Here is a 210,074-nt window from a genome sequence, read left to right as displayed (position 1 = left end):
GTGTTGGGTCGGAAGCTGATCACTGGGTTAGCCCATTTCAACTCTTTTTCTAAAGCACTTGTCCACATCAGCCAGCAGGTGGCGATGTTTCCTCATTAGTTCGAAGACCCTTCAGACAAAGGGAAGAGCTTTCCTTTGGTGACATGCCCCCATCCCCCCAACTCTCTCGCACTGTTTTCTCCTTACTCATCTCCCCCACACTCCTTTTTTTCCTCACTGCATCCCAGTGCATTCGACTGTAGGCACAGCTTTTTATCTACCAGAGAGGAGGGCAGGACCACCTAGGAACCCTGCTCTGGTGCCAGCAAGCATCTCCAGCTCCCCTGGCTGCCCACAGTGCTCAGAGACAAAACAGTCGTCAGCAGGCTCTGACAGCTCGCAAACTTCTCAGCCAGGGTAGTAGGGGACCGAAGAACTGGACCAGCGCTGTGAGTCCTGGTCCCATCTCGTCTGTTGAAACCAGCTGTGTGGCCTTGAGCTCCGTGGACCTCAGCATCTGTAACATCAAGTCCCTAAACTAATAGGCTTTGACTGACACTTTATGACTCAGAACTCCATCTGGGCTCTGAAATGATATCCTATCTTAGTATCCTGAGAGAAGATGTATCGACCTGAGAAAACACCAAGGTTTCAAGACCAGAGGTTAGAGGTTTGGGACCTAAAGACCTTCAGGAGTTTAGAACACCCATTTTCGAGCTGAAAGAATTAAGGGTCATGTGAACCAAGGTGATAACCACACAGGCAGCTGCTGTAAAAAAAAACCCACGAGGAGTCTCAATGCGTCCAGTGCTCAGGTCCCCCGCCCACCATAATCTCACCCAGCATCACTTACCTCTCAGCCTCTGTCCAGATGCTTCCTGAGTGGCAGGGGGCTCTTGCTGCCTGCCTGAGGCACTGCCCCTTTCCTGAGAAGGGAATGTGGGTTTTCTGCAGTATATTGTCCTGGAACAGAAAGTTATGGGCTCAGAGCCCCTTATGCTTACTTTAAACTCTTATTTCCAAAGGCTGTTCTGCCTCATGGAATAGATTTCTGAGACACTGGACCCTGGTGTTTTCTGCTCCCACCTTGTGCCACGGCAAAGGGCATTTGGCTCCCACAGTCCTTGGATCTGCAAGGTCCTGCTGTCCCGGGAGCCACTTGACAGACCAAGCAGCCTTGTTTAGGGGGAGCTCACAGGCTTCTCAGGGATTCAGACACCCCAGTGAGCCTGGGACAATCTACCCGGGGCCCAGCCTGCCCCCCAGTGCCTCACGTTACAGGGTTTGTGCGCTCAGAACTGCATGGAACTGCAGTCACACATGCTAGGGATTTGTTAGACGGTAAAAGGAGCCAGAGCCTGTCGCCTCTCACTGTGTGTGTAGGGTGTGTGTGTAGACCCATAGAATGAAGGGTGCTTATTTTTCAAAAGGGTTGGGGCACTTCTGTGAACCTGGGCTCCTCAGAGAACTTTGGGGCTCAAACTTGGCTTCTAGTGTCAAATGACTAGGGAGGCAGGAACAGACTTGACCTCCCTCAAAGAAAAAAGTAGCCCTTCTGGCCGCCCCATCATTGATGATTAACCTGGGAAGGGGTGGCTGGACTGCTGGTGGGTTCTGGCCTTCCGATCTCACTCAGCTCCCCTTCCCGCGGTTCCTGTCACCCAGGTCAGCCAGCGCTGAGCAAGCAGCTCACTTTGAGAAGCTTCAGGCCAAGTTCAGTTCTTCCCAGCTCTGTAAACAGTGGGTCAGGTGCCTGCAAACACACATGTAAAAGTGTACATTAAAGTAAAGCTAAGCCTTTAAAAGATGTACTTCTACAGATTTCCTCCAAAGAATTCTGTGCTACTAACAAAAGGACATTCCAGAGACCCATGAAGGTCTTCCACAGCGCTCTCTTGCAGAGAGAACCACCATGAGCCGTGACCCCTGGGGGCTTCCGCATGCTATCCTAACTCACACTGGCCCTAGAAGCTCCTCAGAAAGCAACCCAGGCCTTGGCCCCACTTTGCACTAACTCTTTGTGAGGTGCCAAGAGACCTGGGCACACAGTGTGTGGCATGACCCATGCTGGGCCTACATCTTCAGGTCATAGACAAGTAAGTGTTCTTTCTGTGCTCGACTGGGTCTCTGCGAGCCTCATCCTGCCACCTGGGGCTCCTTTAGGATGCCTCCTGGTTGACCGGGTGAGGCTAGCTGACCTGTCCAGAGACCCTGTGGGCTTGATCCGTGAGGATCAGGGCCTTTCCCCACATACATCCCCATTTCCACTGATAGCAGTGTCCCCAAGCTCTGGGCCCTGCAGTGGAGTCAGGAAACTTAGATTGAAACCTAGAGCAGAAATATAAAAATAGAATACCATCTACATCAATAATTTAAAATTTTCTAGCAGCCACATTTCTTTTAAAAAAAGTAATGTTTTATTTAACTCGATATATCCAAAATATTATTTCAGTGTGTAATGACTATTTTAAAATGCGTGAGATATTTTGCATTCTTATTGCGATGCTAACTCTTTGAAATACAGTGGGTGTTTTAGACAGCACATCTCAATCTGGACGCTTACATTTGCAACATTGAAAAACTGAGTCCTGCTTGGGTTACAGAAAAATGTACCCTGCTGGTTTTGAGATAGTTAATTACAATCAAATAAGATGAAAAATTCCGTTTCTCAGTCACCATCTAGCACGGGCTCAAGAGCCACAAGTGGCTGGTTGGCCGCCCACTGGACCGCGCAGCCCTGGACGGCTCGGGGTGGAGCAGGAATGTTTAGGACAAGAGAACAAATCATAGGAGAGACTTCACGGGGCGCAGAACCCAGACTCGCGGCGAGTGTTCTGGGATCGTGCGGACCCCGCAGCGGGATTGTGGGCGAATCACAGCAGCGGCCGGGGTCGAGGTCCGGCCCGCGGCCACGCGCTGCTGGCTGGAGCCCGCCACCCCAAGCTACACTCCGGGGGCTCGCAGGTGTCCCCTGCGGGGACGGAAGTGGCTCCTCCCTCCTCCTCGAGTCTGGGGACTCTGCCGCGGGCCAACTGGGGCGGGGGTCCGAGGCCGGCGCGGAGGGGCGCGGCCCACCCCTGGCCATTTTAGCGGGCCCCGCCTCCGGCGCTAGAGGGCGCGCGAGCCTTGCGCTGCGGCCTCGGCTCCGGACGGACCCGCCCTTCAGACCCTGCGCCCGCCTAGCCGCCCGGAGTGGGACCGGGAGACCCGCGGTGCCCTGCGATTGCCAGGAAGAAAAGCAGTGAGGTCACCAAATATGAGCTTGGGATATGGGCCTCCCCACCCCCCGGTGTCCCCGGTGTCCCCCGTTGGTGCCACAGAGGCCGCTCCCTGGCTCCCCTTCCCTGGCCTGGACCGTCCCTGCCCATCTCAGTAGGAGCCAGAGCCTCGCAGCCTGACTGTCGCCTTAGCCGTGGCTCCTGGTGGCCAGCGACAGATGAGACTGCTTAAGTAAGCAGCGGCTTGTCGGAAGGTCAAGGCAGGGCCCCAGAATTCTCTATCTGCGCGGGGTGGGGGGGTTGCTGTATGACCAGGCTTGGGATATGAAAGGAGCTGAGGGACTTTGGAGACCCGGCCTCAACAGCAGCGCGGCCAGAACAAGTCCACCCAAAAGGCCGGGCGCGCGACCTGAATCTAACCATCCCTCATCTCTGCAGCACCCGCTGAAAACAGAGAAGCCCCAGCGGAAGCCAGGACCCTGTGCTGTGGGTGGGGGCCCAGAGGTAGGGATATAAACCTCTTCAAACGTGGTCTCTTTAGGGAAAGAGCCCCCAGAGCAGCCTGGGAATTCAGCACAGAGGCGCCAAAGGCCAGGTACGTACACTACCACCGTGCCAGCCACTCTCCAAACCCTCTGCTGCTCCCGGCCTCCCCAGCTGGCCTTTGGGGCAGGGAGGAATAAAGCTGTCCAAAGAACCACAAACCACAAAGAGGGGACTTCCTGGAAGAGAGGATTTGATCCAGCCTGGCTGGATGGGGAGGGATTGTATAAAGAGAGAAAGGCCCAGGGCGGCCCAGCTAAGGAGTGACCAGGGGTGTCTAAGGAGATGGGAGTAGATTTGGGGGAAGATAGAGGAGGTGTCTCAGAGCTCTGGCTGGCCTTGCAGTATGGAGAGAAAGGAGACTGAATGGTGGCTTGGGGCCAAGTCAGCCATCAGAGGCACAAAACAAAAGTACAGAGGAGACAGAGAACAGTGGACAGGGGCCTGAAGAATTCCCCGGCAGCAAGAGGACTGGGCAAGGAGGGGCAGTGATGAAGGCTGCAGGGGCAGGTGGGGCTGGGAGCGCTGGGGGCTGGAGGATAAGACAGGCTTGAGGATGTTACTTCTGAGACTAAGTGGAAGACCACAGCCTCCACCTTGAGTGCCCTGTCTTGCTCCGTCTTTTCCATCTTGGCCCTCTTGCTCTGGAGGAGCGGGGAGTCCGCTCAGGTGTTTTGAGCTGTCCTATGGAGAGACTCACGTGGCTGGGAATTTAAGCCCTAAACCAGAGGCTCCTCCAGACCTGGTCAAGCTAGGAATGACTGCAGCCCAGGCCTCATGAATCCCAGATTCCTGACCCTCAGAATCTGAAACACAGACGCAGTGTTTGTAGTTTTAAACTTCTAAGTTTGGGGTGTAAGTAGCTACACAGCCATCCATACCTAATACTCTGGGTCCTTGTGGAACCACTGTGTTAGCCCTGGACTGCTTGTCTCAAGACTTACGTTACATAAGAGAGGAAAGTAATTTTTATCATATTTAACCCATTGCTTTAAAATTTTTTGTTTTGTTTCTATGTTTTACAGCTGAACCTAATGTTAATTACACAATAATAAAGGCTAGGAATAACAGTGAAGTGGGTTCCTCCTCTCTTCTCTGTCATCCTCACTTTGGCTTCTGCTTTTCAAATGTCACCTCATAGTCCAAGATAGCTGCTGGAGCTCCAGAAATCACATCCCAAGTTCTAGGCAGTAGGAAGGACGGAGAGAAGGAAAAAAGGTCTTTATCTCCCAGCTGACAACTCTTTGAACAATCTTAGGGACTTCCTTGGTGGTCCAGTGGTTAAGAATCCACCTTGCAAGGCAAGGGACACTGGCTTGATCCTTAGTCCAAGAAGATCCCGCATGCCTGAAGGCAACTAAGCCCAAGTGCCACAACTACTGAGCCCACGGGCTGCAACTAGAACGTGTACTCTGCAGCCAGAGAAGCCATTGCAGTGAGCAGCACGTGCATGAGGACGAAGAGAAGCCCCCGCCTGCTGCAACTAGAGAAAGCCTGCGCACAGCAACAGAGACCCACCGCAGCCAAAAATATATAAGTAAATCTTCTAAAGAAAAAAAAATTATGAGACAATTGGGGAAACTTGAACAATGCGTGATCATATTCAGTTCAGTTCAGCTGCTCAGTTGTATCTGACACTACGCAACCCCATGGACTGCAGCACGCCAGGCTTCCCTGTCCATGACCAACTCCCAGAGCTTGCTCAAACTCATGCCCATCGCATCAGTGATGCCATCCAACCGTCTCATCCTCTGTCATCCCCTTCTCCTCCTGCCTTCAATCTTTCCCAGCATCAGGGTCCTTTCAGATGAGTGGCCAAAGTATTGGAATTTCAGCTTCAGCATCAGTCCTTCCAATGAATATTCAGGACTAATTTCCTTTAGGATGGACTGATTGGGTCTCCTTGCAGTCCAAGGGACTCTCTAGAGTCTTCTCCGACACCACAGTTCAAAAGCATCAATTCTTCGGCACTTAGCTTTCTTTACGGTTCAACTCTCACATCCATACATGACTACTGGAAAAACCATAGCTTTGACTAAACGGACCTTTGTCAGCAAAATAATGTCTCTGCTTCTTAATATGCTATCTAGGTTGGTCATAGCTTTTCTTCCAAGGAGCAAGTGTCTTTTAATTTCATGGCTGCAGTCACCCTCTGCAGTGATTTTGGAGCCCCCCAAAATAGAGTCTGACACTGTTTCCCCATCTATTGTCTATGAAGTGATGGGACCAGATGCCATGATCTTCGTTTTCTGAATGTTGAGTTTTAAGCCAGCTTTTTCACTCTTCTCTTTCACTTTCTTCAAGAGGCTCTTTAGTTCTTTTTCACTTTCTGCCATAAGGGTGGTGTTGTTTCCACATCTGAGGTTATTGATATTTCTCTTGGCAATCTTGATTCTAGCTTGTGCTTCATCCAGACCAGCATTTCGCATGATGTACTCTGCATACAAGTTAAATAAGCAGAGTGGCAATATACAGCCTTGACGTACTCCTTTCCCAATTTGGAACCAGTCCGTTGTTCCATGTCTGGTTCTGTTGCTTCCTGACCTGCATACAGATTTCTCAGGAGGCAGATAAGGTGGTCTGGTATTCCCATCTCTTTAAGAATTTTCCACAGTTTGTTGGGATCCACACAAGTCAAAGGCTTTGGCATAGTCAATAAAGCAGAAGTAGATGTTTTTCTGGAACTCTCTTGCTTTTTCTATGATCCGGTGGTTGTTGGCAATTTGATCTCTGGTTCCTCTGCCTTTTCTAACTCCATCTTGAACATCTGCAAGTTCTCAGTTCACGTACTGTTGGAGCCTTGCCTGGAGAATTTTGAGCATTACTTTACTAGCATGAGATGAGTGCAATTGTGTGGTAGTTTGAGCATTTTTGGCATTGTCTTTCTTTGGGATTGGAATGAAAACTGACCTTTTCCAGTCCTGTGACCACTGCTGAGTTTTCCAAATTTGCTGGCATATTGAGTGCAGCACTTTCACAGCATCATCTTTTAGGATTTGAAATAGCTCAGCTGGAATCCCATCACCTCCACTAGCTTTGTGTTCATAGTGATGCTTCCTAAGGCCCACTTGACTTCACACTCCAGGATGTCTGACTCTAGGTGAGTGATCACACCATCATGATTATCTGGGTCATGAAGATCTTTTTTGTATAGTTCTTCTGTGTATTCTTGCCACCTCTTCTTAATATCTTTTGCTTCTCTTAGGTCCCTACCATTTCTGTCCTTTACTGAGCCCTTTACATGAAATGTTTCCTTGGTATCTCTAATTTTCTTGAAGAGATCTCTAGTCTTTCCCACTCTATTGTTTTCCTCTCTTTGTATTGGTCACTGAGGAAGACTTTCTTATCTCTCCTTGCTATTCTTTGGAACTCTGCATTCAGATGGGCATATCTTTCCTTTTTTTCCTTTGCCTTTAGCTTCTCTTCTTTTCTCAGGTATTTGTAAGGCCTACTCAGACAACCATTTTCCCTTTTTACATTTCTTTTTTCTTGGGGTTTGTCTTGATCACCGCCTCCTGTACAATGTTACAAACCTCCACCCGTAGTTCTTCAGGCACTTTGTCTATCAGATGTAATCCTTTGAATCTGTTTGTCACTTCCACTGTATAATCATAAGGGATTTGATTTAGGTTATATCTGAATGGTTTAGTGGTTTTCCCTACTTTCTTCAATTTAAGTCTGAATTTGGCAATAAGGAGTTCATGATCTGAGCCACAGTCAGCTCCTGGTCTTGTTTTTGCTGACTGTATAGAGCTCCTCCATCTTTGGCTGCAAAGAATATAATTAATCTGATTTCAGTATTGACCATGTCATATTAGGTGATGTCATATTAGGAAATTAGTATTATTTTTTATAGGTGAGAAATGTATTGTTTAATATTGTGTGTATATATTTGTTCAAAGACTACCTACCTTTTAAAAATATATATTGAATTTATGGGTGAAATAATATGATTTTTAAATTTGTTTTAAAATAACCCTGGGAGGGCATGTAGTAGATGAAACATAATTAGCCCTTTGCTAACAACTTCTGAAGCTAAGCTGAGTGATTGGTACATGGAAATTCATTAGACCATCCTCTCTACTTTTAGAAAGTCACTCAGTCATGCCCAACTCTTTGTGACCCCATAGATATACAGTCCATGGAATTCTCCAGGCCAGAATACTGGAGTAGGTAGTCATTCCGTTCTCCAAGGGATCTTCCCAACCCAGGGATTGAACCCAGGTCTCCCGCATTGCAGGCAGATTCTTTACCAGCTGAGCCACCAGGGAAACCCAAGAATACTGGAGTGTGTAGCCTATCCTTTCTCCAAGGGATCTTCCTGACCCAGGAATCAACTGGGTCTCCTACATTTCAGGTGGATTCTTTACCAGCTGAGCTACAAGGGAAGCCCTCTCTACTTTTAAGTAGGTTATAAATGTTTCATAACAGAAGTCCCTTTGAAGTTCTGGGACTTCCCTGCATGTCCAGTAGCTAAGACACCGAGCTCTCAATACAAGGCTTTGATCACGAGTTTGACCCCTGGTCAGGGATTTAGATGCCACATGCCACATCTGAAGATCCTGTGTGCCATAACTAAGGCCCGGACAGCCAAATAAATGAATAAATTTAAAAAAAAGAAATTTCTTTAAAGTTTTGCTATTAGGTAAAAGCACTGATATTAATATTTTAAAAATTTGGGTTCTAAAACTTTGGCGCTCTATTAGTAAGGAACAGGTCTGCGGACACACAGCTTAGCTCAGTTCCCAGAACGTCTTATGCTCTGATGTCCCTCCAGGCATGACACCTGCTAGGCACTTCCATTGCCTGGGGCTTACTGGATCTTTCTATGTGCCTAGATTTGTATTGTGGGTCAGGGAGGATAGGTGGGTCACTGAAGGCATATGAGACCTAGGAGGATATTGTGAGTCACTGAAGGCATATGAGACCTAGGCCCCGGTCTCAACAGTCTGTGATTCATTTGAGCACCCACACTGGACATAGTCACGCCAATATAGGAGATGGATATACAAACTGTCCCGTGTGTGTTCCTTTGGCAAGAAGCGTGAGGCTGAGGTGTGCGGGAGGGCTGAGTGGATGAGGAGAAGGGGATGAACTGGCCCTTGACTTGACTCGATAAGGAGAGGAGGCCCATCTGACAAGAGGAGCATGAGGTCTGGAAATGGATCATGGCAATGATTGCAGAGGAGGAGATGGCTGGATGGCATCACCGACTTGATGGATGTGAGTTTATGCAAACTCCAGGAGTTGGTGAAGGACAAGCAAGCCTGGTGTCGGACAAGACTGAGCGACTTGACTGAACCAAACTGATGGTTTCACAACTTTGTGAATGTACTTAATACTACTGCATAGAATGCTTCAAAATTGTTTAAATGGTATATTTTATATGTGTCCTAACCAGATAAACAAATAAAATATGTAAAAAGAAAGAAAGGAAAGATAGACACCTAATAAACACACAAGGAAAAGTATATATACAGGTGGTTCAGATGGCAAAGAATCCGCTTGCAATGCAGGAGACCCAAGTTTGATCCCTGGGTCAGGAAGATCCCCTGGAGGAGGGCATGGCAACCCACTCCAGTATTCTTGCCTGGAGAATTCCACGGACAGAGGAGCCTGATGAGCTACAGTCTGTAGGTTTGCAAAGAGTCAGACACGACTGAGCCGCTGACACTTTCACTTTTAACACTCTCATATACTCCATACCCTAGTGGAAAAGACAGACCCAGGACTGGACAGTTATAAACTCTGCAGAAGGGGCTGTGACAGAGACACAGCTAGGGTGGCCTGGGCCATGATAATCAGGGAGGACTCCTTGGAGGAGGAAGAGTTGAGCTACATCTTTTGAGCTGAGTGACAGCTGAGGAGGCCAAGGGTGGGGCGATGTTCCAGGCTGAGGAAGAGGCATTTATTTAGGCCTGGAGAGGCATTTATTGATCCTGCTGTGTGTGGCGGGGTGGGGGTGGGCAGGAGGGGGTTGGAGGAGGGGTGAAGGCCTAGGGTGGAGGTACAGGTGGGACCACTAGGGATGGGGCAAACCCAGGTAGGAAGCAGGATTTGATCCTAAAATGTGGGAGTGCAGAATTCGCCTGAAGCAGGGGAGGATATAAGGAATTGAGTGCAGAGCAAACAGTGCCATTCTGCAGGCCGGAGCCCAGCCAGGGGCTGTCAGAGGTTTCAGGGTGGTGTTGACTTGGACCAGAGTGGAGTCCAAGCAGATGGCTCTCATAAAAAGCGGTTCTGCAATGGGATTGGAAAGACTTGATGATGTGAGACAGAGGAGAGGGAGTGAGTGACTGAAAATCGTTCAGTCGTGTCCAGCTCTTCTCGACCCCATGGACTGTAGCAACTAGGCTCCTCTGTCCACGGAATTCTCCAGGCAAGAACACTGGAGTGGGTTGCCATTCACTTCTCCAGGGGATCGTCCCATCCCAGGGATCAAGCCCAGGCTTCCCACATTGCAGACAGAGTCTTTACCTGTCTGAGCCCCAGGGACAGAGGAAAGGGAGATAACAGAGGTGGCTCTGGCAGGGTCACAGCTGTGGGGAAAGCAGGGCTGGAGAAGCAGGTTTCAACCTGGTGAGGGGGCTGATGAGACCTCGGGGATGTGGAGGAGCTCTGGGAAGCCCAGGTGGAGGGCTGAGGGGCTGGCAGTTGGCCTCCCACGAGGAATCAAGATACCCGGCATTGCTGAATTATTCAGCAGCTGCCTCTCAGCCGTGACTGTGCCCCCTCCAGGGCCGTGGCTGGTGCTGCAGATCCAGGTTGCTCTGGGCTGCCTGGGAAGTTGGGGACAAGAGTGCCCCGAGTCTCCAGGGAGAGCCCACCTCCCCTGCTGCCAGGCCTCTGAGCCTGGCGAGGCTGGGGCATCATCTCTCTGACACCATCCCTCCTGCCCAGGTGCCTGGTGTCCTTGGTGGGCCAACGAGAGCCGAGCTCCGAGGGTGGGTTGTGTCCGCACCTTGGCCCAGGGCTTCAGGCCCCACCATCCGTCTGCTGATCACTCTAGTTCTGCCACCAGGACCCCCAGGCCCAGGGCGGTAGCATTTAGGTAAGCTCTAGGTAAGGTGGGGCACAGGGGCAAAGCCAGGCAGGTGCCGCAGCCTCTGACCCCCAGAGCCTGGTGTTGGGCAGCCGGTTGAAACTCTGGAATCTTGTAAAAGCTCCAACCAGGAGAGAACGCTCTGGTCATCCTGCCCTGACACCCCTGTCGATGCCCTCAGCCTCTGCCCTAGTGGACCCAGACACCAGCCTCCGCACGTGGAGGCAGCTCTGTTTGGAGCAGTCTCGAGATACACCCTGGGCCATGGGTGGGTGAGCAGAGGTGGACTGAGGAGGGTCATGGTGGCATTAAGGTCGCACAGCTGGTCCCCTACAGAGCCTGGGCTGGCCCCGCCTCCTGCTTCCCGCTTGCCTGCACTTTCTCAGTCTTTGGGCTGCCTGAGCCCCCACTTGCCCACCCCTCCCCCAAAGTTTCCCCTTCCTACGCAGGCCTACCCATCCCTCACTGATGGCTTCCTTCCTGGAGGTGTTCTTTCCCCCAGTGTGATGTGTTCAGGTAAGGTCAGACACGACCTAGCAACTGAACAGCAACAATAACAACAGCAATTCCTGTTCTCCCACGGGGGAACTACGGGACTCCTGAAAGAGGCATTTCAGAGTGGCCAGAACCTCCCCCCACCCAAGGACAGCTGTCAGAGCCAGGCCACGGGCCCGAGGACAGAGCTGGGGATCCTTGGGGACACCCCTGAGCAGCTGTAGGGGTGAAGGGTGGTGTGGGGGAAAGGCAGGGCAGAACTTCAGCCCTGGGAATGGAGGAGGCCCTTTCTGCAGGCCCAGGGTGAGAGGAGCGCCCCCAAAGCTTCCTTGCTCCCTCCTGGGCCAGAGGACAGTTGGGGTGTGAGCAGTGCCTCCTGGACCCCGCCACTCTACTTGAATCTTACCACCCTCCAGACCTACTTGGTCTAGGACACCCTCTCAGGAGCCCCCACAGCTGGGCTGCTGCTGCCCTTTGGCACACATACTTAGCCTGCTGTGGTCTGACGGTGGCCCTGCTGTGTCCCCACCACCCACTGCGACCCTCATTAGGGCAGGAACCAAGTCCCAGGGTCCCTGGAAGCCCAGCCTCAGAACCGAGATGAACACTGAACAGTCCACATGAGGACACTGAGGTCCAACCCCGGGAGGACTAGCATCTGAACCGAGGTGCCCCTAAGAGGCCTCCCAGGTCACCTCCTAACTCTTCCATCTTGGAGAAGCCTCTGAAAGAAGCAACGATGTGAATACGGAACGTTCAGGATGTCAGAGGAAACATAACTTGCTTTCCACTCTGATGCGGAGATCAAGGACCAGGAAAAGAAGAGGTGTCCGATAACCCCACCACAGGGAGGAGTCTGGAAAGCAGGGGGCACCTGGGCTCCAGTTACTGTCCCCTTCTGGAAACAGGGCGTGGGGCCAGCAGGATCAGTGGCCATTACTAATGCATGTGCTGGCGGCCAAGCGGCCGTCTCAGCCTCTCCAGCTGGGCCCGGGGAGCCTGCGGGGTGGGGGTTCAGGAGCCTGTGTTCACCTGGCTCTGGCCCCAGAGACAGCCTTGGGGAAATGCCAGACTGGTCTGTGAAAACAGCCAGCCCCCATGTCCTGAGAGCTCAGACAGGCCAAAAAGAGGGTAGAGTCCCTGAGCAGTGTGGTCATGTGACAGCGTGTCCACACCTGTCCCCACAGCCTCCCCGGACACATCTGTGCCCAGCTGTCTTCCCTAGACTGATACAACCTGAGATTTGAATTCCATTTTGCAAGGGAAATAACCTGCGATCCTGCCAGGGCCTCCACCCTGGACAGTCCTAGCTCTTCCCAGGGTGCCTGGCACCCCACAGGCCACTCTGTCCCACAGAGCACCCCCACACACTCCAGGGAGCTCTCTTCCCCTAGAGCCAGGGTCAAGATGTTGCCAGGGGGACTTCCCTGGTGGTCTAGCAGTTAAGGTGCCACACTTCCACTGCAGGGGCATGGGTTTGATCCCTGGTCCAGGAAATAAGATCACACATGGAATCCATGTGACCAAAATAAATAAACAAATAACAATTAAAAAAAGAAAGCTGCTCCTGGGATCCTTGGGCTGGGCCTCACTGTCCACCCTGCACCCCGATGCCTTGGGTTTTATTGGTCTGTTCGTTTATACTCTGCCTTGTTGCAGAAAGGATTTTAGGCACAGACACTTTGTACCTAGTAACCCACTCGGTCCTGAGAGATGCAGAGGGTGGATTCCTGCTCTGTGGGACGTGAGCAGCCACTGATGCTTCAGCTCAGAGTTTAAATGACTTGCTTAAGGCTAAGCAGAACCCATCCAGTGTCACACACCAGCCTCCTTGTAGATAGCCCAGTGTTCTTTCTGCTGGGCTCTATGCCTTCCCATGAATAATTCGTGCCAGGCTGGCAGGACAGTCACCAGCCACATCCCTCTTCTCACTTTTCTGGAACATCAACACTGGCCTCTCTGATCTCCCTCTGGCAGCTCCCCATCCACACCTGGGAGCTGGAGGACCTGTGTGTTCAAAATTCTTAACCAGTTCCTTCTCCTTCAAATACTGTCTCCTTCCTTCTCAGGCGAGCATCTCATCTCCTGAAGCTGCCTTGTGTCATCCTGATAAGAATCTCATTCATAAAATCATTCATTTGGTTCTGGCCCATGCAAATACGAGACATTCACACACACACACACACACACACACACTCTCCATCAATCACTTTGCAGGAGCACCTACCATAAAGCATTTCTAACTCATGATTTGACACTTGCGAAAACAAGAATTAAGAGGAAATGCACCTTTACACCCTACATGCAAAACAGCGTTGCGTAAATAAGTAGCATAATTGAAGGCAGGGGTGGGGGGCAAAGCCTTATTTAATATCTTACGAGAATTACACACACAAGATTCTTCAAGATTGCCTTTAGAGCTCAGGGCAGGGAGTCTGGCTGACTGGAGACCGTCTCCTCAGCTGATCCCTGGGTCCTGAGACTCCTCTGATGGAACAAATCCCAGGGCCATTTGGGTACAGCTGGAGCACTTGTGACCGTCCTTTGTATGCTAAAGAAATTCCTTCCTGAAACAGAGGCTCCGATTGGATCCTTGATCACCTTCAAAATGGAGAGCCCCAGCTGCGCCGCCAGGGAAGCCCAGTGTGTCTCCAGAACTCCTCAAGTGTTCTTGGCTTCCCTGAGGTCCAGACTGTGGTCCAATGGGTGGCTCAAGCCTCTATCCTTGGCCCTGGATGGGCTAGTGAGGGGGACTTCTCTGAAATCTGGGACATGTTCTGGAAAGAGCGCCTGGTGGCTTCTACAGAACAGGGCCAAGGGTACAGAACCTCTATAATGCCAGACTCGACTCTTCCCAGGTGCCTCAGAAACAGACCTGACAACTATTTGTAATGGCAAAACACTGGCCACCACAAAGGAGCAATGGAATAAACCATGATATATGTACATATTGCAATGGTTACAAAATAAAAGGCATGAAAAATGTCTCTATGTCCATAAATGGATATAGAGTGACCTCCCAGATATATTAAATAAAATTTAAAAAAAATTTAAGGTAAATCTCTTCTTCTTACTCTTACTTCTTTTCCTTCCCTTTCTGAACAATTCATTCCCAAAGCCATGAAGTGGGCTGAATGAGGTAAGCACACTGTGGTGCAGGTGGGCCCCTGAGTCAGGTAAGCCCAAACAGGGTGAGAGAGACATTCCCATGGAGGCCTGCCCATCGTGGAGTGTCAGAGGTCAAGGGGAATAGGAGGGTGGACGAGAGTGCTGTATCCAACTAGTAGATATCCCACTCTAGGGACAGAGCTTCTGTTCCACTAAGAGGACCTGTAGGGGAGAAGGGACTGCAGTTTGAGATCGGTTGCACAGAGGAACTGATCAAATAAGTCAACATTTTAAGAGATTAACAAGAACCAGATTTCTCACTTTTGGAGGAGAAGGTACAAATATGGAAAGAGGGAAAGCTAGGAGAAGCTACGGAGTTGGAGAACTTGTGTGGTGTTTTGTCGTGTGTACCTCAGTGTAGAAATATGGTTCTAGGTAAATATATGTTTGCATCTATAGATCCAAGAGTAAATATAAATGTAGACATATTTCCTAGCACTCCCCACTAAGAGGGCATGGGATCAGTGAGAACAGTGATAGCAAAGGTTATTTTGCACCTTTGATGTGCCTACGATATTCTTAGGATGAGCAGTGGCCATCCTCAGTGCCCAGACTGGTTCTAAGTAACATTTTCCACTAAAAGGAACTGGGACTCCTTGGAGCAATGGTTGATTTTAGTCCAAGGGCAAGTTATGAATGGGACTTCCCTGGTTGTAGTCAAGACTCCATGCTTCCAGTTCAGGGGGCACAGGTTTGATCCCTGGTCAGGAAAGTAAGATCCCACAAGCTGTGCAGTACAGCCAAAAAAAAAATTTTTTTTTAAGAAATGTACAAATGAGTCTGAGACATCTTGCACCAAAAAAAACCAAAGAAGTGCTCAAAGAAAATAGGGATGTGTCAAAAGGACCCAGAAGACCTCTTGAAAGGGCTCCCACCGGCCAAATCTAAGACAATGAGCATCAAAATAATGATAGTAAAGTAAAAGATTATAATCCATTGAATAAAATATCAATCTGTGACTCTACTGATATAAACACACAAATGGAAAGTTTGATGAGGGACAGGGTACTTACATGGTTTCCCAGTGGCTCAGCAGTAAAGAATCTGCTTGCAATGCAGGAGACCCAGGTTCGATTCCTGGGTCAGGAAGCTCCCCCGGAGAAGGGCATGGCAACCCACTCCAGTATTCTTGCCTGGAAAATTCAATGGCCGGAGGAGCCTGGCAGGCTACAATTCATAGTGTTGCAAAGAACAGCCACCACTGAACAACTTAACACGTGCACACACGTACACACACACAGGGTATTCACATAAGCTCAAAGCATTTCCTACAAAATACTTACTAATAACAAAGGGGATGAGAGTAAGTTCATGGGGTAGGAGAGGGAGCCCTGAAGACAAGAGCTAAGTGAACATCGTCAGTATCAGAGCAAAGAATATTGCTCCTCCTGATGCAAAGAAAATGACACAGAGCTACTTTTGAGATATTTAGGCAGAAGACACGTCACCTGAGGGATCCAATCATGAGGAACCGCCATCAGACAAACCCCAGCTGAGAGCCATTCTGCAAAGTCGTGGGCATGACATTTTCAAAACTGTCAAGGTCATGAAAGTCAAGGAAGGACCCAAGAACTCTTTTGGATTAAAGCAGACCAAAGAGATTTGAAAAGTAAATATGATGCAAGAGTATGAGCTGGAGCCTTTTGTAATGAATATAAGGGACTCCATTGAGACAACTGATAAACCTGAGTGGGGTTTGAGGATTTAGTGACTATCAACCATAGTTTCTCGATTTTGATGTTTGTATTCTGGCTATGTAGAAGAATGGTCTCTCTATAGAAAATACAAAAAAGTATTCAGAGGTGATGCGGTATTCACCATGAGAATATCCATTATTCTCAAATGGAAACAAATGTTCTTTTTACTGTACTGAAAACTTTTCTGTAAGTGTGTAATTATTTCACGTTTTAAAAAATTTAAATCAAGGTAGAGAAAAGTATGTGTTGTATGCTTCATTTATCTAACAAAGGGAAATATGAGTGCATATATGCACATGCTTCCATTTTTTAAAAAAATGAAAGAAAAACCTATACAAAATTTTTAAATGGTTATTTACAGGGGCAGAGTGGTTATATAGGGTGGAGAGAATGGACACCAGATTTAATGATTTTTTTTTTGTAGATTTGGCTATGGAACTGTGTAAATATTTTACAAAATTATAAATCAAAATTAAATGTAAACAATTTGCAATAGCTCAAAACAACTAAAATGTCAATCAGTAGTGAACGGGCTAAGACAGTTTTGCTACATTCCTAAAATGGATCCTATGCAGCTGTAAAAACAAACGAAGGTGACTTTCAGTTACTTTCTGGCATGACACTGTGCTGAACAATGTATAGATAAATCATAGTTATATAACAATGAATGTAATCATATTCATATTTGCCTACATTTCAACAAACTCTCAGAGGATACTCAAGATACCAATAAAAATGGTTGGAAAGGGGAAAATGAAAAAGAGGTCGGAAGATTTTTCGTGATCTTTTTTTGTTGTCTTGGGTTTGACTATATGAATGTATTCTCTCTTTAATCTTTATTTTTTAAATTTTTAATCATATATTTATTTACTTATTTTGGCCGTGCTGCAGAGCATGCATGTGGGATCTTAGTTCCCCAGCCAGGAATTGAACCTGAGACCCCTGCTGTGCTAAGTCTTAACCACTGAACCACCAGATAAGTTTTTTTTTTAATTGTGTGTGTCCTCTTAAAAAAAAATAGTTAAAATGCCATTTAAAAATGAAATGTTAAAAAAAAAAGAAATTCCTAAAAATCAAAAATGGACTAAAACAAAGGAATCTTTATATCTAGTTAAAGGGCATACCCACAATGAGCGACTTTAAATCACAATACATAATTTGACTTTATAGTCCTTGTAGAAAATACTCAACAGACTAAAGAACTGAAAACACTTAAATTTAGCAATCGTGCTGTTGGTGGTGGGGTTGGCTTTGTCGCTCTGAGCTGTGCTGTGTGTGGCCTGTAGAATAAAACACGAGCGATCATGTTGGTGTCACTGAGAACCGACATGGTGTTGGCACGGAAGGAAGCAGACAGATGATCGATAGGGTTCATTAAAATATGCTTGGGTCTTATATTTGAACAGACAATTTTTAAGAATTTATTTTTTTAAAAATTGTTCTTCAAAATGTGGGACTTTCCTGATGGTCCAGCGGCTAAGACTCCATGCTCCCAAATCAGGGGGCCTGGGTTCAATCCCTGGTTGGGGAACTAGATCCCACATGCCTCAACTACAGATTCTGCATGCTACAATGAAGATCAAAGATCCTGAGTGCGGCAACTAAGACCCAGCACAGCCAAATAAATATATTAAGAAAAAAACAAAACTGTTCGTTGAGCAAATAATATTTCCAAGTTCAGAGACTGGAAAGGACCGGAAATAATGACTAATCCAGTTGCAATGAGATACCTGACATCCAGATTCTAGGCTCTGAATATTATCTCCCACTGAAAAGAAACAGGTATCTGTGGAGGAAATTGATTGATTCCAGGTCTGGGGGTGGGGGGGTGCAGAAAATGTCCAAGGTGAATTCAGAACACATCATACCAGTAAGTAAAGATGCTCTCAAGAACAGGTCACTGAATCAAAACGACTCAAGAGCTAGCCTGAATAAGCTGTTTGGCATCATTAGTTACCAAGGAAATGCAAATTGAAACCACAGGTGAGACGATGTGAATGTCATTAAGGATGAGAGATACCTGAAGCTCACATGCCCTGGAGCCCTGCTCCATAATAAGAGAAGTCACAGGCAATGAGAAGCCTGCACTCCACAACTAGAGAGGAGCCCCCTCTCACTGCAACTAGAGAAAGCCCAAACAGCAATGAAGACCCAGCACAGCCAAAAAAAACAGCCAATAACATCATATTTTTAAAAAAGAAAATGAAGGGGAATCTGTCTTGGGATCGATTAGAAGAGATAAGAGACATACCAACCAAGAACTAGGAATGGACCACCTATGGATCCCAGTTCAAACAGAGGGAGTGTTATGGAGAGAATGCATGTGTCCCCCCACCCCTCCCAAACTCAAATACTGAAGCCTGAATCCTTAATGTGATGCATTTGGAGGTGGGGCATTTGGGAGGTAATTAGGTTTAGATGAATCTTAGATAAAGAATCTCCCTGCGATGTAGGAGACTGGGGTTCTATTCCTGGATCGGGAAGATTCCCCTGGAGAAGGAAATAGCAACCCACTCCAATATTCTTGCCTGAAGAATTCCATGAACAGAGAAGCCTGGTGGGCTACAGTCCATGGGATCTCAAAGAGTTGGACACGACTGAGCGACTGACATACTTTCTAGGTTTAGAGGAGAGCATGAAGTTGCAACTAGTGTCCTTAAAAGAAGAGGGAGGGACCAGAGCTCTCTCTCTTCCTGCCACGTGAGGACACAGAGAAGGTGATGGTCCATAAACCAGGCAGAGCGCGCTCACTAGACACCATATCTGCCAGCACCTTGATCCTGGACTTTCCAGCCTCTAGAACTGTGAGAAATAAGTGTCTGTTGTTTAAGCTACCTGGTCTATAGTATTTTGTAAAAGCAGCCCAAGCTAAGGCAAGGGGTCTTGAGACAGGGCAAATCAGGAAAAGCCTGCTAACAGAGACAATGCTTGCTCTGAGTTTGGAAAGATCAGCAGGAATTGTCCAGGCAAAGAGTTGGGAGCAAGTGTTCCAGAAGAGGTACATCCTCATTCAGGGAACTGCAGTAGTTTGGTGAAGCAGGTGGGTGGGGAGCACTGGGGACGGGCGAGGTGGGCAGGTGGGATAGGCAGGGCCAGGTCATGCAGATTGAGTGTCTCAGCGAGGAGAGAGATGAAGTCAGCTCTGTTCCAGGAAGCTCGCTCTGGCTGCAGAGGGGACGTGATTAAGAAGGGCTGGATGTTCCCTCCCACTGATACCTGGCCATGCAGGGGACAGCCAGATTCAAAGCTGGCCACAGTCACTGGTCACAGTGGGCTGTGCCCATGTGACATCTGGCCAGTGTTATGGAACCATCAGACATGGCATGAGGCCCTGGTAAAGTGAAAAAAAGCGAGTGTTAGTCGCTCAGTCATGTCCAAATCTTTGTAGCCTACCAGCCTCCTCTGAACACGGAATTCTCCAGGCAAGAATACTGGAATAGATACTAGCCATTCCCTTCTCCAAGGGATCTTCCCAACCCAGGGACCAAACCTGGGTCTCCTGCATTGCAGACAGATTCTTCACCATCTGAGCCACCAGAGAAGCCCAACACCCTGGTGACATGCTGACAATTGTGCCAAGAATCATAACTTTCAAGACAGGTGATAGTATGCTGATGGTAGTTTGGGGATCAATATAAACTAATTACGCTGGAGTTTCAAGGTGACATACTAGGGGGACAGAGGCTTGGTAAGCCCCTACTTGGGGCTTCCTCTAGAACCTCATTTGGGACAGGCTGACAGGTAGCCACCAAGTGGAACATGTCTGCCAAGAGCAAAGAAAGGAGCCTGGAGGAGTAGCATCCCACCAGCAGGTATCCTGGGAATTGAACCTGGATCCTTCACATGGGACATAGTAAGCTACATGAGAAAGAGGCGTCTGAGTGTCACCTTCCCCAGACCTCAGTACTGCAGGGCTAATTTAAAGTTGTGGAGTTGAGACTTCCTTAGTGGTCCTAAGCCTATGCACTCCCAATGCAGGGGGGCTGGGTTCCATCCCTGGTCAAGGTGCTACAACTAACAGTCTGCATACCAAGACTAAAGAACCCACATGCCGAAACTAAGAGCCGATGCAGCCAGATAAATAAGTAAATATTTTTAAATGAAGTGGTGGAGTGTAAATGAAGAGGTCAGTGAGGCAGTTACTCCCAGGGAAAACTGCTGGTGCCCTGCACGAGGGTGCCATCCTTGAGCTGGAAAGTTCTGGAAGGACTCAGAGCTCCTTGGCTGAATGTGGAGCAAGGCAGCTCTCCCATTCCTGGGGGGAAGTCTGGAGAAGAAACAGGTTACGGGTTTTTTTTTTTTTACATATTGGCTTTGGGGTTCCTGTGAGACAGGCAGGGGACGGTGTCCACAAGGCCACCGGGAGTAGAGACCTGGTAAAGTGAAAAAAAAGTGAGTGTTAGTCACTGAGTTGTATCCAAATCTTTGTAGCTCACCAGCCTCCTCTGTCCATGGAATTCTCCAGGCAAGAATACTGGAGTGGGATGGAGACCCGCAGAGAAAGACAGATTCAGCCCTCAGCAGCCTCCAGGGGCTGGTGGGGGTCTCTGGGTAAAATGTCCTAGGACACCCACTGTGTTTATTTCAGGAGGCTGCTATAAAAAATGACCACAACTAGAGGGTGGAGATCAACAGAAATTGGACTTGCCTGATGGTTCACTGGCTAAGACTCTGCTTCCAATGCAGGCGGCCTGGGTTCGATTCCTATTCAGGGAACTAAGATCCCACATGCTGTGCAAAGCAGCCAAAATATAAACAACAACAATAGAAACACATTCTCTCTCTCAGTTCTGGGGCCAGAAGTCCAAAATCAAGTTGGTAGGGTCCCTGCCTCCAGGAGGAAACCTGCTCTGCGCCTCTCTCCCAGTTTGTGGAGTGGCCGGCAGCCCTTGGCCTACTGTGGCCCATATCTGCGTCACTCCCATCTCTGCCTCTGTATCTCTCTGCCGCCTCCTCTGTCATTTCCGTCTCCTCTGTGTCTCCTGTAAGGACACTCATCATTGGATTTAAGGCCCACGAGGATAATCCATGATGATCCCCTTGTCTCAAAAGTCCTTAACTTGCTTCCATCAGCAAAGACCCTTTTTCCAAATAAGGTAGCATTCACAGGTTCTAGGGATTAGGCCGTGGATGGGCACATCTCTTTTTTTTTTTTTTTTGGCGGGGGGAGCACCATTCAACCCACCACACCATCCTTTAAGGAGAAGAAATATGCAAGAACCCTGCGAGCAAGAGCTTCCCTGCGGGGCTGGACCTCGGATGCAGCGGGACTGCAGAGGGACCCCTCGGGGAAGAGAGAAGGTGGGAGTAGATGGTTCTACCTTGTTTGCTGTGATGCTTACTTCTACTCCTTGGCTGCATTTCCTTTGGCGTTTAACAAAGTCCATTTGAAGGTTCTAGTCCATCTTGGCTGTGTTGCAAAGAACCTGGTTCCTGGACCAGAGTAACAGATGGGACTCAGCTTACCTGAGCCGAGGTGGTGTCAGCAGACATCGAAGTGAGGCCCTGGCGGGGAGGAAGTGAGGGCATCGTCGGCTAATCGAGGCACACGGGCTGCCCTCCTGGAAGCCTCCTCTCAGGGTTGAGCCTTGGAGAGTCAGGATTCTGTTCCACCAAGGAAGGTAGTGTCGTTTACACAGGCCTCCAGCCTGAGAAGCCTCTGAATACTGGTGATGCTGATACAGAAATAAAGAAGGTGGAAAGGGGCAAGGGTGGGGGTGGGATAGGGGAGGGAGGGACATGGTGTCCAGACCTTGCAAGTTCTGGGTGCCCCTCCTCTAGCCCAGGGAAGAGCCCCTCCAGACCAAGCCCCTCCAGAGCCCCAAGAAGGCTGGAAGAGCCCCTTACCCACACCCAACATCAGCCACACAGGCCGCTGCACCTCGGCCCTGAGCGAGATCTGCAGGGTGGTGCAGAGGGAGGAAGGGTGCCCAGGGCCAGCCCAGCCAAGGTTCTCTCTGAGCTGGAGGCTGGAGGCAGGTGGGGAAGGAGCTGGCAGCTGAGAAACACGGAGAGAACCAGGTAGCCCACCATCCAGATACCCGCCAGAGTCTCAGATCTCCAACAACAGGTACAACAACAGTGCGTGTCCTGAGGTCGATGTTGGGGGAGTAAAAAGGGCTGTTGCTGTGAAGTTTTTAACACACACATACAAAGTGGTCACTAGTGAGGCACTGGGGCAACAATATACTTCTCTGAGGTAACCTCCCCCAACCTAGAAAAGTGGGAGTTCATGTCCTAAAAGCAGAGAAGCCCCTTTAAGGAGGAATATCTGCATGACTCTCAACTCAGGTTACCTGGTAGGGTGGGGCATCACGCAGATTCATGGGTACCCTAGGGGAAGATCCCTTTGTTTAATTTTGATTCCCCAGGCCCAAGAGCCTTTCCAAAAGAACTTAGGGAGGAGATGCCACCCTCTTCCTTATGTTCCAGATGTCTGGCACCAGGAAGTTCTGCTTGGTGTCTCTCCTAAGGCCCTCATGCTGCACCCTGGCAGATACTCTGTGTTGGGCTGGCATACACAGACAGAGGGTCTTTGGAGGGGGAAAAAATACAACAGAACTTGAGGACTCTGCCCAGCTCCACAGTGACAACTATACTCCCCTTGACTTTGGGGGACAGGCAGGCAGTTGGGGAGGGATCCAGTTGCCCCCTGGAGGAGACAGCCTAAATAGAGTTCCATTCTGCTGCTCTGCTGCTCCATTCTCGATCTCTGCTGCTGCTGCTGCTGCTAACTCGCTTCAGTCGTGTCTGACTCTCTGCAACCCCATAGACAGCAGCCCACCAAGCTCCACCCATCCCTGGGATTCTCCAGGCAAGAATACTGGAGTGGGTTGCCATTGCCTTCTCCAATGCATAAAGGTGAAAAGTGAAAGTGAAGTCGCTCAGTCGTGTCTGACTCTGTGCGACCCCATGGACTGCAGCCCACCAGGCTCCTCCGTCCATGGGATTTTCCAGGCAAGAATACTGGAGTGGGTTGCCATTGCCTTCTCCGTCTCTATCAACTTCAAAAGCAATTTCCCTTATTACTGGCGCCATTGGCTGGAACCCTGGAAGAGCAAATTAATGTTGGAAGCAAGTGGGCACAGTTAATACCTGCGGATGGCTTTATGATTCTCTCAGAGGTAAACAAAGATAAGCTGAACGCTAAATAGCCACGTTCGGGCTGCCCCCCCAGTCCTTCCCACCCACGGCACCTTTGCTCAGCAGGGCTTGTTTGTTTAAAAGATCCCAGAGCCCATCCTTCACCCTGTCCAGGTTCAGGACGATGGAATTGCAGGATTCCACAAGGAGGGGCCAGCCTCACCCTGCCAGGGCTGCAGCTCTGTGAGGAGGCTCCCTCCTGCCACTTCCCAGCCCTTGCCTACCCCAGCCTCTCACTGCCCCGTGAAGCAGAAGTCCTGCTATACTGCAATTACTGCCGAAATCCTGTGACACCTGGAGCCTCCAGGGTAGGCTGGTAGAGGCACCTGGGCACCCCAGCCCTGGCAGCACCCCTACCATCCACTGAGCGTGGGCTGTTCTGCCTTCCTGCTGGGCTCCTACAGCCTGTGTTCAGGAATATATCTCAGTGAATCTCATGGCCCAGGTCTTGGGGAGCATCATGCCAATTAGTGGGTACCCTAGGAGAAGGCCTCATTGTCTGACTCTGATACAAGGATCCTTTCCAGAAGAGCTTAGGGAGGGGATGCCATGTCCTTTTCTGCTTTCAGGACCTGAACTCCCACCTTCCTACGTTGGGGGAAGGGGGGTATCTCAGGCTGCTCACCACCCCAACTTCCCTCTCCCAGATTCCATGGGTCTGAGGGCAGGATGTTGTCACAACTCAGCAGGTCCCTCCAGGGGCTGACAGTGCAGAGCCCCACTGTCAAGGGTGCCCTGTGGCACTTGAGGCTGACCACATGGGGGTCCCAGAGCAGAGCCCCCCACCACTGATGCCTGGAAGTAAGAATACTCATCACCAGCTTTTGCGCACTTATCATGTACATGCTGAATGCCTCACATCCTGGGGCTCACACAGCTTCTAAGGTGGGTCCTGAGGGAGAGGTGGGCTCAGGAAGCACTGAGGCAGGAGATTGACACGGGCACAGCTGAGGCAGGAATGCTGGGTCTGGAGGCCTCTGGCCAGGAAGCAGCCCCTCAGAACACATGAGTGGGCACTGCCCTCCCTAAAACCCTCAGGAGGGTCTTGGAAGCCCTGGAGTGGCAAGTGGGAAGTGGGGTGTACTAAGGGGCTGCAGTACTGACAGCCTTTCCTCTGGTGGAGGTTTCCAAACCCCTGAAGGGTGACTAGGGCGGGAGACTGGTTCCACACTGTTTCTAACCTGCTGTTAGCTTGACGTCATACCTGCCACTTAGTCTCCGTGTTCTCAAAGGTAATACGGGGGAATGGTTTGGGGCAAATGAAACCACTAGTCATTTTATCAAAATTTTTTTAGCATTAGAGCCTAGAAGCTTTTCCTTAAAGGAGGTTTTCCTTGGGAGCCTTTAGAACAATGGGTAAAAATGGAGCTGTGCAAACTGACGGCGGGCGGCGCGAGGGAGGACCCCGGGTCCTGATCAGCGTACAGTCTTGTGTCCGCCCTGGGAGGCTGTTTGGAGTCCCTGGGTTTGGTATCTGTCATGACAGCAGCTCCGAGCTCCTGACCCCGCCCCACGATCGTCCCTCGACCCCCACCGCGCATCCCCAGCTCAAGCAGGTGACCCCGTCTTGGCGCTGGCCCCTCCCGGGCTGTATCGCAGGTTTTGGACGGGGACAAACGCCCTAAGTCCCGGCCCTGGAAAAGGAGTCGCTCGGCTCCAAGTCCCCGGGGAATCAGACCTGAAGTGTCCGTTTTTTCCGTGAGCCCAGAACCCCTGCGGCTCGGAGCGGGGGAGGAGACGGCCCGGAGCGGGAACAGAGGACCGGCAGGATCCGCCCGGCCTCCGGAGCCGTCCTCAGCCCCGCCCTCCGCGGAGCCTGCCCAGGGAACGCTGTCGCATCGCCCACGGCTATGCCCGAACACCTGCTGCGGCTGCTGCTAAGTCGCTTCAATCGTGTCCGACTCTGTGCGACCCCATAGACGGCAGCCCATCAGGCTCTCCAGTCCCTGGGATTCTCAGGGCAAGAACACTGGATTGGGTTACCATTTCCTTCTGCAATGCATGAAAGTGAAAAGTGAAAGTGAAGTCGCTCAGTCGTGTCCGACTCTGTGCGACCCCATGGACTGCAGCCCACCAGGCTTCTCCGTCCATGGGGTACCCCTTAGCGTTTAGGACACTGTGTGGCCTCTGTGATATGAACCAGTAATGTTTTAAATTTGCACATTCTCTATTTATTTATCAAATGTAACTTTAAAAAAATACGGATTTTTTTTTTTTTTAACAGCAGGAAGTTGGAAACTGCCCATATGTCCTTAAACGAGCTTGGTAAATAAAGGAACAACCATAGGATGAAATACTGCAGTAATGAATTGTTATAGAATGTAATCTTCCCAAGAAGGAAAGGTTACTCTGTGAGAAAAGTGAGATACAAAACAGGATATACAAAATGGTCTCTCTCTCTTCTTAATTAAAATGCACTTTGGGGAAAGTTGGAGGAAGCCTGCATTGGGTGGTGGCCCACGGGTGGTGATATGTTGTTCTCTGCCTGCAGTTTAGGGGTTACTTCTATGATGGAAAGATATCGCACGTTAGTTTTAAAAACAAATTAGGGAAAAGGGGAAAATATAAAAACCCAAAGAACCAAACAAATCCTGCCAAGTGGCACACCCCTGGGCCTGGCACTTCCTTGGCTCTCCCTCCCCTTTCCTAGGCTTCTCTGTCACTCAGGTAATTCAATCTTCCTGGTGAGGAGGGTCTCCATCCCTGCCTCTGAGACCAGCTGTGTTTCCTGGGCTTAGGGCTCAGGGCTTAAGAGGGAGACCCTGGCTCAGGCTGTACAGCGAGCCCATGTTGAGAGGAAAGTCCTCTGCTCCAACACACACTGTGTCCAGAAGTTGAAGTGGGTCTGCAAGACCTGAGTTTGGGTGGATGGTCTTGTCTGCCAAGGGCTTCCTCCCCTTTGGCTAGTTATTCTGTAGGAAGACACTGGAGGTGGCTCCTGGTCTTCAGAGACAAAGAGGAGAAACTGGTATCAAGGGTCTCCCATTTCTATGTCCTGAACTCAAAGCTCTACATAGATCATTGAACTTAAGTCTAACATTCCTATGAGGTAGATGAGTTTTATTCCCATTTTGCAGATGAGGAAACTGAGGCTCACAGAGGTGAGGGAGCTTGTTTCAGGCAGCAGCAGCAGCCAAGAAAGCCAGAAGATGCTCCTAGCCGCTGGCAGGGCTCAGTCCTGGTCTCCCAGGCTTGTTCCAGTGGGGCCAGGTCTTAGCCCCTTTCCTGGGTCAGGAAGGCAGCAGGAGATCTCTTCTGCTACTCCTTAGCTGGGCCCCTGGATGGGACAGATCTGACAAGGCCCTCTGCTCCCAGGCTCAGCCAGCCCTGCTGTAGGCGGGTGGGGCCAGTGTGCCTGGCCACGGACAGGCTGTCCCTGCTACCTGCCCCTCACTGGGACAGAACGGACTGTGTTCACCCTTTCAGGGCAGCTGCCCAGCTGCCCTTGGGGGTTTTTTGTTTTGTTTTGTATTTTGGTGCTCTGCACCTCATGCAGGATCTTAGTTTCTGGACCAGGGATCAAACCTGTGTCCCTTGCAGTGGAAGCATGGAGTCTTAACTACTGCACCACCAGGGAAGTCTCCCAGCTGCCCTTTGGATGGGCTCCAGCCGGTAGCTGGGTGAAGAAGGGTCTCTGGAGAGACTGGGGTGGGGGGGTGTGGCCTGAAGGCCCAGGTTTATACTCCTCCCATGCGCCCTTCACCCCTCTGGGGTCTCACCCTCCCAGCTGTGGGGGCTGCCCTTTGGGATGTGTCTGTGCCCCAGGCTCTTAGTTGTGCTGATCAGAGTCACCTCGGAGGACAGAAGGTATATGGGACGGGGCCGAAGGGAGAACGTCTGAGACAGACAGCAGAGGACAGGAGAGCAAGAGTTGACCAGATGGAGACAGCAGTGAGAGATAGAAACAGAGCCAGCAAGAGCAGACATCAGAACGATTCAGAGAGGGACTTCCCTGGTGGTCCAGAGACTAAGATATGCCTGAGATGCAGGGGGCTCTGGATTCGATCCCTGGTCAGGGAACTAGATCCTACATGCCGCAACTGAGAGTTCCCATGTCGAAATTAAAAAGATCCTGCTTGCCACAACTTAAGGCAATGAAGACCTGGTGCAGCCAAATAAATAAATGAATATTTTTTTAAAAGAAAAAGAAGAAAAGAAAGATTCAGAGAGACTGGTGGAAAATGCAGGAGGACCCCCACTGGGCCAGCAGCTTCAGGGACTGAGTCTACAGTGGAGAATGGAACCCAGGCACAGTCGCCAGATTTAGCAAATAGAAATATGAGATTCCCAGCCCAATTTCAGTTTCCATTGTGTGCTCAGTCGTGTCTGACTCTTGGCGACCACATGGACAGGCTCCTCTGTCCATTGGATTTTTAAGGCAAGAATACTGGAGTGAGTTGCCATTTCCTTCTCCGGGGGATCTTCCTGACCCAGGGGTCAAACCTGCATCTCCTGTGTCTCCTACATTGCAAGCAGATTCTTAACCTGCTGAGCAATCAGAGAAGCCCAATTTCAAACAACAATGAATACTTTTTTTAAAAGTATAAGTGTGTCCTATGCGATACAGTTGACCCTTGAACAACACAGGTTTGAACTGCACAAGTCTACCTACATGCAGATTTTTTTCAACAGTGAATATGACAGTACCATATCATCTGAAGTAGGTTGAATATCTTCAGAGAACCTCGGATGTAGAGGGCCGACTCTAAGTTTCAATTGGGTGGAGCATCTGCTCCCCTAATCCTCACCTTGTTTAAAAGTCACTGATTTGGGGACATATTTACCAAAAAACTGATTCACTGTTATCAGAAATTCCAATGTGACTGGCCTTCTGGGTTTTAAATGGCAACTCTAAACCCAGGGTCTACATTTCCCTCAGCTGCTCAGGCCGGTCAGAAGGCATTTATTTGCCCCCTCTGGCCACTGACACCCATCCTCACACAGCCAGGAAGGGGCCCTCCCCATCCTGTGACAAGCTCAATCTTGTGGAGGAGCTCAGATGGGCTGAGGTGGGTTCCTCAAGGGATGAATGGCAGCAGATGGTCTGGTCCAAGCACCCAGAGGATGCACAGCTTCTGCTCAGGGGCCCAGGCAGAGGGGGTGAGACCAGGGAGATCACCCAGCCCATGCCGGGCAGTCTCTTGGAACCAGCATAAAACGCCTTAGCTGAAAGGGAGTTCCCACCCTGCTCAAGGGAGGAGCATCTGGAGGCCCGGAGAGGCAGGTCTGGGTGCAGAGCCCAGCCCCTTCGGGCCCCAGGGCTGTGCTTTCCACTGGCATGTCGAGCGCCGCTGCACCCCTGTGGCCTGTGGCCATGATATATTACTGTCCCTCGAGGGGACCTGTGGGTGCGCAGTCGCTTCAGTCGTGTCCGACTCTTTGCGACCCTAAGGACTATAGCCCACCAGGCTCCTCTGTCCATGGGATTCTCCGGGCAAGAATAATGGAGTGTTGCTATTTCCTCCTCCAGGGGATCTTCCTGACCCAGGGATCAAACCCATGTCTCTTTACGTCTCCTGCATTGCAGATGGATTCTTTACCACTGAGCCACCAGGAGAGCTCTCAAGGGGACTTAACATTTTCTATTTAACAAAACAAACTTCTCTTCCCACCTTTGTCTCATTTGAGGTGCACGGCCACCCTAGGGGCAGATGGAACCACCAGCACTGGACCTGTTTTTACAGATGAAGACACTGAAGTGCATATAAGAATTTGCCCACAGTCTTTTATTTTTCTTTTTCCCCTTAGAGATTCCTTTCTTTATGGCCGCGCTGGGTCTTCGTTTCTGTGAGGGCCTTGTCCAGTTGCAGCGAGCAGGGCCTAGTTTCGGTGTGCAGGCTTCTCACTGCGGCGGCTTCCTCTCGTTCAGAGCACGGGCTCTCAGCACACAGGCTTCATTAGCTGCAGTGCGTAGGCTCACTTGTCTCAGCACATGGGCTTGGCAGTCCTGAAGCGTGTGGGATATCCTGGGACCAGGGATTGAACCTATGTCCCCTGTATTAGCAGGTGGATTCTTTACCCCTGAGCCACCAGGGAAGCCCCAGAAACTAGCCCAAAATTCTTCCAGAGAGGTGGTGGTGGAGGTACAACCAGAACCAGAGCTGTCTTAGCTGGAGGCAAAGTGAGAAGCCCCAGGGCAACTTGTTACTAATTCTTCAGTCAGTCTGGGTAGGTACCCAGGGAAGTTACCTAGCTTCCACTGACAGAAAGTCAAGTTCATAGGCATGCCTAAATGATGAAATACTTTGTGTTATTTGCAAACAATCCCCCACCCCAAGAGCCTTGGAAGATGCCAGTTCATCCAAGAAGGGACTCTGCAAACTTGAGTAAGATAACAGAGGTGCCTCCAGCAGGAACCGCCCCCCCCACAGCCCTTTGCTGGCAAGCTGAGCCCCCACCCCGCCCTCTGCAAAGGTGGGGGCTGGCCTTGGAGCCCAGGGCTCTGAACTCCCCTGCCTGCTCCACTTGAATGCATGCCTTCTGGTCCTCCCCTGCACCTCAGCTTCCCCACCAGTGAAGTGGGTGGAGATACTCTGTCATCTCAGGCTCGCGGCGCCCAGAGAGATAGATGCCCCGTTTGATTACAAAGTGGATTAAGTCCTGGGTACTTGATATGGGTAATTCTAGCCTGTGCATGGATAGTCTCGTTGAAAAGCAGCCCCAGGTGGCCTTTCGCCAGCCTCCCTGCCCCTCCCTTCAAGCCCCCATGGAATGGGCTCTGAAGGAAAGCGAGAAGGCCGATGGGCTCCTCCTGGTGCTGAGGTATCACTGTGGCTGTTCTTTCTTGCAGAGGCTCCTAGGATGACCCTGGGGGCTGGTTGCGCCTAGGCCAGGCAGCCCCCTGTTTCTGCACCATTCCTCCCAAGCTGACAGCTGGTCTTTCCCAAACAGGGCCATCATGGCCAGACAGTGGGTTCAGACCAGAGGACCAGTGTTTCTGCAGAACACAGGGAGGTACTCAGGTGCCCAAGCTCAGGTGCATAACCCAAGCTCAGATCCGGCCTTTGGCCAAGACCCTCCTAATCCCCTGGGCATTCGGGTAAGAGGAAGAGTATGAGCTGCCCCAGGGGAAGCTGCCACCCTGTTGCAAGACCACCCTTAGCCATTTCCTCGCAATGCACGTGGGAAGGACTGACCGGGAGCCCTGGGGGCAGAGCAGAGCTAAGCTTCAGTCACCGCCATGGTTGCTGGTGGTCAGGTGTGCTTCCACCTGCCTCCTTGCGTGAGGGTTCCACTGTTCTTTTCCTGTGCAGAGCATTCCTGCAGACTGTCATTCATCATCTGCCCCTTTTAGAACAGGCCTCGAATAAACAAGTGCACACGTGACACGTGCCCAGCGGTTTTCAGGCAGCTGGACATTAATGGAGCAGCACTCCCGTCCCCACAACGGCTGCCATCTCCCCCTCCCATTAGCTGCTCCCCCGGCCTCTGGTGGCCGTGACCAGGCAAAGCCACAGACTGCAAATAGCTGCTGTGTGCAGACCAATGCCTGCACGGGCTGGAACAGTGGGGCTGGCCTCTCCGATTTCAAATGGATGGAAAGTCTCCTGGACTTTATACTTTGACGTGGGGTGACATTCTCCTCGGTTATGGTCAACGCCCAAAGTCAGAGACACAGCTCCAGAAGAAAGTTGGAAACTCATAATTTTTTAAATTGATTTTTATTGCGTATAGTTGCTTTACAGTGTTGTGTTAGTTTCTACTGTACAGCAAGAGAGTGACGCAGCCGTACATATACATGTGTGCATGCTAAGTTTCTTCAGTCATGTCCAGCTCTTTGCAAACCTATGGGCTGTAGCCCGCCAGGCTCCTCTGTCCGTGGAATTCTCCAGGCAAGAATACTGGAGTGGTTTACCATGCCCTCCTCCAGGGGATCTTCTCGATCCAGAGATTGAACCTGAGTCTCTTATGTCTCCTGCATTAGCGAATGGGTTCTTTACCACTAGCACCACCTGGGAAGCCCATACATATACACATATCCCCTTTTGGGGGGGGATTTCCGTCCCATTTATGTCGCCACAGTGCAGTAAGCAGTCTCTGTGCTTATATAATAAGTTATCGTTAGTTGTCCAGTTTATACACAGTATCAGCAGTGTGTATGTGTCAATCCCAGTCTCCCAGTCCCTCCCACCACCCACCCTTTCTCCCTTGGTATCCATACATCTGTTCTCTACCTTCGTGAAACTTCTTGTTTTGTGACCAGCATCTACCCTCACTGGCCAGACGGGGCCAAGGCCTGTAGGTCTGGAGCTCAGGATGTGGGGTTGCCTCCCTGCCTGCTGGAAGCCAGAGGTCTCTCCAGGAATATCCACACTCAGTCTCCCCATATACATGGACAGAGGGTCAGCGTGGCACTCAGACAGACTTGGCTGGAGTCCTGGCCGCACCCCATCCTGGCTGAGTGGCCAGAGTACTGAACCTCTCAAGCCACAGTTTTCTCATCCATAAAGTGGGCGTAATACCACTAACCTCACACAGATACAAGGAGAAGGGTAAAGCACATACCCAATAAATGTAATTTCCCATCTCCTAGGTTTTTTTAAAATAAATCACAGACCAGTAAAAGAAACCATGTTTGTTAACAAATGCCATTTATATATTCAACAAACACTTAACAAGTGCCTACTATGTGCCAGACAGGTACCATTAACACCTGAGCTCTGAGACAGTTGGCAGGGAACTGGGGGCAGGGGTGGTCCTGAGCTTACAGGTAGGAAGTACACACAGGGACACATAGCCTGTGTGGTCACGAGGCATTTTGTATTTGGAATTTCATGTGGAAAATAAAAGATTCACCAAATGTGACAAAAGTCTTCAGGAGGAATTTCTTGGTTTTCTAACCTTTAGATTGAAGGCAACCTGAAGCAAGGTGTCCAGGGGTCTTTGAGGCAAGGTCAAAGCCACCATGTTAAGAGAATAATTCTATGAATGTGACTCAGCCAGAGCTAGCTTGGGGCTGGCTGAAACCTAGGCAGATGGCCGGAGTAAGCTTCTACTGCAGCCTCCAGTAGACCTGAGTGGGGTGGAGTCAGTAGACCTGACTCCTGGGATCCCAACAGCCAAAAGTCTAGGGTTCAGGTCTCAGCGCTGCCGCTCACTACCTGTGGGATGTGAGCAAACCACCCAGTCTCCTAGAGCCTCAGTGTCCTCACCGGTGGAACAAGATTGTCCTGAGAATCCGATGAGATGAAGTGTGTGACAGCTCTTTGTAAACAGCCAAGTACCATTGTCGGGGCTGGGAGTGAGAAAACCCAGGGCTGAGCCTTCATTTGCCCTCTTAGTGAGCTTGGAAAATGCACACTGTCAGCAAACCTCAGATCTTCCCACTGAGATCTGAGGGGAGAATTTTATAAGCCATGATCTATCTGATCTCAGTCAATCACTGGCCCGGGTGCCCCAGGTTTCCCTGGGGGCTCCAAAGTGTTGGAGTCCTTCACTGTGGTACTTTATTCAGAGCATTTCCTCAGCATAGACAATAGACTTGTGGTCGCCAATGGAGACGGGGGCGGGGGGGTGGGGGGCGGCGGTGGAAGGGAGGGATGGATTGGGAGTTTGGGGTTGGCTGATGTGAACTAGTATACAGAGAATGGATAAGGAACAGGTCCTGCTATATAGCACTGGGGACTATATTCAATATCCTATGCTTAAGCCATAATGGAAAAGAATATGAAAAGGAACCTATACATATTTAGGTATTACTGAATCATTTGGCTGTATAGCAGGAATTAACACAACAGGGACTTCCCTGGCAGTCCAATGGTTCAGTTCAGTTCAGTTCAGTCGCTCAGTCGTGTCCAACTCTTTGCGACCCCGTGAATCACAGCACGCCAGGCCTCCCTGTCCATCACCATCTCCCGGAGTTCACTCAGACTCACGTCCATCGAGTCCGTGATGCCATCCAGCCATCTCATCCTGGGTTGTCCCCTTCTCCTCTTGCCCCTAATCTCTCCCAGCATCAGAGTCTTTTCCAATGAGTCAACTCTTCGCATGAGGTGGCCAAAGTACTGAAGCTTCAGCTTTAGCATCATTCTTTCCAAAGAAATCCCAGCGTTGATCTCCTTCAGAATGGACTGGTTGGATCTCCTTGCAGTCCAAGGGACCCTCAAGAGTCTTCTCCAACACCACAGTTCAAACTCATCAATTCTTCGGCGCTCAGCCTTCTTCACAGTCCAACTCTCACATCCTTACATGACCACAGGAAAAACCATAGCCTTGACTAGACGGACCTTAGTCGGCAAAGTAATGTCTCTGCTTTTGAATATACTATCTAGGTTGGTCAAACTTTTCTTCCAAGGAGTAAGCGTCTTTTAATTTCATGGCTGCAGTCACCATCTACAGTGATTTGGGAGCCCCCCAAAATAAAGTTTGACACTGTTTCTACTGTTAAGGTTCCACATTTCTAATGCCAGGGGCATGGTTCAATCCTTGGTCAGGGAAGAAAACCACAGAGCCAGACCCTTGTTCCCAGCCACCTCGAAACTTACTCATCCAGGCAAATAAGGGCATGAAAAAGATGCTTGACATCATTAGTTATCAAGGAAATGCAATTTGAAACCAAAAGGAGATATAACTTCACACCCTCTGGAAGGCTAAAATTAAAAAGACTGGCCAATCAAGGGTCGGCAAGGGTATGGAGCAACAGGAACCCTCAATCAGTGATAGCATGTTGATGGTTTCAAATTGCTATGATGAGAGCATGTATACCCCAGAAACCAGCAGAGGCTACAAATCAGGGATTCCCCCCATTTCAAAGAGCTGGCTGTTAAAACATTTTTAATATTTATATATTTATTTGGTTGCATCAGGTCTTAGTTATAGCATGTGGGGCTTCTCTCTAGCCGTGGCAGGCAGGCTTAGTCTCCCCATGCATGTGGAATCTTAGTTTCCTGACCAGTGATCGAACTTGCATTGGAAGGCAGATTCTCAACTATGGGACCACTAGGGAAGTCCCTAGTTGTTAAACACTTACCAGCACACTCTCTGATGGAAACATGCCCATAAAGAGACTTGGGCATGAATGTTCACAGTAACATAGTATTCTCGATAGCCTCAAATTGGAAATAACCCAAATATCGACCAGCAGGTGAATGGATGAACACACTGTGGTACGTCCAGACAATGGGATATGACTCAGCAATAAAGAGGAGTGAACTAGTAATGCAAATAACAACACGGATGAAACTCAGAGGCATTATGCTAAGTGAAACCGGCCAGATTCGAAAGATTACATATCATATAATAGAATTTAGGTGAAATTCTAGAAAAGACGAAACTACAGTGATAGACAGCAGATTAGTAGGAGTCAGGGGTTGGAGACAGGGTAGGTGGCGGGAGGTAGGGGAGGGAGGTTAACGTCAAAGAGGCCTGAGTGAACTTTTAGGAGTGATGGATGTCCTGGATCCTGACTGTGGGGGTGGTTATGTGGGCGAATATACTTGTCAAAGTTCATTGGATTGTTTGCTTCAATTGATTAATTTTGTTGTATGAAAACTGTACCTCAACAAAGTTGTCAAAAAAAACCCCAAATCAAAACCCCCAAACTTATCCACTCTGAGTCCCACTGCTTTAGGTCCTTGTCCTTGCAGACACATAGGTGATACTGATGGGTTCACAGGCTGCCTGCCCCGGGATCAATCTTATCAATTAGTGCTCCTCACCTGATGACTGTTTATAGGATAGGCTGATGGGGAAGTGATTTTTTTTTTAATTTATATTTATTTAGATATTTGGCTGCACACGATCTTCCCTCTTCATTGCAGGATGTGGGATCTAGTTCCCTGACCAGGGATGGAACCTGGACCCCCTGCATCAGGGAAGTCCTGGGCAAGTAATTTTAAAGCAGGAAGATGTATCGCACATTACATCTCCTCCAGGATAAGCCAGGGCCTGCTGGAGTCAAGGATGAAAAGAGTGGGCAGAGGTCTCTGTCCCATTCAGTGGCCATCCTTGCCACCTACCCTCTGCCTGAAGAAGTCGCTAACCTGTGGAGCTCACTGACTAAACTTGTGTCCTTTCCCCCAAAGCCTGGTGGAATGGAGAGAACTAGGGTCATTGAAGCTTAGAGGGAAAATGATAGGGGGTGGGATGAGGACAGGGAGGGACCAGGACCATGTCATTATTCACCATGTGTGCTTAAAGGGTTAGCATATGGCAGATAGTGACCAGATGTTCTCTGTTGGTTCCAGATGGAGTCGGAGAAAAATGGCCTTCGTTGGTAGCATGAAAGATTTAGGTGAGATACGGTGATGAACTTCCTGAGAGAGTTCTTGAGAAAGTGAACACATGTGTTCACTCATGCAGGTGCATGTGTATATGAAAGTTTGTGTGTGTGTGTCTTGTAAAACCAGGGTGGGAAGAGGGTACTGGGTATACATGATTCCTTTCTCTGAAACACTTCAGGAATTCGAAAGACAAACCTCATTCTTAAATGAGCCTGGGTCCCTCTGGGCTGGGGACAGAGCGATGGACTCAGACCCTTTCTCTAGGTACCTTGGAGGGCAATTAGCTGGCTGGTCCATCAGTAAGACCCCTCAAACCAGAAGTCTGTGGAGCCAGATGGGTACTTACTTCCACAGCCCGGCCCCCTCCCAGACGGCTCTGTGCACTCTCTTCCCCATTAGTGCAGAAAAGACCATCCATCACCAGCGGGATGGTGATGTCACAGCTGCAGGCCTCCGAGCACACAGGAAGATCGCTCCGGCCCCTCGGAGGTGCTAAATCATTCATGGGGTAGAGAGCCTGGGTGACAGGAGATTTAGTGCCGAGGAAACACTTCAGGGACGGGTGGAAATCAATTCTTTAAAGAGACCCCATCAGCTAGCAGGTGGCCTAAGGCTGAGGCTTGGCCACGTGATGGGGACCCAATGAAGTGAGTCCAGGCAGCCAGTGGGGCAGCTTCCCAATTCCAAAGCAGAGAATAGAAGAGAGCCCAAGGTTTGGGGTCCAGGGTGGGTCTAAAGGGAAAGCATATCCCCAACACTCTGGGGGTGTATAATAGGAGGCAGGCTCCCAGCTTTCCAGCTCTGGCTCACACACGCCTCTTGTCACCGCTACGGGCTTCGGAGCTCATACCCACAGGGCTCTGCAGGTCAATAAGAAAGAGGAACGTTGTTGGAAAGTGTTTGCTAAGCCTCTTGGCTCTTTGATCTTGGGCCACCTCACTCTGCCGTCTCTGCCAGAAGGAGAGTTCTAGGCTAACTTCAGTTTCTCTGAAGTGAAAGTTGGAGTATTACCGAGCATTCATCCTCTCGTCTCAAAGAGACTGTGAGCTCCTTGAATGCCCAAACAGTCTGTTTTATGATCTAGAATTCCAGGGCTTGATTCAGCTCCTGGGGTACCACGTGCTAACTTGTTTTAAACTAATGTATTTATTTGGGCTCTGCTGGGTCTTCACTGCTGCGCGGGCGTTTTCTCTAGCTGCGATGAGTGAGAGCTAGTTTCCAGCTGTGGTGCATGAGCTTCTTATTGCAGTGGCTTCTCCTGTTAGGAAACACAGGCTCTTGAGCCTGCGGGCTTCAGCAGTTCTGGCATGTGGGCTCAGTAGTTGTGGCTCCCAGGCTGTAGAGCACAGCATCGGTAGTTGTGGCTTAGTTGCCCCTCAGCATGTGGGATCTTCCCAGACCAGGGATTGAACCCGCATCTCCTGCATTGGCAGGCGGATTCTTTACCACTGAGCCACCAAGGAAGCCCACTGTGTGTTAATCTATGTGACATCCCGAACAGCCTGGGACTCCTGCTGCCCCACACCATGTAGCACACAGTGGGAGCTTCATAGCTAGCACAGTAGGGTTCTTCTGGTCCCAGCCCAGCTCATCTGCCTGTTTCTATGGCTACAGCATACTTCCTCCATGTGTCTAGTACAAGAAAAACCAGGGTTAAAGGAGTGAAGGCGCAGCATTTATAGATCACCTTTAGAAAAGCAGATATAACTCCAAGGTTTCCTTTACAGACGAGGAAACTGCAAACTAAAGGGGGAATAGACTTGTCCAAAGGCCATGACATGGGAAAACAGGAGGAGAAAAAGCCCCCGGAAGTCACACTGAGCAGTTTCCACCTCTCTGGAGATGACCCGGGCCATTGCTGCTAAAGGGGTGAAGGAGAGCAGGTGGCTGTGGTGTGGTGGAGAGGAAGCCTGAGACAGGCTGCGGTCCTTGTTCTGCTGCCTCGACTCAGGTCAAAGCCGCTTCCTACGGTAGGGACCACACAACTTACAGGACAGGGCTCCCAATTACTGTATAAGCTGCATCCCCACTGCTTTGGCCCATCCCTCCCTCAGCTGCCCTCAGTCTCAGGAGCATCCGTTTGAACTGGTTCCCACAGGGCAGGAGCCAATTCTGGACTCTGATTCTTGGAAGAGCTTTGTGAAGACCAGAATTCAGGAGAATCAGAGAGATTCAGGAATTCCTGATCTGTCAAGTCACAACCGCTCCCTCCCGCCACCCCCCACCCTGTATCACACTTTGCAGGAGGGGATCTTGGCTGGTAGCCAAACACATGGAGATCACCCTCCTGTAGGCATCCCAGCACTTGCTTCTCACTCACCCCTCAGGTTTGTCCTCAGGAAAATCTCAGCATATTCGAAGGTCTCCTCAAGTCCCCTCAGCCCCCCACTCTTGGCTAGATGCTCAAGCCCACCTAGGGAACCTGGGTGTTTCTGAGGCTGGGAGCTCCTGTGGAGGTGGGGCACCATAGGGGGTTCCTTGGTAATTTTTCTTTACCAAGCATTCTTCTCTAGGAGTTCTCTCTGGATGCGCCCAACTCAGCAGAGGAAAAAGCCCCAGGCTGGCATCCAGGGAACCGTGCTCTAGTCGCCGCTCTGGTCCGAACTGGGGGCCTAGCTGCATCTCCGATCCCTCCGTGAAAAAAGCTGAGGGATTGGGTCAGACAATCTCTGTAGCCCTGGGGAGGTTGGAGGGGACGCTCGGCAAGCCAGATGGACCCTAGTGCCACCAGCGAATGTCCGCGAAGATGCGGGGGCGGGTGGGCTGCAGGGAATCCAGGAAGCTTCTGCAGGGAAGCGCGCACCGCAGGCACAGGGCACCGGGGAAGGGGCTTGGGGGCGGGGGCGGTGCGCGACGGAGACGCTTCCCGCTAGGACGAGAGGAAGGGACACCACGCCCGGAACGGAAAGCCTCGCGCCCGCCACAGCTGCCAGCGCACCGGGAAAAGACCATTTGGAGGTGCGGGTTCTCAACCAAGAAAGGCGGACAACATAACCCCCTCGAATCTGGGAAGACTGAAAAGAAGTGTTCCCCGAAGAAATAGTTTGCAGCTTCCAAAGCGCTTGCAGAAACATTTCGTTATTCGATTTCTCCAATGGGGCGACAGAGGATGAGATGGTTGAATGGCATCACCGACTCAATGGACATGAGTTTGAGCAAACTCAAGGAGAGAGTGAAGCACATGGAAGCTTGGCGTGCTGCAGTCCATGTGGTCCTAAAGAGTCCCACACGACTTAGAGACCGAACGACAACAACAGTTCTCTGACTTTGGCAAGCTCCCAGTTGACCAACGAAGAAACTGAGGCTCAGAAATGTTAGGCAGGAGCCTAGTAAATACATACTTGTTAAGTGGTTAAAAATGGAGATTATTCTAATTTGAGACTATTAAATCCTCACTTTCTGAAGCATCCTAAACCAGAAATAAAAGTCTTTGCCTGATTTGGGGGCCAAGTTATTCAGCTAAATTCCGCTTTGGACATAGGAAGTGAAACATAGCCCTTGGCCAAAACTATATCTGGGTCACCAACCTTTGGATAATCTGAAGGCTTTGGGACCCCTCCCCCACCAACTGCAGATACAATCTCTGCTTAGAACCTCGGAGTTCCCAAGCCCTGGATCCCTGCAGCCATCCCCTAGCTTCAGGTTGGGGTGGGAAGCTAGGTTTCTAGACCCAGAGGAACCCTGGCCTAGCTCTGGCCCACAGGGCTGCTCTCCAGGGCCATGAACCAATTTTCTCCTTGTATCCTCCAAAACAACATGTGGCGGGTGTTCTCAGTTTATTTCAGGTAAGATGAAATGGAGGCTGTTCTCAGCCACAGGGGCTGAGCTCCCACCCAGAGATTGGTCCCCTATGCCCGCCAGCAGCTGCCTCAGCTGACTCCAGTCAAAGACAACTCTGGGGTGGGCACTCAAGCCTCAGCGCGGTGGGGGCCCAAGTCAGCCAGGTGCCAGCTGATGGGAAGGTAGGAGAAGGAATGCCGCAAAACTGCACAGGCCGTGCCCTCTAGCTTCCCTCTGCCCCTACTCTCAGCAGGAGTTCTGGACCTGTGTCTCCCCTGAGCAGAGAATCCCAAGGCGCCCCCTCCACCCAACCCCTGCGCTCTCCTAACCCAGCTCATCATCTCTGAGGCTCAGCTCTCTCACTCTGTGATTGACTACTCCAGGCTTCAACATCTCAAATCAGATTTTTATAAAACCGATTCCTGAAGTTGCTTTTTAAATGGAAAATGTAATACAAGCATGTGATAAACACATAGGCTTCAAATAATCCAGAAGGACATACAGCTGAAAGCCCCCTGCCCTCTGGCCCCCAGTTCTCCTACATGGAAACCACCCCTATTTGCTAGGTCTTGGGTCTCCCGGCAGAGAATTTCTGCGCATAAAATAAATGACACCTAGATACTCCCTCATTTGTATTTTTCCACAAACAGAAACCGATGTGTCCTTTGCGTTTTTCACTTAACATTCAGAATATTTTCCAGGCTATATAACCGCTGTATATTTTTTCCCCCTCACTTTTAAAAAAAGCTAGGCAGATTCCTAAGACAAGATCGCCTTTCATTTTGTTTTTCTCATTCTTTCTCCATCCTCTCATTCGCTCTCTGCCTCCGGCACCACACTCCAGCCGGAGCTGAACCTCCTGGGTTCGCTGCCCTTTGCGAACCTTACAGAGATGGCTGCACTGCCCGAAGGAAAAACGCAGAGACACAAACACACTGCTTTTCGAAAAATGTCGGGGGATTAACTGGGTTTCGAACATCCCTGCGCGAGTCGACGAAGCACATCACATCTAAGATTTTAGAACAAAGCCCCAAGGGCTGGGCCTGGGCCAAGATCGAAAGACAGCTCTGCGCCCCCGCCCCAGAGGACTGGAGCCCCCAGCAAGGTCCTGACAAGGAGTGGGCGATGGTGGCGAGAACTCCCGGAGAGGCACCGGGAGCTTGGGGTGCGGCTGCGGGGTGAGGCACCCGGAAGGCATCTCCCAGGCGGGGATGCTGGGTCCGCTACAGTGATAACACTGGGAGTCTGTAATTTGTAGAGATACACGGGTCACGAAATACCGGCGAGCCTACGCGAGCATTCTTTTAATCCTACGGAGAGGTGGACTCGACCCATTTTGCAAACGGGGAAACTGAGGCTCTAGGCAGTGAAATGAATCACCGAAAAACGCCCACCTGGTAACTAGAGCGCAGAAGGACTTGAAGCCGGGGCTGGGTCTCACTGGGGGATGCTAGCTACCCACGTCTTGGTGCTGAGAGCCAGGGTCCGTAACGGGCCGCGGCCAGTCGGAGCCAGGCCAGTCACAGTGACAGAACTGCCCCCGTCCGGGAGGGTCTAGGTGGGGTTCGGACGCCTGCCTCCCCCACCTCCCGTAGCCCTGCCTGGTAGAGTGGGAAGAGAGAGTGAGGCCAAGGCGGGATGGATGATCTCTTAGCCAGGCATCTTCATCACAACGGGGAACTGCCATGGAGAGGGCGAGGTTGGGGATTATTAGGGAAGCAGAGTGGGGCGAGGGTCAGGAAAGAACTGAGATGGCCGGAGACGAAAGTCGAGACTCTGAGAGAAGGGGGCCGTGTCCCGGGTCGGAGCTAAGGGAGCCGAGTCCTCCAAGGTGAAAGTAAGTAAAGCAGTCCTTCCTAAAGATTCTGGGGTCCTTCCCGAGCCTGACCCGAGGGTCGAGGAATTCAAAACTACACGTCGCGTATGCCCAGCTTCAGGCTGAGTAGGATGGTGTCTGCGGCAAAGACGAAAGGGTCTCTAGCTGGAGGACGTTGCCGCGGGCCGAACAAGACGGGGGAACCTGCTGAGGGAAGGCAAGAAGCAGGAATGGGGTGTGCGGGACAGGGCGACAAAGGGAGGACCTGAGGTCGCCCAGAGCCGAAAGGGATCCGGGGTATCTGGTCCCCAGGGGCCGCCCCCTCACCGTCGGGGTCCAGCTCGGGTTACCGGCCGGGCTTTACTCCCTAAAATATGTATGAGTCCTTGCGGGTGCAGTTTCGCTGCCCCTCCCGGAGTGGGGCTGGGGGCGTCGGGGTGCTCGAAGAGCCACGGGGGGGAGAAAGCAACGCTGGCTCCCGGGACTAGGGCCGTCTCGACTTTCAGCCGCGCATTTAAGAAAAGGGAAACTGGATCTGTCTCGGCTGCGCCCCCGCCCCGGCAGCCCCGACGGCGGGACCGCGCGGCCGGGTGGCTAGCTTTGCGCCGCGCGGTGTCCGGTTCTCAACAGCAGGTGAATGGGCCCGGGCGGGGCGCGCCGCGCACGGGGGGCGGGGCGCGCTCTATAAAGGGGGGCGCCGAAGGCCGCGGGGGCCACTCGAAGCCGGCGGGGTCTGCGCTACCTCTTCGCGGTCCCGGGCACACCGTGCGCTTACCACCAGTATCCTACAGTCCTTGGGGACCAGGTAGGGCGCAGATGGGGACTCAGGGAAGCTCAAGACTACCTGGCTGGGTGAGGGAATGTGTGCGGGCTGGGGAGGGCTTAATGTGGAGCCAGTCTCCTCCCCCGCTTTGGCTTGTTGGTCCCCGTGCCTTGCTCCCCAGGCCCGGCCCTGACTCACTGAAGCTCCATCTCTGGTTGTAGCGAAGCCCTGCGACTCGCCAAGCCAGCCTGCCTGGGGTTGAGGGTATTGCCTCCTCCTCTGGCGGCGACTCCCGGGGCCTGAGCAGGCCCCGCCCAGGAGTCGGACCTATTGATGGGTTGGTAACCTCACCCGCCTTCTCGGCCCCTCCCGGCTCCGCAGGGGCGGGGGTGCGGAGGACCGTAGACCTCCACCCCATCCCCGCCCCCCACCACTCCTTACGCCCTTCTTTCGAGCCTAGGGCCTGGTGCTATCTTCAATCTTAATACAAGAGACGTTTAGAATTGGTAGGGATTCGGCTAGGCACATCCTTTTGCGCGGGGGCGGGGAGGGTCGCTTCTCAGCCACCAGACAGACGGGGTTCGATCAGGAGAACTAGGGGCTAAAACGGAGGAAGACGGATTAACGTTTTATTTTAATCTGGTTTTGTCCTGCGGTTGCCGTCTGCGGCAGCCAGGAGGGGCTGAGGCAGGAAAGGGAGGCCAGAACAGCAAGGGTTGGGGGCGTTCGGGTGTTAGGATGCTGGGGAAGGAGGAAGAGGTCACCTCAAACGCTGACAGCCTGGGAGTCTCCTAGCCCCTGCCCCACCCCTCAAAATGCTCCGGGTGCTACCTGAGCGAAGGACCGCTGAAAACGATCTAATCCGCGTCCGCGCCCCAGCCTTGGCCTGCCCCGCCCCCTCCTGGGGGAGCCATTGCCGCAAAGGGGGCGGGGGGGAAGAAGAGGGGTGGGAACGAGTCTGGGGGCGGCTCCCCTCCCCCTCCCCCTTCTGGGACAGGCAGCCTTTGTTCGCGGCGGCGGCAGTGGCCAGACACCTGTGGGGCCGCGGAGGTGCCCGCCTGTAGGTGGGTGAGGACGTGGCGTAAGCCCCTCGTACCCACTCCAGCCCTGCGCTCCCGGCGGGTCCGCTGAGACAACTCAGGCTTGCGCACCTTTCTGTGGGGGAGACTGCGGAGATCCGTCCAGTGGCCCCTCAGTGCGTCTCAGCTCCAAACGCACTTCCCTTCCCCCAGTCCAGGATCGGATTTCCAAGCTTGCTACCCTACGCACGCCTCGGCCATCTCCCAGCTCCGAGGGCGATGGGGTGGCCGGGCGTTGGGGCGCATCTCGGCCAGCTGCACCTTGGCCTGAAGGCAGGATGCAAGGAGCGAGGGCGGGCGGCCAGACCCCTTGGGTCCAGAGCCGGCCGAGCTGGGCGAGCTGGCGGGGCTCCCAGCGTCTCCGCAGTCCTGGTCGGGCGTGCCCTGCGCTGTGCACCAACCGGAGCCACATTCAAGGTGAATCATCCCCGGCCCGCCCCCTGCCCCTCCCCCGCCTCTCGGCACCTGAGCCAATGGCGTGGCGCAGGGGGCGGGCGGGGCTCAGGGGGCCGTGAACCTCCCAGAGTCATTATCCCTGCACTCGGTGTAGCCCCTGCACCTCTGCACTGGAGCCCGTGAGCCTCTCTCAGGCCGCGCCGTCCAGGGCCCCCTGCGCACGGTTTTCCCGGGCTCCGGGGCCCCCTTGCCTCTCCTACCCTACCCCGCCAGCCGCGCGGAGGCTGCTCCTCCTCAGGTGGCCCGGCCGGGGCCTTCCCCCCGCAGACCTGTCACCCGACACCCAGGAAGCGCGCGGCCCCATCCCGGCTCCTCTTTGTTCCCCCGCCGGGCTCCGCGCTCGGGCGCCGCCTCCTCCAGCGTCGGGCTCTGGAGGTTCGGGGCGCCGCCTTCGGGGCGGCCCGGGAGCTCCTTGGGTTCCGTCCATCGGCCCGCTTCGAACCAGGGTGTCCTTTTTGTCTTGTTTCTCCGGTGTGGACTCCTCTCGGAGCTAGGAGGCGGCGGCGAGCCCAGCCCGGAGCCGGCGCAGGTGAGTGTCCGGGGCGGGGCCAGGTGGGGCCAGCGGCCGGCCGGGAAGGGAAGGTGGACTCGGGCGCCCCGGGGCGAGCGGTGCTAGACCAGAGTTGCGGGCAGGTGGCCGCGCAGGTCGGCCTTCGGGAATGACGCTGCAGTGCGGCCTCCTGGTTCTCACGCGCCTTCCAGCGGAGTCCCCCACGAGGCCCCGGGGTCCCCCAGCGGACCCTGCCTTGCGCCCAGGGCTGTGCCCCGCAGTCGGGGCGGCAGCGCGGCTTGAGTGCGGCTGGGGTTTAGCGAGGTGCTTACCCGCGGTGGCCCACGCACCTCCCTGGGGAATCGAGCGGGGGTCGCGTCGGCGTTTCGCCGCCCTGGTGGGCTCGGGTGGAAGCGCAAGGCTGGGAGGAGGGCTGCAAACCGGCGCCGGGAGGGGGTTCCTGCCCTGAGAGCTGGTTTCTTCAGCCTCTTTTCTGGGCATCACTGCAAGTCGTTACCGCTTTGGTGGCCCCGGGGCGGCCCCGCCCAGTCTTAGGGGGCAATCCGTTCTTGGACCTCTGGCTCCCTTCTGTGTCGTTGCCACCCATCCTGGGAGGCTCGGAGCACGCGGCTGAGACACTCTTTCCCCTCGCCCCTTCTCCCATCCCTGTTTGCGCTAGCCAGCCACCGAGGCCCCTGAGCTCTGCCCTGGGTGGGCGGCTGGACCGCGCGTCTCCTGGCCTCACCGGCAGCGCATCCTAGGAATTGGGCTGGGAGGGTGCCGCCCCGGAGTCGGGGATCGTCCCCATTCCGCGGCCCCCTCCAGGCCGAGCCATTCACTTTCCCATCCCCCAGTTCTGGCATCCGTACACTGTGCATAGACGTACCCGCCAGGGGCTGGGAGTGCTAATACTGGCTCAGGGCGATTAGGAAACTGGAAGCCGGCGGTGCCCTAATCAACCTCCCCACCCCCACCGTCACCCCCATCAGTTAGGTGAGGACCGAGCCTCTCTATATTCTGCCCGGCTTCGCAAAGCTCTTGAGGATTAAAAGCCTGATTTTCTCCTGGGGGCCAGGTGGCGCATGTCTGCGTTATGCCCCTGGTTCTCTGGCTGGGTCACTGGGCTCACTCAACCGGGTGTGCATCACCCTCTGCTCCCCCCGCAGCGGGCCCAACGGGCAGAGTGGGCAGTTCTTCCAGCCGAGAAAGAAATCTATCCTGACAGGGGGCCGAGCTCACCAAAGGAAGGCTGAGGCCCCACGCCCAGCTCTCAGCCATACTGGCCAGCGAATTCCCCTTGAGGTTGGTTCTTGGTTCAAATCCTGGCTGCTGAGCCGCAGCCTCCTCTGCTGGTCTCTTTATTGCTCAGGACCTCCCTTCCAATACTGGAAGTCCTGGTGCTGGCTACTGGGAGTGAATGGGGAACCTCTGGAGTCGGTCTCAAGTTAAAAAAAAAAATTTCTGGGGTACCAGTCTCACTTGTGAGAATTTCGTTTATGCCTTTTTCCTCTGTGAACCGGGTTAATGGAGCTAGAGAGCTCACACAGCTTCTGCCTCTGTGTTAATGGTGGGTGCCCTGGCATCCAGGGCAGCAAGGGAAGCAGCTTCGGCCCCTCCCCTAGGACCTCTGGGGAGAAACGACAGGTACCATGCCCTGGGCCTATCTGAGAGTCCCAACTACCCCTTGGAGCTCAGGGACATTCGTCCCATCCCTGCCGGAAGCGGGGGGCACAGCTGGGATCCAGGACTCCAGAATCGTCGTGTAGAAGTGGAGAGCCTCCGGGCTTTCGGACGGTCGAAGACTGGGATCTGGAAGGGTTCACCCTCTTGACCTCTCGGAAGCCCATAGCGCTGGAGGAGAACGGGAGATCTGCTCTGTGTTTCAAGGCATCTGCACTGAGGCAGGGGACAGACCAAAGTGTCAAGGCTGCCCCAGCACAGTGCAGGATGGTGGGGCTGTGACCACTGAGGAAGGGTTTGCCAGTAGAGACCTTGTAGGACACATGAGACCCTCAAGCATTTAGAGCACTTTGGTGGCACTGCGGGCGGCACAGGCCCACCCACTTGGCCTGCAGGTCGGACCTGCACCAGTTCTGGGGGCTTCTTTCTTTGCCAGGAGCTCACTCACGGCCAAGGTGGGAGACGGGGACCAGCCTCCTTGGGGACCTTATCTTCACCTTCCCACGCCCCAGGTGGATTTCTGTGCCTTTGGATTTCAAAGTCGGGGCTGGGTCCCCTCCCCCAACCCTGTCTGCCCAGGGAGGGTAGAGGGAGGTTGCTTGAGGACTCCTCTTAAACCACAGGCCTCGGTTTTCCCTCTTGAACATTTCAAATGAGGTTTTTGTTGGTTACTACCCTCCCAGTGATGGACGTGAGTTTGAGTGAACTCCAGGAGTTGGTGGTGGATAGGGAGGCCTGGTGTACTGCAATTCATGGGGTGGCAGAGTCGGACACGACTGAGTGACTGAACTGAACTGACCCTCCCAGCTCCCCTTGTCCCCCATTTCCGCAGAGCAGACAGACCCTACTTTCCCAGGGCTCCGGGCCGAGCTCCCCGGAGTTGAAACTGGAGATGTGCCGCAGGGCCCTGGGGCTTGACCCTAGCTGGGGTGGCAGTCGCGGCCCCACCCCGGCACTGCGGCACCAGGGCCTGCCGCATTCCCGTTAGCCAGGCTGAGGCGGGCGCAGGGGAGGGGCCGCGCCCAGCTCTGCATCGAGCAAGGGAGGCTGGAAGGGGATTTGGCCTTGTTAGCCATTCTCTGCATTCTCTCCCTAAGCAGTGGCAAAGGTGAGAACAGAGACTGAGTGTCTCTGCAGAGAAGCCACATTAGTCAGGAGAGCACCTAAGAACCTGGAGACCCTGCACTCTTACCTATGGTCACTTGTATTTCCAGGGCAGGGCAGGGCAGAGGGGAATCCATAGTTACAGTCCTCTCCTTAGACCCCAGCCTGCTCCTTGGTTGCCTGGGGCCAGGCTAGTACCCAGTGTTGCTCCCCAGACAAGAAGGAAAAGGGAATTCAGGGTTCTGTTGAAGGACGCCAAGTAAGGCTTCTCCTCGCTTGGAGGAGAGGCTTTGGGAAAGAGCTCCCAGACACTTCTCAGGGAGGATCTTCATCCCCTGCTGTGGAGGGGCCCGGGTTCCTATTAGCATGCAGATTTGTGGGTGTGCCCATCCATCTACATCTCAACAGCTCCTTGGGTGAGCCTGCTGGTTACACCCGGAGAGCCCTTGAAAACTACCTCCCCTAGAGCCACTGTCTTGGCTAACAAGGCTCCCAACAACTCCCTTCTCCCACCTCCATCATCGTCTCTTCTTTCCTTCTGCAGGGTTTGGAGTTTTATGGGGGAAAACTGAGGCAGACTGCCAGAGAGTGACTTCCCGAAACCTCCTTCCCACCAGGCTGGCTTGGTTCTGGAAGATCAGAGCCCAGCAGGGGCCTGTGTTCTGGCAGGGTGCGGAGTCCCTGGGAGGTGGGGAAAGTGGAGCACAGAGCGTAGAGTGGCGATTTGGGCTTCCCCAGGCACAAGCGACAAGGGCAGAATTGGTGAGGATTTGGCGCAGGTGCCAGCAGCCCTGAGGTCCCTGGGAGAAGCATCATCAAGAGGTTTTCATAATTTCTGGACTGGACGACTCTCTCTGACGCTTCCGGGGGCCGCCCTGCCCTCCGCTCCAGGCTGGCCCGGAGTAAGCCAGAATTAACCGTTCTGCAGAGCTCCCTGCCCTCTGCTCCGAGCATTGGCTCCTCTGGGACCGACCCTCATTCCTTCTCTTCCCCAGGGAGCCTGGCACCAGAGGCAGGAGCTGCCACCGCGACTTCTCTCGAGGCAGCCGCTCTGGCAACCACTGATGCAACCTTCTCAGCCCCTCCCTTGCCTCCGTGCCTCCTGCTTTCCTCTGCGTTTCCCTCGGAGCCAGCCAGAAGCTGCTCCCCTTGCTAGAGAGCAGCCATGCCTCCAGCTCTATGCATGCTGCCCCCTGGCCCTGGGTCTCCTGGCCCCCCGCCCCTCCTGTCCTGGCTTTTTCCTGCCTGGGTCCCTGCTGCGGGCCAGCAGCAGAGATGGCCAGCCTGTACAGTTCACAGTCTGGTCAGGTTTGGGATGAGAGCGGCCGGTTTGGTTGGCCCCCTGGGGCTCCTCTGGCCACCTTAGGGCAGGCTGGGAATGGAGGATGGAGGAGACTGAGGCATCTTGGAACAGGACTGCTGGTAACCGCTCAGAGGCCAGGAGAGGCCCCCTGGGTGTCCTGCTGGTCATTGTTCGTTTGGGGCCTGGCATAATGGGCAGAGAGGAGGCTCCGGCAGCTGAGCTGGATGTGGGCTGGGGGAAAGGAGAAGGACTGCGGACAGCTTTCAGGCTAAGATAGGAAACACCTTGATCTGGATACTGCCCCCCGCTCCCCGCACCCTCTTCAAAGCCAGGAGCTGGGCGCCTCTCCTCAGCTCAGAGGTCATCTTGGGTTGAGACATGGCTTGTGGAACTTGTGAAGGTGCTGGGTGGGACGAGGGGGCGGCTGACTAGAGGGTGGGAGGCTGGGCCTTGGAGTGGGAGTCTCTCTGCAGGTTGGAGGCCAGAGAGCGTGACTCCTGTTCTGTGTATGGCACTGGTAGAATTCACTGTGAACAGTCTCGGTCAGTGAATTACCGAAGGGCCATAAACAGAGCAGAGACAGATCCGCGAGTGTCTCAGGAGCACCTCACCCTCCCTTGCCACCCCTCCCCCACTCCAGTGGGCCTGGACGTCGGAAACGGGCTGCTTCCAGGCGCCGCAGCGATGCTTGAGGTACCACGTCCCTCCAGCGGGTCCCCTACCCCGTGTCCGTGCCACTACCATCTGCTTGGCCGACTTTGGCACTAGCACATTTTTGCTTGTGTCTCTCCGCTCTGAGCAATCATGTGCAGTGCCAATATGGGAAAAGCAGGATGCCGCAGCCGTTCACCTCCCCCCTACCCCTGCGTCTTGTGTCCAGGTCCCCATTCTCCTCACGGGCTCCCTAGCCCATCTGGCTCAGCTGCAGTGAGGGCCGCAGCGGCCCATGGGCAGCCGGATCACCTTACACTGCCTAGGGCCACAGCAGAGCTGGAAGCCCGGCAATCTGAGCTGGGCCAGCAGATGGGGCTGCCCACAGCCGTGGGGGGTGGGGGGTGGTCACCATCTGTGGGCCAGGCTGGGCGGTGCCATGGGTCGCAAAGGTGGTGCCATGGGTGCTGGCTTGGCTCCCAGCACCTCCTTGGGGTGGGACCTTGCTTGGCAGCACAGGGCCTGGCCTGCTGCTGCAGGAACTGAGGGGGGCAGCCCCTAGAAGGGGGTGTCCTTGAGGTCAGGCTGGGTGTGTGTGGAGGTGGCGGGGAGAGCTGTCGTCCCTGAGGGGAGAGCCTGCCAGGGAGTGGGTTGTCTGGATGGCACCATGAGCAGGATACTTGGTGAGCTTAGAGTCCCGGGGTGTGGTTCAGGCCTTGCGCCTGGAAGGTTCTGGGGTGGAGGTGGATGGTCCCCTTCACACTCCACATGCTGGAATGTGGCTCCCTGGATTGGGGCTGTCATTTTTGAACCTTTGCTGTCATTGGTATATCAGGCGACATTACATAAGTCCTCTCATTGATCTCCATCACAGCCCTGTAGGGAAGTCATGCGGTACACAGAGTAGGAGGCTTGGAGAGAAAAGGCCCAGCTGAAGAGCCCATTCCATGAGTTCAGCCACAATGTGTTTGGGGTCAGCCTCGTTGATGGGTTTTGTGCTGTGGGCGCCCCCCTGTCCCCCAGGGCTTGGAGGCACTTCAGCTCTGAATCTGTAGGCCTGGCTTCCCAAGGGTACCCCAGACAGCAGAGAATGAGGCTGAGAAGCCTGGACACAGCCGGGGACAGTGGTCAGCAAGAACTCCGTCAGCTGACCTGGGATACTGACCAGCCGGGAGCTGTCAGACCCGAAGTCACTGGCCCTGTCCCTGATGGAGCGGTTTGTCCCTGATGGAGCTGCTTGTCCCTGAAGGGCGAGCCTCAGGCAAAGACATAGTGTGTACCAGTTAGAGCCCTTTTTGGTTTCTGAGCCAAGAAGTGAAGTGGTGGTGTGGTGATGGAGGGGTCGGAGTTGTGTGGTTGAGGTGGTCAGTCAGCGGAGGATGGCTGGATCCCATGGGCTGCTCCCAAACCCTCCTTCCCAGGAACTAGGGACCACCTTAGATGGGTCAGGCCATTTCTCTGCTGGTTCCCTACCTGGGAGGAGCCCCCTCCTAGTCCCTCCTGGGTGCGGCGATAGTGTCCCTAGGCAAAAGGTCTTCCAAGCCCCCGAAGAGAAAAGTGGAATTTTTGCTTGTTTGAGGACAGGAGGGGGAGGACTTCTGCCCGGGTCAGCTGCTGCCCTGCAGCTGGCTGTCCCCTCTGACGGCCCAGCCCCCACAGGGCTGGTCACCCTGTGCCCTCGACCTCCTGTGTCTGCTCCAGGCCTAAGATGGCCAACCTGCTGCAGCCCTTCCCCTCCAGAACTCAAGGGCTCCAGGACGAGCCCTTGAGGGGCGGCGACAAGGGGCTGACCCCTGGCTGGCTGGGGTGGGGCGGGGCTGGAAGGCGGCTGGTGTGATGGCGTGTCCCTGGGACTTCCGGAGGGCAGCCCTTTGCGGTGGGCCCTCAGACCCTGGGTGGCCTCCAGCTGGGCTGCGCTTCTTCCTGTGGCTCTGCTTCTTGCACCCCACCGCCACCAGCACACCTGCCCAGGTGGGCGCCTCTGCTGAGCCCGGCCGGTTGGGAGTGTGGAGGGGCCGGTTCTGTGCCTCCAGCCAGCCTCCATGCCCCCCAGCCCCGCCTCTGGGGTCCCAGCTCAGGGATTCCCCTGGGGAAGACTTCAGGCCCCAGTTAGTTTCAGTCCCAGTTGAGGCCCCAGCTCCTCCTGGCTTGGAGAGATGAGTTCACCCACAAGAGTGGGGACCCCAGGATAGGACCCCTGCAGCCAGCGCTCCTCCCCAAGTTTGGGGTGTGGTGGAGAAGGCCCCCGCCCCCATTTTGCCTCCCCAACTGCTCTCACCTTTGTTCCTCACCACCCATTACAACGGGGGCCTGAATCCTCTGCGTGTTTCCCAGAGGAAGAAGGGCTCTACCCATTCAGCAGGCATCTCTCAGTTTGGGAGGTGTTTAACCCATCCTAATGCCCTGTGTCCCCTAGGAACTCCTGCAGCCTGACTTAAGTCTCTGCCGCTGCAGCTGAAAGCATTTTCTTGTTGGAGTGGGAAGGTCTCTGGGAAGGACTTTGCTCTCCATTTTGGTGTTTTTTTCAAGAGCAGCCACTCCCCGGGTGTCAGCCTCCCAGGGCAGGGCCCCTTGTCCGGGGAGCCGGGGATGGCGGGCCGGGGAGGGGGGCTCTGGGGCAGCTGGAGATGGCAGCTCCCTGGAGGGGCAGTGTGAAGTGGATTTTCCAGACTCCCCGCCCCTCCCCCACACTCCATTTGCTTATTCAATCCCCGCCATTATCCCAGTCCCGGCCCAGCTCTGCGAAATGTGATCTGGCTCCATTGATTGCTGGTGGGGCTGCGGTGCTAGCGCGCCGGAGGCAGAGAAGACCCCCCTCCCCAGGCGCCCAGCAGCCTGCGGGCGTGGCCGATGAAGGTGGAAAGGGCCCGACCTTGCCCAACACACACACATACACACGCACACATGCACACACGATGGTGGGGGCCTCGGGGGCTTCCTGGCCAAGTTGCTGGTCCCTGGGAATGGTCTTGGACCCAGAGCCCACTCTGTGCTGGTGCCCCCACAGGCCTCAGTGCCGTCACCGTCACCACCACGCAGACTTCCTTCCGTGGGGCCTCCTCTCCCAGTAACCAGGCCCAGGCCCGCTGGCCCTGCCCCGGGCTGCAGCCACCCCACCCCACTGGGGTGCAGTGGAAGGCCTGGCTCTGTTTGCACCTCTCTTCTTCCCAGTGACGGTGGCTGCTGTCTCCCTGCCCCTGCTCAGGCCCCCAGCCCTGTGGGATGGGATCAGTCTCCCAAACAGCTGCTTCTCCAGCCTGGGCTTCTGGTTTGGAAATGGGCTCACTTACTGCCCAGGGGGCCTGTAGGGCAAATAGATCCTTCCAGCCATGGAAGGTTGGGCCACCCTGCTGATTGAAGACTTGAGGACCCAAGACGCTTCCATGCTCCGTAGGAAAGGGCCTGCACACATCTGGGGGATGTGGTACTCAGGTGCGTGCTGTCCTTGGGGTAAGTTACCTGGAGGCCTGAGGAGGTGCTACTTTAGGGAACCAGATTGCACTAACCCTCGTCAGGAGTGTATGGAGTGGTGGGGCGGGTGTGGGTGTATGTGGATTCCTTGGTTGAGGAATTCTGTGTGGACGGGATAAGCTGGTTCTGGTTTGGCGATTCCTGCCACTGACCGGCCAAGATGAGTGATGTCAAGGGCCCAGTAGCTACCTGAGCCCAGTCGGGGCGGGGGGGAGGGGGGAAGGCCCTGCTCAGGTGTTCACTGACCGTCCTTAGGGAAGAGACCCCACATGTGGACTGATTTGCGTCTTTGGGGCTTGATGATAGGGAAGAGTATTTTGCTTCCCTGCTGGCTCAGTCAGTAAAGAATCTGCCTGCAGTGCAGGAGACCAGGGTTCGATCCCTGTGTTGGGAAGATCCCCTGGAGAAGGGAATGGCTATCCACTCCAGTACTCTTGCCTGGAAAATTCCATGGACAGAGGAGCCTGGTGGGCTACAGTCCACGGGGTCGCAAAGAGTCGGACACGACTGAGGCACTAACACAGACACATACAGGGAAGAGCATTATGTACAGAATGTACCTTCCTACCTGTGGAGTGGAGCGCCCAGCTGGTGACTGTTAAGCTCTAGGGACTGTCATGGGAGGGGTCTTCCCGGATCAAAGGGGACCGTGACATGGAGTGCCTGGTAAACAGCAAAGCACTGCCACTTCAGCTGTCTCTTCTTTCGAGCCCGCGCAGAGGTTTAGAGAGGCGCCCCAGATCCCAAACCCCTCTGTCCTCCTTAGCACATCTATCTCCCGCTGAACCACCAGCTGGTGGCCTGGAGCTGGGGTGCCCTGTCTGTGGGGTCTCCCAGAGAGTGGGTGGGCATAGCCTCGGGGCCTGGGCTAGTCCTGATCGCTGCACTCCCCTCCCCCCTCTCTCCCTTCTGCCGTGCACAGGGGTCTTGAGGAGAGGGAGGGCCTGAGGAGGGGCTGGCTTCTACCCCAGGGCCGCCACCAGGAAGGACACCACAGTGACCTCATCCTAGTCGTGGGGAGGGTGCCTCCCACCAGCCCTCCATGAACCACGCTAACTGTCCCTGTCTCCTCCCCCAGCTTGCGGGGTCCCAGGTCTGCCGCTGCCGCCTGCCTCCCACCATTTTTGGCAATGGTAGAACTCACACTGGTGAGGTAATGGGATCCGGTGGTTCTAGACTTGCCAACTATGGTGTGAGGGCTCGGCCAGCAACTCCGCCGCCGGCCGCCGAGGGAGAGTCCATGCTCCACCCAGACCTGCTGCCCCGCTGCGGAGGAGGGGCCCCCGGACCACCAGGCAGTGGCAGAGGGTGGCGCAGCTGGAAGTGAACTCAGCGTCTCCCTGCGCCTCCCTAGGTCACAGGTCTCTGAATCAGCCGGCAAGCCATTCTCCGGAGCCCTCAGTGCCACTGAGAGGGCTGGGGTCCAGGCTGAGGTGAGGGAGTGGGCGGGCCGCAGGGCTTAGGAAGGAGGGACACTGGGGGTCCGCTGCCGTCACCTGCCTCTTCTAGGTGGGGAGCCTCCTCACCCTTTACCTGGAGGCCCTCTGTTCAGGGTGGGCTCTGAGGCCCCGGGGGAGGGCCCCCTTCCCTGTCTCACTGAGAGCAGGTCTCTCCCTTAGACTGTTGTCTGGGGGAATGAGGGCAGAGAGAGGACTGGCCGTCTGTCCCCAGGCATCCTTCCTGACACAGTGGTGGACGGGAGGGTGGGACAAAGGCCCCAGAGATCTGATGTTTAAGCCATTTGCATAAATAGGGGAACAGGTCCCTTGGAAATTGGTGGCCCCTGGGCTGAAGCCCTGCTTCCAGCTGCAGCTCTCCACTGGGTGGATGGCGGGTGTGCCTCAGGGTCTGCTGACAGACGGCACCCACCTTCCAGGGCCCAGGCTGCAGCGGGAGCTCCTTCAGACAGACCCTGGGGTCAAGAACCTGGCTTGGGTCAGGGGAGGTGGGAGAGTAGTTGGGGGCAGGCCTGTTGGGGAACTTCCTGCCCCTGCAGAAGGCTCAGGGGCAGTGGGGCTAGAGCTCCGTGTGTGTGTGTGTGTGTGTGTGTGTGTGTACACATGTGCTCACACACATGTATTCTGACTCAGTGAACTGTACAAATACAAATGCGAAATCCTTCCCTCTGCTCCCAAGCCCCCAGACCTGCTCAGCCCCCGATTTCTGGGAAAACCCTGTCCCCTGTAGCTCTAGCTGTCCTTCCCCACCTCCTGCCCTCAAGGCGGTCAGCGGTTCCAGGCACCGGGGCTGATGGTGGGCAGGGGTGGGCAGGGATGGGCAGCCCACTCCAGGCTTGCCCTGGTCCATGTAGCTGCAGCCTTTCAGCATGAGATGGGCTAAGTGAGGAAGTCTGGGCGGGGTGGGGGAGGTGTAGGCTGTTGAGGATGTGTACCCCAGAGGAGAGCGTCTGAGCCCAAGCTCTTAAGAAAGAGAAAGGGACCGTCACTCACGGGAGTTTAGAAAACCTGATAAATTACAGCCAGGCACAGGGAGAGTGTGGGTTTCTGCCTCATGCTGGACATTTCTTAAGCACTCACGGCATGCCACACTGTGTAGCTGGAGTAGGCAGCATGCAGGGTGCGAGGGGCACTTGCTGGACGTGGGAGCCCTGGGGGCTGAGTGACATGGGACTTGGATGAGGACGAGGAGGAGGAACGGAGCCTGTTGGAGAAAGCCCAGATTTCCTTGGGGACCACGCCAGGCTGTAAGGCAAGAGGCCATTGTTGAGGGCTTTAGGGGCTATATTTTGCCCTTGAACCTGGGGGCAGTGGGAGCCATGGAAGGCGGAGAAGTGATGCGATCAGGTGAGTGATTTGGCAAGACCACCTGCAGTAGGTGGAGAAGGAACGGAGAGAGGAGACACGGGCACAGGTCCCTGGTGGGGGCAGTGGTCCGGGCATTGGTGCGAAGAGGAAATGGTGGTCTGGATGGATGGAGGCTGTGGGGCTGGACTGGAGTGAGAACCAGAAACACAGCCTGGGTAGATGCGTGAGGGAACATGGGTCTCCTGCCTTGGAGGGCTTAGTTCCTAAGCCTGTGAGTGGTGAGGGGCAGCCTGGGCTGCGCTTGGCGGGGCCCCTGTGTGGTGCTCCAGGGTGAGCACTGGGGAAACGGCCTGATGAGAATGAATTATCGTCAAAGCCGAGGAGGTGGGTGGGGCAGGAGGTCAGGCCGTCCGCATCAAGCACCCCAGGCCTCTTCCCTGCTCCAGGCTGGCTTTTTGAGGCCTGGAGGGGCAGACAGGAATGAGATGATCTGGGGTCTTGGGGACAGCTGAGGAAATCAGGAGTGGGGATTGGGAACTTTGGACAGATATAGTCAAGGAGAAAGCTACCGATCTTTGAGCAACTTGCAATGTGTATTTTCGTGATTTCAATTAATCCTCACAGCCGTGGGCCAGCCAGGATCAGGACGGATGACGAAGCACCTTGACCTCATCCAGGGAAGCAGAGCCCTGGCCATCTGCCTCCCAAGGCTGTGAATGCCGCTCTGCATGCAGGAAGGGAGCTGCCCAGGCTGTGGCCCCTTCAACCACTGCGGAGGCCCTGCCCTCTCCAGGGGCCATAGTTGCTGGGGTGATGAGACCAGAGACAGGTCTGATGGGGGGCACCTGGGCACCGTCTCCACAGCTACCTCTCAGCCTGGCCCCCGGATTGTCCTCGGTGCTAATCTGACCCGTGGCACCCCCCTCCCCAACCCCAGGATAAACTCAAGCTCCTTACATGGTTTATGAGGCCTCGTGTGACCTGGCCTGCCTCGGCAGGCTGGCCCCTTGTCACTGCTCCTGACTTCTCTTTGTGTTCTGCTAGGAGAACCCACATGGGAGGTCTTGCCCCCGCCTTTATCTGTGCTCATGAGTCTATGGTCTGGCAGCTACCTGAATGCCCAGGACACACCTCTCTCCCAGTCCTGGCTCCTCATTGAAAGCACCTGCTGGCAGGTCTGCTTCTCCATCCGCTGAAAGCTATTTGGGGACCCGGCAGGGTCTCACTCATACTTTCATGCCAGGGCCAGCAAGGTGTGTAACAGAGGGTGTAATGGGGAGGCCCTGGAATGCGACAGGGTATCAGGTTCCAGCTTCCACACTCTGCATGGCTCTGCTCGCACCTCCAGGATCCTGTTTATCCCCAGATCCCAAGTTCCCCAGGACTGGAAGGAACACTCATGGTGCATGTAGCCCCTCGGCCCCTTAGGTCAAAGGGAGGTGCTCCCTTGAGCCAACCGATATCCCTGTTGGACCCTGATGCAAAGGGCTGGGCTCACCGATGGAGGCCCGGCGGCCAGTGTAGACGGGGCCTGTTTCAGCACATACAGCTCAGCTGGGGTGGCAGGACAGGTATGAATAGCTATGTGGTTGGAGGGCAGGTCTGTGCCATGATGGTAGGAGGCACTGGGCCCAGAGAGGAAGGCATGGTGCCCATGGCAGGGCTCTGAGTAAAGGTAGCACCTAGATTGAGCCTTAGAGAAGAGGATCACGTGGAGAGGGACTCGGGCAACAGCCAGCTCCAGGAGGACCAAGCTGTAGCCACGAGATGCCAGAAGAGTCGGGAAGGAGTAGTGCGAGGTGAGGCTGAGGAACCCTGGGCTCGCCCCTCTGCTCAGGCTGGAGGACACAATCCTGCTCCCACCAGAGTCATTTGCCATAGTCTACAGTCGGAGCATGTGGTTGATACATCTAGGACAGCCAGAACAGTGGTCTTGTGGGGGCATTCTTGCCCCTTTGGGCAACACTGGACAATATGGAGACACTTGATTTCAACTGGAGTGGGAGTTGCTTACCAGCATCTAGTGTGTGGAGGCCAGGGATGTTGGTCAACACCCTACAACGCACAGGATCGCTCCCCATGACAGAATGATTGACCCAAATGTCAAGAGAGCCGAGGTTGAGAGATCCCAGGACAGAGTGATAGGTGAGAAGCACCAAGTTGACATCTGAGAAGGAAAAGTGTAAAACCCTATGATTAGAAGAAAAATCAGTTGGACAAGGGCAAGAATGGAGGAAACCAGGCTGTAATGAAATGCGGGTGGAAGGAAGAGCTGATGACTCCGGTTAACTACATATTCACCTGGAACGACACTGAAGGAGGGACAGCATCAGGTCATGGGGGTGGGTGGTGTTAGGGGGGTGGGATGGGGGATGGGGATGGGTGGGTGTGGATAGACTGTATCTGTGCCTCAGTCAGGGTCTGGTGCCGTCTTCAGAGCACCTGCAGTGAGCTGGACCAGACCAATGACAGTCCAGGGAGCAAGGTTCCCATTTGTGGATTGATTATTGCAAGCTCAGTAATACATTTAAAGATGTGTTTTTAAAAATATTTTTTAAATGCAGCTCTTTTGGTTTTCCCTGGGAGGGTCATTCAGGACATCTAGTCCACTTTGTAATTAGAAACAGCTCACCACTCTCTAGGAAATGTTGGAACTGGAGATTTTAGCCATGAAAAAGAGTGGGAATGTGAAAGCTGTTTTCAAGTATTTGAAGGCATGGAGACCTTCACAGTTCTTTGTGGCCCCAGACACAATGGAAAGACTTTACAGAGTAGCAGATTCTGTTTGTCTCACAGAACTTCCTGACGGGTAGGTCAGGCTGTGACTTAAGATGGGTTAACTCTCCGTCTCTGGAGATGTTACACCCAGGTGTTGGGGTGCTGCGGGGAATGGGACCTTAGATGGGGGCTAGACCAGATGACTGTGACATGTCAGGTTTAGACTTGGGCTGGTTCCTCAGCCAAGGTGGGAAGGGGGTCTCTTGCATCTCCTTAAGCTCCTTGACCACAATCTAGGTGTTAGCTCACAGTTTTGTTTTTAATATTTATTTATTTGGCTGCATCGGGTCTTGGTTGCAGCATGCTGGGCCTTCATTGCATCATATGGGATTGTTGTGGCGCACGAACTCTTTAGCTGAGGCATTTGGGCTTAGTTGCCCTATAGCTTGTGGTATCTTAGTTCCCTGACCAGGGATTGAACCCAAGGCCCCACATTTCAAGCCAGATTATTAACCGCTGGACCTCCAGGGAAGCCCATCACACACAGCTTTTTAAATGTTTGTAAGTGCTGTTATGGTGAACAAACTGCAAATTAACGCACGAGTTTTGCATGCATGGCGGATATGTCTCTTCTCAAACACCAGACACTGGAAAGCCAGTTGCTGCAATGGAAGGGCTGGTGGGCTGTGGGTTTTTGATGGTGGATTAGTCTCATATAAGGGTTCTCAAAGCTCTACCCTAAGTGTTGGCCGATGGCTGACCTGAACCTTCCAGGACTGGCAGTCACCCCCTGCACTGGCTCCACGGGGGCTTCTCGGGGTAAGAGGCCCATCGGAAAGGGAAACAGTTGGCTTGGGGAGGGTGATGGAGGCAGCAGTAAAGCTTCCCTCTTCTCAGCCTGGGCCCCCAGCTGAGCTCCATTAACAGAGACACTTCTGGAGGGTCTAATGTGTGTGCTCCCCACCCCCTGATGTTATCTGCCCTGCCCTGGAGGTCTCTCTCTTCTGGGAGCCAGGCTTCTGCCTCCTCAGCGCTCCTGGGAAGGTGACATGGGGGAGGGGCGAGAGCTGGAAGCCTTTTGGACCAGGAGAACAAGGACAACTTCCTGTGAAGATTATCAGGGGAGGTGAGATGCCCGAAGAAGCACCCCATTGTGTGGAAACAGAACCCTTCATTGCCACTGATGAACCCACAAGTCTGAGGTGTCTTTTATGTAACCAAAGGTATCTTGCCTTGGTGGGTTTAAACACAAGGTGGGTTTTACTTTCCGCTGTCACTGCCTTTGCCTTGTTCTGTTGACTCTCCCTTCTAATTCCTTAATGAGGTTTTGAGTGAATTCCATAGCTTTGTAAATATGGTGCATCATTAGGCCCAGACCACGTGAAGCTTCAGTCTCAATACTGACTTCAACTTCACCCTCTTCCGTGCTCAGAGGGAAGGCAGGACCTGCAGTATTTGGGGATGAGGGTGTGGTCCAGAGCCTCTAGAATGGGGGGCAGAGCCTGGTTTTGCAGAAGTCCTGTTAGTTATAAGCACTTTCCTCAATTCCAAGGACCCCAATAGCGCCTCTCCAGTTCCCTGCAGGTCTTATACAAATTGGGGACGGATCAGCTGGAGTGGTGCTTGGAGGCAGGTGGGCTGGTCTTGCCTCTTAGTAAGCCCTGGTGGCTCAGTGCTAAAGAATCCACCTGCCAATGCAGGAGCCTGAGCTTTGCTCCCTGGGTTGGGAAGATCCCCTGGAGAAAGAAATGGCAACCCACTCCAGTATTCTTACCTGGGAAATCCCATGAACAGAGGAGTCTGGTGGGCTATACAGTCCATGGGGTTGTAACAGAGTCGGACACAACTCAGTGACTAAACAAGAAGCCCTGTTGGAGGAGAGAGGCTCTTATGATTGGTGGTTCTCTAGAGAACCTAGGGGTTGAATGTCCTCAGCTGTGTTTCCCAATGACAAGGGAATGGGAGACCCCCGAGCAGCCTCCAGCTGCACCATTTCAAGTGACTCACAGTGGTCAGCTGCTCATCATGCTGGTCTCTCCTCCTCCCTTTTCCTAGCGATCTGCAAATAATTACCTACAGCCTCTCCCAGAATGACTTCAAAATCAAAAGCACACACATAAGACCCTCCTGAAGTGTCTCTGTTGATGCAGCTGGGCTGAGTGCCCAGGCTGGGAAGAAGGAGTCTTCCTTGTGGCCTCGTTTTCTAGCCAGCCTCTCACCCTGAGAAGCCCCATTGGAGCCAGTGCAGGGGGAGACTTCCATTCCTGGAAGGTTGATCCTGAAGATCAAGCTTCAGCCAACACTTATGGCAGAGCATTACTTAAAAAAATGTGGAAGATTCTGAATGTAGTTACCATTTAACCTTAAAAAAATTTTTTTTGGTGCTTTCTTTTGAATAACTGATGACTTGTTCCTTTCTTCTAGTTACAGGAACCCCTTCACTGTGAGCGAAACGGGAACCTTCATCATATCACTATGTTGACCCCACAGTTGGCAACCGTGTGACCTCCTTTTGTTTGGTCGTGAGTTCCGTTTTAAAAAAAATCTCATTGCACACATCCTTTATATAACCTGCTTCAAATTATTTTTTGAGAAAAATGTAAAAAAAAAAAACCCTTATGGGGATGATGAAAATGTGAAATTCGAAATGTGTAGTGGTTACACAACATTGTAAATACACTAAAGCCCCTTGACTTATGCACTTTAAAGTGAATGCACTTAATAGAATGTAAATTATGTATCATTAAAACTTTTTAAAAACCTTGAGGTTATTGGGGGTAGTGGGAGCAGGGAGACGGGGCACACTATTGATTACCCAATCACTCCTAATTTTCTGACTTAAGACTTTCACAGACTCAGGAGGATCTTCGTAGAGGCAATGTAGGGCAGTGGGGAAGCTGTTGGGATCCCAGCTTCACCTTTTTCTCGTTGACGCAGCTTCAGTGGAAACGATGGCAACTGCCATGCGGTGGATCCATATCCCAGCCCCTGCAAGGGCTGCTCTACCTATGGGACGGCCAGCCTACCCCGCCCCAAGGCTGATTAGTCCGGAGATACACGTGACTCCAGCGGGCCAATCAGCTGTGTCCTCCCCGACACCACCCCTCCCGGTTGGGGAATGCAAGCTTGGGTTCCGAGGACACCGGCCCGTCTTTGTCAGGCACCTCCGGATTTCTGCTGTTCACATCCTGAATGGTTTTGATCCCCAGTGGACCCCAGGAGCTTTTGGTGCCATCTCATTCAGTCTGTGCAGGTGGGCTGGGCAATGCCGGGACATGGATGGGACACTGAGGCCAGGACTCACAGTCAGGATGCTCGGCCTAGACCAAGCCAGCTCCGTTGGCTTATTTGCGGAACAGGAGTGACACCCGACTCAGCCACTTCATTGGGAAAGGCAAGCGACTCCACACTGTTGGTGATATAGGATCTCCAGAAACGTCTGTTGTCCATAGTGTAACCAGTGTTTTGTACCGATGAGAACTGTGGATTAGGATAAAGAATCCTATTCTGTCTTTCGTCTCTCTTAATTTTACTCTTGTGAATTAAAAAAAGAAAAAGCTCTATATAAAAATAGTTCTGGTAAGGGAACTAGAAAAATATTTCAGGTTTTGAGAGTCTGAATGGGAAAGCCAGAGGAGGCACTCAGGGAGTAGAGGGCCGCAGGGGTATGGATGACTTCCACCGAGTCCGAAGTCTGGGTACAATGCCACCAGTCACAGGGCCCTGGGCTTCTCTGTGCCTGTAAGCTTAACCTTCATGGCCTAAATGATGGGTGGTGGCTCATGTCCCTCCCAGCTTTAGAAGTCTCTTGCACACAAGGGCCGGGGGAGCCGAAAGACTGGTTGAGGTTTAGGCTTAACTGAAGACATCACAACCCAGCTTTGCCAAGATTTGGCCTGGCTTCCTTGCCCAGAGCTTCCTGGGTTTTAACATCAACTGATCTCTGCCTTTGGGCCCTGGGGGCTTTTGTTAAAAAAAATTTTTTTAACTTAGTTTTTTAATTTTCTGGCCACACTTCCTGGCATGTGGAATCTTAGTTCCCTGATCAGAGGTTGAACCTGTGCTCACTGCAGTAGAAGCTTGGAGCCTTAACCACTCAGATGCCAGGGAAGTGTCTCCTGGGGTTTTTAAAAGAAAGCATAATGTCGGACATCCCTGGTGGTCCACTGATTAGGATTCTGAGCTTCTGCTGCAGGGGGCACAGGTTTGATTTCTGGTCTGGGAACTATGATCTGCATGCCATGCAGTGCAGACAAAAAAAAAAAAGCGTAACGTGACTGTTCATACTTAAGAACGTGTTCGAGCATCAGTAACTTCACTATGCTTCACCCTTGGGACAATCTCACAGGGCTGATTTTTCTTAGCAATAAAATCAACATTTTTACGTCAAACATTATTTTTACATTTAACAAAGTTAACATTGGATTTTTGCAGAACTATTTGGAAGTAATGAGAACGTGGGAATGGATGTTTTTGGGGTTCTGTTTTTTCTGATTAAATAAGGAACCCCTGGGAAACTAAGGTCTCTCATTCAGTGGGATGTACTGGTCGCTTCCTGTATACAAGTTCCTATGTATGTTTGGGTGTGTGTGTGCGTGCATGCATGGGTGTGTGCATGTGATGAAAAAGCCCAGCCACTGCAAGGATGCGCCTGGTATGGCACACTTGGGTTAAATTAGTTCCTGCTCAGAACACACTGACCACTGGGAGAGGCTGCATGTGGGCTGAGCTCAGGACTCAGCTGGAGGTTACTTGAAAAATGAGAATCTAGGGGCTTCCCTAGTGGCTTGTAGTAAACAATCCGCCTGCCAATGCAGGAGACATGGGTTCAACCCCTGATCCGGGAAGATCCCGCAAAGCAACCAGGCTAGTGCGCCACAACTACTGAGCCTGTGCTCTAGAGCCTGGGAGCCGCGAGACCACGTGCCACAACTACTGAAGGCCCGCGTGTCAGAGCCTGTGCTCATCAACAAGAGACGCCACTGCAATGAAAAGCCTGTACACTGCAGCTGGAGTTGGCCAGCTGTACACTGCCCCCTCTTGCTGCAACTAGAGAAAAGCCTGCATGGCAGTGGAGACCCAGCACAGCCATAAATTATGTATATAAAACATGGGAATCCAGATGTGCAGCTCATTTTATGTCACCTGTCCCCTGAGAGGTTGGCACAAAGAGCTGAGCTTCTGGAGGCAGGCTTAGTAGTCTGACCCTAGCTCTCCATTCACTAGTTCTCGGGATTGGCCAGGTCTCAGCTCCCACACCTATAAAGTGGAATCTAACCTCCATCTGAGGTTGTGGAAAGGATTAGAAATAAAGGTGTAAAGTATTTTGCATAGTGTCTTGTGCAGAGCAGCCATTTAATAACTGATAATTATTAGTTTCTTAAAGGGTAAATAAATTCAGAAGAAATTTGAGTTGAGACCCAGTTAAGTTACACCACCAATTTTATTGACAAGCGCCATTAAGTTTGGGGAATATTTCTAGCTCCCCTCCCCAAGTATTAAATAAGCTACCTCTTAACATCTTTGTGGTTCAGTTTGCTCATCTGTAAAGTAGGGATAGTAACAGAACTTTTGCAAAGACTAATAAATAACTTAATGTATACGTAAATCTCTTAGAACAAGGCACACTGTAAGAGCGGTACAAGTGCTCACTATTCTAACTGCTACCACATAAACACTCTTAACTGCAGACAGGCCATGGTTCTCATAAACCAGAGCTAGGAAGGCCTTTGTACAGGGCTAGGGCGCAGGCCTGCCCTTGCCTTACAAGGTGGCTCTGGGTAAGAACTGGGTTTTGGGGGTCCTGGCCCTGCTCTGCAGATGAGTATTATCCTGGTACCTTTGCCTCCCCATCTCCAACTCTGCAGAAATACACTCCAGTACTCAACAAACACCCACTAACAGCCCACTGGTTTTTCAGGAGGGAGAAACTCAAATTCAGAGTGGGCTGGGGACTCATTCAGGGGCCCAGCAGCAGTGGGAGCAGAATTCTCCAGCTATTTGAGAGTCCAGGCCTAACGCCGTTATCTCCCCGCTCTGTGCTCCTCCTTCCTCTGGGCTGTCTCCACTGTCCCGGGTGGATCTTTTCCAACAGCTGCCAACCTGTAGCAAACAGCAGAGGCCAGATGGGATGCACTAATGGGTGTCCTTGACGCTGGCATCTGAGAACAAGCTGTGCGGAGGCCACAGGCTGGCCTGGCCTGATGACCTGGGCGGCCCACAGCCCACTGAGATGGAGGTGCAAGGGGAAATGTGGGCTTGTCTTCCTCAGCCCACGAAGCCTCTGCTCCAGATAAGCTTCGACATTCCTCCCGATACCAAAAGGACCTACCACAGGCCCAGAGTTACCCCATCTACAGCTGATACTTTGCAGGGGGCTGGGAGGGGTGCTGATAGAGGAGAGAAGAGGAACAGCAGCAGATGGGAAGGAAGGTAAATGCAGAAACAGGCCCTCTTCGACATGACAAGTGGCAGGAAATGAGCCTTGTCTGGGTCTGAGTGAGGCCCAGGGCTCACTGGCGGCTGGGGCTCTTCTTACAGGGTGAGCAGCCCCTTCTCTTCCCTGCTCTTCTGGTTCTCCTCAGCTCACTCATCTCAGCTCAGGTGGCTCCACTGGTCACCAGCATCGCCAATGGATCTTCTCAGATGCAGGACTTAAAGCCAAGAACTCTGAGCCTGGGGTCTTGGTTTCGGTGAGCACCAGATCCTTGTCTGGAGCCTAGATGATAAACTACTCATTGCAGAGGACGCTTGAGCAGACAAAATGAGCTAACAGAACCCCTGCTGCCACATCCCTCTGTCCAGATGGCACCTTATCACACTGGGCTGCCGCAGTCTGGTCACACAAAAACATCTCGTCTCATCCTGTTTCTTGGGCAACTGCTATGCTTCATTCACCTGGCACATGGTAGGCATTCACTAAAGTAAAACTGATGCCTGGGGCCAGAGCTGGTCTACAGGTGGGTTTTCTTTTGCTGGCAGACTATGTAAAAGACTTTTAATTTGTTGTTGAAATCGGGAGATTCATGCACAAATCTGGACTCCTCAGTTTCTCTGGAAAATTTAAAAGACAGGACTGCAGGGCCCGTGTTCCTCCTGCTTGGTGACAGTCCACGAGCACTCAGGAGGGGCCACTCTTTAGAGATGCTCTCCACTGTGCCCATCTCCATCACTCCTTCCCCTCTCACAATGGAACGGCTTCCCCTTTACTCGCTGATTCCACCTGCAGGGGCCCTGTCGGCAGCTGAGTCAGCAGCCTGCTGGTGATGTGGGTAGTAACGGAAGTGAAGTTTTCCATCAGCCCCACCAAACAGAGTTTCAACACATGCTGAACAGGCAGCGTCTGGGTCTTGCCAGGCAAACAGAATTACTGTTGCCTATGCAGAGACACCATCCCCACAGCGGTACTCTAGACAACCATCTGTTGCAGGGGTGCCCAATGGCAATGACGTCTGCTTGATCTGGCTGCCACCAATCCTTTCTCTGGCTCACCCTCTCTGGTGACAATAGATGATGATGTGCCATTTGGGTAAGAAGAAGGGAGAAGGGTGGCACTGGCTTTATTGAGCCACTGTCAGTCAGCAAGGAAAACATGTCTGGCCTCCTGCATTCAACTATTGTAATCTTTATTACCAGGAAACAGACCCAAACACCTAACAAAAGGAAAGAAAGGGGTGATGGAGGTGTCAAGGAGAGCATCATTTTGAGCTGAGGAAAGCAGTGGGCATAAGCGTGGGAGTGCAGAACCACTGGGAGGTTTAGCAAGGGCCCGAAGCTGGGGGTGTGGCAGGAGGTATGGGTAGAAGAATGACAGCTGCCACTTTAAAGTAGTGAGCTGCGAGAGAAGCCAAGGAGGGAGGCCTTAAGGGAACAAAGGCAGGGGCCCCACTTCAAGAAGGAAAATCCACTGCAATACTGAGCAACACTCATGTGGGGAGGACACAGATGGACAAGTGCCGCCACCCACCCTGATTTTAATGTGGAATGCAATTAACCCCTAAAAAAGGAACTCCAGAGAAGAGGTTTTCAAACCATCTTTAGGAATTTTTAAACTAGATGCCCCCCCGCCATAACCCCCCTGGACAGCATTTTGTAAAACTGATTCAACAGAGACGTTCTGGTGAGGGAAGACAGGCAGGAACCACCCCCTTCCACTCCCGCACTCCCCTTATAGGGCTCTGCAACACCAAGGAACACGGTTCAAAGATCACTGAGCTTGAATAGAAGCACCTATTCCTTTTCCAAAGCGGAATAAGCCAGCCCCAAAGAGAGCTCCTAAGAGGCTAAGTGCTCCTCCACAGATGAACAGTCCACTTCCTGTTGCCACACTGTTAACTATTTATTGAATGAGGCAGTAATAGACAGAATGGAAAACGACACAGAATCCATGCTCTGCTACTGGGGTTCTGCTTTTCTTCTTCTTGGCAATTTCTCAAACTATCAGGAGGGTATTTCACCACAAAGGAACACGGACTTTAAAGCCCCTGGACAGTTTCACAACGATGATAAAAAATGATAATTAAAAAAATAACAAATTGTAGAACTAGGACTGTTTTATGTAAATTTCCCTTCCCTCCCCCCATTACGTACAGGAAAAAAAAAATACAAAGAACACTGGATAGTTTTATATAAAACAAGCAAATACAAGAATCTGAAACTTTTCTCAAAGGCTGAGCAAGATGTGAAGAATCTTTTTAATGTTGCGTTAAAAAAAAAAAAAATTAAATACACAGTCACACACGGGAGTGGCAGGGGTGGGGCGGGGGGGCGCCCAGGAGGAGCGAGGAAGAGTCGTCCCTGTATTCAAGGAGCAGAGATTTGGCCTGTCAAAAAGTCAGGTGAATTTAACCCCTGGAGACTCAGGGCTTGTGGCTGAGAAATCACAGAATTTTGTTACAAAGAACACCCAGACCAATTAACAGCCGTGAGAAGGAAGCTGTGGGGCCTGGGCCTAGCACGATGCACCTTGGGACAGCTGCAAGGTCCATTCTGAGATCGGGCCTGATCTCTCCAACTTTAGGAAGCACCCTCAGCCCTTCTCTCTCCAATGCTCCTCAGTCTGGCGGCCAGCCTTCTCACACCAGGAGCCCCTGTCAGTTCTCGTCTCCTCTGTTAAGCTACAGGAAGTCACAGGAAGGGAAAAAGTTGCTCCCATCGGTGCACCCTGGTCTTTAAAAGATTTTTCTCTCCCTCCTTCCTTTCCCCTTCCAACTCCTCTCACCCCCTCATTCTCTCTCCACAATGCACACACCCACAAGCACACGCACACACTCCTCAAACCTTTAATACTTCTGTCACCTTCAGTTCATATACATGACCAATTGAGGACTGACCTTAAAACCAAAGCGACGGGTTAATAGTCGTGAGATCGAGAAGGTTTCCTGGGGAGGGGAGGAGATGGGAGGCTGAAGAAAACCCTCTCGGTCCTGCCTGGGAGCTTTAAAGACATTTCATTTGCCTGTGGCAAGGTCAGCATCTGGGCCAGCCCGAGGAGCGTCTCAGCTGCCAGACCACGTGGCCCCTTGATCTTGCAAGCACAGTTTCTGGACCTCACCCCAATCCGGAACCTCCGTTCTCAGGTGAGTCCAGCAGGGAGAGTTCTGGGTGGCCACTGGGAGGCAGCTTTGGTGAAGGGCGTGGTCACCTCTGCCTGAGTTTGTCAGTAGCTCAACGCATGACCCTGGTATGAACAAAACCAGGTGGCTGTCTGGCCACGTACCCTACACCCACTAAACTGGGTGAATTATTTTTCCACAGCTCACCTTGATTTCATACAGATAATTCCATGCGGGTTTCTTTTATATATATATATATATATACACATATATATATATACTTTATACATATATGTAAATGTGTATATCCATATGTACACATATACATATATTCACACTCACACATACACACACCGAAGTATACACACGTTTCCGCAGAAAGAAGTCCTGCCACAATTTGGCTTTTTCGGGACCGTGAAGTTGACAACGCAGTATCTGTTTCCACCAATCCCAGGAAATCAAGAGTGGTGCTTTTTAAAAAATGCAATTCCAAAATCCACTGCCTTTCTTCCTTTTTAAAAAAAAGGTTAACAAAACTTTTCTTCCAAAGTCGAGAGACTTAATTCCATTTGATTGCACCTCTGCAAACGTGTAAAAAATTTTGAAGTAGACTAGAAAATGATGCCATGGCATGGCTGCATGTCACTGTTCCAACGTCACCACCTCCACAGCCTGGCCGTCCATGGTGACTGCGCTGTCCGATATCCTGGTGGTCACAGGGGCCATGGCCACCTGCACCGGCCCGTTACCCTGGGCGAGGCTGGTCACCACAGTCTGGTACATGCTCACAGGGATCTGGACCAGTCCTGGGGAGACAAGGGGAGACCGTCAGTGCTGGGCATAGGTTCCCAGATGCTGGCTGGACAGGGCAATCAGCTCCAGCCCTCACTGTCTGCAGCCGCAGGTAACTGCATACCCACTGTCCAGGCACAAAGACATCCCTTTCCCCACCCCATTTTAATTCTTTAAAACAGACTATCAGGAAAGAGGATGTGGAGAAGGTACAGAAACATGCCTCAGAACAGGGCCTCCCCAATGTGCCAAGAGATGACCCCGCCTGCCTGCCTCTCTCCAACTTTAGGAGGCTCGCACAGACCCCTCAGGGACGAATTCTCCTCCCAACAAGCCTGTCTCTTCTGACTGCCCTCCTCTCTAGGAGGGACCACCATTCACGTTCTTGGATATTCTGCTACACTGACTTCAACCCTCTTTCTGCCTATGCTCAAGTTTCTCTCAGCTTGAAAAAACCTCTCCCTTAAACTTAGCCTGCCTTCTGGCCATTGTCCCTCTCTTCTGGGTCAGCTTTTTTTTTTTTTTTTCCTAAAGCCTAGGTCGTTAATTTTATGATTTTAGATTTCATAGACCAGTAGGAATTTTAAATAAATTCTGGGGTCAACTTAAAAAAATCCCAACTACCTCCTAATGTCACTATTATTTCACAGTAAAAAGAAGTGTTTAGTAGAAAGAGAGGAAGAAGTGAATAATTTCAGAAAAGGGCAGTCCTTCCAAAGAAAGGAAAACTGACAATTTTATATGACATTAAAAAAAAAGAATTTCCAATTAAATAAGACAGAATAAATGCACATATAAAATTCTTCTTCCTCATAAAACAAAAATTATAGTGAAGGAGAAAAAAAGAGATATGAATAAGAGATGGCAATATATTGGGTTGGCCAAAAAGTTGATTTGGGTTTTTAAATAGCATCTTAGGGAAAACACAAACTTTTGGGCCAACCCAGTATACTTCTGGGAGATGCAGAGCATATATAAAGTGGTTCTGACATTAAAGAAGGGGAAGCTGCACATCCTGTGTCCTGGAGTTCTCAGGGCATGGAGGCTCAGCTACTGCAGAATGAGAGGAAGAAGCAAAAGATAGGAGTTAGCTGACAGTTTGTATTCAACTGACTGGACCAGTAGGTCCTACCAATCCCAACACCCAGGTCTTTGTTGACTAGACACCTGAAGTTCATCCACTGTGTTGAGAAGCTGACCTGGAGAAGCCGCAGAGAAGATCTATGAGGTATCTGGTGGGTGGGGAGGGGAGGGGCCGGGGGTGTGGAGACAATGAAAGTATCAGGCCTGCAGTCCTGATACTTAACCACCCTGAGGCCTGCAGGCCGCCCAGCTCTGCCCTGCACAGCCCAGCAGCTGTGTTTCAGTGCCTCACTCTCAAGGAACAAGAGGCTACAGACAACGTGGGGAGCAGACACAAAAACAAATGGCCCTAACTCTAATATCTTCAGAGACAGAAAAGATTTGTATCATACAAACGGATACTTTTATTAAAATGAGAGAAAATTTGTTAAAGAAATCAAATAGATGAAATACATTCCACAGAAAGAGGAGACGGTAAAGTCAAGGAAACCTTCTAGAGAGCAGAAGAGATTAAAAGATGGAAAGTAGGAAACCTTAAGAGATCCAACCTCTGATAAAAGAGATTTCTAGAGACTAGAAAAAACACAAGGTAGGAAATTATCAGACACATTGCAAGTAAATCTCTAGAACTGAAAACCATGAGTTTCAGATTGAAAAGGCCCATTAGATACCCAGCAGAACAGAAGAAAAAAGATCCGGACGCTAAGACACAGCTTTGTAAAATTTCAGAACACTAAGGGTAAAGCAGAGATCCCAAAGGATTTGAGAAAGGGTTTAAAAAAAAAAAAGTCACATACAAAGAACTGGAAATCATTATTGGATTTCTCAAAAGCAAGCCTGGAGGCTAGATGATGATGGAGCAGAGGCTTCAAACCTCAGAGAAAATGCTTTCAGCCTAGAATTCTCTCCCCAGCCCATGAAATGACACCCACGCCAATTAAGTGTGGGGACAGAATAAACACCTCCTCAAACTTGTAAGGGCTGTAAAAGCCGGCTACCTGTGCACACTTTCTTTGGACGCTCTGAAGGTTGTTCCCCAAAGAAATGAGACAGGAAAACTTAAGAAATAAGTGGCTGTGGGGTCCAGGAGACAGAGAACCCACTGTAGGGAGCTTGGGGACAGGAGGAGGGCCCAGGACGGGGGCTGTGCAGTACGTCTGGAGGGCACAGGGGATGTGGCATGAGCTTGTGGGATAGAGTACCTCGAGGGGTCTTCCAGAATTGGGTAGAACCGGTGATTACTCCTTAAAAAGTAGAAGAAAAAAAAGCAAGGATTAACCATACCCACTCGTCGTGGCAGTGAACAAGTTTTACCTTTATAAAAATTTTATGTTTATAACAATATAAACATAGAAATTGAGTTATTGAAAATTGTGATAATGTCTCAACTCAAGAAATAATATGACTATTATTTAGAATAATACACATACATACCAGAAAAAAGAACATGGAGTGTTGCCTCTGGCGTACATATATTTTAAGGCCTTTTAGTTCTTTTTGTCATTTAAAACTGTGTATCACTTTGATGAAAATAAAAATTAATTGTAAAAAGGGATGTTTTATCAGAATATTTCCTAATGCAAAAAAAAAAAATCAAACATAAAATAACATGTCAAATTTACAATGTTAAATTGTATCTAATTGTTTTCCAGGGATAACTGTTGACAGTTTGGAAATAAGTATTTGTTGATGCTTCCCTGGTGGCTCAGACCATTGCGGAAGACCTGGGTTTGATCTTTGTGTTGAGAAGATTCCCTGGAGAAGGGAATGGCTACCCACTCCAGTATTCTGGCCTGGAGAATCCCATGGACAGAGGAGCCTGAAGGGCTACAGTCCATGGGGTCACAAAGAGTTGGACACGACTGAGCCACTTCACTTCAAGGCTTGTATGTATCCGTTTGTTCAGGGTTTCAGTAACAAAGTCAACGTTTTTAGGATTCCAGGCTTACCCTGCTATGTGTTAATGAGAATAGAAGGCATGGCCCACAGTCCTCACACTGCCATGCTGGGGCCTGAAAGGGGAAGGAGAGGGCCAGCCCATACATCAGCTTCAGAAGGCTGTTGGGTTCAATGTTTTTCACCTAGACCTTTGCAAATGGCTTTCACATCTCTCTAGTCAATTCCCTTTTCCATTCACTCCTTTCTGCCACCCAAGTTATCTTTTTATAACATGTCATTCCCCAAGCTCAAACTTTTCAAATTCCCTGACGCTAGTTAAAAGGTTCCCAAAGCCGATAGTAAAGTTCAAATGTTGGGCCTGGCATTCAGGACTCTTGTGATTTGTCCAGCCTTACTTCCCTCATTCCCTGTGCTCTGGGCATCCCCTAGACTATTCTCAATTCTCTAACACACTGGTAACCTTCCTTTCTCTGGGCCTTTGCTCAAGCTGTTTGCTACCTGTAATTCCCTTATTGCTCACACCTTCCCCTTTAAAACCCCCCTCTTGGAAGCCTATCCCAGCTCTAGTCAATACTGAGAGCAGCCTCCTTGGGATTCTCAGTAAGCACTGGACAGTAGGATATAATCTGGCTAGGTCTGGTTAATGCATGTAGATAGGTCTTCCCCATCAACCTAGATTGAGCCCTAGATTGAGGGCTCCTTCAAGGCCAGGCCTGGCTCTGGTTCATGTTTAGTATGAGGTACAAGGTATGCCAAATACTGGCATCAGCACAGCCTCAAGGGCAGCAGGTCAAGGGATTTTATTGCGGGCCCTAACCAGCGTGTGGCTGGGCTCTAGTCCCTGGTTATCTAGACTGCAGGAATGGGCCTGAGTATATGTGAATATGTGAAGACCAAGACCCCCTTCCATCATCCTAGCGGATCTTCATCATCACTTTCATCCTCTCTTCTGGTCAAAACAGACAGTTAATGAAGTAACGTTTTTTGCCAAACACCCTGTGGCAAAACCAGGACAGCTCCAAGAACCCGCATGCAGCTGCTGCTGCTGCTGCTGCTGCTAAGTCGCTTCAGTCGTGTCCAACTCTGTGTGACCCCAGAGACGGCAGCCCACCAGGCTCCCCCGTCCCTGGGATTCTCCAGGCAAGAACACTGGAGTGGGTTGCCATTTCCTTCTCCAATGCGTGAAAGTGAAGTTGCTCAGTTGTGTCAGACTCTTCGCGACCCCATGGTCTGCAGCCCACCAGGCTCGTCTGTCCATGGGATTCTCCAGGCAAGAGTACTGCTAGCAAACAGCAACCAAAACCAGAAGCAAAGATCAGTCTTATTTCACTGTTCTTGCTTCTGAGACTGATTCAGTTCCAAAAGCTCTAGACAAGTTACAGACTTTACGAATACACTGAATACTATGAGTGGGACCTTCTTCCTGACTACGAGCAACTGTCCTGGGTCAGTGCTGGGATGGAGAGAAACTGGAAGAATTGTTAGAATTAAATCTCTTTCTTACTGGTTTATGATGTGTTTGGGTTACCTATGATGTGGGTCCATGTCCCACACTGTTGTTGAAACATTTTTTAGTATCATGGAAGATTTGCCCTAAAATAAAGTGGAAAAGGACTCAAATGCAGAAATTCAAACTGGCTGACACTGCTATAACTGGAATAATCTTTTGAACAGAAACTGATTTTGTTCCCCTCTTTTATAATTCTTCACTGGTTTCCAATGGCCTGTGGAATATAAAGTCCAAATCCCTTTGGAGGTATTGCAGCCCTTCACATCAGCCCCTGTTGCTCAGTTAGTTCAGCCTGGTGATCCCCACCCACTGTACATTCCAGGAAGGTGAACGACTTGATTGAGGCTCTTTCCACATCTGCCTCCATGGTGTGCACACTTTCTGACTTCTGCCTGGAATGACTGTCCTTGGCTTGTTCCTTGAATGGGCTTCTATTCTTCCTTCAGCTCTCAGCTGCAGTCTCTCCTCCTCCTGTCTGAGCTCCTCTTCTCCCAAGGGCCCACAGCACTTTGCCCTGGTCTCCATGGAGGAGGTGATGGTCATATACTTTATCACTGGTTACTTGTCTTATCTCCAAGGAAACTGTAAATTCCTTAAGGGAAAGATGGAATCTTCGTATTTAAGTCTCTAGCAATGAACAGGTGTTTTCTACACAGTTGAATGAAACCTGCCTTCTGAGATTGCACAGGTGTCTACCTTCCCCCCAACCCCGGGACAGAATGACTGATGTGGGTGAGCCTTCAGGTGATTAGGAAGTTTCCAGAAAAAGCGATACAGAAACAACTACATTCAAAGCTCATCCAAATAAAACCATTTTAAAAGATTTCATATTCTGTACTTCACAGCTTGGGAAGGAGTAAATTTGGCCTTTAACAACTGGGTGATGACTCCCACACAAAGCCGTCTCGAGACTGAATGACTAGTGACAGTGACTTCATGTCTAAAAAGCTCCTTGAAGAGATCCCATATACAGGGTATTTCATAACCTCGAATGCCTTCTCTACACACAGTTTCAGCCCGCCTCTACCTTAAATGCGTGCATTACCATTCCACTGTGAGGACTTTAGAATCTCACACACAGCCACTCTGACATGAGGTTAGATTAAATCGTCTCAGTGTCTCTGACCTAGCAGCCTTTATGTCCATGGCAAAGAAAGGGGGAGGGGGCTAGAGGCTTAGAAACCCAGTGCGCACTAAATCGGCCGGCTGCCCTTGCAAGAGAGATGATTAAAATGCTGAGGTTCAGTAATCAGGCCAGGATTGTCCCTGCATCTGCTCAGCCTGCCCCTGATTAGCCCTAATCTAGAAGGCGTATGTTAATCTCAGCTTGTATTCTGGGTCATTTCGATTGATTAAGCAACAGGAAACCTTTCCCATTCTACATTAGGGATGTGAAGTTCTCCTTTTTGTTTTTCACAGAGACCCTGCACAACCCTAGTAAGAAAGCTCTCCTGGCATTTGTACAGTGCTTTTCAAAGTCTTCTCAACCCCACTGCACAGCACTAGCTTCCTGCTGAGACTCTGGAGCAGCAGGCAGGGCAGGTATTCTTCCCTTTCACAAATGATAGGCAAGTCCTATTGGCAGAACCATGGGCTTACCATAAAAGCGCATACTTATAAAAACCTGGAGCTTTTAGTACCCCAATCTCTAGTACCTCATCTTTCAAAGCTGTAAGAAACCATAGAGTTCTTCAGTTTAGAAAATCCAATCCCCCCCTTTCTTTAAATTCCAAAGCATACGGATAAAAAGTTTATTTAAACAAAACAAAACATGGACTGAGGGAGACTGAGTGGCCGAGCCGGTGGTAAGGCAAGGCGCTGGGAGTCTCTGCAGGAACCGGCAAGCCTTTACCATTGACCACTACAGCCAGCAGGGACCTAGAAGGGAGAGGACAGTTCCTTTTGGGCTCACTGCTGCCTCTCCTCTCAGGCTTCTTGGTATGGTTTACAGAATTGGCAAAAATGGGAAAAGAGGCCAAAAGAGCCTTGGGAATTTCAGGCCCCAGTGCAAGGGTTTCCTTGGCCAATAGCAAGCGAAAGTGAAGCTGCTCAGTCGTGTCCAACTCTTTGCGACCCCATGGACACTAGGCTCCTCTGTCCGTTGGATTTTCTAGGCAAGAGTACTGGAGTGGGTTGGCATTTCCTTCTCCAGGATTCTTCCCGACCCAGGGATCGAACCCAGGTCTCCCGCACTGTAGACAGACATTTTATCGTCTGAGCCACCAGGGAAGTCCAATAGCAGTCAGCCCCCAAATCCTGGAGGAACTGCTGGCCCCAGAACAGAAAAGAGGAGACCTGACCCTGCTCTATTTTTCTACCAGTTGGATATCATTCTTGAGCCCAAATGGTCAAATACACTCCTCCCATCTTAACAAATAGCAATTACATTCTTTTAGTTGCTCAGGCCCAAAACTTGGAAGTCAGGCCATCTCTGACTTCTCACGCAATTCATCAGCAAATTCTCTCATTTCAAACATAAACCCAGAACACAGCCACATCGGCCGCTGATCCCCCGGGTGAACTCCTATCCTCTCTCGCCTGGACTACATGTTAGCTTCCCTTCAGATTGCCCTGCGTCAGCCCTGGCTCCAGTGCACTCTCTGCTCCCCAGACAGAAGCCAGAGGGATCTTCTGAAACTTCCACACGATGGACATCGGGACACACATTCTGAAAATTAAGATATTTGCTTTTCCTTGTTTTCTGCAAAACGGGTTCTGCAGTGGTCTGTCTCTGAACGTGTCACGAGGGGAGCCTTTGTGGTAGACCATGGGCGCCAGCGAGAATAACTGAACGTTAGGGTCACTGCCCTGCACACTCTGGATTCATCATTCATGAGCTGATCTACTCTATTCCTGACCTCTTCTGAGGTAATGAGTTCTATCACTTACCTACCACGTGATGAATCTCTTTCTCTCACACACATATATGCATTTAACTGGAATTTATTTACTGACGGGAATTCATTTATGGCACCCCACTCCAGTACTCTTGCCTGGAAAATCCCATGGACGGAGGAGCCCAGTAGGCTGCAGTTCATGGGGTCGCTAAGAGTTGGACACGACTGAGCGACCTCACTTTCACTTTTCACTTTCATGCACTGGAGAAGGAAATGGCAACCCACTCCAGCCTGGAGAACCCCAGGGATGGGGGAGCCTGGTGGGCTGCCGTCTATGGGGCAGCACAGAGTCAGACACGACTGAAGCGACTTAGTAGCAGCAGCAGCATTTTGAGATCTGATGAATAAGTCTATACATCATAGTTAGCTAAATCTTGGTATTGTTTGACAACAGCTACTCCAACTCGCCCCGCCTTTTTTAGTGGCTCCCTACTAAGGGAAAATAAACTCCAAATAGCTAACAGATGAGGAATTGTAATAGCCTTTCCCACAAAGACTCTACCTTATGCCTTCATCACAACTGTACCCGTCTCCTCAGTATACCTTAGCCACCACATGTATTTACTCAGGCAGGTCTCTCTGCCTAGAATTACCCCTGCCAACCTATGTCCTGTTCTTTCCCCGTCTTTCAGGGGTTCCTCCAGACAGAACAGCCCACCAGGTTCTCTCCTTCCGGGGATTTTATTGCTTCACCACTCATTTGGCACCAGATCTGTGCTAACCTGTTCCCAAATAGTTATTGTTTTTCTCTATACAAACACTGCTTACTTAGATCTTGGCAGGACGATGTTCTTGAACAGTGAACAACTTGAACACAGTAGACGTTAATACCTGAATATGACAGTTGATCACGTTCTTCATGATTTTCAGAAACTTGATTACATTCCCCTTAGCTTTGGTCTCTGTGGCCCGAAGCCTTTTACTCCACTTTGGAATGAGTACCATTCTCCCCACAACACTCTTAAGGCAGCAGCCGAATGCTGTAGGCAGTTCAGGTGCATTTGATGTGAAGGTAGAACAGGTGCTTTTATTTCCATTAGCTTCCCAGTCAGAAAGAATCCTGGCTCTGCCACTTACAGGCTTATGAAGTCCCACTTTCCTCCTACATAAAATGGTAATTACTAATACTCTCAGGGTTCTTGAGAACTAGATGTGCTAATGTGGGCAGAGTCTGGCACAGTGCCTGGCACACAGTAGGTGAACACTAAATGTCAGCTGCTTTCCCAGGTGACTTGGAATGAGAAGTCTGATGAAGTCTGGCTGGGGTCACAGATGTTAGACTACAGCTCTCAGGAAGCAGAAAGGAAAGCAGAGACAGTGCAGATCTCCTTTCAGCTGCGATTTGCTCCTGCCAGGAAGCACATCATTCGCCAAAGGCCTTCAAAGATGCAAAGATTAGAGATAAAAGCCATGAAATCAGGGCAGACGGACTGGTGGGCTGCTTCCTTTCTGAATGCAGCGATGGTCAGCACAGGCACTGGAACCACATGATGACATATATGAAACAGCTGCCGATTTGGTATAGCAGTAAAGACACAACCTAGGCTAAACCACTAATCAATATTAAGACTGTTAACTATATGATCAGGGACGGTATGATATGATATCACCATGCTGATAAACTTCTAAACCCCAAAACTAATAGCACACGCTGGAGCCCAGCAGAGCTCAGAGTTGCAAGCCTAGTCAGGGTCACCCAGAACCACAGACTGCCCTCCCCCACCCCACGCCATGACAAGACAGAGCGGGACAGACAGCCTGAGGAAGAATGGGCCTTTCATTTGCTCTCACAATCTGGGAAACCTTTGGGAATTGTTGTTTGCTGTAACTGAACCTTTCAGTCCAAAGGCCTTTCTAGTTGGTCATAGAAATATCTTTTAGTTTGGGGAAAAACATTGATGGTTGTGAGAGAAAAGTAGCTAAACAAATAAGTTATCAAGTAAACATAACAGTTGGTGAAAGAGCAATAATTCTTAAAGCTGAAAGGAAAAATTCACAATGTAATGCTTTCTGTGGTTTACGCATAAGAAAGTGAACTGTATGTATTAGGAAAATGCTGGCTTAAATGGGGTGCCTGTGACTGTGACTGGAAAGGAGAGGAATAAATAAGAAAGTGAAATCATCTATTGTTATTACCTAAGTTACTTCTGCAGTTTTTAAAGAGCCATCAAAAATATCTGTAAGTGTCTTTAGGGAGGACAGGAAGGAGGGAAGTCCTTTAAAAAATCTTATCTCCAGGCTTAGAAAGAAGTTACATCAGTGCCTGACATCTAAGGAAAGCCACTACTATATGAAGAAAAATAGGCATGGTGTGTCCTGACATAGCGATGGGAAAACATGACGGAAAACCAGGTGAAGAAGCTAGTAGGCAGCAGCAGGCAGATAAAGAGGCTGAGAAACACAAACAAGGACCACACGGCAAGAGGACAGATGAGGGCAAGAAGATGAAGGTCATGAAAAGAGCAATGATGTCAAATGAAAAGGAGAGCCAGGTAACCCTCATAATAGTAAGACAAGGGAGAAATAGAAAAAGCATTTCTCTCTCAGTGGTTCTGTTTCTGCTATATTAGCTGCTTCCGGGACATTTAATCTTCCTTTTCCGTGTTTTTAAAGTCCATGGCTTTTGAGGGCATTTGAGGGATTTATGGATTAAAATATGTATTACATCTGGCAGGTATCGAATATTCTCATGAAGCCAATAGCAGACTCAGAGGTACCCTGGTGTAATAGGCACTTCTCAGCACCCAAGATTTTCTCTCCTCTGACCAGACAATCTCAACCTGCTCTTGGAAAACCCACTTTCTGGAATAACTTCCATAGCAGTGGCTTTTTCTGGGTAGGGCAGTTTCACTGTGTCCTTAATCTTGATTTTGCAGGCCACAAGAAAACTGTCTTGCCTGCATCCCACAAGCCAAATGTTAAGAGTGAATTCACTTTTACTTTATTAGTGAATGTATTTCAAAACATAATTTGGAGATATAATTTTACCATTCCCTCTTAAAATTACTAGAGTCCCCAGGAACACGAACGAAATCAGGGTTTTGTCCTTTAGTGTTCAGAATCACTGTGGGCTACATCCTGGAGACTGAAATCCCAATGTAAGACTGAACAAGCTGACTCCAATCCATGCTGTTCTGACCAAGAGGGCTTTAAACCAAAAATGGCAGCAAAGTGTTTAATACTTGCAGGACATGTAGGTGCTCAGGAAGATGTCTGATCAGAGATGTATGGAGAAGGGCAGGAGCAATCTAGTAAAGTTCCAGAGATCACTGGAAGGGGATAGGGGAAACACTCCAAATCTCCAAAGTCTGTGTAGTAGACAAGGTGTGAACAAACCTTGTAAAGAGTTGGTATTTTTAAATATTAAATGTAGCCCATCTGACAGAAACCTCAGGAGAAAGTTACCAAGCTGTTTACCAAGAGTTTGCAATAGTCGGGTGTAGAAATGGACCAATCAGGAGACCAATAGGTCTTCTTACCTAGAGTTAAGAATGGAGATTTATTTTTCTGTTATTATTTTCAAAATTTTTATTATAGAAAATTTCAAATAGGCACAAAAGGAGAGACTAGTGTAAGGACTCCCACCCCCTGTGCCTACCACCCAGCCCTTGCCTCCTCCATCTGAACAGGGACAGACTGAGGCAAAAAATCTGCCAAAGGTGCTCTCCTGATTTTTCAATGCCTCACTTAGCCCAATCTTAGAGCATCATTTGGGGGTTTCCCTGATGGCTCAGATGGTGAAGAATCCACTTGCAATGCAGGAGACCCAGGCTCGATCCCTCAGTCAGAGAGGTCCCCTGGAGAAGGGAATGGCTACCTACTTCAATATTCCTGTCTGGAGAACTTCATGAACAAAGGAGCCTAGTGAGCTATAGTCCATGGAGTCGCAGAGTCAGACATGACTGAGCGCTTCAGCAAAATTTGCTTTAGACACAGTCAGACACCTGAAGACAGCAGATTAGAGGTGGAAATAAACAGTTAAGGGGTCAGACGATCACAAAGAAAGAAATCTATCTTATAAACTTCATTTAAATTGAGTATTATTCCATCTTTCCTATGGACTGTAGTGTTAACATAACCAAACTGTTAATGGGGACAAGTTCTTTATAAAAGAATTCCAGCTAATAAAGGCAGAGGAATTTTCTAGTGTTATAGAGAAATCTCTAGTTTGAAAGTTTTAGTGAAATAATGGATCTACACAAAATCATTAATGGTTACTAAAACCACTGGGGCTTCCCTGATAGCTCACCTAGTAAAGAATCCTCCTGCAACACAGGCGCTAAGCTAAGTCGCTTCAGTCGTGTCCAACTCTGTGAGACCCCATAGATGGCAGCCCATCAGGCTCCCCTGTCCCTGGGATTCTCCAGGCAAGAACACTGGAGTGGGTTGCCATTTCCTTCTCCAACGTATGAAAGTGAAAGTGAAGTCGCTCAGTCGTGTCTGACTCTTAGCGACCCCATGGACTGCAGCCTACCAGGCTCCTCCATCTGTGGGATTTTCCAGGCAAGAGTACTGGAGTGGGCTGCCATTGCCTTCTGACCCCGGTTCAATGTCTGGGTTAGGAAGATCCCCTGGAGAAGAGATAAGCTACCCACTCCAGTGTTTTTGGGCTTCCCTGGTGGCTCAAAACCATTAGGTGACCAGGTGATGAGGACTGCAGAATAAAGGAATGCCACCACCCGTGCAGGCTGCAGTGGCTGGAAGGGTAGCCTCTTAAATCTACCCTCCGGCCACTTCCTTTTTTCCACAAAGATGAAGCCCCTGTGGTCTGTTCAGCATTCATTTGCAACAGGCAATCTGCCATACAGAGGCCTGACAATGACACAGAACTTTTAGAAAGCACTGGGCAAAAAGGGCCACCAGAAAGGGCAGCAGCAGGAAGTCTGCTTCCCATGCACACCTGTGCCTGGGGTACAGAGATGTCTCTGACATCCACCCGTGGGGTTTACAAATTCCTTTGGGAAACGTGCCAGCATACTGAGTGCTAATGATGCCCATGATATAAAGGTAGATCTTTATAGTCACCTCTTAGTTGAACCAAAGGAAGGATGGGTCATTTCCGCCACAGTGCCCCGCTAAACTCTGATTTCGTGCTGTGCTTTTCTTGTCACAGACTTATTTTCTAATCATGTCTTCTTTAAGCTAACATGAAAACTAATTTGTATTTCTTAAGTATGCAGCAGCTGGGCAGGGGGTGGAGGAGATGGTTCAGGCTTTACCCTGGCTTGCTTATAGAAACTGTCTAAGGATTTAAAATGTGTCATGAGTGATTTGCATGACAGATATTGTGTGTATGGCAAGTAAGAGTTGACTATATTTACATTTATAAAACCTACAGGGCCATTTCTGTTTCATAGGGCTGCTATGAGGATAAGTAACATTATATTTAAATGATTTAAGTTCTTGAAAAAAGAGATATTGTCTAAATTTGAGGTAGTATGGGTGGCTCAGACGGTGAGAATCTGCCCACAATACAGGAGACCTGGGTTCGATCCCTGGGTTGGGAAGATGCCCTGGAGAAGGGAATAGCAATCCACTCCAGTACTCTTGCCTGGAGATTCCATGGACAGAGGAGCCTGGTGGGCTACAGTCCATGGGATCACAGAGTCAGACACGACTGAGCGACTAACACACATACACACTGCTTTTTCATAAAGGTTTTCTCCCAGGAGTCAAAGCCACCATGTAGTAGCTAACAGAGACGAACAAATGGAAGAAACAAGCTTAAAGGTCCGCCCTTACCCCCCAGACTTGCTGAAACACACTCTTGGCCCCCAAGTGTTCACATGCCCTCTTGTCAATGAGAAGCTCTGTTTAATGAGAAAAGAACTCTTCAGGCAAACAGTGGGGCTGTGAAAGCTGAAGGAAGGGAAGGCCAGGGAGCAGGTCAGCTATAAGTGGACATTCCTAACATTAAAGTCTTTTCTCATAGTTGCAATTCATTTTTACTATCATTATTATTACTGTTTTGTGAGAAGTTGGAGGGGCTGGGGAAAGGACACAAGATTCTTGGAGGAAAAATAATTTTAAGGTGAAAAGACAAAGATTATAGTCAAGAAACACCGCTGGAAGCTGATCCAAAAATAATCAGGCAAGTTTCCTTTTCTCCTTCCAGCAAGGCTGAAATATTGGGGTGACCAAAAAGTTTGTTCAGGTTTTTTCTGTAAGTCCAAGGCTCACTTAAGCAGTCAAGACATTTCAGGAGGTTCAGACCAGTCTCTTAAACAGTCCTGCCCATGAGAGCTCGCTGTGAAGGTGGGTTGGTACCTGTGCTCTGGCAGTAGGGTGGCTGCAGAGCACCTGAAACGTGGCTAGTGTAACTGAGGAGCTGGGCCTTTAATTTTATTTGACTTTAATTAATTTTAACTTATAAAGGGCCAGAGCAAGGCTCTAAAACCTTTCAGTGAGCCAACTCCACACCTTAAGCATGCTTCAACTGCATACACACTGCAGAACATGGTAAGAGTTGCTTTTTGTTTAGATGGAAACTCAATCTGAAATCGGACACTCTGCATTCACCTAAAATATATTTTCCTGGCATTTCCCTTATTTACATCATAGCTGTTTTCTTTACTGCCCGACCCCATCAACTTATGTTGACATATCCTACCTCCTGGGTGCCTAGGTGAGAAACTTTGCCAGCACTGGAGAGCGCCACAGTAGAGCTACATTATGGCACCACAAGCAGCAGGGGGAGGCTGCTTGGGCACAGTCAGAGAACTGCTGGCTGCCTTGGTGAGCCAATCTGATAGCAGGGCTTTGCAGTCTCGCTCAGAGCAGTGTCTCAGTTTCCATATTGAAACCCCTTCAATGATTCTCAGATCCATTTGCTAGCTTTACAACAGAAAAGATGTTTCTATCAATTTTACTTTTGAAAACCCCATTTAGGCTCTGAAAATCTCTCAATTGGGGCCTTTCTAATAATGAAGATTTGGTATAATTATAATGTCACAGGCAATCGTGCTGACAAAGCAAAACCAGTATGTCTCCTCGCTGGGCCTTTGCTCTCAACTCTGACCAACGGGAGGAGAAAAGAGGCTTTGTCAGGAGCAGATGCACAGCGGGAGGCCCCGGGAAAGCAGACCTGCTGAATGAGGCAGGTGCCACTTAGACATTCACTTTACTGACTCCAACCACAACCTTCCTTTCACTTGATACCCTGCTCTCGGCAGGAGGATGGGGAAAGAGCATCACACAAAGAGGAGGCATGTTTATCCTGTTCAGATTACTGCTCTGCTAGGCTGCTGCTGCTGCTAGGTTCTGCACATTTGCTCTTTATTAAGCAAATGGTAGAGCTGAGAAGCGAATCCCTGTATTTACACAGGTAATCTGAGAGCCAGAAGGGCCCCAAAACCATAGTGGCTGTGATGTGCAGGCTATCAGAGTTAGTAACAGTGTGCTGACATTCCTTCAAAATCCTAATGCAAGCACAAATAAAAAGAGGAAAGTACCCTTAACCAAGAACCTTAAAAACTTTACTCGGTAAGAATTTCTCCTGTTATGATAATCTAGTTCTTGTGTGAACAGTGATTAATTCCCCTTTTACATGCTTAATTAAAACCGCTTTTTCATCCACATATTGAATAGTAATGACTCCAATTAAACTTGTCCAATTATGGCTCTAGATTTGGTATGCAAAAAAAAAAAAAAAAAATCCCTTTACAGAATATTACCTGCAATGACAGGCACCAAGATTCTGTCTTGGTTACAAGGAGCTGGAATCATCTAAGACCAGAATCTGTCTTTCGAATACAAAGACTCAGAAAGATCTGGGGACCTAAAGGGAAGGAGAATGAGATAACGAAACATGTAACTTGGCCTTGAGGACACTGGAGGTGGAGAGGATGCCGTGGTCAGTGGTGTCTGTCTGCCAGATGGCGGGTACCTTCTCGGCAATCTCTGCCCTGAAGCCGTGACCTGAGAGTCCTCTGCCCAGAACGTCCCTAACTTGTCACGTTTCCCCAAGCTGAGAATACCAGATACAGACCAACCTGGCTTCACACATGTGCTAATTCCCTCTGGGGTCCCAAGGAGGCAACTCTGAAGACATTCAGCTTTCAATACAGAAAACACCTCAAAGCATCTGAAGGACCTGGGCATGGCTCAGATGAGTACTAAGAATCGAGATCAATGTATAGGGGTCACTTCATTGTAAAGGCCCTATCTTTCTCTGAAGGGCCTCGATTAGTAGCAATTTCTTGTGTAAGATGATGAATCCCTGAGGCCACCCCAGTTTATGACGGTGTAGAGGAGATGACACATCCCCTTTGAATTTGCAGACTCTGCAAGGAGAAAGAGGACTCTAAATATCACAATGATACTTTCTTTTTCTTTGGTTGTGCCATGTGGCTTGTGGGATTTTAGTTCCCTGGTGAGGGATTGAACCCAGGCCCTTGGCAGCGAGAGCACTGAGTGCTAACCACTGGACCAGCGGAGAATTCCCCACAGTGACACTTTCAAGAGGCAGTTCTGCTCCTTCGGAATGTATCCACAGGTCAGCATCTTTGCAGGAGACAAAGGTACCAAAGAACGCCAAAACTAAAAACTCCTTGAGCTGTATAGGCAATGTCTGATGAGTGACAGAAAAGACTTGGTACTTCTGAAGAGCCAGGTCTCAGTTTTGTCTGCCCCAGCATGCCTCAGGGATACAACCTTTGTCTGTTAGTGCCAGAGGCTTTCTGAAGCAAGGATTCTAGTGTGAGATTCATTTCCTTCTCCCAGCTCACTGTACCAGATCCTAAGAATGCATCCCAGAGGTGTTATGAGTGAACCCTCTGAAGACTAAATCCCTTCCCATTCAATGTGAGTGTTTAATAACAGTAATAGTAGTAGTAGCAAACAGTTATTGTACGCTCACATTGCCATCAATGTATATCCTGGGGGATGGAGATCGAGGTGTCAAAAAAACTGCTACTTCACTCTGAGAGCTATTCTGGAAGGCATTTTGGACCTCAGATCACAATGAAGCGGGTGGGGAAGGAGGACAAACATCTATGCTACGAAAGGGCTGGATGAGTAACATACATGAGACAGAACTGTAACCCTCTTTGGATTCTAGAATCAAGAGCGCCATCGCACATCTCCATGTTCCCATTTCTCAGAAGCAGCCATGTTTCATTGTAAAATCTGGAATTCATCCAATGGTAATGGCTTCTTTCAGACTAACCCACAAGGCTCTGAATACTCCATCCTTTCGAGGGTCATGATAAGTCCATTAGCACACCTGCGTTGAAAATGGCTGCAGCTGAGAAGAGGAATTTGCACTTGTGGAGCATCCAAGTGGAAATGGGCAAGTGGCCTTGGTTGTGAATAAAGGGACGAGAAAGTGAGTCTAGGTGTCGCCACTGCTTCCTGTCTCAGATTTTCCTGCTCAGGACTCTGCAATGCACAAAAATAGGCCAGCTCTTCTTGCAACCCTCTGCCCAGCTGTTTACTGGCTGCGGATTAGGAGTCACGTGGCAGGGTTTTTTTTTTTTTTTTTTCGCAAAGCTTTGCTGTCTCTGAGCTGAGAAGGTCACTGGGAAGGAAGGCTTATGATGCATTTCTGTTGCCCTCCCCTGTGCAGGGTGGCACAACCTGCCAGAAGGCCACAGTGCTTTTGCTGCGGTCTTTAGAGCAGCGCTGTCTAACAGAGCTTTCAGCAGTGGTGGGGATGTTTCGTATCTGTGGCCATTAGTAGTCACTAGCTGCATGTGGCTATTTAAATTTGAATGTGAATAAATTAAAATTAAATAAAAAAATTAGTACCTCAGGTCACATATAGCTAACTGAGCACTTTGTGGCTAGTGTGACTGAATAACTGAATTTTTAATTTTATTCAACTTCCATTTAAATTCAAACAGCCACATATAGCTAGTAGCTACCGTACGAGGCACACCTTTATTTTATTTTAAAAAACTTTTGGCTGCACCATGCAGCTTGCGGGATCTTCATTCCCTGACCAGGGATTGAGTCTGGGCACTGGCAATGACAGGTCAGGTCCTAACCACTGGATCGCCAGGGAATTCCCAGGATATAACTTTAGATCTTGGGTTTTGATGCCATTTACTTGTTTGCTTCTGTTAAGACTCACCATGACACTGACTTCTAAAGTGAGCAACGCATGGCTATGACCATTCCTCAAAACAAGCCTGAAATACAGTGAGCCACACCAAGTAACAGTTTGGTCAGATACAGTAAAGATGATGGTTTTTATCTGTTTTATACCGTCTTTACTTTTTCGGTTGAGCGGATTGGCAAAATGGAGTGAAGTAGGGGGAAAGACCCCACAGAGGCAGTACAGAGTCCTGGAGATTTGTGTTTGGTTTCACCGTTTAGCAGCTGAGTGACCCTGGGCGAGTCCTAGTGTAGCTGCCTCTACAGAACAAGCTATAAGGTCTGTTCTACCCACCTTCCTGGGTGAAGGGAGGTCAATGCAGAGTACTTACTTAGTCAACTGTAAGGTGGTGGCAGTGGTAGGGCTAGTAGTAGGAGTGTTGATTAAAAAAAAAAAAGAAAAGGAAAGAACGTACGAAGAAAAGAAAAAGATGAAGGCCCTAAATAATAATGTTTAATGCACACTGTCAAAAGGCAAATAAGGTAAATAAGGAGTGAAACTGAAATAAGTTATTCTCCCAGTATGACATCTACCAAAATGTTTCCCAGAATGAAGATGAATCATCTTAGGAGAAACGCCAATGCCTTGGCTTGGTCTGACTGACACCATCCTAACATCTTAGCTTCCCCTCAGGTCTCCCTGTCAGTGGAAAAGAGGGCCATTTACTTTACAGGATGGTGGCCTGAAAACCCACAGCTCCTGCTCTCAGGGGGCTTGCAGCGTGACGCTCTCACCTCACACACACAACCCTGGGGCTCAGGTGCTCACTGCTTCCAGTCTAGGAGGCACTGTACTCCCCACTTTTGCGTTAAAGGTACAGTCTCACAGTGTCAAAGTAACAACAGTTATTTTAAAGCTATTATCATGCTTTATGGTGACTGAATATGCACATTTACAGTAAAACTTTACTTAATACAGTTTACTTATTTAAACTTTAAAATACTGAGGCAAAGAGTGATTTAGTGCACACAAGAATAGCATATCCACATCTTTTGGAGGCTGCAACACTGACATATTTCCTAAGTTAATTAATACTTCCATCTTCACTGACTCTTCTGGGAACAAGTCCATATATTAATGGGTCCAGAAAACGAGGACCATAGGAAAAGGGAGAAGGAGAGATGTATTTTATAGTTTATCAAGATAAGCATGGGCACTTTATCTCTTATTCTTGAAGATGAGCTGGAACAAAAGGACACACTGCAAATAATAATGGATGATGGTGGTGGTGATAATACAAAAAAGTGAGAAAAAAAGTTACCCTTTGTGATGGAAGCTGAAATGCTGCTGGAAAAGAACAGCAGCCCTGGACCAAGGAAGGTGATATAACCGATTGCAGGAGCCATTAAACAACGTCACCATCAATTTCCTTCGCTCAAGGTTATAGAAAACACTCCCATCTATTTCCATTTTTACAGTATTCAACTCTGGAGCATAAATCCTTCAACTGTGTAAGGTAAGCACTGGGACCTGTCCTATAGACAGGAAAACTGGGTCTACTGAACAGTACTGTGCACTCGGAACCACTTAATGTATTTGGGGGGATGCTTGAGAAGAAACTGATGCCGGCAGCTAATAATAATTTCACATTTATGAATGATGTATCTATGTGCCAAGCACTATGCTAAGTATTTCACAGGAATCTCTCTGTTTAATGCTCTCGACTACCTCATGAGCATGGAAGTATTATCATCCTAACTAAACAGCTAAGGCTTAAGGAACTTGCCTGAGAGCACAGAGCTCAGCAGTGGTACAGCTTTCAGAGGACCCATCTAGGCCTGAAGGTCCTCCCACCTCCCCTGTCCTTCCTTTTATTCTCCATGCCACACTAGATACCCTCCATGACCCTAGCCACACTTTCTATGGTAGAGGTTCTGCATCGGTGGGGGGTGGGGAAACGGGAGCTCTCTCTGATCTGCTTGCACATCTGATCAAAGCTGCAGATCCCAGATAAATATAAAATTTTTGTGCAGAATTTTTTGCGATCCACAGATCCGAGTTAAGCATGCCCTAAGGTTTGTATAATACACATAAAGCAAGTTTCTACAGAAAGTTAACACACACACGTTGCCTGCTGCAGGTCCAGCTGGGCTGATCTCTTTATAGTAAGTACAGGATGGACCTTTCAGCCATCCTGTCTCACTTGGGAGGCCTTGCTGGATAGGAATGTGTGTTCTAATCTCTCATGCAAGGACCCCACTCAAAAGTCCTGCTCCCTTATCTGAACTCTATGTTACTGTCCTTCCTCATCCATCTACTCTTTTATCCCCTTTGCTAAAAATGCCAATTAATAAAAAAAAAAGTATCCCAGTGATCATGGCGAGATTAAATTCAACTGGGAACACACATGCATATTTTTAAAAAATTTTTTAAAGGCTAAAGAAAAACAAGGAGGCGAAAAAGTGATGACATGGTCAGTGTGAAAGGAAGATCAAGATTTTTTCTGAAAGAATTTGAAAACTGATTTAGTGTGATCTGGTAGTTGGAATGGATAGAGAATGTACATTTGTTTAGAGGGCAGCAAGACTGAGCGGGGTCCTCAGGTTGTAGGAAATTATGTTGATGAATCTGGGGCAAGAGTCAACAGTAGCAAGGCTGTTGCCAGGCCAGGCCAGAACAAAGAGGGGCAGGTGGTACTGAAGAGAAATGAGAAGGGCTGCTCCTCTGTATGTAATGTAAATGCCTTGTAACAACCAGCTTCAGTGTTCAGAAGACCAGCCCTCCAGCCCACTTCTCTTCATGTAGGGCATGGGGAAGGCAGCTGTGTCGGGCAGGACAGTCTCTGGTGCTGGATAGTAGAGAAGATGTACTTTAAGAACACTTTGGGGAATGAAATCAAGGGCTGGAGGCAGAGCCAAAGGGAAGGCTGCAGTGAGCAGGAGGGGAAGCAGTGGGCTAGTCAACTTGCTCCAGGCAGAAATGTACACCCCCCGCCAAGCTCTTTCCCACATTCCCCAACTGTACCACCTTGGTCTCTGTTTCCCTGGAGACAGGTGGGGAGACTGAAAGAGCCCGGGCACATACTGAAGGGCAGCAGGAGGGCTTGGGCAGAGGATTCTGAGGAAACAACTCTTCACCTGAGTTTACCTCCTTCTGACCATGATCTACGTCTCCCTAAACAAGCTCCCCTCATTCTAAACAGCACCCACCCGGGAATTCCTTGGTGGTCCAGTGGTTAGGACTCTGAGTGTTCACTGCTGGGCCCAGGTTTGCTCCCTGGTCAGGGAGCTAAGATTCACATTCTTATGTAATGCCATATACCAAAATAAATTCAAGATATTTTATAGTATTTAAAATAAAAATTGAATTCATAGAACTGGCATGTAATTAGATATTGACCTGATTTGGGTGAGAGAAACAAGGAAATAGAAGTGAAAGTAACAGAAATGAAATAAACTGGGAAAAGCTTGCAACACACACAATAAAAGGATTATATCTTTCTCCTACTGATTTGGAGAAACTCTTTATATATTAAAGACCTCAGTAGAAAAATGGGTGAAGAACACAAACAGACAAATACTAAAATATATATGTGTAGATAAAAACATGGAGAAAAAAGTAAAAATATCTTTCACTAATATTAAAAAATACAAATTAAATAAAATTCAACTTATTGCCTAACAAATAGGTATACACATACAAAGTAAATTATGCTAATATCTAATGTTGGTGAGGAGTAACTAAGCAGGTTCTAAACAGCTCTGTTAGAAGTATTAGGAAGGATAAGCTATGTAGAGAGCAAAGATTCATAGGCGTGGGCAAGATTTTGTACCAAGATGAACACTGTTATTTATGTTGTAAAAAATTACCAATAACCTAAATTATCGACAATAGGGGACTGATTATTATGATGCATAATATGATGATATATTAGCAAGTATTAAAGTCATCTTTTCAAAAAACATTTAGCCAGATGAAAGTGGTTAAGATATTTCAAAACAAGTTATAAAATAGTACAACATGATCCTAATTAGATTAAAAAATGAATGGGGTGGGGGAGGCTATATTTTAAAAACTCAACAAAAACAAAAACAAACCCTCAAGAAACATTCTGTGTAGGGGGATCATAGATGAACTTTATAATCAGGATCAAAACAACCACCCCCCTCCAAGAAAATGCTACAGCTCCCCTTTTTTCCTGTAATATTATTAGAAAAGTGCCAACCATTTTAGAAAACACTGATCCTTTCTAAGCAACTCTGATAAGAAGCTTGATGGACAATAGCTGAAGCAGATGATTCCCATTACCTTTACTGATTAACCATGAACTTCAGTTATTTGTTTTGCTTTTTTCCCCATCTAGATTTTTGTCATTTTGTTGTTGTTGTTGTTGAAACAGGGAGGAAGATAAAAGATCTGAAGTGGTCCTGAAGTCCATTATTAGCAAAGGGGGTTCTAGGGTACAGAGGATGGTAGAGAGAAAGGAAACCAATGGGCAATTTAAAATTGTACAACCTCTTAAGGTGTGCTGTGGGGTAAAGCAAGGGATAACTGTGTTAAAAAGAAAAGAAAAAGGTAAGGAAAGAACTCAGCCAGAGCCCTTTCCCAGCCTTACACATTTTGAAGAGAAAGGGACCTGTGAAAACCTTTTAATTGAACCAAATCATAAAACACCATCATAAAAGACAAAAGGCTCATTTGTAACTATTTAAAATGAGAGAACACAAATGAAATAGAGCGATGCTAGTGCTTGAGTGGTCCCTTTAGTGTCGGGGTGGGACAGGGTCCAGGAAAAAGGAGAAGGCTTCAGGTACAAGGTCTTTGTCAGGTCTGCCTTGATGCCACTGACTGCCCAGACCGTCTCGCGCTGGGTACTGTGCTCTAGCAAGCTCCATACACAGTGGTCCTCCATCCCTGGTAGTTCCATCCTAGAAGACGCTGAAATTCTTGCTTCGGGCCTGAACAGGCCAATAACCACACTGTTCTTTTAAGAGTCATCTGCTAGTAGGATTTTTATTTAAATCATGCTCTGGAATCTGGGATGTATTTTTTTTTCTCCCCAGTTGTGTCTGTTACCAAACAGCTACTTGTTCTGCTATCTGGTTCTTCCTGGTAACAAACAATTCTTGATAATGCATTTGGTCTACTGGCAGATACCATAAGCTTGTCATCACAGAAGTGACAAACAATGCCAACATGACACAATCTGGAATAATGATGAAAAAAGAACTCTTGAAAGTCCAGACAGACAAATTAGTTGGTTAAATGAGAATAATTTGGTTGCAAGTCCCAGAGTAAATCCTACAGCACTCTGGGTAAAAATGTTAGAAGACAGAAGAAGGTGCATCAGAACTACTTGGGTCATACCCAATATTTGATTCATCTTCTGAACTGCCGAGGCATAGACGGCCTAATATTAGTAGGATGTGGCACAGCTCGATGGTCTGATTTGATGGCTGAGTAGACCTATCTACTTGGCGGGAGACCCACAGAGGTCTTACACTTACCTATTAACTCCTCTATCTGAAACGGTGAGCCTAGGGAGGAGGCAGAACTACAAAGCAGTCTCTGTTTGCTCAGACAGGTCAAGACCATTTGAAGGGATAACAAAGTCTCCCATCAAATCCATACTGGGAAGTATTTTTAGCAGTTTCATAGTGAACAGGGGTAGTTCCCAGGCGGCACTAGTGGTAAAGAGCCCGCCTGCCAATGCAGGAGATGTAAGAGATGTGGGTTTGATCCCTGGGTTAGGAAGATCCCCTAGAGGAAATGGCAATCCACTCCAGTATTCTTGCCTGCAGAATTCCATGGACAGAGGAGCCTGGTGGGATATAGTCCATAGGGTCACAAACAGCTGGACATGACTTAGCATGCATGTACGTATAGTGAGTAACAGCAACTGCAATTCAGAATGTGACATAATCAGATATCCTGTCCTTCTCCATTTAAGGTAGATGAGGACTCAGATGTGGGACAGAAAAAGATAAAAAAATAAGAGTAGGATTCTAGCTAAAGAGGGAGGATTTCCTTAATTCCAACTATGGTTCATTTCATCCTGAATATACATGGCTGTAAGATGCCACTCATGCCACTAAGGAAATGTCTGCCTAAATAAAAGTATGTTATTATCTATCCTCTTTCTAGGACTTTAAACCACAGGTCTCCAAAACCATAGAGTAGTTAATTTGTCCTACTTAAACATTATATGTACATTTTAAAAGCTCAATAAACAGTTGCACAGAGTCGCACAGAGCAGGGCTGGTCCTCCTGTTGACCAGACTTCTGAGGCACTTTCCCAGGCAGCCCAGTTTTGATAACTGACTCCCAGAGCCTGCTGAAATGGACTGAGAGAGCTGCCCTGGAGCTGGAAATCCCTGTCAACATATTTCTATGAATTTTATCTCTTTTGTTTATTCAGGATAGCACCAACATCCAGAAAATCAAAGAGCTGGGAAAGAAGGGCAGAGTAGTGGCATGTTATTGGCTCAATCCAGAGGTGAGGCCTCTGAACAGGAAGCAGAACCCATAGCATCAACCAGAAAAGTGCCTTTATCACAGCCTGCTGGCTGACCTTGATATCAGATGGTGCTACCTTTCTCAAGATGGTCAGAACATGTTACCACAATGCACTCACCCACAGGCGAGTCTCTGCTCCAGTAAAGGACACTCCTCTACACCATGGGAGAAAAAAGATAAAATGCACCTCACAGAAAAATTTTAAATCCTTCTCAGCAAGTCCTGTCACAGCAAACAGTTACTTCTCAAATAAGCCATTCAGTTAGGTAGCCACTATTTTGACTCCTTCCTCCCCTACAGGAAACCCAAAGTCTCCTACTAGGCAAAGAAATCAGAGGCTCCTAGAATTTTTCTAGGTATCAACTGCCTACCAATATAAACTCAAAGTTCAACTTCATTCTGAAGGGCTTGTTGTCAGTCATGTCATGAAGGTTTCAGTGGAAACAGGGAAGAAGTTCGATAAAATATTCATGCTGTCTTACCATTAGCATCTTGGACTCCAGTAAGTGCTCCGACAGCTGCTGCGGTTTCCCCAGACAGGACGATCTGTCCCCCCCCTTGCAAGGTGGCCTCGGCCAGGGTGGCGACAGCATGGGCGGCAGCTTCGCTGTGGGTACAGGAACAGGAGGGGGATGTGTGAGGCGAAGGAAGGAACAGTGCTGCAGCAAGACAAACCAACTTTCAACCCTTCCTAGGATGGTTCCCTGATCCATGTTTGAGAGCCTCCCAACAAACAAGGGATTCCAGTGTTACTGAGAGAACCAGAGCAATTTTTAAATGATAATAGTAAATAGCTAGAGAAATGCCAAGTCTTTCATACTTATACAGCTAGAGTGAGGCCTTTCTTTAAACCTAGGAAATGGGTGTTTGAGGACAGAAGGCACTCCTTCCCAGTCTCTTTGTTATCAGTATCAACTGAGTGCTTGCAAGTCACAGTGGGAGCTCTGATACAAAGCCACAATGCAAAAGCCATTTTGGTTGTCAATCACAAGGTTTTCTTTTTCTCTTTTCTCTTATACAAGGAGGACCATCTGAAACTGCCCTTTTACGGCCAAGCATGGATGATAATATGAGGAGTCAGAAACCTGGGTTTTTTATTCAATTAATATTAAATAACAACTGTTCACTACTCTATAATAACATATATGAGAAAAGAATCTAAAAAAGAATAGGTATATGTATAACTAAATCATTTTGCTGTACACCTGAAATTAATACAACATTGTAAATCAATTATACTCCAATATAAAACAAAAAATTAAAATATACATAAAAATATATTAAATAATAACAACTTGATTTACATCCATGATTCTAAATATAGAGTAATGGTTGACTGGTATCTTGCAAAGTTCACCCCTTCCTTTTGCCTCATGTATATGTAGGCAACACTAAATTAACACTTAAAAGTTTAAATTATCATTATAAGCCCAAACTCCTTGACTCAAAACTTAATAAATAAATCTTCCTTCACTACAAAGCAAGCACTTTGTAGAACAGAAAGATATTAGCCATCTCTTTACACACTATTCTAACAGTTTGTATCCCATTTTTCTTTTCTTTACTGTATACATAAATATTCATTTTTACTGATTCTGTGATGATACAAACTAGAAAATGTATTATTACTGTTTTACGTGCCAATAAGAAAGAAAAGTTCCTGTGAATTCCCTGGTGGTTCCCCTGGTCAGAGAACTAAGATCCCCAAGCCACGTGGTGTGGCCAAAAAAAAAGTTCCTGATAATTATAATCATAAGATTATAGTTTACCATCCAAACTTCAGAGATGTTAAAATATCAGGTGCTGAGGGAGAGCAAGCAATGAAATACTAGATAAATTCAGCACCTCTCCTGGAAAAGTATCAGGTACTGCTTTGCAAAGGTACTGAGGGAATATCAAAAGTGGGCCTGGGGGAGAGAAGGTGGCGTCACTTATCAGAGGTGGACGAAGTTCTGGGTCACACACTGCCTAAGCCAGTGGATTCAGCTTCACTCTATAGGTGCAGACTTTGCTGTAACTATGGCAGTCATCTTGAGGGCAAAGGGCTGTGGACTGCCGACATGCAAACATGTCATGACTGCAGGCAAAGCAACATGTACCAAACCTAACAGTGTCACGTCCACTTAAGAAACTCAACAAGCAAGTAAAGCAACTGACATAACCATTCTTCCGGGGAAGGCTTCTTTAATACTATAAGGATTTTAGGAAGAAGTTCTAGAAGTCCAATGGACAAAAAAGTTTCATTGAATAGAAAACTCTCCCCTCTTGCTAACTTGCTTTGCTTTTCAAATTATGTGTGTTTAAAAAGTTATTTTTCTCTGATAATAAAATGCATGTAGAAACTTGTAAAAATTTCATTAAGTATAAAAGAAAATTTTAAAACATTGAGTTACTTTCCTAATAATCTTAAACACTTTAACCAGATAGTCAAGATCATACTATATTACAGTTTTATCGCCTGCTTTTCTAACTTGGTATTTCCTCATGTAAATATTCTTTGACATTTGTTCAAAATAATAAGAGCAAAATTGCTGATTCCCCCCACTTTCCTAGTTGCTCAGCTGTGGATGTTTTTAATTTCCAGCCTTCTTTGTCTGACTTAGTCCAAGATATTATATATTTCAAATTTTTACTTTCTTTATAAAAAAATCTGGGGATGGAATTGAGGTTGAGCAAAAATGTTGGATAGAATCAGAGCTTCCATACAGCCCCTTTAAAAGTCAAGATCAATCCCTATGCTAAAATGTATTTCAGATCTGATATCAATAGCCAGTCATTCCACAGTACCTGTAACATGAATTCAGAGGCAAAGTGGACCCTTGACCTGGAATTACTACTAAGGCTACTCTTCACATTTTACAAGGTAGATTTTAATTTTAGGGTACATCATAACTATTTATTAGAGATGGTAAAACAAATGATTATTTAGTGCCTAAGACTCATAACTTTGCATATTTTTCTAAGAAACTTGTGTCAGATAATACTACCAGACAATTCAACAGTGTTCAGCTATCACTTATTAATGATAAAAATATTTAACACTCTGACCTGAGACTTCATGGAAAGCCAGAAAGTAGTCTTTGGGAAAGGCTTCAACTGTGTGGTACTCTGAAGAAGAAAGCTGGTTTTTGAGAATTGTTTATATGGAAATAGGAGCTGTGTTTATAGGTCACCTCAGCAACTGCTCGTTCCCCACAGTTTTTTTTTAATCACAATCTACAATAATCTTATTTCTATGACCATCAAAGGTGCTGTCCTGCCACTCTTGGATGCACGCTTCCAGTATGGGGTTTCACAGGCTCCAAGGGGGAGAACAGCTACCCAAGCCCTGACCTGGAAGAGGCCCTGTATCCAGTCACATCCATTTTTTATGATGTCTGAAAATCTAAATATTTGAAGTCATTTTCTTTGATACCTTTCTAAAGTATGTTATGCGAGGAGAAAAGCTGTGAACCAGTAATGACTAAGGCAACCTGGGGAGCCAGGGATGAGCGGTCTGATGGGGATGACAGGTCTACATGTTGGTGAGGTTAGTTACTGCATGCCCCGTCAGGAGTCAGGGGCAAAGCAGTGACGGATGAATCTTTCACCTGGAGCATGAAGACAATGGTGCTGCCAGTGGTCAGCAGACAGTTATTTCCAAATCTACTCTAACCACTTACACTAGACTTCATGGGAAATGATCAAATGATATGCTGCTAGAAAAAGATTACCTTTACTTAAAAGGTGAATCAGGATCAAAACGTCACTAAGCCACCACTTCACAATTTTTTAACAAGTCATTTCTAAACCAGAATTACAATGAGAAATTTCCATCTCCCCCATCTTCCATCAACTTTTTATCTGCAAGTGTCTAACTTTCATCTATAGGAAAAAGAGGCAGCTGCACATTCTCTGCCCTCCATTTCCAGATAGGATTTCTGAACTAGGTTGTCCATCCCACGTTAGTGGACAAATGAACACATCCATATATTAAAGCCATGCTTTGTTTTAATAATATCTCTAATTTTAAGCCAATGTTTTCCTTTAAAAAACGGAAAGAGTAAATTGTTCTTTAAAAACAGGATTCACTTCCTTTTTTAAAGCCAAGCCTCTTCACTGAAAAGAACAGCAATTCTAACTTTCTGGGGCATTTCTCTCCCCACAGCACTGAGTCACAGCACCATACACAGTAGAGACACAGTAAAAACCATCTCCCTGTCAACCACACAGCACACATTTATAGGAAGGCAAACATCGATTCAGTCTACCCATATTTATCATGCATCTCTATGCACAAAGACTGTACTGACTCTGCAGGACCTAGAATGTAAGTCTAGGACGACTTAAACCAACAGACTGAAACCTGAATCACTATACTGTGACAAGCAAACGGTGATTTCACTTCCTTTCTCGTTGGCCTGTTCAGGGTGAACAGTGTTTTTTTTTTTTTTGAGTTGTGATGCTCTGCTTTTCATTTGTTCATTTTGACTCTCTCTCTCCTTCCTAGAAGTACTGATTGATTCTGTATTTTGAAAATAATTAAAATTAACAAGTTTCCAGGGTATTCAATGATGATTTCTCCATACCCCTTTCAAGTTATTGTAAAGCCAGGGTGGGCGACAGGTTGTGACCCCAGGGCCCTCAGTCTAACTTGCTATACAAAACTGCTTACAGCATGGCTGGAAAAAAGAAGGCCTGTTCTGCACCTGTCCTGACCGCCTTTCCCATTAGCAGCTGAGGGAGCCCTTCTGTCTTGTGCCCCACCTGCCATTCCACGTGGCCAGCCTCTCTCTCTTTAGTCTGTGCCCACACCTGCTGCTTACAGTGCAGCAAAGGTGCAGGTGATTGTTAAGAGAACCAGGCCTGTTCCACCTGCACCTGAAAGAAATGGCTGGAAGAGAGCAGCTCTATGAAATCGTTGTTACCACAGGAACAAAGACCAGATTCACAGTGTATTTTTTACCAAGATGACTTCCAGCAACAAATTCTGTGGAGAGGCTGGGAATAGGTCTCATCCCACAGAGAAGCAAACACCTAGGGCTTCTGTTTCAAGCCCAACCCTCCTGACATTAGACAGTGATAACAGCTCCTGGAATTAGGAGACCCTGATGTTACCCTAACAGCCTGCAATATCTAGTCATCACTGCCAGGCTTGGTTTCTTCACCTCCAGCAGAGGCTGCCAACACACCATCCCCCAACACTCATTGGGGCCATGATTGCAAACAGATTTCAACATCTCTTTACTCCTCCTTCATGCCATGGTGAACCATATTCTCCTTCCTTTGGAGTAAACACTGTAGCCGCCTCAGCTGCCTCTGAGTTTAACAAGCCCCCAGGGGAAACCATTACCTTCCTTGCGTTTGGAAAAAAGCCCTGGTCCTCACACTAAAGGGAGCCAGAAATGTGCCTCATGTTTTCCAGCAGGTACAGGGTTCTCAGGACACTCACACTTCACTGGACCGTCCAGGGTGCTGGCTCAATGACATGCAGTTTTTCTGGCCTTCAGTGGTGGCCTGTTAAGGCCCCGTGCTTCAGTGAGGGGTTACCAAACCAAAAGGAAGGAGTGTCTCACTCTGGTCATGGTTTTCAGGAAGTTTATCTCTATGTGTCTTCTCTCAAAGGCACGAGCGGGCTTGAGTCACAGTGCAGGAGACCAAGCAAGACTTTCATGTCAGTGAAAAATGATATGGTTCAATGGGCTAAGTTTCAAGTCACTCAGGGACTCACTGGTAACTCTGGAAGGATAAGCGTGTGTATGTTTCAGTTCAATCACCAAGTCCTGGCCACACTTCCTTCAAAATCCAGTCACTTTATCTCCACTCTTACTAGTAGTTTCCAGGCCTTTGACAAGTCACAAATGGACTACCTCTTCTCAAATGGACTTCCATTTCTAATCTCTTCTTACTATAAGCAATTCTGAATAGATGGATCTTAAAATCTAAGTTAAATGATAATAAATATAAATCCTGAAATGCTAACTACAGGCCAGCCAGTTTGATAAGAGTTTTATATCCATCATTTCAATGAGTCTTTACGATTCTACATGATGAAAATTATCCTTATTTGATGAGACCTATGCTCAGGGGTGAAATTTCTCAAGACAGTATGGCGACTAAATGGCAGAGGTAGGATTCAAACCTGAACCAATATGACCTCAGAAATGCACTCAGCTCCTGTACTATACAGCCTCATGGAAACCTGTACCTAAGCCTATCAAGGCTTTCTACTGTCCATCACAGCCAATCTAAACTTTATCTGATGTTTATATTTTGAAGGAGGTGATCCCCTTCTGAATTCCCCCTATGTTCATAGTCCACACTATACAAATGGACAGTGAATTACACTCTGACTAATATGTTTGCTAAGTGGTTTACTGAAATCAATCTCCCAATCAATTATTTCTTTAATGGCAGACAATATATCTTAGAGCACTCGTTATATACAATCTTACCTAGTACAGTGCTGGCATGTCACAAGAATTCACCAACTATTTGAGACTAATAGCTGCTGCACCCGACAATAACAGCAACCTTACCATATGCTGGGCACTAATCTGAGGCTCTCACATGCACTGGCTTTTCCGACTCTCACTTCAATTCTCACAGTAGGTACTGTCTTTACCCCCGTTTTACACAGAGGAAAGCCTGGGCATTGAGCTCAAGTAAACTGCCCAGGTCAAACAGCTAGTAAGGGACAGAGCTGGGATTGAAACCCAGATAATCTGGCCTCAAAGCACACCCTCTTAACCATTATTTAAAGTATCTGGGTCAATTGAAAATAAAATCGTGTCAGCAATGAACAAGAAGAAGAATAAAATGGGGATGACTTTTTTCTGTCAACAATCAATAGAAGGAACCACGTGGAAAACAATACAATTTCTTTTTTGGGAACTACCTCTTACTAGAGGATTCCATCCTACAGTGTCCCTCCTAAGTATATCTGAAGAAAAAAGGTTCTGTTTTTCCCCAATAATCCAAAACTTATTTTATTTCAAAGGCACTGATAAGCAAAGAACAAATTCCTTGAAAAGTCAGTAAAGTTAGCTCTCGATCAGCTAAAACACGGACTAATATCCATAACAAAAAGCAGTTTCTTTGTAGGGTAAAAGGAAAATCAATCCCAAAGCTTCTTGATTTTTTTTTTTATTATTACATCCTTTGGTCCCTTTAAAAACACAAGGTACACCTTGCTGTTGCTTTTGGTCTGTTAATGATCACAGAACAGGATACAGCAAAAGGGACCCATATCCCTGACCAGCAGGTTTCAGCAGGAAGTCAGAAAGGCTGAACTGGTTGCTGGGGGTGGAGTGGAATGGGAATAGGGTGGGTGAGGGCTGATTACAAGACAACTTTACAATATCTTATGGGTTAAGAGTATTAAGTTCCAAATGCCAGTTGTGACAAAGTGAGGCACGACGTTTCTCTTTACATCTGTATACAGGGACAGAGTCGCCCTCCTCTTTCACTGCCCACCCCTGCCTCCACCTGTTGAGTGCCATGGTGACCGTAGCTCCCTGTTGCATCTCCTGAGAAGCTGCCACTGCGGCCTCTGCCAGTGATGCTACCGCCTGGGTGGCCTCTGACGCTTGCGTTGTCTGGATGGTCATCTCACCCCCCTGTAACGTGGCCCAGTTTTGTTCCACCTGAGGCAGAAAAGGACAGGCTAGTTAAAAAAATCAGTCACAAGAGGATGGTGATTATGATTTCAAAAGTCGTATTTCTAAAAAATTGCCATGTACTCAGCCAAATACATACATACTATAAATTAACATGACTTACAATGTATAGGACAGGGTTTTTAGCATGGTATTTTTTGGGTTAGAAAGGGGGTATTAGAATATATATTTGAATTTGCTTACATTTGCACGAAGAAATTCTGGAAGGACACAAAAGAAACCAATGAAAATATTTTCCTCAGTGTGTGTGGAGGATGTGGGAATGGGTTGGATAGAAAACAGAAAGCAAGATTTTCCACTGTGTCCTTTTAAATAATTTTCAAAATATCTGAGTTTTTTAATAAACCATAAGTATACTTCTAAAAAATATTTCAACCTGTACCAAAGGGGATAGAGTGCCAGTATTCTAGACTCTTTGCCCAAAGGCGACTACTATCACCTGTTTCTCCATTTCTTCTGCATCTCTCTGCAGGGATATTCTCTTGATAATTTAGACACACACACACACACACACACTCTCTCTCAAGAAAAACTGCAGCATATGCTACATATATTCTTGTACCCTGCTTTTTTCGCAAACAATACAGCTGTGAAATGATTCTAACTGGGAATGTATCAAACTGCTTCATTCGTTCATGACTCACAATAATGGCTGCACAGCATTACACAGATACACATGCTTTATTTAACCAGCCATTTTTCAATGGGCATTTAAACTAGCTTCCAATGCGTTGCTATTACAAACAGGACTGGATGATATAGTATATCATAGTATACTTTGTATAGTTTATGTGAGTCTACTTATTCAGTAAATTCCTAGAGGTAGAATTATATATCCAAACTACTTTGTATTTTTATTTTTGATGGAAACTGCCAAATTTAATAAATAATTTCTTTAATGTAGCAAAAACTGCTTTTCTTTTACTGGCGAGGAATTATGAAGAAACAAACAACAAAACAAAAAACCATACTATCTGGTTATTTGGAGTAGATCAAAATTCAGCTTTTTTAGATCTAGCACAGGGTTTCTCAGCCTTGGCACTATTGACATTTTAGGTTAAACAACTCTTTGAGTTCTGTCCTGTGCATTGTAGGATGTTTAACAGCATCCTCCTCAGTCATGAGAATCAAAAATATCTTCAGACAGCACCAAGTGTCCTTTCTGATGGGCACAGGCGTGTGCCTGGCTGACAATGACTGATTTCAGTATAATGCTTTGCATTAAGAGATTCCATTCCCCTCCGCCTCCCCGCACCGCCCCAGTTCTGGATACCTGAATCTAGCTACTTCAGTCCATTTTGTTCAATAAATACTGTTGAGTATCTCTCCCATCCATCACCACCAAAACCCAAAAAGCAGCTGGGGCAATGAAAGCCATTTCAGTTCTAAAACATGGCAGGTGATAAGTCAAGCAGCTCAGGTATAGTATTTCTACAGATTCAGGTCTTAGGATGCTAGCTGTTCTTACTGGAGCTCCCACTGGGGCCCAGTGCTAGCTCACTTAACTGCCTCCCTCTTTGGTTCTATTGCTATACTTTGATTATCACAGTGTTTCTCTAAATGTTTGTCAAAGGCCCCCCAGAGACTGGGACACCCCTCTGAGCTACCTTAGTGTGTGCCCCGAGTTCTCACGGGCAGTGGGTTGTGGCTGCAAGCCTTCAGAGCTCTAAGAGCCAGAGACATCCTACCTCCCCCCTTAAAGCTGCAAAGGTGCCCACTCAGGAATTCACACAACTCCTGCTTCTCAAGGTATTAGCGCTTTGATCTTATTACTCCAATGAGCATCACAGAAAACATCATTTGAGATGACGAATTACATTCCCAATTTCTAGATGGCCAATGATTCTATTCTGAAAATCAGCTGAAGCTGGCCAGCCCTGTAGCATTTCCTCTTTCCAGATCTGCCCCACTATACTTCTGCCCACCCTGCTACAGAGTGTGGCCCTGTGCAGCTCTCCCAAGTACTCAGGCTCAACTCACAGCAGCAACTTCATACACATGCATTTAGTTACAGCTATTATTTGTAGTGGAAATGGTATTAGAATGTTGCCATATACAGTATACGTTAAGGAAGTTGAATTTATGGCACAGATGATTAATGGATTGTGGTGAAGGGTGGAGAAGAAGTGGGAAGAAGAAGTAGATGAAGAGACTTCTACTCAGAGTATCGACAGGCAATACATCAGTCAGCTTAGGTGCTAGCGTTTCTCTGGAGTTTCCTATTCTGAGTCGCAGTGCTTTGGTTGTGCTTGCTTGGGCTCTTGCTGCACTCCCTCGCCATCTTTTGGGAACCACTCTATGGTTATCTATGCCTGGGCATCACCATGTCCCAGAGAAAGGGCCACACACTCTAGAAGGGAAAGATATTCAGAGGACATATGGTCAGCTTCTGTGCTTTTCTGAGACAGAGCCACCACAGTGAGGCCTTTCAGACTGTGGCGAGCTTGTCGCTCTGGCCATCATGAACCACCTGTGGCTCTTCCCCACTTTCACACTGTGAGGCGCTGCGTGCGCTGCTCCCTTTGACAGGAACACAACTCCCGTCCTTCCTGCCGTTGCTTCCTATTCACCCCTCCAATCTGAGATCAGGTAAGACAAGAGCTGGGACAGCTCCGCTTGAAGACAACTCCCTACAGCCAGCCCAAGGCTCAGGACCTCTTCTCTTGTGTCTCACCACACCCTGGGCTGGCTTCCACTAGATCCTTATCTCATTGCCATTTTCTCTGATGTGTTTTTCTCCACCAGCTACCTGTGGGCTCTTTAAGAGCAAGGAAGGTCTTTATTTTCCTCTACTTCTAGTATATATAGTGCCTGGCACAGAACTCAGAAAGCATTTACTTAACAGCCAGATGAAGAACATGTTCCATTATTCATATTTCTCTGCTTGTTCTTCAGTGTGCCCATATTTCAAATAAATTGATATTCATAAAAAGCCCACCTAAAATAAGCTATGTTACTTCAAAACTGTTAACATGTGTTGATGATTCAGTCTAAAGTTCATTATCTCTCATGTGTCCATAGTTCAGTTCTGCTGCTGCTTCTTTAACGGAATCCTGTGTACCACTATTATCAGATATCATAGTGATGCAACTAACTGGATGTTGAATGCAGTATGACTTAATGTAAGAGCTCTCACTGGCAAGGCTAGGATAACAAAATGACCTTACAACTTCTAAAAGTATAAGCACTGTTTATTTCTGTAAAGAACTTTCTGTTCCTGGGAAGAAACTATGCTAAATACAGGCAGTAGGATGTTTCTCCTGAGTCATCTGATGCAATGCTTTGTTGGCTTGATGTGGTCTTACCTTTCCAAGCCTGTGAGATAGTCTGACTAATCATAGTGCTCACGGCTCAAAACTAAGATGCTTAACAATCATGTCAACATCTAAGAGAAATCAGAAGGCAGAGAAGCAAACCATAAAATCTGAAACATTTTGCCACTTTCTGAGACAATGTATGCTTCTTTTCTTCATATCCTTTTTGTTTTATTGGAAATATGAGAAGAGTTAGAATTTTTAAAATCTGACTGAATTTGGATATTTACCAACAGGTTATTTGTGTATGTCATTCACACAGTTCAATATAAATGACTTAAAATGATGTTAGTCTGCTAGAAAAGCCATAGATACGTGACTAAGATGTTTTTTCCCTTCATATTTTCCATGAACTTTTGAAAACATTGATTATGTGAAGTTATTTTGTAAAACAGGTTTCAAAAAATTCAAAAGTGTTTAGGAAACTCAAAGTTCCTTTCTTTAAATAGTACCCAGGAAACGTTCAGTAGGGAGATATGGTAAATAACTTCAAAAAGTAACCAATCCCACAAACCTACCAACCTGTGTCTTCGCTACCTCCTTCACACTTCAGGGAGTGTCTGTCCTTTAGTCTTCGTGTTTGGGGACTGACAACTTTCCCCCTCAGCTAGTCCATTCTCTTTCATGATGAGTACATACTTTGGTGCGTCAATCTCCTGTTGACTTACCTTTCTATACCAGGAAACCAAAGGCCAGCTCCTGTCCCAAATCCTCCCAGTCTTGGATACCAAAACATTCTATTCTGAAGGTACCACTTTGCAGCATCTCTTATAGCAGGGACCACAGTTCATTCACACAGACCCCTCTCTGAGAGCAGGGTTCCTGCGTAATTCAGCTCCATACGTCTAACACCTGAACTGCAGCATGGTAGGGGCGGAAGCCTGCTGTAATTCTCTTCACCTCACTAGCCAGGAAATGCAGCAGTTCTCTACCTTTCCTGAGATGCACAAATGATAGTGATTTTGTGATGTTCTCAGTGGAAACAGTCTATGGTTTTGAGCAAAGGGGAGATAATATTTTTAGTTCCATTTCTGATATGGCTCTTGACATCTGTTGGCTAGTTTTCAAACTTCAGGAGTACAACCTTTAGGGGAAAAGCCTATAGTCACTTAACAAACCCTTTCCTGAACTTCACTGATGGCTCAGAGCTTAGACAACATTTTTCTAAATGTGTTACCCAGCTTGTACACTTAGGTTACTCTGTACCTTTGGACAAATCACCTAACCTTTTCCCTTTTATTATGTAAAAAGCGAAGATGATAACAGAACCTATACTTCCTAGAGCTGAGATGTGCTTAGTTTACTGAGTGCTCAATAAAGGTTAACTACCTTTAAGTTTATATCCCATAATTAGCTCAGTTTTCATGTGGAAGAATTTTCTTGCTTTTTTTGTTTTTGCTTCTTTGAGGGTTTTCTTGACTGTGTCACATAGCTTGTGGGATATTACTTCTTCAACCAGGGACTGAACCTGGGCCATGCCATGAAGGTGCCGAGTCCTAACCACTGGACTGCCTGGGAATTACCAAGGAAGGATTTTCTTGTGAAGTATTTTCAAAGGATCATTTATAATGCAATAAATCATGTCTACTGATTTATAAATATATATACATATATATATCCGTTCAAAGAATGTTTTAGTCAGCTTGTTTTAATAATCTAACTTTTTAAAATAAAGTCTAAAGATTAAATTCTTTGGGATTCACAGCCTAAAAATATTTAATGGATATAAAATGCTATGTTGCAAACGTAAAATTTTAAGTTCCTGACAGTTATGTCTGAATCATAAAGATCTATTAATTTCAATTGTTATACACAGAGTATGCTATTTGCAAAACTGGCATGGAATGATATTTTCAGAAGGTTTACACAAGACAATGCTACAGATGTCTAGGCTACTTACAGTCTCTTCATATTCTGGCCCCTCCCTTCTTTCCACCTATACATTCAAGCATCAAGTGAAAACAGACCGAATCCTTTTTCTTACCTCTCCATCAGCAACCGCTGAATAATTCACTTGGGCAACAGTGACTGTGGTCGGCAATTCTGAAGCATCAGCCAATGTGGCTACTGTTGCCCCTGTACCAACCTAAACAAAAACATTGAAGTAGTAAGTGTCAATGAATGGTTTCTTCAACCTCTCCTTTGCTCAGAAGTGAAGACTCATTCAGTCCCAAATTCAGCAGAGGTAATGATTAATATGCAATGAAATATGAAATCAATGACTAAAATAATACATCAGACACTAACATGAGCTTCAGAGTTTTACTTCAACCAAATAAGTCAATATTAGAAGCCATCATGTTTCATCATTGGTGCCTTATGTCAGCTAACCAACTTTCTCTTCTCACCCCAATCTGAATTTTAGAGATTCCCTATCTATTTCTGCTTTATTGACTATGCCAAAGCCTTTGACTGTGTGGATCACAATAAACTGTGGAAAATTCTGAAAGAGATGGGAATACCAGACCACCTGACCCACCTCTTGAGAAACCTGTATGCAGGTCAGGAAGCAACACTTAGAACTGGACATGGAACAACAGACTGGTTCCAAATAGGAAAAGGGGTACGTCAAGGCTATATGTTGTCACCCTGCTTATTTAACTTATTATGCAGAATACTTCATGAGAAACTCTGGACTGGAAGACACACAAGCTGGAATGAAGATTGCCGGGAGAAATATCAATAACCTCAGATATGCAGATGACACCACCCTCATGGCAGAAAGTGAAGAAGAACTAAAGAGCCTCTTGATGAAGGTAAAAGAGGAGAGTGAAAAAGTTGGCTTAAAGCTCAACATTCATAAAACGAAGATCATGGCATCTGGTCCCATCACTTCATGGCAAATAGATGGGGAAACAGTGGAAACAGTGTCAGACTTTATTTTTTGGGGCTCCAAAATCACTGCAGATGGTGATTGCAGTCATGAAATTAAAAGATACTTACTCCTTGGAAGGAAAGTTATGACCAACCTAGACAGCCTATTGAAAAGCAGAGACATTACTTTGTCAACAAAGATCCGTCTAGTCAAGGCTATGGTTTTTCCTGTGGTCATGTATGGATGTGAGAGTTGGACTATAAAGAAAGCTGAGTGCCAAAGAATTGATGCTGATGGTGTTGGAGAAGACTCTTGAAGAGTCCCTTGGACTGCAAGGAGATCCAACTAGTCTATCCTAAAGGAAATCAATCCTGAATATTCATTGGAAGGACTGATGTTGAAGCTGAAACTCCAACTTTGGTCACCTGATGTGAAAAGCTGACTCATTTGAAAAGACCCTGATGCAGGGAAAGATTGAGGGCAGGAGGAGAAGGGGACGACAGAGGATGAGATTGTTGGATGGCATCACTGACTCAATGGTCATGGGTTTCAGTGAACTCCGGGAGCCAGGGAGGGCTGGAGAGCTGTGGTTCATGGGGTCGCATAGTCAGACACAACTGAGCGACTGAACTGAACTCATCTACCAACAAATTGTGTTTTACCTCAGAAGAGGTAATTCAGAAGGACTATTTCCTGGCCACTAACAGAGTAAAATAACAAAAAATGAAAACCTTTTTTGAACAGAGCTTTGATTTGGAAATATACAGAAAAGCTATCTATAGCTCTGTATTTAGCAAAATACATGCAATTTAAAATATTATTTTTAAAAAAATAAATAAATAAAATATTATTTAAAAAATCAAGTTCAGGTAGTAAGATCTTAGGGAGCTATATAAAGTTCATATAAGAATTTATGTAGATAAAACTCTCTAGCCTGACCTGCTTCAGAAATCACAATCTGGTTTACTCACCGTAAGGTTTACTCACCTGGATAAGTGAGACAGTGCCATCAGGGTTACTGAAAGTCTGGACTACGGTCTGCGATGGTACCAGGTGGGCTATACTGTGTGTGGTTGTGGCCTGTGTTTGTGTTTGTTGATCTTCAAAAGCATAGAGAAGGTCCTCCCGCCCATGCTGTTTATAACAGTTTTTAACTATGGTCCGTAGTGCTTGGGTCCATGAAACCTGTCATCAAAAGACCAGAAAAGCACATAAAGTCACAAAGAATGCTGGTTATTTAGTTCCACTGGGGAATAAGCAGCTGGTTAGCTATCAAACAAACCAAATCAAACTGGGATGGAGTAACTCTCTTCAGGATTACTTCTCACAGACCCATCTGAACACAAGGAAATTCAGCACCAAGTACCAGAGATTTCACACTGGTTTCCTTCCTGATCAAGGTCTGGATTAGCTTTTGGGTTTTATACCCTACTCTAACGTGAGGTCAACTTGTAAACCTCTCATAAAAGAAGGTTACTCTTTAGTCAAGAATTTTATTTAAGATTCTCAGTAAAATTTAAAAGCTAACCAAAAAACAAATATGCAGAACAAGTAAGGGAGGATACCTGGTTTAGTCTTTCTTCTTTTTTAAAATGTTTCATTATCACTAGACTTGACTAGTTTCACATCTCTCTATATGTATTTTCAACAGTGATTCTTGCTAACCAGAAATAAGGACATTTCTGAGTCTTCAAAGTGATTAATGGGGCTTTCCAGGTGGCACTAGTGGCAAAGAAGCTGCCTGACAATGCAGGAGACTTAAGAGACATGGGTTCGATCCCTGGGTCGGGAAGATCCCCTGGAGGAGGGCATGGCAACCCACTCCAGTATTCTTGCCTGGAGAATCCCATGGACAGAAGAGCCTGGAGGGCTCCATTCATAAGGTCACAAAAAGTTGGACACAACTGAAGCGACTTAATACGCAAAGTGATTAATACTTTTACTTCGAGTTTCTTTAATTTTCCAAGCACCTTATAAAATTACAATAGTCCAAAAGGCAACTGCAGAGAGAAATATAAATTCATAGACCTATCCCAAGTCTTTATGGTGATGGACTGATAAACGGGAATCAGTGGATATTAAACTTCTTTTCGAGGATAGGTTTGACTACTACACACGTTTTTAGATTTTTTATAGCCTAAGAAGTAGAACAACAAAAATGAGCTGGTTGACTCAGAATGAAAAAGCAATAGGAAACTCAGGCTAGAGAAACCTCACCCTCTGCTTCTGCTCTTCCGTGCGCACATCACTCCGAACGTTTGCCCATGGGATATCTTCAGGCCACCAGATGGGCTTGCAGCTTTCTTTGCCCCAGCCTGGTTTCCCCCGACCTGTAGAGTACTTCAGCATCTCTGGGATAAATGCCCGAAGCTGGGCCTGGAAAACAAGAGCATAGTCATCAGTAGTCATGAAATACATCTGGGATATGTTTGTGTCTCCCAACAAATTCTAAGATTATAAAATAAAGAGCCTTCCTAGAGGGTCCTGCTGCTGCTGCTGCTGCTGCTAAGTCACTTCAGTCATGTCGGACTCTGTGCGACTCCATAGACGCCAGCCCACCAGGCTCCCCATCCCTGGGATTCTCTACGCAAGAATACTGGAGTGGGTTGACATGTCCTTTTCCAATGCATGAAAGTGAAAAGTCAAAGTGAAGTTGCTCGGTCGTGTCCGACTCTTAGTGATGCCATGGACTGTAGCCTACCAGGCTCCTCCGTCCATGGGATTTTCCAGGCAAGAGTACTGGAGTGGGGTGCCATTGCCTTCTCTACCTGGAGGGTCCTAGAGAATTCCAAATTGTGATGTTAGAACTGACTGCTTCCCATAGGTTACTAGAGCTCCATGAGTGATGGAGAATTATACATATGTTGATAAAGTGCACCTTAAGCTGCATGTCATACACTTGTTCCTATAAGATCAAGAATATCTAGTCTTGTGTTTGATTTCCACCCCTAAGGTTCTATTGATGCTATAGCTCATCTCCCTTCTAGAACATCTATGCATATAAGGTGTCAAACAAGGTCAACATGTTTTCAGAAAAAAAAAAAAAAAGTGTTCATTTGGAGATAGTAATCAGAACAATAAAATGAGAGAAATAAGAGGTGAGGAACAGATGAAAATCACTGTTATTTGTAAATAGTATGACTGTGTATCTCCCTAGAGAATAAAATGAAAAACCACTATAAACAATAAGAGAATTCAGTAACATGACTAACTATATGAAAATATATGAAAATAAATGGGATTTACTTAATAAAAAGGGAAAATAACTCTAAAACTCTTCTACAAAGTTTTTAGTAAGGTAGTCCAATGTCTGTGAGTCTGACATATAGTAACATAATGGCACATGTGTTGACCTTAGACATATTATAGATTTAATCCAGATTATTTTACAAATCAAATCCAGACCAAACAGATGTTAAACCACAGAGACAACTAACATTCTTTGTCTTCTGGCATGGTTACCACAATGTGTGTGTATGCTGTGGGAGAAGGGGAGGCTACTTTGTGAACATTCTTAATTGCTAACAATGATTTCTGGCAAGAGAATCAGTTTATCAAGTTATAGTCTTCCCCCTCAGACCTACTGCTTTCTTCTGAACCTGATGGTCTATAGTACTCCAGACATAAGCAACATCTTCTATCTAAGGACACACTTATATTGCCTCTTATGACCAAAATGAGAACAATTTTAGCATGAGTCAGACCCAAGGACATGGACTTATACCTTGTAGAGAAAGAAAGAAAACAGAAATGGGAATACTTAAGTATTAATGAGAGAATGAGTATAGCAACCCTGTACTGAAGAACCTACTTAAACATCAAGCTTTCTCATTTAAATATTATTTAATTGAAAGATGATAGAAATTAGCAGATAATATGGGATCACAAACCCAAATCGGTAATGTTCACCTAATAAAAAGTTTTGGTTGACAGTATTTACATTGCTAATTCGTGTCCCAAGCCTGCTATTTCACCTCTCTTTCTAAGTCCCCCTTGTCTCCCAGACAGTCTCCTGCCTGCAGGATATGACATAATACACTCTGTTATATATTTGGCTCTGTGGCATCAAGCAGCAGGCTAATAGAAATGTATCCATTTGCAGACCCAGGCTATCAGCTGGCTCATGAGGTCACTTCTTCAGTTATTTTAAGAAAGTGCATCTCAAAGTCATTTTTCCCTTTATCCTGGCTTCCTGGGAGTGTGTCTTTCTCTAGCCTCAGTTATATAGAGAAGGAAAAGGTTCAATCCTCACAATATTTACATTCCTTCATATAAAGAAACAATAGCTTTCTCAGATGTGTAAACAAAATAAACTCGTATCACAGATTTTTACGTCTCCCCTTTCTTTTATTCTATTAACAGTCTTCAAAAGGAGAGTTCTTTATATCCATAGAATGAACAGATAATGAAACAAGAAGGCCAAATATCTCTAAATTAACAAAAAAAAGAGAAAGTTTTCATAAAAGTCTGAAAAGATTTGCTAGAATTTCTAGATGGGAAATATTTCAAAGCCCTAGGAAGAAGACAGTAGAGGCTAATGAGAGGCAGCAGAAACAGAAGCAGCACAAAGGAAAGGTGACTTCCACAGGCAAAAAAAAAAAAAAAAAATCCCATTAAGTTAAAAAATGGACCCAGAGTGAAATTAACAAATTTCAATACAGAGTCAGATCTTAACTTTTTAAAGTACTATCAACTGTATAAAATTTGCCTCTATATCAAAATAAAAAGCAAAAAGCACTTCCTACCAGAAAAGTTAACTTTTCAAGTATGTACAGTTTAGGGATGAAGGACAATTTCTGCATTTAAGTGCACAGAGATAACGTGATAAAGGCAATTTTCCACTACACTATTTTTATACTGTTCCAAATAACGAGTGTTCGCAAAGGGATATTAATAAAGGGAAATGAGCTATCTAGTAAAGAAAGAGTTAAATGATTTCTTTCCAGAATTCAACACTGTGCTCTCATTACCAACTGGATTAATTACTGGTCCTGGAGAGTTTTGGAAACCCAAGCTACTCAATGTGCTTGTTAAGGAAGGTTTGTCTTTAATCCGCAGGGGAGACAATCAACAGGATGAGCAAAGGTAAAGCCTATCCTCTCTGGCTGTCCTTTAATTGGGCTGCAACAAGCTTTTCTGACCTCTCATTCTAATTTAAGGCTCAAGACCAGCTTTGAGTGTCCAGCTTGGTTAGTAAGCCCACCTCAAATCAGCAGAGAATAAAAAACACCACTCCTTCCAGGGCACATTCAGCAAAGAAAAAATATGTTACATCGTGCCAGTGGCAATCAAAAATAAAGATTATATAGAAACCACAGATAGTTTTTAAAGATTTTTCTAACTCTCAAAGTTTTAATCTGGCCAAAATGAAACAATACTTCTTATTATGCTATAAATTTTCCACTTGTAAATTCAGACACTTCTTTGTGGGACCCTTATATATTCCCAACTACTCATTCCCTCTCTCTTCGCTCTGCATGTAATCGAGATGAGGAATTTTGAGGCTTCGGGTGTCCACTTAGGTTCAGTTACCAAGAAAAGGCCTTTCAAAATAAAATGTTTGCCAACCCCATATCTACTGAAGAGTTTGGAGAATACGCAACATATTTAAAGACATAACAGCTAAAATCAAGCCACATTAAAAGACAATGTTTTCTACATCCCACAGGAAAACAGCAACAGAGCAGAGAAGGAAAACCGAAGAACTTTCAGAGTGTGGCTTCATTATTTTAATTTAAAATTATGAACTTCCAGTTGATAGTCCCTATCATACTCAGATGGATATTTAAAGGGCATTAGAAAATAAAAACAAAATTATTTTTTTGCTCATTATCGGGAATTATTTGTATCCCTAACCTCTGTTCGTAGAGGTAATGAAAGTGACTTTCCTTACTAGAAACACCAATCCTATGTCCCCACATTCCCCACGAGGGCCAGCAGAAACACTGGTTTCTCTTAATCTCATTTTCCCATAAAACACACTTTCATGGAAACACAGGAAGAACAAGTTTGGAAGGAAAGATAAAATCGCAGAATTCAAGGGACAGCCAGCCAGTGAAGACATTCCTCTCTCAAGCCAACACTTCTGCCTCTGTCTCCATACAACATCAATCCATTACACTGTCTCTCTCCCATTAATCTAAACGTTCTTAAAATTCTACCTTCTCTTTGAAGGAGTCTCAGACTGGTCAGTTTCTGCTACCTTATCCTAACTGTGCTCTTCTGTATCTAAATCTAAATAACACAGATAAGGTCAAAACCCTTTTTGATCCATCCTTCCCTAATCTAGTTACCTGTCCAGAGACATTAATTTGATGAACATCCTTTCTTATAGGTCAAATTCTATGCATTTGCACAGATATATGCTGGAAAGGCACAGTTTTATGTGATGGAAAAAACACACATATTTACATATTTTTAGTATAATTCACTTTTTTCTACTCAACATTTTGCCATAGAGATCTGCTCGTGGCAGTACAACTAGAATAATCTCATTAAAAAAAAAAAAGTAGTTGCCTAGTATCCACAGGACAGATTTTTCCAATTTATTTAACCATTCTCCTACTGATAACCATTTAGGTTGTAGCTCAGTTGGTAAAGAATCTGCCTGCAGTGCAGGAGACCCGGGTTCGATCCCTGGGTTGGGAATATCCCCTGGAGAAGGAAATGGCAACCCACTCCAGTATCCTTGCCTGGAAAATCTCATGGACAGAGGAGCCTGGTGGGCTGCAGTCCATGGAGTTGCAAAGAGTCGGGCACGACTGAGCGAATAACACTGACACAGTGCTTGGACATGCTTCTTTGAGCACACCTGTGAGTATTCCTCTAGCAGAAAAGAATTGCTGGTTAAAAGGTATATGCATTCAACATTTTCACAGATACTGCATAACTATATTCCTAAAAGATTTTGTCAATCTTATTCCCACCAAATGGGCAGAACAAAACCCATTATTTCAAAACCTCCCTTCACTTTTCACATTTTTCCTTTGTTTTGCTTCCAAAAGGGAAGAAGAGCATAGCTCCAGCACCTGTGCACTGTCCAAAGCCACTGGGCCGAGACAGGTCCTGGCTCTTGCCTGCCAGCTACCTCAAGAGTGTGGGGTGCACGGGGTGTTCACATGTAACCTCCTGAGCTGCCTTCACATTTTTTAATTATTCTTTTTTATTTTGGCTCATTGGATATGGGAGAAATGATTTATTTTAATTATCATTACTAGTGAGGCTGAGACTTATATGTGTATTGACTGTTTTTCTTTACAATTCATAAGACTTTATTTTTCTAATTATCTTTTCACTAATTTGAAAAAAAATAGTCATCTGTTCTAGATATTCTTTGCCATACAGTACACAATTATTTTTCTCTAATCTAGTTCTGTCCTGAATATGGAATATAAATGCATGTTCCCTTCCCTTAGTATTCCTGAATATACCCTGAATTATTTTACTCTACTCAAAACACGCTGTGCTCTATTTAAGAACACAGCCAATGTTTTTGTTATTTTTCTTTTCTCTTGATCGCATCCTGCCTACCTAACATCTACAAGATGTGGAATGGCATCAGACACATCGGTACTTTTTGATCATTTCAGACAGTGAGAAAAGCCTGCCCTGCACACAGACTCTGACACGACAGTAGGAGAAGCAGTTAGGACCTGTGATCCGCAACGGCGGTTCTCAAAGTTCACTGCACAACGGAACTGTCTGGGGAGTTTAATCACTGCAGAAGCCTAAATCTCATCCCCAAATATTCTGGTCTAATTGGTCTAGAGCATGACCTGGGCACTAGGATTTTAAGTTCCCCTGGTGGTTCTACTGTGCAGCCAAGTTTGAGGACCACTGAACTAATTACTTCTTATCCAACCCTTCTTATTTAAAATTTTTAATTGTAGTAAAATATATATGAGATTTATCATTTAAAAATATACAGTTTAGTGGCACTAAGTACATTTGCAATGTTGTGCAATCATCACCGCTATTTCCAGAGCCCATTCACCATGAAACAGAAACTCTCTATCCATTAAACAATAATTCCCCATTTCTATTCCCCCAAACCCTGGTAACCTCTATTCTACTTTCCATCTTTATGTATTTGCCCATTCTAGATACCTCATGTAAGTGGAATCACGCAATATTTGTCCTTCGTGTTTGGCATATTTCACATAGCATAATTTCCTAGCCTTTGAGGAGAAAAGGGAAAATATATGCTTTTTTAAAACAAAGCAAAGCAATACTCAAAAAAACCTAACTTGATAACTGATGAATGTTTTCTGAGTAAAACCTATTAATCCCTGTGAATAATTTCTTTCAAAGAAGTAACCACATGGTGCTGAATGTTTCTGAAGATTCCCCTGAAAACTGGTGAAGAATTACTATCCTGTTGCATCATTACTCCAAGGGGATATTAAAGCAACAAAGACTGCCCCAGTGAGAGTAAGGGGAGGGCAATAAGTTCAAGGAAGGAGAAGAAAGGGAGAGGTGAGAAGGAGTGGATTTTAACCAATAATTCCAGCCTGTTCTCTCCAGAGGTATTTATTCTATAATTCTTTGCCTAGATATTTTCTAACACAAATTCCAAAAAGATTAACAATCTCCCACGAACAAGAAGACTCCTACAGAACTCTAATGTGGTAAAGAACATAACTGATTTTCTACCAGCAAAATCGTAATTATTACTTAAAGACTCTACAAGAAATGATTTAAGTCCTTAAACTCAAAGTACAGTCTGAGAGCCAGCAGCACTGGCCTCACTTAGAAGGTAGAAAGCAGAATCGCAGGTCCCACTCCAGCCCTGATTCATAATCCACATTTAAACAAACAAGACTCTCAGGTGATTTCTTTGTACACTGAAGTTTGAAAAGCACAATTAGGCCATCCTCTGGTCTCTGGTCTGAAGTATCCTAGAAAATTTTGCTAAACTGGCTTTCAAAACCTCTGAAAAAGATGATTTAATTAGAGGTTGCAGAATCTATATTAAATTAATGATTTCTTCTCCTAAGCCTTTTCTCAACCTCCTTCAATTCTTATGCAAAGAGGCAGACAGAAATGGGATAAAGTCTAGCTACTGTTCTTAAAGGAGTCTAGAAATTCACGTTTTCATTTTTCCACTAAAAATACTACAGAGCTGTGTGGTTTTTGCTGGATAAACACAAAAATATCAGAATCAAGATAGATTTATAACAGTAAAAACAGAAGCTTTTCAGGTAAACAATCTATTTGTTCATATAGAATTATACTTTTACCAAAGATAAACAAAACACAACAAAAACCAAAACTAATAAGCTAATTCCTAAAAGAATCAGGGCATTCAGTTCACATAGAATTTAAGATACTATGTTATTAGTATCTTAATTTCAATCTGTTGTAGAAGGCAATTTTGATGACTGTCAGAGAAAATCAAGAAATTGTTTTGTAACAGTAACTGTTCAGTGTAGATGACCTGAAACGCTCAATCTGAGTGGTGATCACAATATAGTTTTACAGAAAAACAGAGAGAGAGAGAGTGACAGGAGTCGGGGGAGAGACAGAGAGGGGGAAGCAAGCACTGGCAGTATGGACTCCAGCCTAAGTTCTATTCGTTTGTCACTAGCTTGCTTCAGTCCCTAAGTTGTTTCCTCTCTTTCTGCCTCAATTCTTTAATACCCTGTGAACCGTACTGTTGTACTTCACTGCTGAGCAAAATCAAAATTCTAGGTTCATTAAGTTTCTCTAAGTGAAAAATGAGTGAGAAATGTTATGTTTAGGTTATTCAATATAGGTAACATATATATCTAGCATTTCTAATTAGTAGTAATACTTTGTGTGATTCCTTAGTTTCCAAAGTAGTTTTCAATATAACATCTCATTTTTTCTACCTCCAGTTCCCTAAGGATGGAATGCACATGTTTTCTCACTTTCATTAGATGAAACTAGGAACCAGGGCTACTGTGCAGTAGAACTGGGACTTAAAGACTAATCTTCTGACTTTAACTAACTATGCTAACTTTCTAATTTTTAAAGAATCAAAATAAAGGAACATATAACATTGAAACAATACTGAATGCAATTTACTCTCTTTGGATGATTCAGAACCATTTTTGGTTGTATATCGAATTATATTTCTAAAGTAGTCATCTCCATAGCACTCAGTGCAGAGAAGATGATTAGTTGAGCTGTCTGGTTAACCCAAGTCCATCTCTATTCTGGTGCACTTTTACAAATCTGGAATTTTATCACTTCAAGGAAATCATGGTCTCTAGAATTGGTATACACTTAAACTTAATTTGGTATCCAAAATTGGTATCCACTTTGTCCTTTATGGTTATAGATAATATTTGAGCTCTTCTTCCTTGATTATAAAATAGAAATTATATACATACATAAACACTCTCACACTGGACAGCAAGGATTAAATGAGATACTCCTATAAAGAATTAGTATTGTGCCTTCCAACACACAGTAGCTACAGGAGAGAATTTTTTTTAAAAAAACAAAAAACAGTTGACATCTTCACCAGAACACTAAGGAAAAAAAAAAAAAAAAAAACGTTGGACAAAGCAGAAACATCATAAAACCTGCACTTTAAAAAATTCAATTTTGGGTTTCTATGGTTACAAAAGTAATTCATGCTTATTAGACAAAGACAATGAAAATCACCCATAATGCCACCACACAGTGATAATCACTGTTAATATTGGTGTATACACCTTTAAAATTTCACACACACATGCGCAAGTTTTGTGTGTATGTTTTAAACAAATGAGATCAATTAATTCTGTATTCCCTGAATGGAAAAATCTAGGCCCCCTAGTAGAAACAAACAGAAATAAAGTCCTAAACTCCTCAAATTATATATATATATATATATAAAAGAAATGCTATTTTATCATCAGTTTTTAATTTAATATACCATAGTATTATTCTACGGTGATAGAGAAATAATCATCACTTCTAGTATCTAATATTTCACTGCATATTCACCTCTAGTCTCTTCTGGGCTAAGCTGCTCTTCTTTCCAGGTAAACACCACTACTATAATTTATTCAGTCACATTATTCTCAGATTTTCATTTTGTAAACAATGCCATGAGCATATATCTTTGCTTACTTGGAGGGCATGACACGCACATTGAAAATTTTGCCAACCTGCTCTCTGGAAAAATTTTACCAATGTATATTCTATTGCTGATGCTTTACCTTGCCTATCTAGGTTTGGTCTGAAACTAAACTCTGCTTTTACTACCCTTAATAGTTTTAGGATCAATAGGGGCACCCCCAGGATTGGAATATTCAGAAATTTCCATTCAGCTGGGAGCTGGGTTTTTCATCATTCTGCTCACTCCTCCTCACCATCCGTTTTGTTTGCCATGTGTTATTTTTCACTTGTCATCTGTGGTGAGAAGGGTAGGGAGGGAATGTACAACCATAAAGAAGATGTAGCTTCCAACCAAGCACCTCTGAAACTGACTCATGACTTGGTACCAGCTTCCCTTGGATGCACCACTGCACCAAGCTCTCCTGAGTACATATTTCACAAAAATGAAAAAATAGTTTCAAATGTTTTACCCCCAACATGATAATTAAACTGTCTGCTCTGACTTCTATGATCATCAGCAAACTTTCCTAATTATCAGTAGCCATGATTTAATATAATAAAAATCTCAGATTATTTCCACTAAACACACCAAATGTGACAAAGAAGCAAAACACTCCCATGGCAGGAGAAGAGTTTCTTAAACATGGTACATTCCTTCTTCTTAATGATTACTCCTTACTTCTGATTAATTAAGCCTCTTAATCAGAAGCTTAGTCAGCTTTAAATGTACTTTAAATCTGAGATAGAGTAGATTCTTTACATTAATCAGGTAAAATTCACCTTATGTTTTCTTTAACCAGTCAGAATAGCCCAATGTATTAATAATAGCAGGTATGAAGTGACAGGAAAAAAGTTTGGGTAATGTTTTCCTTTTTGAACCATTATCTAGAGATGCTTCAAGTATCCACAGAAAGATCTAGGATTCCAACAATCAAAAGATTACAATTTAGCTTTACATTTATAAAATACTGCATTACTTCAGACCAAGTTGCTAGTTTAGACTAGCAACTAAAAAAAACGGCGCCACCCCTTGAGCTGCAGCATTAATGTCTGCGCTGCATGAATGCCTCCTCGGGAGCCTCGCGAACCAGTTACCCATGATACTGGACTCATTCGTGTTCTGACCTTCAGGTCATCTACTGAACAGATACTACTACTATAGCAGTCCCTTGGTATCTTTGGGGCATTGGTTGCAGAAGCCCACCACAGGTAGCCAAAATTAGAGGATGCTCCAGTCCCTTACATAAACTGGCATAGGATCTGCACATAACCTACACACATCCTGCTGTACACTTTGAACTGTCTCTATATTACCTGTAATACCTATACTAATACCTAGTGTAAACAGGTACCAGTGCTGCAAATTCAAATTTTGCTTTTTGGAACTTTCTGCAATTTTTTCCCAGTTGAATCCACAGATGCAGAAATCATGGATACACAGTGTCAACCGTATTTAGAATACAGATATTATCTGATGCCAGGTAGCTATACTGGACCACGGCGAAGAATGGAAAGAAACTAAGCCCTTGCTCTCAATTCTAGCTGAAGAAACAGATCATACACAAGTATAAATTAAACAAATAAGACAGTTTCAGGTAGTGATAAGTCTTGCAAAGACAGTAAAATGGGGCTGTATTAGTCTGTGACTTGGTGGTGAAGAGAGAGCTTCATTAGATGGGATAATCAAGAAAGGCTTGTCTCAGGAGGTGATATTTAAGCTAGACTTTGAATAAGGTAAGGTCAATGCAACAGTCTGGGAGAATAATGTTTCAGGCAGGGGACGTAGCAGAAGTGAAAGAAAGAGTTTGGGGTGTTTGATAGAAAGGAGGAGGATGAGCATGGCCAGAACACAGTGACTAAGGCGGAGAATGAGAAATGAGGTAGAGGCCTGGTTATATACGGCCTCAGAGGCCTTGGCAGTGTCTGAATTTAATTCTAGGAATAATGGAAAGCCATTAAAGGGCTGACACAAGAGTGATATTACTTGATTTAAGTTTTTCAAACAATCTCTGGTGGCTCTGTAGAGCATGGACTGCAACAGAAAGGAGATCAACAGAACTGACCAATTGAAAGAGTCCATGCAAGAAGCTAAAGGTTTGGGCAAGGGTGGCGAAGCGGACCAAGACGAATGGTCAGAGTACGTTCGGAGGTGAAATGACATGACTTGCTGAAAACCTAAATGTGGTTGGTGAGTAGTGAGGGCAAAACAGGAAACCAAGGATTACTCCTATGCAGGGACTTGAGCAACCAGATGGACTGTGCACCCGTTAGCTGATGCGAGGGTACTAGGGGAGGAGCAGATTTGGAGCGGGGAGTGGAGGCAATCAAAGTTCTGTTTTGGGCCTGTCTAGTACTGAAAATCTACTAGTGATATAAGCTGGGGTATAGACCGCATACAGATGGGATATAAAGCCCACCTGACAGGATGAGACTACTTGGAGAAAAACTACAGATAGAGCCCTGGGACACAACAATACTGGTCAAGTGAGAAGAGGAAGCGGAGCTAGCAGAAGAGCTGAGAGGGAGTATGCAGAATGGCAGGAGGATATTCAGGACAATGTGGGGTACAGAAACTGAAAGAAGAAAGTTCCAAGAAGGAAGGAGTATGATAAATGCTGCTGAAGTCTGAACAAGATAAAGAAAGAAGGGACTCTGCTGGCAGTCCAGTGATTGAGAGCCTGTGCTTCCACTGCAAGGGATGCAGGTTCAATACCTGGTCAGGGAACTGAGATCCTGCATGCCATGTGCCACGCCAAAAAAAACAAAGATAAGAAAAGAAAACTCACAACTGGATTTAAAGCTAGAAGTATTCAAAAAGAAAAAAGGTAGGAAGATATGTTATGAAAAAAGGTATTTGTTCTTGATCAAGCTATCACTTTTAGAGCTAAAAAAACAAAAGGAACAGTCTCAGCAAAACCCTTGAGGTTATGTTGATTTACCAGGATTAGCACATTTTGACTTTCCCTCTCAAAGGGAGAGAAGGGAAGCAATGACCCAGGAGGGTGTCCTTCCGAGTTTTCCATTCTTATTCCCTGGAGAGGGGAGGCCCCTGTGGCATCAGTGTGGTGGAATTCAGAATTTATATGGAAAGAGGAACAGCTCAGCCCAAGAGAGACTACAGGTCTCTTGCTCCATTTGATTGCGATTCATCAAAGTTCTGACAGTCTCCTGTCCAAACCAATTCCAGCTGAAGGTAACCCAAAGGCCCAACTGAAAGGAAAAAACTGCCAACAGGAGGAGAAGACCACATCCATGCCCTCGGCTGGGGGCATTCTTCTGGCCTACATTTTCTTTCCCAGGGTTGCTACTATCAGACTCCAGCCTGCATCTTACTCTGATGGTGGATCACTGAGGACAAAACTAAACAAAGCGATGTGAGGCCCGCCCACACCTGTGCCACCTGTTTCTCCTCCTCACTCCCCGCCCCTTACCTGGGTCATTTTGTCTACAGAGACTGGAATTCCATCGATAGTGAGAGGCGGCAGCTCTGAGTTAACCTCCTGTGGCGCAGGGGCGTGCTCTGCCAGGGCGGACTCCAGGTCTTCCAGGATCATGCTCTTGTACTTACGCACCTGCAGGGAATTAAGGGCAGAAGTAAACAAAATGCCCAACAACCAGGGAGGGTTGGTGCCAAGCAACCAGGGAGTGGGTGGGGCTGGACTCCCTCAACCACTGCAGAGCCCTAAGAACAAACATGTCTACAACTAGTGGATAAAAATACCCGCTGGCCCCAAAGACATCACATCGTACAGAAGTAAATGAAAAGATGATGAAATTACAGGTAACAATGGGATAAAGAAGCCAGAGGAAAGAGTTTTCTAGAAATACAGCTCCTCAGTTAAAAATCACATTTTCTCAGTAATGCTGGCCCCATTACCTGTTTCAGATCTAACAGGAATGGTATTCATAGTCTGCATTTCCCAGGCCATCTGATAAAACCCAGCTGTGGCAGTTAATTACCAAAATCATTTCCAAGATCACTGAGGATTTATGTCTCTAAAACTCTAAGCACCCTCTTTGAAACTTCGCTATGCCCGCTGTTTTCCTACAAAGCTAGACTGCCAAACAGGAGATCAACTGTACAAGAGGCATCAGAGAAAAACAACAAGAAGTGTATACTGGGTGTCACAGGCGCCACTATCAGTAAGGCCTGGGGCCAGAGAGCGCACCACAGGTCAAGTGCTCTTCCTCTCTGTCGGGGACTTCCTGGTGACAGAGGTGACCTTTAAAACCTTGAGGCCTCTGTAACTCTGCCAAGGCCATGTCTGAGCCAGATACTGCTGCTCTGACTCCATTCTTTCCACTATCAGTGAAAGTCTCTCAAAAAAACAGAACAGTAGCAAGCTGCACATGGATACATTCTTCTATAGAATGTAGAGAGTTCACTGGATTCTACCACCACCAATAATGGGTTCACTTACTTACCAGAAACACACCAGTGGGGATGAGGATACTTTAGGAATAATAAAGGAAGCCATGGAGTTATAAAAATGTAACAAGATGGGATAGAAAATTAACTTGCTTTCAGGGCTCAGGCCATCATCATAGAAAAAAAGGTAAGAGAATACGAGGTTTACCCAGAAGTTATAACAATGTTATAGTCCTGGACTGAACTCTTAGTCACCATATAGTTCCCTATAAATATCTCATTATAAAGATTAGAAGAGAAAAATCCCCATACTCCACCTCAAACATATGGAAAAGTAAGAATTACTGGCTACAATGTACAACTTTTAAAGAAATTTCCAACAGATCAACAACAAAGGTGATGAAAGAAAAATAGTGCAAACTTATAAAATCATTATTACTCTAGATTCAGTTTTATCCTGGTTTCTAAAGATAAAGTTTCAAAAATTATTGCCAATGTATTTACTGTAAATAGCTGTGTTGCCATGACATCTTTAAGGATATATATTTTCCGATTTCTAGGTTTATACATCATAAGTAGAGTTTTTACACTACCAACCCACAGAAAAACTGAGTAAGCCTAGGTTATAGTCTTTGAACTTTAATGTATCAGGTTAAACCATTATATGTATATATGCCCATAGTAAGAGTAAATGAAAATAGTATAAAAAACTTTTATTGTGCAGAAACATCTTGCATTCAAAGGTAAAAATTATTAGCTTATTACTATTATTACATTAATAGCCAGTTTCAAACAATTTCAGCCGTTTTATGGGTCAGTAGAATTTCAGAAATTCAGATCCAGGCATTTTGCTAAATTTATCCATTATATCTTGATTAAAAAAAAAAATGCTGGGAGAACATCCTTCAGAGTAATTTACAACTTCAGGTTGTGACCACAGTATTTCTAAGTTTGCTTAGTAAAGTTAACTAACTTTCACAGAGTTATAAAGCTAGCATTTCAATTCTACCTAATTTATCAGTCCTGAGATAATCCCCCCCACCCCCCGCCATTTATCATTCCTCTGGAAACTTGGATCCCTCTTAAAATTGCTATAGACATGTGGTATGAGGCACAGCAGTCATGGCCTGCACATATGCGAACACGGTTGTTATGGAGGCACAACTGCAATCCCCAGGCCTTTTCAATCAGCAAACCATTTAGCACCATTTCAGAAAGGAATGTGAACCTTGGCTGTTGTCTGATAACGTCCCCAGTGATCTTCCCGGTACGACCGAAAAGCACCAGCATCAAACTTGTCACAGCTGAGAAAAAGTCTCAGAGACAATAGCAGAGCTCTTTTGACAGAAATGCAGCATCACCCATGCTCCTGATGGTAAGGAAGACAATATATTACATGCAACCTTGCAGACAATGATGACTCTGAAACAGGAAGTAATTCGGAATTGGACTCTGAATGTGAAAATGTTTTAGGAATAGCTAAAAAACAATTTCTGAAATCGGAAATTTATTTCACTTATATTTTCCTTTTTACATATTTACAAAAGCAGTATGATCAAAAGCTGTCTCTAAGTAAGCCTGAAAAAGCTCTTTCAATAAGTATAAAATAAAAATTCTAAGTGATAGTAAGCGCTATGTCAAAGTTTACCAGTGTTTTTTCTTTGTGGCACATAAATAATGGTGCATCCTATAACTCATGGTATCACAGATATGATGAAATACAGGTCTGTTTTAGAAACTTCTACTTTCTTTTCCAAAATCCACAGCTAAAGCCTTTGTCATTTCATACCAATACGTCACTGCCAACTAACTGGTTTCACAATTCAAGTTAAAAACCACTTAACAACAAATTCAGTTGGTCTGCCTGCCAAGCTCTCCTCCTCCAATTCATTCTTTATGCTGCTGCCATTTAAAATTTCTGAAAGATTGCTATAATCAAATACCATTTATTGAATACTTGCTATGTGTCAAGGACTGCATACATTATTCAGTTAATTCTCACCTAGTTTTATAAAGAAACTACCATTATATCCATTTTGCAGATAAGAAAACTCGGGCTTAAGTAACATTCCCAAATCATATAGGAATACAGCAGAAAGTCAAATTAATTTTTAAGTAGCTCCAAAGCCTATATGTTCAGCCACTTCCGATCGTTTATCTTTTTTTCTCAAAAATAGTCCTACAGTGCCCCACTTCTTACAGGATTGCATTTCAACCACTCTGATCATTCCTTGCTTTCCCAATATTCTCTGCCAAGGCCAACTACAGCCATGCATGCTCAGCTCTATAGATTATGTGAATAAGCACCCTCTTGAGTTCCTCATGTATAAGCCAGAGTCCTACTAGGCAACTTTGCTCACCATCCTTCCTCTTTAGCCGGCCAGCCTCCTCACTAACTTTCGCATATAACAAGTTCTTTTCTATCTCTGTGGAGAAGGAAATGGCAATCCACACCAGTATTCTTGCCTGGAGAATTCCCATGGACAGAGGAGCCTGGCATGTTTCAGTACATGGGGTCGCAGAGTTGGACACGACTGAGTGACTAACACACTTTCTATCTCTGGGTCTTTAACTGTTTCTAATCCAAATACTATCCATTATTCAAGACCAACTCAATTCCCACTTTCTCTGAGAAAACTTCCCAAGTGTTCCTGTCCTAATTCTTTTACTCTTTTAAATGCCAACAGACTCAAATAATCGTGTGTCACTTACGTTGGTCTATGTTGCACACAACCATTGTTATGACATCACTGAGCACAGGAACCAGACCTTTTATTTTTTCAACATACATTATGAAACATTTCACATATTCAGACATGTACAGATAATATATTGTACAGATAAAACATTTTCATAATTACCAGCGACAAAGTGTTTAGGGTATTTATAGGAGACTTAAAGAGTTCTGGGCACTGAACGAGCTTGTTGAGGATTTAGGAATTGGCTGCTACAACCATAAGGTCAATGGGCCTTTACTAATGTTGCAAAAATAATCTCAGATAAGATATCAAAATCCTTCTATATACTTGTATTTCTGGATAAAAGAAATATCTTCAGGAAGGTCTCAAAAAAGATTTTTAAAATTATTTTTTACCTATGAGCTCCTCTGTGATTAAGAATACACTGTCATCTGATGAATATAATAAAGAGATGCCCAAGCACAGGGCTGCCTTCAGATCAGGGATCCTGAAGCACACCTGGCACAGAGCCAGGCCACAGGCTGTGGCCCATGGCATCTGCTGGCTTCATCCTCTTCTCTCTCCAGTCCCAATGTCAGCCTCTTTCCTCTCCTGCCTCAGTCCTGATCTCTTTTTCCCCAACCCCTTGGGTCCCTTGTTTTCAACCTTGAAATCTCAAAAGACCTGGATGGAATTCTTACCTTATACTTTGTATCTAACAGTCTTAACCATTTGTTGCATAACTTAATAAGCAACAGGGCTTTTACTTTATCACTTTTTATATTATTATTATTATTGCCTGTGTCATGTGGCATATGGGATCTTAGTTCCCCAACCAAGGATCTAACCCATGCCTTCTGCATTGGAGCTCGGATTCTTAACCACTGGACCATCAGGGAAGTCCCTTACTTTATTACTTTTTAAATATGCTTCCACGTTTCAGGTAACCTAAAGCCATCTTTTAAAAACTTATCTAAATAAGTGAATGACTTAGAACAAGAAATCATGACCAACTCCCGAGTCCACTTATCTACTGGGAAGGTGGAATTAAACGAAGGCAGAAGGATGATTTCAAGGAAGCTGTGACAAATCCTGAGCTACATCTTGCTTCTGTGACTGTGATTCCTAGGCCTATTCCTACAAAGCTCATTACAGTATGTGAAATAGCAGTAAGTCATAAGGAGAGTGTTCTTACGACTCAACAACTTTAAAATCTACCATTTACCAATTCCCATTAGATACAAAGTATGAGATAAGAATTTCATCCAAGTCTTTTGAGATTTCAAGGTTCAATTCCTTTCATGCCAGTTCTTCATAAAGACTACATATAGGAGAAAGATAATAAACTTTAATTTCTATTTCTCCTCAGTGAGGTTGCTATTATCTTTATTTCACACGTAAGGACACTGAGCCACATAAATGAAAAATCAGTGTGGGAAATCACTCACAAAATCAAAACTTAAACACAGTTTTCACCAAAGCGAACTTTTTAGCTATATACATTAACACCAACCTATGTGCATGATTCAATTAACCTGTCTAAAACTTACATTCCAATTGTGGGCAAGGATGTAATATGAAGAAATAAATGAAAACCTGGAAAACATAAGAAAAGCTTCAACACCATCTATTAGAGGGCCCAGTAAAATTTTCAATTCTCCTTTGACAAATTTGTAAAAAACTGCTAATTTTGACTCTGAAATCCATATTCCAAAGATGAACAGCCCTATGGAATTTAAATCTTTCAGAGTTCCCAGCAGCCTCCAGAAAAAAGCACAACAAGAAAGGTTAATGATGGCTTCAGGCAGGAGGACAAAATGCAAATACCACAGTTTTAATATTATTTAATGAGATAATACATGAAAAGTGCTTATAACTTATAACCTAGAACACAGAATTCAGTAAATGTTAGACATTATTATAAAACTCAAATAATTTTTTACTGTTACTAATATGAGATTATGCAGAGTACACTGTATAACTGATTACAGTAAATATGAGCTCTGATTCTTTAATACCACCCTGAATACCAATATATGTATAGGATTAAGGAATATTCTATACTTTGAAGGTTTAACAAAATCACTGGAAATAATCAAGAGTGTAGTATCCCTTTGAGAGATATGGTTTAATTACTTTTTCAATTTTGTATGTGTTTATTGTCTTACTGGTTTGGATATATTTTGGTCATTTTTTAATTAAATTATCCACTTGGTTGAGGTTTCTAATTTAAAAGAAGAGAATTAATGCATAGCATTTCCTTACAATGTTCAATCTATTTTTTATCTGCAACTATAACTCATCTCACTTCTAAGACTGTGTATTTGTTTTCCTCATCCTTTTTCTCAATTAGTATGCTCATTTATCTATTTCATTAGATTTTTCATAGTTCAGTTCAGTAGCTCAGTCATGTCCAACTCTTTGCGACCCCATGAACCGCAGCACGCCAGGCCTTCATGTCCATCAACAACTCCCAGAGTCCACCAAAACCCATGTCCATTGAGTCGGTGATGCCATCCAACCATCTCATCCTCTGTCGTCCCCTTCTCCTCCTGCCCTCAATCTCTCCCTGCATCAGGGTCTTTTCAAATGAGTCAGCTCTTTGCATCAGGTGGCCAAAGTATTGGAATTTCAGCTTCAGCATCAGTCCTTCCAATGAACACTAAGGACTGATCTCCTTTAGGATGGACCAGTTGGATCTCCTTACAGTCCAAGGGACTCTTAAGAGTCTTCTCTAACACCACAGTTCAAAAACATCAATTCTTTGGTGCTCAGCTTTCTTTATAGTCCAACTCTCACATCCATACGTGACCACTGGAAAAACCGTAGCCTTGACTAGATGGACCTTTGTTGACAAAGTAATGTCTGCTTTTCAATAGGCTGTCTAGGTTGGTCATAACTTTCCTTCCAAGGAGTAAGCATCTTTTAATGTCATGGCTGCAGTCACCATCTGCAGTGATTTTGGAGCCCCCCAAAATAAAGTCTGACACTGTTTTTCCACTGTTTCCCCATCTATTTGCCATGAAGCGATGGGACCAGATGCCATGATCTTCGTTTTCTGAACGTTGAGCTCTAAGCCAACTTTTTCGCTCTCCTCTTTCACTTTCATCAGGAGGCTCTTTTAGTTCTTCTTCACTTTCTGCCATAAGGGTGGTATCATCTGCATATCTGAGGTTATTGATATTTCTCCCAGCAATCTTGATTCCAGCCTGTGCTTCCTCCAGTCCAGCATTTCTCATGATATACTCTGCATATAAGTTAAATAAGCAGGGTGACAACATACAGCCTTGACGTCCTCCTTTTCCTGTTTGGAACCAGTCTGTTGTTCCATGTCCAGTTCTAAGTGTTGCTTCCTGACCTGCATTCAGGTTTCTCAAGAGGGCAGGTCAGGTGGTCTGGTATTCCCATCTCTTTCAGAATTTTCCACAGTTTATTGTGATCCACACAGTCAAAGGCTTTGGCATAGTCAATAAAGCAGAAATAGATGTTTTTCTGGAACTCTCTTGTTTTTTCCATGATCCAGTGGATGTTGGCAATTTGATCTCTGGTTCCTCTGCCTTTTCTAAAACCAGCCTGAACATCTGCAAGTTCACAGTTCACATATTGCTGAAGCCTGGCTTGGAGAATTTTAAGCATCATTTTACTAGCGTGTGAGATGAGTGTAATCGTGCAGTAGTTTGAGCATTCTTTGGCATTGCCTTTCTTTGGGATTGGAATGAAAACTGACCTTTTCCAGTCCTGTGGCCACTGCTGAGTTTTCCAAATTTGCTGGCATACTGAGTGCAGCCCTTTCACAGCATCATCTTTCAGGATTTGAAACAGCTCAACTGGAATTCCATCACCTCCACTAGCTTTGTTCGTAGTGATGCTTTCTGAGGCTCAACATCACATTCCAGGATGTCTGGCTCTAGGTGAGTGATCACACCATCGTGATTGTCTGGGTCGTGAAGCTCTTTTTTGTACAGTTCTTCTGAGTATTGTTGCCACCTCTTCTTAATATCTTCTGCTTCTGTTAGGTCCATACCATTTCTGTCCTTTATCGAGCCCATCTTTGCATGAAACGTTCCCTTGGTATCTCTAATTTTCTTGAACAGATCTCTAGTCTTTCCCATTCTGTTGTTTTCCTCTATTTCTTTGCACTGATCGCTGAGGAAGGCTTTCTTAGCTCTTCTTGCTATTCTTTGGAACTCTGCATTCAAGTGGGAATATCTTTCCTTTTCTCTTTTGCTTTTCGCTTCTCTTCTTTTCACAGCTTTTTTAAGGCCTCCTCAGACAGCATTTTGCTTTTTTGCATTTCTTTTCCATGGGGATGGTCTTGATCCCTGTCTCCCGTACAATGTCACGAACCTCCATCCATAGTTCATCAGGCACTCTGTCTATCAGATCTAGTCCCTTAAATCTATTTCTCACTTCCACTGTATAATCATCAGGGATTTGATTTAGGTCATACCTGAATGGTCTAGCGGTTTTCCCTACTTTCTTCAATTTCAGTCCGAATTTGGCAATGAGGAGTTCATGATCTGAGCCACAGTCAGCTCCTGGTCTTGTTTTTGCTGACTGTATAGAGCTTCTCCATCTTTGGCTGCAAAGAATATAATCAGTCTGATTTCAGTGTTGACCGTCTGGTGATGTCCATGTGTAGAGTCTTCTCTTATGTTGTTGGAGGAGGGTGTCTGCTATGACCAGCGCATTCTCTTGGCAGAACTCTATTAGCCTTTGCCCTGCTTCATTCCTCATTCCAAGGCCAAATTTGCCCGTTACTCCAGGTGTTTCTTGACTTCCTACTTTTGCATTCTAGTCCCCTATAATGAAAAGGACAACTTTTGGGGTGTTAGTTCTAGAAGGTCTTGTAGGTCTTCATAGAACTGTTCATAGTACCATTTCTTCATAGAACTTTTTCATAGTACCATATCTTGAATAACAATTCTGTTTACAAAATCATTAATTCCTTCTACATGTTTACTTACTGTACATCTTTCTCAGATGAAGTTTCTTTTCTTTCTTTCTTGTATATATAGAAAAAAAGTCAAGGCAATAAACATCTTTTTAAGCATCTGTTTAGATCATAATTTTTAAGGCTATTTAAAATTTGTTTTTAAATAGTTTGCAGATTAAGTTGTTCTCTTAAGTGTTTTTATATACATATAAGTGATTGGCTTTGCTGTATAGCAGAAACTAACACAACATTGTAAAACTACTACAGTAAAAGGTATTTTAAAATTTCCATGTGGCTGAAAATTTCTGTCAATCTTTCTTATATTAACTTCTAAATTTTTAATTCTTTAATCAAAAATATAACCTGTGTAATTTTCTACCTTGTACAATTTATTAAGATTTACTTTGGGACCTAATAATAACATACAATCGATTCTTATAATCCATTCATGTAATTTTTCAAATATGGTATATTCTCCCTTAGTATGGTATCAATGTTAATATATCTACCTTTTATATTAACATTCTATTCTTCAGATATCTAAATTCTTATTTATATTTTTGTTCCTTGAGTGAAAAGATATTAAAGACTCCTATTACCACTGTGGTTTCTTTTTTTTTTTCCTCCCATTACTAATTTTTGATCTATTTTCTTTGCTTTAATGTTGAGACATAAAAGGTTCATTATAAATTTATACTGCTTATCAATACTAAAGGACCTATGGTCCTCAGTTGAGACTCATTTGTCTTGAGAATTTGGCCTTGTCTGATATTAATGCTGTGATCCATGATTTATTTTTGTAGGGATTTGTCTGACATTTGCTTTGCTTATTGTTTTGCTTTAAAAATCTTAACATCCCAGTTCACCAGCCCCAAGCATCCGGTATCATGCATCGATATTAAAAAAAAAAAAAGATGAAAGTAATATAAAAAACAAAAAAAATTTCACAGCTTTATTGAAATATAATTAATATGCCATACATATTAGCTTCCTATGGCTGCCACAAAGTATTACAAACTTGGTCGCTTCTATCAACAGAAATTCATTCTGTTAGTTTCATGGGCCCAAGTTGTTGGCAGGGCTGGTTGTTCTGGAAGCTCTAGGGGAGGTACCATTTTCTCATCCTGCCTAGCTGCTGTTGAGCACATACTGCTTTGCTTCTAACCCGTTCCTTGCACCCAACCTCTTGCTTCCACTGACACATCTCCACCTTCTATATCAATCTCCTTTCGGCTCCCTCTTACATAAAGACACTGTGATTAGATTTAGGGCCTACCTGGATAATCCAAGGTGATGTCCCCATTTCAAAAATCTTTAACTTAACCACACCTGCAAAATCCTTTATGTCATATAAAGATTTGTATCTGTGTATCTTCGGGGGCCATTCATTATTCAGCCCACCATACATATCATACATAACATACAATTCACCCATTTGAAGTGTATAATTTACTCTTTTAAATATTTGCAGAGTCACATAAGCATCATCGTACTCCCCCATGAAAGAAACTCCAAACCCACTAGCTGTCACTTGCCATTCCTCCATCCCCCCCAACCACTAACCTACATTCTGTCTCTTGAGATTTGATTACTCCAGATACTGCCCATAAGTGAAATCATACAATACGTGGCCTCTTAGGAATGGATTCTTCCACTTAGCACAATGCTTTCAAGGTTCGTCCATGTTGTAACATTTATCAGTACTTCATTCCTTTTCATTGCTAAGTAATACTACACTGGATGAACATATGGATTATTTCCACTTTGTGGCTATTATGAATAATGCTTCTACGAACATAGTGCATTGGTTTTTACATGTAAGTTTTGTTGCTATGAACACTATGTGTATAAGCTTTATTCTCAGCTCTTCTGGGTAAATGTAGGAATAGAATTGTTGGGTCATATAGTAACTGTTCTTTTGATATTTTGAGAAATTATCTAACTGTTTTCCAAATCAGCTGCATCATTTTACATCTCTAACTGCAATGTATGGGGGTTCCCATTTCTTCACATCCCCATCAACATTTATTATTGTCCATCTTTTAAATTATATTCATCATAGTGGGCATGAAGTATCTCTTTGTAGTTCTGATTTTCATTTCTCTAACGATTAACAGTTATTTATCAAGTGCTTATGTGCTTGCAGGTCATTTCCACATCTTCTTCAGAAAAATATTTATTCAGATTCTTTGCCATTTTAAATTCTGTTAACCGTCTTTTTTTTGGCCATGCTGTGCAGCTTGCCGGGTCTTCATTCCCTGACCAGAGACTGAACCTATGCCTGCTGCAGTAGAAGCACAAAGTCCTCTCCACTGAACACCAGGGCATTCCTGGAGTAACTGTCTTGTCACTGCTGAGTTATAAGGGTTCCTTATATATTCTGGATACAAATTTGTATCAGATATATTTTGCCAATATTTTATTTCCCATTCTGTAGACTATCTTTTCATTTTCTTGATGGTATCATTTGCAGCTACTCTAAACATTTGTGAGTCACTGTAAGTATGTCACATAAATTGAACAGAATTGGGTTTTGATTTGGATTGTTTCTGCTCCAATCTAAAATAAAATCTTTAACAATAATATAAATATAATATTGGTTTATAACAGAATTAACTGGTCTCACTTCCATTACTTTGTTAGTCAGGTATCAGTTTGAACTAGAAAGCCATCTACCACCCTCCTCTCAGAAAGGTCTTAATATGCATCCTATTACAGGGACTCAGGAATCTGAGGAAAAACTCAAAACAAACTCAAAAATGTTAAGAAAGAATCACAACATCTGTGTATGGGAATAAAAATACAATAAGCAAAATCTCAACTGATTACTAATTTTGAACTCTTGAAATATTTATGTTCAATATGGGAAAAAATCTAATAAATTAATTTTAAGCTCAGAAATTTTATTCTAGTAAAAATAAAACGCAATTTAATTCTGGACAGATCATTATTCTACTAATGATTTAATGTTTAACTTTAATGATTTAAAGTTACTTTATCCAAAGAAAGAACAGTTCACATAGTAAAAGTATCCAAGAGTGAAATACTATTTTTATAAAGTTAGCTATAGATAGGGATATAATCAAAATATTCAACTATATTTCAACATTGAAGGATTAAATCAATTATTTGAAGAAATAAAAAGGATTATTTTAAATAATCAATTCAGATCAATTCAGATATCAGTGATCAGTAAAATGCTCCCAGGTTTGCCTCAGGAAGTTCACATCTTGAGAAAATATCATTTTGTTTCAGCAATTTTCCTACAAAATCTTGCATTGGTTTCTTAAGGAATACAACATCATTTTTTTCCATTGCATCTGATGAGGTAAAATAGTTTGTTATGAAAAGGAGAAACAGAAATGACCCATTTTACTTTGATTGGCATTACGGAGTTTGAAAACCAGTCTCAATTCCCACCCCTGGATGAAGGGAAGATAAAATAACTATTGTGCTAGACAAAGGATCAAAAGAATGTGAACAACAACTCACAGAAAGCAGAGGGTATCTGAGAACACACAGTTTTCTTACCACATTCTCCAAAGGAGCTGCACCGAACACTTTAAAGACAGGGTTGGGTTTGGAGGGAGAGATACAAAGGACAATAGCTTGCTGTCCCACTCGAGTAGTATATTCATCTAGTGTAGCTCGAAGTTTCCTGAATTGAGAATGAAAAGACAGAAATTATGTGACACAGACACAAGATTTCCTTTGACTTGAGACAATTTATTCTAATTAGGTATGTCTTCTTTTACCTGAATTGTGAAAAGGGTGTGTGTGAGGTTTAATATCCTGTTCAGCAGAAATATGTACATCCCTTTGTCCTAAAGACCCGTGACTAGCTAGCTCACTGACGTAAGAGGCTACCCCAGGCTACCTCAGGACACAGCCGTGACACAACGTTGAATACAGACAGTATCATACTTCCTGATCTCAGGACCAAAAGTGTGCTGCTTATAATAATAAAGATTAATACTGAGATCTCCTCCTACAGACTTTACTATATCATCTCCATGCTTACTGAAGGGGCCTAATATGAACTGCTTCTGATTTCTTTGACTGATATAATCATTGTTTATGTCTTGCTCCAATGCTCAGTCACGTCCAACTCCTTGCAACCCTATGGACTACAGCCTGCCAGGCTCCTCAGTCCATGGGATTCTGTCAGCAAGAAAACTGGAGTGGACTGCCATTTCCTCCTTCAGGCAATCTTCCTGACCCAGGGATTGAACCTGCATCTCTTGCGTCTCCTGCATTAGGAGGCCGATTCTTTACCACTGGGCACCTGGGAAGCCTATTTATATCTTATTACTTCAAAATGTTGTCATGTTGTCATTTCCAGATTTTCATTGTGATATAAACAATAATTCTTAGTCCTGAAATATTTTACAAATGAGGATGGAGTAAAAGAGCATTTTCAAATATATCAGCACTGGATTAAACAGAAACACTGTCCTTTCCTTCTGGAAATTATGGGATTATTTTAAGGTTCTACATCCCATAATTCTTCTGTGAACACAGTCTACCCTGTCAACGGACTGGTGAGTCATGTCAATTCGAATGAAGCAAAGCCAACAAATCAAAAGAAAGTTTTCCATCTTTCTCCAAAAGCACTGTCTATGCCCCTTTTAGAAAAGATGACTCTATAAATAATATACTCAATTCCTCCTGCCTGTACTATCATTAAAGGTAGTAAGATTTATCATTAAAGGAAAGGAAATTTTTTTGCTCATCTAGTGGTATATAACCTCTGTGCTGAAAACTACCATTAAGTATTTTCCGGATTTTCCATTCAGTTTCTTATAATCTTATGTTCTTAATATAGACTATATTTTCTAACTTTTGTCCACATTTCATTTACAAGTGCTGGTACTCCATTTGGATTCAACATTCCGATAAACATCTTAACAATTTGGATATATAAAATATTACAAGAAGAAACTTCTGAAACACTTTATAGACTAAATTTTTTTATTATACTTGAATGCATGTTGAGCAGCCTGTCAAAATATGAAGTCCTCCGTGTACCACAGATGTGTAATAATCTTTCTTTGCAACCTACAAACTATTCAGAAGAAATAAAAACAAGTGAAAGAAGTGGAAGTGAAGTTGCTCAGTGGTGTCTGACTCTTTGTGACCACATGGACTGTAGCCTACCAGGCTTCTCTATCCATGGGATTTTCCAGGCAAGAGTACTGGAGTGGATTGCCATTTCCTCCTCCAGGGGATCTTCCCAACCCAGAGACTGAACCTAGGTCTCCCGGTCTGCAGGCAGACGCTTTACCATCTGAGCCACCAGGGAAGCCAAGTAAAGGACCACATACAAAAGAAGAAATCCAGTGGCGTTCCTTGAAAAAAATAAGAAAATACATTCACTGTCTCCAATTCCTCTCTCCCTATTTTCTCTTGAAGACCCTTTAATCCTTTCATCCTTACCACTCCTCTGAAAACACATCATCAAGTTCAATCATGATCTCAATGTTGCTAAATTTAACGGTCAATTTGCATCTTAGTCAACCTGTCAGCACCATCTGATAGTAATGATCACAAGTCCTCCTTCTTGAAACAATTTTTGCACTTGATTCACTGGTCGCTTCTTAAACTCTTTGATAGTTCCTTTCCTTTCTTTAACCCCTAAGGGGTAAAGTGCTTCAGTCCACACACATTCCCTCAGTTCAGTTCAGTCGCTCAGTCATGTTTGACTCTTTGCAACCCCATGAATTGCAGCACGCCAGGCCTCCCTGTCCATCACCATCTCCCAGAGTTCACACAAACTCATGTCCATCAAGTCAGAGATGCCATCCAACCATCTCATCCTCTGTCGTCCCCTTCTCCTCCAGCCCCCAATCCCTCCCAGTATCAGGGTCTTTTCCATTGAGTCAACTCTTCTCATGAGGTGGCCAAAGTTTTGGAGTTTCAGCTTTAGCATCAGTCCTTCCAATGAACACCCAGGACTGATCTCTTTTAGGATGGACTGGCTGGACCTCCTTGCACTCCAAGGGACCCCCAAGAGTCTTCTCCAACACCACAGTTCAAAAGCATCAATTCTTTGGCATTCAGCTTTCCTCACAGTCCAGCTCTCACATCCATACATGACCACTGGAAAAACCGTAGCCTTGACTAGATGGACCTTTGTTGGCAAAGTAAAGTAAGCTTTTGAATATGCTATCTAGGTTGATCATAAATTTTCTTTCAAGGAGTAATGTAATCACCATCTGCAGTGATTTTGGAGCCCCAAAAAATAAAGTCTGACACTGTTTCCACTGTTTCGCCATCGATTTGCCATGAAGTGATGGGACCAGATACCATGATCTTCGTTTTCTGAATGTTGATCTTTAAGCCAACTTTTTCACTCTCCTCTTTCACTTTCATCAAGAGGCTTTTTAGTTCCGCTTCACTTTCTGCCATAAGGGTGGTGGGACCTGCTTTCGGAGGTTATTGACATTTCTCCCAGCAATCTTGATTCCAGCTTGTGCTTCTTCCAGCTCAACGTTTCTCATGATATACTCTGCATGTAAGTTAAATAAGCAGGGTGACAATATACAGCATTGATGTACTCCTTTTCCTATTTGGAACCAGTCTGTTGTCCCATGTTCAGTTCTAACTGTTGCTTCCGGACCTGCATATAGGTTTCTCAGGAGGCCCCCTTAAAAGAAATGGAGTAGCCATCATGGTCAACAAAAAAGAGTCTGAAACGCAGTACTTGGATGCAATCTCAAAAACAACAGAATGATCTCTGTTCATTTCCAAGTCAAACCATTCAATATCACAGTAATCCAAGCCTATGCTCCAACCAGTAATGCTGAAGAAGCTGAAGTTGAACGGTTCTATGAAGACCTACAAGACCTTCTAGAACTAACACCCCAAAAGTTGTCCTTTTCATTATAGGGGACTAGAATGCAAAAGTAGGAAGTCAAGAAACACCTGGAGTAACGGGCAAATTTGGCCTTGGAATGAGGAATGAAGCAGGGCAAAGGCTAATAGAGTTCTGCCAAGAGAATGCGCTGGTCATAGCAGACACCCTCCTCCAACAACATAAGAGAAGACTCTACACATGGACATCACCAGACGGTCAACACTGAAATCAGACTGATTATATTCTTTGCAGCCAAAGATGGAGAAGCTCTATACAGTCAGCAAAAACAAGACCAGGAGCTGACTGTGGCTCAGATCATGAACTCCTCATTGCCAAATTCGGACTGAAATTGAAGAAAGTAGGGAAAACCGCTAGACCATTCAGGTATGACCTAAATCAAATCCCTGATGATTATACAGTGGAAGTGAGAAATAGATTTAAGGGACTAGATCTGATAGACAGAGTGCCTGATGAACTATGGATGGAGGTTCGTGACATTGTACGGGAGACAGGGATCAAGACCATCCCCATGGAAAAGAAATGCAAAAAAGCAAAATGCTGTCTGAGGAGGCCTTAAAAAAGCTGTGAAAAGAAGAGAAGCGAAAAGCAAAAGAGAAAAGGAAAGATATTCCCACTTGAATGCAGAGTTCCAAAGAATAGCAAGAAGAGCTAAGAAAGCCTTCCTCAGCGATCAGTGCAAAGAAATAGAGGAAAACAACAGAATGGGAAAGACTAGAGATCTGTTCAAGAAAATTAGAGATACCAAGGGAACGTTTCATGCAAAGATGGGCTCGATAAAGGACAGAAATGGTATGGACCTAACAGAAGCAGAAGATATTAAGAAGAGGTGGCAACAATACTCAGAAGAACTGTACAAAAAAGAGCTTCACGACCCAGACAATCACGATGGTGTGATCACTCACCTAGAGCCAGACATCCTGGAATGTGATGTTGAGCCTCAGAAAGCATCACTACGAACAAAGCTAGTGGAGGTGATGGAATTCCAGTTGAGCTGTTTCAAATCCTGAAAGATGATGCTGTGAAAGGGCTGCACTCAGTATGCCAGCAAATTTGGAAAACTCAGCAGTGGCCACAGGACTGGAAAAGGTCAGTTTTCATTCCAATCCCAAAGAAAGGCAATGCCAAAGAATGCTCAAACTACTGCACGATTACACTCATCTCACACGCTAGTAAAATGATGCTTAAAATTCTCCAAGCCAGGCTTCAGCAATATGTGAACTGTGAACTTGCAGATGTTCAGGCTGGTTTTAGAAAAGGCAGAGGAACCAGAGATCAAATTGCCAACATCCACTGGATCATGGAAAAAACAAGAGAGTTCCAGAAAAACATCTATTTCTGCTTTATTGACTATGCCAAAGCCTTTGACTGTGTGGATCACTCATTCCCTAGTCTGCTTCAAATGCTACCTTATGTGCTTCCATCTTCAGCCTTGCTTTCATTCTTGTACCCTGAGAGTCTATTCTCAACACAGTAGCCTGAATGATACTTTTAAAATATGTTAGATTATATCATTGTTTTAATCAAAAGTCTTCACTGACTTCCTATGTCACTTAGGGTAAGAGTCAAAGCCCTTAGATTGGACCAGAAGACGCCATGGCATAGCTTTCCACTACTATTATGACCACATCTCTTCTCACTCTTTCTCTAGCTGCTCCTCAAACATACCTAAGACATGCCTTCCCACTTCAGAACCTTTGCTTTTACTATCCGTCAGCCCCAAAAGTTCTTCCTGTAAATATCAACATGGTTTCCCTTAAAATTACTTCAGGTCTCTGTTCAAAGGTTGCTGTAAGAAAGATCATTTCTATAGAAAAATAAAAACTACCATATCCCTCCCAATCCTCTATTGTCTTTACTTTGCTTTGTGTTTTTTTTTTAAACTTTTCATCATCTGATGTATCATATATTTCTTATTCCCTCCACTAGAATATAAGCTCTTTAATTTATCTTGTTAGCTGTTAGGTTCCCAAGGCCCAGAACAATACCTGGCACATGGCAGGCATATGTTAATAAATTTTCTCTGAATGAAATAATATAATTCTATACATCTATACAGGGAAGTTAGGGCTTCCCTGGTGGCTCAGTGGTAAAGAATCTTCCAATGCAGGAGACGTGGGTTGAATTCCTCGGTCAGGAAGATATGCTAGAGAAGAAAATGGCAACCTACCCCAGTTTTCCTGCCTAAGGAAATCCCATGGACAGAGGAGCCTGGTGGGCTGCAGTTCAGAGAGTTGCAAAAGAGGCTAATAAGATCCAGCAACTAAACAACAACATACACCTGTTAATCATAGTTATAGTTTCATTTAGTTTTGTTTAGAGTACTTTAGAGTCTAATTCTGTCATGAAAGAATTTAATTTGGTATCCCTTGATGAAGGGTTTCCCTGGTAGCTCAGCTTGTGAAGAATCTGCCTGCAATGCAGGAAACCGGGTTCAATTCCTGGGTCGGGAAGATCCCATGGAGAAGGGGTAGGCTCTCCTTTCCAGTATTCTTGGGTTTCCCCGGTGGCTGAGACAGTAAAGAATCCGCCTGCAATGCGAGAGACCTGGGTTTGATCCCGGGTTAGGAAGAGCCCCTGGAACAGGGCATGGCAACCCACTCCAGTGTTCATGCCTGGAGAATCCCCATGGACAGAGGAGCCTGGCGGGCTACGGTCCATGGGGTCACAGAGTCGGACATGGCTGAGTGACTAAGCACAGCACAGCACATCCCCTGATGAACCTAATAAGGTATATTCTGTCATCCATACCATAAAGTATTTGAGGAACAGCAACAGTATGGGTAAGGAAGCCCTCACCTAAGCAAACGTGTTTGCTGTCTCTTCCGGATAGATGGATTAGATTCAAACACATGAGGACGTTTCCGTTTCTTTCCTGTTGCCACAGCAGCAGCAGCAGCCATTCCCACAGGACCTGAAACAACAACATATGTGCTGAGACCAGGCAGAGTCTGTTAACTGCACCAAGCAGAAAACAATTAGATGTACAAAAAAGTAGCATTTATTGCCTAGGATGTTATCAGTAAGTATAGAATATTACTGATACCATCAATATACTTCACTCCTGTTCAACATGGATCATATTTTAATTTACCATTAAAACTTACAAAGAAGATTTTTTAAAAGTTAATGACTTACACCTCCCCACCACATACTAGCTTGAATTTTATATAATGTTTTTTGTTGTATCAGCATACTCATACTGTTAAGGCAATATTCTCAAAGATGCTAGATGAAATAGCACCATTGAGAGGAAGAGCTTGCCAAGACAAAAAAAGTTACAGATTTCAAATTTAATTTCCATTCCTGTGCCCCTCTTTCCGTTACAAGGCACTGACAACTTAGAAAGTCAGAGATAATCACTCATATTTGGAACCCCAACCCTACCACCACCACCACATATAAGAGGAATATCTAGAAGAATACCATCTTAAGTGGAAATTTTTTTCTTATATATCTGAGAATTATGCCCTAATTGTAACCACAAGGTCATGTTGATGAAAGCATCCCGGAAGGAAAGGAATAAAAACTGTCCCACTCTAAGGGAAAAATGTTAATAAAATTTGGTCTGGTTTGCCCTGAAACTAATGACTAAAACAAAGGGTAGGCCTTAAGGAATTATTCGTCTCTGATTTACCCAATCTCAACATATCAATGGCATTCCTTTTATTTTTTAAAACAGACAATCCATCTTTATTTGTGAACCCCCTAAAAGGTTTAAATGAAAATCAGGTTTAAGTACTCACATTCATCCTGACATATATGTTCTATAAATGGCTCAATTACAACAGGCCTCCCTGAAACTCCAGATGAGCCTCTCTACATGTTATTTAGTAGTATACTCAGTCTGACTTAAATAAAACCTTTCTAAAGACGACTCTTGAGAGTCCCTTGGACTGCAAGGAGATCCAACCAGTCCATTCTAAAGGAGATCAGTCCTGGGTGTTCTTTGGAAGGACTCATGCTAAAGCTGAAACTCCAATACTTTGGCCACGTCATGGGAAGAGTTGACTCATTGGAAAAGACTCTGATGCTGGGAGGGATTGGGGGCAGGAGGAGAAGGGGACGACAGAGGATGAGATGGCTGGATGGCATCACCGACTCAATGGACATGAGTTTGGGTGAACTCTGGGAGTTGGTGATGGACAAGGAGGCCTGGCGTGCTGCAATTCATGGGGTTGCAAAGAGTCGGACACGACTGAGCGACTGAACTGAACTGAACTCAAAGAGCCCCAAAATAAGCAAGAAATAAGGTACTGCCTTTTACCTTCCTTTCCATTATAAACAGCTGGTAGAAGAAAAAATATTACTGATGCATTTTTTTCTAACATTTACGTTTTTAAATTGTGGTAATGACACAACATGAGATCGACCGTCTCAACAAACTTTAAGTATACAATGTAGTACTGTTAACTATAGACACAATATTGTACAGCAGATCTCTAGAACTATTCACCTTGACTGAAGATGACTGAAACTTTATGTTCTTTAATGGCAACTCCCCATTTCCACACCCTAGCCCCTGGCAAACACCATTCTACTGTATGCAGAGTAGAATGCTGCTGCTAAGTCACTTCAGTTGTGTCTGACTCTGTGTGACCCCATAGACGGCAGCCCACCAGGCTCCCCCGTCCCTGGGATTCTCCAGGCAAGAACACTGGAGTGGGTTGCCATTTCCTTCTCCGATGCATGAAAGTGAAAAGTGAAAGTGAAGTCACTCAGTTGTGTCCGACCCTCAGCGACCCATGGATTGCAGCCCACCAGGCTCCTCCATCCATGGGAGGTTCCAGGCAAGAATACTGGAGTGGGGTGCCACTGCCTTCTCTGGCAGAGTAGAATAAGAGTTTGAATATGATACTTCATATAAGTAAATCATGCAGTACCTATCCTTTTGACCTGGTATATGTTACTTAACATAATGCCCTCAAGGTTCATCCACGTTGTCATATATGGTAGGATTTCCTTTTAAAAACAAAAAAAAGCTAAATAATATCCCATACATACATACCACATTTTCTTTATCTATTCATCTGGAGAAGGGAATGGCAACCCACTCCAGTGTTCTTGCCTGGAGAATTCTATGGACAGGGGAGCCTGGTGGGCTACAGTCCATAGGGTCACAAAGAGTCAGACACGACTGACTGAGTAACACACATTTGTCTGTCAATGGAAATTTAGATTGTTTCCACATCTTGACTACTGTGAATAATGCTTCAGTGAACATAGCAGTGCCAATACCTCCTGATGCCAATTCTTTTGAATAAACATCCATAGGAAGAACTGGATCGTATGGTAATTGTATCTTTAATTTTGGGGGAGGACCTTCATACTGTTTTCCATAGGGGCTGTATCATTTTACATTCCTACCAACAACATATAAGGGTTCCCATTTCTCCATATCCATGCCAATACTTGTATTTTTTTATTTTCTGGTAACAGCCATCGTAACAGGTGTGAGGCAGTATCTCATCGTGGTTTTGATTTGCATTTCCCTGATGATTAGTGATGCTGAGCATCTTTTCATACGCTTATTGACTACTTTGTGTGCCTTCTTTAGGAAGATGTCTACTCAAGTCCTTTGACCATTTTTTAATCAGGCTGCTATTATGTTACTGAGTTCTGTGAGTCCAGCATTTTTATTATTATTATATTAGAAGCTTCATATATATTTTTTTAAAACTTTAAAATATATAGCAAAGTTGAAAGAATTTTATAGTGAACATTCACCTATCTACCACCTAGATTCTACTATTAATATTTTACTATATGCATCTATCCACCTTCCTACCCATTCATCAACCCATATTGGGTTTTTTTTAATGCATTTCAAAGTAAACTACAGTATGATCCCACTATATACTTCAGTAGAAGTATCATTAGCTAGAGTTCAATATTTTTAAGTTTTTTCTTTTGAGATAAAATCTACATATAACAAAATGTACAAATCATTCAATAAATTTTTTAAAAAGCATACAACTATGAAACCCAACCCCCTACTAAGATATGTAATATCATCACTACAAATAGTTCTCTCCCGTACCTTCCCATCAGTTCGTCCCTGTACTTTCCACCATAAGGACACAATTCTTGTTTGTTTCACCCTACATTAGTTTTGCCTATTCTAGCACTTCAAAATAAATGGAATTATACAGTATATGCTCTTTTGTGCCAGGTTTCTTTCACTTAGAATAGTGTTTTTAAGATTCATCCATGTTACTCTGTGTGTGTGTGTGTGTATGTGTGCACTTATCAGTAGATTGTTCCTTTTTATTGCTGAGCAATACTCCAAAGTATGAACAGACCACAATTTACGGTCTGAGAGACACTGGCAAGTTCCAGTTTTAGGCATTATGAATAAAGATGCTTAATTAAATTAATTAATGCAATTTAAATAAAAATCCCATTTTTTGATATGGAACTTGAAAAAATAAACTTTACTTATTTATTCTAAATTTTATTTCAGTTCAGTTGCTCACTCATGTCTGACTCTTTGTGACCCTATGGACTGCAGAACGACAGGCCTCCCTGTCTATCACCAACTCCCGGAGTTTGCTCAAACTCATGTCCATATTTATATAAAAATAAAGAATATTATTTATTCTAAATTTTATTTTTAAATACTTTTCTATATGCAATGTTTATTTTGAAATGTTTAACCTAATAAATCCTATCAAGAACAACCTATTCCCTTTTTCCTAGGAAATAAGCCCTATTTATTTATTTATCTGCACCAGGTCCTGGTTGCGGCACATTCGATCTTTGTTGTGGTGGCATGCAAACTTAGTTGTAGCATGTGGGATCTAGTTCCCTGACCAGAGATCAAATCTGAGTCCCCAGGATTGGGAGGGCAGAGCTTTAGCCTCTGGACCAACAGGGAAGACCTAATTCTAAATTTAAAATGGAAATGCAAAGGGCTAAAAACAGCCAAAACAATTTCTGAAGATTTTAAGAAGGAGGCAGGGGCACTCATCCTACCAAGTACCAATAGTTACTATAAGGCTACAATCCCTTATGACAGTGTAGAACTGACTGAAAAGATAGACAAATAAATTAACATAACTTACTCGAGAGTTCACAAACACCCTGCTGTGTCAAAAGACAGAGGTGGGAAAAGGATGGATGATTAAAGATCTGGTGTCGGAGCAACTGACTGTCTGCATGCAAAAATAATGAAAGTAGATCGATACATCATACTATACAAGAAAATAAATTCCAGGTAGCTTAAAGGCTTAAATGTTAAACAAAAACATCAATAAAATAACAACAAACTATGTAACTTCTACAATAAACTACTGGAAAGTATTTACAAACACAGGGTTAAGAAGAACTGCTTAAACAAAACTCCAAAAGGATAAAACACCAGTAACTGCACAATGATATAAATCCAAACCGCTATGAACAAAAAGAAATAACAAAAAATTGGGCAGGGAGTGGACAACTAAGAGAAGAAGATAATTACAATAAATATTCACCAAGAAAAGATTAGTGCTAAAAAAAAATTGGAAAATGGACAAAGGAAAATATGCAAAATAAGAATAGTCAACAAAGCTCTGAGATAATACTCTATCTTATTTTCCTGCACTGGCTGGAACCTCTTGCTCAAACAAGCAAATTAAACCAACACTGAGATACTATTTCATACCCATCAGACTGGCAAAAATAAAAACAATTGACAATACCAAATGTGGCGAGGATGAGAAGCAACAGGCACTTGAGTACACTGCTGGTGGGAATGCAAACAAATGAAAGTATCTGGAAAGACATTTGGGATACCCAGTAAAGCTGAAAATGTGCCTATCTTTGCCCTCCTGAGTATACCCTCAAGCAGCATTTTTCAAACTATGAGTAGTTTTTTGTTTGTTTTAATAACATGGAATAAAGTGAAAGATATCAGAACATATCAAAGAGTGTGTTACCTGCAGAAGTTAAGTATCACTTCATGAAAAATTGTTATTTCAATTATATGTGCATATTTATTCTAGATCACAATGTATTACTGTGGCACACTGTCAAAAGAAGTTTGAAAACCAAAGCCAAGAGCTCTCACAATATATACAAGAAAATATACAAAATAATTTTTATTTGTAGCAACTGTAAATAGTAAAAGATTATAGACAACCTAAGTGTTCTCCCAATATATGACACATTCAGAAAATAAATGGATACTAAATAAGTTAAAATGAAAATTATCTAGCCATATTATCAACATAAATAAATCTCAGAAAAATAATACTGAATGAAATAAACACTTTTAGACAAACAATACCAGAGTGATACCATTTATATATAATTTAAAACATCCAAGTGAAAGTGAAGGTCACTCTGTCTGACTCTCTGTGACCCCATGGACCATACAGTCCATGGAATTCTCCAGGCCATAATTCTGGAGTGGGTATCCCTTCTCCAGGGGAATCTTCCTGACCCAGGGATTGAACCCACGTCTCCCACACTGCAGGCGGATTCTTTACCAGCTGAGCCACAAGGGAAGCCAAAAACATGCAATAACAATGTTAAATACTGTTTACTGATACACACACAAAAATATGAAAGAAATTCAAGAGACAATCAAATTCAGAATAGTGGTTACTTCAGCAGAGGGAGAGAAGGAAACAGGAATAGAAAAAGAGGGTAACCAGCTACCCTTCCCTCTCCATTTAAAGTAAAGTGAAAGCGAAAGTGAAGTCGCTCAGTCGTGTCCGACTCTTTGCTCCATGAACTGAAGCCCACCAGGCTCCTCCGTCCTTGGGATTCTCCAGGCAAGAATACTGGAGTGGGTTGCCATTTCCTTCTCCAGGGGAACTTCCCGACCCAGGGATTGAACCCAGGTCTCCCACATTGCAGGCAGATGCTTTAACCTCTGAGTCACCAGGGAAGAACACCCATTTAAAGTAAAGTTCATTATATTCCTCAGAGAACTCAGTACTTCTGAAATTATTTAACTTAGTTATATGTACCCTCTTCCTATCATTGGTCTGTAAGGTCCTTTAGGAGCAAGTTCTTGACAGTCTTGTTTATAGTGTCTCTATATACTAATATAAAGTATATAATAATTTCTCAATAACTGTTGAATGATTAAATCATTTTTATCAGTTGGGCTTCAGTTTCCACATCTGCCACATAAGCGGGTTAGATTAAAGTTCAATGCAGTACTATATTATAGCAAAACTATGTCTCAAAAACACCTTCCTTCCTAGGAAAGAAGTTGACTTGGATTCATTATGTTAGGATGCCCTCTTCTGGGAAGTATAAAAATTTCAAAATATATTTCACAAATATTTTTTATGTATTTTGCCACTAAATCTTATTTTTAAATTCACTATTTCAGAAAAATACAGTGGATAACAACAGACAGCAAAAGTTTATTTTCATTGTAGCTGTCTTCTTTCACTTAAATACAGCATATACTTTTTTAAAAAAATGTAGTACTTTGGCTATTTCTAATCACTGATTTCCTGTCCATCTTTTCCTAAGTATCTTCAAAATCAGTGTTCCTTATACAGTATTAGATCCATCCAGACATGGTCTATATGGAGCTTTCCACATAGTGCTAAATGTACAGTGTAAACAGTAAAGAGAACGATACAAAATATCACCCAGCTTTAAGTCATTTAGGGGCCCAGAAAATCTCAAAACCTTAAACTGGATTAAGATCATCCAGGATTGCTAGTGCCCAGGCACTGGTAGAAGCAAACAAAAATCCTCTCTAGATGACAATAATATTATTCTAGATCCCAAATTATTCTAAAAATAAGTTTTCTAAACACACACACATCCAGCATTCATCTAAACAGAACCAGAACATAAAGAGAAAAACCAACATAAAGCAAGCTGGATATAAGAAGGAAAATTAATACTAAGTATGTGTGAAACAAAAATAATAGCACAAGTATATATAACTTCTAAACAAGAAAAAAATGAAAAAATAAAAAACAAAAACACCTTTCAATCACTCCAAAAAAAACTGAAAGGAAAGTAAACAGGACAAGAAAAACAATGAGAAAGCATATAGTAAACATGATAAATTTAAACCCAAATATATCAGTGATTACATTTAATGTAAATGGACTAAATGAGTTAAAAGTAGGGCTTCCTTGGTGACTAAGATGGTAAAGAATCTGCCTCCAATGCAAGAGACCTGGGTTGGATCCCTGGATGGGGAAGATCCCCTGGAGAAGGAAATGAAAACCCACTCCAGTATTCTCGCCTGGGAAATCCCACTGACAGAGTAGCCTGGTGGGCTACAGTCCAAGGGGTCACAAAGAGTTGAATATGACTGAGCTGTTGAGTTAAAAGTAAAGAGTACGGGAATGGATGAAAAAGCAAAACCAAAGTTCATGTCACTAACAGTATATGAGTCTAGAACCTAAATCTCAGTGTAATACAGGTACAAGTTGAAAATGCAAGGCTTTAAAAAAATCATGAAGATACGATATGAGGATATCTGAATGCCTGTATCCTTGGCTCTTTCAGATAAGCACAGTACCAGAGTTAAGCCAAAAATGAAGAGATTCCAATCCAAACATTACCTGCAGCAGCCAGATGGGCTGTTACCTCATCAGCCGCTGTGGAGTTAAGTATGTCTGAATCGTCATACGAGGTGTCCTCAGGAGAAGAAGGTGAGTCTTCATCGGCACTCAACATGCTGTGCTCGGTGTAGGTGGCCACATGGACCTGCTGAACTTGCTGGGCCACTGCATGCGCTTCTATGGTAGCCATGTGTTCAGTTTGGGTCACTCCGTGTTCCTCCATGAAGATCCACTATTGGAAGGAAAGGTAAAGAACAGGATTTAGTATGTAATACAGGTTAATACTTAAACTAAGAAGTACTTTCCTCAAGGGAAGAGGAACTTCGACAAGCCTTTCATTTTACTATATACCTCACCACACCAAGTCACAGGAAATGGGCAGCATCATTACCGTATGACATAAAAACGGTAGAACATTTTCCTTGCATGAAACTATTCTGATGGAAATTCACTGTGCTAATTTTATATTTAAAGTCACAAAACAATAAATACCTTTGGTATTATCCATAATGATAAAAAAGATATTTAAAAGGTCCTGGTGACTTGCATTTGACACCATGCACATAAAAATGGTAAGTAAAATACTTAACAGTTCCTTTGTATTTTAAACACATATAGGAGCTAAACATTTTTTTCCCAAACTGTGATTATTCAAAATGGTTTTTCTGCTTATAACACTGTGTTTCTTATATACCCTGAAATGACACAGTAATAGGACTAAGGTATGCTCTCCTACAGACAGCACTTACACTCTGTTCTCTTCCCCCTGCCCTAACATACAGAGAGGTACACTATCCTTAAACAATCTTTTGAAGCATACATACATATGTATGATTTAAAATAAAAATAGGTTGACAATACATATACTATTCTATGACAAGATATCTGGACATTTTGACATGTCAAAATAGACATAGACCTTTCTATATAGCTGAAGAATACTTCACTGTATTGATGTGCCATAATTATGCAATCAATCACCTACTGATATATAGGAAAGTGAAAGCATTAATCACCCAGTTGTATCTGGCTCTTTGCGACCCATGGACTAACCCACCAGGCTCCTCTGTCCATGGGATTCTCCAGGCAAGAACACTGGAGTGGGTTGCCATTCCCTTCTCCAGGGGATTTTCCTGACCCAGGAATCGAATCCAGGTCTCCCAGGGAGATTCTTTACCGTCTGAGCCACCTGGGAAGCCACGATATATAGGAAGGCAGCTTCCATATTTTTGCTGCTATAAACATCAGTGAAGTAAACATCCTTTTATATCAAACTATGCATATTAGTTTCTCAAAAAACTTTCAGAAGAATTACCATATGATCCAGCAGTTCCACACTTCTGGGTACTATATATGCTGGGAGAACTGAAAGGACGGTCTGAAAGGGCTTTTTGTACACTGATGTTCACAGCAGCATTATTCACAATGGCCAAAAGGTGGAAGCAACTAACTATCCACCAATAGATGAATGGGTAACAAAATGTGGACAAACCTCCAATTAAAAATAAATTTACAAAACTAATTAAAAAATAAAATGAATTTGAACCTTAAAAAAAGTGGACACACAAACAATGGAATGTTAGTCTTAAAAAGGAAGAAATGCAAACTATGAATAGAGGGGATCTTTCTCAACTTGATAAAAAAAAATAATCTACAGCTAACATCATACTTAATGGTGAGAAACTAGATAGAATTTTGAAGATTTGAGATACCCCCAGATTCGTACATATCTAAAAATGCAATTTAATGCACCACTTAAGTCATGCAATTAAACACAATATATGAAAGGAAGATACCATTAAAATACTATTTTTCCATCCATTTCACTGTTCTAGTCTGAGACAAACTGCCTAGGGCATTTTAGAATTCTTGGTACTCCAAAATTGTTTTTAAATGATTTGGGATTAGATGGCATCTAAATCCTTTTCAAAAGGATTTGTACGCTATGCACTTGGCATAATGGATTTCGGTTCTTTTCTCCAGAACAGCAGTTTACAGAATAAATCAATAGGGATGTCTGTTTCACAGGCTTGTCACTCCTACCCAGAGCCTCATCTCTTTCTAGGTCTTTCCCCACACCATCCTTCAGCCTCATTAACCTGTCTGCTGACACTCTGTAAAAAGCAAAGGCAAGACCATTTCAGACTTCTTTGAACCAGAGTGGGATACTTGTAAAGGATGCTTTAAATGGTTTCATAATTTAGTAAGCAAAACAGGTTGTCTAAAGCCAGATATGACTGGCATACACATACTGCAGCCAACTGTCATACCCTATCCCGCTTAAGTCATTTTTAGTGAGGCATTCTAGCTTTCATCCTCAAAAAGTCAGATTCTCTGGAGAGCAGAAATGATAGGAACTTCTAATAGATAAAAACATTAGATAATATGAAATTTTAAAAATAGCCCAGGCTATTACCAGACATTCAGAATTCCTGGACAAGTTACTTAACCTCTAAGCCTCAATTTCAACCTTTTTTTTTTTTTAAATGATAAAGAAAAAAATAGTAGTACCTTTCCTCAAAAGGAAGGGGGTTAAAGGAAACTTTCCAGATATGGTGAAGAACACATAAAAGCTCAACACTAATTATGACGATGCCAGAATTCCTATGTCTTCATGATTCGATCCTTCTTGACACATTACCTGACTAGTCTCTCAAGGACTGGGCCTCAATTACCTCATCTTTAAGCTATACATCCATCTCTGAGGCTATGGCTTTCTTGCTGCTGCTGCTGCTTTGTTGCTTCAGTCATTTCTGACTTTGTGCGACCCTATGGACAGCAGCCTGCCTGGCTCCTCTGTCCATGGGATTCTCTAGGCAAGAGTACTACAGTGGGTTGCCACACCCTCCTCCACTGGATCTTCCCAACCCAGGGATGAACCCGAGTCTCATGCACTGCATGCAGATTCCTTACCACTGAGCCACCAGGGAAGCCCCATGGCTTTCTTAACTGCATGCACAAGATTTTGAGTCAAGCATCTAAAAAGACTTTATTATATTAACTTCAGCGACTCAAATACTAGACTCCAAAACATTAACATAAGGAAATTATAGGGAACCAACACCTCTAACATAATTTCATGAGAATGCACCAAACAGAGAATGGACCCGACAGTGAGGCCTCTGAATAGATATGAAAAGCAAAATGAAAGGACAGACAACATGTAAGTGTGATTCTAAACATCATATCCAAATAAAAAGGCATGTCTATCACCTGGAACCAGTGATGTTCAGCAGATCAGTTACACTCCATTTTCAAAAAAACCATTCCCCCCCAAAATAACACAACTTGGTAGCAATTTTATTAAAGCCTGTTTCTTAGCCTAGATCATCACCTGCGGTGCAACATATACTTCATCTGAAGGCTCTTCTTTAACATATAATCTATAAGGGAATGGGGAACTTCCCTGTGCAGAACACATGGGTTCAATCCCTGGGTCAGGAAGATCTCCTGGAGAAGAAATGGCAACCCACTCCAGTTTCTTGCCTGGGAAATCCCATGGACAGAGGGGCCTGGGAGGCTACAGTCCAGGGGGTTGTAACCAGTCAGACAGACTTACTGACCGAGCACACGTGCATAAGGGATTGGAGAAGGGTAAGTTCAGACAGAGGAGTTCCTATTTTTGCCATTGTGGAACAGTAGGCATGGGACTAAAGATAATGGAAGAGAACTCAGAAAAACAGATTTTTCTGTTCAGAAGCATCCTGTTAGTTGTAGTCAACAGTATGTAAGGAGCTACTGGAATTTGGATGAAATGTCCAAGGGCAGTTAAATTTAGTCTAATCCACACATAATGAGATTAAGTGTAGAGTATTTAAAAAAAAAAAAAACTCCAAAGTTGGAAGAGCAGGCTGAGAAATCCAACCAAGGTATAACTAAAAGAGAAAGCCTTAGTCTCATCAATAGAATTATCACATCAAAGGAAAAGCTACAAGAACAGCCTGGGGGGAATTCTCAGAGCAAGACATGTCCACAGACAAAACCAGGGACAGAAAAGCAGAGAGGTTCAATTTAATTCATAGACATGTCCAGAATCTAAATTTCATGACTAGGATAGACATTTTACTCAACAAAACAGCCTTTCCCAAAAAAGTCTAAAGCCAAAGACAATAATTTGATTCTTGAGGGACACAGGGTAATGGATCAAAATTTTACCACAGCAGGAAAAACTTTAAAACAACTGCAACAAGAGAGTCAAAGTGAAAATAGAAACAAGGTAACATGTGGTTTAATTCTGAGTAATAAATGGAGCTTAAGAAAAAAGGAATCCATTTGACCTTCCTAGGGATATTCTCTTTCAAACAGCCCAGGGGTGGTATAGGACTTGCAGAGGAAGAAGAAAACATACACACACACACACACAGTCCTCACATCACTGAGGTCTACAAAACAAAAGAGCAAGCCGCAGTCATGATGCAGCTCCTTGCTTTCCATTCTCAGACTCCAACCATACTTAGAACATCCAGCAGATTAAATGTAGCACAAAGTAGAATGTAAAAGTTATGAACGCTGGCAATGTAAAGGCAAGGTCAGGCTGAGAGAGGTAAGGAGGTAGGAGAGAGTAGAGAGGTTGGGGAATGGCTGGGAGAGGAACATCCTATCTTTACACAGTGAGGAAATCAGACCAAGAGCAGAGATCTCAGTATCACAATGCTACTCAGAAACAGAGCGGAACGGAAAGAAGTACAGCGAGGTAAAATGCCCCAAGCTTGATAAATCAAGAAAAAGTAGTAAAGGTATATTTTCTAAAGTTATGGAGGTAATACTGTTTGATAATACTATAAACAAAATAGTTAAAACTATAAACAGAAACAGTTAAAGTAACTTGTCTCTGAACAGTGGGACTAGGTGCAGGTAAAGAGTGTGGCAAAAGGCCATTGATTTTTTATTATAAATCCTTCTATTTGAACTTTTCTCATAGGAATGTATAACTTTGAAAAATGAACCTTAAAACCAAATAACCACAATATAGCCTTCCAAACTGATCATTTTGAAACTTTAAAAATTCAACATGCTAGAGCAAACCATCACTAGAAAAATCAAGTCCCTTTCTCATGCTCAGTTCAAGAGAACAGCACAGTTCAAGTTTAGAAATTGTCTTACCTTGAGTAAGGCTAACTGCCTAATTTATGACTGGAATCACATAATATTTTTCATTCCAATGTGGATAAAATTTGTAAATATTCATTAGTAACAACCAGAGTCCACATACTGCTTTTATACATATGTGAAAAAACAAGCTTTAACATACAACTTCATAATGACTTCAGGGTGAGTGGAGGGTTTTGTGAAACCAATATTATAAGTTCATGGAAGGCAGGGCCTGGGTACTAAAGTCTCTATGAATAGCAGCCATCATAATAAATGCTTCTGGGTAATTAGTTGCACATTATAATTAGTAAAGCTAGACCCAGGCAATTACAGTTTTCATTAACTCTCCTATAGTACTCTGCTAGCCACTCATCTCTTCTCTCAACTTCCAAGCCCTCTATTCTATTCCTGTACTGAAATGCTCTTGAGCCAACTTTATTTATCAGCTTCATATTAGATTCTACCAAGGAGAGACAACAGGTTAAGATGGGAAGAAGTGGAGAGAAGGGACTGCCTTGCAGTTTTCATTCCTAATCGAGTTGCTCTAATGACCAAGGATAGCCTCATCTCCCAACTCCAGCTGTGCCCCTCTCTGCCTGTTGGTTGAGCACCAGCTGCGTGACATCCCACTCGGAAGTGAGATTACCAGCTGTGTGGGGGCCCCTCTGAACTCTTAGGTTCTTCTATTCTGTTCCCCCTGCCCAAGGGGAGCAGGGGTAGCTGCTTCCCGTGTTACCTGGATTAACTCAGTGTCTGCTTTTGCTCTTCTAGTCTTCCAACACCCGTGTAACCAATTCCAGAATTAAATTCACTGAAATACCTCACATGGTTTACAGGTCCTGACTGATACAAAGGGAAGAAAATATGTAACTTTGTGAAAATTACTCAAAAGTGTCAATAAGTAGCAAAATTTTATATTGATTTAAGTCAATACAATAAAATGTATTGACATTTTTATACTATCAATGAAGTGATTTGAAGGACATTTTTGTAAGGACACCACTATGGTTTGTTTCCATATGCCGATGGACGTTGAATACAAAATCTTGAGTTTGCTTAATCACTAAAAAGAGGCTAAGTTAAGAGTATAAAATGCCTCAGGAAGAGAAAAAGGGGACATAGAAGTGAGAAGGGGGTACAGACAGGATGAGAAGGAGGAGTTATACAAACACACAAACTTTTATCTGTTTATGAGTCTATCTTACCTGCTCTTTTAATAAAGTACTTAATAAGTCTAACATTCCAGTAAACCTCAAAATCAACATCACAATACTAAATGCCTTTTTATGGCATATATAAAAATAATAGTGACAATCACAAAAAGATCTGTTATATTATTCAGTATATACATTGGGTCCAGAGTCTGGGCAAACAAAAGGAAATGTAGCAGTGGCAGCTGTGACCGTCATCTACCACTCTAACTTCCTGGGCAGGCTGACTACACAGGCAGATCTATGTGTATTTGCTGAAAATCAATAGGAGGGACTAACTATAATTTCCAGTGTGGCTTGCAGAGATTGAGAGTTTTGTTTTCTTGTTATACAACTAGGCCCAAGGAATTTAGTACAAGAGCATGCCAAGGGTATGCAAAGTGTCCTCTCCATTCTACCCCATTCCTGCTTGAAAGCTCATCCTCACTTCCACAGCAGGGTGGTTAAGATTACAAACTCTGGAGCCAGAGAACTGAGTTCAAGTCCTTGCTCTGCCACTCTCTACCACCTTAGACAAGTTCCACTTGACTTCCACACCGTAGTTTTAGTCTTTAAGTTGGGGAGATTAATAGAAACTACTTCATAGAATTATTGTAAGGACCAAACGAGTTTTTTGGACCAACTTTTATAAAAGGGCTTAAAATGGAACATGGTATATAATAAGTGCTAGTTAAGTGTAGGAGAAGGCGATGGCGCCCACTCCAGTGCTCTTGCCTGGAGGATCCCATGAACAGAGGAGCCTGGCGGGCGGCAGTCCATGGGGTCATTAAGAGTTGGACACGACTGAGCGACTTCACTTTCACTTTTCACTTTCATGCATTGGAGAAGGAAATGGCAACCCACTCCAGTGTTCTTGCCTGGAAATTCCCAGTGATGGCGGAGCCTGGTGGGCTGCCGTCTATGGGGTCACACAGAGTCGGACATGACTGAAGCGACTTAGCAGTTAAGTGTAACCTATTATTACTAGTATTACTATTCCACATAAAGACAGATAAAGCATAGAAATCTCAAAGGGAAAGTTGGAGGATTTATTTTTACATTGGGAGAAAATTGGGAGTTTGTGATCTAAACAAAGCTGAAACACTAGAGGGTGCCACAACCAAGGAAAAACCTAAGGAGAGCACAGGGAATTTCAAGCTGTGCTTGAAATTAAAATTCGACTTGAATAAACATCCTTCTGTATTAAATAGGTGAATCTACTCCACCAAATGCTTCAAAATACATCAATTCTTCTATAGGTTCTTAGAAGAGTTGATGTATTGTCCAACAGGAATTTCTGCAATGATGGAAATGTTCTCAATTTACACTGTCCAAAATAATAACAGTCACTTAGCTAACCACATGTGCCTACTGACCACATGAAACGTGAAAATTAGTTTTAAATATTGTTAATATAAATAGCTACAACTGGCTGTTACTGCCACAATGAACAGTATAATTCTTCTACATTCTATTTTTAAGTTTTGAAATGACTTGCTTCTAATCATTGTTAAAGAATTTTCTAATAAAATAGGTTCATACAATAGTTCAAGCAAATCCATCCCTTGTGATAATTCAACGCTGCGAAGATAGGAAAAGCGACTGTCTGTGTCGCTCCCTCACCCTAAAGGTGTTCACAATCAAAAGCAAAGCTTTCTTTTACTCACTATAGAAATTTTGCCTACCCAATTCCCTGACTGTATTTCTTGGACCCTTGGTTAAAAGAGCTTAAAAAAATAAGTACAAATTGATAAAATTAACTTAGAAGGCTTTTTGCCTTTAAAAGAGCCTTTTCCAGGACTTCCCTAGAGGTCTGGTGTTTAAGACTCTGTGCTTCCAATGCAGGGAACACACGTTCAAACCCTGGTCAGGGAACTAAGATCCCACAGGCTGCTCCCCAAAAGATATTTTTTTAATAAATGAAAACTTTTTCCTTAAAAAAGAAAAAATCATATTCTAGCGATAATCATCACTAAAGGCTATGGGAGCACTGAGAAGAGAGGACTACAAGGACACTGAGTAGGTATCGTTAAGGCGGGACAGAGTCTTCAGCCAGGAGTCTGTCAGGTGCCAGAATGAAAGGGGGCTGGCTGCAGGCTGAGGCAACGGCTTGTGAAGGCACATGGCAAAGCAAGAGGACGGGAGTGAATACCCAGACAGCAGACTCAGGAGTCTGGGGACCAAAGGCACACAGCTTTCAGCTGCCTTCACACCAGATTCTTTCTTTACACTGTAATTTAACCTGCTGAAAACAAAATGATTCTAAGGATAATGCTGACCCACCTGTCAAAGAGGAAAGTCGTCTCCACATTACAGCTTACAACCCTGTGTCTGTCACAGTGCCCTGAGTGAGAAGGTACCTAATGAATGTTGATGACAATGATAAAAAGGATTAGAAAATGCATTCTCAAATATTCAGATGCTTATTAACAGCTACAAATATCAATTAAAAGGAAGTGAGTTGCTGAAGTTACCGCTGGGTCAGAAACATGGTGGATAGGAAGCTTAGTATACTCAGGCATTTTCAAATGGGTAAGAATGCAGCTGGCTCTTTTTGCAGAAAAATCATGTGTCCACAGCTGCTCCCCAAATTGCCAAAAAATCAAATAAGTTGCTGTCACATGACAGCAGGATTAGAGGCTGACTCAATTTCCATTAAAGAGAAATAACATGAATTGCCCCAAGTCCCACCCCTCAGTCTCACAAGCACAAAGGACACTTTTATTCAGATCCTGCTTACTGTGAAATATAGCACTGTTGCGTGGCTGCTTCTGTAGTGGGCCTCGAGTCTGCTGGACTTGCCATTACACAGCCAACATTCAGTTAGAGCCATTTCTTAGATTTTTCAATGCATGATTTTTCTTTTGAGATAACTAGGACTTGCTTCTGGATAAAACTGTGAATGTATAAGTGTCAATACTATAGATCCAGAAACCTCTGGAATCAACCATTCTCTCATCCACTTCACAAATATTCACTGAACCTTACCGGGTACTCCTAGATTATTTTAATACACTATTTTAAGAAAAACTGGCAACTCTAATTTTTTAATCTTTAGCTTAAAAAGTTATCATAAAAGTGACACATGTTCTTTTTGGGTAACTGAAAAAACACAAGTCAGAAAAAAAAGAAAGAAAGAAATCAACACCACCTGAGATGCCACATTACCAAATTAACAATTTGGCATGCATGCTTCTGGGCTTCCCTGGTGGTTTAGGGGTGAAGAATCCACTCGCCAGTGCAGGATGTATAGGTTCAGTCCCTGGATTGGGAAGATCCCCTAGAGAAGGAAATGGCTACCCACGCCAGTATTCTTGTCTGAGAAATCCCACAGACAGAGGAGCCAGCCGGGCTACAGTCCATGAGTCCCAATTGTCAGATATCACCAAACGACTGAACAATTCATGCTTCTAGCATCTTCCCCTGAATTTCTTACATGGTTGCTCTTTTTTTTTTTTTTTCTAGACAAAAGTGAGGCTATAGTGTATATATTGTTTTAGAAATATTTTAAAATTTACTATAGAACAGAATTTTTTATGTTATTAACATTTAAAATCATTTTTTTTAATGTTTAAAGAGCATTCTCTATGAAAATGCATAGCAGGGATTTTACTAACTCCCTGAAGTTGTTTAGGTTGTTTCCAATTTTTCACTATTGTAAATTCAATTGTGATGACAAGTCTGATATTCAATAAATATCCATTGAATAAATGTGTAGATGAATGGTTTACTAAGTTAAGTCTTTAAGTACATACCCAATTACTTCCTTAGCTCTTAAGAGACATAAAACTTTTTGAGTATTCATACAGTTATGATTCTGGACATGGCTATTAAAGAAGGCCAAGAAATGTAATGTGGTAAAGAGTAACCTAAACATAAAGATAAGCGCATAATACTTGGGGATGGCAGACAAACTAAAAATACTAACCACAACGATGTACAGTCAAGCATGGCTCCCAGAGCCTGGAACACTGGAAAGAGGGTTAGTGCATGGGGCACTTATAACGCAATTCTACAAAACGGGGCGTTGGTGGACTGAAAGCTGATGGATCAAAAAATAAGTCTATCAATTTGAAACTATAAAGATAATTAATAAAATACTTTCAAAAATATAAATATCAAAAAATGGGGGATGGAGAAAGGAGGAAATAGAAAAAGTAACTTAAATTCTTATTTTTCATACTAAAAAAGTCCACAGATATGGTCTAAAGTTGGTAATTCAAGAAACAGAAGTTTACACATATTATTAAGCCTCATGGAAGTAATTCTAAGAGAAGCTAAAAACAAATGGTGAAATCATTTTTAAAGGTTGTCTCTGGACCATAGGGCTATGGGGTGGGAAGGAGAGAAAAGGCAGGAGACTCATGTTTTTTGTTTCCAATCATAAATTTTCCTCTGCTATTTAATTTATTAGGAAGTACAAAGAATACCCTAATATAATTGGCTGAAAACCTGTAATTATTCACTTTGGATCCCCTAACTATATATGTCTTCTTATCTTGATAACCAGTCAGACCTAGATGCTCACAAAGAGTTATTTTTAGCCAGATGCCTAAGACCTTGGAGGCCAACTAGTCTGATATTCTCATTTTACAGACTAAGATGCAGAAAGGCTGAGACCCAAAGTCACAGCTCTACTTCGCAGCAAAATCAAAATTTGAACCCACATCTCCGGCCTTCTAATCAAGTGTTCCTCAAACCTCCCTACTTTGTCCCAGAGCACAGTCTCTGACCATAACATGCTTGGGCATGTTAACTCTATCCCACACTATTCTGTGTATATCTTCAATCCAAGATTTGGATCTTACCGATTGGTCAGAAAACTAACCAATCTGATCACATGGACCACAGCCTTGTCTAACTCAATGAAACTATGAGCCATGCCGTGTAGGGCCACTCAAGACAGACAGGTCATGGTGAAGAGTTCTGACAAAACGTGGTCTACTGGAGAAGGGAATGGCAAACCACTTCGTATTCTTGCCTGGAGAACCCCATGAACAGTATGAAAAGGCAAAAAGATAAGACACTGAAAGACGAACTCCTCAGGTCAGTAAGTGCCCAATATGCTACTGGAGATCAGTGGAGAAATAACTCCAGAAAGAATGAAGAGATGGAGCCAAAGCAAAAACAACACCCAGTGGATGTGACTGGTGATGGAAGACCAATCCTGTAAAGAGTAGTACTACATAGGAACCTTGAATGTTAGGTCCATGAATCAAGGCAAATTTGAAGTAGTCAAACAAGAGATGGCAAGAGTGAACATCGACCTTTTAGGAATCAGTGAACTAAGATGGACTGGAATGGGTGAATTTAATTCAGATGACCATTATATCTACAACTGTGGGCAAGAATCCCTTAGAAGAAATGGAGTAGCCATCATGGTCGACAAAAGAGTCCAAAATGCAGTACTTGGATGCAATCTCAGAAACGACAGAATGCTCTCCGTTCATTTCTAAGGCAAACCATTCAGTATCACAGTAATCCAAGTCTACGCCCCAACCAGTAATGCTGAAGTTGAACAGTTGAAGAAGCTGAAGTTGAACAGTTCTATGAAGACCTATAAGACTTTCTAGAACTAACACCCAAAAAAGATGTCCTTTTCATTATAGGGAACTGGAATGCAAAAGTAGGAAGTCAAGAAATACCTGGAGTAACAGGCAAATTTGGCCTTGGAGTACAGAAGGAAGCAGAGCAAAGACTAATAGAATTCTGCCAAGAAAATGCACTGGTCATAGCAAACACCTTCTTCCAACAACAGAGAAGACTCCACACATGGACATTAGCAGATGGTCAATACTGATATCAGATTTATATTCTTTGTAGCCAAAGATGGAGAAGTTCTATACAGTCAGTAAAAACAAGACTGGGAGCTGACTATGGCTCAGATCGTGAACTCCTTATTGCCAAATTCAGACTGAAATTGAAGAAAGTAGGGAAAACCACTAGACCATTCAGGTATGACCTAAATCAAATCCCTTATGATTATATAGTGGAAATGAGAAATAGATTCAAGGGTTTAGATCTGACAGAGTACCTGAAGAACTAAGGATGGAGGTTTGTGACATTGTACAGGAGTCAAGAGATCAAGACCATCCCCAAGAAAAAGAAATGCAAAAAGGCAAAATGGTTGCCTGAGGAGCCCTTATAAATAGCTGTGAAAAGAAGAAAGCGAAAAGCAAAGGAGAAAAGGAAAGATATTCCCATTTGAATGCAGAGTTCCAAAGAATAGCAAGGAGAGATAAGAAAGCCTTCCTCAGTGATCAATGCAAAAACATAGAGGAAAACGAGACTAGAGATCTCGTCAAGAAATTTAGAGATACCATGGGAACATTTCATGCAAAGATGGGCTTAATAAAGGACAGAAATGGTATGGCCCTAACAGAAGCAGAAGATACTAAGAGGTGGCAAGAATACACAGAAGAACTGCACAAAGAACATCTTCATGACCCAGATAATCACGATGGTGTGATCACTCACCCAGAGCCAGACATCCTGGAATGACAAGTCAAGTGGGCCTTAGGAAGCATCACTATGAACAAAGCTGGTAGAGGTGATGGAATTCCAGTTGAGCTATTTCAAATCCTAAAAGATGATGCTGTGAAAGTGTTGCACTCAAGATGCCAGCAAATTTGGAAAACTCAGCAGTGGCCACAGGACTGGAAAAGGTCAGTTTTCATTCCAATCCCAAAGAAACGCAATGCCAAACAATGCTCAAACTACTGCACAACTGCACGCATCTCACACGCTAGTAAAGTAATGCTCAAAATTCTCCAAGCCAGGCTTCAACAGTACGCAAACCGTGAACTTCCAGATGTTCAAGCTGGACTTAGAAAAGGCTGAGGAATCAGAGATCAAATTGCCAATATCTGTTGGATCATGGAAAAAGGAAGAGTGTTCCAGAAAAACATCTACTTCTTCTTTATTGACTATGCCAAAGCCATTGACTGTGGATTACAACAAACTGTGGAAAATTCCTAAAGAGATGGGAATACCAGACCACCTGACCCGCCTCCTAAGAACTCTGTATGCAGGTCATGAAACAACAGTTAGAACCGGACATAGAACAACAGACTGGTTCCAAATTGGGAAAGGAGTACATCAAGGCTGGATATTGTCACCCTGCTTATTTAACTTATATGCAGAGTACATCATGAGAAACGCTGGGCTGGATGAAGTATAAGCTAGAATCAAGATTGCCAGGAGAAATATCAATAACCTCAGATATTAAGATGACAGACACCATCCTTATGGCAGAAAGTGAAGAACTAAAGAGGCTCTTGATGAAAAGTCAAAGAGAAGAGTAAAAAAGTTGGCTTAAAACTCAACATTCAGAAAACTAAAATCATGGCATCTGGTCCTATGACTTCATGGCAAACAGATGGGGAAACAATGGAAACAGTGACAGACTTTATTTTGGGGGGTTTCAAACTGCAGCGGGTGACTGCAGCCATGAAATTAAAAGACACTTGCCCCTGGAAGAAAAGTTATGACCAACCTAGACAGCATATTAAAAAGCAGAGACATTACTTTGCCAACAAAGATCCATCTAGTCAAAACTATGGTTTTGACTATAAAGAAAGCTGAGCACCAAAGAATTGATGCTTTTGAATCGTGGTATTGGAGAAGACTCTTGAGAGTCCCCTGAACTGCAAGGAGATCCAACCAGTTCATCCTAAAGGAAATCAGTCCTGAATATTCACTGGACGGACTGATGCTGAAGCTGAAACTCCAATACTTTGGCCACCTGATGAGAACTGACTCACCAGAAAAGACCCTGATGCAGAGAAAGATTGAAGGTGCGAGGAGAAGGGGATGACAGAGGATGAGATGGCTGGATGGCATCACCAACTCAATGGACACGAGTTTGAGTAAACTCTGGAAGTTGGTCACGGACAGGGGAGGCCTGGCATGCTGCAGTCAATGGGGTTGCAAAAGTTGGACAGGACTGAGCAACTGAACTGAACTGAACTGACAGGCCAGTGAATTTGCATTATAAAATATGCACATCGAATTGATTTTTCAAACTGCATCTGCAGTCACTAATCCCAGTCCCTCTAACAGGTCTTCCAGTCCCCTCACCCTTCAACGCCCACCATCTCTGCCTTAGTGTGCATGCTCAGCTGCTTCAGTCATGTCCCACACTTTGCAGCCCTATGGACTGTAGCAAGCCAGACTGCTCTGTCCACGAAATTCTCCAGGCAAGAATACTAGAGTGGGCTGCTGTGCCCCACTTCCGGATCTGGGATCTTCTCAACCCAGGGATCCAACCCACATCTCTACGTCTCCTGCACTGGCAGGCAGGTTCTTTACCACTAGCGAAAGAATAGTTTCTACAAACTGGAAGACCTGACAGCATTCTTCCCTGCCACAGGAATGAATGCAACTCATAAGCTGCCAAAGCAATGTCTTTCAAAGCCACTGTCTTCCGTCAACACCAGGGTGGTCAGTTGGTTTCATGTTTTTCTTCATTTGTAGTAAATGACTTATTTAGCTAACTACCCACTCCTACCTCCAAAAGGTAGAAAGAGAACAAAATTGTTGCTGTTTTGTTTTAAAAAAGAGGACAAGGGACCTACTTCTTGGGGTAAAAAATGAAGAACTGAGCTCACATTTTAATGCTTGTAATCATTATACCATTTTATAAAAAATATTTTAAATTTAATTTTAAATGGTATGAAAGTCCCTACTATTTATATAAATTATTTGCATAATTATTTATATAAATTTAGAAATTTTTTTTAAAAACATGTAAAAATGGGAACCAGATTAGTCACTAGAAATTAAGTATTTGCAGAAGAGTCAAAATCTAAAAACCAAAACCCCAATACTAAATGCATTTTACATAAATTGTATATAATTTATGGATACTGTATTATCTCATTAGTTTAAAATAAATAACACTTAAAGCATGCTTTCTCACACATGGAGTTACACATAATGAGATCAATGGGGCAACAGCAGTACTGATTAATACTGAAAAGCAGGCTAAGCAGTGAGCCTAACACTCATCACTTCCTGGTTTACTTCCTGCATTTTACTTCCTCTGATCCACTGTGAAACTGAAGGCTAAGGGACACATACATACAGTCTGATGGTGGCAGCATCAATTGAAATTTAAAAAGTCAAACAATGTATATGAAAACACCTTGTAACTGCAATATGCTACAGAAACATAAGGTATTATTTTGCTTTATTTTACTGTGGAGTAAGAAAATGAAGCAGAATCGGAAATGACTGTTGCCATCTGTCCCTACAACCATCCACCCAGCACTGGAGTACCAGGATCATAAGGGTAGGATCATAAGCAGTTCCAGGTCTATTCAGAGAGAAACCATATAAACCAAAGCAGCCCCTCATACCTGTTTTGTTTGGTTTGCACTGTTTTTTGTTTGGTTTTTCAGTGTGAACAAATTGCCAACATTTTAAAACAGAGAGAATAAAAATTCCAAATTTCTGACTTTTCCTAAAAAATCAGGACAATCTGGGTAAGCCAGTAAGCAGTACTGTGTTAAAGCTTGGGCTGGAGAGTCAGTTCTGTCATTTGCTAGAGCAGTTACACTTAACCTCTCCATGTACAGCAGTCACTCTATTTATAAACTGGTAATAATGTATTAATACCTTCCTCATAGTGTTAATGTCAGGATTAAATGAAATGAAATAATTAAGGACTTGGTAGAGTGCCCCCACCTCCATTAAATGCTAATTTTTATTATCATTTCAAACTGGCAACAACTGACTAAGTGGAGAGAGAAGAACATGCTCTTACCAACAAGATCTCTTCAAGATGTCCACTCCTGGACTGCCTTGACCATTTACAATGCCCACTCGTTCCAGCACTGGAGATTGCAAATTCTAATAGCAACAAAGACTCAACAACGCAATGTATAAAAAGGAGAGGGTAGATAATCCAATCAATCAACAAATATTTAAGAAGACATATAGACGGCTAAAAAGCACATGAAAATGTGTTCAACATCCCTAAGCATCAGAGAAGTGCAAATCAAAACTATAATGAGGTATCACTTCACACCGATCAGAATGGTAATCATTGAAAAAAAACCTACAAATAATAAATGCCAGAGAGTGTATGGGAAAAAGGGAACTCTCCTATACTGTTGGTCGAAATGTAGAATGGAGACCGGTACAGAGGTTCCTCAAAAAATTAAAAATAATCCCACTCCTGGGCATACATCTAGAGGAAACCATAATTTAAAAGATAAATGCACCCCAATGTTCACTGCAGCACTATTTACAATACCCGGGACATGGAAGCAACCTAAATGCCCATCGACAGACAAATGGACAAAGAAGATGTGGTGCATCTATGCAACGGAATATTACTCAGCCATAAAAAAGAATAAAACAATGCCACATGCAGCAGCATGGATGGACCTAGAGAATTTCATACTGAGAGAAGCAAGTCAGACAGCGAAAGACAAACATCATACTCTATTGCTGATATGTGGAAACCAAAAAGGAGATGCTGGAGAAGACTCTTCAGAGTCCCTTGGACAGCAAGGAGACCAAAGCAGTAAATCCTAAAGGAAATCAACCCTGAATATTCATTGCAAGGACTGATGCTGAAGCTGAAGCTCCATATTGTGGCCACCTGATGCAAAGAGCCAATTCATTGAAACAGACCCTGATGCTGGGAAAGACTGAGGGCAGGAGGAGAAGGGGGCGACAGAGGAGGAGATGGTTGGGTGGCATAACTGACTCAATGGACATGAATTTGAGCAAATCCCAGGAGACAGTGGAGGGCAGGGAAGCCTGGCGTGCTGCAGTCCATGCAGTCTGGGCTCACCGAAATCATTCCTTTCGTATGTATCTCAGCTATCTGGGCCAGTATCCTGTCGCAAAGAGTTGGACACAACTTAAGAGACTGAACAACAAAAAGGGGTACAAATGAACTCATCTGCAAACCAGAAACAGTTGCAGATGTAGGCAACAGACTTATGATCACCAAGGGGCAAGGGGGGAGAATAAACCGGGAGGCTGGGGTTGGCACACACATACTTCCATACATAGAATGATAAACAAGGATCTACTGCACAGCACAGGGGACTCCACTCAATCGTGAGCCTGGCGACTTAGAAAACAGTCACAATCTTAAAGTTGAGAGGGATGCTTTATTCAGTGGAAATTTTTAGGACTTCAAGCCCAGGAGACAGCATCTCAAATAACCCTGAGAGAACTGCTCCAAGGAGGTGGGGGCAGGTGGGGGGCGCAGAGAGTCAGGTTACACAGAACTTTGAAACAAAGAACAGGCAGTCTGAACATCAAAAAGTATTTTTGTGAAGTAAAGAAAACCGGGTATTTGGCACTTTTCCCTTTTCTATGTATGGGAAGAGGCAAGAGTCTGGGCTCACTGAAATCATTCCTTTCGTATGCATCTCAGCTATCTGGGCCAATATCCCGTGTTTTTCCTCAGTGCTCACTGTAGGGAGTGGCTGCAGCCTCATGGCTGCCAGATCACAGGTATTATTTTGCTTCCTGGTTCCCCTTAGGGCTCAGAAATTCACATTTGGAGGGTCGAAATTGCTGATGACTGTGACATCCTTGTTTACTGATATGGCAGGAATACTCCATTTCTCAACCTATATGGGAAAAGACAAAGAGTGGATATATGTGTGTATATATATAACTGGTTTACTTCGCTGTACATCTGAAACTAACACAACATTGTAAATCAACTATACTCCAACAAAAAAAAAATAAAAAAAAATTTTTTTTAATTTACAGGGAACCAGGTTCTAGGAAAGAGACACAGTGATAAGCAAGAAGGCAGAGTCTCATCTCAAAGAACTTACATTCCAGAGGAAGGAGCCATGACAATAAAGACATAAAGGAAAAAATAAGAATTTCTGCTATGCAGAGGATAAAGTAAGGCAATACGATAAGAAAATGGCTGCGGAGGGGGGTGGTCTCTGATGAGGCACATTTGATTTGTGACCTGAATGGGTAAGGAGGCAGTCAGAGGAAGAGTCTGGTGAAAAGGGAAACAGCAGAGGGAGATAAGATTGGAAAAAATCAAGTAAGGCCTTTATAGGCCTTGGAAAGGAGTTTGGATTTTATTCCGATCAGGAAAGATGTTACAGAAGTAGCTATTTGAGAAGTGTCATTGGGAGCAGGAAGGCGGCTGCGTGGAAGTATTCAGAGCAGAGGAAACAATGTAACATATGGAGCAGGACCAAGCGAACTTATACCAGAGGTTCAGCTGGGGGGAAGCCAGATGCTGGGGGCCTTATGTACTGTACAAATAATAAAATAATTTATTTTATTATTTGTAAAATTATTATTTGTAAAATAATTTGTACTTCATCTTATAGCTCAGTGGTACTCAATATTACCGAAGATCCATTTATAACAACCAAAGGAAGGAAGGGAGGGATGGTCTGGGAAGGAAGCAGGGAGTGGGGTGGGGGGAACAAATTTTCTATGAAAAGAGTATACTATAAATCACTTGAAAGTGGAGGTCGCTCAGTCATGTCCAACTCTTTGCGACCCCATGGACTATCAGTTCATGGAATTCTCCAGGCTAGAATACTGGAGTGGGTAGCCTTTCCCTTCTCCAGAGGATCTTCCCAACCCAGGGATCAAACCCAGATCTACTGCATTGCAGGCGGCTTCTTTACCAGCTGAGCCACAGGGAAACCCATAAATCACGTAGTTTATTTGAAAACACAAGTGTAAGCAATACTTTTGAGAGAGACAGTATTTGTCGGTTCAGTCTAGGAATAACCACAAGGCATGAAGGCCCACTGCAGTAACTCCTGGTCACCCTTGGGTTCTAGACTGCAGGATGAAGCATTACTAAAGGTGGCAAGGAGCAAACAGTCCTCCAGGCGTGTGAAGAATCACCTGGAGAGGCAGAGGCTAGAGGCAGTCCAACTGGTCAGGTAACTAATTCAATGGCCAATCAGGCAGGGTTAGTGGGGCCCTGAATTAAGAAAATGGAGATGGAGAGCATGTGTGAAATACTTAGGGGGTGAAAATGGAAAGGATTTAGTGAACAACTTGATGAGAACAGTGAAGAAAAGCTAAATCCAGGATGACGCCAGTGTTCTGGCCTGGGTTCAAGAGTGGCTTATTAACCAAGGTAGAAGAGTAAAAGAGCAGATTTGCAGGGGAGGACAGCGCATGACAATATTTACAGGAACTGTCCAAAGAGATACCCAGATCTGGAGCTGTGATGCACGGATGCCTCTGATGCAGGTGTCATTTGAGACTTATCAAAAATGAGATGGTAATGAAAGCACAGAGCATGAATAAAACTGGCCAGGAATAATTAATGTAAAGTAGGTGATAAAAGAAGCAAAGGAGACTATTCAAAGGAACATATTGAGGAAGGAAAAAAACAACAAGTGAAGACAAGTAAGAAGCTGGAAGGAAAAAAATCAGAATCAGGAGATAGCAAGTGTCATGGAGGGCAAGTGAGAGAAGTCAATAACATCAAATGCAGTGGAAGAAAAACTGAGATGACTTGCCAAGAAATTAAAATCATTCAATCAACATATGCATAAAAATCACCTACCGCGTGTCAAGCATTGATGCAGACACAGAGGAAAGAGCAATGAATTTTTTAAAAAGTACTCCCCTTCTTGGGTTTTACATCCTACCAGAAGGAGATAAACTAAACAAATATATACACAATATTTTAGGGAGTAGAGAGGTGGGGACGAGAGAGGCTGCAGGCCAAGAAATGCCTTTCTGACCATATCTGAGCGCAGATCTGTAGGGAGTGAAGGAGACAACATGAAACACATGGGGGAAGAGTATACAAGGCAGCAAGAATAGCAAATGCAAAGATGGTGAGACAGGAGCATGTTTGGTGTGATCAAGGAACAGCAAACTGGCCCATAAACCTGAAGCACCCTAAGCCAGGGGAGAAGAAGCAGTGAGATTAGCCAGGCTCAAACCTGTGGGACCTTGAAGGCTACATAAGATCTTTGGATTTTACTCTGAATGAGATGGAAAATCTTTGGAAGGTTTTAAGCAAGGGTGAAGATGTAAACTGATTTTCTGGGCTGGTATTTGAGAGTAGACTGAAGGGAGTAAAGGGTGGAACCAGGAAGACCAATTATAAGGATTCTGCAAGATGAGCATGGCTTGGACCAGGATAGCAGCATCAGAGGTGATAAGTAGTTAGATTCTGCATGTTTTGAGGATACAGCTGTCAGGATTTCCTGACAATTGGGATGCAGGGTACAGTAAAAGAGAGTAGTCTAAAACTGATTCCAAGGTTTTTGGTTTGAGCAGCCAGAAGAACTTAATAGCTATTTACTGGGATGGGAATGAATGTCAGAGGAACAACTGAGATGTCCATTATATACCCACAGGAAACTGTGGAGTGGCATGTTGTGAACTGGAGGCTATTTTTAAACTGCTTTTAGGTGCTTTTAAATGTTCTTAAACATTTATTTTTGCTCCTTTTTGGAAGAATATAATTAAGACCTGCACTTGCATTCTTAAAAATACTGAGATAAACATTTATTATTTGGGTTCATTCATTTCTGGACAAATCGGCTATAAAAGTGCCATTATTACCCTTTCTAAGGTAACAACATAACACTAGGTCACAATTACTTATCGTATCAGATTTCTGTCAAATATTTTTCTTTATGGATGTCAAAACAGTCCATGAAAACAGGATAAGTAACAATGCTGGAGAGATTCAAGGATATACTCTACAAATTACTATGTGACTAGTCTTTCTTTTTTTTTCTTTTCTTTCTTTCCCTGATAGCTGTAGTGTAGGCAAAAAGAAGCCAGAACTTGGAATCAGTAATGCCTGGTTTTGATTTCTAGTTGCATAACCTTGGAATAAAATCATAAAATCTCTATGAGCTTCTGTTTGATCATCTGCAAAACTGACAAGGATGATGCCTACCTCACAGGGTAGTAACGGTAATAACAGCTAACACTTATTGACCCTTAACTACATGCTAGGTGCTTTTCTAAGGACTTTTACATATACAATGACATTATAATGTATTATGTAATCCTCATGGCTCTAGGATCACTGTCATGATGCAGTGAGGCACAATGAGGTTAAATAATTGTTCTAAAGCAAATAGTAAATGATAGAAACAAAATTCAAGGTCTGTCGGTGTGCCTAACAGTGCTTTACGATTACTAAAACATGTTCATATCTTGTTTTTAAAGGTAGGTACAACACAGTATTGGGCTTTGCCAGTGGCTCAGCGATAAAGAATCCACCTGCAATGCAGGAGAGGCAGGAGACGCTGGTTTGATCTTGGGTCAGGAAGATTCCCCTGCAGAAGGGAATGGCAACCCACTCCAGTGTTCCTGCCTGGAAAATTCCACGGACAGAGGAGCATGGCTGCCAGGCTACAGTCCATGGGGTCACAAAGTCAGACACGACTAAGCACACACACAACACAGCATTAGACTGAACAATGTGAAACTGCTTTTTAAAGATCCGAAACTTCAGCAATTTCATATGGTTCAACCAAAATTATTATGCTATAGCCACTTTAAAAAATGAAATGTGAAAATATTTTTTAACTGTAAAACATTAGGGAAGGTATCATTTTTAAGCAACAATAGATAGATCCTCACTAAGAATTAACACAATTGTGAAAATGAAAGTGGTAAGAAAGGGAACAGACAGTAAATATGACCACTAGTGGTTGAGTCAAATTGCAATCAATGATTATAGCCAGTCAAAAGTCCGTTATATATCCAGCCCAGGTTTCCACTGCAGCCTTGGTATGTTTGAGGATTAACTGTCTGAAAGATATGGGGACAATCTTAAGCTGACATAATTTTCCCCTTGGAATATTTATCTTTTCATTCAACCCATTAGAAAGTAAACTCATGGGGGCAAACATTTTTCTGTTTTATTCAGTGTTAACCCCAGCATCTAGAACTGTTCAAGGCTCCCAATAATCACTCAAATTTGTTTACTGAATGAATGAGAAATCAGAACCTCCTAAATTGGACAATAACATATGATATACATTTTAAGACAAAGATGAAGAATACTCAAGAGATTTTGTATAAATAACAATAAACAAACCTTTTTAAATAGCAAAATAATGGTCCCTACCAGAAACACTTCAGTGTCAGACATCTAAATCTGAATAGTACCTATTCAAAAATAAAAATCTCCATATTTACATAATCCATTAAAACAAATTATATATTGAATTCCTTCCAAAATTAAAACTAGAATAGCATATAATCAAAGTTTTAAAATCTTAGAATCCTAGATAAGGAAATAAAGTTAGAGAAAAGTAAAAAAGCACATATGTTTCAAGAATAAAATTTGCAAAGTGGTTGAATATAAAATTAAAATGACTCCACTTCAAACTGGGAATAACATTTCCATTTTAGAATTTGTTTAACCTGTACAAGATATGCCTAAAGTTAAAAGACGAGGGAGAAATGCTATCCTAAGTCTCTAAAGAAATATAAGCTACTTAAAAAACATTTACACTATATTTCCTGCTCAAAAAAAATCACCAGAATTTTTCCATGACTACAGAAATGTTGCATCTGTTTAGAAGAAGTTACTTGAAAAATGACAGAACGCTGTACAAAAAAAGTAATAACCATCCTATAAGAATAAAAAAATAAATATTTTTCCCTACCAATTTCTCAACGTGATCTTTGATAAAATTCCAAGAAACAAAAGGGGGAAAGGGACCATCAAATGTAATTTACCATATACATTTAGTAGCAGCCGCTTAGTCCTGGCCACAATAGACACCCCGCAGCTGCCTGTCAAACCACCAAAAGCTGCTTGTCACCCACCTTCCTAGGCGCTTAGAACTAAGCTCACTTGGGTCAAAACAAGTCAACTAACTGCTTTTCTCATCAGTAGTAATATACTGGAATAAAAGTATAATTCTGTCTGCCAAGATTTTGTTCTTAAGAACAGTCTTGTAACTATTAAAGGGGACACCAAATTAAAGCTATTGCCTAAAACAAAAGGGTTATCTGTATCTATAGCTTCACTGGGATAATACTTCTGAGGTTGTGATGTATAATCTAACCCGAGGAAAGAGAAGCAACTGGAAAAAAATAAATATCACAACCCCAAAAAAGAGTTAATAAAGAGTAAACTGCTGAAACAAATGAGTATACCAGTAATAAGATATAAATAAAAGTAGGTTCACACTTTAGAACAGAGTCCACCTGTTGTGTGTGCAATAAGGAATATTCCTCTGACTGTTTAGTTACAGATCACTGGTCAGAGAAATACTACAGAAGTATTAAAGGATGAAGTAGACTGATAGGCACTGACACAGAAAAATGTCCACAATATACTGCTGTTAACTGGGAAAACAAATAAACAAAACAAACGGACAACAAAAACAAAAAGCCAGGGTAAAAAATCTGCTAGAATGAATGTAGTCTCATTAGAAAAACAAAAGTTACAGATATGATTATGGAAAAACAAAAAAATCTAGAAAGGTACATTGAAGCTGTCAAGAATGCTTTTCTGCTGTCCACAATGAAATCATGAAGACTTTTTACAGACTTTTTCCTCCTTTTATGTAGTTACTTTTACAATAGGGGGATGATGAGTGGGGGGTTAATCCCAGATCTGGGACAGAAAAGACAAACAGCATGATAAGCCCCTCGACCCTTCAGTGAATGAAAAATCTGAGGGTGACCTCTAAGCTCATGGAATCAGAGAGACTCATATATAGACCATCAAAACTACCCAATGTCCTCTGAGAACTTTCTTTAAACAGAATCCAAAGTAGAACTTCAAAATGTAAGACAAAAGTAGAACACTTCCTATTGAGAAGGAGCTGGGGAATGCTGACAGCATAGGTATTCATCCCCCTCACCTCCTGCAGTACCCTCTGAAGCTCCTTAGGACTCCACAGAGGACAAGTGAAAGCTCCCTGATTATTCAAATCTCCCATCATGCAGTTGGGAAACTATCACCCAAGAATCAGCCTCCTGTTAATAAGGCCTTAGAGATTGGCCCCAGGGTCATGTTATATACTAGGCACGATAGCCACAGTCCTTGGGACTTGCAAGCTTTTCAAACGCACACAGAAAAGTTTAGAGAAAAATGAAAACACAGAAGAATTGGCTTCAAAATACCAAAAGAATGAATAATCAATATTAATAAATGTCAAAGAAAAATAGCTATAAAGCTTCTTAATGTTCAACATGATTCAGGCACACTATGGTTTCCTAGGGGCTCTGCAAATGTATGTCTTTCTATTGTTTGAGGTGCATGTTTAGCTATACAGATTCATCAAAGAAACACAAGATGGCATCTGCCACTGAGAAAGACAAGTGGGGGAAAAAAGGCAACAATTGTTTTGGAAACTGAAAAGAAACAGAAAAGATACGTTAATCAAATAGGTGGATAACTAGAGACGCAAGAAATAGGAAAGTCTGCACTTGAAGGGTAAAATCAAATTCCAAAAAACTCAAACAGCCTAAATGAATGAGTAAAACCTCACAGGATAAATTTTAACAAGCATAAACATAATATTCTGAACTATGGCTTAAAAAACCCCATTGCAGAAGAACACAGGATGATGAAGACTTGTGTCATCATCATAGAAAAACAAAACAAAACACTCAAGGGAGTGCTGATTCACACTAAATTCAGTATGGAAATAAGAATCATGACAAGCATCATATGCAGACTGTGGATAATAAAGGTGCTTTCTGCATCAGCTTGATCACACTTGTATTTAGTGCTGGGCACTTTTTTTAGGAAAACCTATTTTTATTCTTATACTTTGATTAGAAGAAAATGAACAGTAATTTAAGGTAGGTGTGAAAGGATATTCTACCTGCAAGTCACCCTCCCTTCCCTTACCACTCAATATTCACAACTGTCTCTAAAGTCAGGAATCGTATTTTTTGAGGGGCGGATTATGTTTTTAAATTGTCATTTTGGGAGCATTTTTATCACCTCAAGACCAAATTTCATAACTGGGCATTTCCTGTTGTCATTGTACTGTGAGCACTTTACTTTTTAAAGATGTTAAAAATTAAAAGTACACTGGGACTGTGAAAAAGTCAATTATTATAAGGAATGGTTGAAAAAAATGGAGATGTCTAAACCTAGAGAAGAAACGGCTTTACCGAAAATGACCTCTCATTTAATATTAAAGAATTATTAAAAGGAATTATAAATATTATGTGACCTCAATAAGAACAAATGGGCAAGAAGTTAAGGTAGGCAAGGCAGAATTCCTGCAAACAGATCATTCTTCTAATAGGTGTGTGAAGACAGAGCTGGTTGTTGCTAGGAAGCAATGAGCTTTCCCATCAATAGGCATCCTCCTGCAAAGCAAAGACAACCACTGGGGGGCACTGGAGAGGTGGGTTTGCACCTATCCTAACAAACTAGCATGCAGAAAGTAAGGAGGAAAACAAAACAACTCCAAGATTCTGCACCAGAAGATTTTCAACCATGAGGTCCAAAATGTGTATTAGGAAGACTGTCTCAGGTGAACTGGATACATACCCAAATAAGATCTGATATAGTCCTACTGATACACAATTCTGCTGCAGTTTGGGGCATGTACAAATGCACACACAAACAGAATTATATCGATTATATAGATCTTTAACTAAAAGTCTGGTCCTCTTTAAGAACTTTAACAGTGGGGCTTCCCTGGTGGTTCAGCAGGTAAAGAATCTGCCTGCAATGCAAGAGACTAGGGTTGGGTCCCTAGGTAGGAAGATCCTCTGTAGGAAGGCATGGCAACCCATTCCAGTATTTTTGCCGAGAAAATCCCATGGACAGAAGAGGAACCTGGCGGGCTACAGTCCATAGGGTCGCAGAGTTGGACATGACTGAAGCGACTTAGCACACACGTATGTTCTTCTTGGTTTTAACTCATTTCTTCTTAGTGCTAAATAATATCCAACTGCATGGAGGTACCCGTTATCAATTCTTTCTTTCATGGGTTGTGCCTTTGGTGTATGTTTTTGTCATCACCATACTCAAGGTCATCTAAATTTTCTCTGATGTTATCTTCCATGAGTTTCATAGTTTTGTTTCACACTTAGGTCTATGATGCATTTTGAGTTAATTTGTATAAAGAGTATGAAGTCTGTGTCTACATTCATTTTTTGGCTGGTATATATCCAGGTGTTCCAGCACCGTTTGTTGAAGAGACGATCTTTCCTCCATCGTATTGCCTTTGCTCCTTTGTCAAAGATCAGTTGACTATATTTATAGGAATCTATTTTGGGGCCCTCTATTCTGTATCACGATCTATTCATCTGTTCTTTCACCAATTCTGCATAGCCTTGATTACTATAGTTTATAGTGGGTCTTCGGAGATGGCAATGACACCCCACCCCAGTACTCTTGCCTGGAAAATCCCATGGACAGAGGAGCCTGGTAGGCTGTAGTCCATGGGGTCTCTAGGAGTCGGACACAACTAAGCGACTTCACTTTCACTTTTCACTTTCATGCACTGGAGAAGGAAATGGCAACCCACTCCAGTGTTCTTGCCTGGAGAATCCCAGGGACAGGGGAGCCTGGTGGGCTGCTGTCTATAGGATCGCACAGAGTCGGACACGACTGAAGCAACTTAGCAGCAGCAACAGCAGCGTAGTGGGCCTTGAAGTCAAGCAGTGTTGGTCCTCTAACTTGGTTCTTCTTTAACAATGTATTAGCTATTCTGGGTCTTTTGCCTCTCCATATAAACTTTAGAATCAGTCTGTTGATATCCATAAAATAACTTGGTGGGATTTTAATTGGGACTGCACTGAATCTACAGATTAAGGGGGAAAGAACTGACATCTTAACACTACTGAGTCTTCCTATCCATTAATATCTATTTTAGCTCTTCTTTCATTAGAGCTTTGTAGTTTCCCTCATATAGATCTTGAACATATATTAGATACATACCTAAATATTTCACTTTTCATTTTAATCAATAAAACCAGAAAACTACTTAATATTTAAAGAGGTGTCATTTATCTGCTAAGTTTACTACAAAAATTTCAGAGTTTTAAATTTTGAGATGTTAATACTATCTAACTCTTCCCAGATGCCACTTATACAGTGTTTCCACACTAAGAAATACCATCAATAATTGACATAGATAGCAAAGTTACTAGGTATATGTGGAATACCTGGTCTATGTGGAATATCTAATATGGAAAGCTCATTTTCTTTTTCAACTAAAAAAGGATTATAGCCCTTATGTGGCTATTTTGCAGTTTTATGTAATCCATTAAACTATATCCCATTCATATTAAAATGTACCCAGAAAATGCATAAATGTAAGTGGGAAGCAGGGTAATCAAAGGGAACTGTGGTATCTCTGGATGACAGGGCTACAAAATTTTCATCTTTATATTTTATATTCAAAATTCTCTACAAAGATTATATACTACTTTTATACTTCACTGAAACAAATATACAGCATGTAAAATGAGTAAACTACATGCATTAATCTCATGTAAGTTTAAAAACATACAAAACAGTATTATCTTTCCTAGGGATAAAACACATAAACTTGTTTTTTTTTTTTAATGAAGGGGAATGATAAACATCAAATTCAGAATAATGGTCACAGATGGAAAGGGAAAGGATGGGGAAAGAATGGCCAGGAGGCTTCAATATTATCTGAGATATTTTATTTTTTAAGCTGGATAGAAGATATATGGTATTCATTATATTGTTCTACATCCTTATTTATGCCTTTAGTATTTTAAAAAATGTTAAGGTGGTAGCTACAGAAGTCATATCAAAGTAGTAAGCAGTACTTAACCTTCATTGCAAACTACTTAACTGGGATATGGTACTACAGGAATAATAATTACAAATGTATCTTTTATCAGTGAGAAAATTCTCTGGAAAATTTAAAGTAGGAGTCCTGAAAGTAGGTTTTCATGTGTTTATTTACAAGCAAGTAACAATCTGAAACCTGTATTCCATAAAAGATCTATAGCAACCATTCCCATTGGTGCCTTGCACACAGAGCTCAAAATTAAATCTGTTCAGGAAATGTAATACATAAATTACCTTTAATTTGTAATACATGGATTACTTTTAATTTGACTTTATTTTACATTTCCACGTACAACTCTGAAAACAGACTTTTTACTTTGGTTAGTTTTAAAACAGAATTTGGTATTTTAAGGACGTCATAAAACAAAGTTAATCTTATTTTTATGACAGCCTTAAAAGGTGACTGGTAGTTTCCAGTTTGGTGATTTTAAATGGTTTACAACCAGGACACGGCACTTATGACAAGAAGAACACATAAATGACTCTCAAATAGTAACTCACCCCTGTACTAGCTGAATCCTCTCTTACTGTTAAATAGGTATGATGATGACCAAAGTTTAGCTAGTGCCTATCTTATCCAACTCTTTGGTAGTATTCACTCTAAACTGAAGCAATGACTTTCCAAAGACGAAAAAGACAAAAATTTACAATATGTTTAAAGGAGACTCAGGAATTTTTAACATGAAACAAAAAAGTGTGTGGTTTTGATGGTTAGAAATGCCTTACCTCTTACAATCTTTATTTAAACTAGGAGTTGAGAGGTTTTTTAAAAGTAGGGATTGGGGGTGGGAGCAGAGAAAGACCTGGGATGGTTTAGAGCTAACACTGTTCCTTCCCATTTCAAATCCCAATTTACTGCCCATTCCTATATCCTAGCCCTAAACTAGAAAACCTGTAACAAACTAATCACTTCAAAGCAAAAGAAGTACTATTTAACAAATTTTGAGATTATCAAAACTTAGCTAGATGAACTGAAGCTTCTACACTTAAAAGAGGGTATATCACACCATCTTATCACCCAACTTCTTGCCCCAAAATACACACTAGGGCATTCATTGGACATCCTTCCTTAAAGAGGAAAATGACTGCCAGGGTCTGCAGTTTATTTAGACCAAGGACTTTTAGTCACTATTCTTCATAAAAAGTGATTTGTTTTTAACATTCACCTTCAGTAACTCTTTTTGAAGACTTTACTAGATTAAGCACAAGCTGCTACCTATTGAAATTTAAATGAGATGTTTGCTTGTCAGATCAGATCCATCTTAACTTGAGGATCCTTTCTTAGACCATTACAAATTTAAAGACTCAAAAAGTAGAAGACTCTTTAAGAGAAACCTAACAAGGATCAAAGTGTTGGCTTTGTAGGAACTTACATCCTTTTCCTGTGCATTCCTGAAATCAGTTAATTCTAATTTCAATATCACCTTATATTCAGGTATTTCATCATTTGCATTTACCAAGAATATTATCATCCACATTCCATTTGTTCACCCTGCTCTCACCAATGTCTATGGGAAAGCTGCCTGATCAAGCCTGCTTGGATGGATGGAGGCAGCTACATAAATTTATTCATCAAGTTTTGTCCTGTTTAAATGTCATCAAATCACATTCATTAAACAAATATCTTTTGAGCACCTTTTCTGTGTAAAATCCTGGACCAGAAACTGAAGGGGGACGTGTGGGATGATTGGTTCAACCCTAAAATAGCTTACAGCTGAACCTTAGAAACCTGGGGATCCCTGGGTCAAACTATTTTCATAATAGCTAAGAAACTATTTTCATAATAGCTAAGACATTGTCTTTGCTCATTGTGCTTATATTTGCACTTAGAATGCAAAAGCAATGGTAGGGTAAAACTACTGGCAATCTTAGCACAATTTAAGGCAGTGGCACTGAACGGCACTGGTTGTCATTATATTCTTCATCCTCATGTACTCATGATAAAAGAATCAACTTCACTATTTAAGAATGTCTTCATGAAGGACTAAAAATTATTTTATTAAATCTTCACCCTTGAACTGATGTCTTTTTACCATTCTGTATAATCAAAATTGTACATGAAATTAAAAGGGCTTCCCTGATAGCTCAGTTGGTAAAGAATCTGCCTGCAATGCAGGAGACTCCAGTTCAACCCCTGGGTTGGGAAGATCCCCTGGAGAAGGGAAAGGCTACCCACTCCAGTATTCTGGCCTGGAGAATTCCACAGACTGTACAGTCCATGGGGTCACAAAGAGTCAGACACGACTGAGTGACTTTCACTTTCATACGTGAAATTAAGACGCTTGCTCCTTGGAAGAGAAGCTACGACAAACCTAGACAGAATATTAAAAAGCAGAGACATTACTTTACCAACAAAGGTCCGTCTAGTCAAAGCTATGCTTTTTTCCAGTGGTCATGTATGGATGTAAGAGTTGGACTATAAAGAAAGCTGAGCACTGAAGAATTGGTGCTTTTGAACTATGGTGTTGGAGAAGACTTTTGAGAGTTCCTTGGACTGCAAGGAGATTCAACCAATCCATCCTAAAGGAAATCAGTCCTGAATATTCATTGGAAGATGCTGAAGCTGAAGCTCCAATACTTTGGCCACCTGTCACTGGAAAAGACCCTGATGCTGGGAAAGACTGAGGGCAGGAAAAGAATGGGATGACAGAGGATGAGATGGTTGGATGGCATCACCAACTTGATGGATATGAGTCTGAGCAAGCTCTGGGAGTTGGTGATGGACAGAGAAGCCAAGCGTGCTGCAGTCCATGGGGTCGGACATGACTGAGCAACTGAATGGAACTGATAATCAGAAAGTATACAGAGTACTTCTGTATTCGGAAGTATCATGGTTATTTCAAAAATTTTTAGCCTTTTTTCCCCAAGGAATACCATTTTTACTTGAAAGAGTGGCTAACAGACAAACTATGTGGCTATTCAGACCTGAGTAACTGACAGACATTTTTCCAAAAATGAACAAAGTGAGCCCCTCACTTCAAGCAACTGAGAGCATTTGCTGTCAATGATAAAACTGGGTATTTCAAGTGATAATTAGAACTTTGGAAAACTTGTATCCACCACAGTGAACTTTGTGATTTTCCATTACTTAAAAGCCTTTTCTGATGAGACCAGTGGTAGTGTTCGCGAATGTGACCTTTATGCCAACATTTGGAAGATCTGCGTAAAAACCATGCATGGGTTAAAAGATCCGAAGTGCATGAAAACCAATATGTTTTAATGTAACAAAGCATAGATAGATGTGGTTTCAGATTCCGCATTGCAATTAACCTTGAAGAAATTAACATTGCTGAATTTAGTATAATATCAAAGAATATCATCTACAATAATCTGAAAATGCTCTTAAAATACTTTCCCCTTTTCCAACTACATATTTAGTATGAGACAGAAGTTGTACCATACTGTAGCAGACTGAGTGTGCAAGCAGACAGGAGTATCCAGAGGTCTTCTATCCAGCCAGACAGTAAAGAGATTTGCAGAAACTGTAAAATAATATTCTTCTCACTAAATTGCTGTTTTGGAAAATATGGTTATTTTTAATTACAATGTTTCACTTATTTTAACATGTATTAGGTATATTATTTTAAATTAATAAACATGTTTTAATTTCTAATAGTAAGTATCATAAGTTACAACCCATATAAAACAAAAGCTTTTGAGTTCTCAATGACTACTAAGAACCACTGGCTTACACTGTAACAAAAAAGGGAGGAAAAAAACCCCACATACAATAGACCAAGGTAGAATGTCCAACAGATGAATGGATAAAGAAGATGTGGTGTTATTTAATGGAGTATTGCTCAGCCATAAAAAAGAATTAAATAATGCCATCTGCAGCAATATGGATGGACCTACAGATTATTGTACCAAGTGAAGTTAGACAAATATTATATGATATCACTTCTATGTGGAATCTGAAAAATGATACAACTGAACTTATTCACAAAACAGACTCATAGGCAAACAAAATTATGGTTACCAAACAGGAAAGGTGGGGGAAAGGATAAATTAGAAGGCTTGGATTAATATACACACACACTGAATATAAAATAGTACTCAATACTCTGTAATAACCTATATGGGAAAAGAATCTTAAAAAGAAGAGATATATGTATAAATAAACCACTTTGCTATACATGAGATGAATACAGCATTATAAATTGACTATACTCCAACATGAAAAAACAAAGGCTCACAGTGACTTACACTGTAACAAAAGAGGGAAAAAAAACACGGTAATAACCCAAGGTAGACTATTACAGCTACCACAACACTTCTATTTTTTAATTTTCCAGCTCTCAACTAGACCTATACTATCTACCTGGCTCCTGAAATAATTTCACTCTGCTGTCAATATAATAAAAATGAGTAATTCACTTAGCAAGCATGAAAAGGCCTCAAGCAATACCAAGATAGTATGTTAAACCAATTTGAATTGATGAGCTTTTCTTCAGTCATTTTCTAAGTAAGTGGCATGAATTAAAACTGGTTTTACTTCCCTCATATATAACAGCCTATAGAGAGAATTCTTTCACAAAGAACTATATAATATACAACACTCTTGGAAATGCATCCCACACAGTCATATCAGTAATGGAAAGCTGTAGAATCTAGTCTCCTGCTTCTCAACAATAGGGTATAAAAAAGAAAAAGAAAAAAAAATCTAGAAATCCTACACTGGGGCAGCTGAGGATGAAAATACAAAACATGGCATTCAAAAACATATTAGTTATGTGTCAGGCACTGTGCTTGGTGGTGAACACCAACATGATGTCTATTTCCATAAAACTTACAATCTGGTGGGAGGGACAGATATATACCAAGTAATAAACCAACAAATGTAAAATGACATATACAGATATACATGGTGAAGAAAAAGTACAAAAATAAGGGAAATCTGATTAAAACTTCCCTGAGGAAATGACACTTGAGCAGTCTTGAATAAAATTTTTAAGATTTTACCAGAGAGAAGAAAGGAAAAGGATTTCCAGGCAGAAGGAAGAGCAATAGGAAGGCCTAACGGTGAGGGCAGAGTGTCTGGCACAGATGCGTTCAAGGCGGTGCAGCCATGCTAAGGAGCTCCATTCATCCTAAACGGGGGCACGACCAAACTTGTGTATTTGGAAAAGTGCGATTAACTCTATCTGCAACAAGGAGAATGGACTAGTGCTCAGCCAGTGTGGATGACAGTTAAGTGACAAGTTATAGGTTAAGCTATAGGTTAACTTACAGTTAAGTTATAGGTTATCGCAACAGTCCAGAAAAGAAACAACTACTCAAATGGAAGTGGTAACGGTAGAAATGAAAAGGACAGTTGGAGATTATTTAGAAAGTTAAACACAATTTGACAATATGAAAAGACCAGGTTTCTGTTCTGAGAAAATAGATGAAATAGTGATACCCTTCACTGAGGTAAGTAAGAATGGAACCGGGCCAAGTTTGAAAAGGGAATCTTTCGGGATGAAGTGCATCTGAGGTACCCAAGAGATGTCAATTAGGCCACTGGATATAGAATTCTTACACTCTGCAGGCAGGCCAAATCTGAGCATACATATTTATATGGAACAGTTGCATATTATTTTATCTTTTGGGGAAAACAATTATTGTCATAAAATAATCACTATTCTTCAAGAAATAGAATTTCAAAACTGTGCTAGCCTAAAAGGTAAGAAACACTACCTTACCAAAGGCCCTAAATTAATACTAGCCAAAGACTACCTATTTAAAATACACTGGATATATACCACTCATCTAGCTACAAAATGGATCTCTTTGGCATGAAAACAATACATCTCGGTGGATTCTCAAGCTAGAATTAGCTGCTGCTCTCACATCTTTCGGACACAAACACTGGGGAAAAAAAAAGCTTGAGGCAAAAAGTCTGTACTTATTCCCAGACTGTCCACCTACTCCTATGTCTGAAAGATACTGATTTAACCATCTTAATTGGTATAAATGATAAAGTTTTTCTCCTGGAAGTTTCTAATTTTCAAAGTAGAAGGGAAAAGAATGAACAAATCAGACTTTTTTCCTTCCAACATATACTTCCATAGGCTTTACACTATACTTCCATGAAAAATGACTAGACAACTTTAGATATTAATTGTGATAACTAAGGAATAAACAAACAAAAGGACAAACAAACCAGCTTCCAGAAAGACTGAAACAGAACTAAAAGGAGCAGGCAAGATAATTGGGTTATATTATTAACTTTTCTAAAGAGAATCCACTGCACAAAATCTTTTAGAAAGGTGAGAAAAAGCTAGTATTTTTTTTTTCTTTTTCTTTTTTTGAGTTGCTAGTATTCTTTACATGAAACTAGAATTATAAACATCACATACTTATTTGAGACAGAGCATGGATTAGACTACACAGCATTTCATATTTATAAACACAGGTATTTATATTTTACGTACATAAAATCTTTCGAACCTTTCATAGATAAGCTTTTTTAAAAAAAATAAGCATTTTTAACACTTCTGTATTAAATGATTGCTGCTACTAATATCAACTTATTCTCAACGGGAATATAACAACTTAGAAGGTCCCAGGACAAAATAAAAGACTAGCAACATTGACACAAACCAGAAACTATCCTATAAATAGGAATCCTGGCTCAGGAACTGTGAGGACAGAGTGGAGAAAAAGCAAGTTAATATGTGAATGAAATTGAGGTTAACCCAGGATTTAGCTTTCATTCTTCACTAAGTAAGCTTTCACAGGCGAGCCCTTCCATTCTTACTCCAAGCTACCCTTACCTCAGCAAAACCATACAGAGCATGAAACAGGCAGTAAGCATTCCTGGACAAATTTGTATTTGGATAGAAACTTTCAATGTCTTTTATATTTCATTGAAATAGATTTAATAACTGTTCCATTAAGAATGTTCCAAGGCAAAAATCAACAAATCAAATATCCTTAGACATCTCTGGCTCAAGACCATATACAGAGTACTCTTTCATATTATCAAACAGTACATACAAGCACAGTGTGAGTGTACATGCAACATACATGTATACTCAGAAAATACCTAAAACCATATAATTAAAATATTGTTAAATATCTAAACAATTGTAAGCTATTTACAATTATTTTAAAATTTTTTCTCTTTGCTACAATGAACATATTTACATACTTTTCACAAGAAAATATATTTATTAACATGTCATAACACAACTCAGAAATAATTTTAGAAGGAACTTTTTATTTAGTAAGAAACTTTACCATTTCTGTACTCTCCAGTTTTCAAATGGGGAAATAGGCCTAGTGAGAGTAATTGACTTGTGCGCCCAAAATCTGTTCGTGACTCCCAACGGCCATAATTATATTATGGCCATAATCATACTTTTTATTTTTTCTAATTATAAAAATTAATGCATTGTCATTATGAGCATATATGCTCATAAACCAAAGATAACCATTGATTTGGTTGCTTCATTTCTTTTCTAAAAATTTTCACTACAAAAATTATACATTTTCAATGTAGAGAAACTTTCAAAACACAGAGATTAAAAATTAAGGAAGACAAAACTGTTAACAATCAATCGCATAATTGGTGATACTGGAATTATTTCTTCAATTTAGCTTCTAAATTCAGTATAGGGTCAAAAGACCTTAAGGGTAGCTCAGATGGTAAAGTATCTGCCTGCAATGCATCCAGGTTCAATCCCTAGGTCGGGAAGATCCCATGGAGAAGGAAACGGCAACCCCACTCTGGTATTCTTGCCTGGAGAATTTCACGGACAGAAGAACATGTCAGGCTACAGTCCATGGGGTCGCAGAGAGCTGGACATGACTGAGCGAGTAACACACATATGATGGTGTTTTTATGTAGCAAACTGACTCTTTCATTTGTGATTATTATGTGAAAGATCTACTACGGAAATTTTATTTAAGAATTTTTTAATGAGACAAAGGGCTTCACTGATAATTCAGTTGGTAAAGAATCTGCCTGCAATGCAGGAGACCCCGGTTCAATTCCTGGGTCGGGAAGATCCACTGGAGAAGGGATAGGCTACCCACTCCAGTATTCTTGGGCTTCCCTGGTGCCTCGGCTGGTAAAGAATCCACCTGCAATGTGGGAGACCTGGGTCTGATCCCTGGATTGGGAAGATCCCCTGAAGAAGGGAAAGGCTACCCACTCCAGTATTCTGACCTGGAGAATTCCATGGACTATGAGACAAAGAGTTGGACACAACTTGAGCGACTTTCACTTTCAAAGGTAATCCACAAACACAAGCCCAATTGCAAGCTGCATAACACAAATTTTCTTAAGATTATCCAACATGTTTATTTATGTAATTCTTACATTTACCAATATTTTTACAGGGTATCCTATACAACTGCCAACTGGCATTAATTACAGAAAAAAACATGAATTATAAGCAAATATATTTACAAAAACAAGCAAATCAAGCTCACAAATTACTGAACCATCATTAAATCAATCAGCAGTTTTTACCTGATCCTTTTAAAATGTTTACCTTCTACGTATTTTATAATGCACATAAATATAGTAGTACAATAACAGGAATACCATCTATAAATAAATGTTTTTCAGAATGTGCGCTCAAAACTTACTTGTAAGGGTGACAACAAAAGTTAGAGATCACTGACTAGAATCCAGGGCCAGCGGACAAAATTGCCTCCTAATCTAATTAGGATCCAAAGATGAGAAGAAAAAAGTAAAAATGATCAATCATCTAAAACTTCAGAATGAAATATTTTGGGAGTCAAGTAAAGTTCTAGTATGAAACATTATTAAATAATTTGCTTAAATTTCTGCATTTTATCAATGATTTAAGAAACATGGACACTAGCAATTTGTTACCATTATATCATCTTAGATCTTAAAATATTTCTAAACTGTCATATTTTATACAGACTCTATAAAACAAGCCAATGGTATTTTCATTTCACAGTCAGAAAAATTAAGCAAGGAGAGAATAAATGTCTTGTCCCAGATCAGCAGATTGGGACATTGTAGAAGTTTTCTATGGACTTCCCTGGTGGCTCAGACAGTAAAGAATATATTTATATGTGTACTTTAGAAGTTTTCTAAAGTGCATATAAGCAACCTTAAAAATGAATTTGACTTTGCTGTACACCTGAGACTAACACGTTACAGATCAACTACTCCAATGTAAAATAAAAATAAAAATTTAAACAGTGAGTTTGATTGTAACCTAATGAACTATTTAGCTTTCTTTCAAAACTTACTTTCTCTTTAAAACAATAGTAATTTGATCCTCCCACAAAGCCTATTGTATGGAGTGCATGAATAGTCATATATAGTACAAGTACAAATTCTGGAATATAAAAAAGCAAGGAATTCAGATGACTTGACAAAATTCTAAAGCTGGTTAAGCTTTGCTTTGGCATGCCTCCCACCTTCCTTCTGGCGCTCCTACTCTTCTCTCCGAAAGGTACCTTCCATCCTCCCAAAGTTCCTCACCCCAAACACCTACTCAAAATTTCCCTTGCTTGATCTAGCCCAGTCAGGATAACTGATTTCAGCCAACTAACATAGCCAACATTTACATTACCAAGGGCCAAAAAGGCCCTTAACTTTTGTGTGTCAAGAACCCCTTGAGAATCTTATAAAAGTTAAGGACCCTCTTCGCAGAAAAATCACACAGGCGCACAGTATCTTTCAAACAATTTCAAGACCCAGACTCTCATAGCCAAAATATATCCATGAACCCCAGAATTATAAAACCCAAGTTAAAAACCCCTGCCTGTATCATATAAATAGAATAAAACCTCAAATCCCTTCAAAAGGAATTTGTGTTTTAAGAGATGATAAGCTCAAATATGCTACACTATATATACTCAAATACATAAACTCTAATTGTTAAAATTTAAGTCATCTCCCAAAGTTTTTAATGCTGTAATTCTCCTGAATAACAGGACCTATTTCTAAACGCTTGTCATCCATTAATATTAACTTGTGTTTTAAGGCTCTACCTCTATATTCAATAACTCTATAAACCTGTTTAATTATCATGATTCATTACAAAATACATACATACACACACATAAACATATCCTGATAAAATCCAGTTTTTATCTCAAGGAGCTCTGCAGTATTCCTCTCATTGCTATACCCTGTTAAAATTCCCTTAATCCCTACCCTCAGTTTCTTCAACACTATACCATTTACCTTCTCTCTTCAGGCATTGGTTTTCAACTTCCCTTACAGGCCTCTGTTCTTCCACTTGACCTTCAGATATAGACGCTACCCAGGGCTGCCCTCAGTTGCATCCTCACTCTTGATTTTATACTCTTCGGCAGTTTTTACATCACATTATGCCCACGAATACAAAGATCCTAACAGACCACCCACCCGCCCTCCCCCCCACCATTTTCCCTTGATCTAAAGTCCAAATCATTAGGTACCTAACTTTACCTATTCGGCATTATCTTGATCCCTACCCCTAGCATCATACATCATATCCTATTTACCTTCCTCCTCAAGCTCTGTTCTCCCTATACATTCCTTACTTTATTAAAGGCATCATCATTATCCATTAACCAACTATAATCTTTAACTCCATGTTCTTCCTAATCAGGCCACAATCTCACCAGCTTCATTTCCCAGTACTTCCCCAAGTATAGCAAAATCTACTTGGTATTTCTCAAATCAGACTATCAACGCCCTTCCTCTATAGCCTCTTCTTTCTCATCAGTAAAGCAGCTACTCATCCTTCAAAGCCCTAATGTGTTGGCCAGGACGTTCATTCAGGTCTTTAAGATGGTACAGAGAAGCCCAAACCAACTTTTTGGCTAACCCAATACTTAAAACATCCACTACATGAAAAGTCTTCCCTAACCTCACTTAATCTCCCTGCATCACACTCATCCCTTCCCCCAGAATTCCATCCCTTCTTCTATAATCCCACACAACTCTTTCTTCATTTTAGTGCTCAACAAGTTGTATTATAGTTAGTTGAACCCTTATCTTTCTTCCCTATAGACAAAGCCCATGATTTATTTGTTCCTCTTGCATCTAGAACATGTCTGGAATATAGTATATATTTAAATGCTACCTGGTGAATGAATGGCAAAACTCCAGAGTGAGGACACACTTAAGGTTATTTCTCAGTGGAGAGGATGCCTCATTCTCTTTTAAGCATAAATTAAATTAAGTCCCCTAGTCCCTAGCAACCAGTCAATCCTAAAGGAAATCAGTCCTGAATATTCATTGGAAGGACTCATGCTGAAGCTGAAACTCCAATACTTTGGCCACCTGATGTGAAGAACTGACTCATTAGAAGACCCTGATGCTGGGAAAGATGGAAAGTGGGAGGAGAAGGGGAAGACAGAGGATGAGATGGTTGGATGGCAAACCAATGCGATGGACGTGAGTTTGAGCAGGCTCCAGGAGTTGGTGATAAGACAGGGAAGCCTGGCATGCTGTACTCCGTGGGGTCACAAAGAGCTGGACATGACTGAGCGACTGAACTGAACTGGGTCCCTAGCTCTCCACTTCAAGTCCCCCGCTTAGTTTTTAAGCAATATTTCATGGGGATATTTCCTCATATCCTCTTGTCTTTTGTAGATTTCGCTGTCAGCCTAACCACATTAACATTCAATGGCAGCAAGGAAACAGACTCTCCAAGTTCTAAAAAGCTAAGACTTTACAATTACCAACAGTAAATATAAGCTCTTTTAAAAAATGGTCTTAACATTTAAGCACACAAAGTTCATTCTTCATGATTCTGAAAAAGGCTTGGCATAGTTTATCCAATAGGCACCACTGAAGAGTTCTGATGAAAATTTCCACTTACACTGCCAGCCAAACTTTTCACATTTGTAACCACAGAAATCAGCATACATGAACAAATGTGAATACTATACTGATATACTTTACTGTCTGAACTACCAGAGAAGCCTGATATACTAAATAATACACTGCAAACAGCAGACACCAAATCATGCATATCATCCAAATGACCCACACAAAAGTAGCTCTTTCAGCTTCTTTTAAAAATAACATCTCCAAAATTTCAGTGATCGTCCGATGAATAAAACCAGGTTCTTTTACCAGTTTCATCTGCCTTTCCCCCCCTCCTCCCTACCCTCTCTCTCCCAACACACACACACACTCCTCCCTTACTAGGCATGGCTTCCTCAGAAACTATCTAATGACTCAGAAACAGTTTGATAAGGAAGGTTATCAAGTTGGAATTCTGAAGAAGATTCCTTATGGTCGGTTTATTTTCTAAGTGACTGCTGTTGATGATAAAATACAGACTGACAAAGGACCACAATGTAGTAGGCCCGCCTTAAATGCCCCCTAGTTTTGTTCTGCCTTTTTTATGGGGGTGGGGGTGGGCAGAGTCTTTTAAAAATATACTAGAATATCTTTATGAAGTTGTATTTCTGACTTTTCTTCAGTTCATATAAATGTTCACATTTTAGGACTAAAGACTATGTATGTATGAAACATTTTTGAAGGTTCAGTAATTAAACCACTCTGAGCAGGACTGAAACATTTTAGCTGAATTATGAACCACACTGCAGGAAAAAAATTATATATATATATAATATATATATATACACACACACTCCAAGGTATATATAATCCACATAGCAATCATAAATTCTGTTCATTTTCTAAGTTTTCTCCATATTACATAAAAATAACTTCAGACAAAGCATTCTTGTTGCTCCAGGATTAAAAGTTTCCAATAGCTCAATGTGGTTATAATCGTCGGGAAACACCTGAAATTGATTTGTTTCCCCTCCTTTACTCTTTCTCTTCCAGCCTGACCTCCTTAGTAAAATACTGATGGATAAAAGTACTACCTGAAAAGCCAAGAAAGTAGATAATCCACCAGGGAGTCAGTAAGGAAGGAACTATATGATACATAATGCTCAAAAGTTAACATGTATCCAGAGCCTAAAAAAAATACTGATTGGACTTGGTCTAAGTAAAATGTTTCTAAAATAAACTTAACAAGTGGGTTTCTTTCCCATTGCTGTCTTACTAAGTATTCATGAAAAATTATATCTGGGTAAGCGCAGGCTGAAAACACTGGCTTCAGCTCTCAAGGAAAACATGAAAGAGCATAGAGAAAATTTACTTCGTTATAAAGCATTTTCTGAAATTTTTTTATAAAACCAAAGATTGGTATTCTTCGGCAAGAATGATTTTCCAAATACTATATATATATATATATATATATACACACACACACACACACACTCACACACACAAACATATTAATAAACATTACACTTAAGTCACATATAAACATCTAAATTCAAATATCGAATTTCTTGGATTAATTATAGCCCTACAGAGAGTACGCGGAAACTCTTGAGATTAGACACTTCTGCGACTCAACAACCCACAGAGCTCCCCCTTTATCCTCCAACTTTACAGAAGGGCACTGAGTGGATGAAAGAGCCCACTGCAGCATGAAGGACTACTGAGCTTGCCTAAAGATATCTGACAGAAGCTGAATGTATGCAATAACTTCCCTTTCTCCAGAGACTGGAGGGTGCGCTTCTAAAGGCTGACAGTTTAGTCCTTCCAGAAACCAACATGCCTGCTCAAATACTTGTGGAAAAAAAATTTAATTTCAATCATTACTGTTCCTCATATTATTATCATTCCCCAACTAACACTGATTGAATGCCTTATTACACATAAGGAAAGAGGTATAAAAAATTTAACCCCAGACTACAAGGAGCTTAATTTCCCTTAAAAGTCACCTACTTCCTATCATTTCACATAAAATACTTCTTGAAGAAAGTCTGCTTGAACTTATGATGCAATGGAAACTCATATCCTAGGAAGTTGGTCTTCAGCTACCTAATAAAATTAGAGATGGATACATAATTGTGATTTAATTTTAAAAAAAACAACTACAATTTGGGTTCCATTGGAATACACAAGAATTGGGAGGGAAACCTGAAATTCCTTCTCCTTTAATTCCCTCTACATCTAGACAAGGGCTCTCATTATCTCCTACACAGAGGTATTTCCCTAAATCCAGGAGCTGAATTTGCTTAAAACCTGGTTAAGAAAACTCTTGGCTTGGGAATAAGAAATCTTCTTTCCCCCTAAATGAGAATATGGGGGATTCAACTTCCAAGCAAAAAATCATTTTCCTCATGTATGCTGAGTCTGAGATGGGGGGAGGAGGAAGGCATGCACTGAAATCAAAGGACTTCAAATAAGGATGAACCAAAAGAGAGTAAACAGTAATTCTTATCCTGATGGACCCCACTGAAAGGCACATCTAACTCCTGTCTGAAGGGAAAAAAAAGGTCCTGCAAAAAAATACTGCATGCAGTTCTGGACCCAAGTTAAGGTTAAGTATACTACATTACATTTGATAACTGCATGTTTGCTTCTGCGCTCATAAAACATGGAAATCTCACTTGGATGCACAGATAAGGGCTAGTCATATTTTCACTATGAAATAACACATCAAGAACTTTCAAACACAATTCTAGGGAGTCAGGCTACTACTGACTTATGGGAAGAAAAAAAATCCTAGCATCTCCCAGCCCTCGCCCCCAACCTCCCTTGAGTGAGGAACAATCCAGTAACTTACTGTTCAAGGCCAAAGGAAAAGGAATTTTTTTTTTAAACTGGGGGAAGGTGAAATGAGGAAAGGATCATTGTGACAGCAGATGATATCCTGCAACAAAAGGTGTGAGATGTGCATACCCATTCTCTTGCAGAGCACTGTCCGAGCTGACAGTCTCACTCACATTACCTTTCACCACAGTTTCCAATACCCTGTTTCTACACACTTAAGAAAATGTGAATTTTTCTCTGACCACAGAAAGGGTTAAGCACAACTGACATCAGCTCTAAAACAAGCAATTAATATATTCTAACCTAATGCTTAAGAAGGGATGGAGACCAGGCAACAGCTGGACAACTGGCTGGACCAGTTATCATTTGAAGCCCTAAAAATATTAAAATTCTTAAACAACTTCAAGTTTTGATGGGCACAGTCAGATGGACTGTCGAAAGTTTAGAACCAACAGCAACGGCACAACAGGTGAGAGAGGAGGTGGACATCATGGCCCAGTTAAGTGGCTAACATGCAAGAGCAAACCCTTGAGTTCCCCGAAAGGCTGGGGTTGTGGGTTAATACCCATGCACAAGGCCATCCAGAGCTCCTGTCTTCCCAGTGTCAAAGGTTTGGTCCCTTCCCGGGTCGCGCCACTCCCCCTATCCCTCCCCCTGGGGACTAACACCCCAAGCACAGAAAGAACCGAGGCCCCTCCACCCGCAGCATCTTAGCTAGGGAAGAAAACACAATGTCGCTCCTTATTTCTGCGTACAAAAGGACTCTGCGCCCTCCTCCTTGAAATGCCGCCGCTGCCGCCTCCTAACTTGCAAGAAGGTGGGCAACGCGCCATATTCCAGCGTCCCCCAGTCTACCTGGGTAACAAGCCCACGCCACCCCGGCGGGAGGGAAGCTTCGGAGGTCTCCCGAAGAGCCAGCCTCCTCTCCCGCAGGAGAGCGGCTCCCGCGCCCCGGCCCGGCCCAGCCCAGCCCGCCGCGCCGCGCCGCCCGCGGACCAGAGCCGGGAAGGGCCGAGGAGGCGAGCTGGGAGCCGCCGCTCCGGTCCCGCGCAGCCCGCCCACCTCCCGCTCCCAGGCCAGCGCGCTCTCCCGGGCCTCCAGCTCCCGAACCCACGGGAAGGCCGGGCCGGGGCCCCGGGTTCCACGGCGGAGAGGAGGCCGCGGCCCCGAGAGCCTTAAGCGGCGGGGCAGGCCGGAACCCTGGGGGCTCTCGGGAGGGCAGCGCCTCCCTCCCGAGCCCGCCAGGACGCCTGGGGCCTAGTGCGGCCTGCGCATCCTCGGGGTGGCGGTTTGACTGGGCCGGGCCGGGGCCCCCCGCCCGAGGCGGGCCGAATCCGGCGGGGGCCCAGGCCTGGAGCCGGGGGCGGCAGGGTGCTGGCTGCGGGGCGGGCCGGCCGGCCGGCGGGCGGGCGGCGTGTTGCGGCTGCGCCGGGGCTGAAATAGCTGGAGATTGCGCGGTAGGGCACTCACCTCAGAGCGGCTGCGCTACCGTGGGCCTGCGCCGTGGAGACTGCGACCGCGCCGGCTCCTCGCAGCCTCCTGCCACCAGCGGCAATGGCGAGCGCTGCCGCCTAAGCCGCCGCCGCCGCCGAGGAGGGGGAGGGGAGGGAGAGGAGGCACGCACGCGACGCACGGGCTCGGCTTCCCCGCCCGGCCGCCGCCATGATGGGGAGGTCGGCGCTGCTTCGGCGGGGCATCCCGGAGGGGGCTTGGGCTCGGGTCTCCGCAGCCCCCCGAGGTCTCCCTGCGTTCACCTTTCCCTTCAGAGTTTTGGATCGGGCCGGAATCGCAGAGGCAACAGTATTAAAGTCAAATGTGGACGGCCCGAGGAAGTAAGGCAGACAACCCAAGATGGTTGCTAATCTGTAAAAAGTCACATTTTTCGCCCCCCGAGTCCGGGAATTAGGACCTCCCGAGTGTGCCTCGATCACCGACATGGGGCTTCCCCCGCCTTTTCCTCCCCGCTGCCTTGCCAGTCGCATCCTCACCCTGCCTTTGGAATGACCTTTGCTTCTCTATTCAAACCCTGCCGAACTATTTAAAAGCTAAAGTTTTTGTACCAAGCAATCTATACATGTTTTCGCCCATTCATTCGTTTGGCAAACATTTCTAGAGGGCCTGTTCGTTGCCAGATATTTTTCTGGGCGCCCTGGAGATGTATGTACTTGTTAGGAAAAGGAAGTCCTCACTATTAAGAACATAATCGATGCGTGGAGGCAGTCAGAAGCAATAGGGACCCCCCCCAAGCAAGTAGGGAGGGCTCAAGAGTAGAAAAACTAATGTTAGAGACACCGGAGAGTGTTCTTTGTTTTTTAAATTGAGGTCTGGAGACTACCTGCAACGGGGTCATTCAGGCTAATTATTTAAATTCTGGGGTCCAAATGGTTTCTCCAGAATCTTAGCTTCTTAGCCCAGGAACCCACATTTCTAACACCCCTCCCCATTCCTCCCCTACCCGTAAATACACATGGTTGTCAAGCACCACAGTTTAAGAACCAGTTGTTTTAGGGACTTAATAAACATCCCGAAGTGTGTCAGGAAACAGTTTCACAAAATCCGGATACTTTTAATTTTCGGCAAGATTCCATTAATCTCAAAATGCAACGGTAACTAAAAACGAAACGTCTTTTTCATCCAGCATTTCTAATAGAGTGAGTGTCCCCACCTACCACCTAGGTGTTCAAGCCAGAAACCTAGGAAGGATCCATTACTCCTTTCTCCCTCAAATGCCGTTATCCAGTTGGATCTTTTGAAACAGTTGTCCACGTCATTTTTTCCTTGGTCCAGGTGACTCGCATCTCTCAAGATACTGCAATAGATCCTTCATGGTCTCCCTGCTTCAGGAATTGCCTTCTCCAATCCATTCTCCACCCTCCAGTTTCAATGGTCTTTCAAAAAAGTAAATCATGTCATTTGTCTACTTAACAGGCTTAATAAGATCCCATTACACATAAGTTAAAGTGTAAAACTCTTTGAGGTGCCCTCAGGGCCCTTAGTTTCTGCTTTAGCCTAGCCGCTCCATTCTTTCTGGAGCTATTGGTAGTTGCCCTTCTCAGTAGCATACTGGACATCTTCGGACCTAGGGGGTTACCTTCTGGTAGCATACCTTTTTGCCTTTTCATACTGTTCATGGGTTCTCAGCAAGAATACTGGAGTGGCTTGCCCCTTTTTCATTACAAGGCCGTGACCCCAAACTGCCATCTCTAACCTCATCTGCCACACACTTCTCCCTCAGACTACAACCAAACTGGGAAGCTCTCTGGTCATAGGACAGAGGAAGTTCTCCCATCTCTCAACTATTGCAAGGACTGCTCTCTGCACAGAGCTTCTCTCTCTTCTCTGTATCTGCTTAAACCTGCCCCTGAATAATTCCTAGTACCTCTTTAAGCTCTCCTCCAGGAAACATTCCCTCCTTTCCTCCTTCCATCATCACACCCAGTATTTAACACCTGTGTTTACTGAGCCTTCACATCCTGTCAGGCCCCATTTTACATTCCTTATACATATTACCTCTTTTCTTACTTGATTCTCAAGTGGAGTCTATGAGGTAGATACCAGTATTATTGTTATTATCTCATTTTGGTGATGGAGAAGCAAGATTAATAAGAGATTTCTTGTTCAAACCCAGAGAGTAAAAGATGGAGCCAGGTCTGAAAGCCATCAGCCTGACCTCAGTGTTGTGCTCTTAACCATTACCAGCTTTTATCAGACTGTAGATTGAGAGGCACTAAAATTAATTTAGTGAGTCTTGACCAACATTCCATAAAAGAAATGGAAAATATCACGGGACATCAAACCCAGTCAGACTCTCGTCCTATAAAACTCATTTCAGGTGTATAAATGTATGTACATATGTGTGTATGTTTGTGCTAGATCATGCTATAAAATACATTTCTTCTTGTCTTACAGTTGCAAAAAGAGTTTGAAAGCACTGGATTATACTTTCTATACAGTACTTCTCCAACCATGTATCTTCCATAATTCAGAAGTTGCATGAGGGTAGGGATTTTGTTTATGAGGCATGTAGGATCTTAGTTCCCCAACTAAGGATCAAACCCATCAGCATGGAGTCTTAACCACTTGACCAGCAAGGAAGTCCCAATAGACCTTCAATAAACATATGATGAAAGACCTGTATCTACCCACCTCAGAAAAATAGAAAAGTAATACAAATTACACTTGGCCTGTGGCTCTCAGTTTTGGAGGAGTTGTAGTTTTAGAACTCTAACAGATAACAAAATCCCAAGATATTCAAGTCCCTTATATAAAATGGCATACATGCTAGTATTTGCATAGAACCCACTCACATCTTCCCATCCTCTCATATACTTTAAATCATCTCTAAATTACTTAGAATACCTAATAAAATGTAAATGCTATGTAAATAATTGTAAATACAATGTAAATGTGATGTAAATAGTTGCCAGTGCATAGCAAATTCAAGTTTTGCTTTTTGGAATTTTCTGCAATTTTTCTCCAACTATTTTTTTTTTCCGAGTATTTTTGATCTACCGTTGGTTGAATCCACACATGAGGAACCTGTGGGTACAGAAGGCCATTCAACTTTCCAAAACAAGGGAGCCTGGGAACTCCAATTGCTCTGACCAAACGGCTCAACAGAACCTGATATTCTAGAATCAGTCTCAGAAGAAATATGGAAAAATCTACTGTAAGAGATTAAAGAAGATTTTGCTTTATTGACTACACCAAAACCTTTGACTGTGTGAATCACAACGAACTGTAGAAAATTCTTTAAGAGATGGGAATACCAGACCACCTGACCTGCCTTCTGAAAAATCGGTAGGCAGGACAAGAAGCAACAGTTAGAACTGGACATGGAACAACAGAATAGTTCAAGATTGGGAAAGGAGTACGTCAGGCTCTATATTGTCTACCTGCTTATTTAACATATGCAGAGTAAATCATGCAAAATGGCAGGCTGGATGAAGCATAAGCTGGAATCAAGATTGCCAGGAGAAATATAAAAAACCTCAGATATGCAGATGACACCACACTTACAGCAGAAATTGAAGAAGAACTAAAGAGCTTCTTGATGAAAGTGAAAGAGGAGAGTGAAAAAGTTGGCTTAAAATTCAACATTCAGAAAACTAAGATCATGGCATCTGGTCCCATCACTTCATGGGAAATGGATGGGGAAACAGTGAAAACAGTGGGATACTTTATTTTGGCGGGCTCCAAAATCACTGCAGATGGTGATTCCAGCCATGAAATTAAAAGACACTTGCTCCTTGCAAGAAAAGCTGTGACCAGTCTAGACAGCATATTAAAAAGCAGAGACATTTCTTTACCAACAAGGGTCCATCTAGTCAAAGCTATGGTTTTTCCAGTAGTCATGTATGGATGTGAGAGTTGGACTATAAAAAAAGCTGAGCGCTGAAGAACTGATGCTTTTGACCATGGTGTTGGAGAAGACTCTTGAGAGTCCCTTGGACTGCATGGAGATCCAACCAGTCCATTCTAAAGGAGATCAGTCCTGAATTTTCATTGGAAGGACTGATGCTGAAGGAAGGACTGAAACTCCAATACTTTGGCCACCTGATGTGAAGCACTGACTCATTTGAAAAGATCCTGATGCTGGGAAAGATTGAAGGCAGGAGAAGGGGACGACAGAGGATGAGATGGTTGGATGGCATCACCGACACAATGGACATGAGTTCGAGTAGGCTCCGAGAGTTGGTGATGGATGGACAGGGAGGCCTGGCGTGCTGCAGTCCATGGGGTCGCAAAGAGTTGGACACAACTAAGCGACTAAACTGAACTGAGATACCAACAAAGTTGGTTCTTAAAGAAGAACTAGATACCAACAAAGTTGGAATGCTCATTTGATTGACTCGTTACCTATTAAAAATTGTACTGTGTGCTAAGTACCAAGTGAGGAGGGATACAGATGGTAATCAAAATGAAGCTATGTGAGAACTAGGGGGAGGTAGAAACAAAGAGAGATGAGCTGGGGCAACTGTTTTCACAGGGGACTCTTCAGGACCCACTGATAAACTGCGTGGAGCTCCAAGAGCAATAGCAGCTGCCCCATCCCTAGTTAGGAATGTGCACAACTCCAGCCCTATAAGGATGGATGGGACCTTGGCACTATGGACACAACTTTAAGGAGTTTTGCCTCTTTGGGAACATCAAGGGTGGGCCCAAGCAGGGTCTGCATTACTAGAGAGTGCTGCCCCCAGTCAACATGAGTGCTGGGGTCAAATTCCCAGTTCCAAGCCTGGACATACCACTTCCTACCTGTAAGACTTTGGCAAGTGGCTTAACATTTTAAGCTTCCTTTTCTTCACCCATGACATGGAGGTGAGGAGATAATACTCACAAAGGACTCAGGACAGTGTTTGGTGCCCAGGAAGCATGTAATAAGTGCTGGGTATTATTACCTCTTTCCAATTATCGTTAATTATGTCAGTTGCTTGGTACAAAATATTGTTTAGTCACTAAATCGTGTTCGATTCTTTTGTGACCCCCATGGACTGTAGCCCACCAGGCTCCTCTGTCCATGGGATTTCCCAAGCAAGAATACTGGAGTGGGTTGCCATTTCCTTCTCCAGGGCATCTTCCTGACCCAGGGATCAGACCTGAGTCCCCTACGTTGCAGGCAGATCCTTTAGTGCTGAATCACCTGGGAAGTCCAGTACAAAATACAGATATGATAGGTGGTGGCTACTGTGATGATAATGATGAATGAGTGTTCATGAGCACATGTCACTATCCCTGGGTACTCCCCCCAAAACTTAGAATATTCAAGGAGTGCCAAGACGAGGGATTTGTGTAAGGGAACAGTGTAACAAGCTTAGAAATGTCAAGATGAGTTCTTCTATACCTAAGGTGATTTTTGAGAGAGCGGATGGAAAAAACTATTTATTGTTACTTATTTTTTGACCATTCTGCACAGCATGTGGGATCAGCATGTTCCCTGACCAGGGCTCAAACCCACATCCCCTGCAGTGGAAGCACAGAGTCCCAAGCACTGGACCCCCAGGGAAGTCCCATTATTTTCTTTATTAATATTTGCTATATTAAGGTAACAACTTTTAAAACCAATCTTTTTTTACACCTTTAAGTTTAATTCACTAATTTCACCTGTTTATATATCTAGGGAATTTTAACAATCATTTTCAAGGGCCCTCCTCTCACTGAACCCAAGCTCTGCTGATGATCCCCTGTAATATGTATCTCCCGTTCCAAACTCTTTCCCTGAGGGTCTGCCCTGCATGGAACTTCAAACTGAGCTCATGTGTTACAGACGCCATATGTTTAGGCATCTTGGGAATGAACAAATTCATACAAGAGCTTGCAATACTGTTTGACTTTTAATGAATGCTTAGTAAGTTAGTTCAGAGAAGGCAATGGCACCCCACTCCAATACTCTTGCCTGAAAACTCCCATGGACAGAGGAGCCTGGTAGGCTGCCGTCCATGGGGTCGTGAAGAGTCGGACACAGCTGAGCGACTTCACTTTCACTTTTCACTTTCATGCATTGGAGAAGGAAATGGCAACCCACTCCACTTGCCTGGAGAATCCCAGGGACGGGGAGCCTGGTGGGCTGCCGTCTATGGGGTCAGGCAGAGTCGGACACAACTGAAGCAACAGCAGCAGCAGCAGTAAGTTAATTATTGTTATCATTAAGTATATGAAGAGGTTTTTTTTTTCTTGGAGCATGCATTTAATTATAGTATTTAAAAAGCAAGGTGAGGGACTTCTCTGGTTAAAGGGGAAAAGCCTGCTCTCTTTATCCTCCCTCAAAGCTCCTCCTCCTCTTGTGGTCCTCGTCTCAAGTCACAGTGTCTATGGATTATAATGGGCTTCCCTGGTGGCTCAGCAGTAAAGAATCCACTTGCCAGTGCAGGAGACATGGGTTTGATCCCTGGGTTAGGAAGATCCCCTAGTGTAGGAAACGGCAACCCACTCCAGAATTGTTGCTTGGAGAATCCCGTGGCCGGAGGAGCCTCACAAGAGTCAGATGCAAACTTAGAGACTAAACAACAACAAATGGGTTATAACATCTTAAAATCTTTTTTACACAACTTCTCAGTTCAGGTTAACGCATATTTATTGGGCACCTATTAGGTACCAAATGCCTTGGCGCTAGGATTATAGTGGGAAATGTGGACCTTGTCTTTGAGAGGAGGCTGATTAATGCTCCTTCAACTCAACTAAATACACTAAGCTCCCTTTGATAACTCCTTCACTTACAACATTGTTAGTAAAATCCCCTGAACATTTAAAACAGCATTTACGTACATAATATAATGACTTTGCTTTTTATTTTCTGCCATGCCCGCGGCACTCAGGCTCTTAATTCCCCAACCAGGGATCAAACCCATGCATGCCCCCTGCATTGGGAGCATGGAGTCCTAACTGCTGGACCACCAGGGGTCCCTCACTTTGCCTTTTAAATACTATATTCAGTTCAGTTCAGTCGCTCAGTCGTGTCTGATTCTTTGCGACCCCATGAATCGCAGCACGCCAGGCCTCCCTGTCTATCACCAACTCCCGGAGTTCACCCAAACTCATGTCCATCGAGTCAGCGATGCCATCCAGCCATCTCATCCTCTGTCGTCCCCTTCTCCTCCTGCCCCCAATCCCTCCTAGCATCAGGGTCTTTTCCAATGAATCAACTCTTCTCATGAGGTGGCCAGAGTATTGGAGTTTCAGCTTTAGTATCAGTCCTTCCAAAGAACACCCAGGACTGATCTTTAGAATGGACTGATTGGATCTCCTTGCAGTCCAAGGGACTCTCAAGAGTCTTCTCCAACACCACAGTTCAAAAGCATCAATTCTTTGGTGCTCAGCTTTCTTCACAGTCCAACTCTCACATCCATACATGACCACAGGAAAAACCATAGCCTTGACTAGACAGACCTTTGTTGGCAAAGTAATGTCTCTGCTTTTGAATATGCTATCTATTAAATACTATTTAAATAATTAAATGCATGATTTAACAAAAAGAAAAAAGAACCCTTCTCATATACTTAATTGGGCTTCCATGATGGTTCAGATGGTAAAGAACATGCCTGCCAATGCTGGAGACCTGGGTTCGATCCCTGGGTCAAGAAGATCCTCTGGAGACGGGGATGGCAACCCATACAGTATTGCCTGGAGAATTCCATGGACAGAGGAGCCTGGCAGGCTACAGTCCTTGGGGTCGCAAAGAGTTGGACATGACTGAACAATCAACACTTTCACTTTTCATATACTTAATAACAACAGTAACTAACTTATCTGAGGATTCATTAAAAGTCAAACAGTATCCCAAGCTCTTGTATGAATTCATTGATTCTCATGCAGCAAAGTGGTATTATTATTATACTCATTTTACAGGTGAGAAAACCAAGGCAAAAAGTTCAAGTTGCTTGTTCAATAATCAGATATCTAGCAAATAGTTATTAATCGAATACTCTTATAAATCTAATAAACTTGTAAATATAAAGAATGTCAGATTCTCTTTCTGTATTATTTGCACACTATTAAAATCTCTAGTATGAGTCTAAAATCAGTTATTCAATTATGTATCTTATACTGGAATCACAGGGCTCATTTGTCATATTCTTGAATTAATACATAATCTAAATCTTATAAACATTCAAAATGCCAAATTACATAGAGTATTACTAAAGTTAACATGAAAATATGAATACTGTGGATTTGGTGTATTTCATCATTCTCATATTTAATTCTGAACTGTCTTAGGATTAAACAACATTTACCATCCGGAGCACATTCAGGTTATTGCCTCAAGCCTCCTGGACTTACCTTTGCCGGAGAATGGGAAGTCCTGCCTCAGCAGCCTGAGGTGCCAGAAAGATCAGATTCTTCTGCCACCACTGGAACATGCCAAGTCCCTTCTATGTGATGCTAGGTCAACAGGGTGTTTTCAGACCCTACCACACTAACTAGATTCCCAAGATGCTTTACTTAGTTTTTCTGGACCTATTGATTAGGTTATGAACCCTAAAAACATCTAGTAACCACCCAAGTTCTCTCCCTTCTTGATTAGATCCAGCTGACCTCTTCACTGGATGACTACGTTTGTATTATTTTCTGCTGTCGCCCTGTATGCCATGATCCTGTGCTCAGGTGCTCAGTGTTTCAGTAGAGTCCAACTGTTCAGGACCCTGGGATTCCTGACAGACCAGAACCTACAGGTTCCTGGCAGACCTGTAGCCTGCCAGACTCTGCTGTCCCTGGGGTTCTCCAGGCAAGAGCACTGGAATGGGTTGCCATGCCTTCCTCCAGGGGATCTTCCTGTCCCAGGGATCGAACCCATGTCTCTTACGTCTCCTGCAATGGCAGGTGGATTCTTGACCACTAGTGCCACTTGGGAAGGCCCCTGCATTGGCAGGCAGATTCTTTACCACTGAGCCACCATCATTCTAATGACAAAAAAAAAAAAAAAATGGTAGGTTGAGACCGTAGAGGGTCCTAATAGCTGCCTTAAGAACTGATTCTTAACTCAGAAGACAACAGGTAGCTTTTAACAGTTTTGAGCAAAGCAATAACGAGATCACAATACTGTAGACTTGTGCATGCATGCTCAGTCGTGCCTGACTCTGCGATCCCACAGACTGCAGCCCGCCAGGGATCCCACAGACTGCAGCCCACCAGGGACCCCATAGACTGCAGCCTGCCAGGCTCTCCTGTCGATGGGAGTTCCCAGGCAAGAATACTGGAGTGGGTTGCCATTTCCTTCTCCGTGGGGTTCTTCCTGATCCAGGGATCAAACCTACATCTCCTACACCAGCAGGTGGATTCTTTAGAACTGTGCCACCTGGGAAGACAGTGTAGGTTCTCTAGAATTCAAATATCGGTTGAGCCACTGGTCCCTAGAGGGCACTCAAGACTCTCCCCTTCTTCACCCTCTTTAGCATGAGGTCAGGGAGTTGAGCAAGAAATTTCATCCCACCCTACCCCACCCCCATAAAAGAAGAAAACCTTGCTAAAATTGGAGAATATGGACTAAGTTATGTTTTCCAGGCATAGAGTCTTTAAAAGGTAAAAGGTTCAACATGAGTGGATGCAGTCTCCCATCTTCAACACATCCTCAGTGGTAACAAGGGCTACCCTTGCCCTACTAGCTCAGCTGGTAAAGAATCTGCTTGCAATGCAGGAGACCCCAGTTCAATTCCTGGGTCAGGAAGATCCCCTGAAGAAGGGATACACTACCCACTCCAGTATTCATGGACTTCCCTGGTGGCTCAGATGGTAAACAATCCACGTGCAATGTGGGAGACCTAGGTTCGATCCTTGGGTTGGGAAGATCCCCTGGAGGAGGGCATGGCAACCCACTCCAGTATTCTTGTCTGGAGAATCCCCATGGACAGAGGAGCCTGGCAGACTACAGTCCATGGGGTTGCAAAGAGTCAGACACGACTTCTGTATTCAGAAGCACCTCAGCCAACATCCTTTCTTTTCCTCTTCTACAAGCCTAGCAGGCCCAGTTATGAAGGCTTGGGACAGCCTAAGCCTTTGAGCCAAGAGACTTCGGATTTGTCTTTCTCTTCATTTTCTCTGTTGAGAGTGGCTTTTTGTCGCACTAGACAGTAAGATTCTAAGACTCAAATTTAAGTATTGACAGAGGAGAACAGACAGAGATGACCAGGGTCCCGCCTGTCTTTCTTGACTTCTGTATTGTGATTTAAGGCCAAATACCCAGCTAACGGGATTCCCTTGTGGCTCAGCTGGTAAAGAATGCGGGAGATCTGGGTTTGATCCCTGGGTTGGGAAGATCCCCTGGAGAAGGGAATAGCTACCAACTCTGGATATCCAATTCTGGCCTGGAGAATTCCATGGACTGTACAGTCCATGGGTTCACAAAGAGTTGGACACGACTGAGTGACTTTCCCACTCACTCACTCACACAGCTAATAATAAAAGTACTCTTTTGCCTGGTTGTGTTATTGTTCCCTGTACATATATGTCCTCCCTGGGACCTCACAAAGAGGAGATGGCTGGCCAAGGCATTCCCAGATCCCCAACCAAATATCTTCTCCTTACTCTCTTAATATCAGTCCTTGAAAGATAAGCTGAACAGGCCAGAATTACATTGGAGATGGCTAAAAAAAAATGAAAATAAAAAGATCAGTGAGGGAAATTAAGGAAAATTCAACACTGCTTGATAACTGATAAGATATTGAAGGACTAGGAGGGCAAAGGTCAGAACTTATCCCAAAGTTTTAAGAATTAAATGATGGAGGGCTTCCATAGTGGCTCTGGGGTAAAGAACCTGCCTGCCAGCATGCAGGTTCAATCCCTGGTCCAGAAAGATCCATGTGCCTGTGTGTCACAACTATTGAGACTGTACTCTAGAGCCCAGGAACCACAACGAGAAGAGCCACCAAAGTGAGAAGCCCTCACGCTGCAACTCAAGAGTCACCCCTGCTCTCCACAACTGGAGAAAATGAAGACCCAGCAGAGCCAAAATTAAAAAAAATTTAAATATACATGAAAATAATAATTAAAACCATTTCAAGCTTATGGAACAAAAGAGTTTAAAATGAATATGTTTATACACAAATTTAGGTAGCATTTTAGATGAGTGAGATAAAGATGCATTAGTCAGGGATATGTGACTGTTGGGCTAATTAAACAGCTCACTGGGAAAAAAATAAAGCTGGGATACTACCACACTTCATATGTGAAAAAAAAAGAGAGAAGGAATTAAATGATGGAAAGAGGGTGGTGTCATTGACAGTCTTCTAAAGGGACGGCCAATTTAGATGGAAAGAGGCTGTGTTTGGCTTCAGGCAGACTGAGTGGCAACAGGGAATTCATGTGTCATGGGAAGGTTACTCTGGGCACGGTCAGCAGAGTGGAATGAAGGCAAGGAGGCTGAGGTGGAGCAATCAGGCTTTGAGCGAAAATTTGTGCGTGGAGGTGCAGCGAAATAGGAGGGAGGGGAGGATTTGAGAGACAGGAAAGAAAGCTTAATCAGGTCTTGGAGTCTGATTAGATTTTGAGAGTGATGAGTGAGCGAGTTATCCAATAACTCCCTAAGACTTACCTAGTAGCTTTGGACAGTTGCTCTTTTTCACGGGATTCTTTACTCCTTTATTAATTCCACAAATATCTTGTAACAGTCACCTTTGAGTGCGACTTTGGCTGGGACAAGCTCAACAGATTTCCCCCTTCTCTGGAAACTGCCGCTATTTACAGAGTGGCCCCCAGAAGTCAGGCCTGCACTTCAGAAACACCTGCCCCACCCCACATTAGTGAGCAAGGCAGGCATAAAATCATCTGACCCATGCTGTGCCAACTTTAGAAAGGTAGCCTGTTTGCCTAAGAGACACAGAGGCTGGAAGCACGCTGGTCACAGTGGACAGAGTTACAGATGAAAAGTCCATGCACACCGCTGAGGCCCTCCAGGTGGCAGGCTTCCTATCGTGCCTTCTGGCCACAGGTGATTAGCCCAGAAGCAGGTACCGGACTAAAGCTAGACTAATCACATCCCTTCGTGGAGCTATTGACACTGATGTTGTGATCTCTCTCTCCCCTGCTCTTTCTCCCTCATTCCTTCTCACTTTCTGTCTCTTCTTGACAACTTATTTAAGGTTGGGAACTGGAGACAGTGGCCCTTTGTGCATGCTAAGTCGCTTCAGTCGTATCCGACTCTTTGTGATCCATGAATTGTAGCCCACCAGGCTCCTTTGTCCATGGGGTTCTCCAGGCAAGCATACTGGAGTGGGTTGCCACGCACTCTCACAGGGGATCCTCCAGACCTAGGGATCGAACTGGCATCTCCTGCATTGACAGGCAGGTTCTTTACCACTAGCGCCACCTGGGAAGCCCCAGAGACCGAGGGCATTTTCCACCAAATGAACTGGAAACAAACAGTAGTGAGAGAAAAGTGAGGCAGACACATGCAGAGAAGCCAATATGAGATAGCACTTCTTGGGGTCACCAGAGTGCTCTAATCTGATTCTCTTCCTAGAACCCATAGGGTCCCTGTCCTGGAGTTCTGTAAGTTCTTGAGTGTTCATCCTCCTAATCAATTCCTTTTTTTTTCTTTTTTTTGGAGGGCTTAAAGCACTTTGAGTAGATCTTTTAATGGGTAGACACTCCAGTCTCGAGTTCTAATGAATATACATCTGTGTATGAGGCTCTGGGCAAGGCACCAGGGATGAACATGGATCAGGCTTGGTTCTATGCTCAAGGAACTTTGAACACTGGGGAGAATATAAACTCTGTAATCAATAACTACTTTACAGGTAAGAAGAGAAAGCCCACTAGACATGTATGAAGCAAGCTCTTTGGGGATTTAAAGCGGTTTAACACTTGCCCAACCCCGAGAGTGAGTATGTCCTTAAATTTTGCACCCCAGTCTTACAGTGAGGGTCAGGAGAACTTCATAGAAGACTTAATATCTGAGCTAACCTAGGAGCAGGGAGGATTTGGTTTTGGTGTCAAAGTCATATACCTCAAGGTAAAGTAACAGAATAGAAAATACTTCCATGAGAACTCACAAGAGCTGCTCTAGGGTCCTCAGACCCTTCAGGATGACTTAAGTGTTCAAAGCATGAAGGAAGAGGGGAGAGTAAGAAAAAAAGGAGGGATCATGGAGTCACATTCTGCAGGCACCAAAAAAAAGAGTGATGACTGTTGAGCTGAGAAATGACTTAATCAGAGTTTGTTCTTGCTGTTCAGTTGCTAAGTTGTGTCCAACTCTCTGTTACTTCATGGACTGTGGAATACCAGGCTGCTCTGTCCTCCACTATCTCCTGGAGTTTGCTCAAATTCATGTTCATTGAGTCAGTGGTGCTATCTAACCACCTCATTCTCTGCCACCTCCTTCTTCTTTTGCCTTCAGTCTTCAATGATAGCATCAGGGTCTTTTGCAATGAGTTGGCTCTTTGCATCAGGTGGCCAAAATGTTGGAGCTTCAGCATCAGTCCTTCCAATAAGGGTTGATTTCCTTTAGGATTGACTGGTTTGATCTCATTGCTGTCCAGAGGACTCTCAAGAGTCTTCTCCAGCACCACAATTCAAAAGCATCAATGCTTTGGCACTCAGCCTTCCTTATAGTCCAACTCTCACATTCATATATGACTACTGGAAAAACCATGGCTTTGACTATACGACTGACCTTTGTTGACAAAGTGATGTCTGTGCTTTTTAATATGCTGCCTAGGTTTGTCACAGTGTTCTCTCCGTGGCTGAGGCCACCATCCGCAGTGATTTTGGAGCCCAAGAAAATAAAATCTGTCACTGCTTCTACTTTTCCTCCTTCTATTTGCCAAGAAGTGATGGAACCCGGACGTCTTGATCTTAGTACTTCTTAATACTAAAGTATTTCAAGCCAGCTTTTTCACTTTCCTCTTTCACCCTCATCAAGAAGCTCATCAAGCAGGATGCTACAGATATTCTAGATTTTTCTCAGAGTAATAACTGTTTGAATCCACGCAAACTACTAGCTTGCTAACTGCTAAGTCACTTTGGTCGTGTCCGACTCTGTGCGACCCCATAGACGGCAGCCCACCAGGGTCCCCCGTCCCTGAGATTCTCCAGGCAAGAACACTGGAGTGGGTTGCCATTTCCTTCTCCATTGCATGAAGGTGAAAAGTCAAAGTGAAGTTGCTCGGTCGTGTCCGACTCTTAGTGATGCCATGGACTGTAGCCTACCAGGCTCCTCCGTCCATGGGATTTTCCAGGCAGGAGTACTGGAGTGGGGTGCCATTGCCTTCTCCCAAACTACTAGCTTAAGGTGGTGTCATTTCCATGTTAGATTGCACCACATCCCTTTGGATGACATATTTTTACAGTTACTGTGATTTTTGTTCTTTTAACACTGTTGCTTGTGAAAATCAATGTGAAGTGGGAAATGAGGGTTATGGTATTGTTTCCAACCTGATTCCAATGCCTGAAAGGTTGTGCAGAGCATTGTAATTATTTAAAAATGAAATACAAATATTATTTTTTTCTTTCTGTCCTTTGAATATTAAAAAAAAAGAATATTAGTTGAACAGAATAGCATGAACTAAAGGAAGGGCTAAAGTCTGGGCAAATAGTGGAGGCTATTGTGTTAATCCAGGCAGAAAGGTGAAAGTCTAAACAAATTGGTGCTGGTAATGGACAAACTGTAGGAAAAATAATATACAATCAATATAACTTGGCAGTTGATTGGGTGTTGGAAACAAGGGAAGAGAGAAATCAAAAATACCATTAACAAAGCATGAAAAAGCATTTGATGAAAACAGTGTCCAAGATATGTATATGAAAAATGCAAGGGGTAGAACTGTGTATATGATAGTTTACCAGTGGTATTTTTAAAAGAGAAAATAAGCCTACTTGCTTACATATGCAAAATATATGCAGATATCCTTAAAGGAATTCACACAAACCTTATAGCATTAGTGGCCTCTGAGAGTGGAAATGGGTGGCTAGGGTCAGTAATAGAGTGTTCATCATTGAACCTTTTGAATCTTAAACCATTCAGATATATTGCCTAATGAAAACAATAGCTTAAATTGCTAAACAAGGGCTTCCCTGCAGTTCGATCTCTGATCCAGGGAGAGCCATGTGCCACAGGGCAGCTAAGCCGGTGCTCCACAACTACCATAGAGCCTGTGTTCCATAACAGAAGAAGTCACGGCTTTGAGAAACCTGCGCACCGCACCTGGAGAGTAGCCCCTCTGACCACACCTGGAGAAAGCCCGTGCAACAACGACGACCCAGCACAGCCAAAATGTAACTAAAATAAAACAAAAACCCAAACTGCAGTATCAACTCTAAACCACTCGATTTTTTTTTTCAGTTCTATAGACCAGGAGTCCCCAACCTCAGGGATGTAATGCCTGATGCTCTGAGGTGGCGCTGATGTAATAATAATAGAAATAAAGTACACAGTAAATATAATGTGCTTGAATCATCCTGAAAACACCCCACCCCCCACCCTAGTTCATGGAAAAATTGTCTTCCAGGAAACTGATCCCTGGTGCCAAAAAAGTTGGGGACCACTTTTATAGACAACTGCAGATGTAGAGGTGATGAGATCAAACAGAGCAAACCTCAAAATGATTCTCCACTGAAGCACTGTGTCAACTGTTTAAGGCATTGAGCTTTGAGTATGATCTTTCAAAATTATTTCAACAAAGATTACATGTTTTATTAGAGACTTCTTTATCTGAAAAGCATTTTATATGCAAATAATTTTTAAACTTCAACAACAGTGGGAGCATACATTTCATAGTTTAAACATACTTGGATATAAAATGAATTCAACTTTGGTTTGTGTGTTTGCAGGAAAGTATCAGCCACTTAATTTTTAAATTTTATTTAAGTTTTTGAATATATTACTTGCGGTTCAAACATTAAAATGTATATAAAGGCATGCAATGAAAAGTCTCTTTTCACCTTGATCTATTTTCCATCCACCCCAAGAGATAACTACTGCTAGTGGTTTCTTCTTTTTCTCCGGATATCTTTAATACGTATATAAGCTACCATGAAAATATATTTTCCACAATAATAGCATCCTCTCCTTGTTTTTTTTTTAAAAACACAACATATAAAGATTTTTCCATAATAATACAAAGAGTCTTCATTTGTCTAGGTAGCTACATAGCGTTCTGTTACACATGTATTATACATGTATCATAATTTAATTACCCTGGTGAGGGACATTTAGTTTTCATCTTATGCTGTTATAAATAATGCTACAATGAATAACTTTGTCTGAATGGCACTTTACCTGGGAGGGAGTATAACTGTAAGATACATCCCTAGAAGTGGAATTATTAAGCCAAAGAGTTTCCTTGACCAGATACTAACAGATACTCTTAAACAACCTACATTTTCATGGTTGCTTATTTTCCTGGAATAATGCAGAATAGTAAAATAATCAAATATATGTAATCACATTACACATTATCATTTTTTAAAAAGATTTTTTATGGACACATTGCAAAAAAATAAAAACTTTATCCATAAGTGGAATACACTACCTACCCCAAATCTTAAGCTCTTTGTGCTCCATTTTTCCTTTCTTTTCATATGGATGATTCTTTACTTCCCCATGGCCCAAAATAATTTTGACAAGTGTTTTATCTATTTTAGAAATAATATTTATCACTTTAATAGCATAAAAACCTTAAAATTATTTTTATTATATAAAAATTATTCTCCCATTACCCAGCTTCAACTCAATTCATAGGAAATCTTATCTACATCTTCCCTACTCAGGATTATTTCAAAGCAAATCTTGTACTTCATATCATTTCTCTAAAAATATTTCCAGGTGGATCTATAAAATATATGGGTAGAACCACACTAGGATTATCCTACCCTAAAAAAATGACAATAGTTTCCTAATATCATTGAATATCCCATCAGTGTTCATTTTCCCCTGATGTCTGTTTAAATTTTTTTTCTCATTGTGTATTTCAATCTTGATTTGAACAAAGACTATATATTATGATGGGCTGAAGTGAAAGTCGTTTCGTCATATCTGACTCTTTGCGACCCCATGGACTATGCAGGCCATGAAATTCTCCAGGCCAGAATACTGCAGTGTGTAGCCTTTCCTTTCTCCAGGGGATCTTTTCAACCCAGGGATCAAACCCGGGTCTCCCGCATTGCAGGCGGATTCTTTACCAGCTGAGCCACAAGAGAAGCCCAAGAATACTGGAGTGGGTAGCCTACCCCTTCTCCAGCAGATCTTCCCGACCCAGGAGTCAAACGGGGTTTCCTGCACTGAAGGTGGATTCTTTACCAACTGAGCTCTCAGGGACTGTTTATGATGTTCTAACATTCAAAACTGCCCAAGAATTCTGCACTCCCTCTCTCTTCCCCAGGGAAAAGGTGACACTCATCAGTTGGTGATCCCAGAACAGGACCTTTTAGAGAGGTTGTCCTCTGGGTGATAGGATGCTGGCCTCCACGTGGTCAGCTCCAGAGCATGCTCTGTCCCTGCAGACTCTAATATGAGTCTAATATGAGGCAGAGACCCAGCAGGAAGTATGTGACTAATGTCGATATTTTATCTCTATTTCTGCATTGCTTCTACACTCAGAGGGTGCTATAGGCTGAATGTATGTGTGTCTCCCCCTACCCTCCAAATTCATATGTTAAAAACTAACCCCCAATGTGATGATATTAAGAAGCAGGGGCTTTGGGCGGTGATAAGGCCATAAGAATAATAATGGGGGGGGCTCCTGAATAGGATTAGTGCCCTTATAAAGAGACTCCAGAGAGCCCCCTCACCCCTTCTGCCATGTGAGGGCACAGCATCTATGAATGAGGAAGTAAACTCTCACCAGACACCAAATCTGCTGGCACCTTGATCTCAAACTTCTCAGCCTTCAGAATTGTAATAAACAAATTTCTGAGGCTTATACACCGCTCAGTCTATGGTATTCTGTTACAGCAGCCTGAATGGACTGAGGGGAGTTGTAAACACTGCAGGTTATCTGATATGTTTGTATGAGAAATTCAGCCGAAAGACTATTAGAGGGTATGCTTCCTAGAAAACAAATTAAATGAAAAATCAAGGTAAATATTAACTTAGAGGGTGTGTGTGGAGAGGGGAGATTGTACAAACAATGAAAGCAAAGCACAGAAAATCAGCAGGCTCAGTACTCATTCACTCCAGATATTTACAGATAGCCTTCTACATGCCAGGCATATTCCTAGGCCTGGGGGACACAGTAGTAAACAGAATCCCTTCCCTTCACAAATATATAGTCAATATTTAAATCAGTAAGTATGCAAAATAATGTCAGGGTGTATGTGTGATTAAGTTTGTGAAGAACAGTAAAGCTGGAAAAAAAGATGGAGGAGGGGAGTGTCATTTTAGTTAGCATAGTCTGGAAAGACTTCTCTAGTCAGGTGATATTTGAGAAGATTCGTGACTGAAATAAGAAAGCAGGTCAGACAAACATCAGGGACAGGTGTATTCTGGTAGAGAGAAGAGCAAGTGCAAAGACCCCGAGACTCAACGGCACTCAGTGTGGCCACAGGTTTGAGGAATCACAGAGGCTGGGAAGAAGTCATGGAGAGAGAAACAGCAGGAAGAAGAGGGAGCCAGGGCCAGATCCTATAGTGCTTTGCAGGACGTGGCACAGACTTGAATGATTCATTAGCAGGATAAAGTATGCACGGAATACTGATGTAACTAAAACTCATGAGAAGAGATGGAGATTGTCCAAAATGTCAAATCCTCATCTACTGCAACAGAAAGTCAATAGATAATATCTAGAAATCCAGCAATATGAAGAATTAGCATATTGTTTGGAAATACGGAGATAAATACTAGAAGAAACAGCTGAAAGAGTTGCTAGTGATTGCCTCCAGAGAGGAACTAGGCTGGATGGCAAGGCAGTGGGAAAGGAGGCCATTGTTTATTATTGCAAGGCTTTTAGTATGGTGCAATTTTTAAAAGCATAAACCATATCACTCTGACAAGATTAAAAAACAAAACAAGGAAGAAAAAAAAACACACCAAAAAACCGATGTGACCTTTCACAGGCAATGACGGGGTGATCTTCCTGTCTTAAGGGGAAATCTGGCTCCCTGTCATTGTCACCCACTGGCCTAGTTCACGTGTTTGGAAAGACCTGTGAAGACTGCTCCCTGCACCCTATGAAGCAGGTCTCTCAGAAGATCCTCTAGGACGGTCCAGCTGTTTCATCTCTTCCTCCCAAGACAAGGTTTCCTCACAGAACCAACTCAACTCAGTGATAAGCAGCAGCCCCAAATGGGCAGTCTGGGGGCTAAGATAAGGGACAGGACAGAGTTTGAACTTAAAACCCAACCCATCAAGGCACTGCTACACAGTTTCACCAGGCTGGGCTGTGTTTAGAGGGAGAAGTTATGAGGGAAGAGAACTTATCGTTCACCGAGCATTCACTATGCTTTAGTTTTAAAAGCCAGAGGCTTTACATATGTTATTTCATTTAAGCCTCAGAAACAACCCTATGTGTTTAATACCACCGAATTGTAGATTTTAAAATGGTTCAGATGGATGTACTGTATAACACAGGGGATATGGCCAATAGTTTTGTAATAACTGTAAATGGGAATGTAACCTTTCAAAACTGTATGAAATTTTTTTAATAAAAAGAAAAAACGGTTAAGATGGTTATTTTGTTATGTGTATCTTACCACGATTACAAAAAAAAAAAACTTTGTGTGGAAAGTATTGTCCCCATTTTTCAAAAGAGGAAACAGAGACCCAAGAAATTGAGCACTTGTAAATTAACTATACTTCAATAAAAACTATTTTAAAGGAACGAAATTAAGCAACTTGTTCAAACTACCCAGCCAGTAGCTGTTTGAGCCAGCTGTATGTGTGTGTGTGCAAAGTCACTTCAGTCGTGTCTGACTCTGTGACCCTATGGACTGTAGCCCGCCA

General features: G+C 44.3%; 1 protein-coding gene and 1 long non-coding RNA gene across 7 annotated transcripts; both read right to left on the bottom strand.

Annotated features, from left to right (window-relative positions):
• Window positions 1–20,219: 20,219 nt before the first annotated feature.
• On the bottom strand, window positions 20,220–21,803 carry LOC138439735 (uncharacterized). Its single transcript, XR_011256804.1, has 2 exons — window positions 21,609–21,803; window positions 20,220–20,409 (listed from the first exon to the last, which is right to left on the bottom strand). It is a non-coding gene; the product is annotated as an uncharacterized lncRNA (long non-coding RNA).
• Window positions 21,804–67,505: 45,702 nt separating this feature from the next.
• On the bottom strand, window positions 67,506–190,306 carry NRF1 (nuclear respiratory factor 1). Of its 6 annotated transcripts, none has more exons than XR_011256501.1 (13): window positions 190,178–190,303; window positions 146,110–146,341; window positions 138,383–138,497; window positions 132,241–132,367; window positions 120,158–120,298; window positions 107,874–108,032; window positions 106,644–106,841; window positions 104,826–104,927; window positions 99,337–99,494; window positions 92,352–92,476; window positions 82,991–83,094; window positions 70,214–70,255; window positions 67,619–67,942 (listed from the first exon to the last, which is right to left on the bottom strand). XR_011256501.1 is itself a non-coding variant. In XM_069586951.1 (13 exons), the coding sequence occupies exons 3-13, from the start codon at window positions 146,330–146,332 to the stop codon at window positions 67,779–67,781; spliced, it is 1,554 nt and encodes a 517-aa protein (XP_069443052.1). In that variant the 5' UTR covers window positions 146,333–146,341; window positions 154,674–154,750; window positions 190,178–190,285; the 3' UTR covers window positions 67,619–67,778. The 6 variants fall into 6 exon arrangements, 5 of the variants coding, with proteins under 5 accessions (XP_069443054.1, XP_069443052.1, XP_069443053.1 ...); XM_069586951.1 differs by lacking the exon at window positions 82,991–83,094 and adding an exon at window positions 154,674–154,750 and having other exon boundaries at window positions 190,178–190,285; XM_069586952.1 differs by lacking the exons at window positions 82,991–83,094; window positions 190,178–190,303 and adding exons at window positions 154,674–154,750; window positions 162,157–162,223.
• Between the last annotated feature and the right edge of the window lie 19,768 nt (window positions 190,307–210,074).

The sequence above is a fragment of the Ovis canadensis genome, chromosome 4 (assembly GCF_042477335.2).
Source record: "Ovis canadensis isolate MfBH-ARS-UI-01 breed Bighorn chromosome 4, ARS-UI_OviCan_v2, whole genome shotgun sequence".
Lineage (NCBI taxonomy): Eukaryota > Metazoa > Chordata > Mammalia > Artiodactyla > Bovidae > Ovis > Ovis canadensis.
The sequence above is the reverse complement of the archived record's forward strand: the minus strand, read 5'-3'. Positions and strand labels throughout refer to the sequence as shown.

Coding starts and splice junctions, on each gene's coding strand:
- NRF1 (XM_069586950.1), bottom strand. CDS start 146,332: ATGGAGGAACACGGAGTGACCCAAACTGAACACATGGCTACCATAGAA. Junction 99,495..104,825: donor CAGCGGTTGCTGATGGAGAG/GTAAGAAAAAGG, acceptor TTTCTGCCTCAG/GTGGAACAAAACTGGGCCAC. Junction 67,943..70,213: donor ATTCTGGAAGACCCCTCGAG/GTACTCTATCCC, acceptor TTGTCTCCCCAG/GACTGGTCCAGATCCCTGTG.